The 288,358-nt window shown below is 42.1% G+C and overlaps 4 protein-coding genes across 13 annotated transcripts in view; 1 reads left to right on the top strand and 3 right to left on the bottom strand.

Annotated features, from left to right (window-relative positions):
- LOC110494076 (calcium-dependent secretion activator 1) overlaps positions 1-109,319 on the bottom strand; it is a 169,405-nt gene extending 60,086 nt beyond the window's left edge. For all 9 annotated transcript variants that reach the window (XM_090205439.1, XM_090205440.1, XM_090205434.1 and 6 more), the window contains exons 1-5: positions 108,531-109,319; positions 48,818-48,931; positions 37,025-37,357; positions 3,306-3,386; positions 2,677-2,910 (exon numbers count right to left, since the gene is read on the bottom strand). In XM_090205439.1, coding sequence (XP_090061565.1) covers positions 2,677-2,910; positions 3,306-3,386; positions 37,025-37,357; positions 48,818-48,931; positions 108,531-108,875 — 1,107 coding nt within the window. In that variant the 5' untranslated portion in view covers positions 108,876-109,319. The remainder of the gene's footprint in view (positions 1-2,676; positions 2,911-3,305; positions 3,387-37,024; positions 37,358-48,817; positions 48,932-108,530) is intronic.
- Positions 109,320-165,971: 56,652 nt separating this feature from the next.
- Positions 165,972-186,917, bottom strand: LOC110494075 (putative G protein-coupled receptor). Its single transcript, XM_021568772.3, has 4 exons — positions 186,487-186,917; positions 183,385-183,756; positions 170,292-170,452; positions 165,972-170,002 (listed from the first exon to the last, which is right to left on the bottom strand). The coding sequence occupies exons 2-4, from the start codon at positions 183,624-183,626 to the stop codon at positions 169,101-169,103; spliced, it is 1,305 nt and encodes a 434-aa protein (XP_021424447.3). The 5' UTR covers positions 183,627-183,756; positions 186,487-186,917; the 3' UTR covers positions 165,972-169,100.
- A 13,270-nt stretch (positions 186,918-200,187) lies between these two features.
- On the top strand, positions 200,188-205,926 carry LOC110494074 (U3 small nucleolar RNA-interacting protein 2). Of its 2 annotated transcripts, none has more exons than XM_021568770.3 (14): positions 200,188-200,579; positions 200,704-200,789; positions 200,903-201,015; positions 201,149-201,216; positions 201,319-201,360; positions 201,573-201,699; positions 201,858-202,075; positions 202,191-202,291; positions 202,365-202,499; positions 202,651-202,713; positions 202,849-202,994; positions 205,040-205,119; positions 205,326-205,399; positions 205,754-205,926. In XM_021568770.3, the coding sequence occupies exons 1-14, from the start codon at positions 200,499-200,501 to the stop codon at positions 205,854-205,856; spliced, it is 1,437 nt and encodes a 478-aa protein (XP_021424445.3). In that variant the 5' UTR covers positions 200,188-200,498; the 3' UTR covers positions 205,857-205,926. The 2 variants fall into 2 exon arrangements, with proteins under 2 accessions (XP_021424445.3, XP_090061559.1); XM_090205433.1 differs by having other exon boundaries at positions 200,376-200,579; positions 201,305-201,360.
- Positions 205,927-222,440: 16,514 nt separating this feature from the next.
- Positions 222,441-286,718, bottom strand: LOC110494073 (metabotropic glutamate receptor 2). The gene is made up of 12 exons (XM_021568769.3): positions 286,142-286,718; positions 263,622-264,286; positions 235,379-235,648; positions 234,707-234,886; positions 234,111-234,501; positions 230,837-230,955; positions 230,565-230,729; positions 230,190-230,303; positions 229,649-230,080; positions 229,115-229,354; positions 225,733-225,919; positions 222,441-225,340 (listed from the first exon to the last, which is right to left on the bottom strand). The coding sequence occupies exons 2-12, from the start codon at positions 264,135-264,137 to the stop codon at positions 225,282-225,284; spliced, it is 2,673 nt and encodes an 890-aa protein (XP_021424444.1). The 5' UTR covers positions 264,138-264,286; positions 286,142-286,718; the 3' UTR covers positions 222,441-225,281.
- Between the last annotated feature and the right edge of the window lie 1,640 nt (positions 286,719-288,358).

The raw sequence follows: 288,358 nt of genomic DNA, 5'->3' as shown, positions 1-288,358 counted from the left end.
TAGGCAGAATGTTCTTCCTGAAAGCTTCCATATATTTTTATTCTCTTTCTTTATGGCTAGAGGGCCATCTGTTTGCAATCTATACTGGGTTTATATTCAAAAGCGTCTCAGAGTAGGAGTGCTGATCTAGGATCAGTTTTATTTTTCATAATTACATAATTAATCAACTTTATTTTATTTATTACGCAGAAATTCTAGTTCTTCTTTATCAAACGGCGTTGTTATATTTCAGTCTTCTGTGATATAAAGTGTAATATTGGGATGCAACCTCGAAATTGAATACATTTGAACTTTTTATCTGACATGAAACAATTGACTTCTTTTTTTAGGCCCATAACCATGTGAGTGAGGTGTGTACTTTTGCTTAAAAATAGATTTGTTTAAGACTATCAAGAAGAACTCTGTGTGACCCTGATTTAGCCCACTGCAGTAAAAGGCTAAAGAAGGATTTTTAAGACTGTAAGTACAATTCTTACAAGCTTGATTAGCTGGTAGGTTATTCTTTAGATGTTTGGAGCTGCTGGTGAACCATGATGTGCAGGATTAATCTAAGTGACACTGGACTAGTGCACTTGCCAGAGTCTTTACGGTGTCTATAGCTAGGTTTCCATCCAATTGGTGACTGATTTTTATGTCAATATTCTAAAATCTTCATTAAAACAATATGCCATTTCAGAGTTTCCTTTAGGAAAATTTGTGCTGGACCACATGACAGCCAACACCATCAATAAACAAGGGATGTTGGACAAATATCCACATTTACATGTCCTCAAAAACAGCCTATGACAAGTTAGGCTACTTTCCTGAAACAATAATTGTCCACCTCTCGGTTCAGCTGTCAGAGATTTAAGCACTAAATGTATCAGGGCATTGCTAGAAAAGGTGTCCACTGTATGACACTAATTAATATATATATATATATATATATATATATATATATAAGTTTAGTCCTAACCCCAGAGAGATATGCCCGTGGCATGCTATGACACCGAAATGCATTTCTTTATGTCAAGTGGTTACTGCATCTGCTATACAGATATAGATGTACAGAAGGAGAGTCATTCGTTCATTTTCAATCCAAATAGTTTGTGTAAAGATAAGTGTTATATTAAAAGAGTAACTCTGGTAGGCCTGAAACAGTCTTCCTCACCTGAAGTGCGCCGGGGCGCACTGCCTTCATATCATAGGCCTGCAGTAGCTAAAGCTTAATAACAGCCACACCATACCTAACCTCCACAAACGTTTCTAAACTAAAAAAAGAAAAAAGACAATGGAGTCCAAAAACCACATTACTAAATTCCATGACAGAAGCTACAAATCAGGCCAGCCTCTCTGATCTATAAAGCAGTAGTTTCAGTCCTCGCACCATAATCACTGCATCTGCTCTGCTCCCCACTACAATCAACTGCTGAGGCTGGGAGGGAGCAGTATTAATCTGCCCATGCTAGAATAATACCTTATTCTCCTACAGTAGCCAGGGTAACAGAAACAGCCCTTCTGCATTTATTACATTCTCTGAGATCATAATAACTCTTGTTATGATGAAGGATGAGTAACAAAGTTGCTACGGAATTATAAAAGGAGGTTTTTATTGTGGTTCACTACATTATCCAGGTCTACCTTGTGATCTGTGATTTATAACTAAACAACGGAAGTCTACCCCAGTGATCGGGGAGTACTATAGAGGAGTCATTTCGACAAAATGTTCTTCCTGAAAGCTTCCATATATTTTTATTCTCTTTCTTTATTTCTAGAGGGCCATCTGTTTGCAATCTATACTGGGTTTATATTCAAAAGCGTCTCAGAGTAGGAGTGCTGATCCAGGATCATTTTGGCCTTTTAAAGCATAACAATTAAGCAGGTGGACCTGATTCTACATCATTCAGCGCTCTAACTCTTAGACATTTTCTGAATAGGGGCCCTGGTCTAGAAGGATATAAATCTAGAGAGAGAAGAGAGAAGCAAACTCACCTTGGGACTTTGGCCTGGAATGTATTCATGTGCTAAAATAATCAAGACCAATGAAAGGGCAGATCAGATCTATTTTTCCAAAGGGCCAGCTGAGATATATATATTGCTATATCATCACCACCACCACAGACATCGATAGAAAGTGCTTAAAGCATGTCAAGCTCTGTTTCCCTTGCCCTGCAGAACATAGAGCCATTGCTAATAAATATGTTGATAATGTGTATGATGACTCATTCTCTTTATAAAGACAGAGGCAGGTGAAAAGGTCTGTCTGAGAGCGAGAGGCTCAGGATAATAGGGTGGAGCTCTCAGAGCAGTACTGTTTCGATAGAACATTTGTATGGTATTAATCTCTATTCAAATGGACTTGTGCTTACAGTGTGACTTCTTTGTAACTGAGAAAATCACATTACAGAAAGGGTAACACTGTATTTAGCATATTCTCTCATAATGCCAAATGGCTGAGGTCTTATCCTTCCTAGACAGGGTTAGGGCTAGTGCCAGGTGAAGGGTCAGGGCTAGGTTTAGCGCCTCCATAGTCAAGAGGAGCACCACATCATACTTGGACAGGGTTAAGGTTAAGGTCAGGTTTAGGGTCAGGGCTAGGGTTAGGACCTCCAGACTGCAGGAGAGCAGGACTTCAGACTTGGCCAGGCTTAGTGTTAGGGTTCAGGCTAGATTTAGGGCCGTGGTTAGGGTTCCTACCTCCAGAGTAAAGGAGAGCACCACATCAGACTTGGACAGTGTGTTCTCGTCCTCCTGACCCATGTCCATGATGGAGGTGTTGTGTCCTTTCTTCAGCTTCTGCAGTTTGAACTCTCCTCCCTTAGACACGGGCATGCTCTCCAGGTTGGCCATCAGCTGGTTCACCGACGCCTTCAGCTCCTCTATGTACATCTGCTCCATTTCCTTCGACACAAACTTGGGGAATTTGCCTCCCTTTGAAGAAGAAAAAAAACACATCAATAAGTATGTGTTACAGAAGGGTTTTACCATAACAAGTCAGCTTTTGTGTCCATGTGGGCTGGTCATCCCGATGAAGCAAGGCACTATAATAATAAAATAGATTCAAATCAAATCCAAATAATGTATTGTTGTATTGTCAACACTAATGTGAATACATGTCATTCGACAAATGACCAGATATAGCCTACAGTATATTAATTGTGGCGTAAAGCTGTTTGTACAATAGTGAAGCTCTTGGAGAACTCGCATCGTGAAGCCATTTGGATGCTTACAAACTGTTTATTCACGTTTATGTGTGGCTCTGCACAATGTAACCAGTGTGTTCATGAGGTTGTTCTGCTGCAGTGTGTATAGGCTATCAGACTCACCCTGGCAATCTGATCGGCCATCTGCAGACGTCCATCCAGCTCCCGTCGGATCTGGGCAGCCTGCTCGTCCAGGTTGTCCAACTAAAGGGTCAAACACAAGAAGAAGTGTTTTGCACACATATTTTAAAATAAACTTGTCCAGGTGTTGGATTAGAGAGCATAATAGCACTCCCAAGTCTGAGTTTATTCAAGCAATGTTTTGACCCCAACTGGGCCTTCTTCAGGGCAACAGGACAGCAACACAGAGGAACCTGTGAGCATCGCACAACTTTTCTAGAGATTTTAATATTGTAGAAACTCAAATCACTGCTCCTGTCACACCCTGATCAGTTTCACCTGTCCTCATTATTGTCTCCACCCCCCCCCCCCCACCCCCCCAGGTGTCGCTTGTTTTCTCCGAGAAGTGTGAGTTCCACCGCTCTACAATCACCTTTCTGGAATATGTCATTGCTGAGGGCAATGTTCAGATGGATCCTGGAAAGGTGAAAGCAGTGGTGGATTGGCCTCAACCAACACCCAGGGAGCAGTTGCAATGGTTTCTTGGTTTTGCAAACCTCTACCGCCATTTCATTCGGGACTACAGCACCCTGGCGGCCCCCCTCTCACCTCTCCCAAGGTACGGTTTAAATCATCTCCAGCTGTCGACAAAGCCTTTGTGGACCTGAAGCATCAGTTCACAACAGCACCCATCCTCATCCATCCGGACCCCTCGCGTCTGGAATGGGCTCGTACCTCCAGGCTGACCTGTCATCCAGGGTCCCGTCGTAAACTAGCCTTCCTTCGACAACGTTTCTGGTGGCCCACAATGGCCCCTGACATCTTCTGCCAAGGAGACGGCCCCGCTTATGGTGCAACATGTCTTCCGGATCCATGGACTTTCGGTAGACATGGTCTCCGATCGGGGTTCTCGTCTCAGTTCTTGAAGGCATTCTGCACCCTTATTGGGTCGTCGGCCAGCCTGTCATCCGGATTCCATCCCCAAACTAATGGTCAGTCGGAGCGAGCCAACCAAGAACTGGAGACCACCTCAAGGTGCCTGGTCTCAACCAACCCTACTTTCTGGAGCCATCAACTGGTCTGGGTGGAGTATGCCCAGAACACACCCTGATCAGTTTCATCAAGTCAACCAGTGTGTTTTTCCCGCATACTCCTTTTGCTATTCCTCCTGGTTTTGACCCTTGCATGTTTTTTGGACTGACCATTCTGCCTGCCCTGACCTCGAACCTTTCTGCCACACTGTATCTCCAGGACTCTGAACTGGTTTTGACCTTTTTGCCTGTCCACGACCATTCTCTTACCTTCCCCTATTGGATTATTAAATATTGTAAGACTCCAACCATCTGCCTCCTGTGTCTGCATCTGGGTCTCGTCTTGTGGCATGATAGCTCCACATATTGCAACCAACTTGCCAAGTTTCCAAATGATCTGTGTAACTTGTCTATTTTCCTTCAGCTTCTGCATTTATTTTTAAGTGCTTGCTTTGTGTTTGTCATGTGATTGATTGTATGCCGCCTCTCAAAGTTACGCTCATGCACGCCCACACTCGGCACGGACGTGTGCGAATGCTCGAGAGGGGCACGCCCCTTATTACCACGGATTCTGTCCTTTTGTAAATGTGATTATTTGTTTGAGAGCTCTATAACATTTACTGGTCTGAATTAGAAAGGCCTGTGTGAATGTGATGACTATTAGTACGGTTTAAACATTTGTACAGCCTCTGTTGGTTAAAGAAGGTTTGAACCAGTTAATTGGTTATATGCACTCCTTCTTCGTGTGGCAATGGTTTTGCCCATGGGGTGTCTCAAGGTATTTCTACCTAGCTGTGCCAGTCAGTGTTCGAACTTCGAGGGGCTCTGACAGGGAGTGTGTCTCTATGGGTAGGGTATATTTTTGTCTCAACAGTAGACCTAGGCTAACCTTACCCTGTTTACTACAGCCAAATCCTGTTTTGGATTGAGTTTATTTGGATCGTGATTTCTTTGGAGAAATTCATTTTTATCCATTGTTTGTTTCGCCCCGTTTGCCTATTTCTGTCATTATTATTTACTCCAACCACTATAATTATGTTTCTAGGTGTCCTGCCTTTCTACCTGCAAGAATGCACTACCTGCAAGAAATTACTGACTTCCTATGGCTGCCAGACATGTTTACCCTTTCACCCAGTCCAACTGAAGGAGGGCAAAACACAGCGAATCAGCTCAGAGACCAGGAGGACCCAAGGAGGACATCACCTCACCACACGGTAATAATCAATACAATCTGAATTATGATCCTACATGGAATAAGGCCAGGGCCTGTATTCATAATGTGTCTCAGATTAGAAGCACTGATCAAGGATTAGGTCCCCCGTCCATGTAGTTGCATCAATTAGGGTCTAAAAGACTAAACTGATCCTAGATTAGCACTTTTGTAAATACTGGCTGTATCCCAATGATCTCTACTTTCTCCCATAGTGTACATTTTTTCACTTCACTTCACTGATTTGAATGGAAATAACTGGTATAAAAAACATGGTGAAACTCTACCAATCCAATTATTTAGGATGTGGGAAAGTAGTGGGAAGTAGTGAACGTGCGCATACACTACTTCAGGAAAAAGGAGAGATTATTGGGATGCACACATGGGCCCAGGTGGACATTACCATGGAGCTGGGCAATGAATACATTCTCCATTATGTTCCTACATGACCCCCAAAAGGCTCCTCTAGACAGCCAGGGTCACGGAGTAAAAGGTCACCAACCACATCCCATGTTGATCATTTATCTCCTCTGATCTCAGGTTGGGTGATTGGATTCACACTCCGTTAATAAATACTGTATTTATAGGGCTAGTTTCCCAGGCACATATTAAAACTTCCTAAGGCTAGGGGGCACTATTTTCACATCCGGATGAAAAGTGTGCCCAAAGTAAACTGCCTGCTACTCAGGCCCAGAAGCTAGGATATGCATATAATTGGTAGAGAGTTGGATAGAAACCACTCTAAAGTTTCTAAAACTGTTACAATTATGTATGTGAGTATAACAGAACGTATCTGGCAGGTGAAACCCAGAGGACAAACCATCCATGATTTGTTTTTGAGGTCACTCTCTTTTCAATGGGATTTCTATGTGGATCTAGATTTCTAAGGCACTTGCTTGCAGTTCCTATGACTTCCACTAGATGTCAGTCTTTAGAAATTGGTTGATGTTTTTCCTTTGAGAAATTAAGAAGTAGGGCTGTTCAGAATGAGGGTCGAGTCTAGTGTGCTGTTGTGGTTTGGGAGCACAGCCTGAAAGCTCGCTCCACTTTGTTTTTGTCCGGCATTGAACACAGTTCATAATACATAAATAAATACCTAAAGTTGGATTAGGAAAGTTGTTTGAAATGTTCGGATCAAGTTTACAAGTAACTATTTTAGATACTTTGTAGTCATGTTGCGCGAGTTGGAACCAGTGTTTTTCTGGATCAAACGCACAAAATAAATTGACATTTTGGAGATATAACGACAGAATTGATTAAAAGAAGGACCATTTGTGATGTTTAATGGACATATTGGAGTGCCAACAGAAGAAGATATTGAAAGGTAAGGCATGAATTATATTGTTATTTCTGACTTTTGTGTCGCGCCTGGTGGGTTGAAATGTGATTTTCATGTGTTTGTTTGATGGGGTGCTGTCCTCAGATAACAGCATGGTTTGCTTTCGCCGTGAAGCATTTTTGAAAACTGACACTGTGGCTGGATTAACAAGATGTTATTCTTTAAACCGATATATAACACTTGTATGATTCATGAATAATTATTATGAGTATTTCTGTTTTTGAATTTGGCGCACTGCTATTTCACTAGGTGTTGTCAAATCAATCCCGTTGCACGAAGGGATCACTAAGAAGTTAATTAACCCTAGTCTTGGACCAAAAAGCTCTTTCAATGGAGAATTTCCATTGAATGCTTTTTAGTCCTGGATTAGGAAATCTGTGTCTGGGAAACCGGCCTATACTGTAGGTGTCTATGTAGGTAGAAAGGGCACATTAATATAGAAAGCTATCTATAATAATACATCTCCTAGCTCTCAGGATCAGTCATTTGATTTATGCTGTGTAAATGCTAAGAATGTGCTGTACACCAGGGTGGGGGTCAATTTAATTTCAATTCAGTCAAAATTTAAACCCTGAAATGACTGAATGAAAATGGGATTGACCCTAATGTATTGACTTGACTGACAGAAGCACAATTGAAGCTCTTTGTAGTTGTATTTTTCTTTGTAGGTAGAGTAATACATAAATATTAATAGCCTTAGAGCATATGTGGCTAAACTTATGTTTGTCCTATTTCAGACATGTACAAGTGTGTATTATACGCATGTGTGAATTTGACATTTGTTTTTTTGCCACTGAGACACCCTTGGTGTGTGTGTGTGTGTGTGTGTGTGTGTGTGTGTACATACTGTACGGTGCATTCGGAAAGTATTCAGACCCCTTCCCCTTTCACAAATTTTGTTACATCTTTATTCTACAATGGATTAAACAAAAATGTTCCTCATCATTCCTCATCAATCTACACACATTACCCAATAATAATAAGCTTTTTAGAAAAACAGAACCTTATTTACATAAGTATTCAGAGCATTTTTTATTGAGACTTGAAAGTCAGGTGCATCCTGTTTCCATTGATCATCCTTGATGTGTCTACAACTTGATTAGACTCCACCAGTGGTAAATTCAATTGATTGGACATGATTTGGAAAGGCACACACCTGTCTGTATAAGGTCCCACAGTTGACAGTGCATGCCAGAGCGAAAACCAAGCTATGAGGTCAAAGGAATTGTCCGTAGAGCTCTGAAACAGGATTGTGTCGAGGCACAGATCTGGGGAAGTGTAGCAAAAAATATTCTGGACATATCTGCAGCATTGAAGGTCCCCAAGAACACAGTGACCTCATCATTCTTACATGGAAGAAGTTTGGAACCACCAACACTCTTCCTAGAGCTGGCCAAACTAAGCAATCAGAGGAGAAGGGCCTTGGTCAGGGAGGTGACTAAGAAATTACCAAATATTTTCTAGTGTGTATCAAGAATGGTCCACCACACAAATGACATCAAGCCAACTTGAGACAACTGTGGGAAACACTGGAGTCAGCACGGGACAGCATCCCTGTGGAATGCTTTCGACATCTTGTAGAGTCCATGCCCCAACAAATTGAGGCTGTTCTGTGGGCGAAATGGGTGCAAATTAATATTGTTCTTAATGTTTTGTGCAGTCAGCGTATACCTCTCTGAAGGACAGGTACAAGTAGACACTCTAAGGAATTATGGTATGAAGTTATAGCCTGGAAATGCTTGCTTGCATAGAAGTAAGCAATGCTTCCATAGAACGTAAGGAGTAATGCCTCCCTATAGCATCTCTCTTGAGACCCAGCTGTATTGGCTTCAAGGTTCCCTGTAGATTAATTTGCCGCCATAAGCAAGTAAGCAATGACTCCCCATTCCCAAGACGTACATCTCTCTCTGCATGCTGGGAGTGTTTAGTGCATGCTGGGAATTGTATGAGCGAGTGTTGTCTGGAGTTAGATCGCCTTTTCCTTCTGGTTTTCCTTTTCTATGTGTGATTATTTGTTGTGGTAGAATTAAGTATATTGTTTTTCTTGTCGAAATTTTCCTGGCTTTGGCAGGGATGGCGACCCACATGGGGACGCCGTCCCTGTCACTTCAGCACGGCTTTAGGTGTGTTACTGAAGCTACTGTCACTGGAGGAGTTTCTGTTCGCCATTGGAGAGAGGGTAGGCTATGAGAATGTTGCTTATGCGTCACTGATGAATAAAGCCGTGGTGGTTTTTCTTAAAGAAGAGTGTCTTGTTGAGCGTGGCGTATTTCTTAAAGGTATGTTTATTCAAGTTACAGCGCTTTTTTTTCTCAATCAGTTTTTGGACTCAGACTTTGGAGTTATCGTTAAGTTAAGTCAAGTATGACAACAGACTGTATATGGCTTATGCTAGTACGGGTAGTCAACAGAGTTTTGAGTGTAGGGATGTCGGCCATAAGCAACATGCTTTCCCGAAAAGGGAGAAGGTGGAGGGAGGGGCGCAGGTGGTCCTCATAACTCCTGGGCCCACTGACGTAGGGAGAGGCGGCTGACAGTGGTAGAGCAGACACAAGCACCTGTTGCTGAGGAACAAGTTATCCATGTTGATGGCACGGAGTTGCAACTTGTACCAGAGGGGAATGGTATGCAGCAGAAAAATATTGTTGTAGGAGGTAAGGATGGATCTGGAGAGCCATTTCCTCAGACTGGGGGGGGGGGGGGGGGGGGGGGGGGTTCCCACTACAAGTAATGGGGTACAGGAGGGGGTTCAGGTGGGGCTAGTCTCCCAGGTAGTGGAGGAGATGCCCGGTACGAGTGATGGGGTGCAAGTGGGGAGTGTTGAGAGGGATGTGGCAGAGGGGTCAGGGGTCTGAGGCCTCAGTTGAGGAGGATCAGGAGAAGGATATCTCTCTTGATATGATAGCAGCTGGTGAAGACTCAGTTTACAATCTAGATGAGGTAAATGGGTTCCTGGATCAGACTTTTGGGGAATCTGTCAGATTGGCAGATTTTTTTTATGTTAAGTTTTGAGGTCAGCTGTGATGTAACAGAAGACAGTGGGTTAGACTAGTTGCGTGAGAAGCGTTTTCGCTTGAGGAAATGTGTTACTGCTGTCACGCCAGCAAAATGTAGTGGTAAACGTGGTAAGGTTAAGAGAAAATTTAAACGATGATGATCATGCCTGAGAGAGAGAGAGAGAGAGAGAGAGAGAGAGAGAGAAAAAAAAACTGTCTGGTTTCTCTGCTTTCTTTTGCTTTCCTTTCTCTTTTCTATATGGAGTTACTAAGGGTAGGTTCTCAATATTAATGGGGGAAGGGACAGGAATAAGAGGGCTTGGGTATTGGAAGTAATGAAACAGAAAAGGCTTAACATAGTTTTTCTGCAGGAGACCCATAGTGATGAGGCTAATGAGGTTGACTGGGATATGTGGTGGGAGGGGCAGCATACACTCAGTCATGGTACTCATGTCAGTGCTGGGGTGGCAATTAGGATGACTGTGGTATCTACAACAGAGATCGTCAAGGGTCGGGTTTTATTGGTCAAGGTGGATGTTCTGTTTGTTTTTGTATTTTAACATTTTAACCTTGGGCAGTCGACATTGCAACGCAAACAGATGGTCTGCCTTCGTCTCTCTGATGGGAAGGTGACCATGGACGACAGTGAAATGTGCCAACATGCCGGGGATTTCTACTCTGCCCTCTAAGGCGGAGGATTGTGATTCTCTGTGTACTGAACAGTTGTTACATGGACTTCCTCAATTGGGCCCTGAGCAGAGAGTTGCTTTGGATTCTGACATTACTCTGCAGGAGCTGTCCACAGCAGTTATGCAGCTCTCATCAGGCTGAGCCCCTGACATCGATGGTTTACTATTTGAGTTCTATAAGCAGTTTTGGGGGGCTTTTTATGAAGTGGTGTGAATCTTTTCATGAGGGTTCTCTTCCTGTTTCCTGTCAACATGCTGTGCTTTCATTGTTGCCAAAAAAGGGGGATTTGGCTCTTCTAAAAATGGCGACCTGTTGCATTTCTGTGTGCGGAATATAAAATTGTATCTAAATGTCTCTCAAACAGGTTGAAAGAGTATCTGGGGCTCTTGGTCCACAAGGACCAGTCTTACTGTGTACCTGACCGCTCTATTGTTAACTTGTTTCCAATAAGAGATGTTTTAGACATTTGTACACTATTTGATGTGAATGTGGGTTTACTTTCTTTGGATCAGGAGAAGGCCTTTGACCGTGTGGACCACCAAACAATGAAAGTCTTTGGGTTTGGGGATGTTTTTTTGTTGTTGTCTTGGATGAGTTTACTGTATGCTGGGGCCTCATGTATGGTGAAGGTGGGGGGTGGTTTAAGTTGCCCCATCCCCGTCCAAAGGTCTATCAGACAGGGATGCCCAATTTCAGGGCAGTTATATTGTCTGGCAATTGAACCAATGCTTTGTTTTTTAAGAGCGAGGCTTACTGGTTTCTCTGTGCCAGGGGTAATGAAGGGTCCTACGATAGCACTGTCTGCGTTTGCAGATGACGTGACAGTTTTTATTACAGGGGGTGAGGATGTTAAGGTTCTACAAACGCTCTAAAGGTGTATGAGGGGGGGCCTCAGCTAAAGTCAATTGGGAAAAGAGCGAATTGCTGTGGGCAGGTCAGACAGGCTCAGCTCCACGGTTACCATGGGGGCTTCAGTGGGGTAGAAATGGGATGAAGACTTTGGAGTTTTTTCTAGGCTCTGATGTCTTTCCGGAAAATAACTGGGAGGGTGTAGTGGAGAAAGTGTGTGCCAGATTGTCAAGGTGGAAATGTTGCCACCCCAGCTGTCTTATAGAGGAAGGGTGCTAGTTGCCAATAATCTATCTGCCTCTACCCTGTGGCACAGACTAATGATTTTACAGCCACTGTGTCGACCCAGTTCTAGCTGGGTCGACACAGCCTATACATTGATGAGGAGACCGGGCTGTTTAGGCTTAGACAAGCATATTTTCCTATTAAAGCTAGAGGGGGGTGATTTTGTCTGGCTATGAGTCTATTATGCAGCTTTGGAGAGTATTTGTCAAATCCCGTAAGGCCGGCATGCCACCAGGGATGTGGCTTTTTGAAGAACCTTTTTTTTTTTTACAACACGGACATCCAGTCCCGTGCTCTGGGTTCAGCCAGCCTACGTTCATGCCTATTAGGTCATCTGATACGGAGTAGGAGCAGATCATTGGAGGAGCTCGGAGAAAGAGCGGGGATCCAATCATCTAGCCTACTGAGGAAGGTCGGAGCTGAGGTCTGTAATTCCTTGCCAGTACTTCATCGGCAGTATGTGACTGACACTTCCAATTCTGGTGGACGTAGGGTCTGGATTGTGTTCCCTGCACTGAATGTTAGTGCTGCGGCGGGGGGATTCGAGGAGGAAGTGAGGAAGCTGTTTTCCGGCGGTGGAAGGCGGTGGGAAAGAAGGCCATGTACAAAATCTGTGTAAAAGTTTTCCATGCTTTAACCCCAGAAGGGGAAAAATCAACGAGGTGGGCGGGGATGTTTGGATCAGGAGCCTCCCCAACAGGCTGTTGCCGGTGAAATGTGATTTTAGCTTCTAAAATGTGAGATGTGGGTTTTCATAAGTTAGGGCTGCTCACTCAGTGACCCGCCTCTGTGAAAGGAAATAGGCTATAAAACTTTTCAAACACGCCCTCTTCTCCCTTCCTATATAAAGCCTTGACGACAACAGAACTTCCTGTTCCGATGAGGTAGGATGACGATCCTATGTCAGAATGGTTCAGATAAAACTACAGAACGAAGCCAACATCAGCATGAGCTTTGATTGCGAATTGTATGAACTTTGAACTCTTATTCACGACAGAAGTGATTTCTCCTAGCCGTTGAGTTAGCAACCGCAGCTGCAAACGCAGGTAAGGAAGGAACAGACAGAGTATCCCATCTACCACACAACGATGTTACTACAACTTATCCAAGTGACCACCAGAGACATTCTTCAAAGGACAGAGGACTAGGTTTGGCAACACGGTCTTCCATCTACCACCAACCTACTGAAGCTCAGCTCAGAGTAAATATTTATTGCATTTTCCTTTTCCAAATGGGCGGTAATTTAGAATGCATAAGATACTGTATTTACGATAGCACAGCTTCACCTTTGTTCCTGTCTTCCCGATCTTTCACTCAACCCAGCCCCCTTTCCTTTGTGTAACAAGCCGTCATATCTGTTCCGCCCACTAGGGACGTTTTCCTATGACGTAATTTGTAATCAAGTTAGGATTTAATGATGTGTATGTGAATTATGTGTGATTAGTTAGGTATTTAGTAAATAAATGATTAAACCCAATTTTGTATTGCTGATTCAAATTGTTAGCCAGGGTTCTTGCAGATAACCATGAATTTACAACTTTCAGATTATGAGACTGAAGTAAAATGAAGATTAATGTGGACTGCTATTGATGTAAAATATTACTAGGTCTTTAAGAGTTTATTCGGAAGATAACAGCTCTATAAATATTATTTTGTTGTGCCCGACTCTCTAGTTAATTATATTTACATGATTAGCTCAATCAGGTGATATTAATTACGGAGAAATTATTTCATAGAATAGCATGTCATATCACTTACTCCGGCATAGCCAAAGACACAACACCACCGTACCTCCTTCGCTGTGCAATCCGGTTTCCGAGCTGGTCACGGGTGCACTTCAGCCACGCTCAAGGTACTAAACGATATCATAACCTCCATCGATAAAAAACAGTACTGTGCAGCCGTCTTCATCGACCTGGCCAAGGCTTTCGACTCTGTCACCCTATTCTTATTGGCAGACTCAATAGCCTTGGTCTCCCAAATAACTGCCTCGCCTGGTTCACCAACTACTTTGCAGACAGAGTTCAGTGTGTCAAATCGGAGGGCCTGTTGTCCGGACCTCTGGCAGTCTCTATGGGGGTAACACAGGGTTCAATTCTCGGGCCGACTCTTTTCTCTGTATATATGATATATATATATATATATATATATATATGTATATACAATGATGTCTCTCTTGCTGCGGGTGATTCCCTGATCCACCTCTACGCAGACGACACCATACTGTATACATCTGGCCCCTCTTTGGACACTGTGTTAACTAACCTCCAAACGAGCTTCAATGCCATAAAACACTCCTTCTGTGGCCTCCAACTGCTCTTAAACGCTTGTAAAACCAAATGCATGCTTTTCAACCGTTCACTACCCGCCCGCCCGACTAGCATCACTACCCTGGACGGTTCTGACCTAGAATATGTGGACAACTACAAATACCTAGGTGTCTGGCTAGACTGTAAACTCTCCTTCCAGACTCACATTAAACATCCAATCCAAAATCGAATCTAGAATTGGCTTCCTATTTCGCAACAAAGCCTCCTTCACTCACGCCGCCAAACTTACCCTAGTAAAACTGACTAACTGACTACCCTAGTAATCATCGACTCTGACAATGTAATCTATAAAATAGCTTCCAATACTCTACTCAGCAAACTGGATGCAGTCTATCACAGTGCCATCCATTTTGTTACCAAAGCCCCTTATACCACCACCCACTGCGACCTGTATGCTCTAGTTGGCTGGCCCTCGCTACATATTCGTCGCCAGACCCACTGGATACAGGTCATCTATAAGTCTATGCTAGGTAAAGCTCCGCCTTATCTCAGATCACTGGTCACGATAACAACACCCACCCGTAGCACGCGCTCCAGCAGGTATATCTCGCTGGTCATCCCCAAAGCCAACACCTCATTTGGCAGCCTTTCCTTCCAGTTCTCTGCTACCAGTGACTGGATCGAATTGTAAAAATCGCTGAAGCTGGAGACTTATATTTCTCTCACTAACTTTAAACATCAGCTATCTGAGCAGCTAACCGTTCGCTGCAGCTATACACAGTCCATCTGTAAATAGCCCACCCAATCTACCTACCTCATCCCCATATTGTTTTTATTTACTTTTCTGCTCTTTTGCACACCAGTATCTCTACTTGCACATCATCTGCTCAGTTATCACTCCAGTGTTAATTTGCTAAATTGTAATTACTTCGCTACTATGGCCTATTTATTGCCTACCTCCTCACGCCATTTGCACACTGTATATAGACGTTCTTTTTTTCTATTGTGTTATTGACTGTACGCTTGTTTATTCCATGTGTAACTCTGCGTTGTTTGTGTCGCACTGCTTTGCTTGGCCAGGTCGTAGTTGTAAATGAGAACTTGTATTCAACTAGCTTACCTGGTTATATAAAGGTGAAAAAAAATACATTTACCTGATCACTAGTTGGTTCTATTTGGGCTAAAGTACAGGTTTAGTAGAAGGGGTGTAGTTATCTTGCTTAATTTTGTGTCAGGGGCAGCTAAATTAGCAATATGGGAACCAAGAAAGAACAATACTTGGGGACAGGGGTCTGTGGATGTAGTGGGAATGCTGGAGGGGATGTTGGCAGCGAGACTGAGGGTTGAGTTTGCCTATTACAAAATGGTTAACAATATTGATCTGTTAATGAGAATATGGGGTATTCAGAGGCTGTTGTGTTCAGTTACTGTGGAGGAAGATTTGGTGTTGTGTTTATAATTGATGTGTAACCATGGTTTTGTATGAGTGTTTATGGTGTTGTGGGTTCCCAGACCCAATAAAGGTTATTTAAAACTCAAATTCTCTCTCTCCCCTCATCATAGCTGTGTGTGTGTGTGTGTGTGTGTGTGTGTGTGTGTGTGTGTGTGTGTGTGTGTGTGTGTGTGTGTGTGTGTGTGTGTGTGTGTGTGTGTGTGTGTGTGTGTGTGTGTGTGTGTGTGTGTGTGTGTGTGTGTGTTGTAGCATTGTGACATGTCTACCCAGATCCTGCAGTAACATGATAGCTTAGCCAGGTTTGCCCTGCACAACAGTCACTTCCATTCCTGTCACACATGTAGTACACCCCCGCCCCCCTCTCTTTTTGTGAAGACAAATTGAGCCCTGTTGCCCTGTTGCCCTGTTGACAAAACAGGTTGCTTTATGGCTGTGCCATGTTACTGTTACCATGGTGGGTTGTCATGGTGTGTTATGCTGCTGAGTGGTTGTGTGGTGGCAAACCGTAGCTCTGTAATGTAACCGCTATAGAGTGAACGGAGGAAAATATCTGCATGCAACCATAAGAGCGGAATGCTAGTGTTTGTAGCTAGTGTTTGTGTGCAACCACCGGTGAGGGGAATGGTGTCGTAACTAGATTTAGATTAGAGGCCGGGGGCTAACTGAATCACTCAAGCATGACGTCAGGTAGGCGCACAACAACCTGATCACATGACCCAGGCATCCAAGGCTCCTAACGACGCTGACTAAGGCATGGAATTGCCTAGGCCTTAAACCGTTTTCAAACTCATAGAAATATAATTGCTAGAATTAAAATTCCTGCTCGAGTCAATGGGTTTGTAATTTTGTTCCTGCGAGTTCATGCAGCTGTTAGACTAGTTTGAACTGACTGACTGCATACCTGAATAAACGCATTCAAAATAGCATTTTTTTATCAATCACTTGAGAAAATCTTCACTTGATATTTAATTAGAGGGTTCATTCGCCTTTTGTGAGTCTGCTTTCATTTCCGAGGTGACTAAGACTAGAGGTGTCTGGAGAGATGACGGAGATGTCTGTACACAAACCTCAATCAATGACAAGCACAGTGATTCATAAAAAATCGACAGTCTGTGAGACTTCAAGAACAGTTCTACACTGTGTTTATTAGGCACCTAGAGATTGCCTTGTAAGTGAGAGGCATGTTAAACGTTACTATTGGGTTCATGCGTGGGAGCTGGTGTGGTTTGGTTCTGGTTAGATAACTCACCCTGCGCTACTTCAGACGTTTTCTACTCCAGAGTATTGTAAAGCAGAGGAATTCACAAGCTCCCTCATATCAATAATGAATGGAGAGATTTATATTAGCTGACACATGCAAAGAGAGTAGAGGATAGGGCTGAGGGCTTGGTCTCGCTCTCGCTCTCTCTAAGCAACATTGGTCACCCTTCAGCAACAATAATGCTTTGACTCACTGCCACTCTTTCTGATGACCCTGACTGTCAGTCCATCCGCCACTGAGGACACAGCAGAACCCTGAGCATACACCCTACAGACAGGGGCCTTAAGAAAGACAGACGGAGGCAAAAAAAAGGCCTAAAACGTTTTAGTATAACTGGGACTGACTTGGGCTTGCACTAGGGCTAGTCTGGACTTTTTCATTTGTTATTTCTACTGTAGAATTACTGACATGTTAGAGATCATACTGGTTGTTCGATGGGTCTTTGACTCCCTTCTGAGAGGAATTCCTCCATCCAGACAAGACAAGCTCCAGCATAGCCTCTCCTGCTGAGTGGGCCTACTCTGCTGATGTGATGTCTGGCAGGGGGGTCTATAAGATCTCAGCCTTAGTCTGCTGCTGCTAAGACCATATGTGAATTTATTGCCCCCCATCTATCTTCAGAGTTTGTTCTGTTAGGTGACCTAAACTGGGATATGCTCAACACCCCGGCAGTCCTACAATCTAAGCTAGATGTCCTCAATCTCCCACAAATTATCAAGGAACCCACCAGGTACAACCCTGAATCTGTAAACATGGGCACCCTTATAGATATTATCCTGACCAACTCGCCCTCCAAATACACCTCTGCTGTTTTCAATCAGGATCTCAGGGATCACTGCCTCGTTGCCTGCATCCGCTATGGGTCCGCTGTCAAACGACCACCCCTCATCACTGTCAAACGCTCCCTAAAACACTTCTGCGAGCAGGCCTTTCTAATCGACCTGGCCTGGGTATCCTGGAAGGATATTGATCTCCTCCCGTCAGTAGAGAATGCCTGGTCGTTCTTTAAAAGTAATTTCCTCACCATCTTAAAAACAATGTAGACCTAAGAACTCCAGACCTGACTGCCCTCAACCAGCACAAAAACATCCTGTGGCAGACTGCACTAGCATCAAATAGTCCCTGCGATATGCAACTTTTCAGGGAAGTCAGGAACCAATAAACGCAGTCAGTTAGGAAAGCAAAGGCTAGCTTTTTCAAACAGATATTTGCATCCTGTAGCTCTAACTCCAATAAGTTGGGGGACACTAAAATAAAAAGTCCATGGAGAATAAGAGCACATCCTCCCAGCTGCCCACTGCACTGAGGCTAGGAAACACTGTCACCACCGATAAATCCACGATAATCGAGAATTTCAATAAGCATTTCTCTAAGGTTGGCCATGCTTTCCTCCTGTCTACCCCAATCCCGGCCACCAGCTCCGCACCCCCTGCAGCTACTTGCCCAAGCCTCCCCAGCTTCTCCTTCACCCAAATCCAGATAGCTGATGTTTTGAAAGAGCTGCAAAACCTGGACCCATACAAATCAGCTGGGCTAGACAATCTGGACCCTCTATTTCTAAAATTATCCACCGCCATTGTTTCAACCACTATTACCAGTCTGTTCAACCTATCTTTCATATCGTTGGAGATTCCTAAAGATTGGAAAGCTGCCGCGGTCATCCCTATCTTCAAAGGGTGAAGGAGAAGCTGTGGAGGCTTGGGCAAGTAGCTGCAGGGGGTGCGGAGCTGGTGGCCGGGGTTGGGGTAGACAGGAGGAAAGCATGGCCAAAATGTTACAGACCTATATCCATCCTGCCCTGCCTTTCTAAAGTATTTTAAAGCCAAGTTAACAAACAGATCACTGACCATTTCGAATCCCACCGTACCTCCTCCGCTGTGCAATCTGGTTTCCGAGCTGGTCAGGGGTGCACTTCAGCCACGCTCAAGGTACTAAACGATATCATAACCACCATCGATAAAAGACAGTACTGTACAGCCGTCTTCATCGACCTGGCCAAGGCTTTCAACTCTGTCAATCACCGTATTCGTATCGGCAGATGCAACAGCCTTGGTCTCTCAAATGACTGCCTCGCCTGGTTCACCAACTACTACTCAGAGTTCAGTATGTCGAATCGGAGGGCCTGTTGTCCGGACCTCTGGCAGTCTCTATGGGTACCACAGGGTTCAATTCTCGGACCAACTCTTTTCTCTGTATATATCAACGATGTCGCTCTTGCTGCGGGTGATTCCTGGATATACCTCTACGCAAACGACACCATTCTGTATACATCTGGCCCTTCTTTGGACACTGTGTTAACAAACCTCCAAATGAGCTTCAATGCCATACAACACTCCTTCCGTGGTCTCCGACTGCTCTTAAATGCTTGTAAAACTAAATGCATGCTCTTCAACCGATCGTTACCCACCCGCCCGACTAGCATCACTACTCTGGACGGTTCCGACTTAGAATATGCGGACAACTACAAATACCTAGGTGTCTGGCTAGACTGTAAATTCTTCTTCCAGACTCATATTAAACATAGCCAATCCAAAATTAATCTAGAATCGGCTTCCAATTTCGCAACAAAGCCTCCTTCACTGACGCTGCCAAATATACCCTTGTAAAACTGACTATCCTACCGATCCTCGACTTTGGCGATGTCATTTACAAAATAGCCTCCAACACTCTACTCAGCAAACTGGATGCAGTCTATCACAGTGCCATCTGTTTGGTCACCAACGCCCCATATAACACCCACCACTGCAACATGAATGCTCTCGTCGGCTGGCCCTCACTACATATTCGTCGCCAAACCCACTGGCTCCAGGTCATCAAAAAGTCTTTGCTAGGTAAAGCTCCGCCTTATGTCAGTTCACTGGTCACGATGACAACACCCACCCGTAGCACGCGCTCCAGCAGGTATGGTCATCAACTGGTCATCCCCAAAGCCAACACCTGCTTTGGCCGCCTTTCCTTCCAGTTCTCTGTTGCCCATGACTGGAACAAATTGCAAAAATTGCTGAAGTTGGAGACTTATATCTCCCTCACTAACTTTAAGCATCAGCTATCTGACTGATCGCTGCACCTGGACACAGCCCATCTGTAAATAGCCCATCCAACTACCTACCTCATCCCCAAATTGGTTTTATTTTATTTTTTGCTCTTTTGCACACAAGGATTTCTACTTGCACATTTTCTGCACATCTATCACTCCAGTGTTAATTGCTAAAATGTAATTACTTCGATACTATGGCCTATTTATTGCCTTACATCCTTAGACCATTTGTACACACTGCATATAGACTTTTTCTATTGTGTTATTGACTGTACGTTTGTTTATTCCATGTGTATCTCTGTTGTTGCTTGTGTCGCACTGCTTTGCTTTATCTTGGCCAGGTCGCAGTTGTAAATGAGAACTTGTTCTCAACTGGCCTACCTGGTTAAATAAAGGTGAAATAAAATAAAAACATAGTGTTGACCTCTCCTATCTTCTGCGCTCCTTTCCTCCCTTCCTTCTCTCTCCCCTACTGTACTCTACTGTCATGTCCTCTCCTCCCCTCCACCTTTCTTCTGCTCCCCACCCTCGTTTCCCTTCTCTCCTCTTCTCATCTCTCCTCACACTTCCTCTCTATACTCCACCCCAACGTTGCCTTCTCTCCTCCTCTCTCTTCCCTCATCTCTCCTCACCTCTTCTCTCCTCTCCTCAACCTTCCATCACCCTCCTCTCCCTCCTGTATTTCACCCACTCCTATTACATTAACAGGCCCAGTGTGTCTCTGAGGCTTTACTGTATTGATTCACTGCTCCTTCCAGCAATCCCCTTAAAGAGAGAATGAGCTGCTACTAATGTGTGGCTGCTACAATGGGAAGGGAGGGGGGTTTTAAGTGAAAGCTGCTGGACTGTTTTCAGACTAAACTGAGATGGAGAGATGGAGGAGAAGATTGCCAGAGAGAGAGAATGGAGAAATAGAGAGGGACCGAGAGAGATGGGAGTGGAGAGCGGGGGAAAGAACAAAGAAAGAGGGGGGGGGGAATGGGGCGATACAAAGGGAGAGTAAGAGAGTGAGAAGGGGTAAAGAGCGACAGGGAGGGAGAGAGAAAATGGGGAGACAGCTTTAAGCACATTGAAGGGTTTCACTTAAATACTTGAGGAAGGAGCACAGAGCGGTGCTCTCCTCAGATTAAAATGGACTTGGAAAATGCAGCCACTCTCTGGATGAGATCTGTTATAAAATACCAACAATCCTAACATCCGTTAAAAAAAGCAATAACTACAATAATTGTGATTCTGCATTTAGTTCATATATTAACTTTACTGTGAATGTTTAATATAATTTTTATTGCATCCTCTTCATCCTCTTACTGTATTGTACAGTCCCTGTACTCATTATCCATGTAAATATACGATTTTGGAATGAGATGCTTAAATGTCAGCGTGTACAGTGGCGTACAGTGGATTCTGAAAAATATTATTTTCCACATTTTAATACTTTACAGTCTTACTCTAAAATAGATTACATTGCTTTTGTCCCTCATCAATCTACACACAATACCCCATAATGACAAAGGAAAAAATATTTTTCAAATGTATTAAAATTTAAAAACTGAAATATCACATTTACATAAGTATTCAGACCCTTTACTCAGTACTTTGTTGAAGCACCTTCGGCAGTAATTATAGCCTAGAGTCTTCTTGGGTATGACGCTACAAGCTTGGAACACGTGTATTTGTGGCATTTCTCCCATTCTTCTCTGTCAGGTTGGATGGGAAGAGTCACTGCACAGCTATTTTCAGGTCTCTCCAGAGATGTTCGATCGGGTTCAAGTCCGGGCTCTGGCTGGGCAACTCAAGAACATTCAGAGACTTGATCAGACGCCACTCCTGCATTGTCTTGGCTGTATGCTTAGAGTCATTGTCCTGTTGGAAGGTGAACCTTTGCCCCAGTCTGAGGTCCTGAGCGCTCTGGAGCAGGTTTCCATCAACGATCTCTCTGTACTTTGCTCTGGAGCTTTATCAGAGTGACTATCGGCTTCTTGATCACCCTGACATAGGCCCCTCTCCCCCGAATGCTCAGTTTGACTGGGCGGTCAGCTCTAGGAAGATTTTTGGTGGTTCCAAACTTCTTCCATTTAAGAGGACACTGTGTTTTTGGGAACCTTCAATGCTAGAGATTTTTTGTTGTACACTACCCTACCCAAGATCTGTGCCGCTACACAATCCAGTCTCAGAGAACTACGGATAATTCCTTCGACCTCATGGCTTGGTTTTTCTTCTCTGACATGCACTGTCAACTATGGGACCTTATACAAATCATGTCCAATCAATTGAATTTACCACAGGTGGACTCAAATCAAGTTGTAGAAACAGCTAAAGGATGATTAATGGAAACAGGACGCACCTGAGCTCAATTTCAAGTCTCTTAGCAAAGGGTCTGAATACTTATGTAAATAAGATATGTTTTATTTGCAAACATTTCTACAAACCTGCTTTCTATTGGTCATTATGGTGTATTGTGGGTAGATTGATAAAAAAAAATCTGAATTTAATACATTTTAGAATAAGGCTGTAACATAACAAAATGTGGAAAAAGGGAAGGTTTTCGAATGCACTGTATATGTTTAGAGTGCATGGGCCACTGTGCAGCCCAAAAGATCTCACGGTTTGACCAATTTGGTTACAGATTCTGATGTTTACCCATGTTTATCCAAATGCACATTTTTGAAGTTGCTCCAAACGTCCAATTTCGATGTGTTTTTGACAGCCTGGGTTCCTCCTTTTGCTGCAGTTCCTCCGCCATTCATCCGAAAGGTTATGGGTTAAGGTTTGGCATAGTGTTAAAATAAAAACAACTCCACAGTTAGGGTTTAGGCATTCATTCGGAATGGTTAAGGGTTACTGTTTGGGATAGGATAAAAATTTAAAAAAACGAGTCTCTACCACTATTATAGAACCCTTCAACCCTCGGAGCCGGAGCCCGTGGCTTACACTGATTCGCCATCCCTGTCCACAACACCTTAGCAAAACCTAAGCATACTTGATGGTAATAGTGCTCAACATGGTCCATAGTGGCGGGTTTTGAAGGAATACCTTGATGTCCTTGGGACATGGATGGACGTCCAATTTCAAAGTGAATCTTGAGCGAACTAGCTGGCACAGCCACCCACCCTGCCTGCTGTGTTTCACAGGTCACGTCCCAAATGGCACCCTATTCCCTTTTTGGTGCACTACTTTTGACCAGGGTCTATCGGGAAGTAGACCACTATATAGGGAATAGGGTGCCATTTGGGATGCATTTAACAGAGTTCCTGGTTAATAGAGCACATAATCAGAACTTTGCCACCAGCTGCAGCAGAAGAGAATATCTGCTCTGCCTCTACATGGGCAGGGCTTTGGCCTTTCAGAGCAGCACACACACAGCTCAGTAGCGCACACACACAAACAGGCACGCGCACGCACGCACTCACACACAGTGTGGTCGCACACACACACACAGCGCTGTCAGACAATGACACCTCAGCAGACAGGGGCTTCATTTGACACCACGTTCATCTCACTATTAGGCTTAAATACATTTTGCAGGTAAAAATGTACCTAGGATTTACCCAGGCAGGGCGAGGCTAACACTAAGGGAGTGTGTGTGTGTGGTTGGATAAAATGTTTCCCCTGATGCTGGCTGCTGCTGCAAATCCTCTGATGCCCGTCCATCCGATCATGCTGTGCTGAACTGTGAAGCACTGAGGGACTGGTGTGTGTGTGTCTGCAGGTGCCTGCGTGCACGTGTGTGTATGTGTGTGAGGCTAGCTAGTGACCTCTAACTGGACGGCATGGTGCAATCCAAGCAGAACTGTCACACTCACAGAGAGGGAGGGAAAGAGGGCCACGCCTGCCTGGAAACAGCAGCTGAGCAGCTTGTGTTAGCTGTGCTCGTCTAACTACATTCTGACAACACAAGGACTGCACTCTAGTCTAGATATATATTACAGAAACTAAGACATCCCATTTAGATTCCCTGAATACGAGGACAATGAAAAAGTCCAAGGGTGAATTAATTTGCTGGATACATGATACTCTGATGTTTGCAGTTTTGTAGGGTGTATGTATTTCAGTGGTAGGACTGAAGTAGGTCACTGTGGTTACCAGCACAACACAGGTGGACAGACACACACAAACACAGGCTCCCCCAAGCTAAAATGTAACGCTCCTTCAATGATAGTGGAAGTGACAGCTCCGCTGCAGCGAACACAGATGTGACGTTGCCTGAACGTTAGTAGAGTTGACAGCAGGTCAGGGGTGATGGGAAGGGGTGATGGTGAAGGGAAAGGGTGAGGAAATGGGTGACAGGATGGGTGTAGTTAACAGCACAGCTGATGACAGATGACTCCCAGGTGGGAGGACAGAGATGGAGAAGTGACATCCTCAGACAGCACACACAGACCAGTGGTGACTGGAGGAGGAGGGGGAGAAAAAGAGGTGACTGCTGGTGTATTTATAGCTGAGCCTGTGATGCCTCGTGCTTCTGTGTGTGTGAATGTGTGAGAGAGAGAGAGAAAGCCAGAGCCTCTGTTGTATGCAGAGCATGCTAATGAGGGAGCACTCTGCCTGCCTGCGGCTACAGAATGTGCTCATCTCTATCTAGCCCGTGCTTGCCTCGTGGCTAACTGGTATGCAGTGTGTACCTACTCTTCTTCCAATCTGCATTGTGCCGATCCCATACCAGGCTGGTGCAGTCAAGCTTAGCCCATGTGCCTTACCACATGCACCCACACAAACACATGCACAGTCACATGCAGGCACGCAAAAAGACATACACGAACGCATACACACAAATGCACATGCGCACACACACTAGAGCTGCATGATTTGGACAAAATATCTAATTTCACTATTTTGGGCCAGATATTGCGATTTTCAATTAATTAATACCATACTGTGCTAACTGAATACAAAAAAACAAATGAAACAAATCTTTTCCAATGTTGTTATAGGCTACATATGATAATACATATGGTTACTACACCTACAGTACCAGTCAAAAGTTTGGACACACCTAATCATTCAAGGTTTTTTTTCTTTCTTTTTAATATGTAGAATAATAGTGAAGACATCAACTATAAAATAACACATATGGAAGCATGTAACCAAAGAAGTGTTAAATAAATCAGATTTTTTTTCATATTTGAGATTCTTCAAAGTAGCCACCCTTTGCCTTGATGACTGCTTTGCACATTCTTGGTGTTTTCTCAACCAGCTTCATGGGGTAGTCACCTGGAATCCATTTTAATTAACAGGTGTGCCTTGTTAAAAGTTCATTTGTAGAATTTCTTTTGAGCCTTTTTGTTTGAGCCAGTTGTGTAGTGACAAGGTAGGGCTGGTAAACAGAAGACATCCTATTTGGTAAAAGTCTATATTATGGCAAGAACAACTCAAATAAGCAAAGATAAATGACTGAAGGTCAGTCAATCCGGGAAAATTTCAAGAACTTTTTCTTTCTTGAAGTGCAGTCACAAAAACCATCAAGCGCTATGATAACACTGAATCTCATGAGGACCCAGAGTTACTGCTGCAGGATACATTAATTAGAGTTACAAGCCTCAGAAATTGCAGCCCAAATAAATGCTTCACAGAGTTCAAGTAACAGACACATCTCAACATCAACTGTCTCAGAGGAGACTGTGTGAATCAGACCTTCACTACTAAAGGACACCAATAAAAAGAAGAGACTTGTTTGGGCCAAGAAACAGGAGCAATGGACATTAGACTGGTGGAAATCTGTCCTTTGGTCTGATGAGTCCAAATTTGAGATTTTTGGTTCCAAACTCCCTGTCTTTTGGTCTGATGAATCCAGATTTGAGAATTCTGGTTCCAATTGCCCTGTCTTTGTGAGACGCAGAGTAGGTGAACGGATGATCTCCGCATGTGTGGTTCCCAACGTGAAGCATGGAGGAGGAGGTGTGATGGTGCTTTGCTGGTGACACTGTCTGATTTATTTAGAATTCAAGGCACACTTAGCCATGCTGGTTACCACAGCATTCTGCAGCGATACGCCATCCCATCTGGTTTGCGTAAAGTAGAACAATGACCCAAAATACATCTCTGGGCTGTGTAAGGGATGTGATGGAGTGCTGAATCACATGACCTGGCCTCCATAATCACCCTACCTCAACCCAATTGAGATGGTTTGGGATGGGTTGGACTGCAGAGTGAAGGAAAAGCAGCCAACAGTGCTCAGCATATGTGGGAACTCCTTCAAGACTATTGGAAAAGCATTTCTCATGAAGCTGGTTGACAGAATGCCAAGAGTGTGTAAAGCTGTCATAAAGGCAAAGGGTGGCTACTTTGAAGAATCTGAACACTTTGTTTTGCTTACTTAATCATTCCATATGTTATATTTCATAGTTTTGATGTCATCAGTATTGTTCTACAATGTAGCAAATAGAAAAACATAAAGAAAAACCCTTGAATGAGTAGGTGTGTCCAAACTTTTCACCTGTACTTTACATATAAACAAACATTCATTTTTTAACATGATCATCCAAATATAGTGTGCTATCATTAATTAATGAATAATATTATGAATTCCTATTTCCTATTTGACCATTTAATGAATAATAAGTAAGTTAATTATTTATTCAGGCAGCCATAGGCTGCAGATGGAAGCATATGATTGTGTAATAATTTACAAGTAGGCTTTAATGGGTGCGTGTTGTATTAAATAACTGAATAGCTTGTTTTCAACAATATATATTTGAAACAGGAAATGTTACACATTTACCACATTTTTATGAGCATTTAAAACATTTAAAAAATATATACAGTACCAGTCAAAAGTTTGGACACCTACTCATTCCAGGGTTTTTCTTTTCTTTTTACTCTTTTCTACATTGTCAAGAGTGTGCAAAGCTGTCATCAAGGCAAAGGGTGGCTACATCGAAGAATCGAAAATATAAAAATAAAACTTTTTTGGTTACATGATTCCATATGTGTTATTTCATAGTTTTGATGTCAACTCTTGAATGAGTAGGTGTGTCCAAACTTTTGACTGGTACTGTATATTTTTTACCAATCACAAGTGGGGCGCCATCCCTAACGCCATAATTGGCGGGCCGCAACTGCAATGTACTTGCAAAAATAGATATTAAAACAAACATTTAAAAAATGTACATGTAATAGAATATGCTGGGAATATAATAATGATGGTAATGGTTTTGGATCAACACTGGTTATTAACACCCACACTGGGGTGCTTTTATGCCACTGAGTTAATTTAACTCCTGAATCAACACTAGAAATGTTACACTGGAAAATGAACACTAGGTAACACTGGCTAATTTGGTGTGTGTGTGTGTGTATTCATGTGCCTGTGTGTGTATGTGTTCTGTCTGTTGGCTGTGGGTTTGTGATTAGCCGCTTTAGAGTTAGAGAGGTTCAGTTTGATGTTGTCTGCTTTCCCTTACCTCCGCTTTGACATCGCGCCGTGTGCGCGATCCAGGTAATTGAATAAGCTGCCACTTGAGATTGGGAGAATAATTTTAGAGTTCATCCGTGCGGGTAAATATTCATGATCACACAGCAGAGCAGCTGAGCGAGGAGAGCGTGAGAAAAAGGAAGGTTTTTTCAACCAGTCAGCGACGTTGTTACACTGCATCATTGTATCACTGTCTGAGCTTCACACGCCACTAACGGAACCATTTTTTTTTTACCCTGTTAATTGGTGTCATAGCACTAACCTGAGACCAAATCTCTAGATGCAGTACTGAGGTTCAAAGTTTCAAGTGCTTACCTATTTATATTAGAGGCATTAAGTGCAGCATAAACGTCCTCTACTCTCAACTATTGTATATGTGTTTCCTTATCTGCTTATCTGAGTATGAATAAAACTGTCCATGTTGAACCGAACTCCTTTCACAAGAAATGTGAAATCTTACAATAGCCTTGCTCCTGTTGAAATTAAATTCTCTTCCTTTAGCTAGCACACACAAGTGACTGTAGCTAGCCCAGGAATTCTACATTATAATTATTTTAGTAGACACTCATACCCAGAGCGACTTACAGGAGCAATTAGGGTTAAGTGCTTTTCTCAAGGGCACATTAACCGATTTTTCACCTAGTCGACTCAGGGATTTGAACCCAACGGTCTTAACGACTAGGCTACCTGCCGTCTCTCTCACCCACACAAACTCCAGCGCTGTTGAAGGTACCTCCTACGCCTCCGAGAGAACAGAGACTGTAAAGACTGCCAGCCTATCCTTCATGTGATTCACACAGCAACAGTGGCTGATGAGAGCTGCACATAATGTAAACTATTGTCAATGTGAACCCCAATGGCTGTTAAGGTTCCTCCTCCTGACAATAGCAGGTATGAACTAGTGAGTGGGCACTGTACTGTAAATTGATTGGGAGAGCAACATTTCAGCATTATGATCATGCTATAGATAACATCCAAAATTCTGTTATACAACTGTGCTGTTGGGGCTAATAAATAAATCATGTCTCATGGATATGATTTTCCCCACTCAAATCTCAATTGGAAACCCAGGCTATTGTTGACATGAACCCTACGCATCGACGGGAGAACAAAACAAAAACCATTCAATGGCAAATTCTCTTATGTAACAGTAGAGTCTAAAATAGACAAATAATACTAATGCTATTCCTCCCACTCTCAATTTGAGACCCAGAATCTTCAAAAAAATACATTTCTGTCAAATGTGTTTGAGTTAGGCTATCTTTATGTACTTTGTAAGTACAAATACATTAGTTGCTGAGTGTATACTATTGTTTGTTACAAAAACAATACCGTTCAAAAGTAGTGCACTATATAGGGGATAGGGTGCCATTTCGGGACAAAGCCTGTGTGCTATCTGATCCATATGAGATGTGATTATGTGAATAATATTAATGTTTGCACCTCCATCCATAGTGTCCGTAACCGTTCAGCAGCACCCAAGCAGCCTTTTGAGAGGAGCTGAGAGACTGAACTCTGAGGTGTGATTATCATCACATTTGTGATGACGTGTGATTATCACCTCCTGTGGCAACCTCTTCAGCAAGGCAAACGATCATTCAAGTACCTTAAATGGTAAATGTTAGTTAACATGTGAAAGAGATCTGCAAGGCCATCTCATCTCATTGCTATGCGTGAGCACAATACAGGCAAAAGCACATTTACATTCTCTGTCTCTGACTGCGTTTGCTGAAGCCCGACAATTTCTGCCAATTACGTCTGATTGTGCTTTCATTAAATAAACTCCAGGTGGTGTTTGAGTCATCTACTGGCACAAACTCATTCAGAACGCCTCTTCAATGTCTCACGCCCCCGCGAGGCCACCTTTCTAGGGAGAAAATATGCCATTCACTCCATCACCATCAGAAAGGCTAAATGATTTGTGTTTGATCTGGATGGATGCGTTTGATAGAGTAGCTTGATCGTTGCTTGTAGTGGCTAAACTAACGCACACACACACCAAGGACTGTCACACGCCTCTGAGAGAGCCATTTAGTCAGATCAAGTGGTTGTCCAACCCTGTTCCTGGACAGCTACCCTCCTGTAGGTTTTCGCTCCAACCCTACTTGTAACTAACCTGATGCAGCTGATCAACCAGCTTGGGGGTAGAAAGTGTCTGGAAGCCTGTTGGTCCGAAAGCTGATGCTCCAGTAACATTTGCTGGATGGTAGCAGAGTGAAAGGTCTGTGGCTTGGGTGGCTGGAGTCTTTGGCAATTTTTCGGGCCTCCCTCTGACACAGCCTGGTATAGAGGTCTTGGATGGCAGGGATCTCGACCTCAGTGATGTACTGGGCTGTCTGCACCACTGCGTTTTGAGGTCAAGTGCAATTGTCATTCCAAAGTTACCTTGGAGCTATTGAAAACAGGGATAATGGTGGTCAGCCTGTAACATGTTGGGATTAAGGACTGGGACAAGGAGAGATTGAAAATGTCTGCGAAGACACCTGCCAGCTAGTCTGCACATGCTTTGAAAATGTGCCCTGGTGTTCCGTTTGGCCCGGGGGTCTTGGGATTGTTAACCTGTTTTAAACATTTTGTTCACATCGGCCACAGAGAGTGAGATCACACAGTAATCTGGAAAAGCAGGGGCTTTCACACAAGGCACAGTGTTATATTCCTTGAAGCGAGCAGAAAAGGCATTTAGCTCGTTTGGGAGTTCTGCGTCGCGGTAGCTCTAGCCTTTAGCCCAGCACCGATGTTGCCTGTAATCCTTGGTTTTTGTTCGGGATACGTTCTTATAGTCACTTTGGGGAGGTTGTCTATGCACTAATTGATAAAGCCTGGGACTGTTGTGGTAAACTCCTCAATGTTATTGGATGAACCCTGAAACATATCCTAGTCTGTACTAGGATATGTTTTGGGATTCATGTAGCCTCGCGTCTGCTTCGTCCGTCCACTTCCGTATTGAGCACATCACTGGTACTTCCTCTTTTGTTTGTAAACAGGCAGCAGGAGAATGGATTCATGGTCAGATTTGCTGAAGGGAGGACGAGGGAGGGTCTTGTATGCATTTCTGTAGGTAGAATAAAAGTAGTAAAGAGTTTTAGAGCCCCTAGTGGCACAGGAGACGTGCTCGTAGAAGTGAGGTTAGACGGTTTTAAGTCTCCTCGTGTTAAAGTCTTCGCCCACCAGAAATGCTGCCTCTGGGTGAGCAGTTTCTTGTTTGTTTATGGCCCCATACAGTTAAAAGGGTCTGCAGCTTACCATTAATTATTCTATATCAGGTGAGCAAAAGCTTGAAATTTACTTCACACTTGAAGCAGCACATTATTTTTAGGAAAAAAGACACACTGACTCCTTTCGTTTTCCCTAAAGCCGCCGTCCGATCCTGCCGCTACAGGGAGAGCACACAGAGTACTATGTCCATAGCGTCATCACCAGCCACATAAGACATACAGTTTATTTGGAAAGTACACAGTCCCTTGAATTTTTCCACATTTTTTTACATTACAGCCTTATTATAAAATTATTATTATTATTATTATTATTTGTTTTCAGAGTGGCCATCGGGTTCTTGGTCACCTCCCTGAGAGTCTTGATGGTTCCAAACTGCTTCTATTTAAGAATGATGGAGGCCACTGTGTTCTTGGGGACCTCCAATTCTGCAGAAATGTTTTGGTACCCTTCCCCAGATCTGTGCCTTCCTTCATCCTCATGGCTTGGTGTTTGCTCTGACATGCACGGTCAACTGTGGGACATTATATAGACATGTATAAGCCTTTCCAAATCATGTTCAATCAATTGAATTTACCTCAGGTGGACTCCAATCAAGTTATAGAAACATCTCAAGGATGATCAATGGAAACAGGATACACCTCAGCTCAATTTTGAGTCTCATAGCAAAGGGTCTGAATACTTATGTAAATACGTTTTTTCAGTTTGTTATTTTTAATACATTTGCACACATTTCTAAAAACCTGTTTTTGCTTTGTCATTATGGGGTATTGTGTGTAGATTGAGGAAAAATGTAAATTTTATAAATTTTATAATAAGGCTGTAACGTAACAAAATGTGCAAAAGGGAAAGGGTCTGAATACTTTCCGAATGCACTGTATAATAAGAGTCTGGTAGCAGCAGTTGTGATGTGTGTGTAGCATGAATGTATATGTGAGTGTGTATATGGGTGTGTGCATATGTGAGTGCATTTGTGCTAAGGTCCGAAGAATCAAAGCAGGTGGTCAGTCCAGTTCAAGTGTTCAGGTACCTGTAGATTGGACGGAGAAGTATCGCTCAAGTCGCAACAAAATGGAATATAACGTTGTGTATAATATTCAGAATGACGCAATTCCATGTTCAAAGCAACTTAAGACCTGCATCACTATACTGAGAACTTTTCTCGTTTCTAGAAGGACGTATTTTGGGTGTTTTTGGAGCCTTTATTCATGCACCCATACCACACAATGAGAATGAGGAAGTGATTTGGTGTTTGGGTTAAAACCTGTTAAGGATATGGCAGACATACGCCCCCTTTGGAGAGATTGGGTACCCCTAGTAAACTGGAAAAAAAATCTGTCAAAAATTGCTAATATATGCAAATAAAAATTATTATTGGATAGAAAACACTCTAAAGATTCTAAAACCGTTGGAATTATGTCTGTAAGTATAGCAGAACTCACAGGGCAGGCATTCTTCCAAACTAGTTTTTGTGGCCATGAAAGTTGGAGCAACTTTGACGTCATGGCCCCCACCCTTCCCAACCAGCTATGATTCTGGGGACACTTTCTATCTCTTCCGCTAGATGTCCTCTTTCATTAGAGCTTCAAATCGTTCAAATCCCGCGAGAATTGACCCTATGGGAGTGAAATTAGTGCGTGCCACGAGAGAATAGGCTGTGCGTATGGGCGCGAATTGGTCCCAGCCATTCCTTTGTTTCCAGCACTCAAGAGAAGGGCAGACGATGGCCGATTGAATTGAAGTTTGTTTTGCACGTCTAAAACATCATAAAGCTTGCTTCTGCACTTAGTTTGACCTGTTTAGTCAACATATAATGTGTAATTTTGAAGTTTTGATGCGCAACTTATCCGGACCAGAGGACGTTTTGGGTGCATTTCAGCTGATGTTATTAGCAGTAGCTAATACAAAGACGCAAGACTTGAAACCAAACGATGTATTGGGTAAATATGAAGCCTTCCAGAACATTCTGAACGAAGACCATCGAAGGTAAGGGAATATTTATGCTTAAATCTGTGTTTCTGTTGACTCCAACATTACGTGGAAATGTAGCTTGGAACTGAGCGCTGTCTCAGCATATGGAATAGTGTAGGATTTCTGTAACGTTAAAAATAAATCTAACACAGCGGTTGCATAAAGAAGCAGTGTATCTTTCTAACTATATGTAGAACATGTATATTTAGTCAAAGTTTATGATGTCTATTTACGTTATCTTGCCGCGCTACATAGATTTCCTGCGGGCATTTTTGAGTAATTTCTGAAGGTGAACTCACTGTAAATGGACATTTATGGATATAAATGGCATATTATTGAAAAAAAAAAAAAATGTACTGTGTAATATGTCATATTACTGTCATCTGATGAAGATTTTCAAAAGGTTAGTGAGCGATTTATTTTTTAATCCTGCGTTTGTTGATTGCATGTTTTGGCTATTGAAATGAGCTGTGTCTGGTGGTGGTTTTACATATATATGTGCTATGTTTTCGCCGTAAAACATTTTAGAAATCTGACTTGCTGGCTAGATGAACAAGATGTTTATCTTTCATTTGAGCTATTGGACTTGTTAATGTGTGGAGGTTAAATATTTTGAAGAATATTTTTGCGTTCCATGCGCCACCGTTTCAGCAGAACGTGGGAGGGTTGATTCCCAATTGGGAACCAGTATCGTAGACAGGTTAAGTTTCTCAAAAACATGTGAAAAGAAAAAGGTGTCTTGACCATTCTATAACATTCCATGTACATCAAAAATAGAGATTTGGTTATAAAAAAAAGATAACGCGGGCCTCCCGGGTGGCGCAGTGGTTAAGGGCGCTGTACTGCAGCGCCAGCTGTGCCATCAGAGTCCCTGGGTTCGCGCCCAGGCTCTGTCTTTAACCGGCCGCGACCGGGAGGTCCATGGGGCAACGCACAATTGGCCTAGCGTCGCCCGGGTTAGGGAGGGCTTGGTCGGTAGGGGTGTCCTTGTCTCATCGCGCACCAGCGACTCCTGTGGCGGGCTGGGCGCAGTGTGCGCTAACCAAGGTGGCCAGGTGCACGGTGTTTCCTCCGGCGCAATGGTGCGGCTGGCTTCCGGGTTGGATGCGTGCTGTGTTAAGAAGCAGTGCGGCTTGGTTGGGTTGTGTATCGGAGGACGCATGACTTTCAACCTTCGTCTCTCCCGAGCCCGTACGGGAGTTGTAGCGATGAGACAAGATAGTAGCTACTACAACAATTGAATACCACGAAAAAGGGGTAAAAAAATTTAAAAAATAAAAAAAAAGATAACGCAGCTCAAAGTTATGCAAGTATTTCAAAACAAATGTTAGTCAGCCGGGATCTTACTCCGGAAGGGGATTTTCTCTGATGCTGTTACCAAGAACCTTGATCTTGCAAATGAACATTAGCCACTTTAAAAAGAAAAGGAGAGCTTGTCTGTCGAAACAGTGTGCGGCTCTGCTTTTCTTTTTCAAGTGTTCTACTCCGGTTCTACTCAAAAACGACATTTTCCATTTTTTTCATTAGTCCACTGTTGATAAAGTCCCAAAATGTTTTGCATGTCAGAAATGGTTTGCTGTTTTGGGAAACTAGTACCGGTTAACTTCATAATGAAAAATGATCTAACAGGCAAAATGATGAATGCGATCTGCTTTGTCTATTACCTTGTGCATAAGTTGACTGCAAGTATTTATTTAAAAAATACAAATATCCACATTCACAAAATTTTAACAGTACTGACGGTATTGGAAAATCATGCCGAGGGTATTTCAAAATACGACGGGATACCGCCCAACCCTACTCCCACATTGATACTGTATACTGCATTGTAGGGAACGAGCTTGTAAGTAACATGACATTGTACTGTTTTACACCTGCTGTATCCTGTGCATGTGACCAAAACACTTTGAATCTTGAAACTTTTGACCCGAGAGAGCCATATCAGCCCCGATCAAAATTAGTGCACTAATACTGTATAGGGAATAGGGTGCCATTTGGGATGCAGCTGAAGAAAGGCTGGCTTACTGTCACTGTCATAATATCATTTTCCATATGAGGCACAGTCAGTCAGAATACTTTCCATCAGCATCATCAAAATGGTTGAAAGAAAATGTTCAAGGGAGAAGAGCAGCCAATAAAATGAGGTCTTTAAACGGGGCAATCCGTGATTGGCACATTATTTTTGGACTATTAAATTAATGACATACAGCCTTTGTTGTTTTATTTAAATCCTGGATTTCCCCTTTAACAGAAAAGCATCCATCATAAAGAATGAAAATCATCAAAGATCCTCCAAATACATTTATTTACTGCTCAACAGATAGTAGACAAACAACCGAACCGCAGGCTATTAAATCTGGTGAGACCTTGTTGTTCTCTATGCAGCTACAGAAAATCAGGCATGAGAGGTTGAATTTTTGCTCCTGTCATATTGAACACTGTGGTAAAAAGGCGTCAGCCATTCTACTGCTTGTGAGCAGTGATGTATTGACTGCTATGACAAAATGGTCAATGGAATAGAGATTTAATACGCTTTAATGGCCCTGACTCTGATTGCTCTGCGCTGGTGTGTTAATGTGTGCAACAGTCATCTGTGCATGTGTGTGTATGTGTATCAATCTGTATGTGTCCGTGTGTGTGTCCGTGTGTGTGTGTCCGTGTGTGTGTGTGTGTGTGTGTAAGTATATTTCAGGCATGTGTGTTTGTTCCAGACAAATCGTAAATCAATCTGAACAGGTTAGCTCTTTGCTACAAGCAAGCGGCCCTGACCTAAATAAAATAACAAGTTGTGTTTACCTACTAACACTGCAGCACAGCCTACCATTTCCATGGCCCCCCAAAAATCTAAAGGGCCAAAAGAACATACAGAAAGCGATGACATTGAAAATTTTGCTGCGTTTTCTTTGTCTGCAGCTCTGCAGGGCTTAGAGCATGTTTAGAGGGATTGCACACCACACCACCACCGCACAATGTCCTCATTCATGACCTGACCCTCCACTAGCGGCTCTACTCTGCTCCGCTTTGCCACCAGGCAGCACAGGAAAACTAGGTTAGCCATCTTCAAAGGATGAGCAGGGAAGAATCTAAAGCACAGTGAATTTGTGGAAAGGCTATGGGAAGATTCAGAAGGGATGTGCTTTATCTCAGCGCGAGACAAACCTCCAACAAATGAAGGTTCAGAGAGAGAGAGAGAACGAGACAGAGAGAGATGGAGCATGGATCGGGATTTACGATCAATCTTTAACTTCACATTGTAACCCAGTCTGCATTCACAATCTGCCATAAAACTTCAGTTGAAGGAAAAACACGTCAGTTTGCGTTTAAATATTAAAAGTAGGCACCGTTTGTTTAATTGCACCTGAGGATACGCCATTGGGTTTGCAACCTTTCAAATTTTATACAACATTAATGACAAAGAAAAGAGTAAGAACTTCTTCGCTCAGACAGAAATTAAGTTGTTTCAACAATTCATTGGTTTCCGAGGACAACGTGCATTAAATCGAAATGGGAGAGAAAGAGATTCTTCACTTGTGTGGTTGCTAATGTATTAAATTATGAGGAAATGTAAATGTATCTTAACTCTGGCTCTGAATGCTTCCTGTGATCAGACTTTAATTAAGCTCCTGGAAGAAGAATATATTAGTGCTGCTATCTGCTCTCTTAGTCTCAGCATTCCCATAGTCTGTTGTAAAAGTGAAGTAGTGCTTCGGGGAGGGAGAGTTATTTTCTGACACGGGCACCCTGGTGTCCACCATTATCCTCTAGCAATCTCAACATGTCACTCTTAATAGGGTGGAGATTGAAGCGCTAGGCTATAAGACAGATAGGCCTGTGATTTACCAGGGGTGTATTCATTACACTGATTCTGTTGCAAAACGTTTAGTCTGTTGCAAAATGTTTTGCAACAGAAACTGTTCACTCAAAATGGAAAATGTTTTGCTACGAAAACATGAGCTTCTACTGGACAAATTCAGGTAGGTCCCTCACAGTTCCGTTTGCTTCCGTTCGGTTCTTAAAATGTAAACCTTTACCATTGCAAGACGTAATGAATATACCCCTGCTTTGGCTTTGTGCTATCTCCCTCTTGAACATAAGTGCCAGGTGCATGTTATTTTATATTAATTCACCTGATGAACTGCTTTGCTTTATCTTGGCCAGGTCGCAGTTGTAAATGAGAACGTGTTCTCAACTGGCCTACCTGGTTAAATAAAGGTGAAATAAAAATGTTTAAAAAGAAAAAGGCTGTTTCAGCCAAAATAAAGAATAGGAAGAGCTTGTTTTTGAATGCAAACAGGCCCTCTAGTCAAGGTAAAAAAAAAACAGACAGCTACAGTAGCAAAATCTGTACAGCTGCAGGTATAGCCTATACAACAGTAGCAAGTGCTGCACTGTTCTTGGCCTTGCGTTGTTTTTTGTTTGTTCTTTTTACTAGGTGAGGTTTGCTCATGAGGACAACACCTCACCCAGCAGGCAAAAATGTCTGCACCATCACGATGACGTCATTGCAACCAGTCAGTTTTGCCCACTGGGAAAGATCTAACAGTCATTTTTCAGCAGTGATGTACACACACATAGATGTGTCAGAAATAGCAGCCGATGGGCCCTGTCCAAAAGCAGTGCAGGGAATAGGGTGCCATTTCGGACGCAACCATACTTCACAGTGATGCGTACAAACACACCCTCCCTCTACTAACGCCTGCTCTTACCTGGCAGGCGTTGTAGAGCAGCTGGTGCTCAAACTTCTTGATACCCAGAATGTTCTGGAACATCTCGTAGAGCTGGTCCTTGCTGAGGATGAGCTCAGAGGCTGCACTAGCCGTCATGCGTTGCTGAGCCTTGCGTGGGTCCTCGTCCCCGCGGTAGATGGTGTCGAACTTGGCCATCCAGGAGCTGAGCACCGTCTCCTTACTCAGGCCGTCGATCTCAGGCAGGCTGCGGACACGCTTCTCGATGTGCCTCTTGAACACCTCCCTGCAGTCATTGGCTGAGAAGCCCCCGCTCTGCACCATCTTGGCAACGCGGTCGCTTTTCAGGAACACCTGTGGTCACAGAGAAAGATGTTGGAAAGGATCGATAACCGCACACTGTTGAAAACATGAATAGCACTTCAAAAGGAGGCTCAGATCCCCAAAAAGATATGATATTTATTAGGATGTGCTCAGCGCAATAACGTAGGTAAATAAGACAAATATTTTGGTCGACTTAACCGTTATTAGTGTCATAAAAGGGCGAGCGCATACATTTGGCTCATATAAATGTGGATTACATCACATAATCAAACCTAGGTGCAATAAATACAAATAGAGAATCTGAAAATCTATTACAACAGACAGAGAGGGAGAGCAACGTGACGTCAATGACTGGCAGGTAAACAAGTACAGATTGACGGGGTCAGACTGCTGCTGCAGCTACAGATAATAGTGCATTTCATTTACGTAGCGCTTTTCAGTACAAAGAATCTCAAAGCGCCAACCGTGGCATGTCTTCACCTGGAGCAAGAGTGCAACCAGCAGAGCATGTAGTTGTTAAAACATGTGAACGTGAAACATTTACACTGCAACTGTAAGAGGCTAACCGCTAAAACGGATCATACAGTATTACCGACGGTAAACAGCGAATGGCTTTTTGTGTGTTTTATTCAGCAGGTCCATTGTATCGAGTAGACTCTATTATGACCATATAGGTTGAAGAGGAATTGACTTTATATAACGACTCAGACGATGATGAGTCACCCTTTTAGTCTTAGTCTACACTATGTTTCTAATACATTCATATTTTATACTCATCATCACCGGATGTCTTGTACAATAGACACACGTGAGTTGTTATGACTGTTGGGGTGATGTGAGATGTCTGTTCACCATAACATTTACGACCACACACCAAACCAAACAATACCATACATCACACACAGCCGTTTCTTCATCACTGTGGATCCAATGTACAGAAGTACAAAAGTTAGGGTCATCCCGTGTGTGTCTGTGTGTCCGTTGTCTGGACGCTAGCTAGCTGGGCGGATTGAAGACATGATTGCAACCACTCTTACTCAGGCTGCAATGGAATATGAACCAATGGAAGGTAGCCATCCATGCAAGATGACAAAAAAAGAAATAAGTGCCTGACTGCAGTACCACACCACAATAATGGTGGAATACTGATGCAGTGTTAGATTTATTCTCCGTGCTCTACAGTGATATACTGGAGTAATATAACTACAGACATAATGGCAGAGAGAGCAGCATACAGTGTATAACGTTTCAAATATTGGGGAGTAATGTTGATGGCCATTGGATGGAAACGCACTTGCTATTATCAGGACTCTCCTTCCAGGCCTCCCTACCCCCTACTCCTGAATTATTCAGACTGAACGGGGAGAATGCTATTCTTTCTCATTTACTCCCAAACTGTGTGTGTGCGTGTCTGTGTTTTAGATTTAATGCGTTCCTGAGAACTACCTGCCAGACTGACTTTCTCTCCTGGTCCAAACCAATCTTACTTTATAGAGCAGCTGACCTACTAATATACTGATTGATGTTGGTCCCACAGTCGGTCTGATGTCTGGCAGATATACTTTGCCTGCTCTCTCTTTAAAAGTACAGGGAGAGATGGGGCTCTGTATTCATATCTGGTTCCTATCCAAGCAGACTGCAGACATTTCACAGAGAGCTACTCTACCTGTGGAGCACCGCTGACAGAAACCACTGCTGGAGAAGCACATCATCTCAATTCAATAGCTATCGTATTCTGTGGTCATTATCTGGCAGATGGACAGGCAGGCTTTGTACATCATTAGAAAACATAGAAAGAAATGGTGGATTGATTTCTGAGTTTGTTTCTGATAGACTCCACTGTTTTTATTATCCTTTATGTCCCTTTGTGCTCCTGAGTGATGCAGCGGTGTAAGGCACTGCATCTCAGCGCTAGAGGAGTCACTACAGTCCCTAGTTCGATTCCAGGCTGTATCACAACCGGACGTGATTGGGAGTCCCATAGGGCGGCGCACAATTGGCCCATCGTCGTCCGGGTTAGTGTTTGGCCAGGGTAGGCCGTCATTGTCAATAAGAATTTGTTCTTAACTGACTTGCCTAGTTAAATGAAGGTTAAATCAAAAATGTACAGCCCTTACAATTGAAATTGAATGAATGCATGGCAATTATGACCAGCATTCACATAGAGAGACACCTAATACCCCATCCATCCTCCATCACCATTCTCTGATATTGGTAGTGGTGGTTGTTCTCTGTGTGTAACTTTTACAGTCTCTTGTATGACTTTCAGATTCATTGATTACCTCTCTAGCTATAGTGAAGCCTATAGAACACTGGCTGTATTCTGGGCACGACAGAGATCAAAATGAAATACAATGTTATTTGTAACATGAGCCGAATACAACAGGTGTAGTAGACCTTACAGTGAAATGGCGGCGGAAGAAATGGCAGCAGTTTTACGGACGCCAAACCAATTGTGCTATTATGTGGGGTGTTTTGCGTTATTTGTAATTTATTTTGTACATAATGTTTCTGCAACCGTATCTTACGACAAAAAAAAGCTTCTAAAAATCAGGACAGCGATCCCTCACCTCGGATTAGACAAAGATTTTTTCTTCAACGAGCCAGACGCACAGGACATTCTCCAAACACCCAACATCCCCGTTATTTGCAAGAGGAAGCGACGCAGGTACAGAGGACAAAGAGCCGGATGCCTGGTCAGGACCCGGAGAAGACGAGATGGAAAGCTGCCGGTACCGTCAATACTACTCGCCAACGTGCAATCATTGGACAATAAACTAGACGAGGTACGATCACGAATATCCTACCAATGGGACATCAAAAATTGTAATATCCTATGTTTCACGGAATCGTGGCTGAATGACGACATGGATATTCAGCTAGCAGGATATACTGTACGCTGCACCGGTAAGATAGAACAGCACACTCCGGTAAGACGAGGGAGGGCGGTCTGTGCATATTCGTAAACAACAGCTGGTGCACGAAATCTAAGGAATTCTCTAGATTTTGCTCGCCTGGAGTAGAGTATACTGGGATAAATTACAGGCCACACTACTTGCCTAGAGAGTACTTGCCTAGAGAGCCTAGAGAGCTATACTTTTCGTGGCTGTTTATTTACCACCACAGACAAATGCTGGCACCTAGACCGCACTGAGTCAGCTGTATAAGGAAATAAGCGAACAGGAAACCACTCACCCAGAGGTGGCGCTCCTAGTGGCCGGAGACTTTAATGCAGGGAAACTTGAATCAGTTCTACCAAATTTCCAGCAACATGTTAAATGTGCAACCAGAGGGGAAAAATATAGATCACCTGTACTCCACACACAGTGTACAAAGTTCTCCCTCGCCCTCCATTTGGTAAATCCGACCACAACTCAATCCTCCTGATTTCCTGCTTACAAGCAAAAACTAAAGCAGGAAGCACCAGTGACTCGGTCTATAAACAAGTGGTCAGGTGAAGCAGATGCTAAACTACAGGACTGTTTTGCTATCAGACTGGAACATGTTCAGTGATTCTTCCGATGGCATTGAGGAGTACACCACATCAGTCACTGGTTTTATCAATAAGTGCATCGAGGATGTCGTCCCCACAGTGACTGTACGTACACACCCCAACATGAAGCCATGGATTTGTCGTGACGTTGTATTAGTTAATGTGACGACTGTTGCTCATCGAATGATTAAAGGTTTCTAATTGCGTGATAAACTGAATAAAGCAATTATTAACTCTTTAACCTGGGGCACCATGGGAGAATTGGTTTCATTGAGTCCACTCTATTTCCCAAATTAACTCAAAGAATATCAGAATACTGATTTTACAACAGCAGCTAATTCAACAGTTACCTCTACAGTCTCGTTCTGAATGTCGCATAATCCGGGAATCTGCACGGACCCGGGTCTCACCAATGAGCTCGTACCACACCAATCTTAGTTGAGTATTTATTTACTAGAAAGCTAAAGTTATGATAAAATATACACATACACAAAAACACATTCTAGGCTATTGATTAGAACTTAGTATAACGGGCCAACACACTATGGCGCGTGTTACCCAAAATGGGGATTTAAAAGAGAGAGAAAAAGAGAAAGTACACGAGAGAAATATACATTTGGGTGAATTTGTCAGCTACATGTATGCTTATTCTAACCCTAGTCTTGCCCCAAACTGCCGCTCTTAGGGGTCAGAATATAATGACGTAATTACGTGGGGAAGGTCTCCGTGGATTTTCCAGGCTGCTCAATGACGCACTTCTCCGGCGCAACTCTCTGGTTGCCCTCACAATGTCAGTGTCCTTTTGGCTTAGGAGTCTGTTCCCTCGCCCTTGCTCTGGAAGGGCTCTTCTGAGGACAGACAGCTCTGTAGCTCAGAGCTCACAGCGTAGGAATGAAACAGTGTAGATACCACGATTCGATGGGAGATGGAGGCTAGGTGGTTCGACTTGAATTCACCCGCTTAGACACAGCTATTCATCCATAGCTTGGGTAGAAAACGATTTCTTTGTCTTCAAACTTGTGTTGCGTTTTGGGTCCGTTGACTTTTTAGACCTCGGCTGCAGCTTGGGTCACTTAGTCTGATCTGTTAATTCTTCACTCACAGGTTTTATACCCTCGGGTCAGAAGTGGGCGTAGCCGCCTTTAGGGCAATTCTCTGAGCGTACCAAGTTAAGGGCAAGGTCTAGATTTTACTCATATCCAATTTTAGACAACTAACTTCACATTTCATCTTTACCAAAACATTCTCTTTGATTTGGACATATTCCTCAACGTAAACAAGACTAAGGAAATGATTGTGGACTACAGGAAAAGGAGGACCGACACGACCCCATTCTCATCGACGGGGCTGTAGTTGAGCATGTTGAGAGCTTCAAGTTCCTTGGTGTCCACATCAACAACAAACTTTCATGGTCCAAACACACCAAGAAAGTCACGAAGAAGGCACGACAAAGCCTCTTCCCCCTCAGGAAACCAAAAAGATTTGGCATTGGTCCTGAGATCCTCAAAAGGTTCTACAGCTGCAACATCGAGAGCATCACTGCCTGGTACGGCAACTGCTCGGCCTCTGACCACAAGGCAATACAGAGGGTAGTGTGTACGGCCCAGTACATCACTGGGGCATAGGCTGCCTGCCATCCAGGACCTCTACACCAGGCGGTGTCAGATGAAAGCCCTAAAAATTGTCAAAACCCCAGCCACCCCAGTCATAGACTGTTCTCTAAACTACCCCATGGCAAACAGAACCGGAGTGCAGAGTCTAGGACAAAAAGGCTTCTCAACAATCAAATGGCTACCCGGACTAATTGCAATGTGTGCCCCCCAAACCCTCTTTTATCGCTGCTGCTACTCTCTGTTTATCATATCTGCATAGCCACTTTAACTACCCATTCATGAACATACTACCTCAATTTGGGCCGACCAACCAGTGCTCCCGCACATTGGCTAACCGGGCTATCTGCATTGTGTCCCACCCACCACCAGCCAAACCCTCTTTTACGCTACTGCTACTCTCTGTTCATCATATATGCATAGTCACTTTAACCATATGTACATACTACCTCAATAAGCCTGACTAAATGGTGTCTGTATGTAGCCTTGCTACTGTATTTAGCCTGTCTTACTGTTGTTTTATTTCTTTACCTATCTATTGTTCACCTAATACCTTTTTTGCACTATTGGTTAGAGCCTGTAAGTAAGCATTTCACTGTAAGGTCTACTACACCTGTTGTGACAAATACACTTTGATTTGATTTACTTACTTACTTTTCGTAGCAAAATCCGTTCATCTCTAGGAGACAGAACCCGTCTCCTTCCTGAGCGGTATGACGGCTACGTGGTCCCATGGTGTTTATACTTGCGTACTATTGTTTGTACAGATGAACGTGGTACCTTCAGGTGTTTGGAAATTGCTCCCAAGGATGAACCAGCCTTGTGGAGGTCTACATTTTTTTCTGAGGGGTTGGCTGATTTCTTTTGATTTTCCCATGATGTCAAGCAAAGAGGCACTGAGTTTAGGTAGGCCTTGAAATGCATCCACAGGTACACCTCCAATCGACTCAAATTATGTCAATTAGCTTATCAGAAGCTGCTAAAGCCATGACATAATTTTCTGGAATTTTCCAAGCTGTTTATAGGCACAGTCAACTTAGTGTATGTAAACTTCTGACCCCCTGGAATTGTGATACAGTGAATTATAAGTGAAATAATCTGTCTGTAAACAATTGTTGGAAAAATGACTTGTGTCATGCACAAAGTACATGTCCTAACCGACTGGCCAAAACCATAGTTTGTTAACAAGAAATTTGTGGAGTGGTTGAAAAACAAGTTTTAATGACTCCAACCTAAGTGTAAGTAAACTTCCGACTTCAACTGTACATGTAGGTAGGGGACTAGGCTTAGAAAACAAACAGAGAGTTTATGCAGCCTAAAAAATGCGGGGGGGAGGGGTTCAATGCAAATAGTCCGGGTAGCCATTTGATTAGCTTCTCAGCAGTCTTATGGCTTCGGTGTAGAAGCTGTTAATAAGCCTTTAGACCTAGACATGGCGCTCCGGTACCGCTTGCCATGCGGAACCAGAGAGAGTCTATGACTAGGGTGGAGTCTTTGGCACTTTTAAGGGCCTCTAGGGCCCCTGTAGCGGCTTGCATTTGGAGGCTGAGCAGTTGCGATACCAGGCGTGATGCAACCAGTGCTCTCGATGGTGCAGCTGTAGACCTTTTTGAGGATCTGAGGACCATTGCCAAATCTTTTCTGTCTCCTGAGGGGGAATAAGCATTGTCATGTCCTCTTCACGACTGTCTTAGTGTGTTTGGACCATGAAAGTTTGTTGGGGATGTGGACACCAAGGAACTCTTGACTAAGCACGCACCTCTGAGGGGCCCCTGTGTTTAGGATCAGAGTGGCAGATACATTGGTGCCTACCCTTACCACCCGAGGGCGGCACGTCAGGAACTCCAGGATCCAGTTGCAGAGGGAGGTGTTTCGTCCCAGGGTCCTTCGCTTAGTGATGAGTTTTGTGGGCACTATGATGTTGAATGCTGAGCTGTTGTCAATGAACAGCATTCTCACATAAGTGTTCATTTTGTCTAGGTGGGAAAGGGCAGTGTGGAGTGTGATTGCGCCATCTGTGGATCTGCTGGGTTGGTATGTGAATTGGAGTCATTCTAGAGTTTCCAGGATGATGGTGTTGATGTTAGCCATGACCAGCCTTTCAAAGCATTTCATGGCTACCGACTTGTTAAGGGTCAGTAGTCATTTAGGCAGCTTACCTTTGTTTTCTAGGGCACAGTGTCTATGGTGATCTGCTTGAAACATTTAGGAATTACAGACTCAGTCAGGGAGAGGTAGAAAATGTCAGTGAAGACACTTGCCAGTTGGCCAGTGCATGCTCTGATTACATGTCCTGGTCATCCGTCTGGCCCCGCGGCCTTGTGAATGTTGACCTGTTTAAAGGTCTTGCTCACATCGGCTACGGAGAGCGTGATCACACTGTCATCCGGTACATCTGGTGCTCTCATGCATGCTTCACTGTTGCTTGACTCGAAGCGAGCATAAAAGGCATTTTGCTCATCTGGTAGGCTCGTGTCACTGGGCAACTCGCAGTTGGGTTTCCCTTTGTGGTCCGTAATAGTTTGCACACCCTGCCACATCCAATGAGTGTCAGAGCCGGTGTAGTACGATTCAATCTTAGTCCTGTGTTGACACTTTGCCTACACGAAGACTGGGTTTGTGCAGATAACCAACCATTTACAATGTTTGGAATGAGACTAACGTGAGGTAAAGAATAATTCATTAATTAGAAGACTAATTGATCAGATTAAAATATCTGAAAGTTATATTAGGAAAATGATAACTTTATAATCTGAATATTTTCCTTGGTGCCCCGACTTCCTAGTTAATTACATTTACCTGAATAGTTAATCACATAGTAAAAATTACAGAGAATTTATTGGATAAATTAACAGTCTTCAGTTTAATGATGCCAAAGACATGACAGTGTGATCAATTGAAGGAGCCGGTACTCCTCCATGCAGCCAGGGCAGACTGCGTGTGTGCGTGTGTGCGTGTGTGTGTGTGTGTGCGTGCGTGGCGGCAGCAGCCAGGGACGGGACAGACAGTTCTCAGGGTCATCCTCCATCCCCTTAATGACAGAGTGATGGGGAGTGAGCAAGACAAGGCCATTGGCATAGCATCGGACGCACACACACATCAGAGAAACTGTCTATCAGGCCCCTGCATCCATTACACTGTGACAGTTAAATTGTGGCCACATTGTCGGCTGTGATTAAACACTAGTGACACACTACAATAAGAGGACAGTAGTTTTAACCCTGTTATGTTATGTATTTACAGCACTGAATTAAATAATCACGTTGATGTGTGTGGGTAGAGAGAGAGTGAGAGTGGGGGTTGAGAGAGAGACAGAACAAGAGGGAGATACCTTTCTTGCACAAGCCTGTAACAGTAAATCTATTTGTCCTGTTTGACATTGGCGCATTGAGTTATTCTAGGCCCAGGAAACAGATAGACACCTGTATTCGGGCATGTCTCAGTAGAGAGGAAGAGGCAAAGGGAGATGGATGACTCTGTACGTGCGAAAATACAGCGTGAAGCAGACCGAGTGTTTATTTTTTTTGTATGGAGGGGCAATGAGAGCGTGTTGAATTTTGTCAACATAAAATGTAATTGCTCATTTGCTAAGTGAGGCTAAGTTTTATAATGTTTCTGTTGTTACAATTGTATTGATATACGTGGCATCTTATAAAACACAGAACACACTTTTCACTATTTACACAGCTGACCAGGCTCTGTCAGAGCTTTTATTGCCCTGCAGAAAGCATTTGTTGAACTGAAATGGGTACATAATGCAGGTAAAACCTAGTACACTGCCCTCCAGAATTACTGGCATCCTAAGTAAATATGAACAAAAAAGTATGTGAAAAAATGTCCTTGTTGTTTATCAGTTTGATCTTACACTCAAAATATCATATGAATCTAACCTTTAACTGGGTTAAAATTGTTTAAAAAAAAATAAAAACAATTGTCATCAATAAATAATTGTTTTATTCAAAAACATACGTCACAATTATTGGCACACCTAGAAATTATTATGAGCAAAATGTAATTGATGTATATTTCGATTAATATTGTACTTTCTAAAGTTCATCTGAGTCTTTGGGAACTCTTAAGTGGTAATCCACAACTTCCTGCTTCACTGGGGTATAAATATGAGGTGACTCACAGACTGAACTCCCTTTGTCATCTATCAACATGGAGTGTTTCTGTATGGAGGAATGGTCTCAAATCTCTTCCTGTGTGTTCTCCCACCCAATGAAACATTATAGGAGGCCACTCAGAGCTGTTATCTTGACAAAGGGAGGGTGCACAAAGTACTAAATATATGGGTGCCAATGATTTCTTGATGACATTTTTTTTTCTTTTAACAATTTTAACTCAGTTAAAGGTTAGATTCATATGATATATTGAGCGTAATATCAAACTGATAAACAACAATGAAATGCTTTTCACAGCCTTTTTTGTTCATATTTACTTAGGGTGACTCTTTTTTTTGTATTTAAATCTCTCTTGCATAAACTTCTGCCATACCTTACCTCATTGTTAACCTTCAGACATATAAGTTACCAGACCCGGACACGTGGATGGCTAACACTGGAGATCCCTTCAATCTTCACCAAGGTACGTAAATCTGCTGTCATGTGGAATGATATCCAAAACTGCTTCAAGTTGGTGAAGATGGTGCATCTTGGGCAATTCAGATGGAAGTTAGAGGCCCTTTTTACTGAAGATTGTGTTTCTTTCATATGATTGCTTTTGCTTTTCATGTATAGTATAATTGTTGTTTATTGATGTGTTTATGCTGGGCTCATCTGTGAAAGAGACCGTTGTGTCAGCATGAATCCCTGCTTAAATAAAGTTGAAATCAAATCTTAGAGAAAAACAATGTTACTATCAGATTTGTGCCTGTTGTTCACGTGCGAATCGGCCATCTCAGTGGCTAGAATCTTGTCTTTATTCCCATAGTTACAGTATTGGATCCTGCCTCTTGTCAGTATATACACTGAGTATACAAAACATTTCCATGACATAGACTGACCAGGTAAACCCAGGTGAAAACTATGATCCTATGACCACCTGTTAAATCCACTTCAATCAGTGTAGATGAAGGGGTAGAGACAGGTTAAAGAAAATGTGTGTAAGCCTTGAGACAATCCAGACGTGGATTGTGTATGTGTGCCATTCATAGTGTGAATGGGCAAGAGCAAGACAAAGGATGTAAGTGTCTCTGAACGTGGTATGGTAGTAAGTGCCAGGTGCAACGGTTTGTGTCAAGAACTGCAATGCTGCTGGGGTTTTCACACTCAACAGTTTCCCGTGTGTATCAAGAATGGTCCACCATCCAAAGGACATCCAGCCAACTTGACACTACTGTGCCAAGCATTGGAGTCAACATGCCAAGCATTGGAGTCAACATGGGCCAGCTAGCATTATGTGGGTAAACACTACAGTATGTCAATTGAGTCGCCGTTTTGTCTAATTAAATACAATTAACTTGTTTTCAAATGGATTTCTTTGGTTTTGGAGCTCCTTCAAGGCATTGCATGATTTGATTTAATACAACATTATAATATCCATCATACAGTGCCCTACATGTATGAACGTACAGTAAAGAAACCCTAGGACAGTATAGTATGGGGACTCTAAGTATCCTATGTAGTGGGATAGCGGACAATACCCATATAAGGGTATTTTTATCTGCACAATAATTCTCTATTATTGTTGAACTGGTTGAATTGTGACTGTAATGTAGGTGGGAGTACGATGGCAGCCTCTTTAGCACAAGTGTGTTAGCTAATCCGTATAGTCAGTGAATAGATGTGATGTGCACACGACACGATGCATCATCTCATCCACCATTTTCCCCCCACAGAGCACAGCAGTTCCCTGGAATTCAGGCCAAAGCAACAGAGCGCTGAGAAACTGAGCAGCCGCTTCCATCCCACTACGAGTGATTCCTAGCCCTACAGTTAGAGAGAGAGAAACTAATTCACTGAGCAGCACTGAGGAAGAGGTGCAGTATCTCTGCCACTCTGTTTTCAGCAGCACTGACAGACTGTATCTCAACAGCTCGGAATTTGATTTATTAGGAAAAGCTCTGATTTACAGTTCCGGGAGACAGAGGAAGCTGGGGGGTCTTTTTACGACTCTCATGTCTATGCTAATTGAGTTACAGCAGTAAATGGCAGCTAATCAGCCTGGTCTATTACATTGAATGCTAACACTATCTCAGCACCACATCAGTTAGGAAACACAGGGTTAAAACACATGATAGCGGTCTCTGTAAAGAAAGAGAAAAGGATGGTTCATTTAACAAGCGTATTGTAACAGTGGTGTGCTGAGAGACAGTCGGCGGATGAGATGACACATTTGTAGGTTAGAGAGAAAGAGAGAGAGAGAAATAAATAAATAAATATGTACCTCATAGTAGCTCTGGACAGCGTTGATGAACGCTTCATCAGCCACTATCTGGGTGTCTCCATTGAGGAAAGCTTTGAAGCGGTCGTTGGTCTGCCGGAGCTGCTGCTCTGTGATCTGGGGAGGCAGAAGGCATACAGAGGATACTTCAATAACACAGCCATATCAAACAGAGGACACCTCAATCAGAGTCATAAAACACAGCCATGGGTAGGGATAAATCAACCTGTTACATATGTATGGGTTATGGCTATGGAAGACAGTTGACGTACGTTCATCAAGATAGTTCAGTGTTTTGAGAAGATACATTTTTGGGTTATTTTGATAGCTCTTGATTTGATTGCTTCTGACGAGGGAGGGTTGCTTGCTTAGCATGAGGAAACAGTATGTGTATAAACTGTACATTTCTAACAATTGTATATGAAATACGTTATGTTGCCCCTTCTGTCTTTGCTAGGATTTGTGTAATAATGTCTCTCAATGAAGTACAACCTGTAGTAAACACCACATGCCAGAGAGACAGGCTGTACCAGGAGCACCTCTCATTTAAAGAGCGATTGCCCATAAAAGCAACTAATCCCTTTGAAAACGACCTCTATGGCAACGATATTAGTCAGAAACATGCATTGTCAAAATGTACTACAATGTGTAAATAGGATCATTTGTGTCAAAGTCATTGTAACGCAGACGCTGGGAGTCAGGAAGCAAGTACAGGGGGTGAATTTAATAATACAAAAAACATGGAACAATACAAAACAAGAGCAGCGTCTGGACATGAGAAAGATAACTAATACTGCCTGCGGAAAGAACCAAAGGGAGTGACAGATAATATAGGGGAGGTAAAGGTCATAGAAGTGATGGAGGTCAAGTGTGTCTCATGAGGTGCAGGTGTGCCTAACGATTGTGGCAGGTGTGCGTAATAATAAGTAAACTGATGACAATGAGCACCAGAGAGGGGGAGGGGGAGTAGACGTGACAGCCATGTCTAAAATGGAGTTTGGAACCTCAGTGAGTCACAATGTGAGTACTCAGTGAGTAAATGAAGGTTTGGATTACAATTATGTCAACAAGTCATGCCCCCTTTTATCAAGCTCACGAGCAAATCGCCCCTCCTCCCCCTTCACTTCCCTTCAATGGGTTCCATTGTTTGATTGACCCCAATGCGTTTCAAGAACAGCAGACTGAAAAGCCTTATATGGATTGACAATGCCTCCACAACTAAAGTTCTATAGTTTGCATGGCCTGCTGAAGGACCCTAGTCTGGGTACCAGTCTTTTTATCTAACATTCCAATCCTTGGCACTCAAGGCCAGTTTCTTTTAGCAAATGACAGGTGTGGCAAGGAGTGGAATGTAGTCGCTGAACAGAGACGCAACCAGGCTAGAAAGACCCTAGCTGGTATGCGGAATAGATGCTTGGAGTTTGTCTTGAATTGAATGGTATCAGTCAAGATGGGGAAGGAGAAACCCTGTGTATTCTGCACCAGGATCAGGGAACTCCTGTTGTATACGGGACAACACACAGGAAAGTATGACCACTCTGACATTTTTTCTAAGGTAGCCCCATTACCACCAGACAAAATGTCAATAGGCACAGCATCTGCATTGCCTGGGAATGACCATGAAAGGTGAAATGTGCACATGGTTATATTAGCAGCTTCTATTATGTAAAGGTAGTGGAGGTTCCTCAGAAGAGGAAGGAGGGGGCATCCTCCTCAGTGAATTTCATAAAAATCTAAAAAGTGAAACATTAACAAAGTTATCCTTTTTAAATAAAACTATACAAAATATATTCACATGACCAAATAATTTATTAAAACATACTGTTTTGCAATTAAGGCATATAGTAGCCTCAGCAACACTCTGTAGGGTAGCACCATGGTGTAGCCAGCCGGAGGACAGCTAGCTTCTGTCCTCCTCTGAGTACATTGATTCAATACAAATCCTAGGAGGCTCATGGTTCTCACCCTTTTCCATACACTTACACAGTAATTACAACTTCTGGAGGACGTTCTCCAACCTATCAGAGCTCTTGCAGCATGAAGTGACATGTTGTCCACCCAATGTCCACCCAATGAAAAGATCAGAGGATAAATCTAGTACCGAAAGAATAAACTACAGCTAGCTAGCACTGCAGTGCATAAAATATGGTGAGTACCCAGCTAGCAATGAGGAATCGGCCCAGAAGCGGCCCTCTTCCGGGGGGCCGGAACTGATTGAATTGGCACGGAATCGGGTGTAGGACTGCCCAGAAGCAGCCCAAGTACATCATGCCTTTTCCATCTATCAAAAATTCAGCCGACTTTGCAGTCATCTTACCAGAATCCCCCCAGAAGAAAATGTAAATACATGTACAGTAATTTTAAATATTATTATTATACATTTTATGCATACAAATTACAGTGCCTTGCGAAAGTATTCGGCCCACTTGAACTTTGCGACCTTTTGCCACATTTCAGGCTTCAAACATAAAGATATAAAACTGTATTTTTTTGTGAAGAATCAACAACAAGTGGGACACAATCATGAAGTGGAACGACATTTATTGGATATTTCAAACTTTTTTAACAAGTCAAAAACTGAAAAATTGGGCGTGCAAAATTATTCAGCCCCTTTACTTTCAGTGCAGCAAACTCTCTCCAGAAGTTCAGTGAGGATATCTGAATGATCCAATGTTGACCTAAATGACTAATGATGATAAATACAATCCACCTGTGTGTAATCAAGTCTCCGTATAAATGCACCTGCACTGTGATAGTCTCAGAGGTCCGTTAAAAGCGCAGAGAGCATCATGAAGAACAAGGAACACACCAGGCAGGTCCGAGATACTGTTGTGAAGAAGTTTAAAGCCGGATTTGGATACAAAAAGATTTCCCAAGCTTTAAACATCCCAAGGAGCACTGTGCAAGCGATAATATTGAAATGGAAGGAGTATCAGACCACTGCAAATCTACCAAGACCTGGCCGTCCCTCTAAACTTTCAGCTCATACAAGGAGAAGACTGATCAGAGATGCAGCCAAGAGGCCCATGATCACTCTGGATGAACTGCAGAGATCTACAGCTGAGGTGGGAGACTCTGTCCATAGGACAACAATCAGTCGTATATTGCACAAATCTGGCCTTTATGGAAGAGTGGCAAGAAGAAAGCCATTTCTTAAAGATATCCATAAAAAGTGTTGTTTAAAGTTTGCCACAAGCCACCTGGGAGACACACCAAACGTGGAAGAAGGTGCTCTGGTCAGATGAAACCAAAATTGAACTTTTTGGCAACAATGCAAAACGTTATGTTTGGCGTAAAAGCAACACAGCTCATCACCCTGAACACACCATCCCCACTGTCAAACATGGTGGTGGCAGCATCATGGTTTGGGCCTGCTTTTCTTCAGCAGGGACAGGGAAGATGGTTAAAATTGATGGGAAGATGGATGGAGCCAAATACAGGACCATTCTGGAAGAAAACCTGATGGATTCTGCAAAAGACCTGAGACTGGGACGGAGATTTGTCTTCCAACAAGACAATGATCCAAAACATAAAGCAAAATCTACAATGGAATGGTTCAAAAATAAACATATCCAGGTGTTAGAATGGCCAAGTCAAAGTCCAGACCTGAATCCAATCGAGAATCTGTGGAAAGAACTGAAAACTGCTGTTCACAAATGCTCTCCATCCAACCTCACTGAGCTCGAGCTGTTTTGCAAGGAGGAATGGGAAAAAATTTCAGTCTCTCGATGTGCAAAACTGACAGAGACATACCCCAAGCGACTTACAGCTGTAATCGCAGCAAAAGGTGGCGCTACAAAGTATTAACTTAAGGGGGCTGAATAATTTTGCACGCCCAATTTTTCAGTTTTTGATTTGTTAAAAAAGTTTGAAATATCCAATAAATGTCGTTCCACTTCATGATTGTGTCCCACTTGTTGTTGATTCTTCACAAAAAAATACAGTTTTATATCTTTATGTTTGAAGCCTGAAATGTGGCAAAAGGTCGCAAAGTTCAAGGGGGCCGAATACTTTCGCAAGGCACTGTATACCAATCCAGCACCATACACCTGGTGACTGTGTCAGCGTGCATGCGCCTGGCCCGCCACAGCACGATGGGACAAGGACAGCCAAACCCTCCCCTATCTCAGACGACGCTGGGACAATTGTGCGTTGGGTCTTCCGGTTATGGCTGGCACAGGTCTCAAACCAGCATCTGTAGCAACGCAGTTTGAACTGCGATGCAGTGTCTTAAACCACTGCGCCACTCGGGAGGCTCCATCCACAAGGTTTTTAATGCTTATCAATTGCCTTACACAAAGTATCAAAATACTAAAATAATACACACATTTTAATTGTATATTTTTTGATCACAGAAACAATGAGAAAATATGGAAAAATAAATGATGAAATGTTAATTATATAAAGCAGCCTGTGTAATCATCTGCCAGAGAGTAGGCCCAAGCCCCAAGTAATACATCTGGGCCAGATAACTATCACCGGAATAGGCCCGAGCTCAATCCCTGCACCCTAGCCATAAGTAATACTGCCTAGGGCGGCCCAGACTCGGGCCAAATGACATCGGCCGAGTCTGACTCTCAGCCGAGTCCCCCGACTCTCAGCCGTTATCGGGCCAGATCCACTGTGCTAGCTGGGTAGCTGACTGAGAGGAAGACAGAGTTAGTTGAACAGTTTGTAACAAATACATTTCTTCCAAAATGAAGGAGAAGCAAGAGAGCGAGCTAGCTATATTTGGTTGCATTGTTTTTTTTTTTACTTTCACTTTCACTTAGTTAGTGAATCTAGCTAGCTAGTTTAGCCTACTCAAACTCCCGGCTCAAACAAAGAAGGATGACATGTTAGCTATCTTGCTTTGGCTATCCAGCACTGGAACTCTTCCAAGTCAAGGTAAGCTTTTGGCTTAACATTATTTATTACCAAAGGGGCTCGCCGGTGTAACTGCTAAACTGCTTTCTGACTGTAAACTGTACTGCACGATTGTAGCGGGTTAACTAATACGTTAGTTTTAGTAATTCTTGACTATGATGTGAGAACTATGTAGACTGTATGTAGCGGTCATGATTTGAAGGTTTGGCTTGGAAAGGTTTTTTCGCCTGTCACAGACAGCTGATGTGTTGTCCACAAGCAAAGGGAAAGGTTAGAGGAGGAGAGCATGTACAGTAGTAGATGGTTGCAAGAAGGAAGTATATATACAACAATCAAAGTGATCATGATGTTTTTATGTGGCTGCTATGAAAGTGAACTGGTTGCGTGTGATCAGGGGAGTGTTCATTCCGCAGATTCTGTTAACTTTTCTTGAACGGAAGCAAACGGAACAAAATGGGGATAAACATACATGAATTTGTCCAATATAAACTCTCATTTGCAACTGTTGGACTAATGATTAGACCCTAGATCAACTAGATGCAGGCAAGAGTGTGCAGGGCAGTATTGAATGTGTCACTGTCTGTCACATTGATTACTCAAAATTCTCTGACCTGTGCACCTACATTGTAAACTTTCATTCATAGGCTAGGTTGTAGCAACCTCATGATGGGTACAAGGAAAATGTCAGTATCATGTAGTAGCGTAAACCTATCGATGTTACATTGAACTGGGTGAATGGAATATGAATGACAGTCATCCAATATGCTGAAATAGAAATAAGGCCATAATTGTATATTTTGATCACAGACTCATACAATAAATCCTTCACCCTCATCTTAAATGACATTGACCGCCACTGTTGTAAAAGGTTGTCTATTCTACAGTACCTACACACGTATCTACCTACACATGGTTAACGTTCCTGAGTGGCGCAGCGGTCTAAGGCACTGCATCTCAGTGCAAGAGGCTTTACTACAGTCCCTGGTTCGAATACAAGCTGTATCACATCTGACCGTGTTTGGGAGTGCCATAGGGCGGCCCACAATTGGCCCAGTGTCATCCGGGTTTGGCCGGGGTAGGCTGTCATTGTAAATAAGAATTTGTTCTTACCTGACTTGCCTAGTTAAATAAAGGTTACATTTAAAAAACTGGAGGCAACTGCAGTGCAATCAATAGGAGGTGAACACTGGCTGGTGCTGAAAATGTAGCTAACTTGTTATGCAAGTGTTGCATACCAACAGATGGAGAAAACCTACACCAGTCGAGCAATTCATTTCAACAATAATCTTCATTTTAATTTGACTTAACAAACAACAAGAGGGCTTAATTGGAGTCTACTTCTTTGGAGCATAGACCTATATAAAATAACTTAACTGGCTGAGGTAGGCTATGAGGTTTAACAGCCTAATAGAAGTAGTTTTTTTTATATATTAGGCCTACTTACAATTGCAACTGGTCAAAAATGTAGCATCCTACATAACAATCATTTAAAGAAAAAAAGTCTGCACGTTCGAACTAAAACAATGTAACTAATAATGAAAAGTGCACATTTGTAAATAGCAAACTCTAAAAGTAATTAATTGTGACATTGTGGTTACAATAAAGGATGTAAACAGCTGTGTTTTTATTTACAGTAGTGATGGACAACTGGAGGCATTTTGAAAACAGCTTTTCAAACACACAAACACCATTATTCAAAATGTTCCTATTGGCAGGGCAATAGACTTGTTATAGCCCAGCTGCTGTTGTGAAAATCCCTCAACTTGCAATGTATTCGATACTTTTAAGTTCTCTAAAGTGTTACATTTCTAGCTCAAAACAGCAGTGCAGTATTTCTTCATCAACATCTTTATGCTTTCGTTAATAAAATAACGAGAAAAAAGATATTCAAATGCGGATGTTTTGTTAAACTACATTTTAGTCGCACTTCTACCCAGATCCACGACCACAGGTAAAACCTTGCTGAGATGATCAATGTATTTGTTGTATTGTCAATATCTCCAGCAAAAACATCTCGATGGCCTTGACCAGCTCATCGTTGCTTGTCGGCTTGGCAGAGTTACGGATGAATGTTTTCAGTTGATGCCAAACAAGTTCGATCAGGTTTAAATCAGGAGACCTACATGTAGAGATGACAAAAATAGTTTTAGATATACAGTAGGCCTACCGACGGTGTTGTAGGTATTTTATTTATTTATTTATTTATTTTACTACATAAAGGTCTTCTTACTCTGCTGGCGTCTTGACCCAGTTTTTGCCCTCATTTGCAATGCAAACCTGGGCGATGGTGGGTTTTGGGTCATTGTCTGCATTTGGAGAAGACAAAAAGACATTTAGCCTAACAGCCAACATTTGGTACAATAATAGAAATATACATGCAAATAGGCCTAAACGTAACAAAATATTACTATAATCCTACCTTAAAAGAAACAATGTGGTCCGGCTTGCTTGACCTTCTTTTTTTTTCTGAAGTAATTTTAAGCAAATTTCCCAAGGGCCACTGTTGATTCATCTGCGAAGATGGCGTCATTGAATGTCTCGCCAGCTTTTTATCAATGCCAGGACCTGCAGGACGCTAAGTTCTTTGTTTGTCAGACAAATCATTGAGTCAAAACTATATAACAGTACAAAACAAGCGAACACACATGGGTAATGTTTTGAGAATGTTTTATTAATAATATAAATATAAAACATATGAACTCAAAAGAAGAAACGTCCTCTCACTGTCAACTGCGTTTATCTCCAGCAAACTTAACGTGTAAATATTTGTAAAAACATTACAAGATTCAACAACTGAGATATAAACTGAACAAGTTCCACAGAAAAAAATCAAAAGTAACAGTCAGTATCTGGTGTGGCCACCAGCTGCATTAAGTACTACAGTGCATGGACTTAATGCATACTACAGTGCATTAAGTACTACTCCTCATGGACTGCACCAGATTTACCATTTTTTTTGTGAGATGTTACCCCACTCTTCCACCAAGGCACCTGCAAGTTCCCGGACATTTCTGGGGGGGAATGGTCCTAGCCCTCAACCTCCGATCCAACAGGTCCCAGACGTGCTCAATGGGATTGAGATCCGGGCTCTTCGCTGGCCAAGGCAGAACACTGACATTCCTGTCTTGCAGGAAATCACGCACAGAACGAGCAGTATGGCTGGTGGCATTGTCATGCTGGAGGGTCATGTCAGGATGAGCCTGCAGGAAGGGTACCACATGAGGGAGAAGGAGGTCTTTCCTGTAATAAACAGTGTTGAGATTGCCTGCAATGACAACAAGCTTAGTCCGATGAGGCTGTGACACACCACCCCAGACCATGATGGACCCTCCATGTGCAAATCGACCCCGCTCCAGTCCAGGCCTCGTGTAACGCTCATTCTTTCGACAATCTTGATCCAAGATGGCGTAGCAGTGCAGGCGAGTTTTGTTCGTCCTCTCATGTACTTTCGTCTTTTTTAGTCTTTTTTTGTATATATTTACATTTTATTTTCAATCTCTTCTCCATTTTAGTTCAATTATACCTTCCGGTAACCTGCCTCAACCAATGTGGTACGGAACCGCTATTATTGAACATTTTTAAACCTTATAGCAAACCTCCTAGCCATCAGAAGATAACCAGCTCATTAGCTACAAGCTATTTAGCCACTGCTAGTGGCCTTTACCTTCTGCACAGGTACCAGCCCTTTTTTAAATCTTGGATAATACTCGCCAGCCTACCAGTAACGCACTGTCTCTTCACTAAAATGCTGGATTCCTGCTGTAATCCCTGGACCATTCTCCTGATCTTCACAGCTAGCTAGCACCCACGAGTTACCCAGTACCGAAGCTATCCCTGAGGCCCACCTCCTGGCCTACTCAGTTGTTCACCCGGACTCCACCCAAACACGGCTAGAACACACTACTCCACCGGATCCTTGCCGTAAGCTCTGGAACTTGGCACCGGATCACCGGATCACCGCTGCTACTGAGTGGCTATAGTGGCTAACGCCCCTGCCCCGAAGCTAGCACCAGATAGCCGTGAGCCAGACGCATCTCCCGGATAGAAAACTAAATTACTACAGCTACAATACCTATTTCGCCATCTGGCTTGGATCCTTAGTCGACACGGCGCCCCGCCGCACCACCACGACAGGTCATCCGACGAATACTCCATCCGCTGTGCCTTCAACCGGCCTCCGTCGGACGTCGGAGCAGACGCGTCTACTAGCCCCAGGCTACTAACTTTAAATGCCGCGTTGCCCGCGTGATAGCGTGGTAGCGACTACTCCGCGGCTCCCCTGTTCCTTCTATTGCTGCCCCCTGGACCCTATGATCACTTGGCTACATAGCTGATGCCCGCTGGACTCTCTATTAATCACGGTACTCCATTCTGTTTGTTTATTTATTTATTTATTTACATTTATATATATATATATTTTTATCTGTAGGCCCCAGCCACGAACTCAGGCTCTGTGTGTAGTTAACCGACCCTCTCTGCCCAGTCATTGCCATTTTACCTGTTGTTGTTTTAGCGGATTAGCTGTTGTTGTCTCACCCGTTGTTGTCTTAGTTAGCTCTCCAAATCAACACCTGTGATTACTTTATGCCTTGCTGTATGTCTCTCTCATATGTCAATCTGCGGAGCCCCTAGTTCCACTCATTATACCTCTGATACCTCCTGTTGTCTCACCCGTTGTTGTCTCAGTTAGCTCTCCAAATCAACACCTGTGAATATGCCTTGTATACTGTTGTTGAGGTTAGTTATCATTGCTTTAGTTTTCTGCGGACGCCCTAGTTCCACTCATTATACCTCTGATACCTCCTTTGTCCCAACTCCCACACATGCGGTGACCTCACCCATTATAACCAGCTTATCCAGAGATACAACCTCTCTTATCATCACTCAGTGCCTGGGCTTACCTCCGCTGTACCCGCACCCCACCATACACATTATGCCCTGAATCTATTCTTCCATGCCTAGAAATCTGCTCCTTTTACTCTTTGTCCACAACGCTCTCGGCGACCAGTTTTTATAGCCTTTAGCCATACCCTCATCCTACTCCTCCTCTAGCTCTCAATCTCACACAAATCAACAAGGAACCCTAAAACACTTCTGCGAGCAGGCCTTTCTAATCGACCTGGCCCGGGTATCCTGGAAGGATATTGACCTCATCCCGTCAGTCGAGGATGCTTGGTCATTCTTTAAAAGTAATTTCCTCACCATCTTAGATAAGCATGCCCGGTTAAAAAAATGCAGAACTAAGAACTCTCTTTCATATCATCCGAGATCCCTAAAGATTGGAAAGCTGCCGCGGTCATCCCCCTCTTCGAACGGGGTGACTCCCTAGACCCAAACTGTTACAGACCTATATCCATCCTGCCGTGCCTATCTAAAGTCTTCGAAAGCCAAGTTAATAAACAGATCACTGACCATTTAGAATCCCACCGTACCTTCTCCGCTGTGCAATACGGCTTCCGAGCCGTTCACGGGTGCACCTCATCCACGCTCAAGGTATTAAACGATATCATAACCGCCATGGATAAAAGACAGTACTGTGCAGCCGTCTTCATCAACCTGGCTAAGGTTTTCAACTCTGTCAATCACCGTATTCTTATCGGCAGAATCAATAGCCTTGCTTTTTCTAATGACTGCCTCGCCTGGTTCACCAACTACTTTGCAGACTGAGTTCAGTGTGTCATATCGGAGGGCATGTTGTCCGGACCTTTGGCAGTCTCTATGGGGGTAACACAGGGTTCAATTCTCGAGCCGACTCTTTTCTCTGTATATATCAATGATGTCGCTCTTGCTGCGGGCGATTCCCTGATCCACCGCTACGCAGACGACACCATTCTGTATACTTCTGTCCCTTTCTTGGACACTGTGCTAACTAACCTCCAAAACAAGCTTCAATGCAATACAACACTCTTTCCGTGGCCTCCAACTGCTCTTAAACACTAGTAAAACCAAATGCATGCTTTTCAACCGTTCGCTACCCGCCCGCCCGACTAATATCACCACCCTGGACGGTTCCGACCTAGAATATGTGGACAACTATAAATACCTAGGTGTCTGGCTAGACTGTAAACTCTCCTTCCAGACTCATATTAAACATCTCCAATCAAAAATCAAATCCAGAATTGGCTTCCTATTTCGCAACAAAGCCTCCTTCACTCACGCCGCCAAACTTACCCTCGTAAAACTGACTATCCTACCGATCCTCGACTTCGGCGATGTCATCTACAAAATAGCTTCCAGCACTCTACTCAGCAAATTGGATGCAGTCTATCACAGTGACATCCTTTTTGTTACCAAATCACCTTATACTTTCCACCACTGCGACCTGTATGCTCTAGTCGGCTGGCCCTCGCTACATATTCGGCGCCAGACCCACTGGCTCCAGGTCATCTATAAGTCTATGTTAGGTAAAGCTCCGCCTTATCTCAGTTCACTGGTCACGATAACAACATCCACCCGTAGCACACGTTCCAGCAGGTATATCTCACTGATCATCCCCAAAGCCAACACCTCATTTGGCCGCCTTTCCTTCCAGTTCTCTGCTGCCAGTGACTGGAACGATTGGCAAACATCGCTGAAGTTCGAGACTTTTATTTCCCTCACCAACTTTCAACATCAACTATCTGAGCAGCTAACCGATCACTGCAGCTGTACATAGTCCATTTTTAAATAGCCCACCCAATCTACCTCATCCCCATACTGTTTTTATTTTATTTACTTTTCTGCTCTTTTGCACACCAGTATCTCTACTTGCACATCTTCATCTGCTCATTTATCACTCCAGTGTTAATCTGCTAAATTGTAACTATTCGCTCCTATGGCCCATTTATTGCCTACCTCCTCATGCCTTTTGCTCACACTCTATATATACTTTATTTTTTCTACTGTGTCATTGATTTGTTCATTGTATTATTGGCTTGTTTATTGTTTATTGTTTACTCCATGTGTAACTCTGTGTTGTTGTCTGGGTCACACTGCTTTTCTTTGTCTTGGCCAGGTTGCAGTTGCAAATGAGATCTTGTTCTCAAGTAGCCTACCTGGTTAAATAAAGGTGACATAAAAAATAAAATAAACGCAAGTCCGACCATCACCCCTGGTGAAACAAAACCATGACTCGTCAGTGAAGACCACTTTTTGCCAGTCCTGTCTGGTCCAGCGACTGTGGGTTTGTGCCCATAGGCGATATTGTTGCCGGTGATGTCTGGTGAGGACCTGCCTAACAACAGGCCTACAAGCCCTCAGTCGACAGTCTGAGCACTGATGGAGGGATTGTGCGTTCCTGGTGTAACTCGGGCAGTTGTTGTTGCCATCCTGTACCTGTCCTGCAGGTGTGATGTTCGGATGTACCGATCCTGTGCAGGTGTTGTTACACATGGTCTGCCACTGGAAGGATGATCAGCTGTCCATCCTGTCCGTGCTGTCTTAGGCGTCTCACAGTACGGACATTGCAATTTATTGCCCTGGCCACAGTCCTCATGCCTCCTTGCCTAAGGCACGTTCACGCTGATGAGCAGGGACCCTGGGCATCTTTCGTTTGGTGTTTTTCAGAGTCAGTAGAAAGGCCTCTTTAGTGTCCCAAGTTTTCATAACTGTGACCTTAATTGCCTACCATCTGTAAGCTGTTAGTGTCTTAACGACGTGCCGTGATGCCAGCAGATTACAGATTACCTTTGCCGATTGCTCATCATCTTCATTCCTCGATGGCCCAAAACCCTTAACACAGTTACCATAAAAAAACATGGACTACTTACTACATTTGAAATGTTACCAAAACACTTAGTTTAGGGAGGGAACGTTATTTATAATAAAGGATACATGGAGAAATTTGTACCCCTCTGAAATGAAAATGGACGGCCCTCCCTTCAGCAAAATATATTTGACCTAAACACTCCCTGAATACTTGGAGAAAAAAAAATTGAGTGACCCTCCCCTATACCCAATATATTAATTCAAACAAAGTGGATAGCAGAGAACATACCTACCATTAAACTTCACTTCTTGTACAGACCAGAGCCTTAAATATGCAGTTTTAGAAATGGTTCTTCATTCCGTAAGCATTGCAATGCAAAGCAGGAATTGTGATAGAGCACAGGGCTGCTGTCCAGCAAACCACAGTTGACAAAAGTAGGGGTGCAAATATAAAAATATTTGCATGAATCAATCATCGTGCTTTGCAGGTCCATGAAAAAATTGCCTTTTATAAAATGTCATGCAATTCTACGTAATTTTACATATTACCTGAATATTTTTTCATACTACACCATTTACTGAAATAACAGGCTAAGAATGGACAAAGAGATAGGCCATTGTGTTCATTTTAAAACATTTCTCTAATGCCAAATCAGTGTGTCTTGTTTGCAACGAAACGATCCCTGTTCGCAAATAATTAAATCTGAGACTTTATTAGGAATCTAAGCATGGTACATTCAAAAGTTAGGCCTTCCTTTCCACCCCAGACAGAGTAGTCTTACCGACGCAGAAAAATGTTAACTTGAACTGCTGCCTACTCTTCTGCCATTACTCAGCCCAACGAGAAGTGTTTTCCTAAAAGCTGTCTGGGTTTAAACATCTTCTATTCTACAGAAAGTGAATAGCTTAATCAATTGATAGTGACAGAATTAGATTACTTCCCAAAGAAAGTACATTTTTTGTCTCCTCTAGAGCTTGTTTCTAGCTTAAAGCATCGCGGAACAAAGCACAATTACAGGCCTAGATGACTTTATATAATCGGATCTGTTGAATTTTCCTCAAAATCTTAAGATAACAATGGGTAGACCTGTGCTTTTTGACATTTTATTTAATAGAAAGTAGGCCTATGGCATACCCTCTCAATTCATGTCTTAATTTTAACTTGCCAGCTCTTTTATTTATTTTAACTAAGTCAGCAACAAACAAATTCTTATTTTCAATGACAGTGGGTTAACTGCCTTGTTCAGGGGTACAACAACAGATTTTTACCTCACCAGCTTTGGGATTTGAACTTGCAACCTTTCAGTTACTAGTCCAACACTCTAACCACTAGGCTACCGGATGTAGGCTATTTAAATAGTGCATCGTGGGTGGAGAAATTGACTGACAAATCTATGGATATAGCAGCCTATAGCCTAATTTCACATGTTAAACAGGTAGGCCTACCTCTTATTTCTTAAATAGGAAGAAATAGGCTACAATTCAAAGCCCTCTTGTTGTTAGTAAAGTCTAATTAAAATGGATACTCCAATATGCCTGCTTTCAGCACCATAAGCTGTTCATTTCTGATTGATTGCTGATTGGCTGCTGCTTCAAGTTTAAGCACCACAATGTAAGTTACTCAAATCTGGCTTATTGTGAGGTCAATAACTCTGATAAATACATCTTCGTCAAGAAACCTACTGTATTTAATCAAATCAATTATAGTAGTAGCAAGCTGTCAACGTTTACCTCCGGTCTTCCTTCCCATCTTCGTGCTCTCCTTCTCAAACTGAACAGAACATAGGGTAATAGACTAGGCCTAATCCAAAATTATTTTAGGAAGAAGCCTTTGACTCCTGAACTGCCACTGTAGGCCTACACAGCACAGCCATTGGTTATGTCTCACACAAAAAAAGGTTTTGATCGGCAAGAGCAGAGCAGGCCGGGGCTCAGGTTGGAATATCCATTGCAGTGTGTAATGCAGCCTAGTTTTATTTACACCATCCCAGCAGCTTAGAAATATAACTTTACTTTGAGCTTCTCCGAGCGTGCACTTCGTAGCCTATAGTCTATGGCGCATTTGATTGAGACCATACTAAATAGCCTTTAGGCGCACTTGATATTGCGTGCCCAGCTTAGAATCAGAGATGAGGGGCGGTATCGGGCACACATCGATATATAGCCTAATAAGCAACTAATTCTAAAACACTGAGAAATATAGAAATGTAATCAATTACAAATGACATGACCCTCCCCTGGAAGTGATTCATAAAAATACTAAACCCTACCTTCGACTGAAATTGAAAAAGCATGACCCTCTCCCATTTTCCTCCAGGCAACCGTTGTGTAAATTTCATTCCATTCCTCAGAATAACTACTGCACATGAATTCAGAAATTGCATTCTTCTTATGTTACTCTGTAAACGACTGACCTATTCAAAGCTTCCTCTGGCATCTCACCATACATCTGCCTGTAGTTATTGACCTCAACCTGCAGGAGGTTTGTGTGTTGTGATCGAGTGAGGGGAAACAGCTGCGGGCAAGGTTCTGGCAGATGGGTGTGTCTTGGTGGTGGCAAGGACACACCCAAAAAACACCCACTTCAAATCACACCCCCAAACCAACTCACATTTGGCTTCTATCATGGCTACCAGCATGTCTTGAGGAGCAAGCCAAATAATGAAGCCAGATCAGCGTGTGCAGTTCCCCTTTAAGATATAACTGTACTAGACAACCCTGTCATGTTCTGTTAAACCTAATTCCTACATAGACTGACTGGTCCACACTGTAATAATAATTACAACATCTTTCTTTTTCCTTTTTCATTTCCTGTCGATGACAAGAAGGTATTTGAATAGGTATTTTCTCTCAATACTTTATGAGCCCCTCAACACATGTAGCTATGTTTTATTAAAACATTAAATCAAAGTCGGTGCACTTTAAATTTGTAATATGTGCTCGACTTTGGAGTAAAACTTTAATTCAAAACCCACCTAAGTGTCAGTGTGTGTAATAGTATTTCATGTTCTCTCTGAGTTTATGTCTGTATGCACACTGGTCCAGACGGAAGAACTGACTAACTCCGATTGATATTCATTAGCGGTACAGTAGAATAGCAGCTCCAGTGGCGTATACAGTACCAGTCAAAAGTTTGGACCCACCTACTGATTCAAGTTTTTTTTTGTATTTGCACTATTTTCTACATTGTATAAAAAAAAATCATACAGCACTCTAGGTGTGATTGCTAGGTGTGTTAACAAAATACAAGACAAGCACTGCATCTGAAATGGCATCCTATTGTGTATATATTGCACTTATTTTGACTGGAGTATGTGGTCAAAGGAAGGTCACTATTTAGGGAATAGGGTGCCATTCCATACAGACACAAGAGGCAACTGCAGGTTAGGCCCCCTTTTTGTTGTTCAGATTTGGGTTTGAAGTGCCAGACTGCGGTGGTGAACTGTAGGAAGAGATGGAAAAGTACGACATCGTAGCGTTGTGCCTCGGCACCATCTGTGTCCAAATCACCATTACCCCCACCTCTCTCCACTCACCTGCATGAACAACCCCCCCCCCCCCCCCCCCCCGACCACCCCTCGTCCTCTTTTACACCCCGGTCCCATCTCACTCCCACTTCCAAAAACAAACAGGAGAGCGAAAGTATCTGGCTCTGTAGAGAACCTCTGTCTTTGGATGACATTCTGTCTAATGTTCAAACCAAAAAACTATCCTCTGACAAAACCACCTTGAGAGAGAGAGAGAGAGAGAGAGAGAGAGAGAGAGAGAGAGAGAGAGAGAGAGAGAGAGAGAGAGAGAGAGAGAGAGAGAGAGAGAGAGAGAGAGACCAGAGGATGAAAAACATCAGTGAGATCAATACTTGAGATTCAGCCTCTGTGGTTTAATCTCTCTTCCCCAACAGCTGCTAGAACAGAGGCGAGTAGAAATGCTCCGACTCGTCCTTGCTGTGTCCTAATACATATACGCACACACACACCCCCACCCCCACGCCCTTGGCTGTCCTCTCTGGGAAAGAGGGGGTGTGTCTTCACTTCACAGACTGAGACAGGGAACACAGGACACACTCCTTCTTGACAGCTGGGCTCGGCTCTCTGTTTTCATTGGCTCTTACATGATGAACTTCATTGTCCAATGGTTACATAATGTAATCAGTGTACCAACAACAACTAATTAGAATGTCTACAGCTAGGCTACTCCTGTGGCAAGCTGGCTGCCTATCACATGTAGTTGCTCAAGGGGCAGACAATCTGGGAGCAAAGGAGACAGCAAACTTAGCATTCAGAATTTCCTATGTTTTGTGTGATACAAACCAAGATTCACCACAGAGGTCACATGTCTCATAAAGGTCTCATGTGTAGCGTACAGTTGTAACGATGGTTCCATTGAAACATGCCTTGCTTTACTGCAGGTTATACAGTGCACCACTGAGACCTAGCCGAACTACAGATAAAGAAGGAAGATCAAAGACGGAAAAATGTATCCTTGTGAATTCTCCAAAGCTGGATCTTGCAACTGCGGGGCATCTTGCAAATACTCCAACTGTGCATGCACCAGTTGTCCATCCAAAATGAACATTTTAACGGTTTAGATGAAAATAATACATTGAGACATTTTATCAGGTAACAGGTAAATGCCAGCGCCAAAGCCTACAACCTTATCCTCCAACGAAGATATTTATTTATAAGTGCCTAATTGTCCTTTTATCTGCTGTACATTGTTTTTTGTTTATGCATACATGTGTATAGATGATGTAATGTGTTGACAGATGACGCCTGTACCGTGTTTTACTATGATGGTTTTTAGTGTCAGTCCTCTGTGCTTCCACGTAGGGAAGAGCGAGAGTGTAAAAGACTCAAGGAAGCTAACGGAATGCTCCAGAGGTAATGCTGGCAAAGCTCCCACTAGTCCAGCTGAGCTAAGGTCCCGCACATCCCTTTGAATACAGATACACACAGTCAGATTCATTATAGCCATTATAGGTATACGGGGTGTGTGTGTGTGTGTGTGTGTGTGTGTGTGTGTGTGTGTACAGTACCTGGAGGAAGAGATGGAGAGAATACAGACATAATCCAATTGAATTTTTCTAAGATTAAGGTGGGGAGTCCAAGTGGTACTTTACTCAACAGGGAGTGAAGGGAGCTACAAAATAAAAATGAGTTAGAGGAGACTTGAAGTGGGTAAATGTGTTTTGTTTCACAAAAATCAATACAGCTGTCAGATGTTCACCCATTGTTGTTGTTGCTCAGCAAACGACCAGCTTTACTTCCTCTGACTCTTCCCACCTCTGCGTGCACACACACACACACAGACACACACACAGACACACACATACACCTAGGCTCTGCCCTCACTAGATATTGGTCTTGGTATGGTATTAGTCTCCCCCAGCTAGGCTTGGACGGTATACCGTGTATACCGTATACCGGGGTATTTGGAAATAGCCACGGGAAGGTTTTTCAAACCATCAATACCGTTGAAACTATTTCTTTGATGGTTGTTTTTACATTTTTTATAAATGTGAATATTTGTAGCTACTATTTAAGTAAATACTTGTAGTCTGCTTGTGCATTATGTTAGGAGAGAAAGAAGATGTGCGTTCTTCATTTCACCCGACACATCATTTTTCATGATGAAGCTTACCAGTAGTACCCAGTCTCGTGGTGTTTGTTAACAAGCACACAATGACGAGAGACAGGGGCCTTGTGAGTCATTGTTGTTCAGCACGTGCCAGGTGATCTAATTACAGTATGGAATTCACAACTAAATGTTTTGCCAGCTAGATATCTTATAACTATTAAGTAAACTGTTTAAAATGTGCTAAATGCTCTGCAGTTGTGCATTTGCTTTGCTAATTTGGTAGCTACTTAGCTATCTAGTTAAGTGGTTAGCTTCTTCCAAAATCAAGCCTCGCTTGCTGGTAACAGCAGAGAATCACCTCCTGGATCAAGAGCCTTAGTGTCTAATATTTGTTTAATTTGTGCAGTAAATTGTGAGTAGCATTTTCAACTTATTTGTATAACTCTATGAGCTGGGATGTCTGTCCTGAAAATAGTTTATGTCAGGGACTGTATAAAATGTTGGCACTGTGCTCATTAGCATTTAGTTAGCATTCGCTGTAGGATTTTACATGTACTTGTTAGCATTGCTAATCTTTGGATTTCAAAGGCTCAGTGGGGTTTGAAAACAACGGCACTGTTCAGTGCCGTTGATTCCAAATATCCCGGTATGACACAAAGTCAGTATGAAGGTATGACAATATGCATACCGCCCAAGCCTAGCCACAGCTCCCCTGACACTCCATAATGTTGACCGAAGAGAATTGTTCCCCCTTGTCCTAATATTAGGCAATTCACTGGTAGACTACAACTGTATTTGAGTTTTTTAACAAATGCCTCAATTCTACTTGAAGGGTCACATGAAAATATTAAAATGTGTAAAAGATGAGGTAGTGGCATCCATTCATCCAGACACCTTGTTGTTGTTTTTACCAGGACTTGACTCTGAAAGGTCAATGCTAATAATGCTTTCTGCTTAGGCAGTCAGTTCTGTGTTGTGCTGTGCTGTTGTAGGACTTTAAGTGACACTGCTGCAAACTGTGTGCGTGCGTGCGTGCGTGCTGGATGATACTAGTGACACAGACACAGATTGAATGCAGCATGACACCAGACCCATGCAGTGACCTAAACCATGCAGAACTGAAACACGTAGATGCATACAATACAGTTAAATTGCAGTCAGTCATTGGGTATGCTTAATAGGTGTTTAACATACTGCAAGAGCATGGTGTGTTTGTTAGAATAGCAGAACATTTTAATTACCATACCACCAATTATCCTCTTTTCCCCCCTCGTGGTCAGATTATGTCAATACTGGGTCATTTACATTCTATGAAAATACAAAGGAGCATATCTATTTCTGCTGAGAGGGTGAGACACAAGAGGATGAGAGACAAATACAAGAGGATGAGAGACAGACACAAGAGGATGAGAGACAGACACAAGATGATGAGAGACAGACACAAGAGGGTGAGAGACAGACACAAGAGGGTGAGAGACAGACACAAGAGGGTGAGAGACAGACACAAGAGGGTGAGAGACAGACACAAGAGGGTGAGAGACAGACACAAGAGGGTGAGAGACAGACACAAGAGGGTGAGAGACAGACACAAGAGGGTGAGAGACAGACACAAGAGACAGTGCGCATTATTATTTGATGTGTGAATGTCTGTATAATGCTTGCAGTTAGGTGTTAACAGCATAGCCAAAATCAACATTTACACAACTCAGAAGGCAAATTCTCATGCACTGTGCTTATTTTAACTCTAAACACCTCTGAAAAGAAAACCATTTCACACCATTTTCCAGTGACATTTCTACTGATCCTGTCCAATACAGTAGTCCAAATGTATTTATATGGCTCTTTTAGCAGTGAGTGTTTTGCTAATTTAGGCATCACAGAGAGCTCTAGTCTCAAGCAGTAAACTTTTCACCAGACTCACACTCACTCAAGCGTCTTCCAGTCGTTACATAATTCCAGAGAGGGAGGGAAGCAAAATGGACGTGTATTCCAAAATTAGACCCAGCTATGCTATAGTACAAAGGCTGAGTGGCTTTATAAAGCTTTAACCACCCAGCAGTAGGCATTAGGGATATGCATAATATAGACAGACCTAAGTTATGTACCAAATGGCACCCTAGTCAAAAGTAGTGCACTAAATATTGAAAAGGGCCAAAATGGCTCTAGTCAAAGGTAGGGCACTATATAGTGAATAGGGTGCTATTTGGGATATATACCTAAAGGCAGTAACACACCCACACCTTCAAAGACTTACTGCATGGTGCAGAAAATGTCTATTCAATTGCACCATATGGGGAAATAGGTGGGCGTAATTCTGTGCTGGTAAAAAAATAATTACATTCTCTCTGCTAAACGCCATAGCGTTTTTGAAGGCTGATTGCATTATCTTAAAAGGTTTTCTACACGGAGTTCAAACTCTGTCACATGCACCGAATACAACAGGTGTAGACCTTGAAATGCTTACTTACAAGCCCTTAACCAACAGTGCAGTTCAAGAAAGAGTTAAGAAAATATTTACAAAAAAAAATAAAGTAACACAATAAAATGACAAAAACGAGGCTATATATAAAGGTACCGGTACCAAGTCATTTTGCGGGGGTACAGGTTAGTCGAGATAATTTGTACATGTAGGTAAGGGTGAAGTGCCTATGCGAAGATAATGAACAGCGAGTAGCAGCAGTGTAAAAAACAAATGGAGGGGGAGGGTGTCAATTTAAATAGTCCGGGTGGCCATTTGATTAATTGTTCAGCAGTCTTACGGCTTTGGGGTAGAAGCTGTTAAGGAGTATTTTGGTCCTAGACTTGGCGCTCCGGTACAGCTTGCCGTGCGGTAGCAGAGAGAACAGTCTCTGACTTGGGTGACTGGAGTCTTAGAAAAAATTTGGGGCTTTCCTCTGACACCGCCTAATATATAAGTCCTGGATGGCAGGAAGCTTGGCGACAGTGATGTACTGGGCCGTACGCACTACCCTCTGTAGCTCCTTACGGTCAGAGGCCGAGCAGTTGCCATACCAGGCAGTGATGCAACCGGTCAGGTTGCTTACGATGGTGCAGCTATAGAACTTTTTGAGTATCTGGGGACCAATGACACATCTTTTAAGTCTCCTGAGGGAGAAAAGGTGTTGTCGTGCTTTGGCCACGCAGTCATGGATGAACAGGGAGTACAGGAGGGGACTAAGCACACACCCCTGAGGGAATAACCCTGTGTGGGTTATTTGGTAACCCAGCAAATATTGGACAGAACACATGCTGGGTTATTTTGAACCAGCCAGTTGGGTTGCGTGAATAACCTATAATACATACATAATAATGGTTACGTTTACTTTACCCTGGCTGGCCCTGCCTGCTGCTGATGTCCTAGTTTAGGACAGATGATTAATTCAACATGGGAGAGTGTTAACAATAGAGAGCCAATGATGAATCATTTCAATCTGGCTCCTCCAATGCTCCACTTCTCACAAACACCGAAGTTAACTTCAACCATCTCTTCTTTTTCAAGTGCTTTTTGTGAGCTAGGAACCCAAATAATACAGAGTGTTATGTTCCCACCAGAGCAGGTGAGCGGAGTTGAGCGGTTGGAAATCCCGCTCATCGCTCATGGAGCGGCACTCTGGCATTCCATGTGCTTTCCTAGCGCTCCTGCTCTGCAAAAACCGCTCTGCACTCACAGGAAAAAACAACAACTGCTGCTCCAAATTCGCTCCATTCATTAGAATCACAATTTAACCAACACCAATCTATTGTTGTGACTACCTGGACCTACCAATTGGTTTTCAAGTATTGAAACCAAACCATATGGGTTTGAATGAAAAGTATTTGAATAAACATGAAAAGGTGAATGTAAGACGTGAACATAATTTCAAATATGCTACATGTCATATTAAACAGCATATAAACACATGGACATGGACTCAACTAACAAAAGAATGGACGATCTGACCAGGGAGATCCAGGACCTTTAGAACAGTTTGCAGTTTGATGTACAGTACAGTAGTTCTATCCTTGAGGAGTTCTTGTCAATTGATGTTCTGCATTATGTTATGTTTCATGTTTTGTGTGGACCCCAGGAAGAGTAGCTGCTCCTCTCGCAACAGCTAATGGGGATCCTCATAAAATACCAAAATACCCAGGGAGGAGTGGATGTCCTGAAAGACACTTGCAGCAAGGTGACAACAAACTTTAAGTAATCTCGAGATGACATCAGCACTGTCTGTGAATCCGTATTAACAATGACCGTGAAAACAGACTATTTAGAGGGACAGTCCAGGAGGAATAAAATTGTTGTGGTTGGCATACCAGAGTCTTCACATGAGAACTGGCCCAGGTCTGAGGAGAAAGTACGAAAAATTATCACTGACAAGCTGCAGATGGATCATATGGAGCGCTCCCACAGGTCTGGGAAACATGTAACCAGCCTAGGTGACAGATCCAGGCCGATATTGGTCAAGGTTTAAGGACAAGATGGCTTTTCAAGAACTTGAGAGGAACTAACATCTTCCTCAGCGAGGACTTCTCTGAAGCTGTGCGCCAGAGGTGGAATAAACGTATCCCAGCTATTAAAGCTGCAAGAGAGAGTGGGAACATTGCTTACATCTGCTACAACAGGCTCATTTCCCACCCTCCTTCCAAAAAGACTGGGAGGAATGAGAGAGCCAATCCTCAGGGTCAGTAGCTTCAACCCAACATAACACACAACACACACAAACACACTTATTGGAGATAGACTTAATATGGAGACCGAGCTAAAGTAATTCCACTGCCTAAAACCAGTAAAGCCCCCTTTGCTGGCTCTAAGAGCCGCCCAATCAGTTTGCTGCCAGTTCTCAGTAAATTGATGGAGAGGATTGTTTGACCAAATGTAATGCTTTTTTTCAGGGAACAAATTAACTACTGACTTTCAGCATGCATATACAGTGGGGCAAAAAAGTATTTAGTCAGCCACCAATTGTGCAAGTTCTCCCACTTAAAAAGATTAGAGAGGCTTGTCATTTTCATCATAGGTACCATTCAACTATGACAGACAAAATGACAAAAAAATCCAGAAAATCACATTGTAGGATTTTTAATGAATTTATTTGCAAATTATAGTGGAAAATAAGTATTTGTTCACCTACAAACAAGTAAGGTTTCTGGCTCTCACAGACGTGTAACTTCTTATTTAAGAGGCTCCTCTGTCCTCCACTCGTTACCTGTATTAATGGCCTGTTTGAACTTGTTATCAGTATAAAAGACACCTGTACACAACCTCAAACAGTCACACTCCAAACTCCACTATGGCCAAGACCAAAGAGCTGTCAGGACACCAGAAACAAAATTGTAGACCTGCACCAGGCTGGGAAGACTGAATCTGCAATAGGTAAGCAGCTTGGTTTGAAGAAATTAACTGTGGGAGCAATTATTAGGAAAAGGAAGACATACAAGACCCCTGATAATCTCCATCGATCTGGGGCACCACGCAAGATCTCACCCCGTGGGGTCAAAATGATCACAAGAACGGTGAGCAAAAATCCCAGAACCACACGGGGGGACACACGCTGGGACCAAAGTAACAAAGTCTACCATCAGTAACACACTACGCCGCCAGGGACTCAAATCCTGCAGTGCCAGACGTGTCCCCCTGCTTAAGCCAGTACATGTCCAGGTCCGTCTGAAGTTTGCTAGAGAGCATTTTGATGATCCAGAAGAAGATTGGGAGAATGTCATATGGTCAGATGAAACCAAAATAGAACTTTTTGTAAAAACTCAACTCGTCATGTTTGGAGGACAAAGAATGCTGAGTTATATCAAAAGAACACCATACCTACTGTGAAGCATGGGGGTGGAAACATCATGCTTTGGGGCTGTTTTTCTGCAAAGGGACCAGGACGACTGATCCGTGTAAAGGAAAGAATGAATGGGGCCGTGTATCGTGAGATTTTGAGTGAAAACCTCCTTCCATCAGCAAGGGCATTGAAGATGAAATGTGTCTGGGTCTTTCAGCATGACAATGATCCCAAACACACCGCCCGGGCAACGAAGGAGTGGCTTCGTAAGAAGCATTTCAAGGTCCTGGAGTGGCCTAGCCAGTCTCCAGATCTCAACCCCATAGAAAATCTTTGGAGGGAGTTGAAAGTCCGTTTTGCCCAGCAACAGCCCCAAAACATCACTGCTCTAGAGAAGATCTGCATGGAGGAATGGGCCAAAATACCAGCAACAGTGTGTGAAAACCTTGTGAAGACTTACAAAAAATGTTTGACCTCTGTCATTGCCAACAAAGGGTATATAACAAAGTATTGAGATAAACTTTTGTTATTGACCAAATACTTATTTTCCACCATAATTTGCAAATAAATTCATTAAAATGTGTGATTTTCTGGGGGGTTTTTTCTTCTCATTTTGTCTGTTATAGTTGAAGTGTACCTATGATGAAAATTACAGGCCTCTCTCATCTTTTTAAGTGGGAGAACTTGCACAATTGGTGGCTGACTAAATACTGTTTTGCCCCACTGTATAGAAAGGAACTCAACGTGTACTGCACTGACTCAGATGACTGGTGATTGGTTAAAATAAATGGATAATAAGATGATAGTTAGAGCGGTATTGTTAGATTTCAATGCAGCCTTTGGTGTTGTTGATCATAAAAATGGCATCACATGGTTGGGGAGTTATTTATCCAACAGAACCCAGAGAGTGTTATCCAATGGAAGCTTCTCTAACATCAGGTACAGTGCGTTGTCCTTCAGGGCAGTTGCCTTGGGCCGTTACTCGTCTCTATTTTTACAAATGATTCGCCGCTGGTCTTACACGAAGCTAGAATGACTATTTATGTGGCTGATTCCACATTCTACATGTCAGCAGTGAGCTCACTGAAATTCAAAATAAGTAGTTACAGTCAGTATCAGAATGGGTGATTAATAATAAACTGGTCTTAAATACGTCTAAAACCAAAAGCATTGTATTTGGTTCAAAACATTCTCTAAGAGCTAAACCTCAACTGGAGATGTACATAAAGGCTGTGACCATTGAGCAAGTTGAGGTAGGTATATCATATATACCATCCTAGGTATAACAACGGATGTCAATTATCATGGTCAAGTCATATTGGCGAAGTTGTCGTGAAGACGGGGAGGGGTATGTCTGTTATAAAAATATGTTCTGCCTTTTTGACACAAAATTCAACTGTACTAGTTGTTCCGGCTCTGGTCTTGATTAGTGTCCGGTAAGATGGTCAAGTGCAACACAGAAAGACCTAGCAAAGCTGTAGCTGGCTCAACACAGAGCAGTGCGCCTTGTCCATAAAAGCACAAACAGAACTAACATCAGCAACATGCATGACAGTCTTTCCTAGTGAGGGTTGACGGGAGATTAACTGCTTCTCCTCTGGATTTTACGAGAAATATTACTCTGACGATAATTCCAGATTGCCTGCAGAATCAAATAACATTCAGTTCAGACACCCATACATTCCCAACAACACGTGCCATCAAGTGTCTCTTCACAGTCCCCATGTCCAAAACAAATCCACGGCAACACACAGTTTTATACAGAGTCACGATTGAATGGAACTCCCTTCCATTTCCAAATAATCAAGCGAACAGCAAAATGACCATTAAAGAACTGTTATAAAAAACAACTAATTTAACTGGGACTGTGAGGGGAAACACACACAAACACATGCACACACAGACACACTCTAACACACGTATACTTTTTCTGTTGCCTTGTTTGACCTGTAGATTTGTGTAACCTTCCTTGTCTGTCAGTGTATGTGTCATGTTTTTTTGTTTTTTTGTGTGTGGATCCCAGGAAGAGTAGGTGCTGTTTCTCCAAAAGCTAATGGGGATCCAAATAAACAAATAAATAAACACACACACACACACACTTCAAATTGTCTAAGCCTTACCAGCCACACCAGCTGTTAACTCATATTCTCACTTACTTCAAATTTTTCTCACTGCTGGTTCACATAGCAGATGTATGTCTAGAAAACGTCATTCACCATATGCATATGGTGTGGAAATGATGGCAAATAAAGTATCATATCACTCATAGGGATTCAATGAGTCACCTGTTCATTTTCAGAGTGAATGTTCGTGGAACATTTATATTCACAAGATGTTGCTATCCTCCTGAGACCCAGCAAAAAAAGTTTTTAGATATATATCTGTTGTAAGTGTTTGGGGTAAAAAAAAAAGATATAAAAATAACACATTTATTTTTTATTTCACTCGGGTGAAAGTAAATATGAAAAATGTTACATTACAGTAAATGGAGACAATAGGTCAAAAAAAACAACGCATCCTAACATCCACTACAGAGGACATTTGTGACCCGTTTCAGGAAACGAGGCGTATGTGACCGTATCAAGTGTCCACCATATAAATATATGGCGCATGCATCTGTTTATGTGCTGTACATCTGCACCACACTCAGGTTTCAACTCAGGTTGCATGGCCTTAACTTATTTATGGAATACTATGTGATAAGCACGTATGTAACAGTATATAAAGTATGCTAATCTACTTGTGTGAAGGCATTTGGGCAGTGGTGTAAAGTACTTCAGTAAAAATACTTTAAAGTACTACTTAAGTATTTTTGGGTGGGTATCTGTACCTTAATTTACTATTTATATTTTTGACAACTTTTACTTTAACATCTCTACATTCCGTAAGAAAATAATGTACTTTTTACTCTAAACATTTCCCCCTCACACCCAAAAATACTCATTACATTTTGACAGGAAAATTGTCCAATTCACACACTTATCAAGAGAACATCCCTACTGCATTTGATCTGGCATACTCACTAAACACAAATGCTTTGTTTGTAAATTATGTCTGAGTGTTGGAGTGTGCACCTGGCAATCTGTCAATAAAAAAATATATTTAAAAAATTGGGCCGTCTGGTTTAATATAAGAAAATGTAAATGATTTATACTTTTACTTTTGATATTTAAGTATTTTTAAAAACAAATACTTTTAGACTTTTACTCAAGTAGTATTTTACTCAAGTAGTATTTTACTGGGTGACTTTTACTTTTACTTGAGTCCTTTTCTATTAAGGTGTCTTGACATTTACTCTAGTATGACAATTTAGTACTTTTTCCAACACTGGATGTGGCTGGGGGTTCTAGCATTTCTTTCACATGACCCACCAATTTAGACAAGTGTGTCTGGGTAAGGGTAATCTAATATTTGTCAAATATTTTTATCTGGACACTTTCTGTTTAGCTGGAATTTTTCCTTATTGTAGGCTACTACCACTTTTTGTCTTAAGCTTTACTACACTACTCACTGTTTAGCACATGACCTCACATGTGAATTCTTAAAGAGAAGGGTGGGGCTTGCTTAAGCGGGTGGGAACAATGCTGAATGGCTGTAGACAAAGGAGAGTTCTCCAGTAGGGTCCAAAACATTCAAAGGCCCTTTTCTCAAAAGTGAGTTTACAAGTGTATCAGCTTTCAAAGCAGAATTACTTTCCCATTGTTCCTACAAAATGCAGTGTATGATGTACCATTTTGTAGCTCTGAGTCTTTACTTTGTACTAATGTAAAACATTTTTAAAAAATCAAATTTTGCAACATAAGACCGATTTGAGCCGGTCAGTCACATTTATTAACAAGCTCTTATTTAATGTGAAATATTAAACTACTCTGAAAACTAACCAATATATTCCTTAGATATTTACCTATTAGAAACAATTTGAATATCAAACTCACAAAAAGTATAATTACAAAATTACATGCACAATTACCATAAAATGTGGTAATTGTGATGCTAATTGTGACGGTAGCTATTTTGAAGAACCAGAAATAAAACAATATTATATATATAATATCAAGGTCCTGTAGTACTTAATATTATTAAGTACTACAGGACCTTACACAATGACCACATTTACATGCACACCAATATTCCATTACTATTCAGGATTCTTTTATTTAGCTTTATTTTTAACTAGGCAAGTCAGTGAAGAACAAATTCTTATTTTCAATGATGGCCTAGGAACAGTGGGTGAACTGCCTTGTTCAGGGGCAGAACAACAGATTTTAACCTCGTCAGCTCGGGGATTCGATCTTGAAACCTTTCGGACACTAGTCCAACGTTCTAACCACTAGGCTACTTGCTGCCATAAACCTGCCACCTGCCGGGTTGACGCATATAAAGATCATATCCCATTTACAATAACCCGAAAAGCTTGTTATGAGAAACCCGGATAAAATGCATGGGATATGCAGATCTAAGACGGGATACTGTGGAATGTAAACATCTTATCCTGCTTACTGTTATTTTTGCTGTCTTCACAGGCTCAGTTTCGCATATTACGGGTGTTGTGCAATGATATTTTCATCTGATTGTCAAACAAATCACTTCAAAAAGTAGGCTAATTGCGCAGTTTGATCCACCATAATACTACAATTAATTTACTATAATTTACTACTGGCTACTTTCACCCTTAATTTAGACAAGGCTCTGCTTATAATTTGGTAGGCCATATTATAATTTCTGACATTTGGTAGGCCATATTATAATTTCTGACATTTGGTAGGCCATATTATAATTTCTGACATTTGGTAGGCCATATTATAATTTCTGACATTTGGTAGGCCATATTATAATTTCTGACATTTGGTAGGCCATTTGTTTGTCAACTATAGTTTGATACATGCAGCTTCTCTTCTGTCATAACTTGTTGGCTTAGAAGACTAAATAAAGTAATGCTCACCAGAATGTCTTTCATTGATAGAATGCATTAGTAATCTAATTAACGTTGGTAAAGTTGTGTGTTTTGTTTAGGGACCGGGAAGAAAGCACAATAACTCCAAAACAGTGAAAAGATTTGTCCTCTGCAAAATGTCCAAATGTCATCCGTTTGGCCGGTTTTAAAGACACGAAAAGCTGAGAAAATGACGAAACATGTTTCTGATAAGACTTAGTCTTGGCTGCATATTTTATGTGGTTGAAATACTGTCTGCTTGCATAACAGTGTCAAAGATAACACATTACACGCAGATTCACATTTTCTCAAGAGATGCTGAAAGAACAAAATCATATTTCACCACTCCTGTTCCTGAGATAAAATTTACATTTGTTGTTTAATTTAACTGTAAGAAATGCATAATTCTACAGGTGTTCAAATTATTATATTACAACCAATATACTTAAATGAGGAATATTCTGTTTATTAATGCGTACAAAGATACTCATGAGCGGGATGTCAAAGGTGCATGTAAACAGGTTATCGCGAATAAGACCTTACACGGGGTATGAGCTACTATCCGGAATACATGTAAATGTGGTCAGAGGCATGTATGGCCTTAAAGATACAGACCCAAATCGAATTTCCATTAGAGGGGGCAAAAATGAATTGCTGGGTCTCGGGAGGCTATACATATGTGATTAACTACTGATTGACCACATACACATTGAATATTTGAGTGTCATCATGTACTTATATACAGTATCTTATATTAGGTCTTGATTTCTATGACATGCATGCCAGTATTACTTAAGCAACCAAGTCCAACAATAAATTCAATTTTATTCTAGAATGAAGACATGATATGATGTCATGAGACAAATAAGTCTGTACAATGATTTCCACACACTAATTAGCTATCACAATTCAAATTAAATCATCACTTGTGTCCCTACTTTCCTGTCACATAATCTGTATTCCCTAACCAATAGTGTTGATTGTACAAAGAGAGTAAACGTTTTAAGTGTGTTTGTCTCTAATCGGTAGAGTGTTTGTCTCTACCTGGTAACCTCTTTTGCCATTAGATGGTGGTTGGTTGGTTGAAAGGAGTGTGGTATAAAAACCCTGTATTGTTGAATGGGAGTCATTATTGCTTCCAATGTAAAGTGAGATGGCCATTGTGCAAGCTGAAGGTCATTGTGAAGCACAACAGCTATTGTGCATGGCGAAGGCCGTTTCCACAATATTGACCAGGGATAACAGATGACTCCACCAGCTCACATCTGAGTAAACAACAAAACAAGACGCACACACCAGTGTTCATTTTGTCAACAATAACTATGACGAAAAATATTTCTCAACAACCTATTTTTTTACGACGATAAAATAATGACTTTAAAGAGACGAGAGGCCCTGAAAAAAAATGGACATGAAGCTACTTTTCATCTGTTTTGTCCAATCATAAGTATGCATGCCATGCATGCAGATTATTTAATGCAATCCTCTCATTGGCCGAATACATATTTCTGTTGCGTGGGCTGCTTGAGCTAAGCCGGCTCTCCCACACAGCACCTGGGAGGCCATTTCAATCACTCGTCTCTTTTGAACTGATGTGCCAGGACTTTACTTGTAACTTACTTCAATTAGATACAATAATGTCTTTGTTAATCTTTGCTTTCATATACAGATGTAGGATCTTAATTTGAGACAGAAATATTATCCTGCAGCAACAGTAAATGAATCCTACAGACGAAGAACCATATACTGTATGTGACAATTTTTCCATTTTAAGATAATCAGTTATTTTTATATTATTAATTGTGTGTACCACATTAGGTGTTTTATGGTTGACAAATAATTTACCATACCCATATCTTCCAACAACAATTTATATTTTTTTGTTATTTCAAAAAATACTTTTTTTATTGCCGTTTTAATTTTAAGAATGTGGAAGAACAGTATATCTCCAGTGATGATTTCAGTTTGTGGAAGAACAGTATATGTGACATTTTGCATGACTCTTGACTCTTGTAAGATGTCCTTTTTTAACACCTGATATGATGTTTTAAGTACTTTCAAGTACAGATGCCCTTCATGTAAATAACTTAAACGCAATATGTAGTTAATTCATTTGTATGGAGGTTCATTTTAAGGTGGTCTATCAACTTTAGCACTGATTACTTTTCTTAAAAGTTGAGTCATGAAATCTTAGTCTCATTTAAAATGAAGCCCTCAATGTGAACATACCATAGAACTACAAAACACTCCCAATCTATACACAGAATGAGTTTGTATTGCACCATTGTGTAACACAGCACTTTTAGAGTTAACGTTAATGTACGTATCGTTACTGTCAAAGTTAAACTATGCAAGTGTTCAATATAGCTATTATAATAATAGGCGTTTTGTCTTATTTCTAACCTGTTCTAAGCCGGAGAGAATCAACGCTTGTTGTTTCTCGTATTGGACAGTGTAGAAACTGTTGAACAGATGCAGCTTGCGCTCATCAGTCACTTTCCACACTCCTTTCTGCACGTCGTGGAACACGCTCTTCCCTGCAGGATACAGTGTAACTAGCTAGCTACTGTAGCCATGTCGAATCATCCGATGGATGGAGAAAAAGTAGCTACCTATGTTTCTTCTATAATCTAGCAATAACATTTGTAACGATAATGTATGAGTTATTAGCCAACGAACTTTAGCTAATATGTTTTCTCTATAGTTACAAATTAGACAACCCACAACATACATGTTAGTTACTGTACTCTATAGCTAGCTAGCTTGATTGTTTGATATACGGTTCTTCCACAAACCTCTTTTGGACAGCTTTACCCAGTTTTTTCTTGACCCTTACAATTTGTATAGGGTTTTCCCGCATCCCGTAAGATCTTCCTTTGCCTGTCTTTCCCTTCTTTTAGTTTTGTTTTACGTTTCTTTCCCACATTTCTGCGATTTTCATCAGCAACAGAAAGGTTGTGCGCTTGTCCGTCCATTCTGAGTGGTGCACATAAACGGTTATTCCACGAGAGCCTATCTTTAAATTTAAAATTATTGTTAATTAGCACGTGGAAAGCTTGTGAAACCGGTTCACTATAGAAAAAGGGTGTCCAATAATGATTGTTCATGTATATCTCATTTTTTTTGTAAATGTCACATATATGGGTCTTCGTCTGTAGGATTCAAATGTGAATGATTATGTGGTTTATTTTTGTAGGTGTTGATCAATTTTTTGTGAGGGCAAAAAAAGTCTGACACTTTAAAGTGGTAATTGCAAACTTTAGAAGTCTTTTTAAATCTTGAATAAACTATACCTTTGCATTCTAAGTAACAAAATAGTGATCAAATTAAGATCCTACATCTGTAGGCCATTTTTGCTCTGGTCAAATTGTAAAAACTAATGACGAAATATACCTACATGTTTCAAACAGACCACCATAGTCCCTGTGCCCAAGAAAGTGAAGGTAACCTGCCTAAATGACTACCGACCCGTATCACTCACATCGGTAGATATGAAGTGCTTTGAAAGGATGGTCATGGCTCACATCAACACCATCATCCCGGAAACCCTAGACCCACTCTAATTCCCATACGGCCCCAACAGATCCACAGATGACTCAATCTTAATCACACTCCACACTGCCCTTTCCCAGCTGGACAAAAGGAACACTTATGTGAGAATGCTGTTCATTGACTGCAGCTCAGCGTTCAGCACCATAGTGCCCACAAAGCTCATCACTAAGCTAAGGACCCTGGAACTAAACACCTCCCTCTGTAACTGGATCCTGGACTTCCTGACAGACTGCCCCAGGTGGTAAGGGTAGGCAACAACACATCTGCCACGCTGATCCTCTCACGGGGGCCCCTCAGGGGTGCGTGCCTAGTCCCCTCCTGTACTCCCTGTTCACCCGTGACTGCATGGCCAAGCACGACTCCAACACCATCATTACATTTGCTGACGACACAACAGTGGTAGGCCTGATCAATGATGAGATGTAGGGAGGAGGTCAGAGACCTGGCAGTGTGATGCCAAGACAACAACCTCTCCCTCAACGTAAGCAAGACAAAGGAGCTGATCGTGGATTACAGGAAAAGGCGGTCCAAACACCCCCATTCACATAGACGGGGCTGTAGTGGAGTGGGTCGAGAGTTTCAAATTCCTTGGTGTCCGCATCACCAACAAAATATCATGGTCCATATCACACACCAAGACAGTTGTGAAGAGGGCACGACAACGCCTTTTCCCCCTCAGGAGACTGAAAAGATTTGTCATGGGTCCCCAGATACTCAAAAAGTTCTACAGCTGCACCATCGAAAGCATCCTGACCAGTTATATCACCACCTGGTATGGCAACTGCTCGGCATCTGACCGTAAGGCACTATAGAGGGAAGTGTGCACGGCCCAGTATATCACTGGGGCAAAGCTTCTGCCACACAACACATGAGGGAAATGGGCAAACTGCACCTTTCACAACCTATAACCTATCCCCAAGGCAGACTTCAGCCCACAACTCATTCCCCAGGCTCCGGCCCACAACACAACATTTTCGCTCCGTCTGGCCCATATCAGGATCTCGTGTGAGCTGTGAGGCTCTCTAAGGCTGCTCCATGGAGAAGCACCACGTACAGCTCTCCCCTCTCATTTCCTCCCTCTTCTATCCTCCCCTCCCTCCGTCCCCATTACTCAGCCCAGAGCGCCCACAAAGCTGCTGGTTCCTTCTTTCTCTGGGCTCTCTCTCTCTCTCTCTCTCTCTCTCTCTCTCTCTTTCTCAGACCACTGTGCTTATTCGCAGATTCATCAGAATAGATACAGACGATATTATAAACTAAACAACATCCATATTGGCTCTAACCTAGTTGCATGTAATGGATTTTAGTTGCAACATGCCATGTTAGTTGGACCTTCAGAGAGTGAATGGGAAGAGGGCGGCATCAGGGTGGATGATATGTGAGGCTCAGGGAGAAGTAGGGGGCTGATGTAAAGTGATTAAAAGCCCATTGGCATGCTGCTGCCGTACTGTAGCTACAGAGCATTGAGCTAGCTGGAGCTGACTGTGCATGAGCATGTTTGGCACAAACTCACTCTTCTGATTGTGCACTTCCTACATCAAGGATGTAAGAAACAGATCCCAGGGCCGCCCTCTCTCTATATCTCTGTTTCTTTTTTCTTTGTCTCCATCTCCCTCTCGCTGTCTTTCTCTTGCCGTGTGTGAGCGTGTGTGTGTGGGTGGGCGTATCATCTGCCTCCAATATGAATCCATTTTGATGTAGAACTATGGGTCCTGTTTGATATCAAATGAGGTTGGAGCGAAACGCAGGCCGGCATGAGTCCTCAACAAAGGGGAGGCAGATCAAGTTTCCACTGGAAAGGCTAAGAACAAAGACACGCTGTAATATGCACCTGCTTGGATCAGCTACACAAATAAGATACAGTGCCTTGCGAAAGTATTCGGCCCCCTTGAACTTTGCGACCTTTTGCCACATTTCAGGCTTCAAACATAAAGATATAAAACTGTATTTTTTTGTGAAGAATCAACAACAAGTGGGACACAATCATGAAGTGGAACGACATTTATTGGATATTTCAAACTTTTTTAACAAATCAAAAACTGAAAAATTGGGCGTGCAAAATTATTCAGCCCCCTTAAGTTAATACTTTGTAACGCCACCTTTTGCTGCGATTACAGCTGTAAGTCGCTTGGGGTATGTCTCTATCAGTTTTGCACATCGAGAGACTGACATTTTTCCCATTCCTCCTTGCAAAACAGCTCGAGCTCAGTGAGGTTGGATGGAGAGCATTTGTGAACAGCGGTTTTCAGTTCTTTCCACAGATTCTCGATTGGATTCAGGTCTGGACTTTGACTTGGCCATTCTAACACCTGGATATGTTTATTTTTGAACCATTGCATTGTAGTTTTTGCTTTATGTTTTGGATCATTGTCTTGTTGGAAGACAAATCTCCGTCCCAGTCTCAGGTCTTTTGCAGACTCCATCAGGTTTTCTTCCAGAATGGTCCTGTATTTGGCTCCATCCATCTTCCCATCAATTTAACCATTTAATAACCATCTTCCCTGTCCCTGCTGAAGAAAAGCAGGCCCAAACCATGATGCTGCCACCACCATGTTTGACAGTGTTCAGGGTGATGAGCTGTGTTGCTTTTACGCCAAACATAACGTTTTGCATTGTTGCCAAAAAGTTCAATTTTGGTTTCATCTGACCAGAGCACCTTCTTCCACATGTTTGGTGTGTCTCCCAGGTGGCTTGTGGCAAACTTTAAACGACACTTTTTATGGATATCTTTAAGAAATGGCTTTCTTCTTGCCACTCTTCCATAAAGGCCAGATTTGTGCAATATACGACTGATTGTTGTCCTATGGACAGAGTCTCCCACCTCAGCTGTAGATCTCTGCAGTTCATCCAGAGTGATCATGGGCCTCTTGGCTGCATCTCTGATCAGTCTTCTCCTTGTATGAGCTGAAAGTTTAGAGGGACGGCCAGGTCTTGGTAGATTTGCAGTGGTCTGATACTCCTTCCATTTCAATATTATCGCTTGCACAGTGCTCCTTGGGATGTTTAAAGCTTGGGAAATCTTTTTGTATCCAAATCCGGCTTTAAACTTCTTCACAACAGTATCTCGGACCTGCCTGGTGTGTTCCTTGTTCTTCATGATGTTCTCTGCGCTTTTAACGGACCTCTGAGACTATCACAGTGCAGGTGCATTTATACGGAGACTTGATTACACACAGGTGGATTGTATTTATCATCATTAGTCATTTAGGTCAACATTGGATCATTCAGAGATCCTCACTGAACTTCTGGAGAGAGTTTGCTGCACTGAAAGTAAAGGGGCTGAATAATTTTGCACGCCCAATTTTTCAGTATTTGATTTGTTAAAAAAGTTTGAAATATCCAATAAATGTCGTTCCACTTCATGATTGTGTCCCACTTGTTGTTGATTCTTCACAAAAAAATACAGTTTTATATCTTTATGTTTGAAGCCTGAAATGTGGCAAAAGGTCGCAAAGTTCAAGGGGGCCGAATACTTTCGCAAGGCACTGTACATATTACAGGGTTTGAGTGAATGTAAACAGAGGACAGAGAAAGCTAAGCTAAACCCGCCACAGATACACAGCAAAATGAACGAGGCGTCTCCTAAAGTAGGTGCCACAGATATCAGGACAGCGGTCGAAGCAGGAGACCTTGAGGAGGCGGCCTCCTCTTTCCTGAGTGAGTGAACAGGGAAATGGCTCGGTTTAAAACAGGTTGTGGATGAAGGGAGAAAGCGGGGGGGGGGGGGATATTGAGTATGTTGAGGGAGTGACCGGTCCTGTACCTCACTCGCACACACGCACGTTCACACACAGCCCCTGGAGGACCTTGGCTGCTGCGCTACACTGGTGTTGTTGTTGAGAATGGGAGAAGGTGAGGGGAAGGGCAGGAGTGTACGTGTCGTAGGAGGGGAGATGGGGAAGAGGGGCAGGAGTGTATGTGTGCTAGAAGTGAAGGATGGAGAGGAAGGAGAGAAAGAGAGGAGTGGATGTGATCCAGGGGTAGGTGGGTACAGCTGAGGTTGTTAATGATCCAGCTATAGCTCATGAGCTCATGCCCTGTCCCTCTGTCTCTCCACTGGGACAAGACCATTCACTATCACTACTCTGATTCTGTTCTCTGTCTTACCACTCTATGTCTCATCCCTCTCCTACTTCAATCCGTTTCTCTTCTCATCTCTTTTCTCCCTCAATCCATTTCTCCTCTCTGGGTTTCATCCCATTGCTCCAGTGAGCCTTAGACCACGTCTCAGACAATAACAAGCAGATGAATGGCACTGGAGATACTGTATCTGTCAAGCCATGCATGGGAGGACACTCTGATTGGGACTTCAAATCAACCGCTATCATTTAATGGCTCTCCTAGCTCACTAAAACCACAGCCTAAGCTTTAGCTCAGTGGACTAAAACAGTCTTGTGGTAGGCATGAGTCTGTCACACTAGCTCAGTAAAAGCATAGCTATATTCTCCAACAGGACAGCCTGCAGATGTCAGATTTTAATTTGAGCCAGTTTGCTACAGCTGGAAAATAATCCTGCAGGAAATGTGAATTGTTATGTGGATTATAATTAATGGATATTTTTATAGTAGTTGATGCATTTTTTCATAAGAGAAAATTAATGCAGAAACATGTTTTAAATGTCCTGCATTGCAGGAAAGTTCTCCTGCAACAGGGTGTTCAAAATATAATACTACATCTGTAGGAGGTCTTGTGTTGTGTTTTATATGTGCTTTCCAGAGCCACTCTAGAGCCACTGTCTAAGGCCTCTATTCTAGGGGTGAACACAAACCGTAGGCGTGGGTGGATCACATTAATCTCAGTACTAATTGAGCTGTCCGTTAGGGAGAAGGACGAAGTACTGTACAGGCTTTAATGGGCTCCCTGGGGCCACATAGAGTGAACATAGGTTTACTAGTAATTAATGAGTTACAGTAGCGTACACCTTGAATAATGCCTGCCTGACTTTGGCCTAAACAGCTCAGAGCAGCAGGAGCAGGGGAATCAGGGCACGTCACTGCTAATATAAACATAGACTCACACACACACACACACACACACACACACACACACACACACACACACACACACACACACACACACACACACCAACCTCTACAACCCAAACATAAACATACACACTCACACTTTCTGTGTCAATATCTTCATCTTTTGAACATTACCCTTCCTGTACATTAGCTCTTTTTCACATTGCCTGTTTTTTGTTTTCAGCTAGATAGCTGTCAAAACATGGTTTAACATGGCTAAACATAGACATGCTCATATGTTTGCTAATCATGGAATGATTATTCCTTATTATTCAATTCATCCTGCATGCCAGGGATGTTATATACAGTGCCTTCGGAAAGTATTCAGACCCCTTCCCTTTTTTTCACATTGTGTTACTTTACAGCCAATGTAAACAAAAATATTAAATCATTTTAAAAAATCGTCAGCAATACCCCATAATGACAAAGGGAAAACTGTTTTTTCCATTTTTTTGGCAAATGTATAAAATATAAAAAAGAGATACCTCATTTACTTAAGTATTCACACCCTTTGCTATGAGACTCGGAATTGAGCTTAGGTGCGTCCTGTTTTCATTGATCATCCTAGAGCTGTTTCTACTACTCGATTGGAATCCACCTGTGGTAAAGTCAATTGATTGGACATGATTTGGAAAGGCACACACCTGTCTACATAAAGTCCCACAGTTGACAGTGCATGTCAGAGACAAAAAAACAAGCCATGAGACCAAAGGCATTTTCCGTAGAGCTCCCGAGTCAGGATTGTGTTGAGGCACAGATCTGGAGCAGGATACCAAAACATTTCTGCATTATTGAAGGCCCCTAAGAACACAGTGGCCTCCATCATTCGTAAATGGAAGAATTTTGGAACCACCAAGACTCTTCCTAGAGCTGGCCGCCCGGCTAAAATGAGCAATCGGAGAAGGCCCTTGGTCAGGGATGTGACCAAGAAGCCGATGGTCACTCTGACAGAGTTCCTCTGTGGAGATGGGGAAAACTTCCAGAAGGACAACCATCTCTGTAGCACTCCACTAATCAGGCCTTTATGGTAGAGTGGCCAGACGGAAGCCACTCCTCAGTAAATGGCACATGACAGCCCACTTGGAGTTTTCCAAAAGGCACCTAAAGACAGACCATGAGAAACAAGATTCTCTGTTCTGATGGTGGTGGCCGCATCATGCTGTGGGGATGTTTTTCAGTGGCAGGGACTTAGAGACTGGTCATAATCGAGGCAAAGATGAGCGGAGTAGATCCTTGATGTAAACCTGCTCCAGAGCGCTCAGGACCTCAGAATGGGGCAAAGGTTTAACTTCCAACAGGACAACTACCCTAAGCGCACAGCCAAGACAATGCAGGAGTGGCTTCGGAACAAATCCCTGAATGTCCCTGTCATCTGAAATCCATAGATTTGGGCCTAATTTATTTATTTAAATTGACTAGCTCCGTAACATTTTTGAAAATGTTGTATTTATATATTTGTTCAGTATGTATATATACAGTATATTCACCCTCTGCAGTAACTTCATGGCCTCCTAGGGGGCTGCGGAGCCCCGGTTGAATACCCCTTCATTAAATGGTTGTCTGGCTGGCTGCTACTGCCTGAGAAGAATAGGTAATGACTAAGGAAAGAAAAATAATAAGTAATATTAACAACTGAAATATTTTATCACAGTAAAGTAATGTTAATAAATGATGGTTAATAAGTGATACACAGTATTAGGCATTCTCTACCATCATGGGGCTCTTAATAATTATTTTATTCTGTGTTGTTAAAGCATTCAACCCACTGTCAGCATCAGGGAAAAGGCAGGTGGTGGCTGAGGGAAGCTCTATTATTTCATAATGCATTTCATGTTTTCAAACATGATCGAAACCAAAATGGAAAACTTTGATTATTTAAAAAAAACACTAATCATTCAGCACTAGTAACAGATTCACCTTTAGGTGGAGGCTTATACTGTTCCAGACACTGGCTGTGTTCTGATTATCTACCTTTCTACAGAAGTGTGCACTCATTCACTCACCCTCATGCATTTAAAAGCATTACATTGGTGCAAGGATGGTTGGAGAGCTTTTCCACCATATTCCTCTAACCAGTCCCAGTTTAATAGTATCCACATCTCAGTCATATACACTGAAAAACATGGATATTGAATTGATAAATAAGCAGTAAAACAAACAAGTTAAAACATAAGTGAAAAACAATTACAATATTTACATTTACGAATAAGTGGAAATTACTTTTAAATCTATGAGGGACAGTGTACAAGCTCACATTATGAGAGTGAATGAGGGGAGATGGAGGGAGGGAAGATGTTATTGGAATAAAATGCAGCCCTCCATGGCTATTTAAAACCATACTGCTCTACCTAACGCCATCTATTCCCTTCATTATCCATACTTGTATATATCGCCCAGATCTGACCCTGGCTTTCATGTGGCTAATGAGCTGGGCCGATCCACTTCACTTAACTTGTTACATTAATACAGCATTAATGCTCCAAATCCTAACCGTTCATCAGAGTCTCTCCTCACTGAACACCTGTGTCCCAAATGGCACCCTATTCCCTACACTCTTTTGACCCACTTGAAACAGTTACTTCGCTACATCTCTTTCCCATCTTTACATCTTTTTCCTCTTTCTCTTTCGTTCAGGTTTCTTGCCAATTAGTGGTCTCTCTTCCGTCTCTGTGCGCGTTGATCGACCAAACGGCAGCCAGCCCTCATCCCTTTGAACAGAGTCTGACCATTACGCTCACTTTGTCCGTCAATCCATACGATCTTTGCAGCCCAATCTCTTGATCTGTGTCCGATATCATGCACCACGTCACTGGTAGTATTAGTGATGAGAATTAGAGAGCAGTCTTTATTCAGCTTCTTTCCATCTCATCTTCACTTCAAACACTTAGACAAACACTCAGATAGACATACAGTGGGGTCCAAAATTCTTGATACCCTTGATAAAGTTGAGCAACATATTTTTATTTATTTAACTAAGGCAAGTCAATTAAGAACAAATTCTTATTTACAATCACGGCCTAGGAACAGTGGGTTAACTGCCTTGTTCAGGGGCAGAACAACAGATTTTTACCTTGTCAGCTCAGGGATTCGATCTAGCAACCTTTTACAGGCCCAACGCTCTAACCTACTAGGCTACGTTGATACATTATTCAAATTCTGAGCTTTATCTTATTCAAATTTGATTGTATTATTTTATACCAACACAATTCCTCAGAGAAAGAGATTTTATTTAACAATATTTAACTAAATGTTTTATGATATTGAAGAACACAATGGGAGGGATCTTAGACCATTCATCCATACAGAATCTCTCCAGATCCTTGATGTCCTTTATCTGCGCTTATGGACTAACCTCTTCAATTGAAACAACAGGTTGCCTATTGCCGTCTCAGTCACCAGATCTCAACCAAATTGAACACTTATGAGCGTTCTCCACCACTATCAGTTACATGTAGCTCAGTATTTGAATTATTCATTTTATACAGTAATTTTTGCTCATCTTTATCAAGGATGTCAATCATTTTGGACCCTGTTGTATATATAGACATGCACATTCTGTCCCACAATAGGTCAACAGGTCAAAAGAAAACACACACAAACACTAGCCATGCTAATTTCCATACTATTTCCAGAAAAGGCCATTTTGGCACATCTTCACCAGAATCATTAAACGACCGGTGAGGACCAATCGGCATGCGGAGGATCAGAGGAGCAAATTGAATATAGGCTTTACTATATTCCAAGAATGCTAATTTAATCAATCTCTTAAATGTGCCACTGATTTGCATCCCAATCTGGTTCACAATGAAATCATCAGGCTTGTGCTGCATAGCTCCCCTGCGGTTGTTCCCCGTTCCCAGGCAGCAGAGGAGTAGCCGAGGAGCAGTGGTGGGGCACTGGACCCGGGAATTAGTCGGTTAGCTCATCTCATGACAGTCTATTGTGGAGAGTCAGCGACACATAAGCAGATGGGTTGATGGAGGTTTGAGTAAAGTCTCAACTGCAGGGAATTGGTGTTTCTCAGATGGATGGATGAAGGGAGGGACCCTGCACTGAGCATTGCACCCCCCTCCCCATACTAAGGTAGAATTTGGTTTGAGTAATCCACTGACATTCTTAATACCCAAACAAACTCTAGTAGAAAGTCCAGCCACAGAGGCATTGTCACAAGAGGTGACATTGAAAATGTGTACTTAAAGTGGAACTGACAGCATTTTAGCATCATGAATTGTATTAAAATCTGTTCATATACACCCCCAGGAAGAATATGACACTTTAAGGGCCTGCCATCCTTCACTTTGAACTGGACTTTGTGTTTACAGGCAGTTGCAACAGCGCGACTTTCGATAATTAGAACGCATTCGGCAAAAGCCACAAAATACACTTTAATGGATTTCTGCAAATATGTTAAAACCAAAGGAGCCCTCTTACATTTGGGAACTTTACAGTCTTATTGATCAAACAACCATAAAATGGTAGGCTAACGTTCCCTATATGCACATCATAAATACACATCAACAACAACAAGATCAACAACTAATGCTAACCAGAGCAAGATTAGCTAAAATCTAACGAAGGAACATTAGATAAAACCTCTCAAACTTTTTCAGCTAGTTGGCTGTCAAAATCACACTGATAAACGATGGGGAACAGCCTGCTCGTACTTCTGCAGCTTGCCTGCTAATGCATGCGTTGTCCCAACCAAGCACCCAAGCTAACTGGCTAAAGTTAGCTAGCTTGCTAGCTAGTTACTTCCAGACTCAAATGAGAGAACACCTCACTGACTATTTTATTCGCCCTAGCAGAACTGGTTAGGCTGTTTCCATGTTATATAGAGGGTTCCTGACTAACTCTTAACTTTTTTTGCCTACATATACTGACACCGGTCATATTAAATGAGTCTTGCACATTCGTAAATTAATCAGTTATTCTGCGCTCTGGCACACTCAGACAAGAGTGCTATGAAATCGGAGTTTATAGCTAGACAGAGTGAATTTGCAAAAGCAAGAGGTATGCTAACTGAATAACAGTCAATGAATAACATTCATTCAACATAGTTGAATGAGTTGCATCTCTAGCTGTGTAGCCACCAAAAAAACGATATGAGGGGAAAAAGTCACTCACTCACTCCTCCAATGACATGATGTCCTGCTAGCAGCTAGCTAGCTATGTAGATAATGTTAGGCTCTGTGTTTTAGCTTGCTACTTAAATAGCTACGCTAGAATATTAGCCACGTTAACTGACTTGTGATCATTGCCCTTGCTAGTTTGATTATAATAACATTCCCAGCCTTAGTTATATTCATACAGTGCCTTGCGAAAGTATTCGGCCCCCTTGAACTTTGCGACCTTATGCCACATTTCAGGCTTCAAACATAAAGATATAAAACTGTATTTTTTTGTGAAGAATCAACAACAAGTGGGACACAATCATGAAGTGGAACGACATTTATTGGATATTTCAAACTTTTTTAACAAATCAAAAACTGAAAAATTGGGCGTGCAAAATTATTCAGCCCCCTTAAGTTAATACTTTGTAGCGCCACCTTTTGCTGCAATTACAGCTGTAAGTCGCTTGGGGTATGTCTCTATCCGTTTTGCACATCGAGAGACTGACATTTTTTCCCATTCTTCCTTGCAAAACAGCTCGAGCTCAGTGAGGTTGGATGGAGAGCATTTGTGAACAGCAGTTTTCAGTTCTTTCCACAGATTCTCGATTGGATTCAGGTCTGGACTTTGACTTGGCCATTCTAACACCTGGATATGTTTACTTTTGAACCATTCCATTGTAGATTTTGCTTTATGTTTTGGATCATTGTCTTGTTGGAAGACAAATCTCCGTCCCAGTCTCAGGTCTTTTGCAGACTCCATCAGGTTTTCTTCCAGAATGGTCCTGTATTTGGCTCCATTCATCTTCCCATCAATTTTAACCATCTTCCCTGTCCCTGCTGAAGAAAAGCAGGCCCAAACCATGATGCTGCCACCACCATGTTTGACAGTGGGGATGGTGTGTTCAGCTGTGTTGCTTTTACGCCAAACATAACGTTTTGCATTGTTGCCAAAAAGTTCAATTTTGGTTTCATCTGACCAGAGCACCTTCTTCCACAGGTTTGGTGTGTCTTCCAGGTGGCTTGTGGCAAACTTTAAACAACACTTTTTATGGATATCTTTAAGAAATGGCTTTCTTGCCACTCTTCCATAAAGGCCAGATTTGTGCAATATACGACTGATTGTTGTCCTATGGACAGAGTCTCCCACCTCAGCTGTAGATCTCTGCAGTTCATCCAGAGTGATCATGGGCCTCTTGGCTGCATCTCTGATCAGTCTTCTCCTTGTATGAGCTGAAAGTTTAGAGGGACGGCCAGGTCTTGGTAGATTTGCAGTGGTCTGATACTCCTTCCATTTCAATATTATCGCTTGCACAGTGCTCCTTGGGATGTTTAAAGCTTGGGAAATCTTTTTGTATCCAAATCCGGCTTTAAACTTCTTCACAACAGTATCTCGGACCTGCCTGGTGTGTTCCTTGTTCTTCATGATGCTCTCTGCGCTTTTAACGGACCTCTGAGACTATCACAGTGCAGGTGCATTTAAACGGAGACTTGATTACACACAGGTGGATTGTATTTATCATCATTAGTCATTTAGGTCAACATTGGATCATTCAGAGATCCTCACTGAACTTCTGGAGAGAGTTTGCTGCACTGAAAGTAAAGGGGCTGAATAATTTTGCACGCCCAATTTTTCAGTTTTTGATTTGTTAAAAAAGTTTGAAATATCCAATAAATGTCGTTCCACTTCATGATTGTGTCCCACTTGTTGTTGATTCTTCACAAAAAAATACAGTTTTATATCTTTATGTTTGAAGCCTGAAATGTGGCAAAAGGTCGCAAAGTTCAAGGGGGCCGAATACTTTCGCAAGGCACTGTATGTTTTTGTCCAAAATATTGAGTCATTGAAACTGAAACAGTGCATCCAGAATGGAGGCAGCAAACATTGTACCAGGACAGCTTTGATTTACAACCTGATAGCAAAAAATGTTGAACTACCAAGAAATGTATTGATTAATTATCATGCATTGAAATTCATCCATCTATTCTGCCAACAATGCTTTAGTGTACGTCATGGAATGTTGAGTCAAATATAATCTATTTTTAAACCTCTTATACAATTGTTTTTGTAGCATTAACTGTGTAATTGATATTTTTGTCTGATATTATGATTGTCTGATTCATATCTGCAAAGTAGTTAAAACACTGTCAGTTCCACTAAGTAAAATACTGATACTTAGAATGTAATTTATTCAAAAGTAGCCCTCTAAGAAACTATTAAAAAAATAAAGAAAGAAGTGTCTGGTCAGAAAACAACTTGAGTACTAGTTACAAATTGTGTTTGCAAATGTTTTATACCTTATGGTAAGCTGTGACAGCAAACAAAAAGAACAACAACTTAGTGCAATTGATTTGACATTCATTTCTTATTTAAACCTGCCAGCACCACGACCAACACCACTTGTTGACAGACTGTGCAATTCAGAGACAAACTCACAGAATAGGCTATTTTGACAGAAAAACATGAAAAACTATTACTAACATGGCATTCGTGTGTAGTTGCCCTTTAATTAAATTGCACACATAGCAAGAGACAGTTGTGTTTGGCTAGCAGTGTTTCTGTAGCCTACTATAGGCTACAATGTACAGCGATGTACATATGATGGCAGAGTTTGCAAAACAAATGCTGATCCAATTGATACAGTACAAATCATCAGGATATCATTCTGCCAGGTAGGTCTACTTTGCAGTCAACATTTAATTGGGAAAGTTTTTTTGGGAAAGCCTTACAAAATGTAATTCAAATAGCACATGACTGAATTGTGCATCGCAAAGATTTAACCAAGACTTCAGACTTGCCTGACAATCAGACTGAGATACCTCTGGTTCACAGTCTGAGATTAATGGAATACGTTTGTTTGGAAAATTTCTTCTCACGAGCTGTACGAGCCAGAATGTTGATTACGATTATGTTTTAACTTACTTTACCGGTTGTCCGTGCGGTTGGTTCTTTTTCAAGTAGGAATGTGAGACAATATATCCACAGAAAGGTATAATTAAATCACCTTATGAAAGCACTGGTTGTCCATTCAGATTTCTATCACCTGAAACATGCACAGAACCATGTAAATACATGCACCAGCTCAGCAAGTATGCATGCGTGGCGTGCATGTATTATCATCTTGTGAACATGCTTTAGGTGATAGAAATCTGAACGCAATACCAGCGCTTTGAAAAGTTGATTTAATTATACTTTAAATTGTCTCACATTCCTACCTGCGACAGGACCAACCACACGGACAACTGGTTAAGTAGTGCCTGAGTTCAAATATAATTTGATTCAACATTCTGGCTTGTAGAGGTCGTGAGAGGAAACATTCCTGATTTAAACGCTAATTTCTGCCCGATAGAGAATTGAATGCATTTCAACTTCAGGGTCCGAGGAAAACTTCAGACCAAAGCATACCCATTGCTGCCTTAGCATTTACTGGTAGATGTCATAAATTGAAACTTCTTTCCTACCGACCAGACCGCTGTCGTTCTTTTGTGAGCTGCTCCACAGACAACCAGTTGATAGCTGCGCACTCTTGCTGCCCGTAAAATGATAAGCTATTCTGCTCAGGCTGTGTGCGTCATAAAGAATCTACATAACGAACTAACAGCTTAAGGAAGTCATCTGTTTTTTCATCAGATATAAATCAAATCAAATCAAATCAAATTTTATTTGTCACATACACATGGTTAGCAGATGTTAATGCGAGTGTAGCGAAATGCTTGTGCTTCTAGTTCCGACAATGCAGTAATAACCAACAAGTAATCTACCTAACAATTCCAAAACTACTGTCTTGTACACAGTGTAAGGGGATAAAGAATATGTACATAAGGATATATGAATGAGTGATGGTACAGAGCAGCATAGGCAAGATACAGTAGATGGTATCGAGTACAGTATATACATATGAGATGAGTATGTAAACAAAGTGGCATAGTTAAAGTGGCTAGTGATACATGTATTACATAAGGATACAGTCGATGATATAGAGTACAGTATATACGTATGCCTATGAGATGAATAATGTAGGGTAAGTAACATTATATAAGGTAGCATTGTTTAAAGTGGCTAGTGATATATTTACATCATTTCCCATCAATTCCCATTATTAAAGTGGCTGGAGTTGAGTCAGTGTCAGTGTGTTGGCAGCAGCCACTCAATGTTAGTGGTGGCTGTTTAACAGTCTGATGGCCTTGAGATAGAAGCTGTTTTTCAGTCTCTCGGTCCCAGCTTTGATACACCTGTACTGACCTCGCCTTCTGGATGATAGCGGGGTGAACAGGCAGTGGCTCGGGTGGTTGATGTCCTTGATGATCTTTATGGCCTTCCTGTGACATCGGGTGGTGTAGGTGTCCTGGAGGGCAGGTAGTTTGCCCCCGGTGATGCGTTGTGCAGACCTCACCACCCTCTGGAGAGCCTTACGGTTGAGGGCGGAGCAGTTGCCGTACCAGGCGGTGATACAGCCCGCCAGGATGCTCTCGATTGTGCATCTGTAGAAGTTTGTGAGTGCTTTTGGTGACAAGCCAAATTTCTTCAGCCTCCTGAGGTTGAAGAGGCGCTGCTGCGCCTTCTTCACAATGCTGTCTGTGTGAGTGGACCAATTCAGTTTGTCTGTGATGTGTATGCCGAGGAACTTAAAACTTGCTACCCTCTCCACTACTGTTCCATCGATGTGGATAGGGGGTGTTCCCTCTGCTGTTTCCTGAAGTCCACAATCATCTCCTTAGTTTTGTTGACGTTGAGTGTGAGGTTATTTTCCTGACACCACACTCCGAGGGCCCTCACCTCCTCCCTGTAGGCCGTCTCGTCGTTGTTGGTAATCAAGCCTACCACTGTTGTGTCGTCCGCAAACTTGATGATTGAGTTGGAGGCGTGCGTGGCCACGCAGTCGTGGGTGAACAGGGAGTACAGGAGAGGGCTCAGAACGCACCCTTGTGGGGCCCCAGTGTTGAGGATCAGCGGGGAGGAGATGTTGTTGCCTACCCTCACCACCTGGGGGCGGCCCGTCAGGAAGTCCAGTACCCAGTTGCACAGGGCGGGGTCGAGACCCAGGGTCTCGAGCTTGATGACGAGCTTGGAGGGTACTATGGTGTTGAATGCCGAGCTGTAGTCAATGAACAGCATTCTCACATAGGTATTCCTCTTGTCCAGATGGGTTAGGGCGGTGTGCAGTGTGGTTGAGATTGCATCGTCTGTGGACCTATTTGGGCGGTAAGCAAATTGGAGTGGGTCTAGGGTGTCAGGTAGGGTGGAGGTGATATGGTCCTTGACTAGTCTCTCAAAGCACTTCATGATGACGGAAGTGAGTGCTACGGGGCTACGGTAGTCGTTTAGCTCAGTTACCTTAGCTTTCTTGGGAACAGGAACAATGGTGGCCCTCTTGAAGCATGTGGGAACAGCAGACTGGTATAGGGATTGATTGAATATGTCCGTAAACACACCGGCCAGCTGGTCTGCGCATGCTCTGAGGGCGCGGCTGGGGATGCTGTCTGGGCCTGCAGCCTTGCGAGGGTTAACACGTTTAAATGTCTTACTCACCTCGGCTGCAGTGAAGGAGAGACCGCATGTTTTCGTTGCAGGCCGTGTCAGTGGCACTGTATTGTCCTCAAAGCGGGCAAAAAAGTTATTTAGTCTGCCTGGGAGCAGGACATCCTGGTCCGTGACTGGGCTGGATTTCTTCCTGTAGTCCGTGATTGACTGTAGACCCTGCCACATGCCTCTTGTGTCTGAGACGTTGAATTGAGATTCTACTTTGTCTCTGTACTGACGCTTAGCTTGTTTGATAGCCTTGCGGAGGGAATAGCTGCAATAGCTGCACATATATAGTCTCGATAGAAAATAGCATAATTCCAATAGTTTTTTCACTGGCCCGAGCGGGCCACTGACATGAAAGATTGACTGGCCCAGAGGGTTTCCAAAACCTCACCGGGCCAGTGGGCAGCCCTGCAACATCATATATTTAAGTAATAAGGCTCGATGGGGTGTGGTATATGACCAATATACCACAGCTCTTATGCACAACGCAGCGCCTAGTGCCTGGACACAGCCCTTAACGGTGGTATATTGGCCATATATCACAAACCCCCGAGGTGCATTATTGCTATTATAAACTGTTACCCTACGTGTTTTGTCATACCCTTGGTATACCACCTTTAGTAGTGGTTTCTTTGCAGCAATTTGACCATGAAGGCCTGATTCACGCAATCTCATCTGAACAGTTGATGTTGAGATGTGTCTGTATCTTGAACTCTGAAACATTTATTTAGGCAGCAATTTCTGAGGCAGGTAAGTCTATTGAACTTATCCTCTGCAGCAGAGGATTCCTTTCCTGTGGCAGTCCTCATGAGAGCCAGTTTCATAGCTCTTGATGTTTTTTTGCGACTGCCCTTGAAGAAACTTTAAAAGTTCTTGAAATTTTCCAGATTGACTGACCCTCATGTCTTAAAGTAATGATGGGCTGTCATTTCTCTTTGCTCCTGAGTGGTGCAGCGGTATAAGGTTAAGGCACTGCATCTCAATGCAAGAGGTGTCACTACAGACCCTGGTTCGATTCCAGGCTGTATCACAACTGGCTATGATTGGGAGTCCCATAGGACGGTGCACAATTGGCCCTGCGTCTGTCACGACTTCCGCCGGAGTCGGTCCCTCTTCTTGTTCGAGCAGCGTTCGGCGGTCGACGTCACCGGCCTTCGAGCCATCACCAATAAACTTTTCATTTTCCATTTATTTTGTATTTGTTTTTTACACACCTGGTTTCAATTCCCCCATTGCATGTTCATTATTTAACCCTCTGGTTTCCCCCATGTTTGTGTGCTTGTTTGTAAGGCTGTATCTGACGGCTGGTATATTGTTGGCGGGATTTGTTATTGACGCCCGTTTATTTCGTGGTTCCGGTATTTTTCCAGCACCATAGTATTGTGTTTGTACTGGTGTTTTGTTGAATTAAATACCTTGTCTACACATCTCAGCTCTCCTGCGCCTGACTCCTTTCACCAGTTACCCACAGCCTAGACAGCGTCGTCCATGTTTGGCCGGGGTAGGCCGTCATTGTAAATAAGATTTTGTTCTTAACTGACTTGCCTAGTTAAATAAATAAAATACCAATTATTTGAGCTGTTTTGCCATAATATGGACTTGGTCTTTTACCAAATACGGCTGTCTTCTGTATACCAACCCTACCTTGTCACAACACAACTGATAGGCTCAAACACATTAAGAAGGAAAGAAATTCCACAAATTAACTTTTAACAATGTACACCTGTTAATTGAAATGCATTCCAGGTGACTACCTTATGAAGCTGTTTGAGAGAATGACAGGAGTGTGAAAAGCTGTCATCAAGGCTAATCGTGGCTACTTTGAAGAATCTCAATATAAATTACATTTTGATTTGTTTAACACTTTTTTGGTTACTACATGATTCCATATGTGTTATTTCATAGTTTTAATGCCTTCACTAGTATTCTACAATATAGAAAATAGTAAAAATAAAGAAAAACCCTGAAATGAGTAGGGGTGTCCAAACTTTTGACTGGTACTGTGTGTATATATATATATATATATATATATATATATATATTATTGTTTTCCCCTACTTCTAAAACCAAAGTTGCACCCCTATGCTGACAGAGTTCCAAGAAAATGACTAGTTCCTAAAAACAATGACTTGAGTACATGTAAAGTGTTACTTATAGCGTGTTACTACCCACGTCTGCATTGAAATAATGTAACGTATGAATAATGTACATACCATATGTATATGCATACACACGGACTCAAACATGTTTGGTTTTTAACAAAACACCCATTGACAGCAAAGCAGCACTGTTTACAGTATGCCACCTTTCCCTTTAGCTGAGAGAGAGAATAAGAGCTTTCAGACTGAATAAATTATTTTTCACGTGCCTCAAAAGGAGGCGACAGTCAGTAATTGCCCCATTATGTTGTGTCTTTCACAGGGTCACTGCGCTGCACTTCAGCCCGGCACATTTGCATCTGCCTTTGCTGCCTCCTCTGTCAGTCTGTCTGTCTGTCAGTCAGTCAGTCAGTCAGTAAGTAACCAGGCCTCTTTCACACTGATAGCCCCAGTGAGCAGTTCTGTTAGTGTGCCAGCCACAAGTCCTAATAACGGATTATGATGCTGCAGCCTAGCTGCTCCTCTCGTTCGCCAGGCAGTTACACAGGGGGACTTTCAAGTCCTTTCATTACCCAAATGCTTTCATCCTATTCCTGTGACTAATGTGGAACTATAGGAAATAGCCATAGGCTGTATATTATTTTTGTATGTATCCACCATCGGGCAAATGTGAAAAGTGGTGAGCCATTGGTTTGATTATCAATGGGCTTCCAAAGGGAAATTATATGTAACGATAAATGTAAGTCTGGATTCATGAGAAAGGGTAATGACTACACAACAGTTCGTTTTTTTTTGTTGGAATTAATCCTGTGTAAATGGATAACAACTACAATTATGAATACAATAACAAATGTTTTTTTTTAAATAACATTATAGCTTTAAATGTCTTTATTCAGTGATCAATGTTTTTCCTTCTTTAAAAGGAAATATATGAAACAAGGGGTACTGGAGAATTACTCCTTTACTACTACAGAAATGCACGTTGCAGAAAATCACAAATACTCATATACTGTATTTCTTGTCTCAAATTCCTTTATATCAGTGAGCTTTCAGTGAGGTTTCAATCTGGAGCCATAGAAAAGACTATATTTTATTAAGTCTGATGCCAAACTCAGTCACAAGAATAGATCAGTGAAGTTCAGAGCAATGATTTCATCTTTTACCTAATGGTCTCAGTTGGTAGTGACATTTATGACTCATGGTGCTGAGTAGACTGAGTCAGAGGTTTGTGTTCCAAATGGAAGTCTATTCCCTATATAGTGCACTAGGGTCCATAGGGCTCTGGTCAAAAGTAGTGGACTACATAAGGAGTACGGTGCCATTTGTAATGCAGCCATGGTTCCACTGTGTGGTTCCTCTGTGGGGCTCAAAGAGTAGGTAGGCAATATGGTAATGGCTGGTAAATGTGTCTGTCTGGCTTATCAGTTCCCTATCTAGAAGTTGAGACTTAGCATTAATAACTTACAGTAATATCTGACTTCAACCTTTATTTCAATCTAAACTCCTCTGCTCAGTGTCCAGTGGATTTGGTAACTCTATATCATCATATAGACATGGTTGGCTACAGTTCTCGACTTGGCAGAAGCTCACCGGAGCTGAGTACCGGTACCTCAAATGTTCTACTGCTTGAGCTCCTTTTCCTCTTATAGAATATAAGATAAAACGTATCGTGAAGCTCCTGCGTCCACATGAATATAAACAGTATTGGAACCTAATATGAGTACCAGCCCCTATTTCAGTCCAAGTCAAGCACTGCTTGTCTATACAGTTCATGACCCCCAAGAAAATATGCAACTGCATGCATTTCGTGCATACAGGGAATGTACAGTATGCTATTGAGCTGGAAACTAGTCATATCAACAGGCCTCAGAATTGCTTGCATTCCATGATCAAAGGCAGCGTCTCTAGTAAAGGATACCAGATAGCTGTATGTGGCTTCCATTCAATCTATGTATAATACACTCCATAGTGGCACGTCCACGTTAGTTCCTTTTTTATGTATCTATTTTAGTTTGGTCAGGGCGTGAGTTGGGGTGGGTATTCTATGTTTTCTATCTCTATGTGTTTGGCCTGGTATGGTTCCCAATCAGAGGCAGCTGGCAATCGTTGTCTCTGATTGAGAACCATACTTAGGTAGCCTGTTTTCCCATTTTGAGTTGTGGGTGATTATTTTCTGTTTAGTGTTTTGTGTGACTACGTGACAGAACTGTTGCGTTTTGTTCTACTTTTGTTTTTTGTTTCAGTGTTCCGGTTATAATAAACAACATGGACACTTACCACGCTGCGCATTGGTCCGATATTTCCTACTCATCCTCAGAAGAGGAGGAGAATCGTTACACATAGGCACTGTGGTGGCTTCCATTTAATCTATACATACATTCAATAGGATTGACATACCTATAGATAAAGTTTATACATTCATATACACCACTGTTGCTAGTAGAGATGGGGATAAAAGACAGTGGTGGCTGGTGGTTCTTTGAATTGGGGGACGGGCTCATAGTAATGGATTGGAATTCATGGAATTGTATCAAACACAGCAAGCACATTTCCATGTGTTTGACGTGATTCCATTCCATTTACTCCATTCTGGCAATTATTATGAGCCGTCCACCCCTCACCAGCCACAGGTTGGCATTTAGTGGGTTGACTCATGTACTGGGAGAAACTCTGAAGGGTAGTCACTAGCTGTCATAGCCACAAATTCATAAAATCAGATTTTAAACCTAACCCTTAACCCTAACCTTAACCACACTGCTAACAATCTGCCTATAACCCTAACATTAAATTAAGACCAAGAATCTCATTTTTGTTTTCATTAATTTTTACAATATACTGCCAATTTTGACTTTGCAGCTGGCCCATCTAGTGAAAATTGCTCTGCTCTGCCTCCAGGACAAGAATCATCCCAATAAACGTCAACCTGCTTACCAGCCTCCTCTAATAGGAGATAATAATATGTAAATATGCTAAATGCACTTTATCCCATCATTGCGTACAATGCAGTGCAGTGCTGACTTACTCCCATGAGTCATCACAGATATGAAGAAGCTTTTGTCTAGCATTGAGTGAACAGAAATTAACTGAGGCTTCATCCCAAATGGCATCCTATTCCCTTTATATTGCACTACTTGTCACCAGGCCCCATAGGGCTCTGGTCAAAAGTAGTAGCGTACGGAATAGGGTGCCATTTGGGACATAGCCTGAATGTGTGCTGTGCCTCATTGTGAATGTGTGCTGTGCCTCATTGTGAATGTGTGCTGTGCCTCATTGTGAATGTGTGCTGTGCCTCATTGTGAATGTGTGCTGTGCCTCATTGTGAATGTGTGCTGTGCCTCATTGTGAATGTGTGCTGTGCCTCATTGTGAATGTGTGCTGTGCCTCATTGAAGAACAGACAGATATTTATGAGACCTGAACAACTTTGACATTTTCCTCTTGTGGTGCATTGTCTCTGACATGACAGGAAGTACTGTACGTAGATATTATTTTAATATAGGCTAGTGAAATGAATTTAAGACTGGTGTAATACTGCATTTTCTCCTATGGTATAGAGTGGGGTTGTTGCAACATTGAGGCAAAATAAGAAACATAGACCTACAGTGCCTTCAGAAATGATTAATACCCCTTGACTTAATCCACATTTTGTTGTGCTACAGCCTGAATTGTAGTTTGTTTGCCTAAACATGACCATCATCCATATACCACATTTTTACCAAACTTGTTTTTTTGTGTTAGCAATTGGACATTGTTCTTAGTTACCCCAAGTTACCCTATACGTTTCGTGAGATAATCTTAATCAGCTAACCTCACTTTTGGTGAATATTTTGAAGCATTCATGTTATCAAAACAAGTACATAAAGCATATAAAGATTTCATAATTCATAAAGATGATGTTAACTGACTAATATTATCTCATAGAAAAAAACATAAAATATATCCTAAGCCTGTATTAACCTCAGGCCTTATTTTTGGCGTATATCCCAAAATCACATTCTTTACCCATTAATTTCCAAAACCGGAATGGCGAACGAACCAGAAGTAGAAAATGCTAACTAATTTCTGTTTTTCAGGACTACAAGCTGGCGAGTTCTATTGGTGTGGGTTTGTGCACTAGGTCGGTAGAGGTAATAAGATAATATAATGATAATACCACAGGCTAATTGCACTAATTACATTTTGGATTTTGGGCATTATTTGGAAAAGCATCATTTAGGTACCGTTGACTTGCATTGCAGTTACCCCGGGAGGCTAGTTACCCAACGTTACCCTAAGATCTCCTAAACCTGTGTTTACCACAAACCTTATTTTCAACGCTTATCCAAAAACCCTACAAAAAAACGATGAAATTCCCCACGGGCTTTGGCCTAGTAGCCATGCCTCATGGTGGAGTTAGCCTCCGTTAGTGCTTACAAAAGGACGTCGTTATGAAAATTTGAGCCAATCGCCATGGGTCAATACTTTTGCTTTTGATCATAGGAACCATTGATCGATACCCACTCATCCACAACATGCATCAACATCTTAATTACAATGGGAACTATTACATGTAGCGATGTACAGTGCATTCAGAAAGTACTCAGAACACTGGACTTTTTCCACATTTTGTTATGTTGCAGCCTTATTCTAAAAGATGTAGTTTTTTTTAAAGTATCCTCATCAGTCTACACACAATAGCCCATAATGACAAAGTGAAAACAGATTTTTTTTTTTTTTTATGTTTGCAAATTTAGAAATCATTAAAAACAGAAATACCTTATTTACATACGTATTCAGACCCTTTGCTGTGAGACTCAAAATTGAGCTCATGTGCATCATGTTTCCATTGATCATCCTTGAGATGTTTCGACAACTTGATTGGAGTCCACCTGTGGTCAATTCAATTGATTGGGCATGATTTGGAAAGGCACACACCTGTCTATATAAGGTCCCACAGTTGACAGTGCATGTCAGAGCAAAAACCAAGCCATGAGCTCAAAGGAATTGTCCGTAGAGCTCCAAGACAGGATTTTGTCGAGGCACAGATCTGAGGAAGCATTGAAGGTCCCCAATAACACAGTGGCTTCCATCATTCTTAAATGAAAGAAGATTGGAACCACCAAGACTCTTTCTAGACCAAGTACCCGATGGTCACTCTGACAGAGGTCCAGAATTCCTCTGTGGAGATGGGAGAACCTTCCAAAAGGACAACCATCTCTGCATCACTCCACCAATCAGACCTTTATGGTAGAGTGGCAAATGGAAGCCACTCTTCAGAAAAAGCACATGACAGCACACTTGGAGTTTGCCAAAGGGCACCTAAAGGACTCTCAGAACATGAGAAACAAGATTCTCTGGTCTGATGAAACCAAGATTGAACTTTTTGGCCTGAATGCCAAGCGTCACCTCTGGAGGAAACCTGGCACCATCCCTACGGTGAATCATAGTGGTGGCAGAATCATGCTGTGGGGAGGTTTTTCAGTGGCAGGGAATGGGAAACTAGTCATGTTTGAGGGAAAGATGAACAGAGCAAAGTACAGTGAGATCCTTGATGAAAACCTGCTCCAGAGCACTCAGGATCTCAGACTTGTGCGAAGGTTCACCTTCCAACAGGACAATGACTCTAAGCACGCAGCCAAGACAACACAGGAGTGGCTTCAGGACAAGTCTCTGAATGTTCTTGAGCAGCCCAGCAAAAGCCCAGACTTGAACTCTATCGGACATCTCTGCAGGGACATGAAAATAGCTGTGCAGCAACGCTCCCCATCTAACCTGACAGAGCATGAGAGGATCTGCAGAGAGAAATGGGAGAAACTCCCCAAATACATGTGTGCCAAGCTTGTAGCATTATACCCAAGAAGACTGGAGGCTGTAATCGCTGCCAAAGGTGCTTCAACAAATTACTGAGTAAAGGGTCTGAATACTTATGTAAATGTTATATTTCTGATTTTCTTTTAAATAAATTTGCAAACATTTCTAAAAAACTGTTTTTGCTTGGTCATTGTGGGGTTGATGTAGATTGATGAGGGGGAAAAAACGATTGAATCAATTTTAGAATAAGGCTTTAACGTAACTAAATGTAGAAAAGATCATGGGGTCTGAATACTTTCCGAATGCACTGTAATATTGAAGAAACCGTTATTCCGTTAACCATTCTAGAATTTTCCTGTTTTCTTGTGGACGTGTTGCGTCGGTTGGGCAGCATCCCATGACCGTTGATAAGTGTCCACCGACAGACATCAGTACAATATGTTCTCAAAATCTGCCATATCTAGCCTACACGGTAGCTTACACCGTAACAGAAAACAATAAATGATACAGTAATTTGGGGTATTATCAACAGTAAAATACTCTGAAATGTTTTACAGCAGCATGCTATAAATTATGCTGCATTGTGGGAAGATGTTGTGGGCGGAGCAAATAATTGCTGCATTTCAAATGGTACTGTAATTCCACACCAAAAAAGCAACAAAAAATAACTTTGACCACTAGTGGTTGCATGGTATCGCTGTTTCTGTCTCATTAACATACAGTGCCTTGCGAAAGTATTCGGCCCCCTTGAACTTTGCGACCTTTTGCCACATTTCAGGCTTCAAACATAAAGATATAAAACTGTATTTTTTTGTGAAGAAACAGCAACAAGTGGGACACAATCATGAAGTGGAACGACATTTATTGGATAATTCAAACCTTTTTAACAAATCAAAAACTGAAAAATTGGGCGTGCAAAATTATTCAGCCCCTTTACTTTCAGTGCAGCAAACTCTCTCCAGAAGTTCAGTGAGGATCTCTGAATGATCCAATGTTGACCTAAATGACTAATGATGATAAATACAATCCACCTGTGTGTAATCAAGTCTCCGTATAAATGCACCTGCACTGTGATAGTCTCAGAGGTCCGTTAAAAGCGCAGAGAGCATCATGAAGAACAAGGAACACACCAGGCAGGTCCGAGATGCTGTTGTGAAGAAGTTTAAAGCCGGATTTGGATACAAAAACATTTCCCAAGCTTTAAACATCCCAAGGAGCACTGTGCAAGCAATAATATTGAAATGGAAGGAGTATCAGACCACTGCAAATCTACCAAGACCTGGCCGTCCCTCTAAACTTTCAGCTCATACAAGGAGAAGACTGATCAGAGATGCAGCCAAGAGGCCCATGATCACTCTGGATGAACTGCAGAGATCTACAGCTGAGGTGGGAGACTCTGTCCATAGGACAACTATCAGTCGTATATTGCACAAATCTGGCATTTATGGAAGAGTGGCAAGAAGAAAGCCATTTCTTAAAGATATCCATAAAAAGTGTTGTTTAAAGTTTGCCACAAGCCACCTGGGAGACACACCAAACATGTGGAAGAAGGTGCTCTGGTCAGATGAAACAAAAAGTGAACTTTTTGGCAACAATGCAAAACGTTATGTTTGGCGTAAAAGCAACACAGCTGAACACACCATCCCCACTGTCAAACATGGTGGTGGCAGCATCATGGTTTGGGCCTGCTTTTCTTCAGCAGGGACAGGGAAGATGGTTAAAATTGATGGGAAGATGGATGGAGCCAAATACAGGACCATTTTGGAAGAAAACCTGATGGAGTCTGCAAAAGACCTGAGACTGGGACGGAGATTTGTCTTCCAACAAGACAATGATCCAAAACATAAAGCAAAATCTACAATGGAATGGTTCAAAAATAAACATATCCAGGTGTTAGAATGGCCAAGTCAAAGTCCAGACCTGAATCCAATTGAGAATCTGTGGAAAGAACTGAAAACTGCTGTTCACAAATGCTCTCCATCCAACCTCACTGAGCTCGAGCTGTTTTGCAAGGAGGAATGGGAAAAAATGTCAGTCTCTCGATGTGCAAAACTGATAGAGACATACCCCAAGCGACTTACAGCTGTAATCGCAGCAAAAGGTGGCGCTACAAAGTATTAACTTAAGGGGGCTGAATAATTTTGCACGCCCAATTTTTCAGTTTTTGATTTGTTAAAAAAGTTTGAAATATCCAATAAATGTCGTTCCACTTCATGATTGTGTCCCACTTGTTGTTGATTCTTCACAAAAAAAATACAGTTTTATATCTTTATGTTTGAAGCCTGAAATGTGGCAAAAGGTCGCAAAGTTCAAGGGGGCCGAATACTTTCGCAAGGCACTGTATGTTGAGGTGCGTCTTATGAGAGGCTATATTTATTGCACCCATGAGTAAGAATGATATACCAATTTAACTAATGTGGTGATACCATCAACTTATACAAGGTACCAATTGAAGAGGCAGCAAGCTTTTAAACATTTTTGCCATATCCTTTTGGTCTGTTTTGCCCAGTAGTTGCTTCCAGTTTAGAAGCCTTTATTAAGACTTCTAGAAGTGCAAGTGATATAAAATAATAAATGTGTATTAATATACTGTAATATGTACCATTTCACCTAGCAGCCAACCCTATAATTACAGTAAAATGCTGATGAAATACAGACCCCTCCCCTCAATGAATTTCATTCAATCATGCTATGATTCATTCATTCATTTCGATTACAGTAGCATTTACATTTTTTTACAGTATAATGCAGTCAATTTTACATTATTGTACTGTGTCATTACTATATATAGTATATTAGGTATACTGTAATATGAAATACAGAATTGTACTTGCCACCGAGCAGCCTGTAAACTGTCAAATTCACAGTAACCCTTTTAGAGGGTATAGGAACAGTTTATATATTTTTTTAAATAAATATGGGGTATATATTTAAGGCTGAATGTATTCACCAAACGGCGGGAAATGGACCATTTATGGTTTATCTAAGCAGTAGATAGGTCACGTATTGTGGACACGTGACCAAATCAAATATTAACAGAAACGGATTAAATAATTAAATTTCTATGAGGAAAAAGGTATTAGCCCTATGCTACAGGCTGCCTGTATTATCCCCGCAAAAGAGAAAATATGCAGGCCTCCCGAATGTGTTCAATGTTGTCCGGACCTTTAGGGCTTAGGCTACTACTATAAGTCACCTTGGGAAAATGAATGAACTGGGCAAGTGACGGCGCAAAAAGGCTACGATTTCATCCAACAACCGGAGTAGCACACACAGCTCAAGACCGCGAATGAAAACTAGTCACATGACTGTGGTGATGCGTAGAACTGCAATGACACTTATTTATTTAGGTTATATTCAAAATATTCCCTTCCGCAATAGAAGTGTATAAATTACACTGTGCATGGTTTGGATGATGTGCAAGGCCCCGCAGTTGATGACTGTATGTAGAAACGAATGTTTTATCTAACAGCCATCTACATGGCTCTGCAGTGCTGATGGTTCAATACGAACCCACATCATAACTGTCATTAGCCTATGCATGGCTGAATTCAGCTACATTCTACATTCATGTAAACAGTGTATGAAGGAGAAGGTCAATGGATAGCTATTGCTGTGATATGATGGTAGGCTATTTAGTGTGAGTTTGTGGGATAGTATGGGCTTATTATTGACGTAGCCTTTATCCGGCCTTTTTTAGGTCCTGTAAGAGAGCATCTAGCTAATCATTGATGTGAAAAGTAGGCTATTCGTTTACACGTGATGATTTACGTCCATTCCACCGTGGGTGGCTTACCTTCTGTTGTCGTCTCGCCATATCGGTGGGCTGTTTTGCATTGAAAGGGTATGCAATGCACCGCATCACAAACACATATAGTTGCAACTTCTTTTTGCGCTCCTCTTCTTCCTTCTGCAAATTCGCCTCCTCTACCTTCTCCTGCTCGCTGGCAGCTGACGGGCTCGGGCTGGTCGGGCGAGCGCTACTGCGGCTGCTGCTGGGCGCAAGACCGCCGGAGCTCTCGCTGGTCCGGCTTGGAGAGATGCGGGCTCCGCTCTGGGGTGCCGATGCCTCCTTGTGATGGTGTTCCTCCTCCACCATCCCACCATCCGATTCCTCCTCACTGGATGACGGATCCAACATTTTGCTGCCTTACAGAGGATGTCGCCTTGCAGAACTCCTATTCTCAATATTTGTGAATTTGATAAGAATTCGTATTGTAACCTAAACTGAATTTAAACCTGTATCTGCTTTAGAATTTAATATAATCCTCGAATCGAAAGAAAACTGAATCTGTTGAGTCTTTTCTAAAGGATGCCAGAAAATACTACTTATGCATGGAGAGAGCTGAGATGCTGCACGCGCACAGACACAGCACATCAATCTCCGCCTGCACCACAGACGCGGATGTGCGAGAAGGAGGGAGGGAGGGGGGCGCCTATGAGTGAAAGCAGCGGATGTGTGAGGAGGGGGGAGGGGCGGCTATGAGTGAAAGCAGCGGATATGCTAGAAAGGGGGGGGGGGGGGGGGGCTCCTATGAGTGAAAGCAGCTCCTTCAATGAAAAGCGCGAGCGATGGCCTCTTCCTGTCAGCAGAGCTCTAGAACAGGCGCAGGCGCGAGAAGAGGAACTGGCCATGGTGCTGAATCTGTTCGCTGGCGTCTGCCTTCGCTCGGTAGAGTAATTGTATATATTTATTTTTTATTTAATATTTTATTTAAATAGGCAAGTCAGTTAAGAACAAATTCGTATTTACAATGACGGACTACACCAGCCAAACCCAGACGACGCTGGGCCAATTGTGCGCCGCCCTATGGGACTCCTAATCACGTCCGGTTGTGATACAGCCTGGCTAAAGCAAGGGTTACTTACACCCGTTGACTTTGAACGAATGTCGATTATTGACCACTGTATTGGTTGATGTTTTGTTACAGTGTACTGTGTCCACTGTACCAATCACAGGAGGCCTACATTTTTTCACATCTCTATTTCAAATTAATTTACATGAATTCACAATTCAATTCAGTTGGGGTATAAGGTACATGTAAATACACTCCCCTATATGTATTTGTTTGGACAGTGGAGCTAACATGCTGACCACACCGCTGGCCTCACGTGCACGAGATTTGCAAAATATATGTACACATACATGTAATTCAATCATTGCATCCGCACTGCTGGCACGTGTCAACGAGCATCTGCATAGCCAGAAGCTAAAATAGAACTTGGTTCCACTTGTGACGCTGGACATGCTGCAAGTCCCGCCTCGCCCATCTCCTCATTGGTTTTTAGGAGCACAGTTCATTTAAAGATGAACTGAGGTCCCAGCTTCAGTCCAGCTGGTGATGGTAATACACCTTAAAGTTGGTTGCCAACCTGCCATATGAAGTCCAAAGAAGAAGAAGCCTGACGGAAGAGATTACTAGTTCCACAACATTTTAGCCAATTACCTAGTTACATCTGCCAGGAGGGTAAAACGTGGCTGCAAGTGTATCTTCCAGTAAGACAATAGCCCCAAGCACACAACAAAATCCACAAAGAAATGGTTAATTAACCACAAAATCAAAATGTTGCAATGGCCGTCTCAGTTTCTGGACTTCAACCCCATTGAAAACTGTCCTTAAGCACAGATGAAAGATATGAAGGATCTGGAAAGATTCTGTATAGAGGAATGGTCTAAGATCCCTCCCAATGTGTTCTCCAATCTCAGAAAACATTTTATTTTTAAATGCTCCCTGTCATTATCCTTGCAGGGTGAAGTTGCTGGAGTATTGAAAATAAGCGATCCAATCAATTTGACCTCTCTTTTTTATTACTTGTTCAACTAAATCTAAGCTGTTGTATAGGTATAAAATAAAATAAGTTTTATTTTAAAAATGTGCATACAATGGCAAGAAAAAGTGTGAACCCTTTGGAAATACCTGGATTTCTGCATAAATTGGTCATAAAATCTGATCTGATCTTCATCTAGGTCACAACAATAGACAAACAGTATTCTTAAACTAATAACAATTATAAGTTTTCATGTCTTTATTGAACACAATGTGTAAACATTCACAGTGCTGGTTCGAAAAAGTATATGAACTCTTGGATTTAATAACTGGTTGACCCTCCTTTGGCAGCAATAACCTCAACCTAACATGGTCTGTAGTTTCGGATCAGACCTGCTATATTCTTGGAATATCTAGTGTGAACCGCTCTCTTGAGGTCATGCCACAGCATCTAAAATCGGGTTGAGGTACGTTTTAAAAACATTTTTATTTCACCTTTATTTAACCAGGTAGGCTAGTTGAGAACAAGTTCTCATTTGCAACTGCGACCTGGCCAAGATAAAGCGTAGCAATTCGACACATACAACAACACAGAGTTACACATGGAATAAACAAAATATACAGTCAATAATACAATAGAACAAAAGAAAACAAAGTACTGACTGGGACACTCCAGAAGGCGTATTTTCTTCTGTTGAAGCCACTCTGTTGTTGATTTACTTCTTTGTTTTGGGTCGTTGTCCTGTTGCATCACCCAACTTCTGTTGAGCTTCAATTGGCAGACAGATAGGCTGACATTCTCCTGCAAAATGTCTTAATAAACTTGGGAATTAATTTTTCCTTATATGATAGCAAGCTGTCCAGGCCCTGAGGCAGCAAAGCATCCCAAACCATGATGCTCCCTCCACCATACTTTACAGTTGGGGTGAGGTTTTGGTGTTGGTGTGCTGTGACTTTTTCTTCAGACATAGTGTTGTGTGTTCCTTCCATCCAAACAACTCAACTGTAGTTTCATCTGTCCAAAGAATATTTTGCCAGTAGCACTGTGGAACATCCAGGTGCATTTCTGCTAACTTCAGATGTGCAGCAGTGGCTTCTTCTGTGGTGTCCTCCCATGAACACCATGCTTGTTTAGAGTTTTACGTATTGTAGACTCGTCAACAGAGATGTTAGCATATTCCAGAGATTTCTGTAAGTCTTTAGCTAACACTCTAGGATTCTTCTTAAACTCATTGAGCATTCTGCGCTGTGCTCTTGCAGTCATCTTTGTGGGACGGCCACTCCTAGGTAGAGTAGCAACAGTGCTGAACTTTGTCAATTTATAGACTATTTGTCTTACCATGGACTGATGAACATCAAGGCTTTTAGAGATACTTTTGTAACCCTTTCCAGCTTAATGCAAGTCAACAATTCTTAACCTTGTCTTCAGAGATCTCTTTTGTTCGAGGCATATTTCACATCAGGCAATGCTTCTTGTGAATAGCAAACTCCAATTTTGTGAGTGTTTTTTATAGGGCAAGGGAGCTCTAACCAACATCTCCAATCTTGTCTCATTGATTGGACTCCAGATTAGCTTACTCCTGACTCCAATGAGCTTTTAGAGAAGTCATTAGCCTAGGGGTTCACATACTTTTTCCAACCTACTCTGTGAATGTTTAAATGTTGTATTCAATATGGACAGAAAAATACAATAATTTGTGTGTTATTAGTTTAGGCACGCTATGTGTGTCTATTGTTGTGACTTAAATGAAGATCAGATCAAATTTGATTAATTTCCAAAGGGTTCACATTTATTGTTTGCTAATCTTTATCAAGGAATCAATTCATTCCAGACTTAGATTATGGAACAGGTTGCAGCTGGTGGGGATCTGCTCTACCTTCAGCACATCTGTCTCCACTCACACAATCTCACACAATCTCTCACACACACACACACACACACACACACACACACACACACACACACACACACACACACACACACACACACACACACACACACACACACACACACACACACACGCACACACACTATAGAAACTATACACACTATACACAATTTTTGTGTCAGTCACTTTGTGTGTGTGTGTGTGTCATTTATTTTCAGCCCTGCACTTTTGCTAAATTAAATGATTAAGTGTTAAATCTGCTCCAGCCACTCCCTCTACTTCTCATCCTGTCTCTCCCCAACCTGCCACCACTCCCCCAGTGCTCTCCCCCTCTCTCTCTGTGTGTGTGTGTGTGTGTGTGTGTGAGAGAGATTGTGTGAGTGGAGACATGTGTGCTGGAGGTAGAGCAGATCCCCACCAGTTGCAAGCTGTTCCATAATCAAGTTCTCTACAAATATTCAGCCCTGCCACTTCCACACTTCCAATTTGTAGCATCTGCCCAGTCAGTCTGCGGTTCAAACTGGTTGCATAGAGCTTGCTATCCTGTTGTGCCTGGTTTACCCTAGCCGGACGCTGCTTTTCTCTCCGCTACAGATCTGTCCGCTCTGACTCTGGTCCCTGTCTCCAATCCCTCATCTCATCAGTCCTGCTTTCCTGCCCTGGACCCCCACTCTACTGCTTTCTTGGATTCCGCTCCAGACCCGCTTACCCTGACCCTATTCCCCTTGCCTCAACCTCAGCCTCAGTTCCTGGTTACCTGCTAACCGCCAAGCTTATCCTGGCCTGCACCCCATCTCCCCCGCTTTTCAATAAATACCTTAGTTACCTTATCCCTGTCTCCTCGTTTGAGTCTGCACTTGGGTTCACCTGCTCCGCCCGCATAACACTAAGGCTCCTTGGGCTGGTTGGCTGGAGATGGAATAATCCTGTAATCCTGTATGATGTTAGCATGTGACTGAAAGATGAACTGATGTCCCCACTTCAGTCCAGTTGGTGGTGGTAATGCACCTTAAAGTTGGTTGCCAACCTCCATATGAAGTCCAAAGAAGAAGAATCCTGAAGGAGGAGAGATTACTAGAAACGAACTTACCCCTTTATCGATGGATTAGAGGACCTTGTGCATTTCAGGTAAAATAACAACCCAATGTTTATATCCCAGGACAGATTTGCTAGCAAAAGCAAGCTAGATAACTATCTTGGGCTCTGGTCAAAATAAGTGCACTGGATAGAGATTAGGGTCCCATTTGGGACACATGGTAAGACATGCCCAACAACACTAACATGCCATTTTTAAGTCATGTATTATTTACAACACAATTCAAGAACGATTCAGTTCCTGTCCCTGCCTGCTAGTATTGTTCATTTAATTTAGGCTATTCATATAAACACATCATTATGGCTTTACTCAGTCTTGTATAATACTGACTTAACAAAGGAAACCTTAGTAGCTTTGGCCTTGGTAGCTCTGTATTAAAATATGCTAACATGAACATTACATGATATTGAATGTTATAGGTATAATACATTATAATGCAGTTATTAGGCATTGTAAGACTTGTTATGAGCATGCTGTATGACCCTCTTATAATGTCCTGTAAAGTCCTGTGAAGTGTTACCAAAAAATATGCTAACATGAACATTACATGATATTTAATGTAATAGGTATAATGCATTATAATGCAGTTATGAGCATGCTGTATGACCCTCTTCTAATGTCCTGTAAAGTGTTACCAAAAACATATTTGGATCAAGGTCATAAAAGTCCTTAATTGAAATAATATCAAAGTGGCACCCCACCTCTGTTTTGGTAAACACACCATATTTTTAATTAAATGACTCATCAAGCAATACACACAGTAACAAAACCTATACAATTGCTGTCATATTCAATTAAGTTTCTCTAGATATGTTACCCCTTTAGCTCGACCTAGACCTGCATCTGCTCTATGTGATTTGAGGTGATGAAATTGCTGTCTAGAAGTTGCTTGGTTTTCACACTCAAGTGTCCCAAATGGCGCCCTATTCCCTATTTAGTGCAATGATTTTGACAAGGGCCCTTAGTGTACAATAAGGGCATAGGGTACCATTTGGGATGCACATTAACAGGGTGTTGTTTTACACTAGTTTTCCCTTTCTCCCATTTACTCTTTGCATTTCATGGTGAGTTTAAAATTCAGAGTTTGCTGTCCATACATAGCCCCCTTATGACATACACAAATCTAACTGCCTGTAGCTCAGGCCCTGAAGCAAGGATATGCATATTCTTGGTACCATTTGAAAATAAACATTTTGAAGTTTGTGAAAATGTGAATTAAATGTAGGAGAATATAACACAAAGTAGATCTGGCAGAAGAAAATACAAAGAAGAAACCAACCAGTGTTTTTTTTATCATCTTCACCATGAAATGCAAGAGAAAGGTCACTATTATAGCATCACTCTGGTTGTAATTCTGATAGTGTCCACAAGAATAGAGCAGTGTATGTGCAAAGTTTCAGATGGATAACTTGGAGTATGACTGATCCTCAAGATTTTTAGTGTGAAGTCCCCAGGTACATTTGGGAAAATCGCGAAGGAGACATTCACATTCATATTCAATTTTTCTGCAAGAATATCATCAAATCTGTATACTTGGACTTTTGATTTGATTGATATTATAATTTCCACATTTGCAAAACAACCAGTTTTCATAACTTCATAACTCTGAATATCCTTATAATATTCAGAGTTATGATTGGTGTTTATTTGACAAAGATATAGTTGTTCAAGTGATGGCCGCCCGCGTCATCGGCGTGCCATGAAGGCATCGCTCTCTGACCAAATATGGTGTCCTATAGGATATACTACACCCCTAATGAAATTGTGAAGTCTTGTTACCTTCTATGATCTCTGAGGAATAGATACGAACATGATTTAACTTGTTGAAACAACGTTTAGGGTGAGATTATCCCAGATTCCTTTCTTTGCGAATTGAACGAACAATCTTTTTAGGATATGAAAAATTATTTTATCTAACAAAACGACACTTCATGTTATCTCTGGAACCCTTTAGATGATAAATCAGAGCAAGATTTCAGAATGTAAGTACATTAGGAGCTCTCCTCACACAATAGCATGGAATTTCTTTGCAGTAATAGCTACTGTAAATTGGACAGTGCAGTTATATTAACAAGAATTCAAGTTTTCAGCCGTTATAAGACTTCTATATACCGACATTTGTTGTTACTCTAAAATCTGCAATCTTAACATAACGCGCCTCATGATTTACATCTGTCCTCTTGACTGAATGCCGATCCTTAACTTCTTCGATATAGGGGGCATTCTCGTTTTAAACAAGATATTTTGTCACGAAAAGATGTTTGACTATGCATATAATTGACAGCTTTGGGAAGAAAACACTCTGATGTTTCCAAATCTGCAAAGATATTATCTGTGAGTGCCACAGAACTGATGCTACAGGCGAAACCAAGATTACATTTCAAACAGGAAATGCCCCAGATTTTGAATGCGCTTTGTTCCAATGTCTCCTTATATGGCTGTGAATGCGCAAGGAATGAGCCTACACTTTCTGCCGTTTCCTCAAGGTGTCTGCAGCATTGTGACGTATTTGTAGGCATATCATTGGAAGATTGACCATAAGAGACTACATTTACCAGGTGCTCCGCTTGGTGTCCTCCGTTGCAATTATTGCGTAATCTCCAGCTGCGTGTATTTTACCATTTGCTTCAGAGGAGAAAAACAACTGCCACCAATGACTTATCATCGAATAGATATGTGAAAAACACCTTGAGGATGGATTCTAAACAACGTTTGCCATGTTTCTGTCGATATTATGGAGTTAATTTGGAAAAAAGTTTGGCGTTGTAGTGACTGAATTTTCAGGTTTTTTTCTTAGCCAAACGTGATGAACAAAACGGAGCGATTTCCCCTACACAAATAATCTTTTTGGAAAAACGGAACATTTGCTATGTAACTGAGAGTCTCCTCATTGAAAACATCCGAAGTTCTTTAAAGGTAAATTATTTTATTTGAATGCTTTTCTTGTTTTTGTGAAAATGTTGCCTGCTGAATGCTAGGCTTAATGCTATACTAGCTATCAATACTCTTCCACAAATGCTTGTGTAGCTATGGTTGAAAAGCATATTTTGAAAATCTGAGATGACAGTGTTGTTAACAAAAGGCTAAGCTTGTGAGCCAATATATTTATTTCATTTCATTTGCGATTTTCATGAATAGTTAACGTTGCGTTATGGTAATGAGCTTGAGGCTATAATTACGCTCCCGGATACGGGATTGCTCGACGCAACAGGTTAAGAAGTTTTAAATGTAAGTTGTCTATGGTCAAAAGTAGTGCACTATATAATGAATAGTGGGCTATTAGGAATGCAGAGGTTTTGCTAATGGACATTTTTTTTAATTGAATGTGGGAGAATATAATATATATATATATATATATATATATATATATATATATATATATATATATATATATATATATATATAAATATACAGTTGAAGTCGGAACTTTACATACACTTAGGTTTGAGTCATTAAAACCTGTTTTTCAACCACTCCACAAATTTCTCGTTAACAAACAATAATTTTGGAAAGTCCGTTAGAACATCTACTTTGTGTATGACACAAGTAGTTTTTCCAACAATTATTCACAAACAGATTATTTCACTTATCATTCACTGTATCACAACTACAGTGGGTCAGAAGTTTACATACACTAAGTTGACTATGCCTATAAACAGCTTGGAAAATTCCAGAAAATGATGTCATGGCTTTAGAAGCTTCTGATAGAATAATTGACATCATTTGAGTCAATTGGAGGTGTACCTGTGGATGTATTTCAAGGCCTACTTTCAAACTCAGTGCTTCTTTGCTTGACATCATGGGAAAATCAAAATAAATCAGCCAAGACCTCAGAAAAAAATTGTAGACCTCCACAAGTCTGGTTCATCCTTGGGAGCCATTTCCAAACACCTGAAGGTACCAAGTTCTTCTGTACAAACAATAGTACGGAAGTATAAACACCATGGGACCACGCAGCCGTCATACTGCTCAGGAAGGAGATGCATTCTGTCATGAATGTACTTTGGTGTGAAAAGTGCAAATCAATCCCAGAACAACAGTAAAGGACTTTGTGAAGATGCTGTAGGAAAGAGGTACAAACGTATCTATATCCACAGTAAAACAAGTCCTATATCGACATAACCTGAAAGGCCGCTCAGCAAGGAAGAAGCCACTGTTCGAAAACTGCCATAAAAAAGCCAGACTGTGATTTGCAACTGCACATGGGGACAAAGGTCGTACTTTTTGGAGAAAAGTCCTCTGGTCTGATGAAACAAAAATAGAACTGCTTGGCCATAATGACCATCGTTATGTTTGGAGGAAAAAGGGGGAGGCTTGCAAGCTGAAGAACACCATTCCAACCATGAAGCACGGGGGTGGCGGCGTCATGTGGTGGGGGTGCTTTGCTGCAGGAGGGACTGATGCACTTCACAAAATAGGTGGCACCATGAGAGAGGAAAATGATGTGGATATATTGAAGCAACATCTCAAGACATCAGTTAAAGCTTGGTCACAAATGGGTCTTCTAAATTGACAATGACCCCAAGCATACTTCCAAAGTTGTGGCAAAATAGCTTAATGTCAACAAAGTTGAGGTATTGGAGTGGCCATCACAAAGCCCTGACCTCAATCCTATAAAAAATGTGTGGGCAGAACTGAAAAGTGTGTGCAAGCAAGGGGGCCAACAAACCTGACTCAGTTACACCAGCTCTGTCAAGAGGATTGGGCCAAAATTCACCCAACGTATTGTGAAAAGCTTGTAGAAGGCTCCCAAAATATTTGAACCAAGTTCAACAATTTAAAGGCAATGCTACCAAATACGAATTGAGTGTATGTAAACTTCTGACCCACTGGGAATGTGATCATAGAAAGAAAAGCTGAAATAAATCATTCTCTCTTCTATTATTCTGACATTTCACATTCTTAAAATAAAGTGGTGATCCTAACTGACCTAAGACAGGGAATTTTTACTAGGATTAACTGAGTTGAAATGTATTTGTCTAAACTTCCGTCTTCAACTGTATATATATAAAAATCTACCTTTATTTAACCTACAAGTCAGTTAAGAACAAATTCATATTTCTACATCATTAGATACTCTGCTGTTAACTGAATTCTACTAAATAATGCAATACATACATTTTGAGTGCGGTGACCTAATGTTAAATATAATGCATTTTTTCACTTACTAGTCTACACAGGATTTCAAATTGTATTTATTTTTTATTGTATGCTCAAAACCAAAACCTAAACCCAAACCCATGTACTCTGTACTGTCACCTCTAGTCTCTGTGCTCTCTCACCCCGACGGGGTCAGCCCATTCAAAGCTCTTCTCTGTCCTGTCACCTCAATGGTGGAACAAGCTGGACAGAGGAGTCCCTGCCCATCTTCCCAGAAATGTTTGAAACACTACCTCTTCAAATAGTATCTTAAATAAATCCCATGACGGAAAAAAAACGACACTTGTATTTTCCTACCGGCACTGACTTGGCTGATAACTTCTTTATTGAGGAAAAATGTACTTGCTACTTCTGTGATACGTGGTTGTCTCACCTAGCTATGCATTAACTGAATTTACTAATTGTAAGATGTTCTGGATAAGAGTATCTGCTAAATGCCTCAGATTTAAAGTTAAATAATGTATGTGTTGCTTATTAGCAATTTAATTCCACAAAGCCAAACATTAAAGGGAACCAAAACGTTGTATTTTGAAGGAATTTGGCACTATATAGCTGGATACACAAGTGTTTGAAATTGTGCAGAGAAGCTTTGAAAACTAAACTGTGCAGGTTGACTGTTTCTCTCTCTCTCTCTCTCTCTCTCTCTCTCTCTCTCTCTCTCTCTCTCTCTCTCTCTCTCTCTCTCTCTGTGTGTGTGCACAAGTTGACATCTTCTTGAGGGGGTTTTAGCTCTGCCATATTACTTCTTAATTAAGAGTATCAATTTGTTGTCATTCCTGCAGGTTGATTGATAGATTTGGCAGTTAACAATCAATAGGGGGCAGGCAACTCAATACAAGCCTCAGCCTGACTTTTTCTACATCACAACACTAGCTACATGTTGCCTTACAAAATAAAGTGGCAGTGTTTCGTCATACTTTAAAAACGTTATTACATTTGAGCACATTTGCAGACTATAAGTACAATCCATTGAAAAATACAGTGGGGTCCAGAATTGTTGGATCCCTTGATATAAATATGCAAAAAATACTCAACTATATTGTATGCTAAAAAAAAATGGACAATTACATGAAAATAGAGCTCATTGGCCACGCACACCAATGGTGGGTTTGGTCTTTGAAAGAACAATCCATATGCAGAAGATACCTCATCCCTACTGCAAAATATGGTGGTGGATCTTTGATGTTATGGGGCTACTGGTCCCTTGTTAAGGTCAACTGCATAATTAACTTTACACAGTGCCACAACATATTTGCCAAATAACTAGTTGCATCTGCCAGGAGGCTGAAACTTGGAGGCAATTGAATCTTCCAGCAAGACAATAACCGCAAGCACACATCAAAATCCACAAAGAAATGGTTAATTGACCACAAAATCTAAATGTTGCAATGGCCATCTCAGTCTCTGGACTTCAACCCCATTGAAAACCTGTGGTTTGAATTGAATAGGGCCGTCCTTAAGCACAGATGAAAGATATGAAGGATCTGGAAAGATTCTGTATGTAGGAATGGTCTAAGATCCCTCCCAATGTGTTCTCCAATCTCATAAAACAAAACAACATTCTCAGTGGCATTATCCTTGCAAGGTGAAGTTGCTGGAGTATTGAAAACAGGATCCAATCATCATCTTTCTGACAATGTTTTTTATTACCTGTTAAACTAAATCTAAGCTACTGTGTTAGTATAAAATACTAACAAATAATTCCAGACCACACTGTATCTTATACACAATTTTGTTTCAGTTCCTCTTTGTGTGTGTGTTATTTCTTTTCACTGCAGTTTTGCTCAATTCAATTATTATTCACTCTAACACGGAACCAAAACCGGCTGCGCGTGTGCCCCACCGTACGCCATTGTGCATAAATGTATTTTTTCCCCCACACCAAACGCGATCATGACACGCAGGTTCACAAACTCTGAACCAATTACATTAATTTGGGGACAGGTCGAAAAGCATTAAACATTTATGGCAATTTAGCCAGCTAGCTTGCACTTGCTAGATAATTTGTCCTATTTAGCTAGCTTGCAGTTGCTAATTTGTCCTGGGATATAAACATTGAGTTGTTATTTTACCTGAAATGCACAAGGTCCTCTACTCCGCCAATTAATCCACACAAAAAACGGTCAACTGAGTCATCTCTTCTCCTTCCTGGCTTTTTTTTTGGAAACAGGAGACAAATGGCTGTGAGACAGAGGTTTAATCCTAGACACATGGCAAATGGAATGTATGCAGAGGGTGCGGGGCAACATAAGACAAACAGCAGTGGGGCTAAGGACTTTAGAAACTGGGAAAGGGCCAATAAAGTGGGGTGAAAGTTTACAGAACTCCACCCGGAGGGGTAGATCCTGAGTGGAGAGCCATACCCTTTGCCCGAGACGATAGCGGGGAGCCAGGGTCTGGAGCCGGGCTCTCTTCCAGGTACGCCGACAGGGCCGAGAGTATGCTGACTTATTCCTCTTACTCGGGGAAGAGCGGAGGCCAGTAACCCAAGGAACACTCGAAGGGCGAGAAACCAGTGGCTGAGCAGGGAAGGGTTGCTGGCTTCAGGTGGTGGGGTTGGCAAAGATGAGGCAATGAAGAGTCGTCTCCAGGTCCTGATTGGCTCACTCCAACTAGCCGTTAGATTGGGGATAAAATCCTAGAGGATGCAGAACACCTTCCACAATCGGGACGAGAACTTAGGACAACGATCGGATAGCATGTCGACGGGAAGTCCATGGATCCGGAAGACATCCTGTACCATGAGCTGTGCCGTCTCCTTGGCTGAGGGTAACCTGCGAAGAGGAATGAAATGGGCGTCTTTGAAAAACCTGTCCATTACCGTAAGGATGGACAGTGGACGGAGGGAGACCCGTGACAAAGTCCAGGGATATATGGGACCAGGGGTGATGAAGAACAGGGAGTGGTTGAAGGAGGCATATCGCATCTTGCCACAGAGTCTTATTCTGCGCACACAAAGTGCAGGCGGCGACGAAAGTGGAGACGTTAGGAACCATGGTGGGCCACCAAAACCATTGTCGGAGGAAAGCCAGGGTGGCAGGTAAGGTTAGACGAATGAACCCATTCTAGGAAGAGGGACCGAGCAAAATCTGGGACAAACAACCGGTTACCCGGGCCCCGCCAGGGTCTGGGAATGCTGTGTCTTGCAGAACAGGCTCTCGATACCCAGACGGGTGTAGCTGCCAGGCAGGAGGTAGGGAGGATAGTCTCTGGGTCAGATGGTGTGGCTACAGATCTCTACAAACAAGAGAGAGCATCAGGCTTCACATTCATGGAATAGGAGATGGTTGATTTGAGGCGCTTGGCGGTGCGGAGATAATACAGATTCTTATGGTCGGTCCACACTAAGAATGGATTTCCCACCCCTTCTAGCCAGTGTCTCCACTCCTCCAGTGCTATCTTCACAGCAAGAAGTTCCCGATTTCCCACGTGGTATATACTCTCAGCAGAATTAAGATGATGGGACAGGAAAGTTCAGGGGTGTAGCTTTTGGTCCTGGGCAGACCACTGGGACAGGAAGGCTCCCACTCCAACGTCTGAGGCGTCGACCTCCACCACAAACTAAAGGGACGGGTCCGGATGCATTAAGATGGGGGCTGTGGTGAATCCATGCTTGACATCTGAAAACGCCCAGCCAACAGCTGGGGACCACGTGAATGGAACCTTGGGGATAATGGCGAAAGTAAACTCAGAAAAAAAAGAAACGTCTCTTTTTCAGGACCCTGTCTTTCAAAGATAATTTGTATAACTTCACAGATCTTCATTGTAAAGGGTTTAAACACCGTTTCCCATGCTTGTTCAATGATCCATAAACAATTAATGAACATGCACCAGTGGAACGGTTATTAAGACAATAACAGCTTACAGACGTTAGGCAATTAAGGTCACAGTTATGAAAACTTAGGACACTAAAGAGGCCTTTCTACTGACTCTGTATAACATCAAAAGAAAGATGCCCAGGGTTCCTGCTCATCTGTGTGAATGTGCCTTAGGCATAATGCAAGGAGGCATGAGGACTGCAGATGTGGCCAGGGCAATAAATTGCAATGTCCGTACTGTGAGACGCCTAAGACAGTGCTACAGGGAGATTGGACGAACAGCTGATCATCATCGCAGTGGTAGACCATGTGTAACAACACCTGCACAGGATTGGTACATCCAAACATCACACCTGCGGGACAGGTACAGGATGGCAACAACAACTGCCCGAGTTACACCAGGAACGCACAATCCCTCCAACAGTGCTCAGACTGTCCTCAATAGGCGGAGAGAGGGTCGACTGAGGGCTTGTAGGACATCACCGGCAACAACATCGCCTTTGGGCACAAACCCACCGTCGCTGGACCAGACAGGAATGGCAAAAAGTACTCTTCCCTGACGAGTCAGAGTCTCACTAGAGGTGATGGTCAGATTCGCGTTTATCGTTGAGGGAATGAGCGTTACACCGAGGCCTATATTCTGGAGCGGGATCGATTTGGAGGTGGAGGGTCCATCATGGTCTGGTGCGGTGTGTCACAGCATCATCGGACTGAGCTTGCTGTCATAGAAGGCAATCTCAACGCTGTGCATTACAGGGAAGACATCCTCCTCCCTCTTGTGGTACCCTTCCTGCAGGCTCATCCTGACATGACCCTCCAGCATGACAATGCCACCAGCCATACTGCTCGTTCTGTGCGTGATTTCCTGCAAGACAGGAATGTCAGTGCTCTGCCTTGGCCAGCGAAGAGCCCGGATCTCAATCTCATTGAGCACGTCTGGGAACTGTTGGTTCGGAGGGTGAGGGCTAGGGCCATTCCCCCCAGAAATGTCTGGGAACTTGCAGGTGCCTTGGTGGATGAGTGGGGTAACATCTCACAGAAAGAACGGGCAAATCTGGTGCAGTCCACGAGGAGGAGATGCATTGCAGTACTTAATGCTGACTGTTATTTTTTATTTTGACCCCTCTTTGTTCAGGGACACATTATTCCATGTGTGTTAGTCACATGTCTGTGGAACGTGTTCACTTTATGTCTCAGTTGTTGAGTCTTATGTTCATTCAAATATTTACACATATTAAATTTGCTGAAAATAAATGCAGTTGACAGTGAGAGGACGTTTCTTTTTTTCCTGTGTTTAGGAAACACCTGGTGGGGGTGGAGACAAGCACAAGACAGATAAAACAGATCAGGGTGTGACACATCCAGACAAATTGATAAAACTGTGGGAAGCATTGGAGTCAACATGGGCCAGCATCCCTGTGGAACGCTTTGGACACCTTGTGAGGTCCATTTCCCAAGGAATTGAGGCTGGTCTGAGGGCAAAATGGGGTGCAACTCAATATTTGGCTGGTTTTCCTAATGTTTTGTACATTCAGTGTATGTTTCTCATTTTGACTGTGAAATGTTTTAGTAAAGGATGTTCTGCATGACTGCCGCGGTATATATTTGATATGTGTATGCCCTGTGTGTGTGTGCTTGTGCGTGAGCGTTTGGTTTTTTTTGTGTGTTTTTGTGTGTGTATATGCTTGTGTGTGTGTTCATTTGTGTGCAAGCATGAGAACTGCATGTATGTGTGCCATCGTGGGAGTGTTCGTGACTCCAGGGTTCTTTTTCACAGTAGAAGTAGAATATCTACAATCTAGAAAAAAGTCTCAGAAAAGTTTACTTGAATGGGAATGTCCATTTTAGTAATTATATTTCTAGGTCTAGTATTGCGTGGATGTGTCAGATTTTAACATCTCAATATAGTGTTTCCTGGTCCCCATAAGGAAATTATATGGATCATTCATCAATGATTTAAAACTTGCGCAGTTGAGGTTGATGGATTAGCCATTTGGAAAACGACAATATTCCTTTTGATTAATTAAAGCTTTGCAGTACGTAGCACAATCCATCCACAAACTACACAAACTCTGACAATATTTGGGTCTCCAATGTGAAACAGCACTCTGCATACTATTAACTAAAGTATTACATAATACCCAGCTAGCACATTGGTTCCTTGGAAGTTGTGTTTTGGGTTTCACATTGGTTGTGGTAACGAAGCCATAGTTTTGTAAATGTTCTGAGAACTGACGTGAACATTTAGCCTCTTCTTGGAATGTTTATTTTTAAGTTGCAGGGAGGTTCTGAGAATGTTTTATTCTGATCCCTGGAAAGTTTTACTGGGAGGTTTTATTAAAGCTCTGATCATGGAAACTATAGGTTATTTGGAAGGTTTTTGAGTAACTTCCTTAAAACTTTAACTGAATGTTTCAGTCAAACTTTTAAGAACTCCAAGCACAGATAGGACACATGGACATTTATTTCCTTAGACACTTATCATGCAAACATTTATTTTTTTCGTCCACTGTGCCACAAGGATGGAGCTAGCATGCCATGTTTTATTACGCACACAAAGCCCATTCCAATGGAAACAAGCACTCATTAAGATCAGGTGTGGCCAATTAGTGGACACGGCCAACACACCTGAACACAATTAACAAGCTAGAGGATAGAGAGAGTTTTATTGATGCTGAGAACAGAATGTATATGTTTTTAAATAACATTCTTAGAATGTTCTCTGAATGTTACTGCATGTTTGTTGTGGTTTGTATGGGAAGTTTTCTTGACATTATCATATCAAAACCTGTAGGAAACATTATGCTGAAGTAATGAAATTCCCACAGAATAGCGTTGTTTCTTTTTCTGTGACTAACTTGTTATTTCGTTATGTCATTACAGGCACAAAAACATTCAAATAAAGGCATGCAAAGATAACCCCGGCCCATTCCCCCCTCTCAGTCCCCATCCATTCTCCCGCATCCTCCCTCCCCACAGAGAAACCATGCTTTCCAAACCCCCTTAACCCCCACCCTTCCCACACCGAAGAAAGCATGACTCCCATCCCTTCCCATTCCAGCGAGCAACCGAGGAATCCCCTTAGATTCCCTCCAATCCCCCGCCCTTCTCCACAAAAACATTCTCTGAACTATTTGAGAACATACCCACTGTCAAACCCGAGGAGAGAATGCTCTTCGAACATTACCAAAATTGAAATGAAATGTAACCATGTTTGAACTTTTAGGAAATATTCTGTTAAAGTAATGAAATACCAATTTTTTTTTTTTGTCAAGTTCCTTAAACGTTGTGAGAATGTTCCAAAGCCAAGCAACTACCACACTCTCACCAAGCTCTAACAAACATTTGGTTCTCAGAACATTATTTGCTAGCTGGGTAGTCTTATATGCAATTCATTATACAATCTGAGTTTGTTTTTTCATTTGGGAGCTTATGAACGTTGCTTTTAGAAATCTCCAAGCTAATCACCAAGCTAATCAAGTTACACAATGCTCCACCAAAGAAAACTGTACCATATTGTATCATTACTCCCCCTTAAGCAGGTTGTTATTGTGTAAGGTAATGTATTCTCTATAGGTTACCTGGTCAATTAAAGGCAATAAATAAATCAATAGAACAAAGATAGCCATTTTTACATAGCCAAGAACATATTGCTGAGGAGCCCTAAAGAGGAAACAAGGATCAGAGAAGGAACCTCCTTGTAATTACACCATGGGGTTCAACAGTTCTAACTAGTTCCTTTAGCTACTAGTCCAGCACGGTGGATCCTTCTCCCCTGTAGTGAAGTAACTGTGCACCTCATGCAGGCACAGAGCAGTCAAGCCTCTCTCTCTCTCTCTCTCTTTCTCTCTCTCTCTCTCTCTCTCTCTCTCTCTCTCTTTGCACTTAGACTAAAAATAAGAAATCCCGCTGGCCCTGATATGAGTGCCAGATGCTCAGCGATAGGAGGAGGTAGCAGGTCCAACCGCAAGTACGTTCACACTGTTTCACACAGGCAGTCTGGTACTGTAGCAGAGCTTGGTTGGTGTAATGGTCTGTTAAACAGAGGGATTGTTCCAGATCGATCAATGGTGCTAAAGGAATAATAAAACCATAGAAGTGACACTTTGTTTACGCTCCACTGATACACAAACACATGTACTGCTTGTGGGGAAAACAAGCTGAATTCACACCATACAACTCGTCTTCACCATGCTACATCTACAGTGCAGGGCAGTGGACTTTGTTCCATTTGTTAGGTAGACTCCTGAGTGAAATGAGGTCTAATAGTAAAGTTTTGTTATTTTTCTTGCGAAAGATGCCACCTTCTTCTCCTTCTGGACCATGCCCCTACTTCATTCGTTCTACTTCCTTCTCTTCCTCCCCTTTCCCCCCTCCTCCCTCCCTCCATCCCTTCCGCATCCTCACCCCATCCTCCTCCCCTCTCCTCTTTTAAATCTATTAGTTAGGTATGAGAACAGATACAATAGTAAGGTTTTGTTCTCATTCTAACTAAAGATACCACCTCCTCCTTTTCTATCCTCTCCCCTTCCTCCCCTCTCTCCTCCTCTCTCTGTACTGGACTAATGCTACCCATGGTGCTGCAGGCAGAAGGCTCGGCTCAAGCTCAGCTCAGTGTGTGCTGGATCGGCAGGCATGACGCTTTCATTCTGCTGGCTGTTGGCACAGATGACCTTGAATCTGACAGGCGGTCTGGTGAACTGACTGGCTGACTCTTTCAGATGTTTCCTCAGTGAGCGCTTCTCTCTCTCCAGCTCTCCAGCTACAGAAACTCCCTGCAGGTAACAAATCATGCTTTCAAGGATTCCACATCCCCTTGACTACCCTTTAAGATGCTCTATGCCCTGGACGTTATATCATCTATGGGGACTGGACAGAGTCTACACCTCTAGCCTGAAAGGACGTAGATCTTATGTAGATCTAAAATGAGTGGACTGGTAATAATAGCCAGGATGATAGTATCCGTACAAAATAATATTTTTAATCTTCACATGAGTTAGACCTGTGGTTTTCAAACAGATTTGGTCTCTCATCCAGGGATTGACCAGGACCAACCCTGCTTAGCTTCAAAGGCAAACCAGCAGTGGGATGCAGGGATGCATGTAGATATTACCTCAACTACCTCGACACCGGTGCCCCCACACATTGACTCTGTACCGGTAACCCCTGTATATAGCCTCGATATTGTTATTTACTGCTGTTCTTTAATCATTTGTTATTTTCATCTCTTACTTTTTTGGGGGTATTTTCTTAAAACTGCATTGTTGGTTAAGGGCTTGTAAGTAAGCATTTCACTGTAATGTCTACACTTGTTGTATTCGGCGCATTTGACAAATACAATGTGATTAGATTTGCTAAGTTGCGAGACTGAATGTGCCACAGCTTGCAACTGGAAAAAAGCAGCGAAAGCAAAGGCCGGGTAACATAACCAAAAATAGGGAAAATTGCAGCAAAGAGGGAGGCACTTTATTTAATCACATTATCAAAAAAAATAAAAGATTGTTTTTGCACCCCCCCAATTTTTTGGGTTTTAAAGTATTTAATAGCAATATTTTGTTTTGCTATCAATACTTTTGGGTATTTTTTCCCCTTTTAATATAATTATTTTTGTTTATACTAAGAATTGTTTGCAATACCAAGAACCTTTTTGGATTCCATGTAGAACCCTTTCCACAGATAGTAGTACTACATGGAACCCAAAAGGGTTTACCTATGGGGACAGCCTAAGAACCCTTTTGGAACCCTTTTTTCTTTAGATTATAGCTGATATTTCTCTTTCAAATCAGTTATGGCATGATAGCAATAGCCAGGGCCTGGAATGTGTTTCATAAGACGCTCGTTCTACAATGCCTTGCGTTGTATACCGTGGAAACAATATCAACTACTGCCAGTCGAATGCCTGCGGCCTTCAGTCAGCTCCACTGTCCTATAACACAATATTCTACAACTGGCTAGTTTTGTCTAGTCTCGTCTCTCCTTATGTCCGCTGTTATATCTTTCCCGGGAGACAAATCCCAGAACTAACATGATAACTTTCAAGTGTAACAGTTTCATGAAGGATAAACCATCCTTCACATAATATTGTAGATGCAGTGTTCTGCTAATATAACAATGTGCAAATATTACACTTGTTTTTCATATTCAATTGTCATTCACAGCCAATACAAATATGTCTGTAAATTATACTTTAAAAAAAAATACTTTTGGGTAATCTCTTTCCTTTTAATATAATTATTTTTGTTTGCAATACTAAGAATTGTTTGCAATACTAAGAACCTTGTTTTTCATATTCTATTGTCATTCACAGCCAATACAAATATGTCTGTAAATCTGGACTCTATCACATCATCTTGCCAGTGTCTCAAGTGCTGGCTCCAAAAAAGGTATCTGTGAACACATACACACATAATCACTGTTCTATTGCCAATGTCTGTTAGAATATGTGATATCTGAAACACAAAAAAGATACTATGATGACCTTTGAACAAGTCAGACTAAACTACCTAATTCTGATCGCGAGTGACCATTGGTGAGCAGGTAAGAGGTGAGGCTGAAGGTGACGTCTTTGCCAGACCGTGCACACACACACGATGACATTATCAATGGTGGTTATGATTAGGATGGTGGAACCAACCTGATGGCAGCGTTCACCTTTCTATTTCAGGTCAGATATTATAAAATGTCAAGTGAAATAGAATGGTGAACACAGCGATCAGCTGGTTCCACCAGGCTAGTTTATGCTCTGGACATTATACGCATCTAAGAAGTAGAAAATAAGCAACAAATAATGTCAGTTTATATAAATTGTGTTTTGCAATGGGGTTATCAAAGTAATGAAGTGGGTTAACGTCTGTATTTGTACAAATGATGAGCCTCTGAAAGCTGTTGACCACTGACATTAGCAATGCTAATGTTAGCTAGCTAAAATATGGCGGTCCCCTCAATCTCAGTTAGCTGACTAAAGTTATTTGGCATCTAAAGTTAATCTTGCGACAAAAGGTTTTCCTACTAAATATTTGCCTTTGTTATCGTGTTTCAAAGCCAAATCCAAGTTGTGCAGGTTCCTACTTAAGTATCTTGCAATCTAGTTAGGTACCTACTTAGCAAGTTAAGAGGCTAGCTAGCTAGCTAACGTAAACTATTCTAGCGATGATAGTGATAATAATTATCAAAATATACATAACAACAGTCTATGTTCCAGCTACCAGTATATTCTCCACCACTGGGGACCAACAAACTCCAACCACCTGTTCTGCACGGGTAGGATCTTTCAGCAGAGCATGCAAACCACATTTGACTGTGCATTCTGCTGGAAGCAAACATTGTCGAACCGGAACCGGAGGTATGGTCAATCCGTATAGGTCTTAAACGGCCGTGATCCTATGAACGTGTTGGGGGCGATGAAACAACAGCCCCATTCAATGAAGGGAAAGAAAGTGGGTGGAGGGACCATTTGTACGTGGAGCTTGGTAAAAAAGGAGCGTGAATTGTTAACATAATTGTAATCCAAACACAATCTCCATTTACTGGTTGTGACACACTCAGGTTCCAGACTCTTTTTTTGAAAAGACTGACCTTGACTAAAATGATCCTATTTACACTTTGTGGTCAATTTTGACAATTGAATAAATGTTTCGGACTCATATCGATGCCACATAGGCTGTTTCAACGGGATAAGTTGGTTTTTAGGGGCAGTCATTCTTTAAAGCGGCAATCTTTAATAAAATAATTAACAAAGTGTTGTCCCCGCCACAGTTTCAATAAAAAGATGAGGGATGGGGCTGGAGAAATTACGGTACAACAGTTGAATTAAGCTCATGCAGCATTTAGACTTCATATCCTTCACGAATCACTGGGTACATATAATTAATTTATACGTGCAAAAATGGATGCAGCAACTAAGGCCCTTTAACAGGCCAGTGACCTAAAACAAATCTAACTTGCTATTTCAAATGTGAAAAACTTTCACAGGTAAACATCTCACTTTCACATGGGGATTACAAGTTCATATGTGAAAAACCATCACATGTGGAAGTTATTTTAATATGAAACGGCAAATTATGGTCCACCCACACAGACAGTTTGGTGAAGAACCTCAGGAGGCTAAAGAAATTTGGCTTAACACCTAAAACCCTCACAAACTTCTACAGATGCACAATTGAGAGCATCCTGTCGGGCTGTATCATCGCCTGGTATGGCAACTGCACCGCCCACAACCGCAAAGCCCTCCAGAGGGTGGTGCGGTCTGCCCAACGCATTACTGGGGGCAAACTTCCCGCCCTCCTGGACACCTACAGCACCCGATGCCATAGGAAGGCCAAAAAGATAATCAAGGACATCAACCACCCGAGGCACTTCCTGTACACCCCCCTATCATCCCGAATGTGAGGTCAGTACAGGTGCATCAAAGCTGAGACCGAGAGACTGAAAAACAGCTTCAATCTCAAGGCCATCAGACTGCTAAACAGCCATCACTAGCACATCAGAGGCGGCTGTCTACAGACATAGATTAGGAATCACTGGCCACTTTTAGAGATTGATCACTAGCCACTTTAATAATGTTTCCTTATCTGGCATTACTCATCTCATATGTGTATATTGTAATCAATACTATTCTACGGAATCTTAGTCACTTAACTTGTGTGTAAATATTGCAACATCCATCTCATATGTATATTTTTTCCTTTAATTTATTTGATTTCACCTTTATTTAACCAGGTAGGCCAGTTGAGAACAAGATAAAACAAAGCAGTGCGACAAATACAACACAGAGTTACACATGGGACTAATGTACAGTCGATAACACAGTAGAGAAATCTGTATACAGTGTGTGAAAATTAAGTAAGGAGGTAAGGCAATAAATAGGCCATAGCGGCGAAGTAATTACAATTTAGCAATTAACACTGGAGTGATTGATGGGCAGATGAGGATGTGCAAGTAGAAATACTGGCCAAAGAGTAGAAAAACAAAAACAAATATGGGGATGATGTACAGTAGGTAGTTGGATGGGCTATTTACAGATGGGCTGTGTACAGCTGCAGCGATCGGTAAGCTGCTCTGACAGCTGATCCTTAAAGTTAGCAGAGAACTGGAAGGAAAGGCTGCCAAAGAGGTGTTGGCTTTGTGGATGACCTGTGAAATATATCTGATGGAGCGTGTGCTATGGGTGGTTGTTGCTATGGTGACCAGTGAGCTGCGATAAGGCATAGCTTTACCTAGCAAAGACTAATAGATGACCTGGAGCCAGTGGGTTTGGTGATGAATATGTAGCGAGGACCAGCCAACAAGAGCACACAGGTCGAAACGGATGGCTCTGTGATAGACTGCATCCAATTTGCTGAGTAGAGCGTTGGAGTGTAACGCTTGTCTGTGGTGGAAGAAGAGGAGGACCAATGCGCAGCGTGGTAAGTGTTCATATCTTTTAATGAAGTAATAGAACTCTGAACAAAACAATAAACGACCAACCAACAGTCCCGTACGTACAGTGAATGACAAACACGAAACAGGAAAATAATCACCCACAACTCAAAGGTGAAACCAGGCTACCTAAGTATGGTTCTCAATCAGGGACAATGGTTGACAGCTGCCTCTGATTGAGAACCATACCAGGCCAAACACCGAAATCCCAAATTATAGAAAAAAGAACATAGACTGCCCACCCCAACTCACGCCCTGACCATACTAAAACAAAGACAAAACAAAGGAACTAAAGTCAGAACGTGACAAGGAGGCTATTTTGTAAATGACATCGCAGAAGTTGAGGATCGGTAGGATAGTCAGTTTTACCATGGTATGTTTGGCAGCACATGAGTGAAGGAGACTTTGTTGCGAAATAGAAGGCAGATTCTAGATTTAATTTTGGATTGGATATGCTTAATATGAGTCTGGAAGGAGAGTTTACAGTCTAGCCAGACATCTAGGTATTTGTAGTTGTCCACATATTCTAGGTCAGAACCGTCCAGAGTAGTGATGCTAGTCGGGCAGGCAGGTGCGGGCAGCAATCAGTTGAAGATCATGCATTTCGTTTTACGAGCATTTAAGAGAAGTTGGACGCCACGGAAGGAGTGTTGTATGGCGTTGAAGCTAGTTTGGAGGTTAGTTAACACAGTTTCCAGAGACGCACCAGATGTATACAGAATGCTGTCATTTGCGTAGAGGTGGATCAGAGAATCACCAGCAGCAAGAGTGGCATCGTTGATATATACAGAGAAAAGAGTCGGCCCGAGAATTTAACCCTGTGGCAACCCCATAGAGACTGCCAGTGGTCCGGACAACAGGCCCTCCGATTTGAAACACTGAACTCTATCTGAGAAGTAGTTAGTGAACCAGGCAAGGCAGTCATTAGAGAAACCAAGGCTGTTGAGTCTGCCGATAAGAATATGGTGATTGACAGAGTCAAAAGCCTTGGCCAGGTCGATGAAAATGGCTGCACAGTACTGTCTTTTATCGATTAGCGGTTATGATATCATTTAGGACCTTGAGCGTGGCTGAGGTGCACCCGTGACCAGCTCGGAAACCGGATTGCATAGCGGAGAAGGTACAGTGGGATTCGAAATGGTCGGGGATCTGTTTGTTAACTTGGCTTTCGAAGACTTTAGAAAGGCAGGGCAGGAAGGATATAGGTCTGTAACAGTTTGGGTCTAGAGTGTCTCCCCCTTTGAAGAGGGGGATGACCGTGGCCACTTTGCAGTCTTTAGGAATCTCAGACGATACAAAAGAGAGTTTTAACAGACTAGTAATAGGGGTTGCAACAATTGCGGCGGATAATGGTCCAGGTTGTCTAGCCCAGCTGATTTGTAGGGATCCATATTTTGCAGCTCTTTCAGAACATCAACTGTCTGGATTTGGGTGAGGGGGAGGGCTTGGGCCAGTTGCTGTGGGGGGTACAGAGCTGTTGGCCGGGTTTGGGATAGTCAGGTGGAAAGCATGGCCAGCCGTAGAGAAATGCTTTTTGAAATTCTCGATCATCGTGGATTTATCGGTGGTGACAGTTTCCTAGCCTCAGTGCAGTGTGCAGCTGGGAGGAGGTGCTCTTATTCTCCATGGACTTTACAGTGTCCCAAAAACCTTTTGGAATTGGTGCTGCAGGATGCACATTTCTGTTTGAAAAAGCTAGTCTTTTGCTTTCCTAACTGACTGTGTATATTGGTTCCTGACTTCCCTGAAAAGTTGCATATCGTGGGGACTATTCGATGCTTGTGCAGTCCGCCACAGGATGTTTTTGTGCTGGTCAATGGCAGTTATGTCTGGAGTGAACCAAGGGCTATATCTGTTTTTAGTTCCAATTTTTTTGAAAGGGGCATCCTTATTTAAGATGGTGAAGAAAGCACTTTTAAAGAACAACCAGGCATCCTCTACTGACGGGATGAGGTCAATATCCTTCCAAGATACTCGGGCCAGGTCGATTAGAAAGGCCTGCTCGCAGAATTGGTTTAGGGAGCGTTTGACAGTGATGAGGGGTTGTCGTTTGATCGTGGACCTATAACGGACACAGGGAATGAGGCAGTGATCTCTGAGATCCTGGTTGAAAAAGGCAGAGGTGTATTTAGAGGGCAAGTTGGTCAGGATGATATCTATGAGGGTGCCCATGTTTACAGATGTAGGATACTGTACTCTACACTATGCCGCTGTATCTTAGTCCAATGCCACTCTGACATATATGTACAGTATACTGTATATATTGTTAATCCATCCCTTACTTAGATTTACGTGTATTTTGGTATATGTACTGAAACTGTTAGATATTACTTGTTAGATACTACTGCACTGCTTTAGGTAGAAGCACAATAATTTTGCTACACCCGCAATAACATCTGCTGAACACGTGTATGTGACCAATAAAATTAGATTTGATTTGATTTTCAAATGTGATTTTTTTTCCACATTTGAAATTGCATATCTGATTTTCACATGTGAAACTGCAAATTTTACGTGTGAAACTGCGAACTGAAAGCATGTTATTCTCCTTAGATGTGAAAAGGTGGTGTTAACATACAAACTCTTAAGTGCAATGTGAAAATGTGGTTTCATTTGTGGAATTTAAGCTCAACGTGTTGACAACAGCTATTCCACCTGTGAAACTTTATATTTGACAAGTATTATTTTGAAAGGGTACAGCCCTCTCTTTAGAGTCCTGCACGTGTCAGTTTTTTGGAGCCGCATCCGCCCCGGGCCGGCCACATCAATTCCAAGCCCCCCCCCCCCCCCCCCCCGATACCCGACCCACCTACATAGAATTGTTCTGAGAGCCGATCTGTGACCTGACAAATAACGGACATATATGAATGACTCCAGAGTAGGCCCTTTTAGGCTATTCCCCTTCCCCACATGAATTCATCTGTCTAAATCTGTTAAACATCTGATAAAAGGTAACCATGCCATGAGTTAAGAACGATATCTTCTGATTTTCACAATGCGAAGCAGTACATTGGAAATTCTAATTGCATTGTAAAAGAGCCTTCGAATAGGCTATAGGCTGCAAAAATAGCCTACATTAATTTTTTTAGGCTATAGGCTTCTCAAACGTTTACCAGCCACACAGATTTAAACTTTATGGGGAGGTTTCGCAGGCAGAAATCGATTTATGTCAGGACTTGGCTAATTCTACTTAAATCCATCCAAATAAAATAATGGCTTTCTGAGATGTTGCTTAACTTCAGATGAATTAGTTATAGACTAGGGAGTCCCAGACTAAGGTGACTAAGTTAAGTTAGGAAAAAGTAAGTAAGTGAAACCTGATTGGATTAACAAAGTGCACTTGGTACTGACCTGAGGATGCTTCAAAAACCAGGGATGGGACACTGTTACATGAGCATTGTGTGGAATTTGATCAAGTCACCTAAACCAAGCAATGGACGGAGGTAAAAGTAAACGTTCAAAACATTTCAATGACTGAAAAAACCTTTGTGAGCGAATTGTGTCAAACCACCCAATTATCGAGAACAAACAGCATGATTCATCGACAGAAATCAAGAAAAAGAATGCCTGGACTACCATTTGTAAAGAATTCAACTCAAATGAAAAAGGAAACAAAAGGATACAACAACAACTTCAGTTAAGGTACTGTATTTATTGTTGGCCCACTTTTACAAATCAGTCACTTTAAAATGTTTTTTTTTTCTTGTGTTACACAACACAGTGGAGCCTAAATGCATTTGTGTGACAGAAATGTAACACAAAAAATATAATACATACAGTATAATCAGAAGGTGTTCAGACCCATTCCTTTTTTCCACATTTTGTTACGTTACAGCCTTATTTTTAAATTGATTAAATAAATCAAATCTATCTACACACAATACCCCATAATGATAAAGCGAAAACAGATTTTTTTTAAATGTTTGCACATTGGACATGATTTGGAAAGGCACACACCTGTCTATATAAAGTCCCACAGTTGACAGTGCATGTCAGAGCAAAAACCAAGCCATGATGTCAAAGGAATTGTCCGTAGAACTCCAAGACTAGATTGTTTCACAGCACAGATCTGGGGAGGGGACGAAAACTGCAGATTGGAGGTCCCCAAAAACACAGTGGCCTCCCTCATTCTTAAATGGAAGAAGTTTGGAACCACCAACACTCTTCATAGAGCTGGCCACTTGGCCAAAATGAGCCAATGGGGGAGAAGGGCCTTGGTTAGGGAGGTGGCCAAGAACCTGATGGTCACTTTGACAGAGCTCCAGAGTCCTCTGTAGAGATGGAAGAATGTCCCAGAAGCACAACCATCTCTGCAGCACTCCATCAATCAGGCCTTTATACTAGTGGACACTCGGAAGCCACTCCTCAGTAAAAGGCACTTGACAGCTTGCTTGGAGTTTGCCAAAAGTCACCTAAAAGGTTCTCAGATCATGAGAAACAAGATTCTCTGGTCTGATGAAACCAAGATTAAACTCTTTGGCCTGAATGCCAAGAATCCCATGTGGAAGAAACTAGGCACCGCTCATTACCTGGCTAATACCATCCCTACGGTGAAATATGGTGGTGACAGCATCATGCTGTGAGGATGTTTTTCAGTTGCAGGGACTGGGAGACTAGTCAGGATCGAGCGAAAGATGAATGGAGCAAAGTACAGATAGACCCTTGATAAAAATCTGCTTCAGAGTGCTCAGGACCTGGGGCGAAGTTTCACCTTCCAACAGGATAATGACCCTTAGCACACAGCTAAGACAAAGCAGGGTTAGGGTTAGGGTTAGGGTTAAGTCTCTGAATGTCCTTGAGAGGCCTAGCCAGAGCTCGGACTTGAACCCGATCAAACATTTCTGGAGAGACCTGAAAATAGTAGTGCAGCGATGGTCCCCATCCAACCCGACAGAGCTTGAGAGGATCTGCAGACAAGAATGGGAGGAACTCCCCAAATACAGGTGCCAAGCTTGTAGCATCATACCCAAGAAGACTCAAGGCTGTAATTGCTGCCAAATGTGCTTCAACAACGTACTGAGTAAAGGGTCTGAATACTTATGTAAATGTGATATTTCACGTGTTTTTACTTTGTCATTATGGGGTATTATGTGTAGATTGATGGGGGGGACAATGTAATCCTTCAGAATAAGGCTGTAACGTAACAAAATGTAGAAAGTCAAGGGGTCTGAATGCTTTCCGAATGCACTGTAATTACTAATATCATTGCTATATTGTCTTGTCTTTCTAGGGTCCTGTGGAAAAACACAGAAATCTACTTAAAGAGGACCAATGCTGTTTCCCGTAGGGAGCGTTTCAAGACTGGTGGCGGACCCCCAGTAAGACCAGAGACAGATGAGCTGGGGGACTTGTTGACCGGGATCATTAATAGCCATCAACCCCTGGAAGGTATCCCAGAGGATTACCATTTGGACAGTTAAGATGGGGGACTGTTCCGATCCTCATTTGGTAGGACAGATTCCTTCAACATGTGCCGTTCCTGGACTGCAGGGATAATGTAACGTTGTCAGTCATCTCTTGCACTCCCAAAATAAGAATTATGTAATGAACTCAACTCTTGAAGAAATAATGTTCTCTAATGCAGCAATGTAATCTTTTTTCTAGAGGCAGATGATCACCATAGCTTGGAGGCGATTTGTCTTAACAGGATAAAGGTCGGCCCGCTACATCGGCAGCAGCCATGAGGGAGGTTGAGTCACTAACCTGGGCCAGAGGACAAGGGCAAAGAGGCTGAGCATGCATGAGAAACTGGCAATGGAATGTCATGAGTGTAACCTAATGTATTTAAAAGAAGAGCGTGATGTGACAATGTAAATCTGGCTATGAAGGAGGAGGGGAACATGAAGCAGCAGCAGTAGCAATGTTCTTCTCGAACCAGCACCAGTTCTGGGTCCTGATATTTCAATTTGTGATTTTTTTTGTTACCAATCCAGGGCTGTAGTTTGCTTCAATCACTTGGGCTATCTTTATTGTGAGAAGTGGTGCATAGCAAATGCATCTCTGCAGGCTTGTCCATTTTTATTATCGTTTGCCTCAACCATGGGAACATCTGGGTCATCCTCAGCTTCAATGCGAGGATCTGTACAGCCATGTTGTTTGAGGTAATTGGGAAGCACTGCTGTTGAAATTATGACAATACAGCATATTTTTGGTTGAAAGTGCAATGTGTTTCTGAGAAGCTGGAAACGACTATTTCATACACCAAACATACGCTCTACTACACCTCTGGTACGGATATGAGCTTGGTTGTACCGTTGTTGCTCAGGTCCTATTGCCTGAAGGTAGGGGGTGAACAAGAAGTTGGTCTGTGCATACCCACTGTCACCAAGTATGATTCCACTATGATGTCCTCCTTCAAGCTGAGCATACAAAGAGGAATTTTGGAAAATCATTTAGTTGTGAGTTGCACCTTTCCAACATGCAGCAATGTTGGAGAACTGCAAATTGGGAGTGCACACACTTCATACATTTATTGAGAACCAATTTTGAAGATTCCTGTACTCCTCATCATCTGCTGTAGAGGGATACTTGAAAGGAATTTGACATCATCTATACAGCCAATGACTCCAGGAAAGTTTCCATATTCATAGAACTCTACCTTGTAGTTGACTTCGGCAGCAGCTTCAGGGATCATGATGAAATTGTCTTTCAGTTCACATACAGCATTGCAGAATTTGTGGACTACTCTGTATACGGTCGGTTCACTTACACCACACAAATCTCTTGTTTCACAATGGAAGGTTCCAGATGCCGAAAACCTCAAGGTGATCAGTACTTGTAGGGAAGGATGGTTTGGTCTTCCCTGAAAAGAGTCAGCTGAAAGCCTTGGCTCAAGTAAACAAATAATGTCAGCTGTGTTTTCTTTGTACTGTAGATACGGAAACGGTCACGGAAATGGATGCAATCAAAATCATTCAGTGGGTTACTCCTGTCTATAACCCCCCTTCTGTCTGACCCTGTTGGTGCTCTCTGATCTGCATTGAAATAGTCCAGGTAATCAATTTCCTCCATTGCCAATGTCAATGTGGGACAATCCATTGATTGGAAGTTTAATGTAAGCCTTCACTTTGATCTAGATTAACACCAATCGTCCTTCTGGAAATCAAACTTTTTAAATCTAGACTAGTGCAAATCGGAGACTATTTTAAACCGTACCTGAGAAATGCAATTTCAGTTAGTCCAGTTTAAAAGTGCTATTTATTCTGGGTTTAGGCTTGATCTTTATCCGCGAAACCAGCCCTAAATGGCCTGAGTATGGCCTAAACTAACCACTAAGCCTGAATTAACATCATAATTAACTGATAATTAACTGACTTAATGTTAAATAAATGCCTGCTTTGTATCCATCTACCGGGTTGTTGTTTTCCTTGTCCACAGTGAGTCCAAAATCATTCCAAACATGGAAATTCACTTGGCAGCACCTGTTTCCACAAGGATGTATTACACCACAATTATCATACTTTTTGTTCTCTGGTTAGGCTACGTTAGCCATTTTAGCTAGGCTAGCCACGGTAAGTAAACTTGGCAATGTAGTTGTGCGTGGGGGGGGGGGGGGGGGGGGGGGAACATGAGCTCTGCATGTGGACAAATTAGTAATGTTTCAGCACTACAAAAATAACGGACAGTTCCCTGCTCCACTCTGTGCGTGGCTGGTAGACTAGGCCTATAAACTTGCCTACGATGTCTGCCTCACCCCTCAAAGAATGGAATTTGCAACACAACAAGCTCCTGGGTAAAAAATGTTTTTATTTAAAACGTTTCCTACTCGCAATGTAATTGTTCTGTACCGCGAGCCGAATTCACCCACCAAATACCCACAGGGAACCGTGGGTATCCCACCAGATGCAGGACTCTACTGGGAGATCTAGCACTTGTTAGCGTACAGCTGCAGCACAAACTCTCTCTGTCTCTATTTGTCTCTTTCTGTCTCTCTCTTTCTCTGTCTTTCTCTCTCTGCACATAACAACATCAATAATAGATTGGAGTTTTCTCCCTTGGTCTGAGTGTACACTTTAATCTTCATGTGCATCAAAGTACGACCAGAGGAATGCAGGAGCTAACACAGACATTTAATTTCACTTTGTTTTTTATCAGTTGTGGAGTGGCAGGTAGCCTAGTGGTAAAGAGCATTGGGCCATTAACTGAAATGATGCTGGTTCTAATTCCCGAGCCGACTAAGTGAAAAATCTGTCAGTGTGCGTAAGCAAGGCACTTAGTCCTAATTGCTCCTGTAAGTCGTTCTGGATAAGTCTGTACCAGTCAAACTTTTGAACACACCTATTCATTCAAGGGTTGTTCTTTATTTTTAATATTTTCTACACTACAAATAGTGAAGACATCAAAACTATAAAATAACACGTATGGAATCATGGAGTAACCAAAAAAGTGTAAAACAAATAAAATTATATTTTAGGTTTTAAATTATTCAAAGTAGCCACCCTTTGCCTTGATGACAGCTTTGCACACTCTTGGCATTCTTTCAACCAGGTTAACCTGGAATGCTTTTCCAACAGTCTTGAAGGAGTTCCCACATATGCTGAGCACTTATTGGCTGCTTTTTCTTCACTCTGCGGTCCAACTCATCCCAAACCATCTCAATTGGGTTGAGGTTGGGTGATTGTGGAGGCCAGGTAATCTGATGCAGCACTCCATCACTCTCCTTCTTGGTCAAATAGCCCTTACACAGCCTGGAGGTGTATTTTGGGTCATTAACCTGTTGAAAAACAAATAGTCTTCTAAGCACAAACCAGATGGGATGGCGTATCGCTGCAGAATGCACTGGTAGCCATGCTGGTTAAGTGTGCCTTGAATAAAATAAAATGAATCACAGACAGTGTGAAGCAAAGCACCTCCACACCTCCTCCTCCATACTTCATGGTGGGAACCACACATGCAGAGATCATCTGTTCACCTTCGCTGTGTCTCACAAAGACACGGCCGTTCGAACCAAAAATCTCAAATTTGGACTCATCGTACCAAAGGACAGATTTCCACCTGTTTAATGTCCATTGCTCATGTTTCTTGGCCAATGTAAGTCTCTTCTTCTTATTGGTGTCTTTCAGTAGTGGTTTCTCTGCAGCAATTCGGCCACGAAGGCCTGATTCACGTAGTCTCTTCTGAGCAGTTGATATTGAGATGTGTCAATTACTTGAACTCTGTGAAGCATTTATTTGGGCTGCAATATCTGAGGCGCAGTTAACTCTGATGAACTTGTCCTTCTTTCCCCATTTTTTTAACCTTTATTTAACCAGGTAGGCCAGTTGAGAATAAGTTCTCATTTACAACTGCGACCTGGCCTTTGCAGCAGAGAGATCTCTGGGTCTTCTTTTCCTGTGGCGGCCCTCATGAGAGCCAGTTTCATCACAGAGCTTGATGGTTTTTGTGACTGCACTTTAAGAAACTTTCAAAGTTCTTGAAATTTTCCGCACTGACCATGTCTTAAAGTAATGACGGACTGTCATTTTCCTTTGCTTATTTGAGCTGTTCTTGTCAAAATATGCACTTGGTCTTTTACCAAATAGGGCTATCTTCTATATACCAACCCTACCTTGTCACAACACAACTGATTGGCTCAAATGAATTAAGAAGGAAAGAAATTCCACAAATTAACTTTTAACAAGGCACACCTGTTAATTGAAATGCATTCCAGGTGACTACCTCATGAAGCTGGTTGAGAGAATGACAAGAATGTGCAAAGCTGTCATCAAGGCAAAGGGTGGCTTTTTTGAAGAATCTCAAATATAAAATATATTTTGATTTGTTTAACACTTTTTTTTGGTTATTATATGATGCCATATGTGTTATTTCGTAGTTTTGATGTCTTCACTAGTATTCTACAATGTAGAAAATAGTACAAATAAAGAGAAACCCTTGAATGAGTATGTGTGTCATAACATTTGACTTGTACTGTATGTATGTTTTCCTATAGATACATTCAGTGGACATACAGTATCTTCTGATTTTTAAGTTTATTTTGTTATACCTTATACCTCAAGAGCAGGTATTGGATGTCTACAGTAACACTTTGGAACATGTTGCAAAAATGCATATTTTTACACTCCAAGTCACCTCACAGACTTGGAAGTTATAATAACTTTGCGGGAGTTAAAATAACTTTGCAGAATAAATTATTCCATTCTCTCGACAGCAAAAAGGGAGATAGATCAGTTAAAGATATTGTGATTTAGTGTGGCCTTGTTCTTGAACCTCTTCCCCTCCCCTACTCTCTATCTCGTTTTACTCCCTCTGATGTGACTCTGCCTTGAACACCCCACTACTGACACTGCTATAATCACTTCCTTTATAGGACTCTTTTGTAATTCCCTCTCAGTCCATCAGCCCTTTATTTCCCCGCTCACTCTCTCTACATCCCCCTCTCTCTCTCTCCCTCTCTCCTCTGCATATCCCATTTCTCGGTTTGAATACAGAGGAGTACTAATCACGCGGTTGAGAAGTTTAATATCTTTCTGAAACATTTCCTTCTTTTATAGGCCAATATTGACTGTTGGTCAGGGCGGTGTGAATGTTAGCCAATCAGCACCCTCTCTCTCTCTATCTCTCTCTGTGTCCTTGAATGTATGATTGAATCTCCTGAGTTCTGCTATAATTGCATGAAGAAAGGACTAAAAAGCAACGAAAACACATTTGACGTGATCCATTCATAGTTGTGAAATGGGAATTGACTGTATTAATCATCAGTGCTACATGTTTTATAGAGAATGTACTTACCAAAACAAAATTATATTCAACGGAAATACATAGACTATTTTGTTTTGAAACTTCAAAGCTGTATGTTTTTGTTCTCTCGTCTCCGTGATGCATTTTTCATGCAAGGCCTTTCTTCTTTCTTTTTCCTGTTCTCTCCATCTCTCTGTTCCTTTATTACCCCCCACACCCACCCCTCCGAGTGCCATTGATTGACACAGAAGTGTTTAGTAAAGTGCCCCGCTTGAGTGGCCTTGCCTGAGATCCAAACACTTGCATTGGCTCCCCTAGCTATGGCCTAGTCTAAAGATCAGTGGGCTGTAACAGTCTTGTGATTAATGAAGACACGGCTTTCAAACCCCAGTCAGACACAGAATTTAAACAAGGAGGAAGAATGTAGCTTCATCATAGTGTCCACTCAGTCACAACTCCTGTAAACCAGAACTGGGTTTCAAATACTTGAAAAAGAATGCCAAATACTTTATCTGTGCCTGTTTGAGCTTGTCTGGCTTAAGTATGTGTTATAAAGGTTTTGTATAATTTCAGCGAGTAGTTTTGAATCTAGTGTTTATGAGCCAAAACGAGCCCCGTACGCCCGAATACACAATAAATTACTCTGTGGTGTGCATGTGGGGTCTCATCCCGCAACTTCATAGGACAATACTGTGTTGACGTGATCCTGCCTCCCACTTTAACCTTACCACCTCATTGGTCATCCTTCTACCTGCCAATCAACATTGTCCATCGCGTTTGGCTGTTGCAGGCTAGTTCCCATTGTAGCTTCTGTTGTAGCGCGTGATCTCATCATAGCAAAACTATCCGTTAATAAAATCCCCAAACTGCAAATCCCACCCAGCTGGCACTCCCAAGGCAGATGCAAGCAAACGCTCAAAGGATTTTACAAGTATTTGAACCTATGTCTATATTAAACAAAAAGACAATCACATATCCTAGACTTATCTTCCCTCCAATCCAACATGGAGGTCAATTTCTGAAGGTTTCTCACACATATTTCATTAAATACCCCTTCATATCCTTGACAGGGGTTTGAATCTTCTCCTGGTTGTTAATTGTCTTATAGTAAGTACTACAGGGATGGGGCTCAGTCATTATTGAGACATTCAATATGTTTAATCTGCACATTTTTTAATTGCTTTACATTTCTGTGTGGTTAACAGAGACATTTTGAAAACCCGGAGTAGAAAAAAAATCACATGACGCTATACTGGTAATCAATCACCAGAACAAGCATTTACATATTCATGCTTTGATCTGCTGCTGTAGCTGCCTGCCCCGGGTACAGGCTGAGATGGTGCAGGCAGTGGCTCAGCGATTTACAGCTAGCTTCATTCACTCTTTTTTTCTCTTTGTCCCTCGCTCTCTGTCTCGCTCTCACCCTCTCTCTCACCCTCTCTCTCTCTCTCTCTCTGTGTCCTCTCTCTCTCGCTCTGTGTCCTTTCTCCCTCTCTCTCTCTCTCTCTCTCTCTCTCCCTCTTTCTTTCCCTCTTTCACACACATGCACACACACACACACGCACACAGTCTATCTCTCTGCTCCAGACATTCATCAACGAGAACCATTTTAAGCATGCTTGGGATTTTTCCAATGCATTGTTTTTAGGGCATGTGCTAAATCTACATACTCTATGTATCATTGTTATTTTACCTTACCTTACATTGACGTCTGGGCTTGCAATGTATATAAATAAGATTAAGTGTTTTTTAAAAGTCCTGCACTTCATGAATTATGTATGTCACCTTTAATTTACCATCTGTGTTTTTGAAATGTTGTGCTGAAGCTGTCTTTAAGCCCTCATTTCTATGACATTTATTCACATTTAGCATTGGTTATTTTTTCTGAAAACTGTGTTTGTTCTGTTTCATCAATGCATTTTTGTTTGTTTATACACCAATATGGTTCAGGGATGTGGTCTGAGGGTTCAGGGGTGTGGTCTGAGGGTTCAGGGGCGGAGTCTGAGGGTTCAGCTACATGTTAAGGTAAAGTACCAGCAGAGGGCAGCCTGGTTGGTTAAATGATGGAGGCTTTGAAAGTCTGCACAGGTACAGTAGTTGTAGCTGTCGCTGAGGATCTTTTGAAATATTTAAATGCTGGGAGTTTTTTTATGTGAGATTGACGGAATAGGATCAGTGTAGTAGAGTAGCTATCTCACAGAGTGCTGCTTTGCTCTACGAACAGACGATGCAAGTCACCCGCTTTGGAAAGGATATTATTCACATGAAGGTTCATTCTACAGCAACAATACGTAATTAAACGATTCCTGTTTTGTGTTGAGTGTGGCAATTTTGCATGTATGAGGTTAACACGATTGTTAACATTTGACAGTGTCACAACTGAGGTGACTTTAGAGCGGGAACCCTTATTTCAGAAGGGCTAACACAAATCCTTCTTCCCAGAGATTGTATCACCCTACTACCCACAATCCCTCATCATAAGCTAGCTTCTTATGTCTGTCTGTTTTCCCAAGCCCCTGACCCAAGGACCGAAACAGAGACTGGTTTATCCAAATCAAATCCCAAACCCAACAGAACACACTCTCTCTCTCTCTCTCTCTCTCTCTCTCTCTCTCTCTCTCTCTCTCTCTCAATTCAATTCAATTCAATTCAAGGGGCTTTATTGGCATGGAAAACATATGTCTTTTCTACTGTCAAGTTTACAACTTCACTATTACAGTGGAATGTTTTGTCCAGAAAGTTGTCTAAAAGGGATTGGATTAGTTGTTGCCTAATTGTTTTTTGTTAGGTTTCCACACTACATTCCTTCCATCTATAGCATTTCTTAATATTACTCAGTTCCTTTGGCTTTGACGCCTCATGATTGAGTATTGCTCTGTTCAAGTAGAGTGTGATTTTGCTGTGGTCTGATAAGGGTGTCATTGGGCTGACTGTGAACGCTCTGAGAGACTCTGGGTTGAGGTCAGTGATAAAGTAGTCTACAGTACTACTGCCAAGAGATGAGCTATAGGTGTACCTACCATAGGAGTCCCCTCGAAACCTACCATTGACTATGTACATAACCAGCGTGCGACAGAGCTGCAGGAGTTGTGACCCGTTTTGGTTGGTTATGTTGTTGTAGTTGTGCCTAGGGGGGGCATATGGGGGAGGGAATGCTGTCACCTCCAGGCAGGTGTTTGTCCCCCTGTGTGCTGAGGGTGTCAGGTTCTTGTCCGCTTCTGGCATTTAGGTCACTTCAGACTAGTACATGTCCCTGGGCCTGGAAATGATTGATTTCCCCCTTCAGGGTGGAGAAGCTGTCTTCATTAAAGTATGGGGATTGTAGTGGGAGGATATAGGCAGCACACAGGGGTACATTTGTCTCTTTTAAGATATTTCCTTTTGAATTTCTAGACAAATGTAAATTGTTCCTGTTTTGATTAATTTAATGGAGTGAGATAGGTCTGCTCTTTATCAAATTAGCATATCCCCTGAGTCCCTTTCCTGTTGTTTCACACCTGGTAGTTTGGTGGATGGGACTACCAGCTCTTTGTAACCTAGAGGGCAACCAGTGGGTAAGTCTCATCTATAGCATGTTTCTTTTAGGATGACAATGTCTGTATTTCTGATTTCTTTGATGAAGTCCAGGATCCTGCTCTTTAGGCCAAAGGCAGATGACCTCAGGCCTTGGATATTCCAGGATGAGATAGTGAAGGCTTTGTGTTCCATAAAGTGTCTGATGTTGTTGGTTGTGTGGTTTGGCCTCCGGCCAGTAAGTGTGAGCAGAGCCTGCTGAGCATCTGCTACATGCCATTGGCTTGGGCTAGTGTAAGAGGGTTGGGCTAGTGTAAGAGGGTTGGGCCTGTTTGTCTGCTCACGACCTGGGCGTATGTGCGACTTCCATGTTGAGGCCCTCTTTGCGGGGCTGGGGTGCATGGGGTGGGCAGGAGGGGCATAGGTCTGATCTGAGGGGGCCTAAATGGGGTGTGGGCATGGTTGACTTGGGGGGGGGGTGTGTGGATGTGGCTGGTGGTGTTGTGGTCTGGATGTAGGTCCTGTCGTTGTGGGTATGTGTAGGTCCTGGGGGGTCCCGCAGGTCCGGGTGTCTATTGATATGTTGCTCCTGTGTGAAGTGTTGGGGCTGCGTTTGAGAGCAATGCCCTTTAGGGTCCGGGCGAAGGTGGGCACTGCTGCCTTGTATAGGTGGACCTGGTCATAAAGGCTGTTCAAGTCCAGGGTGGAGTGGTGGGCCAGGTAAACATTTGGTTTTGAGGCACAGTCACAGGAAATACTTGCGTTTACCCGCCGTATGGTAGCAGGGTGGAAGTATTTTCGTGGTACGTGGGTAGATATAACCACTTGTACATTGGGGAAAGTAGAAGAAGCTTTTTCAGTCACTCCCTTGAGTGCTATAGCCACCCTTTCCTGCTGTGCTCTCAGGTTGTTTGTGCCTGTGTGTATTATTATGTGGCTGGGTGAACCTAGTCTCGCTCTGTCTCTCTCTCTCATTCTCGCTCTCTCTCTGAAAGTAAATACACACACACCCCTTATGAACGTTACTACATGCATTCAACATTTCTACAAATCACTAGGTGGTGTCTAGGTTGATAATGACAGTTCCACCTCTGTCGTACTTTCCATGACTTTCTGGATACATATGATAGATTATTTTAACGACATATTGCTGAGGCAGCCAATCAGAACTCCTCTCAGCTAGCCCCTGACCAATCAGTACTCCTCTTAGCTACCCCGTGCTGTCCTTTATTCTTTCTGTCCTTTTCACTCAGTCTCCCTCATAAACAGAAAAGAAACACACACAAGTCATTGGCTGATGTTTTTACACGAGTCATGTGTGTCGATATCAAACCATAAAAATATGTACCCTGCACATTCTTCGTGTGTTAGACTCGTTTGCCTCAGATGTCAGATGGCTGTTGGTTTTACTCTCTTCAAAAGGGAAGGGCTTAAAGATACATTTTTATAAGAGTCTGCATTCTGCTCCATTTTAATGTGAAGTGGAACTGGAAGCACCAAAGATCCTCTCCTCTCCTCTAACCTGAGCCTCAAGCCTGCTGTCAGCTGTTTTCTAAATATAGCATCCCATCCCATCCTGCCCAGGGCCTTGGCTGGTCTTATGTACAGTTATTAAGACAACATTAACTCCTTTCGCTCTCATCTCAATGTTGTGCATTTCAGAACTTAGTGTGAATCATCATCTCTGCTCATCATATCTCTTTTGGGTCATGGAGGTTTGTGGAAACTGGCTGATTTCCACCTCCGCTTCTCCTCTTCTCCCCCTTTCAGTTTTCAGGCTGAAGAGATGGAGGGGGTAGAGGTGGAGGGAGGGAGATGATGCCGGAAAAAGGATCCATTAATAATGCAGTGAGTGGCTGTAGCCCAGCCTTGACACAGCCCAGCCTCCACACGGCTTCAGCCACCTAACCTCCACATAGTTTCAGCCCCCAGCCCAGGCTTCGACACAGCCCAGCCTCTCCACAGCTTAGTCTACACATAGCCCAGTCTCTCCACAGCTCAGTTTCTCCACAGCTCAGTCTCCCAGCCTCCACACAGCCCAGTCTCCCAGCCTCCAGACAGCCCCGCCCAGTCTCCTAGCCTCCACATAGTCCAGCCTCCCTACAGCCCAGCCTCCCAGTCTCAACACAACCCATCCTAGCCTCCACACAGCCCAGCCTCTCCACAGCACAGCCTCCACACAGCCCAGTATCTCCACAGCCCAGCCTCCACACAGTCCAGTCTCCACACAGCCCAGTCTCCACACAGCCCAGCCTCCCAGCCTCTCAGCCTCCACACAACCCAACCCAGCCCAGCCTTCCAGCCTCCACAAAGCCCAATCTCCCCACAGCCCAGCCTCCACAAAGCCCAGCCTCCACACAACCCAGCCCAGCCTCCCAACCTCCACAGAGCCCAGCCCAGCCTCACAGTCTTCTTTACTTGTCCTGGATACATGAAAGACATCAGTAGACAGCAGCATTGTTGTGTTGGGCAGTTGTACCACAATATAAGCCACTGCAGAGAGGGGGAGAGAGAGAGATGAAAAGAGAGAGAGAGAGATGAAGAGAGAGCGATAGATGAGGAGAGAGAGATGAAGAGAAAGAGAGACAGAGAGAGAGAGCGATGAAGAGAGAGAGAGAGAGACAGAGGATACCCAACAGACTGTGCTACAGCAAATCGTCACAGTTGATTGTCGCCCTCTCCTGGTCAAACAGAGAGTCAACAGCTTCCACCCTCATTGCTTGTAATTGTGTTTATTATGGATCCAGCAACAGCTGCTCTTCCTGGGGTCCGGCAGAAGTAAGGCAGTAATACAATTTAAGAACATTACAATACATTCATTACAGAATTCACAACACACTAAGTGTGTAACCTCAGGACCCTACTCCATTACCACATATCTACAACACAAAATCCATGTGTACGTGTGTGTATAGTGCATATGTTATCATGTGTGTATGCATCAAATGAAATCAAACTTTATTTGTCACATGCGCCGAATACAACAAGTGTAGACTTTACCGTGAAATGCTGACTTACAAGCCCTTAACAGTGCAGTTCAAGAAGAAGAAAATATTTACCAGGTAGACTCAAATAGAAAGTCATAATAAAAAGTAACACAATAAGAATAACAATAACGAGACTACATACAGGGGGCACCAGTACCGAGTCAGTGTGCGGAGGTACAGGCTCGTTGAGGTAATCTGTACATGTCGGTGGGGGCGAACGGACTATGCATAGGTAACAAACAAACACCAAATAGCAGCAGTGTACAAAGGGGGGGGGTTCAATGTAAATTGTCCGGGGACAATTTTATGAATTGTTCAGCAGTCTTATGGCTTGGGGGTAGAAGCTGTTGAGGAGCCTTTTGGTTCTAGACTTGGCGCTCCGGTACCGCTTGAAGTAGCAAAGAAAACAATCTATAACTTGGGTGACTGGAGTCTCTGACACAACCTATTATATAGGTCCTGGAAGGCAGGAAGCTTGGCCCCAGTGATGTACTGGGCAGTTAGCACTACCCTCTGTTGCGCCTTACCGAGCAGTTGCCATACCAGGCAGTGATGCAACCAGCTCCTGATGGTGCAGCTGTAGAACCACTGGGCAGCTCGCGTCTGGGTTTCCCTTTGTAGTCCGTAATAGTTTTCAAGCCCTGCCACATCCGACGAGCGTCAGAGCCGGTGTAGAAGATTCAATCTTAATCCTGTATTGACGCTTTGCTTGTTTAAAGGTTAGTCTGAGGGCATAGCAAGATTTCTTATAAGCGTCCGGATTAGTCTTGAAAGCAGCAGCTCTAGCCTTCAGCTCGATGCGGATGTTGCCCGTGATCCATGGCTTCTGGTTGGGATATTTACGTACAGTCACCATCGGGACGACGTCATCGATGCACTTATTGATGAAGCCGGTGACTGAGGTGATACATTCCTCAATGCCATTGGATGAATCCCGGAACATATTCCAGTCTGTGCTAGCAAAACAGTCCTCTAGTGTAGCATCCGTGTCATCTGACCACTTCCGTATTGAGCGAGTCACTAGTACTTCCTGCTTTAGTTTTTGCTTGTAAGCAGGAATCAGGAAGATAGAATTATGGTCAGATTTGCCAAATGGAGGGCGGGGGAGAGCTCGTCTTACCAGAGGTAGCATCTCTGTTCTGCTGGTGCATGGAAAATCCAGCTAGCTCTATATTGTCCATATCTTTGTTCAGCTACGTCTCGGTGAAACATAAGGTGTTATAGTTTTCAATGTTCCATTGGTAGATTAATCTTAATTGTAGGTCATCAATTTTATTTTCCAATGATTGCACTTTAGCAAGAAGAATGGAAGGCAGAGGGAGTTTACTCGCTCGCCTCCGGATTCTCAGAAGGATGCCCCATCTGCGGCCCCGTTTCCAGCGTCTTTTCTTCACGCACAAGGCGTAGATCTGGGCCTGTTTCGGTGAAAGCAGGATGTCCTTCTTGTCGGACTCGTTAAAGGAAAAAGTTTATTCCAGTCCGCGGTGAGTAATCACATTTCTGATGTCCGGAAGTTAAATTCGGTAATTTGAGGCAGTAGCAGCAACATTATGTACACAATAAGTAAAAAAAATAAGTTACACAAAATGCTAAGAAAATAACAAAATAGCACAATTGGTTGGGAGAATGTAAAACGTCAGCCATGTTCTGCGGCGCCATCTTAGTATGGCCGTGTCTGTGCATGTGTCTTTGCCTATGTTTGTGTTACTTCACAGTCCCCTCTGTTCCATATGATGTATTATTACCTGCTTTTAAAATCTGATACTACTGCTTGCATCAGTTACCTGATGTGGAATAGAGTTCCATGTAGTCATGGCTCTATGTAGTACTGTGCCCCTCCCATAGTCTGTTCTGGACTTGGGGACTGTGAAGAGACCTCTGGTGGCATGTCTTGTGGGGTATGCATGGGTGTCCGAGCTGTGTGCTAGTATTTTAAACAGACAGCTCGGTACCTTCTTTTTGTCAACACCTCTTACGATAACATGTAATGATGATGTCAATCTCTCTTCCACTTTGAGCCATGAGAGATTGACATTCATGTCATTAATGTTAGCTCTCCAAGGACTTTTAGGGGCCAGCCGTGCTACCCTGTTCTGAGCCAACTGCAATTTTGTTGCACCTGACCACACTACTCCAGGTGCGACAAAACCAGGGCCTGAAGGACCTGCCTTGTTGACAGTGTTGTTAAAAGAAGGCAGAGCAGTGCTTTATTATGGACATACTTCTCCCCATCTTAGCTACTGTTGTATCAATATGTTTTGACCATGACAGTTTACAATCCAGGGCAACTCCAAGCAGTTTAGTCAGCTCAACTTGCTCAATTTCCACATTATTCATTACGAGATGTAGTTGAGGTTTAGGGTTTAGTGAATGATTTGTACCAAACACAATGCTTTTAGTTTTGGAAATATTTAGGACTAATTTATTCCTTGCTACTCATTCCGGAACTAACTGCAGCACTTTATTACATTTTTCAGTCATTTCATGATCGATAATGTCAAAAGCTGCACTGAAGTCTAACAAGACGGCCCCCACAATCATTGTATCATCAATTTCTCTCAGCCAATCATCAGCCATTTGTGTAAGTGCTGTGCATGTTGAGTGTCCTTCCCTATATGCGTGCTGAAAGTCGGTTGTCAATTTGTTTACTATGAAATAGCATTGTATCTGGTCAAACACAATTTTTTTCCAGATGTTTACTAAGAGTTAGTAACAGGCTAATTGGTCAGCTATTTGAGCCAGTAAAGGGGGCTTTGCTATTCTTGGGTAGCGGAATGATTTGAGCTTCCCTCCAGGCCTGAGGGCACACACTTTCTAGTAGGCTTAAATTGAAGATGTGGCAATATCGTCCACTATTATCCTCAGTAATTTTCCATCCAGATTGTCAGACCCCGGTGGCTTGTCTTTTAATGATAGACAACAACAAAAAATGTCACCTCTTCCCCACTGACTTTACGGAATTCAGAAGTACAATTCTTGTCTTTCATAATTTGGTCAGATATACTTGCATGTGTAGTGTCAGTGTTTGTTGCTGGCATTTCATCCCTAAGTTTGTTTATCTTGCCAATGAAAAAGTCATTAAATTAAAGTAGTTGGCAATATCAGTGGGTTTTGTGATAAATGAGCCATCTGATTCAATGAATGATGGAGCTTTTGTCTCCAGTGGTGCTCCAAAGCTTTTTTACTATCATTCTTTATATAATTTCTCTTTGTTTCATAGTATAGTTTTTCTTTCATTTTCTTTAGCTTAGTCACGTGATTTCTTAATTTGCTATACGTTTGCCAATCAGTTGGGCTGCCAGACTTGTTTGCCATACCTTTATCCTCATACCCCTCAACGATACATGTTTTAAATTCCTCATCAATCCAAGGGGATTTAACCATTGTTACAGTCATTTTCTTAATGGATGTGTGCTCATTAGTAACTGGACTAAGCAATTTCATAAATGTGTCAAGTGCAGCGTCTGGTGGCTCCTCATTACACACCACAGACCAGCAAATATTCTTTACATCATCAACACATGAATCACTACAAAACTTCTTATATGACCTTTTATATATTAGGCCCAGAACTTTTATCTATATTAGGCCCAGCCTTTGGAACTTTGGTTTTCTTAGGTATGGTTATTATATTGTGATCACTACATCCGATGGATTTGGATATTTCTTAAGTGGGTAGCTTGATGAGAGTCAGTCAATATTTAAATCACCCAGAAAAATACTTCTCTGTTGATATCACATACATTATCAAGCATTTCACACATATTATCCAGATACTGACTGTTAGCACTTGGTGGTCTATCGCAGCTTCCCACAAGAATGGGCTTTAGGTGAGGCAGATGAACCTTTAGCCATGTTACTTTTATTTAACTAGGCAAGTCAGTTAAGATCAAATTCTTATTTTCAATGACGGACTGCCTGTTCAGGGGCAGAACGACAGATTTGTACCTTGGCCGCTGGGGGATTCGAACTTGCAACCTTTAAGTTACTAGTCCAACACTCTAACTTCTAGGCTACCCTGCCACACTTCAACAGTATTAAACATTAGATTGTCTCTAAGCTTTACAAGAATGTGGTTCTTAATATAGACCGCAACACCCCCGTTGGCATTTCTGTCTTTTCGGTAAATGTTATAACCATGTATTGCTACCACTGTATCATCAAAGGTATTTTCTAAGTGAGTTTCAGAGATAGTCAGAATATGAATGTCATCTGTTACATGCAAGTTATTGACTTCATACCTTGTTTCTCACACTGCATATGTTAATATGGGCTATTTTTAGCACTTTTCTGGGTTGCTTGATTGTTTTCAATGCTTTACTGGGAAGCTTATCAGAAGTACACTTGATAGTGTAGCATGAGCTGCACAAAGTGGTCTTCCTACAAAGGCACACCGCCTCAGTGCTAACAGTGTAACTCTGGTTCATACGCTCATGATTAGTGCATCCAATAGCTGTTGGATTAACAAAGGTATACATGGCAATTAGGGGGACATAAATTAGGTTACTTACATTGTGTCTGCCAACGCCCCTAGGATAATGTACATTTGATGCAGCATTATGACAACCCATTGTCACTTAGCTGGTCTTGGGTCATTTATAAGTCATTGTTTCAAAGCAGGCTTGAAATGTGTGGACAGAGTCCAGGGGCCAAGAAGGGCAATAGGGAGCACATTATCACAAAACATTATCCTAAACATAACCCATCAATTATCCTACCGTTGCTGTTTAATATGAGTATTTTAGCACAGAATATCCTTATTTGTACATTACTTATAATGTTGGAATTACAAATCACTTAATTAAGGCCTAATATATGGCTAATAAGACATTATACAGATAAGCTACTTATATACATACCTATAAACTACAAATTAGTGGCTAATATGTGTACCTTTAAATAAAGTGTTACCGTGCACTTTCATACATGAAAAGGAGAGCCTATTAATTGCAGGGCTCATGTCTGGCGTGGGGTGGTCCAAGGCTCAGAGATTGGCCTCAGAAGGGTGGTGGATAAAAAAGGTTGGGAACCCCTTGCTTCCATGGGCCTTAATGAGGTAGAGTAAAGTCACATTTCGGATGTTAATCCAACCAGAACCCTTAACTTTGAACGTTTATCACTGAGTACAGTATACTTGGGAGAAGAAGACAACCCAGCAAACCAAAATTGGTTCTGTGAAGGTTCCCAGAACATTCGTTAGGTCACGGAAAATGCTCTCGTAACACAAAATAAAATCCAGTCGTAATGATGGTTGTATCTCCAGCTCTACATGCAAAGACTCAATCATGGACACTCTTACTGACACTTGTGGCTGCTTTGTGTGATGTATTGTTGTCTCTACCTTTTGCCCTTTGTGCTGTTGTCTGTGCCTAACAATGTTTGTTTTCCAACATCCTCAGGACACGGATAGACTTCCAATTTTGACTTCAATCTTAAACGACCTGGCTGCTCTCTGTTCCTCCTGCTGTAAGGTGGGTTTCAAAACATGCTTTTAGAGAAAATCCTTTATTCTCCAAATCCAACCTTTGGACCCATTATCAAATCATCCACACATGGCTATTAATAGGACAGGAGCTGAGCAGCCTCATCAAGGCAGTCTGCTTGGGAGTTAGACTGGCTGGCGAGAGGAGTCCCTCACACTAACTAGCCAACCTGTCACTGTTATCAAAGACAAGGCAGCCGTAAAGATTTGTCTTTGTCCCCCAATCATCAAGACCAGCACAGTCATATTCATGACACTTTATCTGCACTACAAAGTGCAACATGACCAAAAATATAAATGCAGAAATCATGAATTTCAAAGATTTTACTGAGTTATAGTTAATATAAGGAAATCAGTCAATTGAAATGAATTAATTTGGCCCTAATATATTGATTTCACATGACTGGGAATACAGATATGCATCTGTTGGTTTCAGGTATCTTTAAAAAAAAAGTTAGGGCGTGGGTCAAAAAACCAGTCAGTACCTGGTGTGATCACCATTTGCCTCATGCAACACGACACATCTCCATCTAAACTATAATTGATCAGGCTGTTGATTGTGGCCTGTGGAATGTTGTCCCACTCCTCTTCAATGGCTGTGTGAAGATGCTGGATATTGGCAGGAACTGGAACACGCTGTCATACACGTTGACCCAGAGCATCCCAAACATGCTCAATGGGTTACATGTCTGGTAAGTATGCAGGCCATGGAATAACTGGGACATTTTCAGCTTCCAGGAATTGTGTACATATCCTTGCGACATGGGTCACTGCACACTCCCTCAAAACTTGAGATATCTGTTGCATAGTGTTGTGTGGCCTTTTATTGTACCCACTACAAGGTGCACATGTGTACTGATCATGCTGATTAATCAGTTTGATGGCTGAGAGGTAGTTTCATGTGTGTCTACTTACTTGACCAGGAGGTATGGTAATGGTGTGAACACCCAGGCTGAGCATCCTGGCAGATGGCCTACGCTTTTTTGTTGACCTGGATGGTGTGTGTGTGTCAGATACCTCAAAAAGGAGGTATCTGACAGAACCAATGTTGCTCCATCTCTTCTCCCCCTCGGGCCTCTGGCTCACCTGACTCCCTCCTAATGTGGGCTCATCCCTGGGTGGTGAATAGTCATGACCTGGTCCTGGACAGACATCAGTGATAATCAAAGCAATAATATGAAACAAAAGGAGCCGGTGAAAAGGGTCACAGGTGTGTTTGTACTGTAGGTGCCTGTATTAAACAAATGATTGGACTCTCATTGAACTGTTTAATGTATTGGTGGGGGTTGTTTCCATAGTTTCATCACAGCAGGTCAGACACCCCACTCCAACTCTCTATTCCCATGTCATAATGTCATGATGTCCCACTGGATGGCCAAACTTTGACATGGCTGGCAAAGACTTGGGAATAAATATATGTATTGGGTCGACTTTAACAGTAAAAAATGTACATCTTATAACTTTCAAACATTTTCCTCCGGTACTTTTGTGTACTTTTAGCTTCTGAAAGTAGCGCCCGTGAGCCAAAAGTGGTCCCCAAAAATGGTGTACTACTGTATGTCACAAATGTGTAGATATGTGCACCACTTCATGGCTCTCTCTCTCTCTCTTTGCTGTGTGTGCATCTTCCTAGCTGTCACTCAAACGGTGAGGGGCTGAAGCTCATTGGCTGACACTCAAATTGTTGGGGGGCTCGCCCACATGGGGGAATATGTAAGGAAAATGGCGCTGCAAAGCTTTAAAAAAAAGTTGCTTTCAAAATAGTAATTTCATGGCTAATTGAGGTAAGACAGTAATTCATCTCATAGATTATGTAGGTACAGACTACACATCCAGCCCAAAGTGGGAGGTTTAAAAAATATTTACTAGTCGCCTAAGTACCCGAGCATGTCTTTAAGTAGCAGAGATAGTGTGTTTGTGTGTGTCCCACTCACTGTTCAGATCCAGTGTAATTAAATCATGAAGAACACGCCTTGGGACAGGCTCATTCATCAAACCACAAGCTCCATCCCTCTGCTTTTATTCTTCAGGTCTGTTTCACTCATAATTTCTCCAGAAGGCTCTGCGAAAGCCACAAAACTCAATATTATCATTACGTCAAAGACAGACGGACAGTGGACAGAGCAAAGGGGGCAAAATATAGTTTGTTCTTGTTTTCCAAGCCTCTCAAGTAGCCTCACACTGGCTTTAACTGGCACAACCGGAAAAACGGCCAAAGGCAAAGCTTCCCTTAATTAGCAAAATTCTATGAACTTTCACATCCCAACAGGATTCTTCTTTGGAGTGTGTGTGCACTTCTTTGATTGAATCTTCCCCTGAGAAAGGGACAGGTCATTGATGAGATTGTGTATCCTGGCTTTGAAAGGCAATGTGGTTCTGTAGAGATGGAAGGTTTCTGATTGTGAGCCTGTTCACTTTAATTAGCTTGTCACTGTGAATAAAACAAATCTATATTCATTAGGGCCAGAGTGGTGTGTGTGTGTTCATCAAGGCCAGAGTGGTAAAAACTTGGCACAGGATCTAATAGGACACCTCGTTAGATCACCTACTTCACTGCAACATGACCCATATGGAAAATAATAATGAAAATCAAATAATAATTTTGTAGGGCAGAAGAAGATTATTTGTACAAAAATAAAATAATTACTCTAATAAGGATCTGGTAAGATTTTGTATGTTTTGCCTTATACGCGGAGTGTTCAAAACATTACCAACAGCTTCTTAAAATTGAGTTGCACCCCCCATTTTGCCCTCAGAACAGCCTCAATTTGTCAGGGCATGGACTCTGCAAGGTGTCGAAAGCATTCCACAGGGATGCTGACCATATTGACTCCAATGCTTCGCATAGTTATTTCAAGTTGGCTGGATGTCCTTTGGGTGGTGAACCATTCTTGGTAGACACGTGAAACTATTGAGAGTGAAAAATCCAGCAGCATTGCAGTTCTTGAACACTCAAATTGGTGCCCCTGGCACCTACTACCATACACCCTTCAAAGATACTTAAATATTTTGTCTTGCCCATTCACCCTCTGAAAGGCACACATACACAATCCATGTCTCTATTGCCTCAAGGCTTAGAAATCTGCAGTGGGCTAAATCAGGGCAACACAGATTGATTCTTGGTAGTCTTAAACAAATCTACTTTAAAACAAAAGTATACACACACATGGTTATGGGCTTAAAATAATTACATCTGTACCATGTCAGATATAGAGTTGAAATGTATTACATTTTGAGATTGCATCCCAGTATTACCCTTTATATAAATCACAGAAGACTGAAATATAACAAAACTGTTGACATTGAAACACTGGATTTTTGTCCGTTTTTATTCATTATGAAAAATATGAATAACATTCCACCCATGAGGCCGAAGAAGGAGCTTTTAGTCATTGACTGCAGGAAAGGGCTACCCTGTTTCCTCCCCTTCATCTACACTGATTGAAGTGGATTTAACAAGTGATATCAATAAGGGATCATAGCTTTCACCTGGATTCACCTGGTCAGTCTATGTCATGGAAAGAGCAGGTGTTCCTAATGTTTTGTACACTCATTGTATGTCAGTGGTGAATTTGTATGTGTCTTGACTTATATGCTTCATATGACATACACAATTGAATACATTATTGTGGTGAATTACCTACAAAGATATGGTATGACATATTTGAGACAAAATATATTAATTATACGAGTCATCTATGATATTATAAGAAAAGTGTATGTTCTGAGAACGTAACCTCTACAAAATCTCCTTACAGGTTTCACATTCTTTTAGGGTTAGGATTAAGTCAACATATACAAAAACATGACAATTACTATGTATATACATTTTAACATATGTTTTTTTCTATGGTTAAGGCTAAGCAACACATCCTACTGGCAGTGGCACCCCAGAAATGTTCCATATGGGTACCAGATGGGGCCACTGAAAATCTTGGGGTGGCACACTAAAACCAAAAGCTATAACTGAATTTCAGAAATTATTTTATGCTGTTGTAGTATATAGGCTAGTTGAAGACTATGTCAATATGAGAGTTAAGGTATCACACACTGATATACTTTGGTTTCTTATTTTACAGTGAATGTTACTAATTATCCCGATGCGCATAGACTAATACCGGTACGTTTCATGTTTTGAGTTCCACTTGCCTACTCAAGTTTAGAAACACCACACAGAGGCCTCCAACTATTTTCAATACAGCTTTATTGTAAACGAAAATATTACATTATATATGTCCAAAAATGGCAAGGGTCACAGTAATGTCCCAAATCTCATTAAAGAGATAGACCTCTCTATAACTGTTCAATGTGTCAACAAGAGAATCAACAAGGCTAACAGCCGTGCCCAAATTGAGTTGTGGGGACTGTAAAATGTCTGACATGTTTAATCTCACCAAAAATATTGGTGCATTGTTACGAGGCCAACAAACTTTAGATCTATTTGGGCTAATAGATCTCTTGCCTCTATGGCTCTGTCACCATTTCTCTCGTCAGATATATCTTTCAGTAGACGTATAATGGCTGGCAGTCTGTACCTCACTGTCTTGCAAGCATTGTACCTCCATGCCCACCATGTCCCTATCAGCCTTTGTAACTCTCTCTCGGGGCCCCCTGAAACATCTCCCTCTGTACCCCTAGCCACCTTTGGTGCACATATGACCCTGACACAAAGACATACAGTTTCTGCGAAAGAGAAAAGAAACAATAGGCTTCAGGGATGCATTTCACACTGTCAACTAATACTATATTTAAGCAATGTGCATTGCAGTGAACATAAAAAGCTAATGGGGCCTCTGATTTAATGTGTGCTTGCACACCTGTGTAGTACATACTGACCCATTGTAATGAAATACAAAGGACATCTGTTCCTTCTTGCTAATGTCTTTGGTCTCGTCGACCATAATTCTGAAAGCCTCACTTTGTGCAACTTCACTAGTTATGCGGACCATTTCAGCCAAGCAATCAATTATTTAGTTTTGTGTTCTATGGCCAAGGTGTGTTGCATTTCTTTGACTTGTCATTTTCTTTTGACTGTGTGATCATGCTTGGCTAGCAGCTCCATAATAGAGAGGAAGTGTCCTTTATTCTGATTCCTCCGTTTCTTTATGTGCTCTCTGTGCAACGTTTTGCGTAGCTGTGAGGTGCAGGGTTTCTCCAACAGCTTTAATGTGCTCTCTTTTTTCCCTCATTAATTTATTATATTCTGCATTTAAGGAGGCTGAGAGAGAGCATTTGCTTACATTCAACTTTTCATATTCTGCCCATGCTAACATAGCATTAGTATGTGATTCTGATTTGGCATGGCCTACAAAACCCCCCATCTTTGTAAGTTTCCTTTTTAAAATGTAATTTATAATAACCCCTCTTCAGATATAAACACTGAATCACCTGAGGAGGGGAGACTGAAGTGCCGGCAGGCATAGCAGTGGGCAGAGTCTTTACTCTGAGAGTACTCCAGCTCTTTCATGAAGCTCCGTCTTCCATCCCCCTGAAGGGTCCAAGGGAAAAACTTCAGATGTGGCTGTTTGGGCCCCTCTGCTCTTGACTGGTATATATCTAGGATGAAACAAGAGGCAAAATCAGTAATTCAGATTTGAAATAATAATAACAATAATAATAATAATAACATGAGTAGTGAGCCACTCTCCATAGTAATTACCAATTACATTTGTAATATTTGCCTATAGACAATTCTATTCAGACTATTCAAACTCAAATACCAATAAACATGAATCAGAAGGCTTTATGTGATTATTTAATGACTCATAACTAAATGTAGACACGCTATAACCATACATTTATCCAGATAACGTTAGTCTCTAGCCAGGTGGTGAGGGTAGGCAACAACATCTCCTCCCCGCTGATCCTCAACACTGGGGCCCCACAAGGGTGCGTTCTGAGCCCTCTCCTGTACTCCCTGTTCACCCACGACTGCGTGGCCACGCACGCCTCCAACTCAATCATCAAGTTTGCGGACGACACAACAGTGGTAGGCTTGATTACCAACAACGACGAGACGGCCTACAGGGAGGAGGTGAGGGCCCTCGGGGTGTGGTGTCAGGAAAATAACCTCACACTCAACGTCAACAAAACTAAGGAGATGATTGTGGACTTCAGGAAACAGCAGAGGGAACACCCCCCTATCCACATCGATGGAACAGTAGTGGAGAGGGTAGCAAGTTTTAAGTTCCTCGGCATACACATCACAGACAAACTGAATTGGTCCACTCACACAGACAGCATTGTGAAGAAGGCGCAGCAGCGTCTCTTCAACCTCAGGAGGCTTAAGAAATTCGGCTTGTCACCAAAAGCACTCACAAACTTCTACAGATGCACAATCGAGAGCATCCTGGCGGGCTGTATCACCGCCTGGTAAGGCAACTGCTCCGCCCTCAACCGTAAGGCTCTCCAGAGGGTAGTGAGGTCTGCACAACGCATCACCGGGGGCAAACTACCTGCCCTCGAGGACACCTACACCACCCGATGTCACAGGAAGGCCATAAAGATCATCAAGGACATCAACCACCCGAGCCACTGCCTCTTCACCCCGCTAACATCCAGAAGGCGAGGTCAGTACAGGTGCATCAAAGCTGGGACCGAGAGACTGAAAAACAGCTTCTATCTCAAGGCCATCAGACTGTTAAACAGCCACCACTAACATTGAGTGGCTGCTGCCAACACACTGACACTGACTCAACTCCAGCCACTTTAATAATGGGAATTGATGGGAAATGATGTAAATATATCACTAGCCACTTTGAAAAATGCTACCTTATATAATGTTACTTACCCTAAATTATTCATCTCATGTGCATACGTATATACTGTACTCTATATCATCGACTATATCCTTATGTAATACATGTATCACTAGCCACTTTAACTATGCCACTTTGTTTACATACCCATCTCATATGTATATACTGCACTCGATACCATCTACTGTATCTTGCCTATGCTGCTCTGTACCATCACTCATTCGTATATCCTTATGTACATATTCTTTATCCCCTTACACTGTGTACAAGACAGTAGTTTTGGAATTGTTAGTTAGATTACTTGTTATTACTGCATTGTCGGAACTAGAAGCACAAGCATTTCACTACACTCGCATTAACATCTGCTAACCATGTGTATGTGACAAATAAAATTTGATTTGATTTGATTCGATTTGATCCATTTCATTATCAGGGGCACTGTCACACACTTCACCTGTGGGTCCAGGAACGGGTTGAATAGCTCGAGCTCGAGTTGCTGCCTGTTCCGCACTTTAGTGCCATGTTGCTGTCTGTTGTTCTTCACTGTGCTCTGTCATTGATGCTGCCTGGGCCTGTTCATTGCTGTCATGTTCTGCCTCTGTTCTGTCATGCTCTCTCGCTGCCTCTGCCTGTTCATTGGCTTCGACTGCATCCTCACTAACGCTAACCCTCTGTTGCTGCTCCCCTGTACTACTTTTCTTCTTAAAGCAAGGAGAGATCCGTGGACTTTCTCTTCATTGCCTGCAAATTGACAATGCTACAGTGACTAATCGTAGCTAGTAAGCTAACGCTATACCAGCCCATAACGTCAGCTTGCTAACGTTAGATGCTCTGGCAGTCCTAAGTTCATCAGGTGGTTTGAAAATCGTTCTAGAAAGCTACGATAACTAACTAAGCTGCAGAGTAACCTTAAGGAATAAATGAGCTAGCTAAGTTCCCCCAATGCCTAATTTAGCTATCTAACTTTGCTAGCTCGCTAACTAACGTAAGCCAGCTAGCTAGCTAGGTAATTCGACACCGTCAAAAAAACGAACAGTTTACTGAATACATCACTTTTTTTTAGTATAATTTGTTGTACCCATTAGCAGTCTGGTGGTCTCAACTTAACCAGTTGAGCTGAGCAGCAGCAGGCCAGGGGAGGGGTGACAGGGGTTGGAGTGTGACGCAATGACGGGCGGTCAAAAGCAGCTGGCTGGCTATGCATTTGTTATTTTCTTTCAGATGAACTGTTATGAAAAATATGCATTATTGATTTAAATGAATAGTACCTCATGTAAAATATCAGATAGAGGCATATTATGCATACTCAAAAGCATATTATGCATATGCGACTCGCGGGGCCAGTGGCCCCCCTGACCACCCCTTGGCAGAGCCACTGCCTACTGGACAGTTGATATAGCTATGCATCTGGTCTCTCATCCAGGGTTTTAAATAAAGCCCTGGTTAGCTTTGTTTTTCTCACTACCTACTACCAATGTGCTATCATGACAAATATTAAGTTCCTCGGCGTACACATCACGGACAAACTGAATTGGTCCACCCACACAGACAGTGTGGTGAAGAAAGGAGGCTGAAGAAATTTTGCTTGTCACCAAAGCACTCACAAACTTTTACAGATGCACAATTCGAGAGCATCCTGTCGGGCTGCATCACCGCCTGGTATGGCAACTGCTCCGCCCACAACCGTAAGGCTCTCCAGAGGGTAGTGAGGTCTGCACAACGCATCACCGGGGGCAAACTACCTGCCTTCCAGGACACCACCCGATGTCACAGGAAGGCCATAAAGATCATCAAGGACAACAACCACCCAAGCCACAGCCTGTTCACCCCGCTATCATCCAGAAGGCTCGGTCCGTACAGGTGCATCAAAGCAGTGACCGAGAGACTAAAAAACAGCTTCTGTCTCAAGGCCATCAGACTGTTAAACAGCCATCACTAACATTGATTGGCTGCTGCCAACATAATGACTCAACTCTTACTAATCTCATATGTATATACTGTACTCTATACCATCTACTGCATCTTGTCATCTTTATGAAATAGATGTATCACTAGCCACTTTAAACAATGCCACTTTTATATGTTTACATACCCTACATTACTCATCTCATATGTATATACTGTACTCTATACCATCTACTGTATCTTGCCTATGCCGTTCTGTACCATCACTCATTCATACTGTATATCTATCTATATGTACATATTCTTCATCCCTTTACACTTGTGTGTGTAAGGTAGTTGTTGTGGAATTGTTAGGTTAGATTACTCGTTGGTCATTACTGCATTGTCGGAACTAGAAGCACAAGCATTTCGCTACACTCGCATTAACATCTGCTAACCATGTGTATGTGACAAATAAAATTTGATTTGATTTGTTGAGAAATCTGAAAGCAGATTCACTGCTACTATCAAAGTCATTCCTCCTCCTCCTCTTCTCTCCTCCGTCTTCCTCCTCTCCTCCTTCTCCTCTCCTCCTCCTGTCCCCCTCTCTCCTCTTCCTGTCCTCCTCAATTCCTCCTCCTCTTCCCCCCCTACCCCTCCTCCAGTCCACCTCCTCTCCTCCTTCTCATCTCCTCCTCCTCCCCCTTCTTCTGCTTTCCCCTTACTTCTCCTGATCCCGCTCCTCCTTCCAGCGGACTTCGCTTATTTTTTTCAACATGTCACATTGCATGTTTCAATGACATCAGACAGTGCTACGTAAATGCTTTGAAATGTCAATGTCCCATGTACATGAGACCTTAGAAGGCATACCTTAAAGGTCTCTTTTATGTTTTTTTATATAATACATGCAACATTTCTATTATGCCTAAATGTTAACCACCCATATAATTGAGATATTACGGAATCTTCTATGAATCTTGTTAAGTGTATTTGCTGCCATATGTATTACATACAAGTAACAGGTAGAACATACACAAATTCTTCTATATCTTTTCCATTTTGGGAAACCATTTTGAAATGTATTGTGTCCATCATCCATCATCTTTCATTTGGACAACTCTCCTCCAATGGCCAATATGGTTGAAAAGGATGGATGAGAAGATTTTGGTTCAGCTGTGCAGTGGTTGTTTTTGGTATATGATAAATCCATTGTGTTGGCAATATATGGTGAAGTCAACAATTACACAAGCTCTTACATATCAAATCAACATGTTTTAAACCACAATAAACCTCAAAATCATGTGAAAATATATTAAGCTCAGCTTAGAAATCGGGAATAACTTCAACTTTGTGCATGGTCCATAATACGACACTAATTTAAGTATTTGGATCTACTTCAGCTCATGTAAATTCCAGATAAAAAGGGATAATATGAGATGCAAATTGGTGTCGGTTGAACACTAAGGCAATCGTTTGTTTTAATGTGTGTGTGCATGTGCGTATAGATGTAGAGAGTGTGTGTGTATAAAGGGAACTAATCCTCGGCTTAATACGAGTTGTGTCTTATTTTATGCCAGCACACTGTAATCCTAAAATGGAGCATTACTCCCTCTGTGTGAGTACACATATGTGTGCATGCACAGAGCTTGCTTGGGTCCAGAGACCGAGCTTGCTGGTGTCCAGGGGTGAGTTTCCATCCTGAATACCATGCCTATCATTGTTAATTCTGGATACTCCATTTCTGTAACTGTTCTCCTGCAGAGGTGATAGTCATTTCAATATATTTGCACACCAGACAGCAGAGCACCATAATCTGGCACTGTGTTATCACGGTTTTAAGACTTTACAATATTTGGCCCTTGGGGCGGCAGGTAGCCTAATGGTTAGAGCCTTGGTCCAGTAACCAAATGGTTGCTATATCAAATCCCTGAGCTGACAAAGTAAAAATCTGTTGTTCTGCCCCTGAAAAAGGGGCCTTCAATGTAAATAAGAATATATTCTTAACTGACTTGCCAATTTAAATAAAGTTTAAATAAAACATTTAGCCTCAATAAAAAATACTCTGACCTTGTTTTTGTCTGTGTTCAGCAGGTGTGTGTGTGTATGAATCTGTTTAGGATGCATTTCCTCTGTCTGGCTGTCACAAGCGAAAGTCTTGCCCTAAATTCCCTCCAAACACCCAAGATGCTCCAACTTCCTGTCTTTCCTGGGAATTCCCATGGCAACCCAGCCAGCCTGCATGAGTGGGCATAGCTGGACCAGGAACTGGAGCTCATTCATATACAGTGTATCTAGCTATTCCACTAATCTGTTTATTTATCTATTTGTTTTATCTATCTGTTCGCAGATTCCCCTTTTCGTTCGAATCTGGGACATGGGGACACAAAAGGCTTTTAAAAATGTAGTTCAGAATTAATGTTTCTTTTGTTGGGGGTGGGGGTGGGGGGTTTGGCTTAGGATATCTTATATACATTTTTTTCATCAGCTAATGTTACTTTTTTTTAAGCATTTATGTAATCAAAACAAGCACATAAATGCTTCATAATTCATAGAAGTCATGTAACTGGCTGATATTATGTCATAGAATAAAACGTATAAGATGTCCTAAGTCTGTGTTAAACCTCATTCATTTCCCCATAGGCTTTGACCAACGAGCCATGGCTAACTCAGCTGGCGAGCTCTACACACGTGAAACAGGTGTTGGAGATGACCACTTGAGAGCTGTTAAGCAATGGATTTTTTCCCATATATATGAAGTAAAGTACTTGCTTTTCAGAACAACATAATCATAATTTCTTGCAAACAGCTCCGTCAGAAGTTTATTTGCAGAGTTAAAGCAAAAACAACTAGTCCATGTAGAAAGAAATCCCCTTTGATAGGGCGGTCTCTGCCATCACATGTAAAAGGTAGCCTATTGAATGCAATGCAACTTATGATAACATACACTGAGTGCACAAAATATTAGGAACACCTTCCATGACGTTGACTGACCAGGTGAATCCGGGTGAAAGCTAAGATCCCTTGTTGATGTCACTTATTCAATCCACTTCAGTCAGTATAGATAAATGGGATGAGACAAGTTAAAGAAGTATTTTTAAGCCTTGAGACAATTGGGACATGGAGTGTGTATGTGTGCCACTCAGAGGGGGAATAGGTAGGACAAAAGACTGAAGTGCCTTTGAACGGGGTATTGTAGCAGGTGCCAGGCGCACCGGCTTGAGTGTGTCAAGAACTGCAACGCTGTTGGGTTTTTCATACTCAACAGTTTCCTGTGTGTATCAACTATGGTCCACTACCCCAAAGGACATCCAGCCAACTTGACCCAACTGTGGGATGCATTGGCGTCTTTGTCACCTTGTTGAGTCCATGCCCCCGAAGAATTGAGGCTGTTCTGAGGGCAAAAATGGGCGCAACTCAATATTTGGAGGGTGTTTCTAATGTTTTGTACACTTAGTGTATAATAACACATTGTTTTGTGAGAAACAAACTGCACATAGTTAAGAATATTGCAATTAAACCTCAACTGAGAACCAAATAGTTAAATTATCACATTTGATATTGTGTAATAGAAATAACTCACCTGTTACACTTAGAGAGTGTTGAATGTTCACCATATTGAACATGGAATGAATAATAAATAATTTGTTCAGAGTTGTTCAGACAGTGGATGTATAGTACAGTGTAAATAACATTATTCAAGTATTATTTTGTATTGTCTCTCAACTCAAACATTGTACTTGTAGTAGTAGTGGTAGTAGAATATACTAGTAGTAATATAGGTGATTGGAATGGTTGGTAGTAGAATTAGTCCCACAATTTGTGGTAGTTGTAGCAAGAAAGAACAAATAATAATTGAGAACTGTATTTTTCAGGACTTAATGCACTTAAGGTATAATCTCGGAATGCAACAACACAATAAACTCAATCAAATTAATAAAATGGAAACATCAAAAGAAACACACTACTTGTAGTCCCTTGAAGTGCTGTCTCTGTGTGTTTCTTTGACCCATTTATCATGTTATCCAATCGGTAGTTACAGTCCAGTCGCTGCAACTCCCGTACGGAGGGTCGAGAGCCGTGCGTCCTCCGAAACACAACCCAGCCAAGCCACACTGCTTCATGACAGAACGCCTGCTTAACGCAGAAGCCAGCCACACCAATGTGTCTGAAGAAACACCGTTCACCTGGCAACTGTGTCAGCATGCATTGCATCGCCTGGTCACGGCCAGCTGCGACAGAGCCTAGACTCGAACCAGGTTCTCTAGTTGCACAGCTAGCACTGCGATGCAGTGCCTTCGACCTCTGCACCACTCAGGAGGCCTGTCTCTGTGTGTTTTAAGGGCAGTGTGTAGGGGGCCGTACGGTTGTTCCACTGGACTGACATTGATGTGGTCTCCCACAGGGCACAGATGTCAGTACAACATCTAGTTTTGACTTACATTTTAGTTAAGTTGTCAACTAATGTGAATTCAATGTGAAATTAACCAAAAATGCTACCCTGTCATTAATTGGACCAATCAGTTTACCATGTTGATTCAACGTCATCACATTTAATATTTTGATTGAAATGACGTGGAAACAACGGTCATTGTCAGGCATAACAATAGGAGTGTCAAGACAGCACAAACAGATCTGGGACCGGGGCCTCGTTTCCCAGTTGCGATGTACTGTAACTTAAGCATTATGACGATCACATCAGATGCATCGTTATTTACGAACCAACTTTTTAATTGCGTTTCCTAAACAACCACTTTAAGAGAATGTTCGCTAAGGGCGTCGTTAGACCACGTGTCGACAGTGATAGGATCCAAAGAAAAGCAGCGCTGCTCTCGGAATCAGCTTTCTCCATTTAAATCATATCTTAACATGAGAACTATTCCACAATACTGAAAACAGATCAGCTACTAGAGAGATATTACCACCCATGGCTGTAAATAAGCTATTGAGGCAGCTTATTATGCTTACCCGATAATAATGCACTGAATCACAGATTGGGCACATCATTGTACAAATGTTGTCACACATCATGAAACACATTGAGGCAAAATATAACTAAATTGATCCCACTGGGCACACACTGATTGAATCAATGTTGTTTCCACGTAATTTAAAATAAATTATGTTGAACCATCTGTGCTGAGTGGGATTGAACATTAAATTATTTCAATATGATTTAAATAGGTTATATGGGCCGTTATAGGCTATCAATCTTTTAATGCAGGTTTTCATTTGCAGGTTTTCATTTGAAGCACCATTTTATCCTTCACTTGTTTGTAAAATGTGCTAATACTTTGGTAACTTTGTATCTGTAGTCAACTTCGTTCTGAAGTTATTGTCAGTCACAGTCAGACAGACAGCCTAAACATCTTGATCTTCTATGAATAAAGTGACGTGGAAGGGCAAAAAGCATCCAACGATGCACTTTGGCTCCTCTACAAGTGGTCTGGATCCCTCGTAGATGTGCAAAGTTTTCCTAATGAAGGCTCTGGGAAAAACCTTCGCTGCTAATGATACATCGCAAGAAGGTTCTTAGCGATGATCTTAACGCTACGACGGCTCTGGGAAATTACGCCCAGGCTAATTTTGCTGCTCTAGGTCAGCGATCCTGGGGAAGTTTGCACTGCCATTACAGCAGTCAACTACAGTAGGTGCCAGTGGCATATGTATCTAAGAATATTGTTGATTAACTGAAATCCTCAGGTATCTGCCCTGGTATCCTGAACTCAGCTGTATGCCCAGTCTTGTCCAGGCTGTTCCTGCTTCTAGTATTCCTGTGGTGCAGCCATTACCGAAGTCAATAAGGTTCCAGTGGCCCGATATAAAGGTGTTTTAACAGTTTTAACTCAGTAAGTCAGGTGCTTGTGTCCATACAGTAACAGTATATCACTGGGGTCCAGGTTAGTATATCAGGGGCGTTTTAATTGAACTCCTCCGGTATCTGTCCAGGTATCCTGAAGTCAGCTGTCTGCTGCGCTGTCTGGTCCAGGGTGTTCCTGGGGCTGGATGTGCAGGTAAAGCTGGCTCTGGTCTCCACCGTACAGCTGGTTCTCTGGAGGAACTGCAGGAAGTTCTCGTGGGCCGAGCCCTCGTGGCCGCTGGACAGGGCCAGCCGGGTGGAGTAGCAGCGCCGCAGCTTACACAGCTCCTCCCTGATCTGGCGGTTCAGCAGCCCATAAAAAAATGGGTTGACGGTAAAGGAGGAGTACGCTAGCCAGGTGACGGCCTCCTCTAGGTCAGGTGGGACCTTGGGTGGGTTGTTGATAGTCAGGTGCAGGTGGAAGGCGAAGTAAGGCAACCAGCAGAGCAGGAACTGGCCCACAATGACCACCAGGGTGAAGGCGGCCTTGCCCCCACCAAAGGGCCTTTTTTGGTGGAGCCTCCTGGGGGCGTTGCGGGTGGTGATGATAGTGGTCTGGCTGCTGATGGAATCTGATCGGTGTTTAAGATGGCTGGCCGTCCAGGACGGTAATGGTCCATGCTGTCTAGCCGCCACGCGGGCCACTTTATAGACGTTACAGTACACAGCAAAGATTACTGCAGCGGGCAGGCAGAAACAGGCCACTGTGAAGAGGACAGAGAAGGCCCGGCGGTGGCCGCTGTGGCTCCAGTGGAGAGAGCAGTGGGCGGCGCTGATGGAGCTCAGGCTGCCGTAGCTGGGCCAGCCGAACACAGTGGCCAGCCCCAGGAGGGCTGAGGCTACCCAGACCAGGACCATGACGGCTGTGGCTAGCTTCAGGGTCATCTTTACCTCGTAGCGCATGGGGTGGACAATGTAGTAGTAACGCTCCACGCTGATGGCCGTGATGGTGAAGATGGAGGCTGTAATTCATATCAAATCAAATGTTATAAATCGCTACACACAGTACAACAATCAAATGAAAGTGATAAAAAGAAACAGAAGACAAAAAATGAGAGATTAATATTTGAACATAAAAAACACAAATCTAAATCAAACAACTGATTGCTTAAAGTCATCAGAAATGGTACCCCATCCACTGTATAGTGCACTACTTTTGACCAAAGTCCTGGTGAGTAGTAGTGCACTATATACAGAATAGTGTGCCATTTAGGATGCAGCCCTACATTGTGTCTGTCCCTTGTACTTTACCTGCGATGAGGAACACGTTGAGGAAGACGTACACCTGGCACTCCAGCACTGTGAACACCACGCTGGCGAAGTACGGCGAGCTGGACACAATTCCCAAGGGCATGAGCAGCACGGCACACAGCAGGTCCACCGCACACAGGTGGCACACAAAGGCAAACTTCCTGAATTGAATGATTTTAACTTTATTAATCCCCAGAGAAGAAGCAATATACACCCTAAGTCCCGCTCAGGTAAATTATCAGCATTATCATCATACTGCAGGCCCTTCAATCAAAGCATCGGCCCCATGGTACAGTTCTAGACAATCTTGTATCTATGCCAATTCAAGTTAGCCCTATGGTATTTTCAAATAAGGGGTCACCAACTAAGCATAGTTCGAGGCATAGGCCTAATGGTTCTGTTCCAGGCAATCTGGTATCTATTACAATTCAAGCCAACCCCATGGTATTTTCTAGTAAGGGGTTACCTGTTGAACATGGCATGTTTGTAATAGAAATCCCGCAGCACCCTATCCACTGGACTGATTCATGTCAATGCCAGAAGTTTGATTTCTAAAATGTATTTGATTGTAACTCTGGCTTCTCAAACATTCTGGTTATAACTGAATCTTTGCTTCTCAAACATTCTGGTTATAACTGAATCTTGGCTAAAGAAGTCCATGTCGGACTCTGATGTGTATCTGACAGGTTATAACATTTTTAGGTCTGATAGAGTTGGCAGAGGAGGGGGTGTCGCCGTATACATACAGAGCAATTCAAATGTGTCTGTATCCATCACCACCTCTGTCCCTAAGCATTTTGAAGGTCCAGTCCTAAATGTAGGTCTAGTCCTAAATGTGGAACTCTGACATTAGTGGTAATTTATTGCTCTTCCTCAGCCTCCATATGTGCCCTTAACAAATTGTCTGACCTGCTGTCTAACTGTCCAACTGTTTAATCAGAATTGCAGATAGTGATTGATCTTAATCTAGATTGGTTGATGCCAGTATGTGATGGGTTGAAATATATTTGTATTGAGCTAAATCTAACTGAGCTGATAACTAAAACAACTCACAACGTCTTTAAATACCTAGACAAATTGACTCAATTAGATATTATTCTAACAAATGCCCCTCATTAATTGACAGCAAATGGGATATTTTCCAATGAGTATACAATTTAAATCTCGCTCACACATTACTACAAAGATACATTTTAGGAATTTTAATTTTTTTGTGTGTTTGAGATGGGGTTGAGTGACTGGGGGGTTGTGTCAACTATCAATGACTTGGATCAGGCCCTTAATTTTTGTATTACTCTGTTTAACAATGTTGCAGATAAATGTGTGCCGTACATAAAACTAAGGGTAAAAAAACGATGGAATCTTTGGTTTACTCATGAATTGTCTGAGGAATTACAGGAAAGAATTGTAGCTTGGGCTAAGACTAGACGGACTGATTCTACATCTGATTGGCAGTCCTTCAGACATTTCAGAAATACGTGTCTATCCCTGGTAAAAAAAAAAAGAAAGAAAGCTAAATCAACAAATTTATTGAATTGTGTATCAGAGAGTGGTGGTAATCCAGGCAATTTCTGAAAAGTGGTCAAATCTTACAATTTGAGATGCTTTTCATATTAACCATTCTGCTTCAGCTGGCCACGCGTTTAAAATGATAATCTAATCCCATAGAGGGAGTCTTTTAGTCACCTCAGACTCACATACTTTATTTTCATTTCAACCCTTTGATGTCTATGATGTACTAAGTGCTTTGCTAAAGATGGATGTTAAAAAAAACATTGGGTCTGATTCACTTCATCCCTTCTTGCTGCCCCACATATTGCAGAACCACTGACCTATATACGTCCTCCCCCTACATAAAGGAGGAGATCCTTCTAACTACTGTCCAATTTCCAAAATGTATTGCCTTTCCAGTTTTAGAATCCCTGAATAACTTTTAGCTAATAACTCTTTTAACTTCTCACTCTATTCTTAACGTGTACCAATACGGTTTTAGACCTGGACAGGGCACAGTTACAGCTGCTACACTTGTTTTAGATGATGTGGTAAATTGCTTGGATCAAAACATTTATTGTGCTGTCTTATTTATCAACCTTTCCCAGGCCTTCGATACCATTTCCCAGGCCTTCGATACCCTTTCCCAGGCGATACCCTTTCCCAGGCCTTCAATAACCTTTCCCAGGCCTTCGATACCCTTTCCCAGGCCTTCAATACCCTTTCCCAGGCCTTCGATACCCTTTCCCAGGCCTTCGATACCCTTTCCCAGGCCTTCGATACCCTTTCCCAGGCCTTCGATACCCTTTCCCAGGCGATACCCTTTCCCAGGCCTTCGATACCCTTTCCCAGGCGATACCCTTTCCCAGGCCTTCGATACCCTTTCCCAGGCCTTCGATACCCTTTCCCAGGCCTTCGATACCCTTTCCCAGGCCTTCGATACCCTTTCCCAGGCCTTCAATACCATTTCCCAGGCCTTCGATACCCTTTCCCAGGCCTTCGATACCCTTTCCCAGGCGATACCCTTTCCCAGGCCTTTGATACCCTTTCCCAGGCCTTCGATACCCTTTCCCAGGCCTTCGATACCCTTTCCCAGGCGATACCCTTTCCCAGGCCTTCGATACCCTTTCCCAGGCCTTCTATACCCTTTCCCAGGCCTTCGATACCCTTTCCCAGGCCTTCAATACCCTTTCCCAGGCCTTCGATACCCTTTCCCAGGCCTTCGATATCTATTCTGACATTTCACATTCTTAAAATAAATTGGTGATCCTAACTGACCTAAGACAGGGAAGTTTCACTAGGATTAAATGTCAGGAATTGTGAAAAACTGAGTTTAAATGTTTTTGGCTAAGGTGTATATAAACTTCCAACTTCAACTGTAAATAATGTTGGTCTATCTGTTAAAACGTGTCATATTCATCTGCATGCAGATGACACTGTTATGTATGCCATTGCCCCAACTGTCGAACAGGCTATTTTAAAGCTGCCATTTGTTTTATAACTCGTGACAGTTTTAATACTCACCACTGTATTCCTCATCAAAAGGTTGGCTGGTCCTCATTAAAGTCCTGTAGATCAATTTATTACTCCCTTTTTATTTACAAAGCCCTTCTACACAAGCTTCCAACTTACCTAACTTCATTGCTAACATATAAAAAATGAGATGCCAAACCCATTCACAGGGTTGGTTAACTCTTCAGATTCCTCGGCGTATCCACGGAATTAGGTAAATCCTTTTTTCATTTCATGCCCCAGATTTTTGGGATCACTTACAAAATGCATTACATGTGGATTCCCTGGTGCCACTAAGGCGTTTTAAACCCCTGATGTTAAAATTGTTCACTGTTTGTTTTGATTTGATCTTCATCTAAGTCACAACAATAGACAAACACAGTGTGTTTAAACTAATAACACACAAATTATTGTATTTTTCGTGTCTATATTGAATACATAATTTAAACATTCACAGTGTAGTTTGGAAAAAAGTATGTGAACCCCTAGGCTAATGACTTCTCCAAAAGCTAATTGGAGTCAGGAGTCAACTAACCTGCAGTTGAATCAATGACACGAGATTGGAGATTTTGGTTAGAGCTGCACTGCACCCATAAAAACATGCACAAAATGTTTGTTGGCTATTCACAAGAAGCATTGCCTGATGTGAACCATGCCTTTAACAAAAGAGATCTCAGAAGACCTAAGATTAAGAATTGTTTCCTTGCATAAAGCTGGAAAGGGTTACAAAAGTATCTCTAAAAGTCAGTTCAATGTAAGACAAATTGTCTATAAATGGAGAAATTTGAGCACTGTTGCTACTCTCCATAAGATTGGCCATCCTACAAAAATGACTGCAAGACTGCGCAGAATGCTCAATGATTAAGAAGAATCCTAGTGTCAGCTAAAGACTTACAGAAATCTTTGGAAGATGCTAACTTCTCTGTTGATGAGTCTACAATATGTAAAACACTAAGCAAGAATTGTGTTCATGGGGGGAACCCATGGAAGAAGCCACTGCTGTCCACTGCTGAAGTTTGCAAAAGAGCACCTGGATGTTCCACAGCGCTACTAGCAAAATATTCTGTGGACAGATGAAACTAAAGTTGTGTTGTTTGAATGGAACACAACACTATGTGTGGATAAAAAAAAGGCACAGCACACCAACATCAAAACCTCATCCCAACTGTAAAGTATGGTGGAGGGAGCCTGGACAGCTTGCAATCATCGACGGAAAAATGAATTCCCAGGTTTATCAAGACATTTTGCAGAAGAATGTAAGGCTATCTGTCTGCCAACTGAAGCTCAACATAAGTTAGGTGATGCAACAGGACAACAACCCCAAAAAACAGAAGTAAATCAACAGAATGACTTCAACATTCGAAAACATGCCTTCTGGAGTGGCCCAGTCAGTCCTGACCTCAACCCGATTGAGATGCTGTGGCCTGACCTCAAGAGAGCGGTTCACACCAGACATCCCAAGAATATTGTGGAACAGAAACAGTTTTGTAAAAAGAATGGTCCAAAATTCCTCCTAACCGTTGTGCAGGTCTGTTCAGCAACTATAGAAAATGTTTGGTTGAAGTTATTGCTGCCAAAGGACGGTCAACCTGTTATTAAATCCAAGGGTTCCCATACTTTTTCCAACCTGCACTGTGAATGTTTACCTGGTGTGTTCAATAAAGACATGAAAAATTACAATTGCCTGTGTGGTATTAGTTTAAGCAGACTGTGTTTGTCTATTGTTGTGACTTAGATGAAGACCAGATAACATTTTATGACCAATTTATGCAGAAATCCAAGTCATTCTAAAGGGTTCACTTACTTTTTCTTCCCACTGTATATATACAATACCAGTCAAAAGTTTGGACACACCTACTCATTCAAGGATTTTTCTTTATTTTTACTTCTACTTTTTTCTAGTGAAGAACTATGACTCATGAGAACAATGAAATAACACATATGGAATCATGTAGTAACCAAAAATGTGTTTAACAAATAAAAATATATTTAATATGTGAGATTCTTCAAAGTAGCCACACTTTACCTTGATGACAGCTTTGCACAATCTTAGCATTCTCTCAACCAGCTTCACCTGGAATGCTGTTCCAACAATCTTTAAGGACTTCCCACAAATACTGAGCATTTGTTGGCTGCTTTTCCTTCACTCTGTGGTTCAACTCATCTCAAACCATCTCATTTTGGTTGAGGTCAGGGGATTGTGGAGGCCAGGTCATCTGATGCAGCACTCCATCACTCTCCTTCTTGTTCAAAAAGTCCTTACACAGCCTGAGGGTGTTTTGGGTCATTGTCCTGTTGAAAAACAAATGATAGTCCCACTAAGCGCAAAACAGATGGGATGGCGTTTCGCTGCAGAATGCTGTGGTAGCCATGTTGGTTAAGTGTGCCTTGAATTCTAAATAAATCACTGACAGTGTCACCAGAAAATCACCCTCACACTATCACACCTCCTCCTCCATGCGTCACGGTGGGAACCACACATGCAGAGATCATCCGTTCACCTACTCTGCGTCTCACAAAGGCACTGCGATTGGAACGAAAAATCTCAAATTTGGACCAAAGGACAGTCTTCCACCGGTCATCAGACCAAAGGACAGATTTCCACCGGTCCAATGTCCATTAATCGTGTTTCTTGGCCCAAGCAAGTCTCTTCTTATTATTGGTGTCCTTTAGTAGTTGTTTCTTTGCAGCAATTCGACTATGAAGGCCTGATTCATGTTGTCTTCTCTGAACAGTTGATGCTGAGATGCGTCTGTTACTTGAAATCTGTGAAGCATTTACTAGGGCTGCAATTTCTGAGGATGGTAACTCTAATGAATTTATCCTCTGCAGCAGAGGCAACACTGGGTCTTTCCTTCCTGTGGCAGTACTCATGAGAGTCAGTTTCATCATAGTGCTTGTTGGTCTTTACGACTGCACTCAAAAGACACTCAAAGTTCTTGAAATTCAACACATTGACTGACCTTCAAGTCTTAAAGTAATGGTGGACTGTTGTTGCTCTTTGCTTATTTGAGCTGTTCTTACCATAATATGGATTTGGTATTTTACCAAATAGGGCTATATTCTGTATACCAACACTAACTTTTCACAACACAACTGGTTGGCTCAAATACATTAATAACCTCTACAGGATACTTGTCCCCCTGCGGGACGGTTTTAACCTCTCTAGGCTAGGGGGCGGTATTTTCACGTCTGGATGAAAAGTGTTCCCAAAGTAAACTGCCTGCTACTCAGGCCCTGAAGCTAGGATATGCATATTAGTATATTTGGATAGAAAACACTCTGAAGTTTCTATAACTGTTTGAATGATGTCTGTGAGTATAACAGAAATTATTTGGCAGGTGAAACCCCGAGGACAAACCATCCAGAAATATTTTGTTTTGAGGTCACTCTCTTTTCAATGAGTTTCTATGTGGATCTAGATTTCTAGGGCACTTGCTTGCAGTTCCTATCGCTTACACTGGATGTCAACAGTCTTTTGAAATTGGTTGATGTTTTTCCTTTGACAAATGAAGAAGTAGGGCTGTTCAGAACGAGGGTCGAGTCTAGTGTACTGTTGTGGTTGGGGCACGCGACCTGAAAGCTTGCTCCACTTTGTTTTTATCCGCTATTGAACGCAGATTATCCCATCTTAAATTTGATTGATTATTTATGTTACAAAATACTTATAGTTGTATTAGGAAAGTTCTTTGAAATGTTTGGACAAAGATTACAGGTAACTTATTAGGTCTTTTGTAGTCATGTTGCGCGAGTTGGAACCAGTGTTTTTCTGGATCAAACGCGCCAAATAAATGGACATTTTGAAGATATAACGACAGAATTAATCAAACAAAACTACCATTTGTGATGTTTATGGGACATATTGGAGTGCCAACAGAAGAAGCTCTTCAAAGGTAATGCATGAATTATGTCGTTATTTCTGAGTTTTGTGTCGCGAAATATGATTGTCTGTGTTTGTTTGATGGGGTGCTGTCCTTACATAATCGCATGGTTTGCTTTCGCCGTAAAGCCTTTTTGAAATCTGACACTGTGGCTGGATTAACAAGAAGTTAAGCTTTATTTTGACATATTGGATGTGCATTTTCAAGAATGTAAAATATTTACAATCCTGTAGTTTGAATTTGGCACCCTGCACTTTCACTGGATGTTGGCCAGGTGGGACGGTAGCGTCCCATCTAGCCTAGAGAGGTTTAACGTACGCTAATGTGATTAGGACATAGACATATCTAATATGGGCAGAAATCTTACATTCTTGTTAATCTAACTGCACTGTCCAATTTACAGTAGCTATTACAATGCAATAATACCATGCTATTGTATAAGGAGACTGCACAGTTATGTACTTGAAATTGCATCAATAAACCAATTAGGCACATTTGGGCAGATGTGATACAACATTTTGAACTGTACGTGGTCTAAAACTTTGCACATACACTGGTTCCATCTGGTGTTCAAAATCTAAATTGTGCCTCAACTGTAATAATACATTGTAGCCTTTCTCTGGCGTTTTAAAGATGATGGACAGATTAGATCTTTTACCAGATCTAATGATTTATATTCTCCTACATTAATTTCACATTTCCACAAACTTCAAAGTGTTTCCTTTCAAATTATATCAAGAATATGCATATCTTTGCTTCAGGTCCTGAGCTACAGGAAGTTATATTTGGGTATGCCATTTTAGGCAAAAATTGAAAAAAATTGGTTTTTAATAGCCTGTTTAAATGTCTAACGTCAATTAGTGACAGACTCATTACTTCCAAGCAAAGTACATTTTTTGTCTCCTTGTCCTCAGCTAAAGAAGGTTGTAGCACAGCCTGAATGTCGTAGAGACAAACCAAATATATCCCATATGCATCAGAGTTGTGACTTTCCCCTGCATCTTACAGCTTGTTTTTAGTGTAAAGCATTGCGGTGTTGTTTTTGATCGCTTTATACAATCAGGTCCATTAAACTTGTTTTCAAATTCTTAAGTTAACAAAGGGTAGGCCTATGCTTTTAGCCCTTTACTTTAACAAAAGCCACAGTACCCTCACATACCTCCTCAATTCAAGCCCTGGTTTAAACTTAACACACCAAGCTCTTCACTGACACTGAGATATTTAAGGAGTGCATGATGACTGAAGGACCTGGCTGACCAAATCTATGGATAGTAGACTATCATTTTGCCTGTCCAACAGGTAGGCCTACCTCTTATTTATTGAACAGGAAGAAATGGGCTACAACACAAAGCCCTCCTGTTGTTAGTAGCCTACATTAAAACTAAAATGAAGAATGTTTAAATTAATTAGGTGTTCTCAAATTAGCCTACTTTCAGCACCCATGTGCTGTCCATCGCCACGGCTGCCACTTCATAGTAATGTATGTATATTACTCGAATATGGGTTACTGTGAGGTCAATAAAAACTCGGATGAATTGCTTCATTATGGGCAATGAAACATTGTTTTTTATTCAAATCAATTATTGCAATAGCAACCTTACCTCCGGTCCTCCTTCCCATTTTTACAGATTAACAAGGTATCAGTAGGCCTAGACTGTGCGCACATATAGCATTTTAGGACAAATTGACTTGCCTCCTAAAGTGCCACCGTACAGAGCACAGTCATTGGTTAGGCGGCACAAAAGGGTTTACATCAGCAAAAGCAGGGCAGGCTGGGGCTCATGATTGGGAACGCCTATCCATTGCAGTGTGTGATGTACTGTAGTCTAGTTTTATATACACCATCTCAGCAGGGCAAAGTCTATGAAATATAACTTTGCCATGTGCTTCTCCAAGCAAGCTCTTCGTATAGCCTTGGCCTAAGCCCATTTTATAGGCCAGCCTTTCTCAAAGCTTTTGTGCCAGGGACACCATAGAGGTGTCAAGGTGTTTTCAACAGCTAGTCTGTTGCAATATTTTGATTTTGTTGCAGCAAGAGAGGAGACACTGGTCTTACATAAGTAGGTAGAATGAAGGGGGTTTTATGTCTTCACTGCCATCTTGTAGAGTTGCGGGTCTTCTCTGCTGCTGAACAGCCAGAACGTGGACAGACACATCTCATTCAAATGAGCGTGCAGGCCTTGGTCACAGGACAGCTCCAATAGTTTATCATCAAGAACCGGTGATAAGCTGTGGCATGCTGACTAGACCGGGCAAGCACGTGCGTCATAGCTTGATATTGCTAGCGAGTTTGTCCTGCGAAATAATTAATGTATTTCATATTATTTAACAAGGCAAGTCAGTAAGAACAAATTCTTACTTGCAATGACGGCCTACCCTGGCCAAACCGTAACCCGGATGACGCTGGGCCAATTGTATACCGCCCTATGGAACTCCCAATCACGTCCGGTTGCGACACAGCCTGGACTCAAACCAGGGTCTGTAGTGATGCCTCTAGCACTGAGATGCAGTGCCTTAGAGCGCTTGTTCACTTGGGAGCCCCATATAAACATTGGGTTGTTATTTTACCTGAAATGCACAAGGTCCTTTTTTTCTGGATCTTTGTAGAATTTAGACCCAAAATCATGTGTTCTCTACTCCGCCAATTAATCTACAGATATGAGTATTTTTCTTTCTTCTTCTTCTTCTTCCGTAGACTTTATATGGAGGTTGGCAACCAACTTTAAGGTAGTCCTCGAATTTGAGCTTGAGTTTTGCTTAGATGTGTCCCCATCAATTTACCTATGTGATCCATAGCCACATCACCCACGTCAGCCAGAGTTGAGAATATATATAAAATGCATATAAAAAAAACATATAAAAAATGCCTCTATACACTCGGTCTCTCCAGATGCCCAGTTTTTTCTTGAAATCAGCAATTTTTTAAATTTGCTTGGGAAATGTCACTTGCATGTTCCTGCATGGATAGGTTGAGCAGCTGTCTCGACGGTAGGCCTACAGATCCCGATACAATGGTCCCAATGTAATTCATGACCCTTTATGTACTCATTCAGAACATTGACTATTTCACCTGCAGTTGTATTTTGAGGCAACTCTTTGCAACAAGGAAATTATTCATACATGTAGCGAGTATATACAAGAAGCGTGCATTTCAAATGTCAGTCGTCTCATCTAATTGGATTGCAAAGTGTGGGCTCTGTCTAAAACCTGCATGCGATTCAACATAATCTGCCACATCCTGGATTCTACGTGTGACAGTGTCATTGGAAAGTGGGATTACACTGATCTTTGTAGCAGCAGTTGGGTCTAAAACCTCTTGGCAAGGATCCACAACTGAGGGCATGACCATATTTTCAACTATAGTGAAAGGAGCCTGGAAAATGTTATGAGAGAGGAAATATGAAGCCTTCTGACACGCCCTGGCCATAGAGAGGCTTTTATTCTGTATTTTGGTTGGACGTAACAGAACTACCCACCACCAAAGAACCAAGCAGCGTGGCCAGGAGGAGCAAGGATCCTGGGCCCGGGAGAAGAGTGAGTGGAGGACTTCACGGACATGGGAGGAGGTTATGGCAGGGGACTAGACCCTGCCATGGAAACAGGCGGAAACAGCAAGGGAGGAATGGTGGCGATACCAGGAGTCACGGCAACGAGGCAAGCATGAGAGGCAGCCCCAAAAAATTGTGGGGGGGGGTTACACGGGGAGGGTTACACGGGGAGGGTGGCAGAGTCAGGGTTCCGACCTGAGCCAACTCCTCGTGCTTACCGTGGGGAGTGAGTGACTGGCCTGTGCACCATGCCTATCCGGTTCTGCGCACCATGCCTTCAGTGCGCATCCACAGCCCGGTGCGCGCTCCCCACAGTGGTCGTGCTAGAGTGGGCATTCAGCCAGTTCCTGGCCTCCGGTGCGTCTCTTCGGCCCAGGTTATCCTGCGCCAGCTCTACGCATAGTGTCCCCGGTTCGCCAGCAAAGCCCAGTGCGGCCTGTTCCAGCTCCCCGCACATGCTGGGCTAAGGGGGGTATCCAGCCAGGACAAGTTATGCCAGCTCTGCGCTCTAGACCTCCGGTGCGTCTCTTCGGCCCAGGTTATCCTGCGCCAGCTCCAAGCATAGTGTCCCCGTTTCAGCCAGCAAAGCCCAGTGCAGCCTGTTCCAGCTCCCCGCACTTGCTGGGCTAAGGGGAGTATCCAGCCAGGACAAGTTATGCCAGCTCTGCGCTCTAGACTTCCGGTGCGCCTCCACGGTCCAGTGTGTCCTGCGCTGGCTCTCCACACTCACCGAGCTAGAGTGGGTATCCAGCCAGGACGTGTTGTGGCAGCTCCACTCACTAGGCTGCCAGTATGTCTCCTCAGTCCGGTGAGACCTGTTCCGGCTCCACGTTCGAAGCCTCCAGAGCCTCCTTTATTCTCTATTTTGGTTAGGCCAGGGTGTGACTAGGGTGGGCATTCTAGTTTCTTTATTTCTATGTTATCTATTTCTTTGTTTTTGGCCGAGTGTGGTTCCCAATCAGAGGCAGCTGTCTATCGTTGTCTCTGATTGGGAATCATACTTAGGTAGCCTTTTCCCCACCTGTGTTTTGTGGGTAGTTGTTTTCTGTATAGTTTATTTGCCTTACAGAGCTGTTAATTTTTTCACTTTGTTATTTTGTTTGAGTGTTTTGATCAATAAATATCATGAACACTTATCACGCTGCGCTTTGGTCCATGCCTTCTGACGAGAGACACCTTCAGTAAACTCTCATTGTCTGTGAAATTATTGTGCAGCATTTTTGCTTGGTTGGACTTTTCTTTTTTGTAAAAATACAAATCTGGTTCATGCTTGAGATGTGGATACTTTGTTTCTAAACGTCTGCAGATTTTCGATAACTTCATAGCATTGCTACTTAGGCAAGTCTGATATATCCCAGAGACTAGTTTTGGCAGGCAGGTCTCATTTGAATAAAATCCAGAGAGAAAGAGAGCATGCAGGTTGCACAGCAAGGTTAGCTTGTGTGTGTGTGTGTGTGTTTTTTGTGTAGCTATACTTAGTTATGGTGACACAATTCGCTTACTGTGTCATGCATAGTTCAGCGCATTGGGAAAGTAGGTCTACGGCAAGTATTTATTTGAGTCAAATAAGCTGCAGACCACAACAACACAAAATACATCATATTCAAGACAAATATGCTGCAGGCCTGCAAGCATTCCTCCACAGAACTGCGCTGGGGTTTGAGAAAGGCTGGTATAGGCTATAGATAAGGATGAGGGGCATCATTGGGCACACATGAAATGCTATAGTAAGCAACTAACTCTCAGACCCTGAGCAATATGACATTTAATCTATTACAAATGGCATGACCCTCCCTTAGACAAAAAAAAATACTAAAAATACTAAACCCTCCCCCTGACTGAAATTGAAAAAGCATGACCCTCCCCCATTTTCCTCTGGGTAACTATTGTGTAAATTATACCTCTCCCTTAGCCTATTTAATTAGCCTGGGGAGATGCACTTACTGTACTATAATGTTAAAATGAGGTGAAATCAAAAGTTGTTTTTTTACACACCGTCATAATTTAAATGATATCACTGCCAATGTTTTGGCTTGGTGGTCCCAAAAATGACCTACAGTAATTTACGAAGTCGAATTAGGAACCACTTTGGCCACCCTGTGGACTAGATGTCATAGCCATGTGTTTCTGGAGTATTGTCAGGCATTACATGCATTTGAGCAAAGATACAAATGTATGTACATGTATTTGAAATACATTTTACGTGATGTTAATATATTGAAATGAATTTTTTTTCTGTATGTGTTCATTAGAACAAATTGAACTTTAGCACTGATGTCTGGTGAAACAAGTACAATAAATATGTATATATATATATATAAATTCCAGAAGATACAACTCAATTATTTAATAGTATACGCAATAGAAACAAGGAGATTGTGCATACATTATCAGTACATTAGAAAGTCATAGGGGACCCAAGTTCCTTTTATGATGTACAGTGTATCTGTTTTCATGCATTTATAATCTGGTGTATTTTTTTAACAGCCTGCCAGCCAAAACAAGATGGCCACAACGGAAATAAGTTGCAAAACTGTTTTGTGTTATTCTTGTTGATGACGCATTGTATTCACTTATGTGTTATCCTTGATGATTATCAATTGTGGTTGAATTATGTTTTTAAATGGTCAAATAAATCAAATCAAAAAAGTACCAAAGTACCTGAGGTGCGGGGCTTTGACCACCACCACCAGCACGGCTGTGTTAGCCAGCAGCGCCACCACGTTCAGGGTCACCATGAAGAATATCCCTGTCAGGTCCTTGAAGCGTGTCTGGGAGTTGGGCAATGTGCCCAGCTGTCTGCTAGGGGCTGAAGGGAGGGGCGCCCCCAGCCCCCACCACAGGCTCTCATTGGCTGTCGTATCATTGAGGTCAGGGGTCAGAGGTGAACCAGAGTGTTCCATAGTTCACAATGAGAGTTCCAGAACAGACATAAAAAGCGTTCCATTAGGCCTAGACTCCCCCATCTTTCACTGGTGTGGTGAGCCAGAGGATTCCTTCTGCTTAAGAGTCAAACGGTTAAACTACGTTTCCCTGTTGGAAGAAAAAGGAAGACATCGTCAATGGACTGGTTGTGTTTTTGGGGATACTTCTGAATTGACAGTAAAACATCATCAGCCAAGTTTTGTAGACCAATGTGTATTTCACCTTGAAATACACATTGGCAAAAACAACACAAACACTGACATCATAATTCACCACTGCAAGAGAATGATGAGATTATCTCTGCATGCTAAGCCCTGTTCCGTTTTCATTATTGCAATGTCACACTTAATACTCTCAAGGGATAATAACAACTATTTAACATCAAATCCACAACGGAAGTGACATTTTTCTATTGTTTAGGAATATAATTTGCTTTCATTTTGTAGACACTTCACTGTTGGCCTATCCGTTGTGTTCACAAATATCCATAGATTTTTTTCCCCTCTGTGTTGATACTGCCCATTAGTTTCAACACAGTTGATTGACACAGGTGTCTACTACTATCGACCCTAAATCTATAGAAAATGACATCTGTAACATTTCCCTTTGGATTGTGGGACTATTTATAAAAGAAAGGATGCTCTCTCTCTCTCTCGCCCCCCCCCCCCCCCTCTCTCTCTCTCTCCGTAAGAGGATAGGAGGATAGGGACCTGATCAATAGGAATAATTCATTGAGGAGAGGAGGACACTCTCCCTCTCTCTTTTCTCCTCCATCCTTCTATCGTTCCCTAACCTTTTCAAATGGAAGATAATGAGCTTGCTTGTTTTAGCCATGCAGCTGCGGGGGACTGGCACTGTTGATTAGTATGTGCCCAGTGTCACCCTGACTGCGTAGGGCCTGCATAGGGCCATCAAAGACACACAACCTCTCACCAGAACAGACTTGATCTCCATCTCTATCAAATACAATATAGTTCAATGAACACTGTGTTCAGCTTTCGGTAACAACAATGTACAACATAGGCCTCGTCACATTAACATTTCACTTGCCCCTGTTTATCAGAACTGTACGTGCGTATTGAGTGCCTTCTTATGTACTGTAGCTGTGCATCTAAACCTTTTTAAGGTCTGTCATATGTCAGAGGGACAGTGATATCAAGTGTGTGGGTGACTTCAAAGCAACTTTATCCCCACACACATGGCTCACATATTATGCTCTGCTCCCCTTCATGTGTGTGCCATGAAGATAAGAGGGACGCAACCACAAAAACCCCAACCTTCAATGTATTGCTGTTCCTGCTTGTTTCACTCACTCACACACCCACCCACCCACGCACACACACACACACACACACACACACACACACACACACACACACACACACACACACACACACACACACACACACACACACACACACACACACACACACACACACACACTGTCACCTGAAACACGGCTGTGCAAGGAGCATCATCAGTTTCCCAGAACCTATGACTATGCATGCTGTTCTGTTGTGTCCTATTTCCATGTGCTTGCTGGTAGACTAGTGCTGCTCTACTGATGCTCTCTCCCTCTGTAATCGGCTCTGGTGGCCGTCCGGCGGATTGGCAAGCCGTGTTAGTAATGAGATTTATCCACAGTACAAAAAGGACGAGTCAGTGCATGTACGTCTTTGTGTACATTATGTAAGGATGTCCCCGTTATCATCCTGTCCTAGTGTCAAGCCTACATACAGCATTTGGCATCTCCTTTAAATGCATAAGTTAGGCTTCTGAACTGGACATTTTAAGCCATGCAATAGTATTTGGTTCAATATCACTTCTTTCTCAGGAAGATTACTTTTATAAAAGTCTATTATAAGTATTTTGTCTGGCAAAATGTATGGTTTTCTTAAATGTCTAGCCCAGGACAATTGAAAAAAAATTACTGTCAGTTTCAGGAGACCAAGAGGGTATTATGGACTTGAATGAATGATCTAGTACAATTTGATTGAAATGAAAACATCTGCCACAAATAAATCACACCTCTTTGGATGTGAGACATCCTCCTGATGATCAGAATACAACAGTCTTTAAGAGGTTGTTGTGCATCGATTAACAACAGTTAGATTCTGGGTTAAACTTGGAACATTGTTATACTCAGAGGTATAGTATATGAGGAGTGATAGAGACTGGTTTTTACATCAGAAGTTAATGGTTATCTGTAGGAGTCAGATGGCTTTGGAATGTTGGGTGGGCGGGAGGAAGTCACAGGATTGCTAGGGGATACAGGTGGAGATCTTTGGATTAGGCATCAAGGGGGTTGAGGTCAGGTCAGATCCCCTTGAGGGAGAAACAATGGTTTATTACCCTATTACTTTGTCTTCCTGTCGAATAATAGATGTAAGGATTGGAGAGAAGGAGGAGTGCATCTAAACTGGAGTATATATACTTGTGTTGGTGGAAACATGTTTTGTCTAATGCAGCTGTATTGGCCCTCTGGGAAAAATGTAACTTGGTTTAAGCTTTCATAATGTCCGTTGAGTTTTTACTCTTCTGGGAATTAGAACCTAACACACTCAACACACTGAGCTCCGGCTAAATAATAGGCTACCCAAGCTTATATCAACATGTAAGCTATCTTATCTTATTCTTATTGTATATCTAAAATCAAATTACACAATAAGTGTTATCAACATAGGCACCACTATAAAGTGGTATTTATTAGTATTTATAGTATTTATTTCAGGCACCAAATTTAGTTGGTTAACCTGGACTTGCTTACACACACAGGAAAGAAACCTTTTTGTTTTAAATGATTCAAGTCAATGTTTTTATCATTAAATCATAACTCACCTGACATGAGTTGTGAATGGATGTTTATCATAAAAACATAAAATCCTCCCGTCCAACTCCCACTCCTCTTGAGTTATGTAGGGTGAACTACGTGGATTGTCCAGGGGGTTTTCTGTTCCCAGGTGGACTGGAATTCCATTATGTATTTTATGTATCCAGGCCTGCCATAAGGCTCTGAAGTCTGGGTCGGTGCCAACAGATGCTAAGACAACAGGTGTACCCTTCCCTAACCCTCCAGACCTCTTTCAGTACCTATCAACCTCTAGATCTGACACCAAGGATGGCTCACTAAAGCTTGGCGCTCTGCTCCTTCTGCTCCTGGTCCACAATTGATAAGTATCCCTGATGGACGGATGTCCTGTGGGAAGGACTCCTGGGTAGGACTGGTGTCAGAGTAGAGGAGCGATAGACTGATAGGTGATGTGCAGACTAGGGAACTCAGAAACAGCACAGCTGGCTGGCTAGATGGGGGAGGGGCTAGGCACCAGTCAACGTTAGAATCACATCATCAACAGAGGATCATTGGTGAGGATGCTTTTGTGAAACTACGCCCACCCTCATTGTCCCGCCCACACTGTCTCTTTCTCTCATCTCTCAGTCAGTATATGGCTGTGACTGTCACACTTTGAATGGTATGCATCAGCCTAAACACACACTTCTCTGTCCTCCTCCTGTCGCTCCAGGACTCCCCTGGGTCCTAAGAGTACACACACACACACACACACACACACACACACACACACACACAGTTAGGGGTTCAACATGTTTTATTATATTTGGAAAACAGTTGCAAAAAGTAATTTAATAGCATCAGTGAAGACCAAACTGAATATTGTGAGATGAGTGGGAATTGGAAAGTCGTGTATATAACAGGCACAATGTGTTTTTAAGGCTATGTGAGTGAATATATCACAAATCAAATCAAATCTATATTATATATATATAATCTACAGTACTCTTAAATCATTCCTAGGACCATGCCTCAGGACTACCTGGCCTGATGACCCCTTGTTGTCCCCAGTCCACTTGGCCGTGTTGCTGCTCCAGTTTCAACTGTTCTGCCTGCGGCTATGGAACCCTGACCTGTTCACCGGATGTGCTACCTGTCCCAGACCTGCTGTTTTAAACTCTCTAGAGACAGCAGGAGCGGTAGAGATACTCTGAATGATAGGCTATGAAAAGCCAAATAACATTTACTCCTGAGGTGCTGACCTGTTGCACCCTCGACAACCACTGTGATTATTATTATTTGACCCTGCTGGTCATCTATGAACATTTGAACATCTTGGCCATGTTCTGTTATAATCTCAACCCGGCACAGCCAGAAGAGGACTGGCCACACGTCATAGCCTGGTTCCTCTCTAGGTTTCTTCCTAGATTCTGGCCTTTCTAGGGAGTTTTTCCTAGCCACTGTGCTTCTACACCTGCATTGCTTGCCGTTTGGGGTTTTAGGCTCGGTTTCTGTACAGCACTTTGTGACATCAGCTGATGTAAGAAGGGCTTTATAAATACATTTGATTGATTGATTCAAATTTGCTCCTTAATTATTTGTTATTTAAAAAATAAAAAATAAATCTTATTTTACATTAACATTTTATTTATTTATTTTTTACTTCAGTTTATTTTAGTAAATACTTTCTTAGTCGATGCACGGGTGCAGGGTTTTGTCCTTCTCCACAAAGAAGAACCCTGCACCGGCGGGGGAGGCAGAGGGACGGATGAACCTTGCAGCTAAGGAGTCCTCAATGTAGATCTCCATAGCCCTGGTCTCCGGACCCGACAGAGAGTACAGTCGTCCCCAGGACTGAGTGGTGCCTGGCAGAAGGTCAATCCCGCAGTCATAGGGTCGGTGCGGCGGAAGTGAAGTGGCCTGGGCCTTACTGAACACTTCCCGGAGGTCCTGGCAACTTCCGAGCCCACAGGAAGATGAGGTGGAACCCTGGACTGGCGAGTGAAATCGAATCTCCTGTCCTTCCTTCGTTCCCGTAGTCGCCCATCGATCCGAATGGTCAAGGTGATGAGCGAGTGGAGATGAGGGAACACTAAGTGCGAAACGCCCGAAAGGTCCCCGACTCGCCATCGAATCGTTCTGGGGGAGGTAAGCGGGGTTCCCGGGAAACCGGGGTGGCCGGGGAAAGGGCGCTGCTAACAGCCAGGTTACTGAGGGGCTGGGAGGTTACCGTCGTGGTAGGCTGCCTAACAGACAACCAGCGGAATTGCTCCAGCAATGTGTTCAACGCTCGGTCATGGCGTTCTGCCAAGGTCTGGAACCCTTCCATCAGATCACGAAGCATCTCCTCAGGCTTTCCAATGGTGGCTCTTTGGGAGGAGATGGCATTGTGGAGCTGGTGCAAGTCTGCTAGGTCAGTCATGGCCAGTTCGTACTGTCAAGGCTCAGGAGAAGTCCCTGATGCAGACAGTGTCGAAGTAACAAAAGTTTATTACTAGAACAGAGGGCAGGCAAAACGACAGTTCAAGGGCAGGCAGAGGTCGGTAATCCAGATCAGAGTCCAAAAGGTACAGAACGGCAGGCAGTCTCAGGGTCAGGGCAGGCAGAGGTCAATAGTCCAGTGTGATATGACAAGGTACAGAACGACAGGCAGGCTCAGGGACAGAGCAGGCAGAAATGGTCAAAACCGGGAAAACTAGAAAACAGGAACTAGAAACAGCCAGGAGCAAGGGGAAAACCGCTGGTAGGCTTGACAAACAAAATGAACTGGCAACAGACAAACAGAGACCACAGGTATATATATATACACTGGGGATAATTGGGAAGATGGGTGACACCTGGAGGGGGGTGGAGACAAGAACAAAGACAGGTGAAACAGATCAGGGTGTGACATGCACCGAATACAACAGGTGTATGTTACAAATAAAGTTTGATTTGATTTGATAGTCAAAATCCTTCTGATCAAAAGTGACATCCCACAACTACACTGCTACATACTGACATCTGTTGGAGGAATAAAACACTGCATTTACAGTACTTGCAATGTCAACAATTGTGTGATTCTAACCTGGTATATGGTTATGTTTTAATGGATCTCAAGTCTGTTCTTCAACAGTTTGTCTTCATTATTCAACTTTGTTCTGACGGCAGCTCAGATCGCACTGTAATCCTCACCAAATGTTATCCTCACTTGCTGTGGAAAATAATTTTAACATGTATTATCAATATATTTTATAATTTGAAATGAAAATAGGCTTTAATATGCGGTCTCCGAAAGAGGTGCCGGTTTAGTATAGGTACAACTGCCCCAGAGTCCCAGTAAGAGGACTGACAACGACCAGCAGGAGACAGGGATCAAATCCACACTTAATTTCACACCCAAGACAGGCATATACCACACACATTTACAGAGGAGTGAATTAACGGTAATGGATTATATGAAAGAAGATAATTAAGAGCATCTAACACAGTGGTAATAAGGTGACAACAATGTGCTATGGTAACAGTAGTGTACACATATTAGGTTTTTATTTAATTTAAATGTTTTATTTCACCTTCATTTAACCAGGTAGGCAAGTTGAGAACAAGTTCTCATTTACAATTGCGACCTGGCCAAGATAAAGCAAAGCAGTTCGACACATACAACGACACAGAGTTACACATGGAGTAAAACAAACATACAGTCAATAATACAGCATAAACAAGTCTATATACGATGTGAGCAAATGAGGTGAGATAAGGGAGGTAAAGGCAACAAAAGGCCATGGTGGCGAAGTAAATACAATATAGCAAGTAAAACACTGGAATGGTAGATTTGCAGTGGAAGAATGTGCAAAGTAGAAATATAAATAATGGGGTGCAAAGGAGCAAAATAAATAAAATAAATACAGTAGGGAAAGAGGTAGTTGTTTGGGCTAAATTATAGGTGGGCTATGTACAGGTGCAGTAATCTGTGAGCTGCTCTGACAGTTGGTGCTTAAAGCTAGTGAGGGAGATAAGTGTTTCCAGTTTCAGAGATTTTTGTAGTTCGTTCCAGTCATTGGCAGCAGAGAACTGAAAGGAGAGGCGGCCAAAGGAAGAATTGGTTTTGGGGGTGACCAGAGAGATATACCTGCTGGAGCGCGTGCTACAGGTGGGTGATGCTATGGTCACCAGCAAGCTGGGGACTTTACCTAGCAGGGTCTTGTAGATGACATGGAGCCAGTGGGTTTGGCGACGAGTATGAAGCGAGGGCCAGCCAACAAGAGCGTACAGGTCGCAATGGTGGGTAGTATATGGGGCTTTGGTGACAAAACAGATTGCACTGTGATAGACTGCATCCAATTTGTTGAGTAGTGTATTGGAGGCTATTTTGTAAATGACATCAATGAAGTCGAGGATTGGTAGGATGGTTAGTTTTACAAGGGTATGTTTGGCAGCATGAGTGAAGGATGCTTTGTTCTGAAATAGGAAGCCAATTCTAGATGTAACTTTGGATTGGAGATGTTTGATGTGGGTCTGGAAGGAGAGTTTACAGTCTAAACAGACACCTAGGTATTTGTAGTTGTCCACATATTCTAAGTCAGAGCCGTCCAGAGTAGTGATGTTGGACAAGCGGGCAGGTGCAGGCAGCGATCGGTTGAAGAGCATGCATTTAGTTTTACTTGTATTTAAGAGCAATTGGAGGCCACGGAAGGAGAGTTGTATGGCATTGAAGCTTGCCTGGAGGGTAGTTAACACAGTGTCCAAAGAAGGGCCAGAAGTATGCAGAATGGTGTCGTCTGCGTAGAGGTGGATCAGAGACTCACCAGCAGCAAGTGCGACATTATTGATGTATACAGAGAAGAGAGTCGGTCAAAGAATTTAACCCTGTGGCACCCCCATAGAGACTGCCAGAGGTCTGGACAGCAGACCCTCCAATTTGACACACTGAACTCTATCAGAGAAGTAGTTGGTGAACCAGGCGAGGCAATCATTTGAGAAACCAAGGCTGTCGAGTCTGAGTATGAGTATGTGGTGATTGACAGAGTCGAAAGCCTTGGCCAGATCAATGAATACGGCTGCACAGTAATGTTTCTTATCGATGGTGGTTAAGATATCGTTTAGGACCTTGAGCGTGGCTGAGGTGCACCGATGACCAGCTCTGAAACCAGATTGCATAGCAGAGAAGGTATGGTGAGATTCTAAATGGTCGGTAATCTGTTTGTTGACTTGGCTTTCGAAGACCTTAGAAAGGCAGGGTAGGATAGATATAGGTCTGTAGCAGTTTGGGTCAAGAGTGTCCCCCCCTTTGAAGAGGGGGATGACCGCAGCTGCTTTCCAATCTTTGGGAATCTCAGACGACACGAAAGAGAGGTTGAACAGGCTAGTAATAGGGGTGGCAACAATTTCGGCAGATAATTTTAGAAACAAAGGGTCCAAATTGTCTAGCCCGGCTGATTTGTAGGGGTCCAGATTTTGCAGCTCTTTCAGAACATCAGCTGACTGGATTTGGGAGAAGGAGAAAGGGGGAAGGCTTGGGCGAGTTCCTGTGGGGGGTGCAGTGCTGTTGACCGGGGTAGGAGTAGCCAGGTGGAAAGCATGGCCAGCCGTAGAAAAATGCTTATTGAAATTCTCAATTATAGTGGATTTATCAGTGGTGACAGTGTTTCCTATCTTCAGTGCAGTGGGCAGCTGGGAGGAGGTGTTCTTATTCTCCATGGACTTTACAGTGTCCCAGAACTTTTTTGAGTTAGTGTTGCAGGAAGCAAATTTCTGCTTGAAAAAGCTAGCCTTGGCTTTTCTAACTGCCTGTGTATAATGGTTTCTAGCTTCCCTGAACATCTGCATATCACGGGGGCTGTTCGATGCTAATGCAGAACGCCATAGGATGTTTTTGTGTTGGTTAAGGGCAGTCAGGTCTGGGGAGAACCAAGGGCTATATCTGTTCCTGGTTCTAAATGTCTTGAATGGGGCATGCTTATTTAAGATGGTTAGGAAGGCATTTAAAAAAAATAACCAGGCATCCTCTACTGACGGGATGAGATCAATATCCTTTCAGGATACCCCAGCCAGGTCGATTAGAAAAGCCTCCTCGCTGAAGTGCGTTGGGCGGTATCCAGATTTGAAACCTTCATTTTGTGCCTGTGCCATTCCGGGATATTCAGTATTACACATAGTGTACACAAGGGGCACCAATTTTTTTTCAAACTGAAAAAAAGCCCAAAAAACATCATTTACAAGAATGCTAACAAGTACTAAATAGTTTCTTGTACCGAATCCGAGGTAAATGCTCATTAAGTTATGCATGTATCTCAAAACGCAGTTTGTGGCATGCACAAAATAAATATTATCTTAATCTAGGAGGGGATGATCTCTGCTGCTGTTACCAGGAAGCTTGATCTTGCAAGCTAACGTTAGCCACTTAGCTAACATTAGCAAGTTAGCAAAACCCAGCTGGAGAGAATTGATTTGGCACAGCTTAGATAGTTAACTTAATAGTTCTAAGATATGTAGCTGGCAAGCATTAGCAGTGAATTTCATACAAGTCCTTGTGCCTCTTTGTAAACAAACACATGTGACTGGCTCAAACCTGTGAGGATCGAAGTTGGAGACGAGAAGCAGGTACAGGGAGAGCATTTAATGAACAACGGACATGAAACAGAACAGGAACAGCATCTGGACAGGGGCAAAAAAACGACATCAATGCTCACACAGGGAATAACGTGAGGAGCAGACAGATAAAGAGGGGGAAATCAACAAAGTAATGGAGCCCCTGGTGAGTCCAATATTGCGCAGCGGTGTATAATGATGGTGACAGATGTGTGTAATGAAGGGCAACCTGGAGCCCTCGAGCGCCAGAGAGGGGGAGCGGGGGCAGACGTGACAGTATCCCCACCCGGCATCCAACCTGGGCGAGCCTGATAGGCCAGCCGAGGCAGGGGCACTGGACAAGCTGGAGCATAGAAGCCTGACGAACAAGCAGAGGCGTGGGAGCCTGGCAAACCGGCTGAGGCGTGGGAGCCTGATGATCCGATTGAGGCGTGAAAGCCTGACGATCCCGCTGAGACATGGGAGCCTGATGAACCGGCTGAGGAGTGGGAGCCTGATGGCCGGCTGAAGAATGACGTAGGGTGGTCACCTGCCAAGGTGCCCACACAGCATTCCGTGAGGATAGACGCTGGAGATGAGAAGCAGGTACAGGGAGATCATTTAATGAACAACGGACATGAAAAAGGACAGAAACAGCGTCTCAACAGGGGAAAAATAACAACATCAATTCTGACACAGAGAATAATGTGAGGAGCAGACAGATAAAGAGGGGGTAATCAACAAAGTATTGGAGTCCAGGTGAGTCCAATATTGCGCAGCTGCGAGTAATGATGGTGAAAGGTGTGCGTAATGAAGGGCAGCGGGAGCAGGCGTGACACAAACCATTGTTTTGGGAACAATGGTAAGCGCAGTCTGGCATAACCAGGATAGGGGTACTTATGATGAAAGGAGATACACAATATCCAATCGTTGCTGGTCATAAATGCAATGCAATGTACTCAAAACACTTTGTTTTGTCTTGAACTTTATCAGGATGCTAACTACATCTTCCTCCTGGGAACCTGTACAAGGGGATCTCAGAGATCATGGACTTCAGAAATTACATCTCAGCCATGCTAAGTGTGCTGTTTGATAAGGAAACTCTGGGCACACACAGTCTGTAGGGCAGGAGGTGTAACATTGCTAAAGTGTAGACCCAGAAACCTCAACTCCCCCCTGGCATCATGAGAGCCCTTTTAAGTACTGTACCTTGTATCTTTCATATTGCTGTCTATGTTATTCAACGATTATTTAATCAGGTTGTCTCATTGCGGTTGGAGTCATAGCCCTGTGGGGAGTTCTCAGGCAAAGTATGTATATAGTTTGCCTAAGAACTCCCCACATGATAGTGTGCTTTTAGTGTGCTTGTAGCAGCAACTACAATGTGGAATCGCCTCGATGTTGTGACCTCACCTCTACCTCCTGTGACACCATCTGTGACACATGAACTGGCAAGTTGGCATAAGAGATGCTCTGTCCCTCACAGCTCTGTGGGATGACAACTTTATTCACATTGTTCCCCTGCTGTCAGAACAGTCCTCAGATCATGGGCTGTTTTTCTCATTTGGGTCATCAAGTAGTTAATCTCTGTCAAAGTATTAGAGAAGAGAGTAATACTCGCAAACTTTTGCTTAGACCCGAGGTTCAGACCTTTGGTATTAAATGGCTAGCTTTTCGCATAGGCAAACCTGACCAAATAGGCCCTATGCTAAGTACGACCAGCTGAGCACCTTGATTATATCCGGTAACAAATTCCATATCAGCAAATTAAAATTATCAACATAGTTGGATGTGATCAAACACTTTTTCACGAAAGCATCCTTAAAGCAAAATTCCACCCAAAAACGATCTTTTGGTATTTGCTTCATTAGTCCATTGTTGACATAGACCCAACATGTTTTGCTAGTCAGCAATCAAGTTTTCAAGCTGCCTTTTGAATTTTGTGTAACGTCAGTAGCCTAGTCAAGGAAGCATTATGCAATATTGGCACACTCCACTTGTTAGACCAAGGGTAACAAAGTAAACCTTGAAGGTTGGTGGCCACGTTGACCTTCTTAACAAATGTGATTGGATGGTGGATCAACCCAGGGGTGAAAGTAAGGCGGTATGGCCCGGTACGGCGTCCCAGCAAAATAGAGGTACCCCGTACCGGTAAAACGTGAGCCTATCACAATAATTAAAACAAATAGGCAAGAAAACGATTGGCAATTACACCATTACTCAACATTACCGCATGCCAGCTGAGTGAATTGACTTGAAAACTGGCGGTATAGCCTCCAAATTGCTTTGTGGTTCGACAAGAACACTAAGGTGGAGATAAGTGGCCAAGACCGAGACGCTTGTGTACGGCAGTTGATGCATAAATTTAGGCTATAAGTGTTGTGTGCCTAATGACAATCGGCGAATGTCATTACACATTTCATTTTTTTGTAACAGATGTCTCTTTCTATCCATGAAAATGCGAGCGCACAGTGCACTGTTTTGATGCTGGAATTATGTTGTGAGTGGACAAACGTGCCCGTGAAGCCAACAGGAACACCTTTTGAAGTGATTGTTTGACAATCAGATGAAAACATTATGACTGGTTGTGTTTATGACATATTAAAAGGTAATATGTGATACAAGTTATATGACAAATCTTTACTAGGCCCACCGAGATCATACTAAATGAATAGGGATTCTATATGTAATTTTATGATGCCCATACCAGTAAGAAATAAAATCTACTTTCATGCCTGGGTTTACCATTTAAGATTACTGAGGTTACAGATCAGCTGGTTGTACTTGGCATAGTGAATAATTGTGCCAGGTTTGTCTATGAGAAAAGCTAGCAGCTATCCATTTTAGACCAAAGGTCTAAACCTCAGGTCTAAAAAGTTTGTGAGTACGGACAAGATAACTGTCACGTCCTGACCTTAGTTCCTTTTTTATGTCTCTATTTTGGTTGGGTCAGGGCGTGAGTTGGGGTGGGCTTTCTATGTTTTTCATTCGATGTTTTTCATTCTATGTTTTTCATTCTATGTTTTGTTCTGTGTGTTGTATTTCTATGTGTTTGGCCTGGTATGGTTCCCAATCAGAGGCAGCTGTCAATCGTTGTCTCTGATTGAGAACCATACTTAGGTAGCCTGTTCCCACCTGTGTTTGTGGGTAGTTGTTTCCTGTTTTGTGTTTTTTCACCTTACAGGACTGTTTCGTGTCGGTCACGCTCTTTGTTGTTGTTGTTGTTGTTGTTGTTGTTGTTGTTGTTGTTGTTGTTTTTTTTTTTTTGTCATTCAGTGTTCAGTTTATTTAATTAAATTTACTATGAACACTTACCACGCTGCGTGTTGGTCCGGTGATTCCTATTCCTCATCATCAGACGAAGAGGAGAGCCATTACAATAACTGAGTACATTGGCAGGTTCTTCATCTCTGACAAAGTATCAGAAAATAATCAACACCCATTTGACCAATCAGAATTGAGTATTTAGCCAAGCCATGTTATAAAGATAGGAAATAGCTAATCAGCAATCCCCCTAATTGATTAACCTTTTTAAGTGCATCTTTGCAAGATCGCTGCAGCTGTACATAGTCCATCTGTAAATAGCCCAACCAATCTACCTACCTCATCCCTATACTGCTTTTATTTACTTTTCTGCTCTTTTGCACACCAGTATCTCTACTTGCACACAATCATCTGCTCATTTATCACTCCAGTGTTAATCTGCTAAATGGTAATTCTTCGCTACTATGGCCTATTTATTGCCCACCTCCTTATGCCTTTTGCACACACTGTATATAGACTTTCTTTTTTTCTACTGCGTCATTTACTTGTTTATTGTGTTATTGGCTTGTTTATTGTTTAATCCATGTTATTCCATGTGTAACTCTGTTGTTGTCTGTGTCACACTGCTTTGCTTTATCTTGGCCAGGTCTCAGTTGTAAATGAGAACTCTCAACTAGCCTACCTGGTTAAAAAAAGGTGAAATAAAAATGAAAAAAATAACTGAGTACAATGACCATGGTGTTTCAAATATTTTCAGTATCTGGCATGATAAGTATTTAAAAAAAAAAAAGTTTAACACTAAAAAAGCATAAAGCTTAATAATCTAGTAAACCCCCCCCCAAAAGTTTACATTTTGGGCAACTGTGAATACCTTATTGAATAGGATTCAGTACTTCAATTGGAATGAGTGTAATTTTAGAATGTACATTTCATCTGTTTCAGTTCCCTCTCTGCCAGCTGTCTGCATCTGCGCTCATATTTCAGTTCTGCTTGAGATTATCCATTTTCATCAGGAGAGTTGTGGTGTCGGTTCTCATTCCAGGACTTTGATCATCTTCTTCCCAGAAAGTGATTGGTTCTCCCAGAGAGAGAAACAAAGTACAACACCATGGTGTAAAATACAGTACAGTTCAACTAGTACTGGTATTGCACATGGGCAATAATCCTTACTGATACAGCAGGGTGGATTCCGTGAAGCAAATTAAATGACATCTGAAAAAAAATGGACTAGCCAAGATTGTAACAGGGTGGTCATCTGCAGTAACTGTTTGTAATTGATCATCAATAAGATAACCTTTCTCATCTCTATGGCCGAATGTCCATTCCGGTATTCAGTACTTCTCTATTACCTCACCAAAATCATCCAGAGAATGATCCAATCTTCATAATTTTGACAGAAGAGCCTGTGTTGACAATGATGGAATGTGTTGTTGTTGTTGTTGCTGCCGGCTTGGATGCCATGTTTCCAGGTGGGAAAACTCCCTGATGAAATATATAACACAGGCACAGAAAGTAAGTACATTTGACTAAATACACAAAACATATTTTCATCAGGTCTGAAGCACTATAATTTAATTGTGTAGTTGAAGAAATAAAATATAAATATTGAAGCTGTACATTACTTTCTTCCATCAACTTTTAAATCCATTAGTTTTACATTGGGATTCAATTAAAATTGGTTATTGCTACATTGATGATACTGCATTCTCAGCAGCCATAATGAATAATCTTTGTGGACTCCATATCGTGGGTCGTTATCAGGATGTGAACTCTGCGTTAGCAGTTTTGGGTATTTCCTAATAATTGGACAAATGTGCCTACCTCAAACAACACATTACAGATTTTAACACACCAGATTGCTGTTAAAGTTACCCACCCACCCACCGTATATAAAATGTTGTTGTTAAGACAGTGACAATCGATACAAACATTTGTAAGTACATAAAAAAAGTACTAGCTGGTACTAGCTAGTAGCTAGAGGAAGTGTGTATTTGGTCGCAATAAGAATTTCAGTGTGTGTTTGATGGCAGTGAGAAAATGTGCTTCTTTAAAAAAAACGAGATAATTCCAATTATTATAGGTTTGTGCTTAACATGTAACCTTCCTTTAAAACCATGATTTAATCATGTTAATTATTTACTTGGTTTAACTGCATTCTGCAAGGAAAAATGTGTCAGGATCACAACTTTTTGGGAAGGGGGGGATTTTGCCCCTGCACTAGTGATGGGTCATTTGTGAAGATTCAGAGCCGGATCTTGTAGGTGAATGTTGGGAGCCGGGTCGCATATCAGAAGAATATTTAAAACATTAAGATGTTAATAATTAAAAGATTTTAATGAAAATAATTAACTAATTCAAAGAACGAAAGAAAAAATAAATAATAATATAGGCCTAAATGCTCAAGCGCACACATTCGTTCTGACTGTCTACTCAGACTAACAGCCTCACCTGTTGTTCCTGTCAATCAGACACGCAATGCCAACCATTGAACCAAGGTGCTTGAGGGAGGCCCGAGCCAACTCATTCACAGTCACACGCTTAGCAGCCGAGGAGAGGAAGGACAGCTGTGAAAACAACAGCTGGAAAATTCATGTGGATGCATTTTAATAATGTAGACAATGTTAGAGCACAGTGTAGAATTTGCCAAATAAAATCTCATATAATGCCGGTTCTATGCACAACCTACACCGGCATATGCGAACTGTGCACCCAACTGTGAAGCTAGCTGTAGCGGAGCTTCGAGAAATTAGCGGTCCTGCTAGTGATAGTGGTGGAGCCAGCACCTCCACACGTGGAGACGTATCCACTCAGTCAAGTAGGACTACTAGTGATAGTGGTGGAGCCAGCACCTCCACACGTGGAGACGTATCCACTCAGTCAAGTAGGCCTGCTAGTGATAGTGGTGGAGCCAGCACCTCCACACGTGGAGACGTATCCACTCAAGTCAAGTAGGCCTACGCCGCGACCCACAGCAACGCAGACTGCTATGGACCAGTTTACGCCAAACGTCTATGTCTGTAGCAAAACAAGGCCAAATTGATACTGCATTGGCAAAAATGATTGCCACCGATTTCCAGCCATTTTCGATCGTGGAGGACAGAGGTTTTATACATTATTGCAATAGTCTAAATCCAATGTACACAATTCCAAGCAGGAAAACCCTTTCAAAATCACTTATTCCACAACTGTACGAGAGAAGAAACCGCATCAGCCCCTCGAAAGTGAGGCAACTTGCATTTCTGAATGCAAATCTCTCATTAAAGGAAAATGTGGTCATCATTGCTGTGTGCTGCTGGTTATAACATGGCAATAAAGAAGAGAGTTTGAAAATACCAGTTTAATGTTTTAAGTGAGATGCTGCAGATTTGCACATTGTTATTTATTTTTCTTTGATATGGTGCAATATTCTATTATTATGTTGTTCAGATTGTATTCGTTTTGAATTGTTACATTTATATGCACTTTGTTTATATACATTAACAAAGTTAGACTTTAAATGCACATGTGTAATAGCATCCTTATTTTTTTACAATTATTTCAATTTGTGGGATGCTGCAGTTTTGCAAATTGTTATTTATTTTTCTTTGATATGGTGCAATATTCCATTATTCTGTTCAGATTGTATTCGTTTTTAATGGTTAGATGTATGTGCACATTGTTTATATACATTAAAAAGTTTTACTTTAAATGCAAATGTTTAATACCATTATTTTTCAGAACAAACCAATGCATTTTAAGTTAAGTTTATGGTTAAGGTAGAGTATGATTTCATTTAATCATTTAATTAGAATTGTTTTAACACCAATCACAGTCAAACTATCGCAAATTGTTTGACTAGAAAAAATACAGAGCCGTTTGGGAGCCAAAAGAGCCGGGTCTTTTTTATGAGCTGAGCCGAACGAGCCCGCGCACTGAAAAGAGCCGGAATGACCAGCCCTACTTCGCACACTTTTCATGATGACGTTACCTGGATTCTTAGCCAATCAAATCTGGAATTTAGTTCCTACTTGCTCGATTGTCCAATGAGAGGTCTGTACTTGGGGGCGGGACAACCCGGTGCCTCAATACCGGTGCCTCAATATTATCCAATAAATCCTCTATTTTAAAACTGGGTTTGTGGTATCCATAGTTCGGTTGAATTAGAAGAGCGAGAGAACCATGTGGGTTCAGTGTTGATTTCCGTGGACGTGCCAACTAGTGTAAAGGTTGTAACAGTGCGTCATAGTTAGTCAATCTATATATTCTTATCATGTCGTCTTTCTTTATAAAGAAAAAAGGACCGCCAAAGGTTTTCAAAAAGAACGAGAATTCAGCAGGTCCAAAACGAAAGGTACGGAGCTAACGTTAACTAGCCACACGTAGCCTAGCACTTAGTTTGCGACCTACGTATTACAATGCTATCTAACACGTAGCATTCGTTTAATCGTTGATGTTTGTTTGTGTTGGTGCATTAGAATGATACAGACACAGGAAACAAACTCAAGAAAAAACGAAATTCAAAGCACAATGAAGAAATCTCCAGCGACTCTGAAACAGAAGGGTATGCTAACTTACTCGAGGTGTAGTTGGCTGGCTGGCTAGCGAAGTTGGCTAACAAACTGAATTCCTTTTATGAGTGGACAAACCATGAGTTGAATCAATTTCTTTATGTAGCCTTTCACTGCACAGAAAACGGAGAGCCAATTTCGAAGAAGAGTTTGATGAGACCCCACAGGAGAAAAAACTACGATTAGCTAAACTTTACCTCGACCAATTGAGGGATGAGGGTAAGGGAAGAGCTACTGAAAACCTATTATCAATTTCAACAAAGCTCTCTTAAAATGGGTAACGTCAACGTTTTAATGACATTTCATGAATCTGATGCTTGACTGGTTTGTGTTCGTCATGTCTTATCAACAGAAGAAAAGAAGGCAGAGGAGGAGTCCTTTGAGATGGACCTGATTGCTGGAAGACTTCAAGAAGAAGTGGTAAGTGTAACTAGCTACATCATTGTGTTGCTTGTATATAGCCCTAGTAAATGTCACATGAGTTTGGTTGCTGCTATTTATCTCATAGATTTTCCCCCTCAGCTTGAGCAGAAAGGACAGCTCCAACGGATGGTTGCAAAAGATGTGAGTACCTTTGTTTTGGTGTCTCCTGTAAAAGTGCTCCTGTGCATGCCCATCATTCACTCTTTTACTACATAGAATGAAATTATGTATATATTGCATTCTAAGTGGTATACTATTATGGATATTGGAACATGTGTGCTATGAGTTTTCTATGGTCCGTAGCGTAAGTTGTCAGTCCTCTTCATGTGTCCCTATGTTGTCATGGTCTCCAGCTCCTGCCACCAGATGTGTCAGAGATTCGTCTGTTGAGGGGCCACAAGCTGCCAGTCACCTGTCTGGCCATTTCTCCCGATGACCAACACGTATTTTCCGCTTCCAAAGACTGCTCCATCATCAAATGTGAGTCTGGAGAATATATTTTACTCTCTTCGCCAAAATAATCTGAAAAATGTTTGTTGTACTGAAATAGGATGTTCAAAATCAGTTGCATGTGACCTAGAATGCAACACAGTCAAAGTGAACTTACTCATGCATTCTCCCGTTGTCTTTAACTGCAGGGGATGTTGAGAGTGGTAAGAGACTTCATACGATAGCTGGTGGGAGGAAAGGAACAGAGGATCGCCATGTGGGACATACGGCCCATGTCCTATGTATGTCTATATCATCGGATGGCAAATACCTGGCTACTGGAGACATGAATAAGTTGATCATGATCTGGGAGGCAGCAACATGTAAACACCTGTACAAGTTTACAGGACATAGAGGCCCAGTATCGGTAAAATATACTCCCTTTCACACCTTCCTGTATATTCATTTTTTCCATCTGCTTTTATTCTTGCGTTCTCGCCCTTTCATATTTACATTCACAAACGTTGCCATCTCCTCCACAGGGCCTATCCTTCAGGAGGGGCACCCATGACTTGTACAGTGCTTCTCATGACCGCTCCATCAAGGTGTGGAACGTGGATGAAAACGCCTATGTGGAAACACTGTAAGTAGCTGAATAGTAAAATCTATGTTTTGGCATGTGGTTTGTGTGTTTTATTGACCATGTGTCTCCCTAGGTTTGGACACCAGGATGTGATCACAGGGCTGGACAGTGGGAGTAGGGAGCGCTGTGTGACTGCAGGGGGGAGGGACCGCACTGTGAGGGTGTGGAAGATCGCTGAGGAGTCCCAGCTAGTGTTCCATGGCCATGAGTGAGTCCCCCTGGTCTCCTTCTCTGTGTTAGTCAGTCTCACAACACTGTATAGGCCTAGTCTTTGTTGGTCTCGGAGAGTGTCTATTATCCTTGTGTGTTAACATACTGGTAATGCTATTTCCACTCATTTTCGCTATTCTCTCTCTCAGGGGCTCCATCGACTGTATCCAGCTCATTAACGAGGAACACATGATAACAGGCGCTAATGATGGGTAAATGTTGATTTATACTCCACTAGGTGTCATCGTACTCCACCTCTGTAGCAGTTCTGCAACCAGTTTGTGAGGGAATGGTTCCGTACAAATGTTTTCATTAGTCTAAAAAGCTTTCTCTCGTCCTCCCTCCAGCTCTGTCTCCCTGTGGAGTGTGAACAAGAAGAAGCCTCTTAGCATGGTGAAGGCAGCCCACGGTCGGCATGGCGACTCGGGACTGGAGCAGCCCTACTGGGTAGCGGCCGTGGCAGCTCTGCAGAACTCTGACACTGTAGCCTCAGGTACCAACGGCTATGAGAGTCACCAGCTTTATAACACAGTTCTACACTGAGTTTTCAAAACATTAACTCTTTCCTAATATTGAGTTGTCAGAGTTAGCACTGTTCTAATTAAGGCCATTTTTTTTATCGTTCTGACATAGATATAACTTCAACAATCAATATACATTTCACATTTTAAGAATGTGAAATGTCAGAATAACATTTTTTTCCCCCCCAGCTTTTATTCCTTTCATCACATTCCCAGTGGGTCAGAAGTTTACACACTCAGTTTGTATTTGGTAGCATTGCCTTTAAATTGTTTAACTTGGGTCAAACATTTCTGATTGCCTTCCACAAGCTTCCTACAATAAATTGGGTTAATTTTGGCCCATTCTTCCTGACAGAGCTGGTGTAACTGAGTCAGGTTTGTAGGCCTCCTTGCTCGCAAACGCTTTTTCTGTTCTGCCCACACATTTTCTGGTCAGGGCTTTGTGATGGCCACTCCAGTACCTTGACTTTATTGTCCTTAGGCCGTTTTGCCACAACTGTAGAAGTATGCTTGGGGTCATTGTCCATTTGGAAGACTCAGTTGCGACCAAGCTTTAACTTCCTGAGTGATGTCTTGAGATGTTGCTTCAATATATCCATACTTTTCCTCCCTCATGATGCCATCTATTTTGAAGTGCACCAGTCCCTCCTGCAGCTAAGCCACAACATGATGCTGCCACCCCCGTGCTTCACGGTTGGGATGGTGTTCTTCGGCTTGCAAGCCTCCCCCTTTTTCCTCCAAACATAACGATGGTCGTTATGGCCAAACGGTTCTATTTTTGTTTCATCAGACCAGGGGAGATTTCTTCAAAAAGTACAATCTTTGACCCCATGTGCAGTTGCAAACCGTAGTCTGGCTTTTTTATGGTGGTTTTGGAGGAGTGGCTTCTTCCTTGCTGAGTAGCCTTTCGGGTATGTCGAAATAGGAGTTGTTTTACTGTGGATATAGATACTTGTGGTATTGTTTCCTCCAGCATCTTCACAAGGTCCTTTGCTGTTCTGGGATTGATATGCACTTTCCGCACTAAAGTATATTAATCTCTAGGAGGCGCGTCTCCTTTCTGAGCGGTATGAAGGCTGCGTGGTCCCATGGTGTTTATACTTGCTTACTATTGCTTGTACAGATGAATGTGGTACCTTCAGGCATTTGGAAATTGCTCCCAAGGATGAACCAGACTTTTTTTTCTGGGGTCTTGGCTGATTTATGTTGATTTTTCCCATGATGTCAAGCAAAGAGGCACTGAGTCTGAAGGTAGGCCTTGAAATACATCCACAGGTACACCTCCAATTGACTCAAATGATGTCAATTAGCCTATCAGAAGATTCTAAAGCCATGACATTTTCTGGAATTTTACAAGCAACTTAGTCAACTTAGTCTGAACTTCTAACCCACTGGAATTGTGATGCAGTGAAATAATCTCTGTAAACAATTGTTGGACAAATTGTCATGCACGAAATAGATGTCTTAACCGACTTGCCAAAACAATAGTTTGTTAACAAGAAATTTGTGGAATGGTTGAAAAACCAATTTTAGTGACTCCAACCTAAGTGTATGTAAACTTCCGACTTCAATTGTTAGTCCTTTAACCTGTCACCTTCCCTTCATCTACACTGATTTGAAGTGGATTTAACAAGTGACTTCAGTAAGGGATCATAGCTTTCACCTGGTCAGTCTCATGGAAGGAGCCGGTGTTCTTAATGTTTTGTATACTCAGTGTATACACCAAGCACGGCAGAACTATTGACACGTTGCCTCGGCTGTGAGAGTCCTATTCACCAACCTTACTATATACACTGTCGCTTCTATACACACACCCTGTGTGAGTTATTTAACAATCAACCCCAAACTTCCACCTCCTTGCTATAATGCATACTGTAAATCTACGTAGTGTGCGTAGGAAAATCAGCATGCTCGCATTCATAGCAGACTTGGACATAATTTCGGAATTGACCGCTAATATTTACTTGTCCAATTGATGATTCTGTAATTGAACAACGGTAGTCTTGTCACTCTGCAGGTTCCCACAACTCTAAGGTGCAGCTGTGGAAATGTGGTCAAGGGTTCCGTCATCTGGAGCCTCTCTTCAGCGTCCCTGTGGTAAGCAAGTCCCAGCTACGCTGCTCCATATCTAATACACCTTGTGTTGTGTAGCATAACAATATGTGGGTAGCGCCATTGGCTATAATTCAAACATTAAGCATTGGGCCTATTTATGTATGTGTATGAGGAATTGCCTAGTAAGAGTGTTCTGCACTAAAACATCTGTCTTCTCAATACAGCATATTCGTTTTCTTTTCGTGTAGATTGGTTTTGTCAACAGTCTAAAGTTCTCCAGTTCTGGGAAGTTCCTGGTGGCAGGAGTAGGACAGGAGCACAGGTAGGTACTCACTCATGCCTGTCATACAGAGATATAGCCCAGAGCATACTTACTAGCATTATAGACTGACTTGTTGATTGATCATGTAATCAGTGTCTACCCTTTCTTTTAAACACACCTGTTTTCTGTATTCTGTATGGAAGTTGTTGCAATGAGGACCGTTGTCCACGTGGTGGCACTGTTATTTCACCCTCAAATCCTTAAGACTGCCTCAGTGGCAGTGATGGAATTACCTTCTTTCCTTATTACAAGATTAAATGGCATCTTATGTACCGCATAATTTTACTCATAACTTTATTCATGCATTAGCTCTGTTTTGTCAACCGTCTTTGTTAAAACGGTGGTTGTTTTCAGGCTTGGTCGATGGTGGAGACTGAAAGAAGCGAAGAACGGACTCTACATTATTCCTCTGAAACGCCGACAAGAAGAGGTGAATGGAGAAAAGAATGGGGAGTAGCTGATCTGTGTATGCCTTAGAATATGATATGTATGACATTTGATTTTGTAAATTAAATTATTTCCAGAAATACTATTTGTATTACTGCCTATCAATTAACTACAGTAAATGGTTTGTTAGAAAACAACTTTCATTCTATTTTAAATCTCATTGAAGTCTTGTGCTCTGTCTGCATCTAATATCAGTCTGTGCTGTTGGTACCTGTATTCTCTCAGCTACACCGCTTGTGGACTGTAGATCGAAAAATCCCCTGTGATTTGGTTATTTGAAAATGAAATTATTTAACTACTTTTGTGTCACCAGAGGTTGAGTTAATGCAGGATTCTGTGTTCTTCATGCAAAAAAGATAAGCTACAACACATCTTGCTGCATTTTTGTAATTGCAGATCTAAAATGCTTCAACTTTAGTAAGGGAATACCCCCCTGATTTGGACAAAAACAAATGGCGGTATATTGGCATTGGACAAACCATGTACACGATGGTCAATACCACCCAATTTGGCGTTGATTCATGCAAAGTATATTGCAAATGCCATATGGCAATTGCCAATTGTAACACTTCAAAATTCCAATAGGGGGCGTGTGCGTTCCACCGGGGCATTTCATATTGCAAATGGCACCCAAGTCAACATCCAAAAGCCAAATTTTGAAAAATGAAATAAATAAAAAAAAACTTAAAACCCCTTAAAGTGCTTTCTGGACCTTTTTTCGAAATTCTTTCGAGTTTTTTGTCAATTACACATGTGTAAGAACTGTATGAGTATACTTTTGTCATCATATATATATCTTTTTTAAGTACATGCGCATAAGGCATATGTTTTGTCCATTTGCAATATGATTTCATAGGAAGTCAAAAATGTCAAAATTTGGTAAAAAACTTCACACATCCTTAAAAAAGTGCTTTCTGGACCTTTTTTCAAAATTCTTTCGATTTTTGTGTCAATTACACATGTATAAGAACTTTATCAACATACTTTAGTCATACTTTATTATCATATATATATATTTTTTTTTACTTGTGCATAAGGCATATGTTTTCTCCATTGGCAATATGATGTCATAGGAAGTCAAAAGTCAAAGTCAAAAGTAACGATTTTCCTCCGTGCAACTGATGATCTAAAATGTGCAACAAAATGTTTTTGATTTTTTTTGTTTATGTTTCCTTACTTTTTCAAAGTCACTGTGCATTTGCAATATGTTTTAATGGGCAGATACCATCACGAATTTGTCATGCTCAAAATTCAAACTTTACTTTGCTCAAACTATACCTTGGTCAACTTGTATTACATATTTCTTTTTGTTTTACTTGTGCATAAGGCATATGTTTTCTCCATTTGCAATATGATGTCATAGGAAGTCAAAAGTCAAAGTCAAAAGTAAATATTTTCCTCCGTGCACCTGGTGATCTGAAATGTGCACCTGGTGACCTGAAATGTGCACCTGGTGATCTAAAATATGCAACTGGTAACCCAAAAAAAAAATTTTGGGATGTTTTTTTGTTTATGTTTCCTTACTTTTTCAAAGTCACTGTCCATTTGCAATATGTTTTAATGGGCAGGTACCATCACGAATTTGTCATGCTCAAAATTCAAACTTTACTTTGCTCAAACTATACCTTGGTCAACTTGTATTACATATTTATTTTTGTTTTACTTGTGCATAAGGCATATGTTTTCTCCATTTGCAATATGATGTCATAGGAAGTCAAAAGTCAAAGTCAAAAGTAAATATTTTCCTCCGTGCACCTGGTGATCTGAAATGTGCACCTGGTGACCTGAAATGTGCACCTGGTGACCTGAAATGTGCACCTGGTGATCTAAAATATGCAACTGGTAACCCAAAAAAAAATTTTTGGGATGTTTTTTTGTTTATGTTTCCTTACTTTTTCAAAGTCACTGTGCATTTGCAATATGTTTTAATGGGCAGGTACCATCACGAATGTGTCATGCTCAAAATTCAAACTTTACTTTGCTCAAACTATACCTTGATCAACTTGTATTACATATTTCTTTTTGTTTTACTTGTGCATAAGGCATATGTTTTCTCCATTTGCAATATGATGTCATAGGAAGTCAAAAGTCAAAGTCAAAAGTAAATATTTTCCTCCGTGCACCTGGTGATCTGAAATGTGCACCTGGTGACCTGAAATGTGCACCTGGTGATCTAAAATATGCAACTGGTAACCCCAAAAAAAAAATTTGGGATGTTTTTTTGTTTATGTTTCCTTACTTTTTCAAAGTCACTGTCCATTTGCAATATGTTTTAATGGGCAGGTACCATCACGAATTTGTCATGCTCAAAATTCAAGCTTGTGATCTAAAATATGCAGCTGGTTACCCAACATTTTTTGGGATGTTTTTTTGTTTATGTTTCCTTACTTTTTCAAAGTCACTGTGCATTTGCAATATGTTTCAATGGGCAGGTACCATCACGAATTTGTCATGCTCAAAAAATTTTAGATGTATTTTTTTTTGTTTCTTACTTTTTCAAAGTCACTGTGCATTTGGAATATGTTTTAATGGGCAGGTACCATCACGAATTTGTCATGCTCAAAATATTTTAGATGTATTTTTTTTTGTTTCTTACTTTTTCAAAGTCACTGTGCATTTGGAATATGTTTTAATGGGCAGGTACCATCACGAATTTGTTTATCGAATTTGTTTATGTTTCCTTACTTTTTCAAAGTCACTGTGCATTTGCAATATGTTTCAATGGGCAGGTACCATCACGAATTTGTCATGCTCAAAATTTTTTAGATGTATTTTTTTTTGTTTCCTTACTTTTTCAAAGTCACTGTGCATTTGGAATATGTTTTAATGGGCAGGTACCATCACGAATTTGTTTATCGAATTTGTTTATGTTTCCTTACTTTTTCAAAGTCACTGTGCATTTGCAATATGTTTCAATGGGCAGGTACCATCACGAATTTGTCATGCTCAAAATTTTTTAGATTTTTTTTTTTGTTTCTTACTTTTTCAAAGTCACTGTGCATTTGGAATATGTTTTAATGGGCAGGTACCATCACGAATTTGTTTATCGAATTTGTTTATGTTTCCTTACTTTTTCAAAGTCACTGTGCATTTGCAATATGTTTCAATGGGCAGGTACCATCACGAATTTGTCATGCTCAAAATTTTTTAGATTAATTTTTTTTTGTTTCCTTACTTTTTCAAAGTCACTGTGCATTTGGAATATGTTTTAATGGGCAGGTACCATCACGAATTTGTTTATCGAATTTGTTTATGTTTCCTTACTTTTTCAAAGTCACTGTGCATTTGCAATATGTTTCAATGGGCAGGTACCATCACGAATTTGTCATGCTCAAAATTTTTTAGATGTATTTTTTTTTGTTTCTTACTTTTTCAAAGTCACTGCATTTGGAATATGTTTTAATGGGCAGGTACCATCACGAATTTGTTTATCGAATTTGTTTATGTTTCCTTACTTTTTCAAAGTCACTGTGCATTTGCAATATGTTTCAATGGGCAGGTACCATCACGAATTTGTCATGCTCAAAAAATTTTAGATGTATTTTTTTTTGTTTCTTACTTTTTCAAAGTCACTGTGCATTTGGAATATGTTTTAATGGGCAGGTACCATCACGAATTTGTTTATCGAATTTGTTTATGTTTCCTTACTTTTTCAAAGTCACTGTGCATTTGCAATATGTTTCAATGGGCAGGTACCATCACGAATTTGTCATGCTCCAAAAATTTTAGATGTATTTTTTTTGGTTTCTTACTTTTTCAAAGTCACTGTGCATTTGGAATATGTTTTAATGGGCAGGTACCATCACGAATTTGTTTATCGAATTTGTTTATGTTTCCTTACTTTTTCAAAGTCACTGTGCATTTGCAATATGTTTCAATGGGCAGGTACCATCACGAATTTGTCATGCTCAATTTTTTAGATGTATTTTTTTTTGTTTCCTTACTTTTTCAAAGTCACTGTGCATTTGGAATATGTTTCAATGGGCAGGTACCATCACGAATTTGTCATGCTCAAAAAAATTTAGATGTATTTTTTTTTGTTTCTTACTTTTTCAAAGTCACTGTGCATTTGCAATATGTTTCAATGGGCAGGTACCATCACGAATTTGTCATGCTCAATTTTTTAGATGTATTTTTTTTTGTTTCCTTACTTTTTCAAAGTCACTGTGCATTTGGAATATGTTTCAATGGGCAGGTACCATCACGAATTTGTCATGCTCAAAAAAATTTAGATGTATTTTTTTTTGTTTCTTACTTTTTCAAAGTCACTGTGCATTTGCAATATGTTTTAATGGGCAGGTACCATCACGAATTTGTCATGCTATAAAAATCCTGCAGGAATGTGAAATTGACTGGCCCGATGAACTCGGGATGGCTTTGCAGTGATTCTGGGTCATCTCAATCGCTCGTTTGGGTTGATTTCAGAATGTCGCTTTTGGTGATGTTTTTTCACTATAGAATCATATTGCAAATGTACAAGAGTCAAGTGGACAAGAGTCCATCAGTCAATTAGATATCATTCTGACCACCAAACTGATACAAACTGACACCAAACCCACTTTTTCCAACTCGTTTAGTAGCCAACTATTACATACTTCAGAGCTGGCCCAAAATTCACAACGCCTTCGGTACAAACCATAAAAAAACCATAAAACACGTAGTTACGTTCTAGCTGCGGGTCCATTTCTTATGTTATGTGTTGGCCTAGCTGAGGCGACCCCGAATCCCAAGTTTCGGCTCGATAGGTCATTTGGTGTCCGAGAAAAACCCTAATTGGTGCTGAAAATCCACTATTTTCCATGACTTGCTACGGGGTCCTTGAATGAGATATCGGACAGAAACGTTGGGGTCTGTCTATATGGGCCGAGACGTTCGCAATGCACCTAGTCTTGCGACTCTGGGACATTTCTAAATGTCGTCATTTTCGTGATGCAAAAATGAATTGAAGTTATTTCAAATGTACGAGGCTGTTTCTCGGTCCGAGAACCTTCTAGAGCCACGTAACTCACCACGCACCATCTACGGGAGGTCTAGAACAGGTTTCTAAAGTTTCGGAACTCTAGGTCCGACGGTTCTTTTTTAGCTCCAACAAAGCTAACTATTGGAGCCACTGTCTGTCTCTACGCACCCCAATACGTCCCTCCATCCAAGTTGTGTTTTAGTGCAATTTTTTTTCCTTTGATTTTTTTGGGGAAAAATGACTGATTTACAGTTCATGGGGGTTGCCTAATCACACATATGAAGTTTTGGACAGATCAGACTTTTTTAACCCTTCGAAACAGCCCCTGAGACACCAATTATGGCACTTCCGGTTGGCACAGGAAGTTATAAATCAACACATATCCTCATTGGGGTATGCTGTTACAGAATCCTGAGTTTTAAGTCCTTACGTTAAGAATTGACTGATCTACACAGGGTTGAATGCACTATGTCTATCAAACTGCATGCATTGTATGGGTAAACACTTTTAGGGGCATTTTAACCACTTCCGGTTGGTCCAGGAAGCTTAGAATCAACACAGGTAGACCTCATAGTGGCCTGATGGACTGGTACCGAAGACAGGTTCATACGGCATTCATAACCCACATAGGCCTCAGGTTGAAATTAGGGGTGCAGGCAATGTATTCCTATGGGGAGAGATGACACTGTAATCTGTGAGATCAAAAGACACTGTTTTACTGTGAAGGGTTAATGCCACACGGTCAAGGTTAGGCTTGTTGAGATCGGGAGGACCTTAGGAACATTCAAGTGGTGGAATTTTTCTTCTCACCCTAACGGTTCTCTCACTGTCACTCAAAAGCAAATGACATTGTGGTGCAGGCTTCATTTTGGGCCTTCTATTCTAATGGTTGCTGCGCCTAGACCGAGCGAGCTACGGTCAAGCGGGATAGCTCGTTGAACTCAGAACAGTCTGGAGACTATGGTGATGCCATTTTTTGTGTTGATTTCAGAATGCCATTTTGGTGATGGTCCCTCTCCGTTTAAACATATTGCAAATGTACAAAAGTCAACTAGCAAGTCAGTGTCCATCAGTCAATTAATGTCATTATGACACCAAATGGATATCAAATGACACCAAACCCACTTTTTCCTACTCATTTAGTAGCCAACTATCACATATGTCAGAGCAGGCCCATAATTCACAGCGCCTTCAGTTGAAAACATAATAAAAAGGTAAAACACATAGTTACGTTCTAGCTGCGGGTCCAGTTCAGACATTATGTGAAGTCCTATGTGAGGCGACCCCGAATCCCGAGTTTCGGCTCGATAGGTCATTTGGTGTCCGAGAAAAACCCTAATTGGTGCTGAAAATCCACTATTTTCCATGACTTGCTACGGGGTCCTTGAATGAGCTATCGGACAGAAACGTTGGGGTCTGTCTATATGGGCCGAGACGTTCGCAATGCACCTAGTCTTGCGACTCTGGGACATTTCTAAATGTCGTCATTTTCGTGATGCAAAAATGAATTGAAGTTATTTCAAATGTACGAGGCTGTTTCTCGGTCCGAGAACCGTCTAGAGCCACGTAACTCGCCACGCACCATGGCCCGGAGGTCTAGAACAGGTTTCTAAAGTTTCGGAACTCTAGGTCTCTAGAGTACTCTAGTACTCTAGGTACCGAAGACAGGTTCATACGGCATTCATAACCCACATAGGCCTCAGGTTGAAATTAGGGGTGCAGGCAATGTATTCCTATGGGGAGAGATGACACTGTAATCTGTGAGATCAAAAAACCCTGTTTTACTGTGAAGGGTTAATGCCACACGGTCAAGGTTAGGCTTGTTGAGATCGGGAGGACCTTAGGAACATTCCTATGGTGGAATTTTTCTTCTCACCCTAACGGTTCTCTCACTGTCACTCAAAAGCAAATGACATTGTGGGGCAGGCTTCATTTTGGGCCTAATATTCTAATGGTTGCTGCGCCTAGACCGAGCGAGCTACGGTCAAGCGGGATAGCTCGTTGAACTCAGCACAGTCTGGAGACTATGGTGATGCCATTTTTTGTGTTGATTTCAGAATGCCATTTTGGTGATGGTCCCTCTCTGTTTAAACATATTGCAAATGTACAAAAGTCAACTAGCAAGTCAGTGTCCATCAGTCAATTAGATGTCATTATGACACCAAACCCACTGTTTCCTACTCATTTAGATGCCAACTATCATATATGTCAGAGCAGTCCCATAATTCACAGCGCCTCTAGTTTAAAACATAATAAAAAGGTAAAACACATAGTTACGTTCTAGCTGCGGGTCCAGTTCGGACATTATGCGAAGTCCTATGTGAGGCGACCCCGAATCCCGAGTTTCGGCTCGATAGGTCATTTGGTGTCCGAGAAAAACCCTAATTGGTGCTGAAAATCCACTTATTTCCATGCCTTGCTACGGGGTCCTTGAACGAGCTATCGGACAGAAACTTTGGGGTCCGTCTCTATGGGCCGAGCCGGTTTCAACGCACCTAGCCTTGCGTCTCTGAGACTTTTCTAAACGTCGTCATTTTCGTGATGCAAAAATGAATTGAAGTTATTGCGAATGTACGAGGCTGTTTCTCGGTCCGAGAACCGTCTAGAGCCACGTAACTCGCCACGCACCATGGCCCGGAGGTCTAGAACAGGTTTCTAAAGTTTCGGAACTCTAGGTCCGACCGTTCTTTTTTAGCTAGAACAAAGCTAACTATTGCGGCCACTGTCTGTCTCTACGCACCCCAATACGTCCCTCCATCCAAGTTGTGTTTTAGTGCGATTTTTTTGTCCTTTGATTTTTTTTGGGAAAAATGACTGATTTACAGTTCATGGGGGTTGCCTAATCACATATATGAAGTTTTGGACAGATCTGAATTTTTTAACCCTTCGAAACAGCCCCTGAGACACCAATTATGGCACTTCCGGTTGGCACAGGAAGCTATAAGTCACCACATATCCTCATTGGGGTATGCTGTTACAGAATCCTGAGTTTTAAGTCCTTACGTTTAGAATTGACTGATCTACACAGGGTTGAATGCACTATGTCTATCAAACTGCATGCAGTGTATGGGTAAACACTTTTAGGGGCATTTGAACCACTTCCGGTTGGTCCAGGAAGCTTAGAATCGACACAGGTAGACCTCATAGTGGCCTGATGGACTGGTACCGAAGACAGGTTCATACGGCATTCATAACCCACATAGGCCTCAGGTTGAAATTAGGGGTGCAGGCAATGTATTCCTATGGGGAGAGATGACACTGTAATCTGTGAGATCAAAAAACCCTGTTTTACTGTGAAGGGTTAATGCCACACGGTCAAGGTTAGGCTTGTTGAGATCGGGAGGACCTTAGGAACATTCATGTGGTGGAATTTTTCTTCTCACCCTAACGGTTCTCTCACTGTCACTCAAAAGCAAATGACATTGTGGGGCAGGCTTCATTTTGGGCCTACTATTCTAATGGTCGGTTATTGTGTTATTTCAGAAAATCATAGAAAATCACAGAAATGTCGCAGAGCTCCGCAGCACACTTTAAAAAGATTCGTATGAACACCCTGCAACTGGATCTGTAACCGTTGAAAAAAAAAAACGCCTATTTGTGACCATCACCAATTTGCCATTGTTCCGTTTCTCTTAAATGACGATAGATAAATGGCTGGTTCTTTTTTTATTGACACCGGAGGCTCCTTGGCTTTGACCCGAAGTGGAAAAATAATTTCTCTACTTCCATTTTAAGCCTTTAATCCCAGAAAAATGGCCGTAGCTCAAAAACCGTCGAGGCCTAGACGCCATCCCGTTCGGGGCCAACTGCCCGTTACGCCAACCCTACGCTCGCCAAGTTTCGGCTTCGAAATATTTTCAGTTTTTGAGATAAGGCCCCGTCGCGATTCGTGATGTTTTGCCAAATTGCCATATGATTCCGTATGCCATCTGGTGGGAGTGTCCGGGACGGCGGAAAAACGGTCCGAAACTTGTTTTTTTTTTTAAACGGGAACCGAAAGTCCGACAAAGTTCATTCGACGACTTCCCGGTAGGTCCGGCCCTACCGCACGTCCCGACGCCGACCGCGAATTTTACAAACGATTTCGGACGTCGGGTAAGGGACCGTACATTTGCAATATGGACTTTCTCACTGATCATACACGAAATGCCGAAATGTTCCCTTAAGGTATGTCAGGGTTTGTTACAACTCATGAATGTAAAAGGAGTAGTTTTGTGCTTCAGTTACACTTCTCCACTTGTATGAAATTTGCTCTGATTGGATCACCAGCGGGTTATTTCCTCAGGTGTTTTTCTCTGGTAGAAAGTTCAAATGCAAGATTATCTACAAGCAAAACATTAAGAAATGTAGCTGGCTACATGCTATCATAAACATTAGAAATTGATGGACATTCATGATTTTTGCAAAAAATAAATCTTGCCTTTTCATTGTAAGCCAGTTTACTTGTGGCTGCTAGCCAAACAGCGTTCCGCTTCTGTTATCTGATAAACAATTTTCTACCAACTGTTACAATAATGTATTATGTGTGGAAAAACTAGTGGCATGCTCCTTCACTATTGAATCAAAACACTCTCTTTACTTATAAAATGCAGATGAAATGGTTTAAAATGCATATTTCCAATCTTAAGTGAGAAGGTTGAACTCTGGAATATAGGTGGTGCACGGACCATAGCTTTGGTGGCCTAGTCGATAGCCCCCTCTCCTACCATAGGGCGTAAAAAAACATTTGTCACATGCGCCGAATACAACAGGTGTAGGTAGCCCTTACTGCTTACTTACAAGCCCCTAACCAACAATGCAGTTCAAGAAATGGTTAAAATATTTACTAAAAGTATAAAATAAGGTAACACAAAATAGAGTCTGTATTCCGGGGGTACTGAGTCAGTGTGCGGGAAGAAAGGTTATTTGACGTATTTTTACATGTAGATGGGGGGGGGGGGGGGGGTAAAGTGACTTATGCATAGCTCAGCAGCATAAAAACAAAAGGTGGGGGGTCAATGTAAATAGTCCAATTGGCCATTCTGATTAATTGTTCAGCAGTGTTGGGGGGTAGAAGCTGTTAAGGATCCTTTTGGACCTGGACTTTTATTTGTGTAAAATACAGTTTTTACTTATCAACTAGGCAAGTCTTGGCACTCCGATACTGCTTGTTGTCCTGTAGCAGAGAGAAGTCTCTGACTGGTGTCTTTGATTAAAAAAAATGTTGGGCCTTCCTCTGACACCGCCTAGTATATAGGTCTTGGATGGCAGGAAGCCTGGCCCCAGTGATATATGGGCCATACTCACTACCCTCTGTAGTGGCTTATGGTTGGCTGCTGAGCAATTGCCATACCAGGTGGTGTGACAACCGGGCAGGATGTTCTTGATGGTGTGGCTGTAGGACGTTTTGAGGATCTGGGGACCCATACCCAATCTTTTTGTCTCCTGACGGGGTAACAGTGTTGTCGTGCCCTCTTCACGACTGTCTTGGTGTGTTTGGACCATGTTCGTTTGTTGGTGATGTGGACACCAAGGAACTTGAAGCTCTCAACCTGCTCCATGACAGCCACTTCGAAGTGAATGGGGGGGGGGGGGGGGGTGTTTGGCCCTCCTTTTCCTGCAGTCCAGGATAATCCCCTTTGTCTTGCTCACATTGAGGGAGATGTTGTCCTGGCACCACACTGCCAGGTATCTGACCTCCCTAAAGGCTGTCTCATCCTTGTTGGTGATCAAGCCTTCGAATCAAGTCAAAGTTTATTTGTCACGTGCGCTGAATACAACCTTACAGTGAAATGCTTACATCCAGGCTCAACTAATAGTGTCAAAGTGTGTGTGGGTAAGTAAAGAAATAAAACAGTAGAAAGACATTTGAAAACAAGAGTAGCAAGGCTTTATACAGACACCAGTTAGTTAGGCTTTTTGAGGTATGTACGTCTAGGTATGGTTAAAGTGACTGCATATATATGATTAACAGAGTAGCAGTAGCGTAAAAAGAGCGGGTGGCGGGTGGTGTGACACAATGCAGATAGCCCGGTTAGCCAATTGGAGCACTGGTTGGTCGGGCCAATTGAGGTAGTATGTACATGAATGTATAGTTAAAGTGCCTATGCATATAAGATAAACAGAGACTAGCAGCAGCGTAAAAGAGGGGTTGGGGGGGGCACACAATGCAAATAGTCCGGGTAACCATTTGGTTACCTGTTCAGGAGTCTTATGGCTTGGGGGTAAAAACTGTTGAAGTCTTTTTGTCCTAGACTTGGCGCTCTGGTACCGCTTGCCATGCGGTAGTAGAGAGAACAGTCTATGACTGGGGTGGCTGGGGTCTTCGACAATTTTTAGGGCCTTCCTCTGACATCGCGGCAGGGTAGCCTAGTGGTTAGAGTGTTGGACTAGTAACCGGAAGGTTGCAAGTTCAAACCCCCGAGCTGACAAGGTACAAATCTGTCGTTCTGCCCCTGAACAGGCAGTTAACCCACTGTTCCTAGGCCGTCATTGAAAATAAGAATTTGTTCTTAACTGGCTTGCCTAGTTAAATAAAGGTAAAATAAATAAATAAAATCGCCTGGTGTAGAGGTCCTGGTCGGCAGGCAGCTTTGCCCAGTGACGTACTGGGCCGGACCATGCAGTGATGCAACCGGTCAGGATGCTCTCGATGTTGCAGCTGTAGAACCTTTTGAGGATCTCAGGACCCATGCCAAATCTTTTTAGTTTCCTGAGGGGGAATAGGCTTTGTCATGCCCTCTTCGCGACTGTCTTGGTGTGTTTGGAACATTCTAGTTTGTTGTTGATGTGGACTCCAAGGAATTTGAAGCTCTCAACCTGCTCCACTACAGCCCCGCCGATGAGAATGGGGACGTACTCGGTGCTCCTTTTCCTGTAGTCCACAATCCATCTCCTTAGTCTAAGTTACGTTGAGTGATAGGTTGTTATTCTGGCACCACCCGGCCAAGTCTCTGACCTCCTCCCTATAGGTTGTCTCGTCGTTGTCGGTGATCAGACCTACCACTGTTGTGTCGTCTGCAAACTTAATGATGGTATTGGAGTCGTGCCTGGCCATGCAGTCGTGGGTGAACAGGGAGTACAGGAGGGGACTGAGCGCTCACCCCTGAGGAGCTCCAGTGTTGAGGATCAGCGTGGCAGATGTGTTGCGACCAACCCTTACCACCTGGAGGCGGCCCGTCAAAGTCCAGGATCCAGTTGCAGAGGGAGGTGTTTAGTCCCAGGTTCCTTAGCTTAGTGATGAGCTTTGAGGGTACTGTGGTGTTGAACGCTGAGCTGTAGTCAATGAATAGCATTCTCACCAAGGTGTTCCTTTTGTCCAGATGGGAAAGGGCAGTGTGGAGTGCAATAGAGTGCATCATCTGTGGATCTGTTTGGGCGGTATGCAACTTGGAGTGGGTCTAGGGTTTCTGGGATAATGGTGTTGATGTGAGCCGTTACCAGCCTTTCAAAGCACTTCATGGCTACGGACGTGAGTGCTACAGGTCTGTAGTCATTTAGTTAGGTTGCCTTTGTGTTCTTGGGCACAGGGACTATGGTGGTCTGCTTGAAGCATGTTGGTATTACAGACTCAATCAGGGACATGTTGAAAATGTCAGTGAAGACACCTGCCAGTTGGTCAGCACATGCCCTGAGCACACGGCCTGGTAATCCATCTGGCCCCGCAGCCTTGTGTATGTTGACCTGTTTAAAGGTCTTACTCATGCTGGCTATGGAGAGCGTGATCACACAGTCGTCCGGAACAGCTAATGCTCTCATGCATGCCTTGGTGTTGTTTGCCTCGAATCGAGCATAGAAGTGGTTTAGCTCGTCTGGTAGGCTCGTGTCACTGGGCAACTCGCGGCTGTGCTTCCCTTTGTAGTCTGTAATAGTTTGCAAGCCCTTCCACATCCGACGAGCGTCAGAGCCGGTGTAGTATGATTCAATCTTAGCCCTGTATTGACACTTTGCCTGTTTGATTATTCGTCGCGGGGCATAGCAGGATTTCTTGTAAGCTTCCGGGTTAGAGTCCCGCACCTTGAAAGCGGCAGCTCTACCCTTTAGCTCAGTGCAAATGTTTCCTGTAATCCATGGCTTCTGATTGGGGTATGTACATAAAGTCACTGTGGGGACGACGTCCACAATGCACTTATTAATAAAGCCAGTGACTGATGTGGTGTATTCCTCAATGTCATCGGAAGAATCCCGGAACATGTTCAAGTCCGTGATAGCAAAACAGTCCTGTAGTTTAGCATCGGCTACATCTAACCATTTTTTTTTATATCCCAAGTCACTGGTGCTTCCTGCTTTATTTTTTGCTTGTAAGCGGGAAACAGGAGGATAGAGTTGTGGTCGGATTTACCAAAGATGGTCTTTGTGGGCACTATGGTGCAGAACGCTGAGCTGTAGTCAATGAACAGCATTCTCACCAAGGTGTTCCTTTTGTCCAGGTGGGAAAGGGCATTGTGGAGTGCATCATCTGTGGGGGCGGTATGCGAATTGGAGTAGGTCTAGTGTTTCTGGGATAATGGCGGTGTTGTGAGCTATGACCAGCATTTCAATGCACTTCATGGCTACAGACGTGAGTGCTACGGGGCGGTAGTCATTTAGGCAGGTTACAGTGCCTTGCGAAAGTATTCGGCCCCCTTGAACTTTGCAACCTTTTGCCACATTTCAGGCTTCAAACATAAAGATATACAACTGTATTTTTTTGTGAAGAATCAACAACAAGTGGGACACAATCATGAAGTGGAACGACATTTATTGGATATTTTAAACTTTTTTAACAAATCAAAAACTGAAAAATTGGGCGTGCAAAATTATTCAGCCCCTTTACTTTCAGTGCAGCAAACTCTCTCCAGAAGTTCAGTGAGGATCTCTGAATGATCCAATGTTGACCTAAATGACTAATGATGATAAATACAATCCACCTGTGTGTAATCAAGTCTCCGTATAAATGCACCTGCACTGTGATAGTCTCAGAGGTCCGTTTAAAGCGCAGAGAGCATCATGAAGAACAAGGAACACACCAGGCAGGTCCGAGATACTGTTGTGAAGAAGTTTAAAGCCGGATTTGGATACAAAAATATTTCCCAAGCGTTAAACATCCCAAGGAGCACTGTGCAAGCGATAAAATTGAAATGGAAGGCGTATCAGACCACTGCAAATCTACCAAGACCTGGCCGTCCCTCTAAACTTTCAGCTCATACAAGGAGAAGACTGATCAGAGATGCAGCCAAGAGGCCCATGATCACTCTGGATGAACTGCAGAGATCTACAGCTGAGGTGGGAGACTCTGTCCATAGGACAACAATCAGTCGTATATTGCACAAATCTGCGCCTTTATGGAAGAGTGGCAAGAAGAAAGCCATTTCTTAAAGATATCCATAAAAAGTGTTGTTTAAAGTTTGCCACAAGCCACCTGGGAGACACACCAAACATGTGGAAGAAGGTGCTCTGGTCAGATTAAACCAAAAGTGAACTTTTTGGCAACAATGCAAAACGTTATGTTTGGCGTAAAAGCAACACAGCTCATCACCCTGAACACACCATACCCACTGTCAAACATGGTGGTGGCAGCATCATGGTTTGGGCCTGCTTTTCTTCAGCAGGGACAGGGAAGATGGTTAAAATTGATGGGAAGATGGATGGAGCCAAATACAGGACCATTCTGGAAGAGAACCTGATGGAGTCTGCAAAAGACCTGAGACTGGGACGGAGATTTGTCTTCCAACAAGACAATGATCCAAAACATAAAGCAAAATCTACAATGGAATGGTTCAAAAATAAACATATCCAGGTGTTAGAATGGCCAAGTCAAAGTCCAGACCTGAATCCAATCGAGAATCTGTGGAAAGAACTGAAAACTGCTGTTCACAAATGCTCTCCATCCAACCTCACTGAGCTTGAGCTGTTTTGCAAGGAGGAATGGGAAAAAATTTCAGTCTCTCGATGTGCAAAACTGATAGCGACATACCCCAAGCGACTTACAGCTGTAATCGCAGCAAAAGGTGGCGCTACAAAGTATTAACTTAAGGGGGCTGAATAATTTTGCACGCCCAATTTTTCAGTTTTTGATTTGTTAAAAAAGTTTGAAATATCCAATAAATGTCGTTCCACTTCATAATTGTGTCCCACTTGTTGTTGATTCTTCACAAAAAAATACAGTTTTATATCTTTATGTTTGAAGCCTGAAATGTGGCAAAAGGTCGCAAAGTTCAAGGGGGCCGAATACTTTCGCAAGGCACTGTATCTTCGCTTTCTTGGGCACATGGGACTATGGTGGTCTGCTTGAAACATGTAGGTATTACTCTGTCAGGGAGAGGTTGAAAATGTCAGTGAAGACACTTGCCAGTTGGTCAGCGCATGCTCGGAGTACACATTCTGCTAATCCATCTGGACCCAAGGCCTTGTGAATGTTGACCTGTTTAATCACATCGGCGTGATCAATCACTCTGTCCGGAAGCTGTCCGGAACAGCTGGTGCGCTCATGCATGCTTAAGTGTTGCTTACCTCGACGTGAACATAGATTTAGCTAGATTTTTAGGTGATGACGGCGCTAATTGTTCACACTGAGGTTGCGATGGATAAGACCTTTTGGACAAAAAATATATTTCTGCCTAAATAGACATACCCGAGATGGCCATAAACAATAACAAGTAATGCTGCATCGTTCTAGGAAGATCTGCAACTCACCTGGTGAAAATAATAATTAAAAAATGCTGAGGTGTACTCACTTGAGGACACAAATTTGTACCCAGTACAAATATTTAAAAAAATATTATATTTCTATTCAAAAGTGGGGGAATAGGGCTTGAAATGACCTGAAATGCTTTATAAATATAGTAACAATGAAATTATAAAGACTTACTATAAGATATCACTGTATAGTAAAATATGGACATATTTAGTGACAGCCCAAATTTGGCCCCATTTTTATATGGCTGACGACCGAGCATTTTCTGCCAAGCATCCTCTGAGCGATGCAGAGACAACATTTAAATGTCTGCAGACTTGTTACAACTTCAGCCTTACGCACAACGTGTTTTCCTCCCTCTGTGACCAAGAGGAATGGTTGTTTCAATTCTACAAAATGATTTAGTGTTTTTCTTCATGTTGAGAGCTCTAAGTGAGATGAAACCACAATTGCTGAAATTGCTAGACTGTTCCCTTTTTAATAGATCTCCCAGGCTCTAGCGCCTTTATTCAGCGGGATCCCAGAAAAGGATGAGCCGTAAAATGTGACACGTCACCTCCCTACGTGAATGTAGGGTGTGAAACCTGACACTTCAAGTCAACTCTGCTGACAGTGGTAGTGCAATGCAGACATATGGTGTTTTCTGACACTATAAGGCACTGGACACTGCGATGTTCATGGAGCGCTTTGTACACAAATGTCAGTTGGAACCGGTCCAGAACCTCTCAAAGTCCCCTAAATAGGGGACTTAACGTTTCTGGTTAGAGTACCTCTGTGCATCCTTTAGCCATTGGAATATACACACTCGGTGCTGGGTAATAATCAGTGTTTTGCTCAGTATTGATGGTCGATCCAGAATGCTGATACACCTGCAACATTTAAGGATATTATATTTCTGAGGTTATTAAGATGAGGTAGTGGCTCTTTACAGTTCGTTGCTGGTGTCTCTGGAGTTTTGTGAACAAAATAAACACTGACAATTTGTTTTAATAATAAAAAATAACACTTTATTTACATAAATTACAAGAAAGCACAAACTGGTTCACCAAAGTCTACGTTAAAACATTGTCCATGCTGATAGTAGCCTAGTTTTTAATCATCACTTTCACTATGGTTAATCTCATGTCATTCAAATGTATACTGAACAAAAATATAAACGCAACAATGTCAAAGATTTGACTGAGTTACAGTTCATATGAGGAAATCAGTCAATTGAAATGAATTCATTAGGCCCTAATCTATGGATTTCACATGACAGGGAATACAGAGATGCATCTGTTGGTTACAGATACCTTAAAATATGGGCCTCAGGATGTCGTCACTGTATTTTTGTCCATTCAAATTGCCATTGATAAAATGCAATTGTGTTCATTGTTTTAGTTCATGCCAGCACATATAACCCCACTGCCACCATGGGGCACTCTGTTCACAATGACATCAGCAAACCGCTTGTCCACACGAAGCCATACACATGGTCTGCGGTTGGACATACTGCCAAATTCTCTAAAATGTTGTTGGAGGTGGTTTATGGTAGAGAAATTAACATTATATTCTCTGGCAACAGCTCTGATGCACATTCCTGCAGTCATTATGCCAGTTATACGCTCCCTCAACTTTAAACATCTGTGGCATTGTGTTGTGTGACAAAACTGCACATTTTAGTGGTATTTTATTGCCCCCAGCATAAGGTGCACCTGTGTAATGATCATGCTGTTGAATCAGCTTCTTGATATGCCACACCTGTCAGGTGGATGGATTAGTTTAGCAAAGGAGAAAATCTCACCAACAGGGATGTTAGCAAATTTGTGCACCAAATTTAAAAGAAATAAGCTTTTTGTGCTTATGGATAATTTCTGGGATCTTTTATTTCAGCTCATTATACATGGGACTAACACTTTACATGTTGCATTTATATATTTTTTTCAATGTAGTTTAAGAGGCAGGGGGAGAATTAATTCAAAATAAGTGTTTTGTGTTAATAATACTAACTCTAGTAGTTGGAAGAGAAGTAAAACGTTTGGATATTGTATTCACATAACTGTATGACACCATGAGCCACCTTATTCACAATACGGATTCTCTGTACTGACAGTAAGGCGTACAGCTAGGGTTGCAAAGCTACCGGTAATTGACCAAAGCTACTGGAATTTTGGTAATTAACATAATCTATTTCAATCTATAGCTATGTTTCCATCCAATTGCGACAGATCTTAATGCAAATATTCTAAAATCTCTATAAAAACAATATGCGCATACAATATGGTCATATTTCCATCAAATTGACTTGTGGGGAAAAGGATGTGCGCGATGACGTAGTGCACATAATTACTTTTGTGGTTGAATTTCTATTCCCATGTTAAATGGGTTTCCATCTTATTTTCAACTCTTCTGATTTTTTTGTCAGCATGTATTTTGCGTTATATAGCGAATGTGTCCACTCTGGTCTTGGCACATGCTCTAGCCATCCGCTGGCAGGTACAATGCAGGTATAGCCTACATCATGATATTATTATGTACAAGAGAGAGATTATTTTCATTTGTCAAACAGCAGCCAAGCATTGATCATCGTGTCACCAGAATAAGTCCCTCGATATTTATTGGAAAGTAGCATCAAGCTCATGACTGTCCACTTTCACCACCCTGTGACGTTCATAATTGAATTAATCTGTAGCCTAATAAACTGCATGCTTTCCTGAGTTGTAGTAGGAGGACCAAACAACATACCATCGTGTGACTCCCAAGTTTACAATATTTGCGCATAAAGGAGTTTCCATTACAATTCCTCACATAATTAATTGTTATTAATTTTACGCACACAAAAAGATTCCACCTTGTCTAGTGTGTTTTGTTGACATTTGGAAAGTTAACAAATTAGCCTTTTCCATCAGGACTGTTGTGCAATTCTTTTTCCTACATGTACTTTACACACACACACACATTTGGGATGGAAAACTGATCTTGTTAATTTATACTTGAATAACTTTAAAACAAAATAAAAAAGAATATATAGTATTCATTTTTTATATCTGTGTGCATATTGTCCATGAGTTTCTAGTGGATAGACCATAAAGTTCAGGACAATATAGCCTAATTAATGAAAAAAGCATCTAATCAACAATTGTTTTCATTAACTCTTCCAACTATTGACTTATTTCACAACTGCCACCAGTTTGATTCCAAAACATTTACAACATAGACATTGAAATAGTAAAATAAGTGTGTAAAACATAAATAAAGGATGTTTCATGCTGAAACCATCATATTAAACACCAATGGTGTTCACTAAGTTGATGGTTTATATTTAGGATAATGTTTTACTGCTTGTCTTTGTATTTTTTTATTTTAAAATCAACTTATTGAATTATTTCATAATTACAGACACCTGTGATAATCTGAAGTACTAAAAAGGCCACTCGATTCCAAAAGAAACCTGAAAATGACCAAAATTCAGCTAGTTTACTGGTAAACTTAGAACGTTTTCAGTAATATACCCTCCCTTTGCAACCCTTCATACAGCAGTGCATTCAACGACAAGTCTATCCTGAAACCAAATAAAAATCTATGCAATGTTGTTAAATCTATACCAAAAGGATTTACACTCATACATTACGTAATACTGGTATGTATAGTCATAATTTAGCTTTCACAGTCCTCTGTCTGACTAGAGAGAGCCTCTACTTGTCTCTACTGTAAATGGGACTTGAGATATGGCATGAGCGTTATGTCATCAGCAGCTTTGTTGGATGAGAGGGGGTGATTTCAGATGGCACTGTAGCTTGTGTTTGGAGAACGGAGGAATGATACAAGCAGCTCAACCTTCTTCACAAAGAGGATGTAGTGGAGTCCACCACCTCACGACCGTTACACACCGTTGTTACTGCTGTTGGCACACAGGCAGAGAGAGGCTGATGCAACAATAATAATACAAAACAGAGAGTAAAAATGTGAAATAATTTTTTTTTTAAAGAAAATAAAAAATAACTTGCTTGTTTTTCACATTGATTAAATCTAAAATATTTAACTTAGGGATCTGGTTTTAGTACATTTTAGTAGTGTTCTGCATACGCCTATATAGTTGCCAAACGCAACAGACACCTCTACCACTGTGATCATAAATATCAGTAGACCTATGTATGTTTCAGATGAAGGCTCACTATTTTTGGAACCCATAACCAAATCTTGTGTGCTTTGGTCAGCAACATTTATGTCATGAGATGTATGTCATGTTCACCAACAATGACTGAAACGTTCAAATTTGCCAGTGATAGCTACCTTTCGACGAGCTGGGGACTGAGGCTGATGTTGTGACCGTGGCCCCGAAGCGGTTGGCAGGCACCCTTAGTGTGGTCACATTCTTCTGGGGCTGGAATAGGATGATGTGGACCTTAGGAGCGAAGAGACAGCCTAGCACCACAGAGCCACTCAGACTGACAGAGATACACATGGTGGTGGTCTGAACCTGTATAGGGAGATAGAGGAGACAGGTTGAATCATCAGGATTCACTGAATATACTGATAGGGCTGGGGTCTTTTAGTCGTTTCCTGACAGAGATGGAGCTCTATTCCAAGACCAGTGACTGTAGTGGTCTTTTGCTATCTGCCATTTCTGCCAACCAGTTGAGCATCTCTGGTGGACCAAACTGATGGAAATCTCATTCAACTGTGCCCACTAATGACTGCCACTGCTGTCTGTCCTGGCAGATCCTGGGCCCAGATTCACAAAACACTTCTTATGCAAAAACTTAAGAAGCTTCTTAAAAAAAAGAAGTTCATGTGATAGTTTGTAAGTGAAATTCTTCAACAATATCTTAAGATGTAATGAATTTCTTACGAACTTCTCCAATATCTTCTTAAAATATTTGTTGCTAGGCAACTGTTTTTGCTAGTTATCCAGCTAGCAATGGCAATAATGTTAGTATATTTCTTACTGAGATTCCTGTTCTAAAACATGTTCTTGGGTTTAAAATAATCAATACTGACATTTTCAGGTTAAGTTTCTGAGTGAATTAAACGTTCAATTGCTTTCATGAGCTTGTTCTCTCACTGCCCTGAGTTTAAGACATGGGTTTAGCTATCTTGGAATTAAGATGACTTTATTTTCAAGAATCTAATTTCTTCTTCACTTTTTGCTTAAGGAGAAACATAAGAAATAGCGCAAGCATATTTCCAAGAACCTTTTTAAGGAATAGCAACTTTGCTTAACTTTCGTCTTAAGCCTATGGTTAAGGAAAACATGGCAGTTAAGAAGAAATGTCTTCTTTAAAAGATTATGTGAATCTGGGCCCTGGGTTGTCATCATGAGCCCATCGTTAATCTGCTCTGACTCCTAACCTGTGATTACTCAGTCTTCCCAACCAATAGGCTGCCTCGTACCACTGCTGTTTCCGCATGCAAAGACCACCAGTTCGCACAACAGAATGGTCTGACTCTGAGCATCAAAGCACATCTATGTAGTACATTAACAGCATGCACAATCCATAATAGTATGATGGAAGGCTTTCAGGTTTGTTTCTGTTGAATTTGAACTCCATTTCACCCTAATGAAATAACACTATGACAGTGTGACACAACTTTTGTCCAAGTCACAGTTGAGTGTGAATTTCCAAGAGCTGTCTATGGCCCTTCGTTGACCTCAACAAGCATCAGGTTTGATAATATATATATGCATGTATGTAAAGAAACAGTAGGCATTTAGCTACCTAGGAGCTATTCAATGCATATTTTAACACAAGATAATTTAACAAACCATGGCACTGGACTAGATCAATAGCCTTGAGCTTTAAGAGAGAGAGAGAGAAGATGACTTAGAAATCAGGAGAGAAAGAGAGAGAGAACAAGTCTGCCATTTGACGGTTGATGGAAGTACAGTCTGGAATATTGAATGTCCATGTCCATATGAGACCCCAGGTTCATTGAAATTCAATGAACAACACAGCTTGTCTTTCATGTGAGAACATCTCCAATGTTGAAATGCAGGACGCTGAGCCCAACTGCTGTCATTATTAATGGCACACAGAGAGCAAAGCGTTCTGTTGCATAGCCAAAACCTCTTCCTAGCTTAATTATTCTGTCTACCACAGCTCCAATATGAACACTCATCATCTATATTCAATATGTACACTCATCCTAATACTGTTCATCCAGTCTCTCACTCCTTTCTAGCCTGCTTTCTCACCCCTTCTCTCAAACTTTTCTCTTTCAACTCAGGTGTTTTTTTGCTAGTACATAGAACACCATAGAGATGATGAGGAGATAGCCTGGGGAGACTCATGATTCTGATGCAAGACCAATATGAGACTCCCTCCTCCTCCCCCTCTCCTTTCTCCTCCCAGAGCCCAGTGGCACACCAACACCAACCGGACAGGCATTAGACTAGACTAGATTCAGCCTTGGGTCCCAGTTATCATACACCCTGGACTGAACTTTTGTGTCAGTTGTATACATATTGTCTCTCTTTATCTTGCTTACATGCCAACAAAGACTGCGTAGGTCTGAAACAGGGCGATGAAAGCACCTTTAAGCTATATTTTTATATAGATATAATATATACAGTAAGTCATCTATCCTGTTAGGCTGTATTGTGGTGTCATATTGGGCTCGTCATTTGGGTGTTGAGAAGGGGCACACTGGGTCACTGGGTCTGGGTGTTCATTAGTTGATTAGTCGATCAGTTAAGCAGATGGCTATCTGTAGATGACTAAGACAATCTTAGCATCAGGCCCTAAGAAGCCCAGCTATTCCCTTGTTTGAACTGATCTCAGCTGAGAACTGGAAAACGAAGCCATGGCAATATTGTAGAGGAATGCTAGGAACAACCCACTGGGCATGGACATCTGTTTAACATATACTTTTGATTTAGATTTGGTTGAGTTGTCAACTAACGTGAATTCAATGTGAAATCAACCAAACATTCCGCCATGTCATTGGATTTAGGTTAAAAATACGAAGGTCCCTTACGTTGATGACTTTTTTCAAATCCAATCAGTTTTTCACCTTGATTCAACGTTTTCATATAGAATGTTTGGGTTGAAATGACGTGGAAACATTGATTCAACCAGTTTTTGCCCAGTGGGAAGAGTCTTCCTATCTAAATTCCCTGGGGGAAATCTCCTGCACATTTCATTGTCGATGTTAGAAGGGAGAAAAAAAAAGCATTATTTTCAAATCATAACGTAATGTATATAAATGGCAATACTGGAGTTTTAGATTAGATAAGGAACGTCATTTGGAGAATGACTATACGAGGAACGATCAAAATGATGATGATGATGATCAAAAGGAATTTATGTACAGTATGTCACCTAGATCCATTGGTACATTAAAGACACATTCAAAGACTTATAGATTTCTTTAATAATGAAAATATACCCACCTTGTCATTAATATCGTAATGACCCTAGTATTGATAGGTACAATTACCTCGTTCTACTCCGTCATTTCATTACAATATATTGGAGTTGGGGTTGCAAAATTCCAGTAACTTTCTCCAAATTCCCAGAATGTCCAGAAGTCCTGGTTAGAATATTCCCAGAATCAGAAGGGGAATAAGCAGGAAATCTGGAACCCTCCAACCAGGATTTCTGGAAAATCTAGACATTTTGGTAAAGTTGCCAGCATTTTACAACCCTAATTGGAGTATATTTTTACCACTCACCCTGTAGTCGCTGGCTGTGACGTAGAAGATGGGTTGGAAGGCCAGCCAGATGATACAGGTGGTGTACATGGTGAACCCAATGAACTTGGCCTCGTTAAAGTTCTCTGGACACTTCCTGGTCTTAAAGGCGTAGACTGTGCAGAGGACGATTAGGACGCAGTTGTAGGCCAGAGCGGCCAGCATGCTGGAGTCCTTGCTGTTGCACTTCAGGGTGACTATATCCCTCCTTTCGGGGCTCACCTCCATATAATTAAATAGAACAGAACCATATTAGGAAATAGAGTAGTGTATACAGTATATTAATATGGAATATTATTATATATTTCTATGCTCATGTGATGGGCAATAATATCACTGTGCTTCATTAACAGTATAGCTTTCTTCCCTGACCCTCACTGGGCTGGAACCAGGGATCATCTGCTCTGCAAACATACATGACCCCCCCCACTTGACAAAAGCTAATGAGTTGATAGCTTGTGTGGAAACATTTCAGGCTAGGGAGTGATGTTAGGAATCCAACTCTGTTACGCCCACCTCCTTCCTGACACCAGGCATCTCCACCAGAAGCCAGACCACAGCCACCAGGAGCTGACAGGAGATAAGTCCGCCGCAGATGGCCACCTGGGAGGCTGGGCTGATGAACCGTGGCCGTGTGGCCCCGTCCTTCACCCCGCTGAAGATCCTCGCGATACGGTTGGTCTTAGTGAGCAGTGCCGAGTAGCACACAGCGAAGGAGGTTCCCAGGCCTAGTCGACGTAGGGTACACACGGCCATCGAGGGCTTGGCGATGTAGATGAAGGTCATGCTGTAGCACATTAGGACTCCGAGTAGGAGGATGTAGGACAGCTCCCGGCCGCTGGCTTTGACCACAGGGGTGTCATTGTTCTTGAAGAACAGGCCCACCACGGAAAGGGTACACAACATGCCCAGGCAGGAGATTGTGACGGGCCCAATGGCCCAGGCATCCTAAATCAAATGAAGGTTTATTTAAAGTGTTATTTCACACTTAAATGTCTCAAAACTCAGACACATATTTTAAAAAGAGGAGAAAAATAAGGTAAAACAGTGACAATACCTCCCAGTGGATGTACTCCTCTGGGAGGTCGAAGCAGCCTGTCAGGTTGGCCTGGGGCCACTGTCCGAAGCTGCAGTCTGCACAGGTGAACTCATCCAGCAGGTACTGGTAGGGCTGGCAGGGGAAATAGATAGTTAAACATCTACAGAACATCTACAAACTAACTATCAACAATATTTCAACTTACTATCCACTTACCCTAGCCCTAAACTTAACCTTCATCCTAACCCCACCCAAGAAAGGTAGTGCATATTCAACCGGTAGAAATGAATGGCGCCGAGCGGAACACACCCTCAAAGAGAGCTGCTGACTATCGGAGGATAAACGATACAACGAAAAAAGAAATGAATCTCTCCTTGCTTGTGGATGTATTACCTGGCAGGGGATGCAGATCCAGCAGCACACATCTCCAGGCTGCATGCTCTTCACCTCGTTCTTCCTGCAAGGATCACTGCACTGGGAGGTGGGGGGCACTCCGGCTGGGCCCCTCCATGGCACCTGGCTGGTATTCAGGATCAGGCCCTGGGCCCAGTAACCCACCTGAAGAGGAAAGGAGAGATACTTTATTCTTCTTCCTTTTTCCCCATCCCCAGACACACACACCGGGTCAGCCGTGGTTCAGCACTCCTGGATGAAGAGCTACATACCTTCCTATACACGTATTTATCATCCTGTTTGTGATAGTGGAAGATGTTGTAGCGGCCCAGACTGTCCCCGTAGGCGTCAAAACGCACAATGTTCTCCGTGTCGGCAGGTCTGAAGGGAGCTGACGGGAAACAGAAATACTGTATATCAATGATGACATTTCAGAAGAAAGAACAACTCTCCATTTTAGTTAGATATTGAGTTTTAATATGAGTCTCTAGTCATTTAGTTTTCTCACAAAGAAATCACAATTGAGATGCTATGTCAATGTTTCCTTTATCTTATCCATTTGCTTTTTAATTCATTTATTTAAAATGCAACATATATTCATGAGGCATTTTCTCAAAATAGTGCACACTGTTTGCCTACTCTAACTACGCATCTTACTGAGTCCCTATTTGTTACTGATCCCACTGCAAATCAAATCATCACCAAACCCTTTTCAACAGGGACACAACATAAACTGCGAAACCAATCTCACGGTCAATTCAGATCTGCATTTGTTTCAAATTGCCCCAATGTACCAATATTGATGATTAAATAAAACATTTAATACTCAATTTTAATTAGACATCATTCTAGGACTAGCTCAGGTAATAACAGGATTACTATGTGATTCTGAGCTGCTTCCGGTCTGTTCTTACATTCTGTGTTATCACATTGAAAATAAGAAATGTAAGAATAGATTAAATGTATTATTTCTGATGACATGAATGGTACACTATATATACAAATGTATGTGGACACTCCTTCAAATGACTGGATTTGGCTATTTTAGTCACACCTGTTGCTGACAGGTGTATAAAATCAAGCACACACCCATGCAATCTCCATACATAAACATTGGTAGTAGAATGGCCTTACTGAAGAGCTCAATTACTATCAACGTGACAGCGTCATAGGATGCCACCTTTCCAACAAGTCAGTTCATCAAATTCCAACCCTGCTAGAGCTGCCCCAGTCAACTGTAAGCTCTGTTATAGTGAAGTGGAAATGTCTAGGAGCAACAATGGCTCAGCCGCAAAGTAGTAAGCCACACAAGCTCACAGAACGGGACCACCGAGTGCAGAAGCGCCTAGCAACACTCACTACCGAGTTCCACATTACCACTGGAAGCAACGTCGGCACAAGAACTGTTCGTCGGGAGCTTAATGAAATGGGTTTCCATGGCCCGAGCAGCAGCACACAAGCCTAAGATCACCATGTGCAATGCCAAGCGTCGGCTGGAGTGGGGTAAAGCTAGCCGCCATTGGACTCTGGAGCAGTGGAAATTATTTCTCTGGAGTGATGAATCACACTTCAACATCTGGCAGTCCGATGGACGAATCTGGGTTTGGCGGATGCCAAATCTTAACACTACAGCATACAATGATATTCTAGACGATTCTGTGCTTCCAACTTTGTGGCAAGAGTTTGGGGAAGGCCCTTTCCAGTTTCAGCATGACAATGCCCCTGTGTACAAAGCAAGGTTCCTACAGAAATGGTTTGTTGAGATCGGTGTGGAAGAACTTGACTTCGCTGCACAGAGCCCTGACCTTAATCCCTTCTAACCCTTCTAAGTGAATCGCCAACTGCGAGGCAGGCCTAATCGGTGAATTGTGAATACATCAAAACTATGAAATAACACATATGGAATCATGTAGTAACCAAAAAAGTGTTAAACAAATCGAAATATATTTTAGATTCTTCAAAGTAGCCACCCTTTGCCTTGATGACAGCTATGCACAGTCTTGGCATTCTCTCAACTAGATTAGCCTGGAATGCGTTTCCAAATGTCTTGAAAGAGTTTCCACATATGCTGAGCTGCTTTTTCTCCACTCTGTGGTCCAATTCATCCCAAACCATCTCAATTGGGTTGAGGTCAGGGGATTGTGGAAGCCAGGTCATCTGATGCAGCAGTCCATCACTTTCCTTCTTGGTCAAATTGCTCTTATACAGCCTGGAGGTGTGTTGGGTCATTGTACTGTTGAAAAACAAATGATAGTCCTACTAAGTACAAACCAGATGGGATGGCGTATCGCTGCAGAATGTTGTGGTAGCCATGCTGGTTAAGTGTGCCTTGAATTCTAAATAAATCACTGATATTGTCACCAGCAAAGCAACCCCACACCATCACACCTCCACCTCCTCTATGCTTCACGGTGGGAACCACACTTGTGGAGATCACCCGTTCACCTACTCTGCGTCTCAAAAAGACACACCGGTTGGAACTAAAAATCTCACATTTGGCATCTTCAGATCAAAGGACAGACTGTCCCAAGCAAGCCTCTTATTGGTGTCCTTTAGTAGTGGTTTCTTTGCAGCAATTCGACCATGAAGGCCTGATTTGCACGGTCTCCTCTGAACAGTTGATGTTGAGATGTGTCTATTACTTGAACTCTGTGAAGCATTTATTTGGGTCGCAATCTGAGGTGAACTTGTCCTCTGCAGCAGAGGTAACTCTGGGTCTTCCTTTCTTGTGGCGGCCCTCATGAGAGCCAATTTCATTATAGAGCTCGATGATTTTTGCAACTGCACTTGAAGAAACTTGAAAAGTTCTTCAAATTTTCCGTATTGACTGACCTTCATGTCTTAAAGTAATGATGGACTGTCATTTCTCTTTGCTTATTTGAGATGTTCTTGCCATAATATGGACTTGATCTTTTATCAAATAGGGCTATCTTCTGTATACCAATCCTACCTTGTCACAACACAACTGATTGGCTCAAATGCATTAAGAAGGAAATAAATTCCACAAATGAACTTTTAACAAGGCACACCTGTTAATTGAAATGCATTCCAGGTGACTACCTCGTGAAGCTGGTTGAGAGAATGCCAAGAGTGTGCCAAGTTGTCATCGAAGCAAACTTTGAAGAATCTCAAATATAAAATATATTTTGATTTGTTTAATCCTTTGTTAGTTACTACATGTTTCCATATGTGTTATTTATTCATTTCGATGTCTTCACTATTATTCTACAATGTAGAAAATAGTAAAAATAGAGAAAAACTCTGGAATGAGTAGGTCTGTCCAAACCTTTGACTGGTACTGTATATCTAAACCCGTGCAGTGAATGAAGGGTGCATATAGGCTAACATTGTGATACAGCCCGTAATCAAGTCACCTGACCTTATATGGATGGCTGTTAAGGCCATACACATTTTATTACATTACCCGCAGAATTGGATGCACTGCACTGCATATGGCCTCCGGTCCACCCATCATGGAACATTTACTTAAATGGGGATATCCCCTTCTGGGAGTTATATTTCTATTGTTAAGACTGCTTCACTCACCATCGAACTTGGCCTTGAGGATGAAATCCCTATAGAACCTCTTCCCGGTGCCTGGCTTCATGGCATCACAGATCTTGGTTGCATTGAGTGGACAAACTGCCTGCCTCATATTATGTAGAGCATGAGCCATAGCATACACTGCGTTCACTACAAACATGATCTTGGACTCCTGCTCAAACTTGCCGTCCCGCAGACTGTGTTCGCTACAACCAGGCTCTGTAAGACTACAGTCGAAGCGGTGCTCCCAGAATTCTCTAAACCAGGGGTTCCGTGTGTTAGTGTAGGGGTTCAGCTTGGTGAAGTAGTCGGCAAACTCCCGGATGGGGTAGGAGGCCAGCTCGATGGTGAAGGCCCCGTCGGCTGCTGTCTCACTTCCCCTCACAACACTCTCCTGCAAATCATTCACATTTTCTCAGTAATTGGAATGAAAATACACCCTTTATCAAAATCGCAAAACATTACATTTCATGGTAAACAAAGGTAAAATGATGGAAATCATTCTTATAAAGGAATTTATTCCTTAATTGTGAAGGAGTCGATTTTGACTGTTAGGAAATCGGTAATCAACTATTTTTGAACTGAGGCCAAGGCCCTACCTGCGCCCCCCAGCCGTCGCTGGCCACCCAGATGAAGGTGACGTTCATGCGGGCGGCAGCCACTAGCAGCTCCCTGGCATCCTCACTGCGTGTGAACAGAATGACCACCTTGGCATTGGACTTCTGCTGCAGCGAGCGGATCACCTGGTCGAAGCTGTAGCGGTTCATCGAGCGGCTCACCTGTTGATTATGCACCAGCTTTGAACCATCATGTGCTCGAATAAGACATAGTCTATAACAACAAGGCAGCAAAAGATACAACACTATTCCAATGTCAGGATTTAATCTGATCGTGGGATGTCTACAAATCACCTTTTAAAGCCAATTTCCAATTGTGCTGCAGTGTTTACAGTGAATGGGATCTCTGCTAACGTGGTAAAATTGCCTTTAGAAACCCCATTGTCGTCACCCCGTGATCAAATGTAATTTAATACCATGCAATAGTATTGTAATGAAATCGGTGGGTAACCCAGATTTGGATTCTAACCCGGGTCCAGAGACTCTTAAACCAACACCTTAACCATTACGTCAAGATTTCTGAACCCCTAGAAAAGGTCGGTGGGTGTTGGGTATATATTTCTATAGTATGAAACCTTTGTAATGATGAAGTATTTTCACTGTGAAAGTGGAAACAACAACAAACAAACAAACAAACAACAACAACTGGCTGACCTTGGCCGAGGTGGCAATGCAGATCTGGCGGGCGCGGGCCTCCTGCTGGAAGGCATCGATGCCTGTCTCACCGTAATCGCCCTCGGATGCCACGGTGGACACGTAGGTCCAGTTGAAGTAACGCAGGATCTCGGCGATGGCCTTGGCCTGGTAGAAGTCTGGCGGCACGGTGCGGGCGAAGTAGTCATAGCGAGACTTGTCACTGAGCTTGGCGCTGGTGGAGGCGTAGCTAATCTGAGGGATCTGGAAGAGGCGCAGGAGGTTGGCCACCTGGGGTGGGAAGTAGGGAGGGAGAGTGATAAACCATGCCAGCTAGTCTCAGACATTTAACATACTGCAATCATCTCCCATCTAATCTAAAATTCGAATCTAATAATAATTGAATGATCTCGCCATTTCCACTACTGGAAGAGGTTGGCCACCTATACAGAGAGAGGGGGAGGGACGGCAAAACTATGTCAGCTAGTTCCAGACATTTACCACCTACACTTACTGTTGAAAAAGGCCTAAGAGAGCTTTATCCTCATCTAAAATTCAAATGAACTATAATCACCATATTTATCATGTAAATTATTCTCACAGTGACAATGGCTGCAGCTTGTGTATGCTTGGACGTGACAATACACAGTTCCCGCCTTGGGTTAGGTGATCTCAACCGGCACATCATTTATATATGCAGTTGAATTCTGAAGTTTACATACACTTAGGTTGGAGTCATTAAAACTCATTAATACCACTCCACAAATTCCTTGTTAACAAACTATAGTTTTGGCAAGTCGGTTAGGACATTTACTTTGTGCATGACACAACATATTGTTCCAACAATTGTTTACAGACAGATTATTTCACTTATAATTCACTGTATCACAATTCCAGTTGGTCAGAGGTTTACATACACTAAGTTGACTGTGCCTTTAAACAGCTTGGAAAATTCCAGAAAATGTCATGGCTTTAGGATCTTCTGATGAAGAGTCAGTCAGTCAGGAAATTAAAGCTTGGTCGCAAATGGGTCTTCCAAATGGACAATGACCCCAAACATACTTCCAAAGTTGCGGCAAAATGGCTTAAGGACAACAAAGTCAAGGTATTGGAGTGGCCATCACAAAGCCCTGACCTCAAGCCTATGGAAAATGTTTAAGGGTAGAACTGCAAAAGCGTGTGTGAGAAAGGAGGCCTACAAACCTTCCTCTGTCAGGAGGAATGGGCCAAAATTCCCCCAACTTATTGTGGGAAGCTTGTGGAAGGCTACCCAAAACATTTGACTCAAGTTTAACAATTTAAAGGCAATGCTACCAAATACTAATTGTGTGTATGTAAACTTCTGAACCACTGGGAATGTGATGAAAGAAATAAAAGCTGAAATAAATCGTTCTCTCTACTATTATTCTGACATTTCACATTCTTAAAATAAAGTGGTGATCCTAACTGACCTAAGATAGGGAATTTTTACTCTGATGAAATGTCAGGAAATGTGAAAAACTGAGTTTAAATGTATTTTGCTAAGGTGTATGTAAACTTCCAACTTCAACTGTATATATACAAGTGTATACTACCGTTCAAAAGTTTGGGGTCACTTAGAAATGTCCTTGTTTTCCATGAAAACATACATGAAATGAGATGCAAAATCAATAGGAAATATAGTCAAGATGTTGACAAGGTTATAAATAATGATTTTTAATTGAAAAAATATTTGTGTCTTTCAAACTTTGCTTTCGTCAAAGAAGTCTCCATTTGCAGCAATTACAGCCTGGCAGACATTGGCATTCTAGTTGTGAATTTGTTGAGGTAATCTGAAGTGATTTCACCCCATGCTTCCTGAAGCACCTCCCACAAGTTGGATTGGCTTGATGGGCACTTCTTACGTACCATATGGTCAAGCTACTCCCACAACAGCTCAATAGGGTTGACCACTCCATTATAGACAGAATAACAGCTGACTGCTTCTTCCTTAAATAGGTCTTGCATAGTTTGGAGCTGTGCTTTGGGTCATTGTCTTGTTGTAGGAGAAAATTGGCTCCAAATTAAGTGCCGTCCACAGGGTATGGCATGGCGTTGCAAAATTGAATGATAGCCTTCCTTCTTCAAGATCCCTTTTACTCTGTACAAATCTCCCACTTTACCAGCACCAAAGCACCGCTCGACCATCACATTTCGTCTACCATGCTTGACAGATGGCGTCAAGCACTCCTCCAGCATCTTTAAAATAATTCCTGTGTCTCACAAATGTTCTTCTTTGTGATCCGAACACCTCAAACTTAAAAAAAATTCTCCCAATCTTCCTCTGTCCAGTGTCTGTGTTCTTTTCCCCGTCTTAATATTTTTAATTTCATTGGCTAGTCTGAGATATGTATTTTTCTTTGCAACTCTGCCTAGAAGACCAGCATCCCGGAGACGCCTCTTCATTGTTGACGTTGGGACTGGTGTTGGGTGGGTACTATTTAATGAAGATGTCAGTTGAAGACTTGTGAGGTGTCTGTTTCTCAAACTAGACACTCTTATGTACTTGTCCTCTTGCTCAGTTATGCACCGGGGCCTCCCACTCCTCTTTCTATTCTGGTTAGGGCCAGTTTGCTCTGTTCTGTGAATGGAGTAGTACACAGCGTTGTACGAGATCTTCAGTTTCATGGAAATTTCTTGCATGGAATAGCCTTCATTTCTCAGAACAAGAATAGACTGACGAGTTTCAGAAGAAAGGCCTTTGTTTCTGGCCATTTTGAGCCTGTAATCGAACCAACAAATGCTGATGCTCCAGAAATTCAACTTGTCTAAAGAAGGCCACTTTTCTTGCTTCTTTAACCAGCACAACAGTTTTCAGCTAATGATCAATTAGCCTTTTAAAATAATAAACTTGGATTAGCTAACACAACGTGCCATTGGAACACAGGAGTGATGGTTGCTGATAATGGGCCTCTGTACGCCTATGTAGATATTCCATAAAAAAATCTGCCGTTTCCAGCTACAATAGTCATTTACAACATTAACAATGTCACACTCTATTTCAGATACATTTTATGTTATTTTAATGGACAAAAAATTAGCTTTTCTTTCAAAAACAAGGGCATTTCTAAGTGACCCCAAACTTCTGAACGGTAGTGTGTATATATATATATATATATATATATATATATATATATATACAGTGCCTTGCGAAAGTATTCGGCCCCCTTGAACTTTGTGACCTTTTGCCACATTTCAGGCTTCAAACATAAAGATATAAAACTGTATTTTTCTGTGAAGAATCAACAACAAGTGGGACACAATCATGAAGTGGAACGACATTTATTGGATATTTCAAACTTTTTTAACAAATCAAAAACTGAAAAATTGGGCGTGCAAAATTATTCAGCCCCCTTAAGTTAATACTTTGTAGCGCCACCTTTTGCTGCGATTACAGCTGTAAGTCGCTTGGGGTATGTCTCTATCAGTTTTGCACATCGAGAGACTGACATTTTTTCCCATTCCTCCTTGCAAAATAGCTCGAGCTCAGTGAGGTTGGATGGAGAGCATTTGTGAACAGCAGTTTTCAGTTCTTTCCACAGATTCTCGATTGGATTCAGGTCTGGACTTTGACTTGGCCATTCTAACACCTGGATACGTTTATTTTTGAACCATTCCATTGTAGATTTTGCTTTATGTTTTGGATCATTGTCTTGTTGGAAGACAAATCTCCGTCCCAGTCTCAGGTCTTTTGCAGACTCCATCAGGTTTTCTTCCAGAATGGTCCTGTATTTGGCTCCATCCATCTTCCCATCAATTTTAACCATCTTCCCTGTCCCTGCTGAAGAAAAGCAGGCCCAAACCATGATGCTGCCACCACCATGTTTGACAGTGGGGATGGTGTGTTCAGGGTGATGAGCTGTGTTGCTTTTACGCCAAACATAACGTCTTGCATTGTTGCCAAAAAGTTCAATTTTGGTTTCATCTGACCAGATCACCTTCTTCCACATGTTTGGTGTGTCTCCCAGGTGGCTTGTGGCAAACTTTAAATGACACTTTTTATGTATAGCTTTAAGAAATGGCTTTCTTCTTGCCACTCTTCCATAAAGGCGCAGATTTGTGCAATATACGACTGATTGTTGTCCTATGGACAGAGTCTCCCACCTCAGCTGTAGATCTCTGCAGTTCATCCAGAGTGATCATGGGCCTCTTGGCTGCATCTCTTTGTATGAGCTGAAAGTTTAGAGGGACGGCCAGGTCTTGGTAGATTTGCAGTGGTCTGATACTCCTTCCATTTCAATATTATCACTTGCACAGTGCTCCTTGGGATGTTTAAAGCTTGGGAAATATTTTTGTATCCATATCCGGCTTTAAACTTCTTCACAACAGTATCTCGGACCTGCCTGGTGTGTTCCTTGTTCTTCATGATGCTCTCTGCGCTTTTAACGGACCTCTGAGACTATCACAGTGCAGGTGCATTTATACGGAGACTTGATTACACACAGGTGGATTGTATTTATCATCATTAGTCATTTAGGTCAACATTGGATCATTCAGAGATCCTCACTGAACTTCTGGAGAGAGTTTGCTGCACTGAAAGTAAAGGGGCTGAATAATTTTGCACGCCCAATTTTTCAGTTTTTGATTTGTTAAAAAAGTTTGAAATATCCAATAAATGTCGTTCCACTTCATGATTGTGTCCCACTTGTTGTTGATTCTTCATAAAAAAATACTGTTTTATATCTTTATGTTTGAAGCCTGAAATGTGGCAAAAGGTCGCAAAGTTCAAGGGGGCCGAATACTTTCGCAAGGCACTGTATATATATTAAAGGTGCACTATGCACAAATCGCTCCTCCATTTCCTGGTTGCTAATATTCTAAGAGTTCGCCTAATCTTCAGTTTATGTGAAAAAGTAATTGTGTAGAGAATCATTGTAGCATCTAAATCGCTGTGAAATATTTTCCGTAACCAAAAATATTGTATTGTCAGCTGTTTAAAGCTGGTGTACAAAACTGAAAGTAAAAGACACATAATCAAACTTCAGAATGGGAAGCATAGAAACAGAGCACATAGAACAGCTATCTCGCTTCTTAGACTTGTTTACAAAGCAAATGACAGATCTACAACTCTCATTTCTATGTAAATGTGATCAAGTCGCCCAAAACGCTACATATTGTAGCTTTAAAGGAAATTAACAAAACCACTGCAGCACAACCTGTGCTCTGTTTTCAGAGCTAATTTATCAGGGAGTGATATCAACTGTGCAGCCCCAGTCCAAATGTGTCTATAGTTGTGTCTTAAATGGCACCCTATTCCCTATATGGTGGCTCTAGTCAGAAGTAGTGCACTATATAGGGGAAAGGGTGCAATTTGGGAAGCATGAATATATATATATATATATCTAATACATCTTCTGCTTCCAAAAATGTTGATCTCTTTATCTCTGCAGCCCCAGTCCAAAAATGCCTATTTCTACTGTATCAGTATTCCTCAGAGGAGCTTCTTTAAAGCAGCTTCTGTCACGTTCTGACCTTAGTTCTTTTATTTAGGTCTTTGTTTTAGTATGGTCAGGGCGTGAGTTGGGTGGGTTGTCTATGTTCGTTTTTCTATGTTGGTTTTTGAGTTTGGCCTGGTATGGTTCTCAATCAGAGGCAGGTGTCGTTAGTTGTCTCTGATCGAGAATCATACTTAGGTAGCCTTTTTCCACCTGTGTGTCATGACTGTTTATTTTCTGTTCTGTGTTTTGTTGCACCGTCCAGGACTGTTCGTTTGTCGTGCATTGTTTTTTTTCAGTATTCATTCTTTATTAAATCACAATGAATACTTACCACGCTGCAACTTGGTCCTCTCTTTCTCCCGACGACAACCGTTGCAGCTTCTGCTGTCTATCAGGAGCCTACCTTAGGATTTGACTTGCATTGGTGAGATGAGGAGGCCTCCAGCCAATGCCCCATTCACATATCTCTAACCCTGTTTACCATGTCAGCTATCCACATTACCTGGAGCAGGAGCCATAAGTGGATAACAGCCATATCTGTTTAATTATATGATAACAACAACAAAACCATAATTGAGATAAGAACACTAGACACTTGTTTTGCCATTTTCCCAGCAGCTTAAAGCTGGGCCAGATACAGTCAAGCCCCCAGAAAGATAGACTGAGGTGTGTGTGTGTGCGTGTGTGTTGGAATCTACAGTCAATATTCTGACACCATAAGCTCATTATGCCCCAAATAACTTGAACAAGATCTATTGATCTATAGTGTGGGCGCTAGGGAAAGTGTATTCTGCTGAGAGCAACGAGGGACGTTACTATGTGTGATGCACCACTCTGAAAGCAGATCATGTTGAATGAGCATTTGAAATTGTAATCATTGTCACAAGAAGCATGTGTTTGTTTAGTGGTTAATGTATGTCTATGTTGCCCTTTTTTTTATTGAGTGCCACATTGTCCACAAGAGAATGGTAGCAAAAATCCTCTTCCGTTCAGCAAGAAAAATGGTGTTGACAGAGAGGGTTGCCATGCTTCGAGCTCTTAGGAAACTTTGCAGTATTTAGTTTTTTTACGTGTTATTTCTGACAGTATTAGCCCAGTTTTTTTGGTGTGTTATTACAGCCGGGAAGAACTATTGGACATCCGAGAAGCAGTAACTCACCAGCATTACGACCAGGAATAGGACTTTCCTTTTTTGTTCGTACCCCCCAGGGCAATTGAACTGATTCCAGACGCTAATCCAAAACACTGCCGGCGGAGGAGAGGTCTTCTAGTCCGACTAAGGAGGCGCACACACCACCCACAGTTTCCGAGTATATTACTCGCTAATTTTCAGTCTCTGGATAATAAAGTTGTCGAGCTCAAGGCGAGGATTTCCTTCCAAAGAGACATCCGGGATTGTATCATACTCTGTTTCACGGAAACATGGCTCTCTCGGGATATACTGTGAGTCCATACAGCCAGTTGGATTCTCAGTTCATCGAGCAGACAGGAAAAATATCTCTCCAGGAAGAAGAAGGGTGGGGGTATATGTTTCATGATTAACTACTCTGGTGAGATTGTGATAACATACTCAAGTCCTTTTGTTCACCCGACCTAGAATAACTCAAATGCTGACCGTATTACCTCCCAAGAGAATTATCTTCAGTTATAGTCGCAGCCGTGTATATTCCCCCTCAAGGTTAATACCGAGGTTAATACCTCGACGGCCCTCAAAGAACTTCACTGGACTTTATGCAAACTGGAAACCACATATCCTGAGAACGCATTTATTGTAGCTGGGGATTTTTAACAAAGTAAATTTGAGAAAAACGCTGCCGGAGTTCGAATAACACATTGACTGTGGTACTCTCACTGCTAAAACACTAGACCACTGCTACTCCAACTTCTGGGATGCCTACAAGGCCCTCCCCTGCCCTTCCTTCAGCAAATCTGATCATGACTGCATTTTGCTCCTCCCTTCCTATAGGCAGAAACTCAAACAGAAAGTAGCCGTGCTAAGGACTATTCAACACTGGTCTGACCAATCAGAATCCTCGCTTCAAGATTGTTTTGATCACATGGACTGGGATATGTTCCGGGAAGCCTCCGAGGTTAATATCAACGAATACACTGATACGGTGACTGAGTTTATCAGGAAGTCTATCTGAGATTTTGTACCCACTGTGACTATTAAAACCTACGCTAACCAGAAACCGTGATTAGATGGCAGCATTCGCGCAAAACTGAAACCGTGAACCATCGCATTTAACCATGGCAAGATGACTGGGAATATGGCCGAATACAAACAGTGTAGTTATTCCCTCCGTAAGGAAATCTAACAGGCAAAACTTCAGTATAAGGACAAAGTGGAGTCACAATTCAACGTCACAGACACAAGACATCTGTGGCAGGGTCTACAGACAATAACAGACTACAAAGGGAAAAACAGCCACATCGTGGACAGTGATGTCTTGCTTCCCGGACAAACTAAACACCTTCTTCGCCCACTTTGAGGATAACACAGTGCCACCGATGCTGCCCGCTACCAAGGACTGTGGGCTCTCCTTCTCTGTGGCTGATGTGAGTAAGACATTTAAGCGTGTTAACCCCCGCAAGGCTGCCGGCCCAGATGGCATCCCTAGCATTGTCCTCAGAGCATGCGCAGACCAGATGGCTGGAGTGTTTATCTACATATTCAATCTCTCCCTATCCCAGTCTGCTGCCCCCACATTTTCAATATGGCCACCATTGTTTCCTGTACCCAAGAAAGCAAAGCTAAGCTAATGGAACTAAATGACTATCGCAACATAGCACTCACTTCTGTCATCATGAAGTGCTTTGAGAGACTAGTCAAGGATCATATCACCTCTATCTTACCTGACACCCTAGACCCACTTCAATTTGCTTACCGTCTTAATAGATCCACAGACGATGCAATCGCCATCGCACTGCACACTGCCTTATCCCATCTGGACAAGAGGAATACCTATGTACGAATGCTGTTCATTGACTATAGCTCAGCATTCAACACCAGGTGGTGAAGGTAGGAAAAACACCTCAAAATTCACTGATCCTCAACACTGGGGCCCCACAAGGATGCGTGCACAGCCCCCTCCTGTACTTCCTGTTCACCCATGACTGTGTGGCCACGCACGCCTCCAACACAATCATCAAGTTTGCAGATGACACAACAGTAGTAGGCTTGATTACTAACAATGATGAGACAGCATACAGGGAGGAAGTGAGAGCCCTGCAAGTGTTTTGCCAGGAAAATAACTTGTCACCCAACGTTCAACAAAACAAAGGAGCTGATCGTGGACTTAAGAAAACAGCAGAGGGAGCACCCCCCCTATCGACAATGACGGGACCGCAGTGGAGAAGGTAGAAAGCTTCAAGTTCCTTAGCGTACATATCACTGACAAACTGAAATGTTCCACCCACACAGACTTGGCACCTAAAGCCCTCACAAACTTTTACAGATGCACAATTGAGAGCATCCTGTTGGGCTGTATCACTGCCTGGTGTAGCAACTGCACCTCCCGCAACAGCAGGGCTCTCCAGAGGGTGGTGCAGTCTACCCAATGCATCACCGGGGGCAAACTACCTGTCCACCAGGACACCTACAGCACCCGATGTCACAGGAAGGTAAAAAAGATCAACAAGGACAACAACCACCCAAGTCACTGCCTGTTCACTCCGCTTTCATCCAGAAGGCGAGGTCAGTACAGGTACATCAAAGCTGGGAGCGATAGACTGAAAAACAGCTTCTATCTCAAGGCCATCAGACTGTTAAATAGGCATCACTAGCAAATTAGAGGCTGCTGCCCTATTTACATAGACTTGAAATCACTGGCCACTTCAATAGCGGAACACTAGTCACTTTAATAATGTTTACATCTGGGCCTCCCGGGTGGCTCAGTGGCTGTGCCATCAGAGTCCCTGGGTTCGCGCCCAGGCTCTGTCGTAACCGGCCGCGACCGGGAGGTCCGTGGAGCGACGCACAATTGGCCTAGCGTCGTCCGGGTTAGGGAGGGATTGGTCGGTAGGGATCTCCTTGTCTCATCGCGCACCAGCGACTCCTGTGGCGAGCCGGGCGCAGTGCGCGCTAGCCAAGGTTGCCAGGTGCACAGTGTAGCCTCCGACATATTGGTGCGGCTGGCTTCCGGGTTGGACGCGCGCTGTGTTAAGAAGCAGTACGGCTGGTTGGGTTGTGTATCGGAGGACGCATGACATTCAGCCTTCGTCTCTCCCGATCCCTTACGGGAGTTGTAGCAATGAGACAAGATAGTAGCTACTACAACAATTGGATACCACGAAATTGGGGAGAAAAAGGGGTAAACCGGCCGCGACCGGGAGGTCCGTGGGGCGACGCACAATTGGCCTAGCGTCGTCCGGGTTAGGGAGGGATTGGTCGGTAGGGATCTCCTTGTCTCATCGCGCACCAGCGACTCCTGTGGCGGGCCGGGCGCAGTGCGCGCTAGCCAAGGTTGCCAGGTGCACGGTGTAGCCTCCGACACATTGGTGCGGCTGGCTAAGAACGCGCGCTGTGTTAAGAAGCAGTACGGCTGGTTGGGTTGTGTATCGGAGGACTACGGCTGGTTGGGTTGTGTATCGGAGGACGCATGACATTCAGCCTTCGTCTCTCCCGAGCCCGTACGGGAGTTGTAGCAATGAGACAAGATAGTAGCTACTACAACAATTGGATACCACGAAATTGGGGAGAAAAAGGGGTAAAAAAACAAACAAAAAAAACAAAAAAATATGTTTACATCTCATATGTACATGTATATACTGTATTCTATCCTATTTTACTGTGTCTATGCCGCTCTGACATTGCTCGACAAAATATTTATATATTCTTAATTTCCATTCCTTTACTTTAGATGTGTGTATTGTTGTGAAATTGTTAGATATTACTGCACTGTTAGAGCTAGAAACACAAGCATTTCGCTACACCTGCAATAACATCTGCTTAACACTTGTATGTGACATTTTATTTTATGTTGTTCTCCATCTCTCCAGCTTTCCTTGTCCGCCTCAGGGTTTCTGAGTTTGTGCCAATGTGTGTTCTAACACTACTGTAACTAACGAGCACTGTCTCCCAGGCACCTCACGATGCCTAGAGGGTTCAATAGCCCTACCATTCCCTTGGAGCTCATTTAACAGTTCCTCTTCACACTAATCCACATTTAGATTCCCATTCTTTCACCAGTCTTCATTCCCTTCCCAGTTTCCAGCTCATGAGAATTTAAGTAGCCAGATATTAATCTTTAAATAGGGAAATTAATCCAGTATTTGATACGTCATGCACATCCTTACACAAACAATGTTCTGTGGAACATAAAACACAAGTATTTGTATGTTGTGTTTCAGCTGTATGTTTTTCAAAGCAAATATGTGGCCTTTTTCGTTCTCCAATTCTATACAACACTGACACTGATTACTTTTTCAGAGGACATATGTGGCCCCAATTGTGGTGTATGTGGTATGATATGATTGGACATTGTGCTGTCTTCAATCAGATGTACAGTATGAGATGCTAAAGAGCATGATCCTACAGAAGTCTCGACATTTGTGTCTGACATAGAAAAATAAGACTTAACTTACAATAGATTCAAAATAAATGTACTGCTTATTGCCTAAACTGTAGACAACATTCCTTCAGTCCCATGGACGGCATCTGGGAGCTTACAGCTGATTGAGCGATTTTGTCCAAGACATATCTGGGTATTTCATTTCAAGGACACTGTTGCATAAATAAACGTCAGGGCATCAAAGTGGACGGAATTTGTACACGCTGGAGAGACCAAATAGACCAGTTAGTATGGTGAGTGTAACGCTAACATACTGTGGAGTGCGTCTCCCTAGAGCGTGCCTCTATAAACTGACCATAGAGTTGGATAGAGAGGACGCACTTACCAGAAAAACCTCAATGTGGCTGCCCATGCTGTCACAGACATGATCATGGCAAAGATAGGGGATGGGCTATCTTTCTAACTCAATGGAGTTAACTGAAATTAACCTTGATCTTAACCGACTCTGACAGTTCCATTTAAAACACCCTGTAGACCACAGGCCTGGGGGAGCAGCAGGCACACTTTGTCCCTAGAGAGGAAATGGAGTAAATATGATCTATTTAGACAGGCGCAATGCAATGATCCCTCTGGACAACAGCGTAAGTCCATTCCATGTCCTCCTTCTAGCTGAATATAGAGCAGGAGCAGAGGGTCGACTGAAATATGAATCCACTGAAAGAACTAAACTTTAACATATCATGAAGGCTACCTGGGGTGGCAGGTAGCCTAGTGGTTAGAGTATTGGGCCAGTAACTGAAAGGTTGCTAGATTGAATCCCTGAGCTGACAAGGTCAAAAAATCTGTCATTCTGCCCCTGAACAAGGCAGTTAACCCACTGTTTCTAGGCTGTCATTGTATAAAATAATTTATTCTAAACTTACTTGCCTAGTTAAAAAAGAAAGTACAAAATAAAACACATAATTGAAGTTAATTAGAATAAATTGATCTTGGTGTTCAAATGACAAACTCAATCAATACGTTAGATATTGTAGCCAACATTCATTATACTAATCGGTGTGCTCCCGAGTGGCTCAGCAGTCCAAGGCACTGCATCTCAGCACCAGGGGTATCACTACAGACCCTGGTTCAATTCCAGGCTGTATCAAAACTGGCCCGTGATTGGGAGTCCCATAGGGCATCGCACAATTGGCCCAGCGTCATCCGGGTTAGGTTTTGGCCGGGGTAGGCCGTCATTGTAAATAAGAATTTGTTCTTAACTGGCTTGCCTAGTAAAATAAAAAACACACTTGCTTTTATTGGTTCCCTGTCTTTGCAACCATTTTAACCCTTACCTTATGTTCAATTCAGCCTACACCATTCATGTTCAGAGTAAATGAAATACAGTAAGTACATCAAGATAATACATATATGATTTTAACCTCCCAAAATGTATTTCCAGTAGATGAGAATGTTCTCTTTCATATATGTTTTTCCCCTGAATTGATAGACCCAACTGTTCCAAATTCAGAGCCAAATATTTGGCTCAGTCTATGTTCAAGTCTATGTTCCATGTTCAAGGTTTCAGGCTTGTAACTTCAAAAACAAATAAGAAATATCAGTTTTAGTAGAAAGACAGTCTTGGAAATTCATGTTTGCGCGCCATGAAGACATTGCGCACCTGATCGGTTTCCTATTGAACATACTTCTTTCTGAAATAAATATTACAGTTTGGTTACATTTTAGGGTATCTGAGGAGTAAATAGAAATGTATTTGGACTTGTTGAAACAAAATTTCAAACAAACAGCGGACACGTGAGGTAACGTTTTTCATTTTATAACCTTTATGGTGTTATAGTGAATCACGCTTACGTAGCTACATTTTTCTATTAGCGCTGTAAAACAATGCTAGTTGTGTCAGAGAACTATTAGATTGTGTTGTATTTTGAAGCTACCCTGGCCTTATGACTCCCAAGTGGCGCAGTGGTCTATGGCACTGCATCTCAGTGCTAGAAGCATCACTACAGACACCCTGGGTCAAATCCAGGCTGTATCACAACTAGCTGAGATTGGGAGTCCCATAGTGCAGTGCACAATTGTCCGAGTTTGACCGGTGTAGGCCATCATTGTAAATAATAATTTGTTCTTAAATTACTTGCCTAGTTAAATAAATAAAAAATATGACCATGGTTTGTTAATTTGGTCTTTTCAGCATAGCTCTGTTCTGCCCTGCCTTGCCCCCTTGTGGAGGTCAAAAGTTAGTTTCTTACTGTTATAACTCAAATCTGTGATTTTGTCAATGCAATAAACAATTTTTTATAGCAGTGTTTATTATGTTACTTCTTTGTAGTATTGTTTTATTGCTATATCCTTAAATTGTATTCTAATGAATAATTCCTCTTTATTCTGTACTTTCAGAAACCACAAACATTATTTGCCAATATCATAACTGGAGCTGGACATCTTTGGAGCTGAAGAATGAGGACAGCTTTTGTATGCTAACGTACACTCCTTAACAGTTCAAATCCTGTCTTCACGTCACACATGACAAAGAACTTGACTCCAAACCTGTGCCTTTTGGAGGGAATATATTGACGGAACGCCAGCCCACCTTTCCATAACATCAGGGACTCATCAATGCATAGGTCCTTGTATGGCACAAAGACCCGACCAAATGCTGATGTCAGGCAGATATGAACATTTCTTATTTTGTATAACGGGTCACTTAGGATGGCAGTAGCATTGTTGACGAAATGTAGGCATCGCGGCAGAACTAGGAAGCAGTCTTGGAAAAGAGGGTGGCAAAGAAGGGAGTTGCAAACATAGGATCTGTGCTCCAGTATTCTCTTAGGGAGTTCTTCTTTACTATTCCCATGAGAAGGACTGTCACCAGGAAGGTATACATTTCACTAATTGTGGTTGTCACCCATTTAGTGAGTTTCCCCCTCACTCCTGGCTCTCTCTTCTCCTGTAGCTCCAAGGTATAGCGATTGGTCTCCTCTACTATGTCTCCCACCAGCTCCTCTGTCAGAAACAACTTGAAGCACTCTGCCTCAGTTGGAAATGGCAAGGGGCGTTGCACTCCAGACTGGGACTCGTCAAAGCAAACAGCAGGGCCAGGAGGGGTGAAATGACTGGTGGCCTTCCAGCTACCACAGAAATCCTTTTACATCATCCACTATCGGTCTGCCTCCATCACCACCAGCATCTTCAAAGGGACCTGGTACTTCGTCAGTGGACAAGGGAAATTCAGATTCAGGGTTCTCAATGACTACAAGGTTGGGGGGCAGCTCCTCACTGTCACTGTCAGAATCTGATTCCTGACTTTCATACTCAGACTCATTGTTAAAGAAAATCTCCAGAATTTCCACATTTGTGAGTTGTCTCCTTTTGAAAGACATTGCTAATGCTACAGCTTAGCTCACTAGCTACATACAGTACATAAACAACAACACTGAATGGCGCAGAGTGGGAGGTTACGTGGTTGACTGCCGGCACGCGCCACTTGTATCAATAAATCACGATCAGAAAATGTTTTGTGTGGCAATTATTTGTGTATTTACGGTTTTATTCACATGTTTTCAATTCTAGGTGACAAATCATGCATTCCGATTCTTGCACAGATTGTAATGGGCACGTATTATGTGTGTAATATACTTTTTTGAAGGTTGTACTGATTATGATGAGCTAAGCTAATTCCAGCTGTGTAGCCATGTTTGTTGACATACAATGCATTCTGGGTTTCACGTCTGTTTGACCAAAGATGTTATAACAAAACTAGGTGAGTAAGAGTTCACTCATTTTTTGAGGACTTCCGGAAATTAATGGTGGGTTGTGAACGACGGTAGATGACACACCCCTTCAACATGCATACTATAAACAGACCAAACTCATCTCGTCTTCTCTTATTATCTTCGGTGTCTGTGAGGAAAAAATGCATGGCTGTGCACTGAAACTAATCGTCGGATTACTTTCCATTTCTATAAAGTGTTTTACCTAGTTATTTCGATCAATGGTGAGCTAATTATACATAGTAATTGCTATTAGCTAATTCATATTGTAGTTTATGTCAGCCGAGAGTTAGAAAATATGACTGCTTGTGTTGGGTCAATCTTTCCTCAGCGCTAGGACAAATGTAGCCTACATTTTTCCGGTTAAGATGATTGTGTTATGCTATATATACTTCTGTGAATATCTGAACATTGCATCCCAAAATAAACTGCTGACATTCTGGACATACTGTAACTTTGTAAGGACTGTGTTTGTGTAAATAGTTTCTGAAAAAAGTGTGGCCAGCTCAAACGCTGATTGCTGCGTCATTCGAAACTGCCCTTCTAAAGGAGCATTCTAAATGAGTGTTCTAATCACACGGCTGTGATCGTACGCTTCAGGGACCACTGTAGAACTATCACACCCGTGTGATGGTACGTGTGAAAGGGTTAACTAACATATTCCTCTCAATTGTATATTTTTAGCTTGACTTGTTATGACATTATAACTACTTACAATTGCTTCCCCCATGTTTTGTCAGCCATCTTTACTGAAGGAAGTCACCAGGGATGGGTGGCTCGCATCAATCTCGTCATTGGAACCACTCGATATGATTGGTCATATAAAAACCTTGGTACCCAAATGCATACTGAGTGCTCTAACTCCCCCTTGTGGTGGTCTGGAGCAATGAAGCCTTGACACTGGGTACCTCTGAGTCCCCCGGTATAAGCTCACAACTTTTAAAGGAGGAACCACTGTAGACCAAGGTCAAGTTCAAATTGTGGAGGTCAAATTGTGGTTCAAATTTACTTCAGATCTGTGCTGCTCAGTCTTTGAGAATCATAGAGAAATTATACGAATATCTATGTGACCAGCATGGTTGCACCATTCATGTGCAGAAAGCATCTGGTTTGTAGGACAAACTGTAAAAACATTATATAGACCAAGGTCAAATTGCGGGTCAAATTGACAAAAACATCATGGATGTATGTTACTGTTCCGGTACAGGGTCAAATTTTTAAAATATATTTTTCAACCTCTACGGGATCATTGCCCCTCCAGCGGGATGGTTAAGCTAATGTGCGCAAATGTGATTAGCATGACGTTGTAAGTAACAAAAACATTTCCCAGGACATAGACATGTATTTTATAGGCAGAAAGCTTACATTCTTGTTAATCTAACTCACTGTCCAATTTACAGTAGCGATTACAGTGAAGAAATACCATGCTATTGTTTGAGGAGAGTGCACAACAAAACTTTTTTCACAGCAACTGGTTTTATACATTCACTCCTGAAGGTAAATAATGTACTTGCATTCAGTAATCTTCCTCTGATTTGTCATCCTGAGGGTCCCAGAGATAAAATGTAGTATAGTTTGTTTGATAAAATCAATTATAATTTTCAAATGTAAGAACTGGGTCCTACAGTTTGAACCCCTGCTGTTTCTGGTCCCACACCCACCCCGCCCGGCCATCTAGATGTGTGAAGGTTAGTGTATTTTCTGTAGTGAAGCTAGTTTTCTATCATTTATGACCTTCCTGGGTGTGTGTAAAAATTGTTTTATTACCATATCATATTTGTATGTTCTTTGTATGTTCTCTGTAGTTATTGCAATGCTTCACTGGATCAGTCTGAAACTGTGCACATATAATGCTGCCATCTATTGGCCAAATTCTAAATTGCTCCTAAACTGCAATATTATATTATGGCCTTTCTCTTGCATTTCAAAGATGATGTAACAAAAAATAAATGAAAAAACATGTTTTTTTGTTTGTATTATCTTTTATAAGATCTAATGTGTTATATTCTCCTAGATTAATTTCACATTTCCAAAATTTCAATGTGCCTCATTTCAATTGTATCAAGAATATACATATCTTTGCATCAGGTCCTGTCTGTGTATCCCTTTATGTACACTCTCTCTCTCTCTCCCTTGCTCCATCTCTCTCTCTCTGTTTCATTCACACTTTCTCCCTCTCTTTGCAAGGTACGACTACAAACAACTCCGCTGCATTAGACCCTCATCGGGTACTTCAGTTAAATATTTTTCCAAAAGTCAAACCTTCACCTGCTTAACCTTTAATTGACAGAATGTTGTCATTCAATTTGTACTTAAACTCTGCTAATATGATTCCTATAGACTATATTATTCAGAAAGAGTTTAAAATGCTAGCTGAGTGAATAGCTCCCCCTCATTGCTGCTTTAACTCCGGTCAGGTCCAGAGAGAGTTGAGCCTTGAGACAGTATAGTAATGCAGGCATTACAGCAAGACTAAGGAACATTGTATTTGAGGTTACAGAATTGTTTATATAAGAGTGGAATCATAGCAGTCCTTTAACAGTAAGGGTTCCAGTTATGAATTGATTCCCTATACATACATGAGACTACATGGACAGAATGCATCTATACATGTATCTATTGATCCATCACTGTTTGAGATTTAAGAGTTCCAGTTACAGGTGCATGCCTGTTTCTATATGCTGTACAAAGAAGATTCCAGTTCTAGTTAACCCCCTAGAGTCGCTGTCCGCACCACCGCAGAAATCTAATTAGCATAATAAAACAATGCCTATAAAAATTAATCCGTTTAAACTAGAGATATCTGTTTTGCATTGGATGCGTCTCAATCGACCGCATCTGCCGATGTCGCACTTCCGCATCTGCAGTGAACGGTAACAGAGCTAGAGCGGTGTTTGTCAGACCATGAGACCTCTGCAGTGAACGGTAACAGAGCTAGAGCGGTGTTTGTCAGACCATGAGACCTCTGCAGTGAACGGTAACAGAGCTAGAGCGGTGTTTGTCAGACCATGAGACCTCTGCAGTGAACGGTAACAGAGCTAGAGCGGTGTTTGTCAGACCATGAGACCTCTGCAGTGAACGGTAACAGAGCTAGAGCGGTGTTTGTCAGACCATGAGACCTCTGCAGTGAACGGTAACAGAGCTAGAGCGGTGTTTGTCAGACCATGAGACCTCTGCAGTGAACGGTAACAGAGCTAGAGCGGTGTTTGTCAGACCATGAGACCTCTGCAGTGAACGGTAACAGAGCTAGAGCGGTGTTTGTCAGACCATGAGACCTCCCAAACATTGGTCTCCTCACAAAGTTGTCTCTAGTGTCCAAACGGTTTATGACCCCTCTAAAGAATGATGAGACTCTCACAAACACAATGGTGTTCTCCGTTTTTGCTCTATAACCCGCACAAGCAAATTGGGACTCCTCTGAAGTCGGTACAGCCGATCTGCCAACCAGAAACAGCAGGGGTTCAAACTTTAGAAACTAGTTCCTACATTTGAATATATCTCTGGGACCCTCAGGATGACAAATCAGAGCAAGATTACTGAATGTAAGTACATTATTTACCTTCAGAGGTGAATGTATCAAACCAGTTGCTGTGATAAAAGTGTTTTGGTGTTGTGCACTATCCTCAAATAATAGCATGGTATTTTTATGCTGTAATAGCTACAGTAAATTGGACAGTGCAGTTAGATTAACAAGCTTAAGCTTTCTGCCCATATAAGACATGTCTATGTCCTGGGACATAGACATAGATTCCCCCCTGGCTTAGACATAGACTCCCCCTGGCTTAGACATAGACTCCCCCCAGCTTAGACAAGTATAAATACAGGATGGAGAGGAAGGACGGAAGAAAGCTGAGATACAGATCCACTACAGATGACGTGTAGAAGAGAGCAAATCAAGCCCTTATCTTTTAGCCTCTCCTCTCCATACTGTCATGCCCTGATCTGTTTCACCTGTTCCTGTGATTGTCTCCGCCCCCTCCAGGTGTCGCTTATTTTCCCCAGTGTATTTATCCCTGTGTTTCCTGTCTCTCTGTGCCAGTTCATCTTGTATGTTAGTCAAGTCAACCAGCGTGTTTTTCCTGTACTCCTTTTGCTATTCTCTTTTTGCTAGTCTTCCCGGTATTAAACCCTGACTGACTCTGGACTACTTTCCCGCCTGCCTGATCATCCTGCCTGCCCTGACCTTGATTCTGCCTGCCCTTCAGTACCTTTTGGATTCTGAACTGGTTTTGACCCTTTTGCCTGTCCACGACTATTCTCTTGCCTTACAATATGTATTATTCCAATAGGGTAAGACTCCAACCATCTGCCTCCTGTGTCTGCATTTGGGTCTTGCCTTGTGTAATGATACATACAGCCTTCTACCATGGGAAAACACAAACTCAACTCAACTGTGTACTGTCAGTCAATGTCAGATATGACAATCATTTGATTGATAAGGAGATTGTTACTTTTTTTCTTTATCTGAATCTTTCTCTCTCTATGACAATCTCTATGGCCAATATGGGCTGTGTACCCATTGTCTAAGGCCATGGTGCTCAGCTTTGCCTGGTTCATCATGTTCATCATGTTCAAAACCACCCTATTATACGGTGCCTTCAGAAAGTATTCAGACCCCTTGACTTTTTCCACGGCTTTAAATTGATTAAATCTGTTTTTTTTGCCTCATCAATCTACACACAAGATTGTATGACAAAACAAAATACAGGTTTTTAGAAATGTTTGTTAATTTATAAAAAATGGAAATATCCCATTTACATAAGGATTCAGACCCTTTACTCAGTACTTTGTTGGAGCAACTTTGGCAGCGATTACAGCATCGAGTCTTCTTGGGTATGACGCTACAAGCTTGGCACACCTGTATTTAGGGAGTTTCTCCCATTCTTCTCTGCAGATCCTCTCAAGCTCTGTCAGGTTTGATGGGGAGCGATGCTGCACAGCTATATTCAGGTCTCTCCAGAGATGTTCGATCAGGTTCAAGTCCAGGCTCTGAATGGGCCACTCAAGGACATTCAGAGTATGTCCCGAAGCCACTCCTGAGTTGTCTTGGCTGTGTGCTTAAGGTCATTATCCTGTTGGAAGGTGAAACTTCGCCTCAGTCTGAGGTCCTGAGCGCTCTGCAGCAGGTTTTCATCATGAATCTCTCTGTACTTTGCTCCATTCATCTCTGCCTCGATCCTGTCTAGTCTCCCAGTCTCTGCCGCTGAAAAACATCCCCACAATATGATGCTGCCACCACCATGCTCCACTGTAGGGATGATGCCAGGTTTCCTCCTGATGTGAAACTTGGCATTCAGGCCAAAGAGTTGCATCTTGGTTTCATCAGACCAGAGAATCTTGTTTCTCATTCACTAGTCACCTCTCTAACCGGCATCTGCTCTCCAATTTGGTGGCAACAAATCATTGATGCAACAAAGGTACACCCCATGGCTACTCTTCAGGTAGTATAAGCTCCCGGTAGAAAAAGGGCCAATGTTTGGAGCCACTTTACTCATTGTCTTGATTCAAACAAGACCGAATGCAACGTTTCCACTGAGAAGTTTAGTTTATTACTGCATTTTCACCCACAAGTTGACGGAAAAATACACCAACCTCAAGAGACATCTGAAAGCGCATCATTCCAATATATACGCTCAGGTAATAACAGATTGATAATGCTGGCTAATTAGCTTGCTGCAACCTATCAGACCACTACTTATGACAGAACGTTGATTACAATTTACCTACAGTATGTCAAGTGGCAGGGCTCCAGACGGCAACCATTTAGTCCCATTTTGCGATCCTTTGACTTGGCTCTACGAGTTACATTTGTAATTGGTCACATCAGTGCGGGCAACCTTCATTGTATGGCCACCTCATTCAAAGTGAGTGCATTATCCTCATTATACTGTAATGAAAGTGTCTTCCCAGACCTTGGGCCTGTTTTGATGAGGCCTGTCTTGCTGGGGCCTGCTGCTGTGTTGAATGAGCCACTTGATGTGTGCTCTGGGAGAGAGAAAAAAGCCTTCTAATTGTATAATGTTTCTATATCCAATTATGGGAAATACATAGCTTTGGAAGCAACTACTGTTGGTCACAGCTTTCTGTGGGTATAATTTTTATTTGTCATCTTAATATTGAGCTCAATAGAAACTATTCAACAACTGAGATTTGAAATTGCTTTAAATGTTGACTTTGGGCATGAAAAACGGGCCCTTTCCGCCCCTTTCTAAATTTTCGAACAGAAATGGGGTGTGCCTTTGGTGGTTCTTCGATATATCATTCTAGTCATGCGCACCGTGACCAACATTTAGTTTGTTAGCTAGTTTGTTAGCTAAGCTAGCCACTTTAGCTAGCCAGTAACTCTTCCAGTATGTGTTGACATCATTTTAAAGGATTTGTTATTGGACTGAAGCTGTAGAGATCCATAAGCAATGACACTTCTGTAACCAAATATCGTATTCATCCCTTTTTTTTACGCATTAAATTACCTGGTATGGTGGTGCATTGATCAGTTATACAGTTTAAAGCTGTTCTTTTTGCGTTTTTGCCCAAAGTCTACTGTTAATTACGATATGAAACGTACGAAATGGTCAATTGCGCATCAGCCATTGCAAGTGCATAGGGTAGCAGGCTCCAATAGCAAAGTATTTTTAGCAAACAACATTTACTGTTAGATTAATACATGATTACTAGCAGTGGGTATTATATTTAGTGTTAGCAATCCAGCAAATTTGTTTTGAGTTCCTCATGGTGGTGAATTAGCTCCAAAATAAATGTGCCTATGATATTAGTGCAACAACACAATTCAGAAAATTCTGGAGTCCCATTTTGACATTAAAATATAACCCTAATAATCCCTATTGTCAACCTACAATTCATGGCAATCACAGGATTAGGTTGTACATCAAAATATGCTGAATCATGCATTCCTACTTGGACAGATGAAACAACTTATTTATTGAATAGCTTACCATCTCAGTAGTCTATTACACAGTGTCAGGCACTGTGGATGACTTTATAACTTGATTAAAAAAAATGTTTATATTGTGTGGTGCCGCAGAAAAAAATTGCTGCAACCAAATCATGAGCTGGTGCCACCAACTGAAAAAGTTAGTGGCACCAGTGTCACTAGGGGAAAATGTTAGTCTGGAGCCCTGTCAAGGGGTGTGATTTTTATCTGCTGCAGAGTAATGTGTTCTTCTACCAATTTGGCTGTTGGGAAGAGAATCATGGAATGTTATGCCGGAACATATGCTGGTAAGACAAGGCTATGTATGTTTGTGCACATGGAAGGCAATACAAATTTGACTGAACTAAAAGGGCATTAAGTTGACTAAAATGACCAACTGTTTTGGTCATTTTGACAATAACTAGACTAATTCATTATTTAAAAATGTGACAAAAACTTAGTGACCTATTAGTTAAAATAAATAAGACTAGACTAAATGTAAAAAGAGTGGCAAACACTGGCGCACACACACACACACACACACAATCAGACGCAGACTGTGAGATGTTATTGGATCGGCTGACAGTGCTCTTTACCAGGAAGTCACCCACAGCCAAATCAACCACATGTTAATGACCTCTATTAAAATTTCCTCCACACCAACAACAATGCAAGGCTCAGAGTGAATGACCACAAAAACACCCCGACACACACACGCACATATGCACGCCTGCACACACAAACACATTGTTCTGCATCATTTGTTTGCAGAGCCTGTGTAATGCTATTTTCTCCCCATTCTCCCGCATTGCATTTGTAAAAAAGTCTGAAACGACTCCAGGTATTTTTTATTTCATCATAGTTGATATCAGAGGATATAAGCTTGTCATCCATATTTATGCATATAATTACATTCAAAATGCAGTGTGGAACACCCAGAGGTTCTGAACAAAAAAAATGAACATTTAATTAATGTCACCTTGTAAGAGAGAAGGAAATAAAGAAAATAACAGTTCTCTGGGAAATGGGAGGAATACAAGGTTTGTGTGTGTGTGTGTGAGCGCACGTGGATATACGTAGATTGTCTGGCATTAACAACGCCTGTCTCTGTGTGGTACGCATGGGCTTCTTGAATCCCACTTCTTTCAACCTCCACTGTTTCCCTCACTTCTAAACGACATTCTGCCGCACTAATTAGCGTGCCTCACCGCAGTTTGCAAAAATGTACAGTTTTAAAATCACAGGTTCATGTAGGAGAAGGTGGGAGGAGGTGAGGTAGGGAGGGAGGGAGGGAAGAAGGGAGAGAGGGAGATGGCAATGATACCGCACATGAAAAACACCAAAGGAGAAGTCTTTTTTACCCTGCATTGCAATCTCTGTGTGATGCTCAGCTCAGTTTGAAACACAAACACACACAGTGAGAGATTCATCCACCTTCCTAGCCACTCTGACACATAATCAACACTTATACAACACTATAGCACACTCTAAACCTAGGGCTCGATTCAATCCGTATAGAGCTGAAGATCAGCGCTGTACTGCGATTGAAATTGAAAGGTAATTTCAGATTTAACTGACATATGCAGCGTTTACCGTGAATGCATTCTCTGCAAATGCAGGAACATGGTATTTAAATGTCAATCAGGCTACGACACGGAACTTTAGCACTACGGAGTGATTCGAGCCCCTACACTCCAACATCTATCTCATAATTACTATTATCCACCCTGAGATAACAACACCCCAAATCAAAGTGGACCTCCTTCCTCAAACAACTCATATTGCCTCAAGTTACAAGCATTTCGCTACACTCGCATTAACATCTGCTAACCATGTGTATGTGACAAATAAAATTTGATTTTGATTTTTTTTTTTTTTTTTTTTTAAGTTATGAGAGTTCTAAAATAGATTTTAGTAATGTGATTGGGTGTGCCGAGTCTCTTTTTCTAATTTGCTGAATTTATGGATTGATATCTAACACCTGCTCTAAGACATTGAATGTTCATATGCAATATGTTCCTATTTTGATCTACAGGACACCATGCAGATATGGGGCTGGTATATCTGAGGTTTATTTAAGGTGAAAAATAGAGAGACTTTCTAGAATATTCACATGGAGTGAGGTGTTGCTTTGTGAGGAGTTCACACAAAGCCTTCTGTCTGAATACAAAGCACGACCACAGAATGCTCGGACTGGTAAACAAACAGACCGATTTTAGTAGACCGATCGCTTGACAGATCGCTGTCAAGTAGAAGGAATGTGCTGAACATGTAGAAATACAAGTCTGACCACAATAAGCATCATGCGTACAATTCTATGTCTAGTTGTGGTGGGTAAACAGTAGCAGCATAGCTAATATAAAGATAATATTTTTTGATACACTATGAAATGTATAGGGTATATCCTTATCATTTGCACCATGCATAAGTCAATTCCACACGGATTCAATTTCTACTTGTGGTGGTTGTTAAGCAACAGCACAATTTATAAAGCCTAAAGAGCATCATATCCAGTATGCAATTAAACTTGTCAGCTACCTATCATCTGTCACCTGAACTAAGTGTAATTTAGTCATCAGTGATGCTTTGCCCCCAGCCTCATCCCAGATGGCGATAAAGCGTTTTCACATCAATGAGAGAAAAAACAGCTCATCTAAACGGGGAGGATGCCGTCCCATGTGCTCTCCGTCTGAGTTTCCTGTTATAGCCTATGGATGTGTCCCAAATGGCACCGTGCGGAGGCTGTGAATGACTGGTCCTGACGCCCATGCATACATGCACCACCAGATGGCCAGCACATCACACAACCCCCTCACAGGCAGCCCTTGGCCCCAGTGACAGGCATCTAGACTGGGGCAGTGTCGTTGCGTCTTTCCCCCACCACAGTCAGGTGGAGAGGTCTGTTGCCAAGATTCTCAGTTTCTCTGTGGCCCTGTTGCACCCCACAGATGGGAAAAGCAAAGCAGCTCCTCTGAAGGATGCAGACAGCATCACAGAATTGAATAGATGAGTGTTATATTGTATCTCTAAGGCCATAGCTCTCCAGTGGCGTCATTCCACCGGCCCTGGTGGTGCCCGTCCTCTAATACAGTAAACTCTGCTTTTGAGTCTGAAGCACAGTGGGACAGTGTACGTCAGCATAAAAAAACACACACACACAATTCTGCCTCTGAGACACAGTGGGACTGAGTGCGTAAGCAGCCGCCCTCCTTCCGACAAACCTCACCACAGGCTCCTCAGTCCTCACTACTCACAAAGGAGTGAGTCAATGAAGGGGACCTGAAACTATAGGTCACTGCCAACAGAACCTTGAACCCCTATGGCATTATGACAGTACAGTTATCATGTATTCTAATTGGAACCAACAAGACGGTAAACAGCTTCTACCCCCAAGCCATAAGACTGCTAAATAGTTAGTCTGGGTAGCTATTTGGTTAACTATTTAACTATCTGCATTGACCGTTTTTGCGTAAACTTTTTTAACTCACACATACGCTGCTGCTACTTTATTTATTTTTATGATCCTGTTGACTAGTCACTCTATTCCCATCTATATGTATCTACCTCAATTATTCGTACCCCTGCACTTCAACTCGGTACTGGTACCCCATGTATATAGCCAAGTTATTGTTACTCATTGTGTATTTATTATTACTTTGACATATGATTACTTTGCTATTATTTCTCTATTTTCTTTCTCTCTGCATTGTTGGGTAAGGCCCGTAAGTAAGCATTTTGCTGTTAGTCTACACCTGTTATTTACGAAGCATGTGACAAATAAACATTTTCCAAACCTTTGTGTGCGACAGTCCTGTAAAGTATCCCTGCCTGGCTCTTTTTCCCAATCACGGTGAAGTATCCAATCGCTTTCAGCTTTCCTGTCACTGACTGTCATTGACCACAAAAGGGGCCACAGATGGCCACGCAGATCCATAAAGCTCTACTCTCTCAGTAGGGAGGCCTTGTGTTTGCTGCGGTCTCAACTGACTCAACCGAAGTGTATAATACAATCCCTGCTGTGTTGTCTGGTGTTTCTCTACCAGACAGAGAGCTACAGGTGTACTGTTTTAATTTGATCACTATGTGGCAGGACATGCAAATTGTAGTGTATTTGAGGTTTAAAAAGCCTTCTAAAGATTGTAATTTGCACTTTAAAATGCCAGAGTTGATTTATCTTAACAAAACATGTACAAAAATGTACATTAATTATAACCCACATAAAAATTCACATTTCCTGTTGCTGCAAAATTATTTTTGTGCTGTGAGAAACTGGTCAAATTAATATAGAATATCTGTATAGACCTTCCCCAGAAATGTATTTCATGCAAGCTCTGAACAAAAAGCATTGATTAGACCGTAAAAGTTAAATCGACTTCAATACAGAATGCAGAATCGGAAAAAAAGAATGCAGATCCACTGGAAACATGCTTACTGAATGATCCAAAGGAACAGTAATTTTACTCTGTTTGTATTATTTATGGAGGGATGACAACATAAATGATCCTTTTCCGGATTCTTTAAGAAGGGAACAGAACTCTCTCTGTTAGACCACACCTCTATAGACCATATAGTTCAATTGTCCTAGCTACAATCTCCTTGATCAACTATTGATTGACTCAATATCCTCAGTCTTCGACCAGGCATAAACTGTACAATACAATTTAACTTCATGACTTAATGAGCAGAAGCTTAATCATCAATTATCCACAAGCTACTGTGCCTCACATCTGACAGAGAGCCATCTATCAAGGAATTTGTTTTAACACCGAGTTGCTATAAGATGTGTGTTCTGTTCCTTCATCATTTTGATCGTTTTAACTCACTTGCTAAGAAGCATGGCAAAAGGGAATACTGCACTTGATAAATCATTCCAGAATTGACGCATCGATGTGAGCTATGTCTGTCTCCTATGGCCCCTGGTCAAAGGTAGTGCACTACATTGGGAAAAGGGTACAATTTTAGATGCAAACTATATTTCACCGAGGATTGGCACTTAACAAAGGCATAGTAAAGTCACAGTTCATATGATGTGTGATCATATTCTGATCTTATTCACATCCTCACATGTCTTGAATAAGATGGTGCTAATGGATTCTGAAGCTGACATGCTGTAACACTCCATGATGACATGTTCTGTCTGTGGGATCACTTCATCATCAGCAATACACACACACACACAAATACACACAGACACACACGCAGACTGTACACTTCTCTATCAGGTCCATCGTTGACATGATCCTTACCTAACAACATCACTCCCAGTGTAATGTCCTGTCTCTGAATTATTAAATTATTCACACAGGCCTCCTCTCCTTTACGCTTAGAGAACAGGTGTTAATTAAGTAGCTATGTATAGGACGTAGGGGCTTCTCTTCATAGGTTTCAAGAAAGGTCAAAGTTCTCCATGTGGCGTACGGAAGTTATCGCACTGACAAAGTGACAGAGGTCTCTGTGAACAAACGCCGTAGAGGAGCAGAGCTTCAAACAGCTAATGTGGGCAGCTAATGCAAGCCTCCCAGGTGGATAATTATTCCAGCCCGACCAAAGCCAAATGAAATGTACAGAACCGGAACTAGAGGCAAGTGGAGGTAGGTGGGGATGGGATGCAACCTGTTTCCGGTAACTGTTGTCTTCTCTTTTTTTTTTAAAGTGTTTTTCCCCCTGTATATTACACTTCCTATCCAACATGACACCATCTTAAAGACATAGTGTAGACACTTACAGACATAGCAACCCACTCATAAACATAAACACACACACATGTACACACATGTACACATGTACACACACAAAGACACACAAACACAGTATTTGGAGTACTGACTCATGAAACAGGAATACGACATCATCTCAGCTGGGACCAATTAGTTACAGAGAGCTTTGAATCGTCAGCCAAAGCCGAGAACTGAATTTAATCTCACTCTATCTGAGCTCCATCTCTTTCTGCCTCTCGTTAAACCTGAATACTAATTTCACGTTAACAGCACGCCTCTACCAGCACGTCTCACATCTATCTACCAGCACGTCTCATATCTATCTACCAGCACGTCTCACATCTATCTAACATCTATCTACCAGCACGTCTCACATCTATCTACCAGCACTTCTCACATCTATCTACAAGCACGTCTCACATCTATCTACCAGCAGGTATATGCAGGCATAGGCACAGAAAAAATACGAATTCAACACCTGATACCTAATGTGCAAAGTGAATAATACTGTGTGGCTCATAGCTAAAAAGACTGCATAGCTGCTTCCTCCAAGGCTCGCTTCGGAACCTGCGATGACTGAAAGAAACTGACCAAAACTAAGTTGTCCTATTTGCTGGTGGGTAATGGTAGCCTACCTTAACCTCAACTGTTTGTCATGTGTAATATATTATACATAATCAAATATCACATTGTATGAGGATTTATTAGTATTATTTATTTTTATTTTTATTACACATGGAGGGGTGGGGGCTTAGACTCCTATGGGTGGGGTGTGAGATGACGAGGTGTAAATTTACCTGTATGGACCATAGACGGTATAGAAATAACTGGACACAGTCATAACCAGTTAATGAACGGATTTCTATGAGAAACGTACCTGGATGGAAACGTCACTGTAGGAGCCCCCGATGACTCCAGAAATGGCCAGAGGGACATCATCCTGGATGGGGTTGGATCCGTCTGGACAGATGAACCCAGGCTCGTGCACCTTAGTGAGGGAGGCTCGTACAAACTCCAGGCTCTGCTCCAGAGCGTAGGTGTCCTTAGAGCAGGTGTCCAGGATGTGGGCTCCCAGCCTGAGGCCTGGCAGCAGCCTCTCGTCTGCGTTGATCTCGTCCAGCGCTAAAAGCATCGCCTCCAGTCTCTGGATCCCTCGTTGCTCGTTGATCTTCCCACAGTCCTCCACCCCTTCACCCTTCTCGTGCACCGGGAACAGTCCGCCGATCACCAGGTCCCCGTCGATGGTGATCTCCCTCTTGGTGGAAGGGGGGAATCTGTTGTTAGGGCTGGCCAGGGCCTCAGAGATGAGCAGGTCAAAGAGGAGCAGGTGAAGGGACCACCAAAGGGCAGCCTTGGCCCAGAGCCCAGGGCAGAGGAGGCCGGTGGTGGGCATGGTGAGGTAGTCTAGCTGGGGTCAGTGTAGTGGGTCGTGGGTAAGTGGGTGTAGGAGTGAGACACAGAATGGTCTTACAGGGGCTGAGGCTGGGTGAGGTGGATCACTCTAGAGCCTACTCTTGGCACTCATGTCATCTTGGTTATTCACTGCAAGTGGAGGAGAGGAAAATGAATAATATATCATTGTTCATGTTACATTTCCAGTAGTGTTATGGTACTTCAGTTATAAAAGTGACTGATACAAATTTGTAATTAAAATAGCATTTTTGCCCCCTCCAAAATAAAAGCACAGAATTTATTCCAAACAATCCAAATTGAGGTTCACAGATGCTATTTGCTCCTACTCATGGCAGGAAGGTGTGAAAATCCAGACTTTCCTCACTACCTCCAGTCTAGTTTAAAGGGAAACTTCACAATTTTGTCAACAAGGCTCTTTATCCACTTCCCCAGAGTCAGAAGAACTTGTGGATACCATTTTTATCTCTGTGTCCAGTATGAAGGAAGTTAGAGTTAGTTGCGCTTACGCTATGGCTGGATGTCTATGGGTATCATAGACCTCCAGACATTGCGCTAACGCTAGTTAGCATTGGCTTTTGAAACTACCTCTAACTGCCTTCATACTGGACACAGAGACATACAAATGGTATACACAAGTTCATCTGTCTCTGGGGAAGTGGCCTCGTTGCCAAAATCCCGAAGTATCCCTTTAAGGTGTAAAGGGAAAAGATGTCTTCATTTTTCCCACACATCTTTGAACAACCTCTACATGTTGATTTACAGCCCTTCTATAAGAGCTCTCAATCTTAAAGACTGGCTGCAGGTGGTTGTGACTCTCAGCAAATTCCTCAAGATGCACTTCACCCCAGCAACTTATCTTGTGCCACATAACCAGACTGTCAGCCATCTCAACAGATGAGTGAGTATGTCGCTCGTCCTCAGCAAGCCACTGTGTGTGTGTGTCTATGTGTGTGTATTTGTGACCCGTTTCAGGAAACTAGGCATATGTCGCACGTCACTACTTCACAGAAGAGGCATTTGAATGTAATTTATTTATCAAAATGTGTTTTTTGGCAGAAATGGCTTCTGGAACATGTGAACTTTCATCTGCCTTAATAAAAATTGAGGATGTCATCTGTAAATACTAATAAAATTGTTAAATTACGAGCTTAGTTGGTTTACCCACAAAAAAAGACAGGGAACCTTCCCGCTAGCCATGATTGGCTGAGATAATGGATGGGCTGAACGTGCAGATAGATGAGTTCAGATTGGTCTGCCATTTAGCATGCTTCTGTCTATAATGTGAGCTCTGCAGTATGTGTAGATAATCCTTGCTACCACTACTTTTTTAAAGATATAATGTTATCCATGGAGAACTGCAAAAGTGTTGCTACTCCTCTCAACAACATTGCTGCCCTGAGTTTAGCAGGCACTATCGACCAAGATTAGTGGGGAAAAGTTTTGATGGACTACTTTCTGCACACAGTCAATGTGAACCGGAGTGACTTGACATAACGCAGGCCAAACAAGCTGTACAAACAAAACCGAGTTAAATGGGTTCCAGTCTGCCATAAAGCATTCACCCATGTACACGGGTAATTATACGTTTCTAATTTTGTCAGAAAGTCATTTTCATTGCAAGTTAAAGTGTACTGTTCGCTGGCTAGCGAACGTTAGTTTGCTGGCTCGCTAGCTAATCCATTTGAATTGCTAGTTGTAGCATAGCGTTAGCTAGCTAGCTCACATTGAACCTAGTTGGTTAGCTTTAACTACCTGTAGATACATACTAGAGCATTTCATAAATGGTGGCTAGCTATGACAATCAGTTTTGTATTGCTAGTAGTATGGGTTGGGAGTATGGTTCATTGTTTAGCTAGCTACATGTCTTAAGAAAAGACTCCACTTTGCCAGATGATTACATGACCCATCAAGTTAGCCAGGTGTGTCTGTGGGTGATTACGTCCATATATTGTATTTCATGAACATGTGTATGTGTCTAGACAATAGTGACCAAACCACTTAGCTAAATGTGGCTGGGGGGGTGGTTATCGCATTTCTTTCATGTCCCATCAATTTAGACAAGTGTGTCTGGTAGGGGTGTGCTGATATGGCCATACTCATATTCGTAATCGTATCTGTAAATTGACACATGACATTTGGATAGGATGATACATGTGATCAGAAAAAACTGAAGGGTTTTAATATGTCTAAATAGTTATTGGTAATTTATCTCCCTGCATGTTCTCACTGCAAAAAAAAGATGCAGCTCGCGTAGGTGTCAGTGCGTATGTATGTCTGTGTCCTCATTTTGTTGCAGGCAACCAAGTTTGCTGTCACTCAGTCAGAATGCGCATTAGCATTTTAGCTTTTTTCCCTACCCTTGCCCAACTTATTAGATATTACGCACATTGATAGCTTGACAGCAAATGTCCTCGCAATGTGATTTATCATAGTAGCAGGCAGTAACAATCTAAATGATCAGACCGAGAACATGCAAAGAAAAGTGATCCTGAAATTATGAGGAGAAACAGATCTTCACTCTATCCAATCAGAGCAGTAGTATCAACAGCAACAGTATCAAGTATCAAGCCAGTTGAGTTATTTAGACCACACAAACGAGTGACTCAAAGACAGTACAGTATGGTTCCGAAACTCTCTGACTAATACATGAGAAACATCCTTGCTGGCACCCGAAAAAAATACTAGGATCATAACTGTATCCAGAAAATTGCCCATATCCGTTATTATACTTTGTCCGACTACTCGGCACACCCCTAGTGTCTTGGTAAGCATCATCTAATAATTATAAAATATTTATCTGGAAACTTTCTATTTTTTATATTGCTACTATGCAAATATAGAAGTAACCATTTCACTGTGACAAATAATTGTGATTTTATTTGTGTGTTTACCAGAGATGGTAATGTGAAGAACAACACAACCTGCAGCAAGGTCAGATTAGGATATAGGCCAAGGGCTAGAAGTGTATTTTAACCTGGAGTTTTTCTTATTGTGGGCTAGGACTTTCACAATTTTTAGTTTTGAAATGTTTGGTTGTTTACTACACTATCTTACTCATTCTGTTTAGCACATGGCCTCACATGTGAATCCTTAAAGAGATGGGTGAGGCTAAGGCTTAAGAGGGTGTAAACGATGCTGTAGACAAAGAAGAGCTCTCCAGGAGGTGTACCAAAACATCCAAGGGCCATTTTCTCAAAAGTTCATTCACTTTCAAAGCAGAATTACTGTCCAATTGTTCCTCAACTGCAGTGTATGACATATAATTTGTAGCTCTGATACTCTACTTTTATCCAATGTAAAAAACGCAATTTCAAATGTTGCTACATAAGACCGAATCGAGGTGGTTGGTCACGTTCCACTCCTCTGCCTGGATTTCCCAGCACCCCAATCTACTGCCCTCTAGACATTTAAATACCTATATTCTCCCATTTTTTCCTAATTCATCATCTCTTTTTCTCTGTCTTTCCCACAGTCACACAGACTCTACCTCTGTCTTTCTCTCTCTCCCACAGCCACACAGACTCTACCTCTGAGTTTCTCTCCCACCCTTCCTCTTTCTACCATTTTGCGCATAATTAAAAAATAATAATAAATGACAATGCTTCAGTTAAAGTACAACTGGTTCATGTGGTTCCTGTTAGCCTGATAGCCTTGTCTGCATCCTAAATGGAACCATATTCCCTATAGTGCACTACTTTTGAACATGACCCACATGGCTCGTGGCAAAAGAAGTGGACTAGGTAGGGAATGTGGTGCCATTTCGGATGCACAACTTAATCTGTCAATTATAATGCTCCCTGAGTATGTTAACCTTTCCATGTGTTTGTGCTCTTCATCGAAACATGATAGAAAGTCCAATTCTGGGCAGTTCAATCTATCATCTGTGTGCATGTCATGTTTCACTTGTTGATAGATATCACATTCCTAAAGTTAGCATTTTCCACCTTGGCAAGTTTATTGACTGTATTTGTAGCAATAGCAGTGGGAAAGACTTCCACATAAAACATGTTTCATACTAGTGTAGAAAGTGATGTACTGTTATTGTCTCCTCGGCATGAGAGGGCGTAATCACTCTGAAATACTTGACCTGGGAAAAGATTATTGGGGTTCATGCATGTTCCCGGGTGGTCTTTTGAACTAGCGGGTAAAAACGGGTAACTTCTACTAAAACGTTGATTAATGTGCACTGTCCCTGTAAAAATAAAATACATTCAAAACTATGCAACCAAACAGACTTACGAAAGGACTATACAATTACAAGTGAGTGGAATAACAAACAGACTAAACAGCTAAAATGTGAGAAGAATTAAATTTGATATCTGATTCAAGATATATCAATAATTCAAGAATGTCAGACTCGGAGGAGGATAGGAGAGGCGAGAGGAAAGGCGAGAGCTTGCTGCTGTTAACAAAGTGATATATTATAAAGTGGATCTTCTCCAACCATTTCAGGGTGATGGAAAGGACAAGGAGAGTTTTTACTCTAAGGATTTTTTTTTGGGGGGGGGGGGATTAGCTGTCAAAGCTTGTGCTGACACAACAGACAATGATTTAGCCACAATCCTTCCAACCAAACTGGATTTCTCTGCCACAAGCAACTCAATTTTCTATGGGGAAACTATTGGAAAGTTTGATGTTTTTGGTGGAAAGCAATACTTTTTCAGAGGTAACGCTAGGCCCAGACTCCCATGAAAAACATTAGACGTTTATGCAGCTGAACTCACACGTCTAACTCAGGAAGCTTTTCCAGGCTACAATGATGCTGCCATCCAAATTGAACATTTTAGACATTTTGTAGCTGGTTTGGATCTGGTGCTTCAGGCTAAGTGCCATGAACATGGGGCTGCTACTCTGGAACAGACACTTGTAATTGTTAGCCAGAGAGTACAGGATGAAGTTCATTTTAGCTCCCCAAGTCTAATGGTTAACATGCCTGCCACATCTAACCCCTCATGCCAGGCTTCACCTGGTGAAACCACACCCACCGCTTCATGTGATGAAGCTTCATGGGATGGCTAATCAAAATTAATAGAGGCCCTTACAACCGACATCAAAGCACTGCAAAGTGATTTTTCAGGACTACGTGAAGAACAACAGGTGATGAAACTGGTTTTGTCAATGCAACAACAGAGGCAGGATGACCCACAACAGGATTCAAGAGGCCGTCCCAGTCAACGGTAGCTACTCCAGACTACAGCTCGTCTCATCAGAGGAAACGCTCACCTAGCTGCCCTAGGTACACAGTGCAACGTTACTCACACCAACCATAAGGGCAATGTGATAGCGATGGTGGACAGCATGATGGCTGTGGTAGACCTTCCCAAGACTGCAGACAGTACTCTACAGACATAACAATGTTGGACGTCATGAACGGGGCTACAGCAGCTCTGGCTACAACAGACCTCAGACACCCATCAGTATGTATCTACAGACAACAGGGATAGGGACACAGTTACTATGACCAGAAGAACAACAATAGGAGATGGCCCAAAAATGAGGACATCCGTTTGATAATTCACACACTCAAGACCAGGGAAATTAGTACTAGTTGGTACTGTGGGTCAAGTGCCAGGTCATCCCTCAAGCAAGGCTCAAACTATCCATTGGTTACTGACAGGTTCCCATGGTTTCTACAGACAGGGACAAGACAGCCTTTAACACAGGGAGTGGGGTCTACCAGTTTAAAGTCATGCTTGTCCAACACACCGCCGACGTTACAACACCTCATGGAACTTGTCTTCTGTGGTTGTCACTGGAACCAGTGCCTCATTTACCTGGATGACGTCATTGTGTTCAGCAGGAACTGTAAAGAACACATGTTTTCCAGAGATTCAGGTCAGCAGGTTTGAAGCTGAAGCTGTCAAAACGCACCTTTGCTCAGAGCCAATTGACAATTCTAGGTCATGTTGTGTCTGCCCAGGGCTTGAGACCAGATCCCAGAAATGTGGAGCATGTCAAAAATGTACCTCTCCCATCCTTTCCTACAGAAGTCAGGGCATTTGTTGGTTTGTGCACTTATTACATGAGGTTTGGAACTTTGTCCAAATCGCAGCCCCACTGCACAAGCTCACACTCAAGGACGTTCCTTTTGAGTAGTCAAGGGAGGCAGATGAGGTTTTCAAATACTTGAGACAGACCCTCTCAGTGCCACCTATCGTGTCATTCCCTGACTTTTCCCGAGCCCTTCCTAATTCACTGTGATGCATCCGAGATGGCAGTTGGTGCTGTTCCCAGTCAAGTGCAGAATGGCAGAGAATCAGTGATCGCCTATGCTAGTCACATGTTCAACCCATCTGAGAGAAACTGGTCCACATGACAAGGAACTCTACGCTATAGCGTGGTCCATCTGATATTTCCTACACTATCTGGGAGGCAATCCGTTCAAGGTCGTAACTGATCACATACCACACGTGTGGCTCAGGATGATCCCATTGGACAACGACCCTATATGGCAGAGAGCACGATGGGCACTGGAACTCAATGTTTACAACTGCGTGGTCAAGAAGAAACATGCCAATGGCAGTGAGTTGTCATGCTGCCCAGCCCGTCTGACATCTCCTCAAAGTCCCCATCACAGTACACCTCCTCTGTAACATCCAGACTATTGTTGGCCTTCGCTGATGCCAACTCCCAGTTACAGCTGGCTCGGAGGAAAAAAACAGAAGGAGCAATACGACAAGGGAACTTTTTTCAAACCATTTTAAGTTGGGGATCTGGTTTTCATGACTGATCCAGCAAAGCTGCACTGCAAACTATCCCTATGTTGGAAGGGCCCATCCAAAATCCTACATCTGTTCGACACAGATGGACAGCCTGGTGTAACATGCAGGGTACTGGATTTGAAATCACCTCAAACTACCCCGAAATGTATCCATCACAATAGACTGAAACCACTCTATGGTGATGTTGCAGAGAATGTCCCACCCCTTAGGCAGCCACAAGTGTTAGCAGGGTTTTGTACCTTCAGCCCAATCCCATACCCTATTCTCACTGCCCTCTAAGCACCATTACGTTTCCGTCACCCACTATCTCATGGGTATGGTTTGAGACAGGCAGCCCCACTGTCAGCTACTCCTGAGACTCCAAGCACTCCACCAGGGTCCCCCCAGGGCACCAGACTTTCCCTTTGTCCCCTGATGCTCCTGCCTGTTCCCCTTTGAATCAGGCTGCAACCCCTGTGGACATTGCTCAGAATAGTCCCTCACCAGGAGCGGACATAATCACTCTATGTAATACTTGACCTCGGAAAAGGTTATTGGTATTCATTCACGTTCCCAGGTGGTCTTTTGAACTATCCTTTGTATGACTTGTTCTATGTGAAGCTAGCAGTTGGATATTAAATATTAATCTTCTAAGAGAGGTTGTTTGGCTAATCTTTATATTGGCGCCGTATACTACAATCTAACATGAAAACTCCATGAGATCCTACAGTAAACTCCATGAGACATAAGATGGGAGACTGGACACACGCAAGGCGTAGGAGATCGGGGAGGAAGTCTGGCCACCCTTCATCTATCCGAGAAGATGCAATCCAGTTATCAAACAGCTTTGCCCCGCTTGAGACGGACCTACCAGCCCCGGGAGTCAGCATGTATCCTGGGTGTATACCAACAGGCCGCCCAGTGGCATCCTCTCCAACGGCCACCATAGTTCAGCAGGTCACTTACCCATCGGATTCCATCACGACCACCATCAATGTAGGCAGCACTATGGTGAGAGATTTTGGCCTGCCTACGATCTGTGGACCGACCAATGTCCATGACATCAACTCCCTTCTGCCCACGGTTATGGCCAACTACTCCATTGACACCATCATCGCTCACGTAGGTTATAACGACTTTCATTTTAGGCGATAATTTTACACTAGCACAGGGAAGATAATCATTATCTCTTGCCCCCTCCCGTGCTATCAAAGATGTCCATAACGTTTCAGCCGACTCTTTGCCCTGAACAAGTACCTGAAGAAACTTTGCAACAACAGGAATCTCTTTCTGTGACAACTTTCATTTGCTGTGGGAGCAACCAGAATGTTTTAAAAGAGACGTGATTCACCCTAACCGCACATGTTGATTTTGTCCATCCACACCAGACGTGATCAGGACACGCAGGTTGAAATATCAAGATGAACTCTGAGCCAACTATATTACATTGGGGACATTAAAAAAACATTAAACATTCATGACAATTTAGCTAGCAAGCTTTCTGTTGCTAGATAATTTATCCTGGGACATTAACATTGGCTTGTTATTTTACCTGAAACGCACAAGGTCCTCTACTCTGACAATTAATCTACAGATAAAAGGGTAAACCAAATTAGTTTCTAGTAATCTCTCCTCCTTCAGTCTTCTTCTTCTTCTTTGGACTTTATATTGCGGTTGGCAACCAACTTTAAGGTGCATTACCACCACCAACTGGACGGGAGTGTGGACCTCAGTTCACCGTTCAATCACTCACGTGGGTATATGCTCCTAAAAACCAATGAGGAGATGGGAGAGGCGGGACTTGCAGCGCATCAAGTGTCACAAATACAACCAAGTTCTATTTTAGAGCCTGACTACGCAGACGCTCGTTGACGTGTGCGAGCAGTGTGGATGCAATGATTGAATAACATGTACAGTTGAAGTCGGAAGTTTACATACACTTAGGTTGGAGTCATTAAAACTAGTTTTTCAACCTCTCCACAAATGTATTGTTAACAAACTATAGTTTTGGCAAGTCGGTTAGGACATCTACTTTGTGCATGACACAAGTAATTTTCCCATCAATTGTTAACAGACAGATTATTTCACTTATAACTCATTGTATCACAATTCCAGTGGGTCAGAAGTTTACATACATACACTAAGTTGAATGTGCCTTTAAACAGCTTGAAAAATTCCAGAAAATTATGTCATGGCTTTAGAAGCTTCTGATAGGCAATTTTACATAATTTGAGTCAATTGGAGGTGTACCTGTAGATGTATTGTAAGACATACCTTCAAACTCAGTGTCTCCTTGCTTGACATCATGGGAATATTAAAAGAAATCAGCCAAGACCTCAGAAAAAAATTGTAAACCTCCACAAGTCTGGTTCATCCTTGGGAGCAATTTCCAAATGCCTGAAGGTACCACGTTCATCTTTACAAACAATAATACTATAATAAGTATAAACACCATGGGACTACGCAGCCGTCATACCGCTCAGGAAGGAGACGGTTTCTGTCTCCTAGAGATGAACAGACTTTGGTGCGAAAAGTACAAATCAATCCCAGATGCTGGAGGAAACAGGTACAAAAGTATGTGTATCCACAGTAAAATTAGTCCTATATTGACATAACATGAAAGGCCGCGCAGCAAGGAAGAAGCCACTGCTCCAAAACCACCGTAAAAAAGGCAGACTACGGTTTGCAACTGCACATGGGGACAAAGATCATACTTTTTTGAGAAATGTCCTCTGGTCTGATGAAACAGAAATATAACTTTTTGGCCATAATGACCATCGTTATGGAGGAAAAAGGGGGAGGCTTGCAAGCCGAGGAACACCATCCCAACCGTGAAGCACGGGGATGGCAGCATCATGTTGTGGGAGTGCTTTGCTGCAGGAGGGACTGGTGCACTACACAAAATAGATGGCATCATGAGGTAGGAGAATTATGTGGATGTATTGAAGCAACATCTCAAGCCATCAGTCAGGAAGTTAAAGCTTGGTTGCAAATGGGTCTTCCAAATGGACAATGACCCCATGCATACTTTCCAAGTTGTGGCAAAATGGCTTAATAAGGACACCAAAGTCAAGGTATTGGAGTGGCCATCATAAAGCCCTGACTTCAACCCTATAGAATTTTTTTGGGGCCGAACTGAAAAATATGTGCGAGCAAGGAGGCCTACAAACCTGACTCAGTTACACCAGCTCTGTCGGGAGAAATGGGCCACAATTCACCCAACTTATTGTGGGAAGCTTGTGGAAGGCTACCCGAAAAGTTTGACTCAAGTAAAAAAATTGAAAGGAGGTGCTACCAAATACTAATTGAGTTTATGTAAACTTCTGACCCACTGGGAATGTAATGAAATAAATGAAATCTTAAACAAATAATTCTCTCTACTATTATTCTGACATTTCACATTTTTAAAATAAAGTGGTGATCCTAACTGGCCCAAGACAGGGAATTTTTACTATGAATAAATGTCAGGAATTGTGAAAAACGGAGTTTAAATGTATTTGGCTAAGGTGTATGTAAACTTCCGACTTCAACTGCATGTGTAAATATATTTTGCAACACTTGTGCATGTAACGCGAGCGGTGTGGTCAGCATGTAAGCAACCCAGAACTTGGAAAGCATAAGCAACTCCTGTTGAAATGGCGCTATGGTTGTTGTGAGTAACCTAATTTATTTTACTTTAACTCCACCTTCTGGTGAGTTTATACAAACTGTAATCGCCTACCATTCTGTTATACTGGAGACTGTCAGAAAACGTGTTTATAACGTTAATAATTTGGTTGTTATTCCATTGGTTACCTCGAGGCAGATTCCCCAGGGGCAGAGTGGCCCACAGTCATTGAATATAGGGCTTTTAAATGTTAGAGCAATCACTAGTAAAAGCTTTCTCGCGAATGACCTCATTACTGAGCTCAAAGTTGATTGCATGTTGATCACTGAAACATGTTGATCACTGAAACTTGTTCCTCTCTTATTGAAGACTCCCCCTGGACTACAGCTTTTCATACTCTCTCAGAAAATGGAAAAAGGGTGGGGGGACAACCTCTATTTTTACTAATACTCTCAGCTGTAAGGATATTTCGTTTGGCGACTGTTGGTCTTTTGAGCATCATGCTGTACTGTTTAACTGTCAGCATCCAGTGCTGGCTATAACCCTGTATCGGCCACCAAAGTCCTGCCACACTTTATATAATGATTTATCTGAATTGTGTCCTTGAGAACTATGATAAAATCATTGTGTTGGGCGATTTTAATATTCATGCTGAGAAAGAGACTGACTAAAAGGCTGTTAAATGTATGAATCTTTTGAGCACTATAGACTTTTCCCAACATGTTACTAGGCCCACCCATAACTGTGGCCATACTCTGGACCTGTTTATTACCAAGGGACTTTCTATTGACATATCCTCTATTGTTGATGTTGCTTTATCTGATCACCACGGTGTATTTTTTACTACCTTGTTGCCCAAAGCACAGGGTAATACCGAACACATTATTAAGAAACACTATCCTACCTCTGAAGTTGCTACAGATTTTATGTATGAACAATTCTCCACCACCTATTCTGCCTTCCTCTTGTGATGATTTAGTTGATAACATTAATAGAAAATTAAGGGCAACCATTGATGCCATAGCTCCATTACATTTGAAAAGGGCCACATCCAAACAGAGAGACCCTTGGATGAGTGAGGAATTTAATCAATTAAAGAGAAATTACAGAAAGATTACAGAAAGGTTGAGAAAGTTGAGAAAGTCAAAGTTGCTGGTCCATTATGATATTTTGAGAGAGCAACTTGGCATATATAACAAGGCAATTAGAAATGCCAGACGGGCTCATTTTTCTAACTTGATCACTATTAATCAGAATAATGAGAGAGTGCTCTTCTCGACCATTGATGGCCTGATAAATCCTACCACCTCAAACCTATTTGAACTTCCCTCCACATCTAAATGTGATGACTTTGCGGCATATTTAAGAGATAAGATAATCAACATTAGGCTGGGTATCAGTCAAGCAAAACCTGATGAGAAGTTTGATGATTTGTTCCCTAGCCTACCACGCAAAGGCACTACAGATGTATTTTCCCTGGTTGACACAGACATGCTCAGGAAAGTGATATTACAACTTAAGACTTCTACTGGCCTTCTTGATCCTATCCCCACCACCTTCTTTAAAACAGTTTTTAATAGCATATCTGAAGAAGGCAGCCTTAGTTAAAGTGGGAGATTATCTTAGAGCCAACCGAGATGCCAAACAGCTCTCTGTCCTTGTTGTACTCTAGGATTTAAGTGCTGCATTTGACACTGTTGACCATGATGTCCTTCTGGACAAACTGGAGAGGTGGATTAGTTTGGGTCCGGTACTGTTCAGTTTATATATGTTACAAGGGGTAACATACAGTATATAAACTGAACAGTACCGGACCCAAAATCAAACCTTGTGGAACGCCACATGTGATATGTATTTTCTCTGAGTTATGTTCACAGTATACGGTGACAGAGAAATCTTGACCAAATAAATAGGTCCTAAACCAATTTAGATGTGAACAGCACTATCAGAAAGCACAGCAAGGATTTTCACTGCTACACAGACGATACACAACTTTATATTTAAGTGTCACCAGAGAATTTTTGGGATAAATGATTAGACTGTATTAGTGATTTAAATACTTGCGTGGCTTGCAACTTCCTCCAACTATATCAAGACAAGTCCAAGGTACTTTGTTGTTGGTGCCAAAGCACAGAGCGCAAATCTGGCCGCACATATTAATTCATGGGCAATAAAGACAAAAAACCTAGGTGTGCGTTTTAGATTCGAATCGCACATTAGGAATGTGACAAAAATCATTTTTTTTTTACCACCTGAGGAACATTGCCAAACTGCGCAGTTTCTCTCTCAGGCTAGGACAGAGAGACACATCCATGCTTTTATTACAAGCAGGCTTGACTACTGTAATGCTCTCCGGTCTGTTCTACCCAAGAAAGCCATTGGTCAACTGCAAAACATACAGAATTCTGCAGCACGGGTACCAAGATTCTTCAATTGGTTTTAAACCAATCCACGATTGTGCACAGCAATACATGTCAGACATGCTTTTAAGTTATGTACACAGTAGGTCCCTCAGGTCCTCTGGCACTGGCCTTTTAACTATCCCAAAACCTAGGATCAAGAGGCTTGGAGAGGCAGCCTTTAGTTATTATCCCCCCAGCATCTGGAATAGCCTGCCAGAGAACCTGAGGGGGGCCAAAACTGTGGACATATTTAAAAGAGATCTTAAATTGAATCTTTTTAGCTTTTCTTAGGGTGCTTTTTAGTCGTTCAGTTTGTGTCATTCTTTTGTTTTTTTATCTTGTGTTTGTTGTGTTGTAAATATTTCTGCTTTGTTTTTTTAAATATGTTTTCCTATGAGGCACATTTTATTGCATCCCATGTCTGAAATGTGCTGTATAAATAAAGCTTGATTTGATGATTTAATAAGATACATTTTATCTTATGACACATTTGACTTCTCTGAAACATGAAACACTCACCCACTTGCACCCACTCACATACTGTACATCTACACTATATACATACTTCCTCTGTTTTCACTTGACTGACTTCACAGTACATACACAGCACATGCGCACGGGTACATAATTGTCACGCCATGGCCATAGAGAGGCTTTTATTCTCTATCTTGGTTAGGCCAGGGTGTGACTAGGGTGGACATTCTAGTTTCTTTATTTCTATGTTGGTGTGGTTCCCAATCAGAGGCAGCTGTTTGGTTTTCCCTCTTTGTTATTTTGTTTGAGTGTTTTGAGTATTACATTTATCATGAACACTTACCACGCTGCACCTTGGTCTCATCCGACAACAGCCGTTACAATAATACATTTATTTAGTGAATATACTGTATCATGTGTTGCCCTCTGCTTTTGTCGAGTGCGTCCAGCACTTGACACGAGTTGTTCTAACTAATTGCATCACTGGGAGATTAAGAATATAAACAGTGAACACTGACTTGAGGAGAAAGAACTTTACAACAGATAAAGGGCTCTATTTTTGGCTGGCGCTAAGGAAGCACAAGTGTCAAATTCACGTTAATCTTTCTATTTCGTCATGTAAAAACTGTCTCACTGGTATTCTCCAGTCATAACACGAGGTTTGTCAATTTACCTGTCTAACATCAGCTCGCTTGAACTGAGGTGGGAGGGGTGGCAATATTTGAGGTGTCCTTAAAAACAAGTGCAAATGTGACCATTTCATGCAGTGCTAATGGGAAGTTTCAAGACCCATAAAAGTGGGTTTTAAGGCTTTAATCTTTTCTTGTAATGCTTCTTTATAGAACCGTAGGAAAGGATATTTATAGCACCATACAGGTTCCATTTAGAACCTCATGAGCATAGTTATTTTTTTACTTCAAGAAAGGGTTCTATTCACAGTAGCACCAAAAAAGGGTTCCGCTATGGTTACAAGCTAAATAACCCTATTTGGTACTATTAAGCACAATTTTTTTGTGTGTGTACTGGGAGCTAGTTCAGTGAAGAACCATCTCCAAGGACCACATGCAAGGAGAAACCTTGTGGAAAACCACAGTGGGATCACTTTTTGAATGAAAGGTAGAAGTGAATGAATACTGTATAAAAGAGCTCTGTCCTTGGACAGTGGTTATAGCATACTCCGTTATTCGTTATTCATTATTCTAATCGAAGACAAATCCATACTGAAAAACCTAATCAAATATTTACAGTATAGCATCATGGAGTGTGAACCATACCACCACCATACCATACAAGAAGTATAATCAGAGATATTCTCACACTTGGAAGAGCTCTCTTCTTCGCTAACTGGGGTTGTCATGGAAACATGATGGGTAAAAAAAGAGGATGGTGGTGGGTGGGCAGGGAGGGGTAGTGGGCAGAGAGTTTTGCTGATATAAATGACAAGAGGTTTGCTGATATAAATTCGTATCATGTTGAGGTCATATCTTGTATATTAGGGGTTGAAAATACCTGTTTGACTGGAGAGAGAGAGAGAGAGAGAGAGATAGAGAGCGAGAGCTGCATGGGTTTGTCAAACAAAGCAATGGGGGTCTTTGTAATGAATGGGAAAATACAGTGCATTCAGACAGTATTCAGACTCCTTCCCTTTTCCCACATTTTGTTACGTTACAGCCTTATTCTAAAATTGATTAAATATTTGTTCTTCTCCTCATCAATCTACACACAATAATACCCCCATAATGACGAGGCGAAAACAGAAATACCTTATTTACATAAGTATTCAGGCCCTTTGTAAGAAACTCGAAATTGAGCTTAGGTGCATTCTGTTTCAATTAAATCATCCTTGAGATGTTTCTACAACTTGATTGGAGTCTACCTGTGGTAAATTCAATTGATTGGACATAATTTGCAAAGGCACACACCTGTCTATATAAGATTCCACAGTTTACAGTGCATGTCAGAGCAAAAACCAAGCAATGAGGTCGAAAGGAATTTTCCGTAGAGCTCCGAGACAGGATTTTGTTGAGGCACAGATCTGGGGAAGGGTACCACAGTCGCCTCTATCATTCTTAAATGGAAGAAGTTTGGAACCACCAAGAGGTGACCAAGAACCCGATGGTCACTCTGAGTTCCAGAGTTCCTCTGTGGAGATGGGATAACCTTCCAGAAGGACAACCATCTCTGCAGCAATCCACTAATCAGGCCTTAATGGTAGAGTGGCCAGACGGAAGCCACTCCTCAGTAAAAGGCATATGACAGCCCGCTTGGAGTTTGCCAAAAGACACCTAAAGGACTCTCTCTGGTCTAATGAAACCAAGATTGAAATCTTTGGCCTGAATGCCAAACATCACACATGGAGGAAACCTGGCACTACACCTACCGTGAAGCATGGTGGTGGCAGCATCATGCTGTGGGGATGTTTTTCTGCGGCGGGGGCTGGGAAACGAGTCAGGATCGAGGGAAAAATGAATGGAGCAAAGTACAGAGAGATCCTTGATGAAAACCTGCTCCAGAGCACTCAGGACCTCAGACTGGGGCAAAGGTTCACCTTCCAACAGGACAACGACCCTAAGCACACAGCCAAGACAACACAGTAGTGGCTTCAGGACAAGTCTCTGAATGTCCTTGAGTGGCCTAGCCAGAGCCCGGGCTTGAACCCGATCGAACATCTCTGGAGAGACCTGGAAATAGCAGTGCAGCGACGCTCTGCATCCAACCTGATAGATCTTGAGAGGATCTGCAGAGAAGAATGGGAGAAACTCCCCAAATAGAGGTGTGCGAAGCTTGTATGCTGATTTCAAAGCTGATTGACAACAAAAACTTTATTCATTCACTTATTCGGTCTTTGTCTCACATCTCTCCCAAAGATGATCTATTGCCTGAGCGAACTGGCTGTGTTCCGACAGGCCGCCCCACTCTTGCCTTGTGAATGACGATATTACTGGTTAAAGAGACAGCACACATTTGTATAAAATAGGCTATTTGTATGCAAATATACAATAAGGAAGGGAAACAGATTGTTTGCTATCTGTAGTCCCATGGAATCAGCCAAAACAAGCTCAATAACTCAATGCAGGCACACACATTGTGTGTATTGTGGATATGCCTAGGCTTCATCTTGATTTAGCCAGTATATCAATATATATTTTTAATTCAAATAAATTATTACCATTATGTTGTTATGTAGATTGGTAAATACAAAGTAAAATTGATTGTATGATTGTATAATTGATTCATTAAAGCATACATGGCATCTGAAAAATGTTGAGGTAAAAAAATTGTAATGTAATGATAACTCAAAAGATGCCCAGCGATTAAACAGAGCAGTAGCTGAGCTTAACAGGTTGGATCAAGTGCCATTCTGTGACTTTGGCTAATATGCCTTCTGTTTTTTCCAGTGATATTGTTTTGGTATTGTTTTGGTATTGTTTTGGTATTGAGTATCGTAATGGAATCGAGTATTGTGATACTATACCTGGTATCGGTATCAAAGTAAAAATTCTGGCATCGTGACAACACTACTTTTTTGTGATTTTTATTTCACAATCGACATTCAATTTCAAACTATGATTGGCCATCTGAGAACTTTGTTAAGGAAAGCTGAGGTAATCAGTCCCATTAGCTGCTGGACACACCACCTCGCCACTGATGGGAGATACTAGCTATAGCTGTTAGTTGAAGGTGTGGCCTGGGTTTTCAATCAACCATCTAACTCATACTGCATATGCTGTTGCAAAACTGGTTGAAAATACATAATTTCAACCAGTTTTGCCGTTGCTAAAAGGATACGGCAAGATGTTGATAATCTTTGCCAAGCTTTGGTAGTGGACATATAGAGGACTTCATGTAATACTATTTGTAAAGATGCATGTCTTAATCTTAAAAGTTTTCTACCTACAGGTACCTTATCGCAGTAAACTGGTCAATGTTAAACATATACGTTTTTTCAAAAACTTAGTACAAAAGGAATGTGTACACCTACATCTCTCAGCACCCATGACTATAGTTAGTAATAACCTGTGGTCATAGTATGCCACCTATAGCATGTCCTGTCACTCTTCCTGTGGGTGGGCCCCTGGTGAGAAAGAGGCTAGTCAGTTCAGTCTTTGGCCAGAGAAAGTTGGTCTGTGTGATTTGGTTCACTCGGCTCTCAGCAGCGCGACATACATCATCACTTTGTACACCAGGAGTGTCCGTATAGCTTCTCCCCCCTGGTGCGTGTGTGTGTGATGGTGTTCAATGGGATATTGTTCAGTCATACCCCAGCAACAGACAAGGAAGCAAATGAGCAGGAACAAGTGCAATGATTGCTGCTGAATCTGCCATCTCTACAGAAACACAACCCCGACATTACTGTAGACCATATGGTGCATTGATGAAACCTCTTCTCTCCCTCCAAGAGAAAAACAACTGAAACTGCCTGTGCTCCATTGGCAAGACAGTGATTCACGCTCAATGAAAATAGTGTGAGGAGAACACTCATAATGGCAAAAACTTCATAAACAACCAAATATTCTGTCCAAATCAACTGTCCATATTATTCTACAAGGTAAAGTAGACTGAGTTAACTATTTTACAATGCTACATTTTCTTCTACCTTCTATTCTGTTTTATAGCTGTTTAGACATGTCAAGGCAAAACCCAGAACTTTTGTTGGTGTACTTTAGTGGAGCAGGTGTTTAGCATGGCTATGCTTGGTATGGTGAGATCATGAAGCATACAAATATGCCAGCCATATCCTTCTTCCTGTCTCATAGCGTGTGTACAAATAGTATCTCCTTTCTCTCGAACTGTGTACTTGTTCAGTTCCCTTTATGGATTTGAAAGGATATGACTGGTATATGGAAACTTCCTCTAGCCCATGCCTACACCAATCGACGCTTTACAATTTGTGGGGAGTAGTGAACGAGTGCACACTTCAAGAGGAAGGAGAACTTGTTGGGACTGAGCCACAGTCTGTTGTTGTAAAGCCTTCCAACAGGAGCTACAGGGTACAGGTGACCCAAAACTGTTTAATTGATGTTAGCAATCGAATCCTCCCACTCGACTGTCCCTTGTACCAGGTGGGCTTGGTAGGGACTCCATTTGCAGAGCCTGAGTTTAATGGAGGAATCAGGGCCAACCAAGAAGACCAAGAAGGGGGCCAAAAGGAACTAGGCCAAGGTATGGTCTAAGGACTGACTGTCATAGTCGCCCCAAAAAAAACGAAAGATATAGAACACGGACACAATGGCATCACCACATACATTTAATTAGGCTTAGTTACACAACGTTTTGATCTAAGAGTGGATCTTAGTCTGTTGATAGCAAATAAAGTCATACTGCAAGTTCCCCAGATGTGTGTTGAAGAGATATGGGGATAACACAAGCTTGAAGTATGGGAGGTAGATAGATATCAAATGATATGTCTGGCAATATTAGGAAAACATTTCCCACTCAGTAGACCTCATAATACTTTCCCCTTAAACAGGAGACAGCAAATAACCAAGGGGACCAAGAGTCATTTGACATGAGTTGGAGCTGCTACGACAACTGTCAACTCTTGCTCAGCCTCCTCTTAGTTCTGAGGAATTTTCTATCAGGCCATGGTCATGTCATTAAATCTGGCTCGTGGCGGAATCGACCGTCACAATAGCACTTGGCAGCAAAGAGAGCTGCTCCCTCCCTACCCAGCTATCTCTGCACAATGATTCCCAGTGAAACAGGAGTTCAAAAAGAGAAGACAGTGTGCATAATTGCTCCACTTTGAACCCTCAGCTAACAAGCTAACACACACATACAGTACCAAATCCACACCAGCCTCCCATCACGTGCATTGAAAAGCTGCAGGTCTCTTCAACGCAGATCCCTCTAGCAGCATACAGTACAGTAGTCAGCCGCCTCCAATACAATGTGCCTCTCTCCCTTGGAATCCAAATAACGGCATTTCTCAAATTATTGAGTGACAAATGCTGCTTTGAGCACATGTTTCAACCAAGCACAGGTCCTTAAGATCCATTGGTACAGTACAGTTCACTGGCTTTTACTGTACAAAGACTCCCAAATGAAGCTTCTGTTTTCATCAACTGTGGGCAGCAGACACTTGTGAACATATTGATGTAGAAGAGTCTAGAATAGGTTCTACTGAGCTAGACTTTCAGACCAAACAGTTTGCAGTTAGTCCTCTTGGTAAGTGGTGCATGATAGCACCTTCATAGGGACGGTAATGTTGTTAGCTGGTAGATGTCCCCATGCTGTGTTAAGTGGCACCCTGATCAGGTGGTGAGATGTCAGACAGCACAGCCAGTAACCCTCCCTAACAGACCTGAACACCATCACACGACACATGGTGGAGCCAGAAGGAGCCTATGCCCTGTCTGCCCTCAGACAGAGAGCCCAGCTGCTCAAGGCACTGCTCAAATACAGCCTCCGTAGATTAAACATGTCTGATTGTGTCTATCATAACATTGGCATTATAATGGGTATCATCATTGGTATGAGTATGAATGGCTGGTGTGAATATAATGAGTTCTATATAATGTCATTGGTATAAGTATGATTGATGCTCAGTCTGTAATATTTAAAATAATGACTTTGGTTCTTAACTTGTTTTAACATTTCAATAAATAAACAATTAAACAATGCGTGCTAAGATGGATATAAATATTTAACACATAACACATACAATAAGTAGCAAGGACTTACACCCTAAGGCAACACTAACAGTAGACACCTTGTGTCGATGAATGGCAATAACACCTGCAATCATAAAGAGATAACATGTCTTATTTTAGACAGATATACCTAAAGGTGTTATCTATTTGTGACTCTGAAATATTCATGATTTAGATTAACCCATGTGACATAGCACCTTTCCAGCTTTTCTATCACTCCAAGTCACTATTGTGTTTCAGCGATCCATTTCATCTCTCGGTTCAAACACACGGACACACACACACCACAACATGCTGGTCAATTCCCTTTCTCCTCACTTGAACCAAAAATGTTAACTTCAAGACCTTCCCCCGGCACTCAACTCTGCGTTGCTATGGAATATTCATCAGTCCAGCGTGAGAATGCCCAAGACTCAATGGGCTTCAAAATGACCTCAAAAAGTTCCATAGCTGAATCTAACTCTGATAGGTACTTCAGATTTCAAGTAGTTCTCACAGGGGGACATTCAGAAGGCCAACTGGTGTTCTTTTGTGATGTATCGAAAAAGTGCACTCAGTAAACGGAAGCCTATTCAAACTAGAAAGTTTGACTGAATAGCCATTGTATGCTACAATATAGAGCATTAGTGACTGAGTGTCAAATTCTCACAGGAGGGTTTTGGGCTCAATCCCCCCAAAAGTAATCCAACTACGATCTAATTTTTGTGCGGGTGATAAGAGGCTTTTGACTCCTTTCTACATGAGATGAATGGGGTTATTGGTCCTGTAAAGTGAGCAGAGAAACAACACACAATGGGTGTGACTTCAAAACAGGAAGGAGCGGGGTTTTGATGGTGTTTCATGAAGAAGGATAGAGCTTAATTAGATGAATCTCTATTCCCAGTTAAATATGTTAGCCTATAGAGGAACTGCGTCTGTTTCTGGTCCTGTATGGCTCAGTTGGTAGAGCACGGCACTTGCAATGCCAGGATTGTGGGTTTGAATCCTTGGGCCACCTATATGCAGTGGTGTAAAGTCCTTAAGTAAAAATACTATTTAAAGCATTACTTAAGTCGTTTTGGGGGAATCTGTACTTTACTTTACTATTTATATTTGTGACAACTTTTACTTCACAATGCAGAATTAACAATGAGGACAGACTCTAGTAGCCTATGCTATAGGTAGAGAGGGCAGACAAAATCCAAGTTGCCTCAGTACCTGTTCACCACATAATGTGATCTAACGATACATTAATATAGCGCCTGGTAGGGCCTACTGTAGCCTACACTATATGCTGCTATGGTCAGCTTTAAATCTTAGGACAGATCTCGGATGTCTCATGGAGGATGGTCATGATTGCATGGCACATGCAGTTTTTTGGTGTGTTGATTGATTAGAATATTTCACTTTTCGTAGGCTAGCACCTGGATCTCCAGCTCTGCATGGTCAATAACATCTATCCTTTCCCTGCTCTTAAGACCAACTTATCATTGTGACTTTTAAATAGGCTATTGCTCCTGTAAATCGCTCTGGATAAGAGTATTTTCTAAATGACTAAAAAGTGAAATATAATGCAAAAATACCATTTCTATATAGCCTACCAATGAGCAATACATAGCCCCTAGTAATATACAAGGTATGATCTAGGATTGTTCATTTTAAAACATAGTCAATACTATGTCACATTCTTCTTGACCTGTCAAACTTTGCTTTAGATTGATAATGTGCAGAACAATAGAGCATGGACTACAGATGAGGTGGGAGTGGTGACAACTTGTGCATGTGCTTATAAACAATTGATTCAATATTACATTTATTTGTAATACTAATAAGCCTACTCTTCCAGTATGTAATATAGCCTGCTATTGTATGCAATAGATCTTCTAAATTCAACATATTTTTTCAAATGGAAAATAATCTATTTGTAGGCTATTTCCATAAACGGCATAATTTAGCCAAATAGCATGGAAGGCTACAATGTTAAAACCTACATCGATATGGAGGTAAAATTGTATTGTACAGTTGCTATAGACCTGTAGGAAAGGCACTATTAAACCATGTGAATAACGCATTAGCCAATTCTATATTGATGCACAAGTATTTCTGATAAAACTGGCATGCTGTGACAGTGAGTAGCCTAGCCTAAAACAGCAGAGTTAATTTCTTACCTGGTTGCATTGTTAAAGTCGGGAAGTGAGGAAACGTCGCGCGTCGGTATCCCAGGTGGAGCAGGTGTGAACTGTCCTTGGTTCTGAAATCTAGATCAGATTGGCAGGAGTGGGTAATTCCTCGACATTCTTGACCACATAGTTGTGCTCGAAATTCCAAGGCGCTGAGTGTAGGATATAGTTGGCTATTATGACTTTAAACGGACACACTGACCAGAGTAGATAGCCAAGTATGAAGTTATGTAAAATGTCTCGATCTGCAAGAGCTCTTCAAAACCAGAATGGACAGTTCGGAACGTTTGAGTTAATTCTCATTAGTCAATTTAAACATCACGTGCCATTTAATAATGCGATTATTACATTCTTGCTTCATGTATTTCCAATTAAATGCCTTCAATGGCAGAGCGAGAGAAAGAGAGAGAAAGAGAGAGAGAGAGAGAGAGAGAGAGAGCGAGCGAGCGATAGAGATATCCTTCTCTGTATGCGAGTTCATCAGGTCAACTTCGAAACAGAGCACCCCCTGACTGATATGCTCTGTTGTCTCGCGCGCAAATTGCTTGCTGTGTAGCAGTTGTTCTTGGAATGTAGCCTGCACTGGGTTATTGTTATGCACAAAGTACTATTTGAAATTTGCCATAATAATCTACTTGTCTTGGATCTATACAACTGTACATATTAATTAATGTCCTTTATGGAATACCTTTCCAATAAATTAATATCTAGGCATATTCCCATCTCAGGAAATCCGATATCCACCAAATGCCTTTGATGGTCTTTACTGATGGCTACTCTTGTAACTTTACACTGTTAATAACCCAAATGCATTCTTGGCAGGAACTTAATTTCAATTGCTCAATTTAATTTCCCCATCAAGCTACAGAGACACATCAAGCTTCAGTAGCCTATGTTAACTCACATTATTTCAATAATCTTGCCTGGCTTGGTTACTATGTAGACTGGACTTCCATTCCCATTTGGTTATGGGACTGTAAACTAGGACTGCTGCCTTCTGTTAGTGTGGAGAAGTTCAGTTGGCTGTGTTTAAGGAGTGCCTGTCCAGTGCACTGACATAGGCTACCAACTACTATCAGGGCCCCCTGCCCCCCTCTGCTTGTGCTGTACCATCTTCCTATCAACATTTAGTGGATGAAATAACAGGAGGAGTCACCATGCATAAGAACGATAGCCTACACTGTAATGGAAAACTGTAATTTACCTGGTCATTTTAGATATTATCAAGATAAACCTTTAACCTTTATTTAACCTTTATTTAACCTTTATTTAACCAAATGATGATGCATTTAGTGAAAATTGCTGCATTTCTAATGGTACTGTAATTCCACACCACAGAGTACTGTACCGTATCTTCGGAGCACCAAAAACCTTTTAACTTCTAGTGGGTGCATGGTAATGTTGTTTCTGTCTCATTAACATATTTTGAGGTGTGCCTTGTAAGAGGCTATATTTGTTGCACCCGTGAGCAGTCCCAACTTAACTCGTATGTCGTTATAGTGCCCAAACAATTTAGAATGTACAGCACAGGGGACAGATTAGAGTGGCAGCAAGTCTTAAACCTTAAATGATTTAATATTTTGCGATGTCTGTCTTGCCCCGTAGTTGCTGCCAGTTTGTAAGCTTTTGTTAAGATCTCAAGAAGTGCAAGTGATGTAAAACACCAAATATTCATTTGCTGTAATGTGTAAACACTTCATCAAACAGCCAACCTGCTTGCATCAATCCCTTGTAATTGCAGTAAAATAGCCAACTGTGAAATACAAACTCCTCCCCTCAATGAATGGAATTCATTCATCCATTCATTCTGATTATGGTAGCATTGACTTTTTTTTACAGTATAATAGACAGTATTGTACAGTGTGTCATCAAATCGAATTGTAATGTCACATGCACTTTGCTTACAAGCCCTTCCCAATGATGCAGAGTTTAAAAAAAAATAATGAAACGAAAAGTAGTTTAAAAACAAATTCAAGTAGATATGTACAAAAAAGCAAGGCAAAGTGACTAGGCATCAGGATAGATATTAATAAGAGTAAAATGAAGAACAGTAGCAGCAGCAAATGTTGAATGTAAAAGTGTAAGTATATGTGTGTGTATCTCTGTTTGCGTTGTGTCTGCATGCGTGTTTGTGTTGTCGGTATGCATATGTGTGCGTGTGTATGTAGTGTATGTGAATGTGTGTGGGTTTGTGTGAGTGCCAGT

The sequence above is a fragment of the Oncorhynchus mykiss genome, chromosome 17, assembly GCF_057628025.1.
Source record: "Oncorhynchus mykiss isolate SJ-2025 chromosome 17, ASM5762802v1, whole genome shotgun sequence".
In the NCBI taxonomy this organism is placed as follows: domain Eukaryota; kingdom Metazoa; phylum Chordata; class Actinopteri; order Salmoniformes; family Salmonidae; genus Oncorhynchus; species Oncorhynchus mykiss.
The sequence above is the reverse complement of the archived record's forward strand: the minus strand, read 5'-3'. Positions and strand labels throughout refer to the sequence as shown.

Excerpts from the sequence above, each read along its gene's own strand:
- LOC110494075 (XM_021568772.3), bottom strand. The coding sequence starts at position 183,626 with ATGGAACACTCTGGTTCACCTCTGACCCCTGACCTCAATGATACGACA. Across the intron at positions 170,453-183,384 it reads GTCAAAGCCCCGCACCTCAG|GAAGTTTGCCTTTGTGTGCC; the intron begins GTACTTTGGTAC and ends CATTCAATTCAG. Across the intron at positions 170,003-170,291 it reads CAACGTGTTCCTCATCGCAG|CCTCCATCTTCACCATCACG; the intron begins GTAAAGTACAAG and ends TATGAATTACAG.
- LOC110494074 (XM_021568770.3), top strand. The coding sequence starts at position 200,499 with ATGTCGTCTTTCTTTATAAAGAAAAAAGGACCGCCAAAGGTTTTCAAA. Across the intron at positions 201,361-201,572 it reads AACGGATGGTTGCAAAAGAT|CTCCTGCCACCAGATGTGTC; the intron begins GTGAGTACCTTT and ends CATGGTCTCCAG. Across the intron at positions 202,292-202,364 it reads AACGCCTATGTGGAAACACT|GTTTGGACACCAGGATGTGA; the intron begins GTAAGTAGCTGA and ends GTGTCTCCCTAG.
- LOC110494073 (XM_021568769.3), bottom strand. The coding sequence starts at position 264,137 with ATGCCCACCACCGGCCTCCTCTGCCCTGGGCTCTGGGCCAAGGCTGCC. Across the intron at positions 234,502-234,706 it reads GCGACGGCTGGGGGGCGCAG|GAGAGTGTTGTGAGGGGAAG; the intron begins GTAGGGCCTTGG and ends AATGATTTGCAG. Across the intron at positions 225,341-225,732 it reads AGTCCCCAGCTCGTCGAAAG|CAGTAACAACGGTGTGTAAC; the intron begins GTAGCTATCACT and ends GTGTGCCAACAG.